The sequence below is a fragment of the Haliaeetus leucocephalus genome, unplaced genomic scaffold (genome assembly GCF_000737465.1).
Source record: "Haliaeetus leucocephalus isolate CR32 unplaced genomic scaffold, Haliaeetus_leucocephalus-4.0 Scaffold495, whole genome shotgun sequence".
NCBI lineage: Eukaryota > Metazoa > Chordata > Aves > Accipitriformes > Accipitridae > Haliaeetus > Haliaeetus leucocephalus.
Genome location: NW_010972931.1, coordinates 5,486,869 through 5,775,226, shown reverse-complemented (window position 1 = coordinate 5,775,226; position 288,358 = coordinate 5,486,869).

Below are 288,358 nucleotides of genomic sequence, written 5' to 3'. Positions count from 1 at the left end.
AAAAAGCATTAAACTCTATGCAGGATATGGATATATGAAATAAGTGGAGTCTCCCAGCAAAGAAAACATGTGTCAGTGACAGAAGCAGAAACATATCTGAATCTGCAAAGGCATTTTAAAACTACATATGAGAATGCTTATTACCTATTTCTTCTTCTAATTGGATAAATGTACAAAATCCCAGATTTTTGGCTAGCCTTATGAGAATAACAAAACTGATTGCTGTGTTGCTTAATAATGTGCATATTGTCTTTCAGGCTAAAAATATTTTATCTCAATGTTCTGTTGGAAAAGTCTCATGGGATTATCTTCTATCGGTGTTTTCACCATGGCCATACTGCCCAAGAATAAGCAGTGCACCTTGTATCATCCCAGCTGTGCAAAGCCCTCACTGTTTATGGAAGATACTCTTGTGCAAGTAAAATATTTTTTAATACAAATATCTTGGGGGGAGGGAGGGGGAAATGGATGGGAGGGCTACAGAGTCAATCATTTAGCCTTTGAAGGATTCATGCTGCAGTGAAATGGAGTCTGATCTGCAGGCGGTGCAAGTAGGGAGATATTTACAACCAAGGTAGAAACTGGTAACTGCTCAAAGGCGGTGAAGAAGTCCAGTCAGTACTTTTACAAATTAAATTAAAGATCTGGAAACCTTGCTTTAATAAACTTTTACCAGTGAAAAGATGGAGGCCCAATTTCTATATGATGTTTTCTCCAATAAAATGTTAATCTTTTATGAATACTCATTTCTGTCTTGACAACAATTTTAGCAAGCAATTCTGAGCTGCCTTATAAAGCCTTAGCAATCATGGGCAGAAACAGAGCTGCAAGTATTGGCTCAGGTCAATAAAGCTCCTTCAGAGCTCTGGGACAATATTGTATTTTTAGCAATCTAGAAAGCACCCAATAGTCAAGGAGAGACATACAAATAAAAGACCAATTTTTTAAATACCCGATGCATCTTGGTCATGTGACTGTAGATACAGCAAAAGTTATGTCAGAGGTTGACTAAGGTAGTCTGAGTCTAAAAGCCACTAAAATATAGTCATATTTTAAATCCCTGAGCTTTAATAAAAATGCTATTAATTAAAATGTTACTAAAAATAGTATATGCTACTGACTTCCAACTTGTGACTCATCAAAAAAATGCTTGAATTTTTAGTATCTTAAACTAATTCATATCATTATCATTAAACAGTGAGAAAACTACCATTACATCAACACTTATCGCCAAAACATCGCTGACTACACTCATCAGACTTTTCTCATCATCACAAAAATTGTTCATGACTGAGCATTTATTCTTGCAAAATTTTTATTCCTGCTAAACATGGAGCAAATTGTATATGGTCTTGAAATGTCTCTTGAGCAAACAATCTGGAGCTATTAATAAACAAAATGTGACATGAAAAATCAGGGCATTTCAAGTGCCCCGAAAGACATTTCTTGGCAACTGACTAATGACTTATTTGTAAAAATATTTATATACTATCTTTTTTCAAACATACCAATAATACTGAAAGCTTCACACTGTTATCATTGATTATTCATGATTTTCCATTTTAAAAGTTTCAGGAAATATAATGGGAAAAAACAAAATTAGCTCAGCTGATCCAGTCACCGATATTAACAAAAGGTAGTAAACAGGGAGTATAAACAGTTTTCAGGTAACACACACAATGCAGATGTGTTCAGTAAGTGAACAACTTTTAGAGGTGATGCTCTTTTTTACGCTCTTATGTTGCTTGGTTTTTGTGGAAAGTAAAATAACATACAATAAGTAGAAATGTGAAACTAACTTTTGAAACACTTTTTATTCTGATCACTTTGCTTGTCTGACAAAACTTGTTTTCTCTTGCTTTACCTGTTTTTGTCTTTTTAATAACATTCTTTGCCTAAGAGCATTCTTCATAGTGGGTCCATGACCATAAGGATGATCCTGGTTGCAATATTGCACAGGTAATAGTAATGGATAGGTAATAGTGGGCAAAACCTCATTTGGTTTTGCTGATCAATGAAAGAGAAAATGAAAAATTGAATTCAAGGAGCTCGCCGAGCTCGCCTGTTCCTGGCACTTGTCCTGGTTCCTTGGTCCTTCCAGAAATTGCCAAATTAAGATGTAAAAGAATGAAAGAGTAGCTTTTCACTTCCTTGTCATTTCAGTGGGTTCCTGCAGGGTTTGTGCCAGCTTGGATGCTCGAGTCATATTTGATTAAGCTAAGTACAATCAAGGAGGAACATTTCCAGGCCAACTCTAATAATTAAATAACAGAAACTACCACCAAATCTGTTGCCCATCATGGTATGCAATCAGAGTGCCTATGCATGTAAAGTAATTACAACTGTGGTTATCCCAAGCATAATTCTTTACTATTAAAGGCAGTAGATTTTACAGCGTATTCCCCTGATGTGTAATCCTACTGTTGATTTTTTTCCTATATTCTGTTAGAAATCATGTAAAAATGCTGCGACTCAGAGGAGAGAGTAGTCTAAATATTCCATCTGTGGCAATGTTGGTTGAATCTTTTAAATCATGTGGGTTTCTTTCTGATTAAATATGAGTTTTTATTTCAGAGTAGATGTCTACATATTAATAAACTCTTAACAATGCTACCTTATAGCATCAGTGCTAGTAGATAACAGATTGTAGATTACGAATGCATATTTGGCATAGGCAACAGTGTTCAATGGCATGAGGTATCCTAACAGATTCATCTGGTTTTCAATCACTTTTGACTGCTTGCAAATACGATACCTCTTTCAGTAGGTGTCAGAGTTTGCAGCTCTCTGCCATGAACTTAGACAAATTTTGTGACAGACTGTTGTCACTCACAGCTGTTTGTGTCTTAAAAGCTGCTAGTAAACAATTGTCAAGGAACCAACCTCGCGTACGCCTAAGGAAAGTGTGTTCTGAGTGAGCCACCATTTGGATGTCTTTATGTTCTAGCCCAGATTCATTCCACAGCTTGTGTTATACTGAACTTAACTTACTTCAAAGTTAATCCTATCTGATCCTTAACATATTTACATTTGGGCCAAATTATTTTGGATATGTGGTCTGTTTAATTCTATTGTCTTTTTTCATATTGATAATGTATATATAGTCATACTTAATATTTATAAAGGGATATGCGCGTGTGTGCATGTTTGTGCAGGTGTACATACGTATTTTGCTACTGCAGCTCTGACTAGTGGGCAGTTAGTAAATAAACAGCAAGTAAACAGCAAGAAAAAGTATGACATTTGCAGAATTAAAATGAACAAGTAATTGCCACGTTTTATATGAAGCAGCATCCTTAACGCATTACATCTCAATACAGGTTGCTGTCTGAAAAGCCAGCGCAGGGTAAGAAATCTGGGATTAATGTTGTAAAAAACACAGTTGTCATTTCAAATTATATCAGATGACTTGAGATCAGTGTGTGGTGGTGGTGGTGAAGAAGGGCTGCTCTTTTCATCAGTATTTACCTGACATCTCCTATACAGTAGCGATTTTAAATACAGCATATACAGGTAAGTGTCTTCTGGCATGGACTCTGTCAAAGACCACAATGTAATATAAGCAAATAAGTACATTTTAAGCACAGACATCACTATTTCAGACTATGGCTTCAAAGCAAATCTCAGCTGTAATTCCCGTTTATGCTATAGGAGTAATTCTTACTGAATACTGAAATCCTGTTACACCTTACCCTTTCACATGACTACCTGGGAGCCTTTTAGCCTGACTGCATTTCAGAATGAATGCATTTCAGAATTAATGCATTCAGAAACCAGCAAGATGATGAAAATCAGTGTGCCATAAACTACAGTTGTCCACTATTCCAGATTAATTTTAATAATTTTCAGCTTGCTTTATACCATACCAGTGAACTTATGGCAGCATTTTCAGAAAAATAACAGGTTCTTAAGAGTATCTGTAGAGATCAGCACACAACAAAATCCTCATATGCAGATACATATGACCCAGGAGAAGTTTCACTTCTGCATCCTAACTGCTCAGCTTTAGTGCTCATCTAAGTAGGATATCTCATTTTGACAGATACCCATGGGATCAGAGTCACTCGCATCACCTATTCTTCCAAGCATACTCGGGAAAGACCAGGTAGAGAAAACAGGTAAAACTGTCTTTTTTAGTGTATCCCTCTAGAATTTGGACCATAATTCATGAGGGAAACACATCTTTCTGGAGAGAATTATTAATTAAATATAAGTCCATCTATAATAAGTAGACTTCAACTGTAACTCAAATATCCACTGTGTCTGGACAACAATAAATTATACTTGCCTATCAGCTACCAGATAATTTTTAGTTTTCTATCTAGAGAAGCTCATATTAAGATCATCTGGAGCATCTGTAACAGAGCTATGGGCTACTTGTAAATCATTACTAGTTCCACCATTTTTTAGGGCTTACTGGTTTAGAAATTATCATGCCTATAATCATGCACAGCTAGTGAAAAGTCATGGGCACAGATATGAACAGTACCATCATGCAATTTTCTTGAACTTTTTTTGACTCAACGCTGTGCCTTGAACCTACCATGAGACTGCAGTGAAACAGTGCAATCCATGGATGGTAGAAGCTTTGTTAAATATAAATATAAACCAGTATGAAAATCCTGTGTCTCTCAGGTGAACAGGTAACTATGTATTTACCTGGGATTGTTACCTTTTACTATTATGCATTTAAGTACAAGGACTCCATGCTGTTGAATGAAATTGAATCTTGATCTTTCATTCACTGTTACCAGTCTGTCACCACGTAACTCAAAAGAAAAAGTAACATGTGTTGTGCTCAGATCTGAGTAAAGCTCATCTTAGCATTGATATATGTTGTATTTTATTTTAATTTTCCAAGGTTCATGCCAAGGAGCTGTGCATTCCGAAAATACCAGTTCATGGTTACACTTAATTCAAGAAACTTCTCAGCATAATATCATGTCACTAATGTTTACCGCTTACATTGAAGGATAAATTAGTAAAAACAACAAAAAGAATGCACCAAAAATATTCAGTTCCAATCTATTTGACTGAACTTTCACAATGGCCATTTCTTTTCCTTCTTCTTTCTCTCCCCCCTTCACAGATCAGTCTCTGTTTATATTGTACTGGTAGGATTCCAGTCCATCTGCAGGGTCTCTTAAGAACAGGATGACCTACGAAGCACTCTAAACATTCTTTGTACAGATAGCAAGCAACCATTATAGGGAGTTTTGTCACTTCAGGTTCAATATTCCATCATATTATGATGGGAACATTAAATCTCAAATTTCTGACTTTCTGCAATTATAAACTCAACATTAAGCATAGCATTAATGTCATTATGTGCATGAAATAATATATATAAAAAGGAAAAAAAATCAAAGCAAGACAGAGGCTATTTCTTTCTCACCGGTTTTGTCTTCTTTTGTGTATACTGCTTTTTTGCACTTTAAATGAGCAATCCTTTCTCCTTTACAGAGTAACTGTGGTGCTGCTGATCCTCCTTGGGATAGCGTTGGGATGTGAACCTGAGATATTTAGTAGCCCTGATACAGCAAAATGTTTCAGTACGAGCAGTAATTAAGGCTATTCTGAAGGCAATTCATGTTTATCCACATACTGCAGGAGGCAACTAATGTCACTTGTTTTTCCTGAACAAGATATAAACCCGCTTTTGCTATTTAAGTGAGAAAATACTCCAAACCCAAAGACAAATAAACAGCAAACTCCAAGATCTCTCCTGCAGAGTAGCTACTAAAGAGAGGGGGAAAAAAAGAATTCACAGCACTTAATCATAGGCACCTATTTCAAGAGAGTAGCAGACTCCCTTCACCATAAACAGAGGGAGACAAGTTCCTCCAATGATTCAGAACTTCTGCTTAGGCATTGACCTTAAGTACTTAAGCGCTCAAGTTATGTGCCTAAAATTAGACAGTGTGAAACCCCTGAAGTCTATTGATAGCCATAATGACATGACTCATGAATCTATTTAAGTCAGTGCAGCATTCGGTACACCCAAGTCCCAGCTGGGACCTTGAGGTTCTACCATGTAATGTATGGATCATTAAAAAATGCACAGGATCCCTGTCACCTAAATTTAACTATGCAAAAGATCAGCATTTCCAATTAATTCTGTCTTATGTATCTATTTTAGAATAGGATCAACCGTCTCTTGGCAGTGCCTCCTTCTCTGGAGACTAGAAGATTAGCTTAGACGAGACACCCAACTTTCAGGTGGTTGTACTTAAGTTGAATCCTACCCAGCATGATCATGACTACAGTTTTATTACAACAAATGCCAGAAGAAGTTACAGACTGGCCCTGATGCATATTAAAGTAATGTCAAAAGTCACTAACTAAAAATAGCCTTTGTTTCCAAAGACTGCTGAACAATGATCATATGAATGCTACAATAATAAGGTAGTCAGTTTGAGTAGATAATAGGTATTGCCATATTCTTGTACAAGTCAGAGTGGTTCCATATAACATCCACTTTGCATATGTTTAAATGACACCAAAACCAGTTTCTCTCAGCTTTCTCTTTAAGATGGGAAAGACATATGCACTGAACCTCCAAGGGTAAGGTGTAGGTCCTGTAGCCCCATTTCTTTCCATTTCAGGAAAGCTACTTACAGTAACTGACAAATAAAGGACCCTTCTTTCAGTGACTGGGAAGTAGGAAAGGAAATGTTTGAAGGATTAATGGAGAGAGAAACCTCCTGACCTCCTTCCTGTTTAGGCTGGGTTACAGGAATGTCCTCATTCTGAGAATATATAGGCAAAGAGCCCATCTTAAATAAAACAGGGTGGAAGAGAAAGAGGAAAATAGTTTCTAAAAGTGGCTTTTCTCTACTTCCTAGCTATTCAGAATGTAGAGAGCATGCCTGAATGACCACCCAACACATTTCTTCTGAAAAATACCCTAAAAAAAAAACCCTGGCAGGAAGCTGCAACTTTATGAAACCAGTAGGTAAGCAAGTAAAATGTTTACAAATCATGTTGGGCTGAATGGCAGAAAGGAGGTGCCCTGAAGGATGCATACCGAACAAAGGTAGAAAGGTTTGCTCTTACCTGGTACGAATTCTGATAGCTGTCCAACAGTCGGTGTTTGGATACTTGTTTCTTGTGTTAGAGGACCACATTACTGCAAAACACACGCACACATGAACATACACATAAACATTCAGCAAAATCAAGGCTGATGCCCTACGAAAGCTTTTAAGGCATCGTGTGCCTCTAATAGCTGCTTAAATAGCACTATTAGTTAAACCAGCCTGACAGTTATGTAGAAAATTCAGCAAAAACAGTAAATTGGCATCTTGTTGTAATACGGTAGAAATCAAGAGGTGAACTTTTAGCTTGACCTACAGCTGCTACCAGGGGTTACTGCTATGTGTATCTCTCGGTATTTAAACTGCTCTCTGTGGATGTCCTAACAAAGACACTACCAGTGTATCAGTTCTTTTTCACTCTTCTGAGCGTTCATTTTTGTTTCTAGGAAAGTGACACCCAGAATTCAGTAACCTGTTGGTTTAAAGCTGGCACAGGTAAAAAAGCCTTGGCACATCACTGATGCTTAGTGTATGGCCACACTGCAAGCGCTGCAATATGCTGTCGACATATGAAAACTAGCTTAAAAATTAGCTAATTCAGATGCCACAAACCTTCTAACTGGAACAACAGGGAGCTCAGCAAGTGCTTCCTGAGTGAATATTCACCCACCTACTCAGGCAGGCAAAGCTCCCCGCCGTGCTGAGCTGCTAAACTGCTCCTGGTAGCGATATTAGCTAATCTGGTTGTGCCTCTGCTCTGTTGTGGTCGCAGCAGTGACGGTCGTGTAGACACAGATTTGGCTCATTGACTGTGGAGCGCTAAAAGAGTCACAGGTTATTTTTGCCACAGCAGGCAGCTCGTGTGATTCAATCCACAGAGAGCTGTCACTGAGGGAGAAGGTGCTATTTTAATGTCATCAGGATGGAACAGGACTTCATACCAATTTCCAGCTCCAGTTCCCTGCACAGATGTTAGGGATGTCAGCCTACATTTCTGCTGTAATTTTTCAAGAAGAAAAGCTTTTATTTTAAAAACCAAATATCCTATGTCATTTTTTTTGGAAAAGGAAACTCTCCTTGAGACTATATCAGATCCAAAGATCCTTGAGGATCTGTATACTTATAATACATGGATCATTTACACACTAGACCTTATCGTCTCTTTCAGAGTCATCACACTCTAATATCAAGGCCTCCTGTTCACATACTGCACAGAGCTATTATAGACTCTAGTGTCAGCCTTGCCTGGAAGAGTGGGGAGCACTTGAATGCATGGATTATTGACGCAATAGACTGTAATGGTATGTCAATTGTCAAGGCCTATGTGGGGATACTTTCCTATGCGGATCATTAACAAAGAAGCTGACACTCTATCATGTCAGTGCAGCTGCCAAGTGCACACACCAACTCTGCATATTAACACCCCTTATGAAATTCTGAATAAGGAGAGTGTGTGCCCACTCCTGGCACTTGAAATTCACTCCATTTATGTATATTTAATAATTACATACGTGCCTATGCTGCAAAAAGCTGGGGCAGCACAAGAAAAAGCGGAACCGCTTTAAAAAAAATTAAGCAAGAAAGACTATAGTAACGAGCAACGCGTTGCTTTTCTGCAGCACTTCTCAACAGTGATCTCAGAACACTTTACAAAGTAGCTTGTGTTATCCACAGGTGACTTGTGGTATCCCTATCTCATAGACGGAGAACTGAATGACAAAAATTAGTTATAGAGGACGCTGAAACTGCAACCAACACTTCTGAGACTCAGTCTAGGAGCCCACAGTGCTTGCTACAGAAAAAATAGGATGTGTTGTGAGAATCTTTAGAAATGCATTGAACTAGACCACATCTCTCTCTCTCTCTCTCTTTCTTTTCCTCTTGTGTACTTCTGAGCAAAGAGTTCTGGTTTCACTCACAGCTCTTCTGTCACATGTCCCCTTCTAGGCATTTCCCCCTTATTCTCACTTATTAATAAACTTAACTCAGAAAATCTTTTCAAGCATCCAGTAGATGATAGTAGAATGATGATTCTCTTTGGTGTGGCCCCTTATGGCCATAGAAAGTAAAAAATGAAACTTCTGCTTGCAACATTTTTGTCCTGATTTGTCTAGAACTTGATAGAGTTATCACCACTGGTAGATGAGACCAGATTTTACACTTGCACAATGCAATAACTGCAGGTAGTAGATTTTTTGCTTATGGAGATGCATTGTCTTACTGAAGACAGTCTGTTTTCTGTAGGCTGGAGCACTGGTTGGTTTGTAGGGAGTGTCAAGAGTAACCTTTCCTTAAAGATATAATGTAATGACAAGCACCTGCATCAAGACATCACCTAGACAATTTCCATCCACCCTTGAATACTGGAAAGTATTTTGAGTCCATGACCATGATGCTAATGGAAAATTACATACTGCTATCTCTAATGCCAAACCCAGAGACTGAAGCAAAGCCCACTGAGGCTGGCAAAAAGCTTTCTATTCTTGTCTAATGGTCATAAACTCAAGCCCTAGGTTTGAGAAAGACGTTCATACAGTAGCCAGAAGATGAGGCAGAGAAAGGACTTACTGCACCCTCCGAAATTAGTAACACTCTCAAATGAATTTACTTAAGTGACTTTACAAAGACTACAATAAATGAAAACTTTGTATGTAGCTGGTAAATCACAGGAATGGAACTGACCTAGTCATTGAACAAAAGCTAGCACAAACTGCTAGGCAAAGAAATGTGAATTGAAAATATGAAGAATAACAACTACCATTTTTCTACAGTCTATTGGATTTAAAAAGAAGAAAAATTAATGTATACAATGTAAGAACTAAATATAATAAAGAGTTCCGACTAATTGTTGCTGAAGTTTATTTGCTGAAGGATGGAGAGACCATGGGGCAATTACAGCAATGGATAGTATGAAAGAAAAATGAGTGATAAGAAAAAGATAAGGCCAGAAGGTTCAAAGATTATTGCTGTGAAGTAGCCACAAATTCAGCTGCTTATATGAAGCTTCTGTGATCTGACTGGGTCTAAAATTTGGGCTGCGAGACTCACAAGAAAGAAAAAGGGGGGGGGGGGGTTCTTTTCCTATTTATTACTTTAGTTAATCTAAGAAATACCCTAGGGAAAATTTTCTTCATTGTATCATTTCTGCCTTAACCCAAACAAGAAAGGAAGAAATAAGGAAAGATAGATTTAGAATTAACAACCAAAAGTTAACTAAGCATTTTTTACTTTCATATTTTCCTCAGAGACTTGTTTCTGGAAAAATACCACTATCTTACTAGAACACTGTCTTTCTCTCAGTGTAAACATTTTTATCAGAAACATATATGTATTTCCCAGTTTGTATAAGCAAGTACCCAATGAAAGCTGGTAACAGTGGGAAATATTTCTTTAAATGCTGTTATGAAAATAAACCTAACTGATCTCTTTATGTCTGTAATATTTCCTTGTAGATGTAGCACATCCTCTCATATGCAGAAAACCCCATTTATACATTCCTAGGAATGCTTTGGATTAATGGGGTTGTAACTGGAACTGCTTTTACAAAAGGTGTCAGGCAAAGAAACAAAACAGCAGTGTCTCTATGGAAGAAGGAAGTTTGCTGGGAATGTGGCCACGGACCACTGGAAGTTCAGTCGGCACCAACCACGTGAGTAAACTCCTCAGACGCAAGGATTCCCTCAGGAAGAGAAAAACAGACATCACATCATGTAACCAACCAATTTAACCTTGTTTTACTAGTATCTTCCATTTGTACTTGTTCATCAGGCCTAGTCTTTGAGAAATGACTTTGTAGTCACAGCATCCTACCCTGCCTCTTCACAAAGTCCTCCGATATGGGGGTGGATCATGACTATGACTGCTGTGGCTGACAAGATCTCAAGAGGATTCTCTGAGAAGGTAACTTCACACATCAGACTTCAGTCTGATTTGCCTGAGGATGTAATCCTTTCTTTTTAGGTAATGAGTTCTTATTTCCAAGATCAACAGAACACGGGAGTGAGAAGAGCAGTGAGAACTGGATGTGGTCAAGGTTAGGCAGGCTGGACAAGTAAATAAACAGTAGCAAGTATTGCATCTAAAAGAAAGTGATTCAATTTCATACAGGTTCATTTAAACTTATAAAATGGCAAGATGTTGTTCTATCTTAATCTGTTTACAGAATCACAGATCACAAAATGGTTGAGGTTGAACAGGACCTCCTGATATTGTCTAGTCTATCTTCCTGGCTCAGACCAGGATTAACTAAAGCAGGTTGTTCAGTGTCTTGTCCGGTTGGTTTTGATTATCTCCAAGGATGGAGACTTCATAGCCTCTCTGAGCAACCTGTCCCAGTGTTCAGCTATCCTCACAGTTAAAAGATTTTTCTTATGGAATTTCCCAAATTTCAATTTGTGCCCACCACCTCTTGTATTGTCACTGAAAGCAAATTAATAAAGCCTGACTCTATTGTCTTTACTTCCCCTTCAGGTATTTATACACATGGATAAGATCCTCTTGAGCCTTCTCTTCTCCAGGCTGAATGGTCCCAGATGTCTCAGCCACTCTTCGTATGAAAGATGTTCCGCTCCCTTAATTATCTTTGTGGTCCTTCTCTGGACTCTCCCCAGGATGTCTGTCTTTGCTGTACTGGTGAGCGCAGAGCTGTGTGACACCCAGATGTGTCTCACCAGGGCTGAGCAGAGGAGAAGAGTCACTTCCCTTGACCTGCTGGCCATGCTTTTCGTAATGCAGCCCAGGAGGCAGCTGGCCTTCTTTGCTGCAAGGGCACGCTATGGGCTCATATTCAACCTGATGGCCAACAGGAGCCCCCCAGGTCTTTTTTTGCAAAATTGCTTTCTTACCAGTTGGCCCCCAGTATATACTGGGACATAGAGTCAGATGCAGGACTTGTAATTTCCCTTCATGACGTTCTTGTCAGCCCATTTCTCCAGTCTGCTGAAGGGCAACACAGGCATGTGGTGTATGAACCGTTCTTCCCAGTTTTGTATCATCTGCAACTTTGCTGTTGGTGCACTCTGTCCTAATCCAGGTCACTAATGAAGATGTTACCCAGTATTGGTCTCACAATCAACCTCTTGAGTACCCCACTATTGACTGGTCTCCAACTGGACTTCACAAGGATGATCACGATCCTTTGAGCTTGGCAGTTCAGTCAGTTTTCAATACACCACACTGTTTATCTAGTCTGTATCTCATCAGCTTGTCAGTGAGGATATTATGGGAGATAGTGTCGAAAGCCTTGCTAAAGTCAAGGTGAACAACATCCACTGCTCTCCCCTATGTGTTCCCTGTGTCAGAAGTCTTTTAGGAGTGACAACTCACCCGAAATCTGAGCACAGGACTTTGTAAATGGCAAATAGTTAGGCAAGCCTTTCTTATCAAACACAGCTACAGAGGCACACCTTATTTATTCACATGAACTTCCCATGTGGCTTTGGGGGATTTTAGATGTGCCCGTGTCCAACTGGATGGAACTTACCTGAAATATTTTAATGATTTCCACCCCCCACCCCCCCCAAGCATAAAAAGACCACTTTGGGTGCAGGTAATTACATGAGCTGGTTGGCCTCTGCTGGATTATGATGGTCTGAGGATTTCCTTGTGAGTTAAATACTACAGTTGCTGTTAATCATTTCAGTCAAGTGGGGCATGGTTAGTTCACAGCCTGTTTTTTGACAGTGCCAGTGAACATCCACCCATGTGAAACTTCCAGAATTCACAGATGTTTCCACTATTTCCTGGCAGTCATCTGAGAGCCCAACCACATCAGATGTAGTAGGCTAATGTGTCACAGAGAACCAAATTCACCAAAATATTCATGGAAATTCTTTTTTTATTAGTATTATCTTTATTTTTTGACAAGAGCTACATGAAACGTGAAGGCAAACAGCATGTGGTGCATGGGATATAGGAATACCAAAGGGTATGATTTCCAACTGATTGTGGTTGCTCACTGCTTACTGTAATATTCTAGAAACATGGCCTGGTAAAGCACTTGTGATTATCTGCATTTGCTGGCGATAAAAGAATGTGCTTTGATCACTTGAACATTCTGACAAGTCCATTACTTATCTGTAAATCAATATATTGATTTTTGGATTGCTTGTTTATAAGAGTGTAAAGGAATTGTTTACAGGCTGCTCATTCAAGTTCATACCCTTATACGAATTCTCCCTTGTGGTCAGCAGCCACAAGGTATTGTGATTTTCAGTAAGAAAAGACTTAGAAGAAGTACGCACTGTACATTGCTTTGAGGCACTAAAAATTTGAAACACTTGTTTTTGGAAATCAGAAGTAACAAATTCTGTGCTGTTGGCTTTCAGCAGCCAACCTGCTTGATTATGTCAAGCTAATTACGATACTGTGAACCACTTTTAGATATATTTATGAATAACATCCATGGGATCTGATATGTGTTTTTTTATAGTGTCTTGAAAACATTTGCCTTTGCCTGCTATTGCATCTGTGTTAAAAAGAAATACTTTTCTCCCCGACAAATGGATCACTTGGGCCCAAATGTTCTAAACATCAATAAAGCTAATCAGGGTTAATACTGAAATGAGTATTAAACTGAAGATTATGCTGAGAAAACAAACTGAGAAGCAGGTTCTTCTTTCTCCTCAATTGCAAACTGAAACTGAAGAAGCTTATCATAATCAAGTGATGAGTTGAACTTAGCACTTACAGTGTCTAGCCTTATGAGCAAATAGTGATATTTATTGATGGTATTAATGTTTTTAAATAGGCTTAGACCTTTTATAATACCACCGACATTTCATTTTATGGAACATGGAATGTAAAGGCTGTAAAGTCATGATTAATATTGCTAACAGTAATAAGTGGAAGTGTAATAGTCATTTTTGCTCGTATTTGCTTATATTATGTGAATGCCTTCAGTGTCTGAAGAAACTCTATAGGGATACAATTTTCCCCAGGTTTGGAAACTGATTGACTTCTGAAAACATTGCACAGAAGGACACAAAAGAATTCAGATTATTTACTTTAACCGTTAACTGACCAAAGCCTGTGATAGTCACTTAGAGGTATGTATCCTAGCTGCGCAATTAGCTGTATTATTTAATCCCTCCCAGCATGTGCTGCTGTGCAGTGGGGGATTTGAATGTGTTCAGCATCTCGGTTCTGCAGAAAAAGATGCTAATCATCCAAAGACTTCTGAAAGAATATCACAAGGTCAGAATAAAAGAGAAATAAAGTTGAGCAAATGAAAGCAAGCAGAACAGAAAAGAAGCTCTACCCTTGCCTAGCTTTGTGAAAGCCACTGCCAGTTTTTGACTGTTGCAGCTGAATAGTACAGTAAGAGTTCTTTAAGTGACTTGCCTAGATCACCATTTAGGAAGTTCATCCATCCATATGAATAAACAAAACTTGTGAAATACTGAAGATTACCCTGTAGTAGAATGGTACAAAAAGAAAAAGGTAATAGGACTGTAAAAAGGACTTTTATCACCTAACCTTCAAGCTAACCTGAAGAAAGCCAATTATCAGCTCATCTATGCCTCAGTGATCTCCATTCTACTTTTTGTTGTCATGTTTCTGTTTTCTGGTTAAGTAAATCTCAAAACAATGACAAAAAAAATATACCCAGAATCACATATAAGATTAGAGGTTATAGACTGTACTCTCAACTGACTGAAGTAACAGTGTTTACATTTCAAGACTTACTGACTTTTTTTCTCTTATTTGTTTTTGTTTATTCATGTGATTACAATGAGTGCAGGTAGTGATTGAGAAGAAAGCCAGAAAGCATAGGGCATTGCTTACAGCTGGGCATTTTAAGAATTATAAAATAAGGAAAAAAGGGTAAAATTCTTTTCCTTTGCAATATAATTGAGCAATTTTCTGTCTGTCGAAACGGTTAAAAATTGTCTAGAATATCAGATATATGTGCAGTATCTTGCTGTAAAACCATTCCTCTTCTTGAGTGTAAGATAATGAAAGCCTGTTTGACATACAGGAACTGCTGCGAAACAGTGGCAACTCACTTCAAAGAATGTAAAGAAAATTCTAATTCTTGGATTACCTGCTTCTGTGGCTGTTTTTCAAAATAGAATAATAATCAGGGAACATCACTAGAGGTGCAGTACTTTTTGATTTCCTGGCTAGCGGTTCAGCTCTGTCAGTAATATCTGTACCCTGTTCTATGCTTTCAACAAGGATTGTAGTTGTTCTTTTTAAAGCAGGAGAAAACAGTTCTCAAATTTATTCTGATGTTCAAAAACTCCCTAGGGCACAGGCTACCCTCTCAATGCATGAGCCTGCAACTCCTATTAGTACTAATGGGACTCGAAGAAAATGTGTGCACAGAGTTCACAATCCTGAAAGACTAGAGTCAACCAGATATTTGCCATTGCTTCTGTGTACACAGGATAAAGCTCATGTACGTCATAAATAAAGTGACATGTTTTAACCTGGTTTCTTAGTGCCTTCTTCATATTAGTGGATAGCTATCTTTAAAAAGCTTTTCAGGTGGATAATGATATCATCCTCTGCCTTAACCATAGAATTTTTAATTGTTTAGTTGAGAAAGCAAGCATCTGGTATGGTAAGAAGTTCATAGCAGTTCTTCAAGGACAAAATATTTATTAAAAAGACAGAAATATTCCCTCCATGGAGTGACTCTCTATCTGGTTGGTCTACTGAGGAGTTAGACATTTCACATACTGAGCTCCCGTGGGTTGGGTTTTTTTTCAGTGATCCACACAGTACTTCTTAACAGGGCTATGCATTTTATATCTGCAAAAATAAAAATGGTGTTTGCATATACCCAGATATTGTATTTATATATTGATATATAGATACTCACTTTGAAAACTTGACTTCTGGGCATGGATAAGGGTATCTTTGCAATATTTCTCTGAGGGAGAGAAATACAATTAGATCTGTTTTACAGAGATGAAGGAAAGAGATTAAGGCTAAACTCAGAATGTTACCTAAGGACTATCCACAAAAGGTAACTGTAGTCAGACATTTCCAGAGCACGATTCACAGTGCTTGAAGATAGGCTTTGAATCAACCCCTGGAGCTTCCCCCTCTCTTTCTCTCTCTCTCTGTGGAGTGTATGGGGATCCTGGGACGATTAGTCCCCCTAGGCTAAAGTTTGCATTTGAGAATAAGCAGTGCAAACCTGAGTGTTTCAACCACGTCTTTTCAATTGCCTATTCCCTACGCTGGCATCCAAAGACTTAGCCTACATTTTGGCTCTCTGTGTAACGCAGAGGAGCCTGGGGGAAGGAACAACCAAAACCAGGACTCTATTTGGGGAGTCACTCAGAGCTATCGAGAGAAAAAGGATGTGCCTTGAACTAACACTCATTCCAGGATGTGATTGCTTTATTCACCTCTCGCAGGAGGTCTAAGGACCCCCCTCTGGAACTGTAAAACAAAGACAGAAAACAAGTGCTTCTTTGCCAGGAACCACCAATGTATTTAGTTCTGCTCTCCTTTCTCCCTCTTTCTTGTGCAACTTCAGTAAAACAATAGGAAGTGGTCTCCCCATTAACAGCTGCAGGCTAATCAATATCCCAGTGGTTAGGATTATTCACTTCAGCCAGAACCTCATCCAGGACAAGAGAAAAATGGACTGAAGAGTATTGTGACATCTCAGCAACTGTTGGGAGGGTGAGGAAGGTCATTTCATAGATCACTTGGTAGCATTTAGCCTACAGAAAGCACCTAAAAGTGTTTGTTGATCTCTCTGCAAATGCCTTTTAAGATGGTGGAGAGAGTTTGTAGCAGAGGCCAGAATTACTTCACTGTCTCCTGAATCTTAATCCACTGTCTCAATTACCAGATGATGAAACCAAGGGGAAATGTGTCAGAACTGAAATGAAACAGGACAGTTTTCCTTGTGGAGGCTGGCAAAAGTGTCATATATATGAATGAACCACAGAAACTTGACAACTTTTACACCAATTCAAAAGGTTGAATGGTGTCTTGGATATATTTGTCTTTGTAGCAGTGTTCATTTCAGACCTGAGAATTACTAGCTGAAGCCAGAGCCTTGTTTGGTTCACTATTACTTTGCCTTTATTAAAGTAGAGTTTGATGCCAGATTTTTTCCATGTGAAAGACATGGAAAGACATCTAAAAATCTGTAGTGTGCTCAGGCTGATGAGAGCAGAAGTGATTTAATGCACATTATTACAATTTAGATGTAGGACATCAATACTGTTTTAAAAGATGAGCAAAATACAACATCAAAAGGTGATTTTTTTTCACTAATTCACTCAAATTTCACTCAAGCGTAAAATAACACAGATGAGTATCTGCAGGAAGTAGAAACTTGGGATATGAATTACCAGGACTTGAGAAATCTCTTACCCTGGGGTTTTTGTGTATACTTGTGTATAGGCAAACATATGCATAGTCTAGTCAGATCTTAAATGCTGAGCAGGAACAACTTTTGATGGTAGTAGAGTAAGAACTACAAAGTCCAGAAAAAGATGATCAAGGTAATCATCTAGGATCTCAGATTGGATCCATCCAGCTGAAGGACTCATTTGTCCGTTAAGACACAAAACAAACTTCTTAAACTTTGTCTTTCTTCACAAAGTACTCAAAATGTCATTCTTCAGCCACACAACACAGAGCGAGTCCTTCTGCTCTGCCCAAGGTCTCTCAGCACATATCAGTTCCTGAAAGCCCATGCTACTAAGAATATGATGTAAAGTCTTGTTGAAAATAGTGATCTAATCTTAGATCCTAGAGCCGTGCTCTCCTCATCACTAACACATACGATCTACTGTAAATTCAAAGACTTGCTCTTATATAGCAGTTTCTTGTTTCATATGTTGTAGAAACAACAAAAATTCTGGAAGGCATGAAACATACTCCGGGATAAAATTGATCTTCAGTTTTCCAGCAAACATGAAAGGTTAAAGAAGTCCAGCTTATCACAGTCAGGTGTCTTTCCAGGAAGAATTTCAGTGAAACACTCTGTTGGCAAGGGTCCTCAGTTTCATTGTAGGCAGTAGAGATTGCCTGTATTTTAGTGGTTAAATTCCCCCCAAATTCCACCTCTATTAGAACATGCTCTGCATTTTCTAGCTTATGCTTTGCAAGACATTTCCTGACATATAGTCTCTGTTTGGCCTGGGACTGCTTCACTCCCAAACAGATTAAAACAACTTAACTTCCAGTGTTTCCAATGGTCCCTGCTAGGCCCAGATACATGGAGAAGGAAGCTGCCTGTTTCAAACACAGAAAGAGCAAAACTTTTTTCTCTAGGACTTGAAACAAACCCAAGGTGCCACCATGGAAGTGCTGTTCCTAATGCCTGAGAAACCTACTATCACATCAAGTATGAACACTGTGGATAAAATTTCATTTCTTTAAAAATATCCAGCCTGCCAAATATGAGACATATAATAAGAGGCCTCTATTTTAATGAAGTTTTCTTTGGAAAGGGATATAGCTTTCTTCTGTTTTTTTTTCTAAGCTAAAAAGATCACACTCTCCAGCCTGTCATGAGAGAAACCTAGATTCAAGACATTACTCTCTATGAATTCAGGGTGATATGATGAAAAACACTCCTATACCAGGAAAACCAGGAAATCTGACCCAGTTCATCTTTCCAATAAAGTATGGAAATAAAAAAATGCATCTGACAGTTCAGAAGGTTCAGATCCTGATCATTAAATGGACATGTGATACAATTCCATTTTCATGAACATGATTGAAGGTTTGGTTTATTTTTATAGGTATCAGATATAAAATGTTGGAATGTTACATAGAAATGGGATTTTGTCTTCTGCTGAGTTTGTTCTCCTTCACTTCTAACGGCGTTCTTCACAGTCTGTGTCCACATGGATCAGTGGATATGGGTCATGGTGGTGTGTCTGCAGCCCCTGGTCCCTCAGTGATGGCGTTTGGGGGGTCTCTGTGAAACACGTTGCTGCACGGATGAGTTTCACCCAGCTTGTGTACACCACAGGCACCAGGGCATTGGTAAATGGGGAGGGGAGGAAGAGTGGCAGGTACTGTGTGTCCTGCTGTGACAGGGAGAGGGACACCTCTCAGGAACCCGAGAACTCAGAATGGTTCCTGTGTGCCCTAGTTTAGATAGGGTTAGGGTGTTTGATTTTAACACCAGTGCCTCACATGTGAAGACGATGCAGAAAATACCACTGGGGAGTTGTGATGGGTCTATGAGATTTTCGTCGTTTGGGAGTTACAGGTTTGATCCAGACCAGCTGGGGGCACATGATCACATTGCCACTGCATAAAACTTAGTCGCTCAAAGTTAACCCATCAATATATTTGAAGCAAATTTCCACAAGGAAATTGCGTATATGTTAGATCAATGCCTTCCATCATGTAGGTACTTTTCCTTTTATTTAAAGTTAGAAAATGCAAACTTGGAATTATCAAACTGTGGCCTGAGTCTCATGCCTTTCATAGGCATCACCACCGTAACTGTTATCAGTTATTTTGTCAGTAACTTATTAGTTTCTCAGGTACCAAGTTTTGGCTCCTTATGAACCAAGTAGATGTCAATATGAGGCCTAAAGAGGAGACATTGGGATTTGAAAGTTCCTTGAAGATGTACTTTCACTTCTACATGAAAATAATACTTGACATGACAGGCAGTGAGGATATATATTAAATAATAATATGAATACTAATAAGAAATCTACATCCAGGTTTCAGCCTTGCATTAAAGTACACTTTATAACATATGGGAATGAAGCATATTTAATCAAGCACAACGCTACTTTTTTATTAACACTAGCTCCTGAATGTGATATGAAAACGCCTACAGACTGAAAAGAATGTTTTTCATCTGTACCCATAGGTAGGGTTGAAGTACCATCCCATGGGACTCCTTTCCCTGCTACCAAAACCCCAGGTGGTCCTTACTGCTCTTTGGGGGAATCCTCATCACAGAGGCCAGCCCACAGAAATGAATGACGACTTTGTCAAATTTATGTTGTGGGTTTTTTCCACATTCAGTCTCAGTTTCTCTGACTTTATTCCAGGTTTGTAAACTGCCACCACATCAACAGTCCTGGGACATCCAATGTAAACCTGTTAATGTCATAACTGGACCAGAACCAGAGCAGCTTGAGAATCAGGAATTGGTACCATAACCCCACCACTGTTGTTCTTCTGTCACAAGCACATTACGATGTATCAGACTTGCTGTTGTCGAGGGCAGGATTATGTGCCTTTGGTGCTACCTGCTTCGGTCCCTCCTGCCTCCTCTTCATGCACTGTTTTTTTGCAATTTCAGACTTCTAGGGCCAATGGGAAGAAGCCAGAAAGAATCAACCATTTGGGTCCTCTGTGAGTGGCATGATGAGCGAGGGGTCTTACCCACAGTGCACTATAGAAGCAGAGAAAATTATTTGTTCAGTGGTTTCTAAAATCAGATTTAATACAAACAAATTGGACAGGTAAGTCTGATCATTAGAGTGAGTTTGGATCTCAGCATATGGCCCAGGTAACCAGGATCGTGTCCTGCTTCTCAGATCAGAATTGCAGAGATGATGTTCCAGTCACATGGGAAGAATGGGCACAAACCACTGGGAACTCAGCTACCTGGATAAATAGGTATTCACTAACTGCACATATATGTCAATACAGAGGTTGTCCATATTAGAAAATTTCCCAGTGCACTTTCAGTGTTTCACAGTACTTGGAAAAAAAATATCTTTAACAGTTAAAAAATTTAGCTTCACTGATCTGGGTGGAACAATGATTCCCTATTGAGCTGTAGGTTTCTCTACCATACTCTGATTTCTGTTCTGTCTAGAGCATATTATGGAGATCATTTTCTCTGGTCAAACTTTTAAGGAATAAATAAATAAATATTCCTCTCATGTCATAAGCATTAGAGTTCTATTTGACAATATGGAACGTTTAATGTAGACCCTTTCATGCTTTCCTGTGTAGCATATTTCTTTTTAGTAAAATTAGGGGGTGGGGAGACAAATTGCAGTAATAAGGGTTTGAAAGGTGTGTAAAACATACGGCAAATAAAGTAATTTTCCAGTGAGTCTGTGATATTGCCATTTCCCTTAGCAGTGTTGAGTCTCCTTCATAATAGAAGTTGCGAGGGCTTAGAGTACTAGAAAATATAAAATACCTATGGGACATATTCCAGTACTGTACATTAAATTTGAGGATTTTACATGTGATAAAGTATGTCAGTGTTGCTTACAGGGAATTCCAGTGATACCTCAGCTTTCTTGGACTTATTATAAATCCTTTGTTGGAATTATTGCGGCTGGTTCAATAATTCAGATTAGCCCTCATGTTTATTAATGCACTACATCTGTGCAAACAACATGTCAAGCAGAGAGTTTATTGTAATTGCCTGAGCAAACAGAACCTGAAAGAAGCAATTTCCAGTTACAATGTGCTATGACAAGTAATGAGGTAATTGGCATTCTGTCCTGATTACTTCCACCTTCCTTTTCATCAGGTCTATATTGTGTGTGATAGATAGTTTTATAAGAAATGAAGGTGTTTGATAATATGGTCTGCTGCTGCTTAAGGTTAGTGATTAAAGACAATCATAATTTTCTCTCAGAGATCTTATTAGCTTTAACATTATTTATTCATATGTGTAAGATGTGGGCCCAGAATCTCTCTTTCAGTACTATACATGCACTTAAAATGGAAACTCAACTACAATCCTATTGAATGCAAAATATCTTTGAGATTTCCAAGCTCATACAACACATCAACTTTTTGTGATGAAATATATGCTCAGGCAGAAGGATTAAGATGAACTACTTCATGTCTATGGTTAAACATGAGTATTTTTGGTATAATATATTTTAATGCAGTATCTCAATTGTAGTGTATCGATATTAATAAAATAAAGGTATGGTATACAGTTTTAGACTGAACTTCTTGGACAGGGGGGAAGTTTAACTTTTAACAAGAATAAATATATTCTTGTGCACTGGCTTTTGTTTAGTATTTAGTTTTTAAGCATTTGTCCTGAACCAAAAGCAAATAGTTACAACATGTTTTCTTAGGTTTTTTCTTGTCCTACTGTGGACAGTGGACAATTTTCTAGGTATTTTTTAATCTTACTGAACTTTACAGGGAGCAAAAAGTTGAGAAAAGAGAGAAATATATGCAGAATACTCAAAAAAGAACCATGTGCTTTGTGACTTCAGCAAAAGTAATTTGGACATAAAATCACAATGGTTTTCATTTAAGATATTGCTAAGGATTTGGACTACATTAATTTCCCTTTTCTCATCAATCGCATGAAGTGTTGTCAATCCCTATGACTTAAAAACAAACACCAAAAAAGATATATTTATGGTAAAAAGCATCATAGCTTTTAATTCAAAACAAGCACATGAAATTTCATTTTATTAGGATCCTTGTGCAACAAAGTGAGAGGTGCAACTTAAGAACGTATGAAAACAAGCGGATACATAAAAAGGTAGAGCTTGTCTGTTCATTCAGGTCTGTGGTGTATGAACACAACTATCAGTGAAAAGAGTTGTTGAAGAGAGTGTTTCTTCCCAGCTCAGCTAAAGGCAATATTTACCCCAAAGCTACAAAATCACCTCCACTTACAGCACAGAAATTGAAGCAACAGATTTTTATAACTCTAGCAAGTAGCCTGGTGGTGCAAGATGTCTCCTACATGGCCACACTGACTGTTTCAGGTGATGCAGGTAGGCAGCTGCAGGAATGAAGAACCAAAAGATAGTAGGACTGAAGTCCAGAATTCCAAAAAGATATTATTTCATTAAACCTAAAGTAACAAAAGGAGCCAAGATTTGTATGTCAGCATGTCAGTACTCTATGCAATGCTATGTCAAGCCGTCCTGCTGTCAGCTCTTCTATATGGTTATTAGTGAGAATGTTTATCCTTTCCATGGGTACACCTCTTGGTAGAGATGTCATCTAAGCTCGTACATTGCCCAAGCCCCCCAAATTTAAAAAATTGAAATTGTACTAGAAAACTTCCACAGTGCCCTAAATCATCTGGTTGTGTGTGGACACAACCGCTTGTACCCTCGTGCTTTAGGGAGCGCCTGTATCTGGGATGCTGTGAAAGGCACCAAGGAGGTGGGCAAGGCAAGCCATTCTGAAAAAGGGTCTGATTTAGCAGCTTGACTGGCCAGGACTTCTCCCAGCACTATTCTGACCTACCAGGCTGTCCTGGTTTCAGCTGGAATAAGGTTGATTTTCTTCTTAGTAACTGCTATAGTGCTGTGGTTTGGGTTTAGGATGAGAATAAAGTCAATAAGACACTGATGGTTTAGTTGTGGCTAAGTAGTGTTTATACCAAGTCAAGGACTTTTCAGCTTTTCATCTTGCCCTGCCAGTGGAGGCTGGGAGTGCACAAGAAACTGGGAGGGGACACAGCAAGGACAGCTGACCCAAATGAGCCAAAGGGGTATTCCATACCATATGATGTCATGCCCAGTATATAAAATGGGGGGAGCTGGCTGGGGGGCACCATGGCTCGGGCACTGGCTGGGCACCGGTCAGCAGGTGGTGAGCAATAGTATTGTGCATCACTTGTTTTGTATATTCTATTATTATTATTTTCCCTTCCTTTTCTGTCCTATTAAACTGTCTTTATCTCAATGCATGAGTTTTACTTTTTTTTCTGATTCTCTCCACTGTCCCGCTGGCAGTGGGGGGGGAATGAGCAAGTGGCTGCGTGGTGCTTAATTACCAGCTGGGGTTAAACCTCAACACAGGCTTAGCAGAGATACTGAGTGGTGGTAAGAGTTTAGCCAAGTACTGACAGTAAAATGATGTAGTATTTTTCTTTCCTCTAGAGAATTAACTAATTTCAAACTGCTTCATGCCTCCAGGTATGTGGTTTTATTTTGAGATTTGTTAATTTTTGTACCACTTTTTTGTAAAGCAAACTAAACTCATTAACTTTCTTATTTGTTCCCTTTGACAAAGAATTGGAGAACATTTGTGCAATACTTCTAGTGCTAATTATTTTGGCTAATATTTTTTAGTACTATAATCCTAAATGTCCCATGTTTCTGCTAAATGTTTCTGCAAGTCAAGATTATAACTTCACTTCTGCTGGAGTATACTAGGTTCTGTTTCACCTGCTCTTATGTTGGTTGCATATGTGAGGTGAAGGTGGGATAAAAGAAGAAAATTAAATATAATACCCTTAAATATACCAGTAAATGAAATACAAAAAGTATAGACAAGTTAAAAATCCTAGCTGTTTTCTACAGACTAGTTTAATTATAAAGATGCTGTGATAAACACAGTAGTTCGATAGCTCAAGAACATGGTTTTTACAAGGGTGAGAGATTTATATCATCAACTGCTGCAAAAGCCAAGCTTTGGTGATATAAGTAAAATTAAGCTAAAAGTTTAGTAGTATGTCAAATTATAATACCTGAATAATGCCGATCTCAGTCTCTGACTTATGTTGTTTTTCTCTCAAAGCCCCACAAATACACAAGTTCTGGTCATCCAGGCTGTCCATGGGAAATTGCCACTGTAGTGCATCAATGAAAATTTAGGGGAGAACAGTGGAGTTGTCAACTCCTAATTGTTCCATTAATGAAAAAGTGTAAGACTCTTCCATTAGCATAGCTGTTCTTGAGCCACTGCACAACTTTACATACTTCCACTGGGATTTGGTCCTTTATGTTATCAAAAGCAGTAGGCATTTCCTCAATTGGTATGAAGGCTAAGGCTTGTAGGTAATGGAGCTTCAAATTGAATTCTGGATTAAATCCATGCTGAGTTGCCAATCCAGCACTTTGTGTTCTTTGCCAATAGCTTTGGCTCAAGTGAAAGAAGCCGGCTTTGTTCTAAACTGGTGCAAATTCCTTGGTTGCTGTGATTGTAGCTTGTTCAAAGTGAGTGATCACATATGTGAGTCTTAAGTAGAGCTGTGCAAAACTTGGCAGCTTGAGTGCACAAGGGGTTTGGTGAACCTTCATTTGGCTTCTGTGTTTATGGGTTTGAATTAGTGTTAGGAAAATTAAAGGATGAGGTAGGAGATGCACTAAATAGAAGCGTCTCAGAAAATAAAGTGAGTCACAGAGAGATGTGTCAAAAGTAGATGCAATCAAAAGTTCGGGACAGTAAAAATAATGTTTACTGTAATTTAGATGCAGTTGTATAATGTAGATACATTTGTTTAGTTTAGACACAGATATACTATGCAAAGACACAACCTTAAAGAGGAGCTTATTTTATTTTGTTTGCTTTATTTTTTTATGGAAGTGAATTCTTCACCCACTGGAAATAAGAGAAAAAGCATCTTTCCTGAATGAACACTGACAATGATTTACTTAGTTCTGCACTGCTCATATTACGCTTTATAATTTGTATGTCTTCCTTGCCAGAATACTCTTACTCATTAACGGTTTTCAATTATTTTTAATTTAAGATTTACACATTAATAAATTATGTGTAAGTAGTAGGCTATGGTATATGGTTCTGTTCAATAGCTGCCTTAGCATCAAACAGGCTTGGAAGAAAATAGGCCCTTTTCACTCCGCCTTCACATCTTCTTTCTCCTCCAGTGCTTTATTAGAGTGATGCAATAGTGGTAGGTAGAAATTCCTTCATTTACATGATAGGAATTTAGGGTGAGCACATTGACAGACTGACGAAATATGCTTCAAAATGTAGCTTTTTAATGTGGCTATATTTTGCTTCTTCCACTCTAAATGCTGGCATGAATTTCATAATAACAATGACAATGAGATACCCTGATACAAGTTAGGCTTTCATGAATCATGGTGTTCTCCTTGGAAGAAAATATACTACTACTACCACCACTGCTACTACCACCACTGTTCTTGTTTTTAAAATGCAAAATGTAATTGATTGACTAACTACCACTTTCCACTCCGTCTCCCCATTCAAAATTACCCTTGTGGCATTTTCAACCACTCTCAGCAGAGAAACCCTGGCCAAGACAGAGAGAGGAGCCAGCGTACTCCTGCCCACCACCTCAAACTGTCACTCCATGGGACCACTGCAGCTGGTACAAATGTGGGGACTGTTCGTAATTTCTCCTGAGGACAAACCCTGCTCACAGGAAAATCAGGGAACCCTTAAGTTGCTTTTAAGTTGAGAAGGAGACCAACTAATTTCTATTAAGGATGTGACTTTAATGGTATACATACGGAAATCCCATCAACGTGGTGATATAAAGTGCATCTATATTTTCACGACAAAGCTTCAAGTTTTCAAAACCAATAGTGAGCAGTGTAGGGCAAGTGGTAAAACAGACATGGAAAATTTAGGCTATCTATTAGCATCTGATGTTGACTCAGCAGGGGAATCCTTCCTCTGAGTTGTTCTGTAATCAGTGCTCCTGTATTTATGCATCTCATTTTTCCAAGAGCAAAAGGAGCAGACCTGGTGACTCTTACCAGTCGTTTGCACAGTAGCAGTCCTGAGGTATTAGCCAAATCTGAAACAAATCCCAACAAGAAATTATTTCAGCACAGATGTGTAGCACGAGTTGTGGTAGAAATAGCAATTTATTTCCAAGGGCCCTTCATGTGAAAGGGGCAGTCATCTGTCAGTGATCACGGGAAAATCTATGTCTGCCAACTCTACTGGTTATTGTTTTGTTTGTCTGGAAACACAAACCATCAGTCTAGTAAGAAAAGAACACTTTCTTCTACTTTTATCTCAAATGTTATAAGCCGTTTCAGAAATTTAGGTATAGTTCTGGATATAGCTGCAGAGTTTCTGATAGTCACATGGGTTGTTTTTGAGTTATAGTGTACAGTTAAGGATTTTATAGCTAAATTTACCTCAAAAAGATGAATACTCAGATATCTCTAACTTTGCATCCCAGAGAAAAGACTTGAATACTGCTATTATTAAGTCCAATTAGATTGAGAGCACTTCCTGGGAATGAAAAAAGCAGCTCCCAAACTAAGTGGAAAACATACAGCTAATGAAAAAAGTAGGGAGGAATGTAGCAGAAGTGATATGAAGCATTCTTTCTCTAATTGGAAAATCTTTAAAAAAGGAATGGAAAATGATACCTGGTATCATTTATTTTAGGTCTATCTTACTGCATTAACAAAAAATAAAAAGAATACTATAAAATGCAATAGGATCATTCAGCAGATCTATGGAAACAATACAGCCTATTAAAATTCTATAAATTTTACAGTCATTTACAAAGAAACATTACATTTCTATCAAACTGTTTACATTTCATCCGTATCAGAACTTCATTGCAAGAGGACATGCTTTGGTTAACCTGAGGAACTATATTTTGGGGTACAAGTGCCTACAAAATAAATAGTGACGTAAGAAAATCGCTGGGTGAAAGTCATAATCTGTGCAGGTAATTTAGTTAGCAAGAATATGTTTTTGTGAGGAAAGAACTTATAAGATACTTTAGGAAGAGGGAAATTATCAATGTAACTTACAAGAAAATAATTTCATTGGTTGAAATAAGCACGAAAATACATGCTGAACATTCATTCACCTTAGAAGGTGTATCCATTTACAAGATGACGTGAATGAAGTTGATTTTGTGACATAATTGGCCAAAGTGTGAAAGAAGTGAGCAAATGAAAATAGAATTAGTCTATAGTTGCTTGCCTTTCCTCTTTTTTTTCGAGAGAAGATATATTATTTTAAAAAAACCCACAAAGGTAGATGAGAAGTGAGCATAGTTAACTTTCATATTATTACAGGAAATGTGAAGATCGTATTTCTGTAAGACTTTTTTTGTATAATAAAGCAGGCCCACATCCTCTATTTATAGTAGTATCTATGTTTGAAGGCTTCAGTTCTTAAATATCAATTCAGTACGCCTTTCCAGTCGGATGGTGTGCACTGAACTCTGTGCCACAGATAAGGCAGCTGAACTGCAGAGTAAGTAGGTGATTCCTGCTTAGGAAACACAGGAAATAAATGACAGAGGTAGGTACATCAAATGTATCATCAGATTTTTTTGTTCTGTTCTCCAGCCATGGGTAAACCAGTTTTCTCATCTTTCATTTGTCTCCACTAGAAACAAATGAGAAGTTCACAATAAGCCATGGAAAAATAGAGTTTTCTTTCAAATTCCTGTAAACAGACTTTATTTTGTTCTTACTTTTTGGGTGAACATATTTCATTAGTATTAAATACTGCTTTGCTCAGAAGTTCTGAACAGTATTTGGGATTTCACTGAGTTAACTAGTCACATTACCCTGCTAGAGATAAATAACAACAAAAGCGATATGCTGTTGTTAACTATTAGTATTTTAATATGTGATTATCAATAACAATTAAAACAATCATATGAGGTCTTTTCTTAGTACAGCTGCATAATCTTCCATCAATGTTAAATAATGCGAGTAGGGGAAATGATGTAGGATGACTTTACAGGGAAGGATATTTAGGCCTTGAAGATCTGAAGACATTTTATGCTTTTCCATTTCATGTATTTTACAAGAAAGAGTATTAAATCTTAGTATCACTATGGCTAGCACTTAGTCATTCTGTATTTTTTTTTAATTACGGTATTTCTTCAGCCTGATGTATTGCCAGTTAACAGTTCATTTTCCAGCCAGCTCTTATTCCAACAAGTCATAATTGCCTGCTACTCACAGCTCTTTACATAGGATCCGCAATAAACTTTTTCCTTGTATTTAACTACTCCAGGGGAAGGTCTCTGGTCGGAATGTTTTAAAAACTATTTCTTGTCTTCCTTTTGCATTTCACCACTATTATAAGGGCCCAAGAAACAGCCCATCACCTTACCGTACATTGTTAAAACTTTGAAGACAATACTGGTTCCAGGGAAAATATTTTCCTCCTTTGTCATCAAGGTGTACCTTACATGTATGGATACCAGTAGTTGTCTGCCTTTCTATAAACCAGTAGAGCTGGTAAATTAATGCAAAGTGTGTCTTTAATGACCTTTTGACTGAAAATCAAATGTTTTCAGGAAACAAGACTGAAAATTATAGTGAAAAAATTACTTTGATCTAGTTTTTCTGAAAAAACCTCTATTTTGGAAAGCTAGAAAAACATTTTGAAAAATGCTTAGCACTTCTGACTTTTTTTTTTTCCCAACAGCTGTGTATGAATTGTGTGGATCTTATTGATATGATCTATCTATAGGCCTTGTAATCTTTTCATTACAACTCATAACCAAACAATTTGTAGTTTCAAAGTATCCATATATGTAATTTCAAATAGGATTGCTCTTCATCCATATCACTTCCTGACTTTCCATGCAGTGAGTGTTTGTGTATTTGTTTATTTAGTTAGTTTTGCCAAAACCTTTCTCCTTTCCCTTCCAAGTACAATCCATATGAAACTTTCAAGATAGTCTTATGCTATGACCAGAATGAATACAGTTTTGCAGTTGTATTCATGACAGTTTATCTTTCTACAAATATTCTTAGAGCAAGATTTGATCCTCTCATATACTGAGGAGCCCAGAACTGGACCCAGCACCCCAGCTGTGGCCTCACCAGTGCTAAGTAGAGAGGAAGGATCACCTCCCTCAACCTGCTGGAAATATTTTGCCTAACGCAGGGTACCGTTTGCCTTCGTTGCATCAAGGGCACATTGCCGGTTCATGGTCAACGTGGCATCTACCAGGATCTCCAAATCCTTTTCTGTAAAGCCACTTTCCAGCTGGTTGGCCTCCAGCCTGTACTGGTGCCTGGGGTTGTTCCTCCCCAGGTGCAGGACTTTGCACTTCTCCTTGTTGAACCTCATGAGGTTCCCATCAGCCTGTCGAGGTCCCTCTAGAATGCAGCATGACCCTCTGGCCTGTCAGTCACTCCTCACAGTTTTGTGCCATCTGCAGACTTGCTCAGGGTACGCTCTGCCCCATCATCCAGCTCATTAATGAAGATGTTAAACGGCACTGGACCTTGTATTGACCCATGGGGTACACTGCTAGGTACTGGCCTCCAACTAGGCTTTCTGCTGCTGATCCCCACCTCAAGATTGAGCTCAAGACCTGAGTGCTTCAAAATAGGTATTATAATGCCAAATTTTTTATTTAGTTCTTCCTACTAGAAAAAAAGAAGATTAAAATGACTCTTAGATTAGCTTTATCCCAATGCAGTACTCATAATATAATTTGGTCCTAAATACTCTGAAAATGGACTTTGTTGGTTTTCTTCTAGAATATCCTAAAACATTAGTTTTCTAAAATGAACTGAGGTCAGGAAGTCTGCAAGCTGAATATTAACTCCCAGAACACCAGGCGCTGAGATTCATATAATTGGAGAATATACTTAGAAGGCAGAGTCATAGCATCACTCTAGGGAGGAGAAATGGAAAGTAGCCTTGAACAAATTGTAAATATCAGCACTTTAGGTATTCTTATCTAAAAAAACATTAGTTAAATTCTTTACATGTAATTACTTCTTCCTCAAACCCTGTTTAAAGCAGAAGAGTCCTTTTCTGAAATTAAGATATTATTAATCTAACTAGTAATATAGACATCTTTGTTTTGTTTTAGCTGCCAGCTTAATTTGCTTTAGTTAGGATGAAGCAAATGGCAAGGGACATTAACATCTATCAATAAATAAATTAACTATTAAGAAATTTAGATCTAAACAAACACTTAAGCATCTTAATCAACACTCGGGAAGAATTTTGACATCTTTGTCCATAATAGCAACTTTGGAGCCAAATGCTGCCTGATCCTGGGGAAACAATTCACTGGGGAAGGGGGGTGTGGGAGTGGAAGGGGCAGGGGGGAAGAACAGGAGGAGGACAGAAAGTTTTGTCATTTCACTGCTCCCTAACAATGGAATTACATTTAAAGGACTATCTCTGAATTTTACAACATCATACATATATGTAAAAACTGTGTCTGAGACCAGAACTGCACAAATGAGTGTGTCCTAGCCACAAGACTACAGCATCGAGATCCCAGTTCAGTTTTCATTTTCTGTTCTTATAAATCCTGAATCCATGTCTCTTCCATGAGACTTCCAGCAGATTGGGTTGAAACCATCTCACTCTCCATTGCCAAGAGCCTCATAGACAGCATTCTCTTGCTGGAGAATACTTCTCAATTTGTAATAAACCAAAAAAGCTTAAGTCCTTTCTTGAAGGCAGTCCACAAACAGCATATCACTAGATAACAATTGATCTTGAACAGGTTGATTTTATATTTAAGTGTAATTACTGTTTTATATTAATTTTCATATGTACTTTTGTAGAAGCCCTCATAAAATATTTTCATATTTCTAACCAGATTATAAAGGAATCAGTTTTTTCTGTTTATTCAAAAATTGATGAAGTTGTAGTAAATTGTTTCTAAATGTTTTTGTCCCTCAGCAGAAAGCTAAAGTACTGCTAAGTAAGTACTAGGTGTTGCTCAGTAAGAATTTAAGCAGGAGTAAACTGTTCCTTCCCCTTCCCTGCTATACTATTATGGAGTCTACTCCTAGTCCAGCGGAAACTTATCTTGCTTTTTTTTTTTTTTCTGAGTTTTTGAAAATGTTCAGTGAATTTTCAGATTGGAGTCATGTGAAAACATTTAGAATTCCATGGATAAAAAGAAGTTTGCAAGCGTGGATTGCAGAGACTCCAGAAGCCAAAGATAAATTTTGAAAGTGTACTTAGTGTAACAGTAAAAAGTTAACCTAGGGAAATGGGTTCTTTCTTTTCTTCTGTACATAATAATAGAAGAAGATTGGCAGGATGAACTGAATACTGGAAATCTTACTTCTGCTTTTTGTATGTATTTTAGTTTCAGTAAAAGAAATGTGGCTTTTTTACATTTCACCTAGTAAAAGTCATACTGTTTATGCTTTCTTTTTTGCAAGAGATGAGCTCATATCTGACAGATCTGAGACATTCCCCTCATGAGAAATGATTAGAAAAATTTTGGGGAGGGGAATCAGTATTTTTGCTCTGTGACTGCCAGCATTTAGAAAACGACATAATTAGTGTTTACTTTCACACATAATAAATCCTAACAATACAGTAAATCTCTGTATGCTAAAAATATATACATGTACTGGTAGGAGCTCTTCTATTTTTCTGTATCTGTAGGAAGTTAGAAGTCAATTTGACTGCAGAGGTCAACCAATGGATAAGGTAAAAGTAAAAGAGATTATAGATAAGAAAATAATCTCTTAACTGAATCAGATCAAGCCTTTTAAAACTTCCAGTTTTTCTTCAGGTAATATGCCAAGATCTGTGACCATTTGATGAACAACCAGTTTAAAAAAAAATTACTTAGAGTATAACAACAGGGCTGAGTCTGTATGTACTCTAGGATAATAAGGGGAGTGAACTTCCTCCCAGAGTTTTCTAGGGTACGTACTATGGAAAATTCTGGCTCCATTGCCTTTTTCTGTCAGATACTGGAATATTTTTAAAAAGTATGAAGCCATTCAAGTTTTTACAGTAGAAAAAAATGAAGGGTTTGTTTGTTTGTTTTTTTGTTTGTTTGTTTTAAAGAATGATATTCTGCTTAAAATCAGTTGGCTTTCATGCAAAATAGAAAGAAAGAAACCTGGTAAAGGAAACAACAAACTTTACATGATAATGGAAATCCCAGACCAAAAAAAACAGTCTTCTAGTTCCAGCTGGCTAGCTAGATTTTGCAACAGGGCAAGAATTGCTCTACTTTACAGATTTCAAGGTTTACTAGGCCTCTGGTTCAAATATGAGACGTCAGCAGAGGCCAGATGAATGGCAGGGCTCGGATCTGCAAGAATTTCTACCTGAGAGACAAACTGCTGGATCCTTTTGTGGCTGCAGTGGCAAAAGCAGCTGAATATGAACCCACGTTTCTCAACAGAAGGAGGACTGTGATATCAAAGGAGTCGGTATCCTTTACCTCTGACCTCTCCTCATGCTTTATTGAACAAAAAAGCACATGGATATTCATCAGAATTAACATCTGTACTGAGCAAACAGGGAATAACAGTCCACTAATAGTGGGTTGCATTGTGCCCATTACTGTGTTAAGGCAACTTCATACATTTAAGTAAAATAAGTAAATGCTTTAACTCATGAGCTTTAATTGGGTTCTAATTTAATTCATCTAGGAAAAGAACAAATGGCAGCAATTGTGGATGATAAATGTAAGATAGAAAAGACTAAAGAGAAAATAACAACAAAGTCTTTCAGAGTTTTACATTATACTTCAGTCCAGGGTTTGAAATTAGTTGGTCCTGACTTTACTCAGTAAGATAATATCTAGCTTCAGCCTGACTTTGAGTGGACTCTATTGATAAATGGAAAAGGCTGTTTTTCACTGGGAAAGTGCCTGAAAACAATCTGTCTCTGATAGCAACTGAGAAGTTAGCAGAAAAGTAAGAGACAGAGTCATCGGAGATGTTTCCCCATATGTTTTATTGCTCTGAATAACACAGAAAATTAGGATTCTAATTTTTAGAATGTAAGGATTCTAATAAACTACTGTTAGACAAAGAAAGTTTTCTTTTCTGTGATATTTTTTCCATTATTCTCCATCTGTCTTTTCATATTGTAAGCTCTAGGGGTAAGATCTGTGCATTCGTATACATTTGTAAAGCACTTGGCACTCTTGCTGTACTTAATGCAAACACTAAAAGCCAACACTGTGTAAAATATTAGCTCTTCAGTTATATTAAATCAGAATGGTTCACTTAACTCCTCTCTGCTTTCTGTGAAGGGTACCAATTAAAGTAGCCTGATAATCTATTAAGTGGTGGAGGTTTAATATCATCTAGACTAGTTTTGCCCCAGTTAAATTTTTGTTTTGTGGTGTTGCACTCGGCACTTCTTCATGTAACTGAAATTAGGATCAAGGTTGCACTAAAAAATGAACTAACTGAGAGAGGCTAGTCATATTGTAGGCTATTTCCTTCCTTGCTACTTCCTCATAATTTGCTGGAAACAAAGAACATGTCACAATAGTGTCCTTTCCTGGCTCCAGCTAACCTGGAAATACAGAGAGTACACAGAATGTTGCCTTCTAAAGTTTTTTTTTTCTTTTTATGGTACTGTTTAAAATATAAACCTCGCAAGAAATAGTCTGAATTAAATGAAAAAAATAAAGGGATTTAAAAAATAAAAGGAACAAAAAGAGTGAGAGAGAAGGGGAATGGGGGAGGTCTACTTTGCCTTTCTTCCCAAGAGGAGAAAAAATTCTTTTGAGTTCCCTTCCAGGCTTCCAGTGAATCTCACAGGCAAATATTCAGGTATGGTCTTGACAGCTTCTCAGAGGTCTTATTTTTAGAAAGAGTGAGTCACGCCCATCTTCTGAAAAAGCAAATTATTTTAAAACACTCTTGGTTGCTGAAAATCGCTATTCTTCTTGAATACCTGAAGTGTGTATTAATTGCCTACAGATAAAGATATATTAATTACCTACTGATAAACTCTTCTTTAAAAATGTTGAGTTCCGATAGCAAGCACTTGAAGATAATTAAGAACTTGGTATAATTGAGAAATGTAGGGCACATCCACATACACTTCACATAAGGTTATTCAAGCTAGTCCCAAAAGAGAGGATGTGTGTATGTCGCAGTGCTATGCCACACAGGTATACTAGCTCATGTATAGGAAGCAGTACAGCTATGTGAATATGGTATTTGCACTGGGACTAATTAGGTCACTTCACTTTCATATTGTGATTGTTTCTACTTTCGGAGCCAGCTGGGTATCTTTTCACAGTGCAATATTGTTCACTATAGACATACCCTTAAAATTATTGTGTATACTCCCTTACATATTCATCCTGTGCACTGGTTGAATTAGGATCCCAGTTGGAAAATAGCACACAATTGTTCATAAGCCCTCATCTATTTCGGTATTCTCTAACTTTCCTAACTTCAGATGTTTGATTTCTTGCCATCTGATTTTTGGAGAAAGGAGGAAACTGAAACATATTTTTATATGTTTGTGACAACCCTCCATTCTGCGCTCTAACAAGTATTTGAACTACAACCTTCACAGCTGAGACTGCTATTCCTTGTAGTAGGAGACAATTATTATCTCAGTGGGGAATAGACAAACCGATCATGTTTGATCATGGGGTTTGGAGGGACCTCAGCATAGGCTGACTTTCTTCAACTTCCTACCTCAGAAGCTTTTGGCCAGATGTGAGGAAAGAATTATTTGCATTACTTTGGTGCTAGGAAAAAACTGAAAGACCTTTTATGGCTTTTGCAAGAACAAATTTTAACATATTTTCCTCTGAATTCAGATTTTTGCTGGAAGAAAGGTAAATGTGGGTACAGAGTAGAAGACACATAGCTGAGCTATGACTGGTAGAAGACAGTGTCTAACATTGCTTCTTCAACATAGGTGCTGCTGATCTCAGAAAGTAATTTAAGTAGTTGTCCATGTTTAATTAGACTTGGAGCACTTTGGGGCAAGTTGCACGTTTTCTGATATATTACTACAGTACCAAAATGTTGTTGCTTACAGAACCTACTGGTCATTGCAGTAACATATGTGACAAAAAATAATGAATATATTAGTGAAAGTACTACACAGGAGTAATGAAAACTGTGTTCAGATGAGGGATTCAGGGGTATTGTGCAAGCTTTTTCCCACCCTGTAGTTTAGGATTTTACCTCTCAAGAATTTTCTTAAAGAAAAATGAAAGATAAAAATATTTTTTCATAAATATGCATTTCCTTTTCACAGAGTTAGCATGAAACACTGAATTTTTGTATCTCCCATGATTGAAGTATGAGTAATTGCACATATAATTGAACTGCCAGATATAATTTCTCTGATTAGGAACGTACAGATTTCAGTTTGGTTTTCTAGCTTGAAACTGATCTAGCATCATAGATTTCTAGGTTAATATGATCTATTGAGATAGATTTCCATTGGTTTCTTTGTGCAAAATAAAGTCAGGCAATTCAAAAATACTTAATTCTATTAAATATTAATTCCATTAAAATGTTGTCATAGTTCTGAGGTGATAGATATGACAGCAATGAGCTCGATTCATGCCTGGAATACACTGAATTTTACAAGTCACATCTCTGAGGGCAGATCTTTCAGATAGGGAAATTTTGTCTAGATGTGGGCTGCGACCACACAAAGCACATATGATTTCAGGAAACTGGAACCAATCTATTCAGTATTAAACTGCCAGGGTGTCTGACTACACATTAAAGCTGTCAGCAAGCTATGGAAATGTTATAAAAGATAGTAACAAAATCACTGCTTACTTTCTCCTGAACCTGAACCCATCTTTACCAACTGTTTGCATCACTCTCGACCTCTATTTGCGATGCAGACTTCATGACTTAAAGGTTTTTTTGCTCAAGTTGTAATTTTCATCATTCCCGGATGGCTTGTTTAGCCCCTGTTTCGTGAGATACAGCAGAGGAAAACTCGGGATGTTTAGTACAGCACTCACATCAGCCCAGACCTCTGCAGGAGCAGCAAAAGAGAATCAAAGGCATTTAGTAAAAAAAAAAAAACAAAAACAAAAAACCCCCAAAAAACTAGAAATGAGGTACCCAGTGCAACATGAGACTTAGCCAGTTGTCTTTAGTATCTTAAACTCCACAGGCTGAGATGGAAAATAATTGTATTAGCAAAAATTGCCTTTGTAAATCCTGCTTTCCAATGCAGAAATCACAAGGTAAAAGAGTGGAGGAAGGGTCACTGGAGCTTTTAAATTAAACTAGAAAATGAAAAATAACATCCCTGTCACAATGAACAGTAAAACTTTCCAGTATAGTTCAGATCTACTTGAAAGGCTGTGAGAGATGTTACTGAAATTAGAAATACTGTTTTTGCTGAACCAAGGGGTAATAACAGACAAGTTTTTCTAGAACACATATATTCTTCTAAATACAACCAATATAAGAAGCATATAAACTCTGAAAAGGATACTTGCAAGATAGGTTTAATTAACCTAATATGCTTCCAATCCATCAACTAAATGGTTCAAATATTTTCAGTATGCTAAATGTAAATATGTGAGGCAGGGTTCATAAATTCAACATATTGCTTTGTTGTCTGTGAAGTTGTACTGATTTTCCAACTGCAGCAATTATAGCATTGTCATTTCTTCAATAAATCTTTTTATTAATTTTTGATGCATATAAATACACAAAAGTCATAAATATGAACAAATAGCATAAAAAGAGAATAATACTGAAGAAAATGTAAATTATATTGGTTTATAATACCAACAGTAATCTGCATTTCTAGAGCACTTTCCATTCAGTTGTCAACAAACATCCTACAAATATTAGCTACTTTCAAGGCTTCTGTGAGAAAAGGAAGCATAAGCATCTCCATTTAAACTGGCTTCAACTTTTTAAATGCCTGCTAATTTGGGATACCCATTTGAAGAAGGGGGTGGCTAAACGAGGAACAGACTACCAATATGAAATTCCGAACAATCAGTAATAAAAATGCCCTTTTTTGTCATTGATTTCCCGGATCTTTGGGAAGAGAGGAGAATTTCATCTGAAGTGTATGTCAGGAAAAAAAAATATATTCCAGGACTGCTAATTTTCAACCCCACTTTCCACCCACCAAATCATCCTGTCCTTGTGTTCTTGTTAGGGTTTGAATATCACCGCTCAGTAACAGTAGATCGAGTTCTTCTATTCCACCTCCCAGCATGACACCTTACCCCTTGAGGACACCAACTGTTTGCAGCCTCAATCACTCTGTGCTATTTGTAGTAGAGCTGCTTGTCCAAGGGAGCTCTTTCTGCAATAACCATTGAGACAACCTCATTCTGCCACCACGAATGAGGCATATTGTCTTCCCCTTGTCTTTTCAGATTCTATAGAAATTTGCCTTCTTTATTTTAGGTTTTAACACTATATTAAAAAGAATATGAATAATAAAACTATAATGTTCTCTATATGTCTTTAAAGGGGCATATAGAGTGTGGTGAAACTTCCTCTGTGCAAAGTATTTGTCTGGAGAACAATGACATTTTAAAATATCAATACAATCATCTCAATAGACTCATTAACAGAAAAATTTATTTTAAGAAATTAAAAAAAAAAAAGAAAACAGAAAAAAAAAAAAAAAAAGAAAATAGGAGGTATACCCTACTCAGAGAGCCGAGTTTTGATCTGTTAGCTATGTACTACATCAACAGATATGACAGAAAACTGATCCAGCAGTTATTTCAAGACTATGTAACCCAAAGCCGTATTGTGATGTTGGGGAAATGTCCTGGTTTCAAGAAATTAAACGAGCCTTAATAATTTCAATTCACCAGTCTCTTATGATTTTTTCATATGATTTCAGTAAGTAGTTTGATACGTTTTTTAAGAATATTCTGTTAAATAAGTAATATTTACAAGAATTCCTTTCCATCCCTGCAGGGATAATAGAACATTATAACCATTCCCTCACAGAGAAAGCTCTCAACTTTTAGCTCCTTTTTTGTTAAATCGAAAAACCAACTTGCCTTTCTAGCAGCACTGACATATTTATTCACCGTAGATCAAACAAAGGGGTGTAAAATGACAAGGAAAAATTCAGGGAGACTGGTAATGTTGGAGCGGACATTAAAATCTCCAGAAAGAGGACCTGGAGTAGGAAATCTCAGTACAGGCTGTCTCACGACAGTTTGCCAGGATCATGACATTTTTGTAGATAATTTGGGGTTTTGTCCTGAGATCTTATGTATCTTCTGCAATGCCCAGGGACCCCAGGAGCTCTGCAGGAAGCCAGAATACTATATGCAGACAGAGGTTCTGGTGTCTTCTCCTTCACCTGCTCTCCTTTGCTTGGCTCAATCATAGTACATAATATTGCTTAAAAGTCATAACCTTTCACAAAACTTATTTTGGGGGGACGATAATGGATCACACAAGATGTAAATATCACAGAAGAGCCCCTTTCAATCCCCATACCTACATGCCCATGCATAAAAAACATCTTGGCGTTGACTGATGATGGCTTCTAAATATGACAGATCACGAATTTCTAGCTCATTTGTTTCCTTCTCTTTCATAGAAGATCTGATTATCGGCTATGAAATTTACCTAAATAAAGATTGTGTGTGGAGCAGATTTTACGCCTTTAATTACAAAGAAGAGTTAGTTAACGTTGTACCAGCCTTCCCCTCTGTTGCACGCTGATTCCACCCAGCCCTTAGAGAAAAAGGAGCATCTACAAAATGGGACTGCAACAAGCAAGGCAAGCCTGGGAGGGGACCTGTTGTAAATGTGTAGCCTAGGTGGCTCTGTGGAGGTTTTCTGGCAGGCTTTTTGAGCCTGGAGAGTCCTGGGTTCAAGTGGGCTTGTTGGGGATCCTGATGGCAAGCCTCTGTTTTTAGAAGGCGAGCGAGTGGTTCAGAATTTGGGGAGAAGAGGGCTCTGAACTGCTTCGCCTTCAGGCCTTCCGACTGCAGCGGTGGCAGGTCTGGCGTCAGTTCTGAAAAGAGAGAGAGGGTTTTGCCAAATTTTCTAACCCAAGTACCTGCATTGTTACATGCTTAGTGCTGACATGCAAATACTGACGCTCATACATATGTATGAATATGTCAGTGTCGGTCTTCAGCCGTGGATAGCTGTATGCTTGACTGGCATGTGTGTTGCTGATTACTTGATTCTTGGATTCCAATGATTTTTTGAGACAGCTGAAACCCCTATTTTTTTGCATTTTGTTTATTTAGTGAAATATCAAAAAAAAAGAAGAGAAGGCGAAGGTTGATTTAAGTTTGGAGGTTTGTTTTTCAAGGGGTTTTTTTTTCTTTGGCTTTGGTGTTTTCTCTTAAGCTGTGTTTCAGCTTGCAGCAAGTGGTTGGCCACCCCTACCCTTCTGGTTCCTTGCTTTCTTTTACACTCTTCCAGAACATGTTTCATGCCTTCCCTCTTTCTTGTTTAGACTAAATTAGCCAATGAACAACCTGACCCAGCTGCTTAGCTGTTCCCTGATCTGCATTTTACTTCTTAATGAGCTCAGAGTGACAAGCTATTTAGGCTGCTTGTTCCAGCATCAGCTCTGACTCCATCTGTAACTTTAGTGCCACTTCTTTGTCAGCAATGCCAATTACAAATGTGTGCCTTTCTAATTTACAGCACTCTAGTTATAACGCCCACGCTGTGCTCCGTGTGTTCTCTCTTTGCTTCTACTGTTTGTAGTCACCTGAGCAGACCTTCAGATTGTCAGAGCAAGGGTCTGCTACATGGCTGGCATTGATCAGCTATCTATAGCACCATATACAATTTGGCACCGCATAGATCGTTTGCTCCCTTTCATCTGCCCTGAATTTGGAAAGCTCCGTTGGTTCACACGGGGTTCTACGAACCTGTCTGTGCATTGATCCTTCTGTGAACTGGCAATCCTGGAGCAAATGTGTTCCCTCGCATATGATACTGCAATATGGGAAAAAGAATTACTTACTATGCATCTGTAGGGCTATATTATATTTTTCTTGGCCTCCCCCGCGTTCATCTGCAGAAAAATCTTAAATATGTTCCTCTTTTGCCATGAGCAATAACTAGGACTTGATCCATTTCTTTGTGTGTATTGCTAAAAATGCAGAACATCCTGAAGTCTCTGCTCAGGCAAGTACAATAGCAGTAAGCAGTCTCCATTTCCACTGGTTTATAATTTGGTTTGCTGAGCAGCTGAAAACAGATCTGTTCTTTTCTGTTGCTGTTGCTGCTGGGTGTGCATCCTCTTTTGACCAGTTGGTCTTCTCAGGAGTAGGACTCATATGTAGAAAGATGTTTAAGGGGATACTAAAGGAAGCAATCTGTTTGGCTCATTAGATTCGCAAAGAGACAGTTCCTCAGGCTTAATGGCCGATATATTTTAAATTAACTAAAAGAGATAACTACTTCACATTGTTCATAATCTACTTCTGGTTTTTCATTTCATCATGATTCTGTTGCTGTTCCAATTGGTTGGATGTGGAAAGACCATTATTATCTCTAGCCATGCTGGAAAATACAAGAATAGTCTTAGAGTCTGTGGTTTCATTGGATGACTCACTGTAAGTGTGTTTTCTTCTGCTAAATTTTTTGCTCCCTCTTTGGACCATTTCTTAAAAAATGTGAAATACCCTCAATTTTTGTAAGCAGTGTGAGGAATGAGGGAAATCCCAAGAAATGCATCAGGTGGGATTTGGCACATATCTGTTGAGGCAGGACAACAGATTTCCGAGAGTTACAAGGTTACGTTTCTTTCGTCAGATCCTATGTGGTGTTTTCAGCTGAAATGAGTGCACATCAGCCGAGGAATTCCTGAAATTATTAAACCCTTTATCTCCCATGGACAGTGGAACTAGGATTTGGCTTGATGTGTAGTACAAAGAAGCAGTAGAGTGCAACATTTAGTATTTAGTTCTACGTTATTATTTTCTCTTCAGGGAAAAAAAAAAATGAGTCTTGGGGTAAAATTGTTACTCCCAGGGTAAAATTTTTAGAAAGATGTGTGTTGCATTCACATACATAACAGTCAGAAACTGTAAACCAGAAATTATTAGAATGTTAAGATCTTGAGCCTGTAAAACTATCCATGTAGACTGCTGAGTTCAAACAGCCCCATTTGACAAGGCTGTGTATGGATTGATTTTGAACCATTTATGATCTGTTTCTAATAACTCTTCTGCTATTACAAGAGTTATTCAGTTTTGCAGGAGAACAAAACAATGATGGACAAACTGCTCGGCATCTGAAGTTTCATGAACAGCTGATAACTAAACTATGCAATTTGCTTAGATTATTAAAAATGCTATCAAATTTTCAAATTTTATCAGCAATTCTACTCCAAATGCTTCTGCAAAAGGAAAGTATCTTTGGGAAAATTCACAGAGGCTGACATATACAGCTAGCAGAGTGGAGAACTGAACACCATATCTGGTTTCTTATATTAAACAAGTATAGAAAGCGTAAGTGATGTCCATGGCCAAACCTGTGACCTTTAATTTTTAATACTGCAGGATTCAGTTTGTTTATCTCTTTGTTGAAGATTCCCCATGGAAAGGCCAGAAAAGCTGTGAAAATTATGATCATAATTCTAAAATAATACCATTAGAATTGGTGTTTGTGTCTCAGAAAATTAGAATTGCTTTTCCTCTGTTTTGAGTAGCTCAAGCTCTTCTGAAAGGGAAGAATTACAAATGTTTTTAGTCTACTTTCCACATGAGAGATTGTGTTGATGTCTGTAAGTGTTGCAGTTAAATAACTTCTTTTAAATTAGCATGGAATTCTACTCATATGTAAGAAGGAGTTGATCCTCTCTTTAACTTTTTAAAGTCTATTCCTAACAAGATTAAAATAATTTATTTTAGATAAATTATTTTAGCTGCAGTAAGGAGATATGATTCTAATCACAAAGTCTGTTTTCTACTGTTGACCTCCTCCTCTGTATCTCCATCCTTTTTTAGCGAACATGCTTTGGGGAGTGCCAGAGGGACAAGTGTAGACGTGTATGGATCATGTTGTGGCCTGGTTATTCTTCAGCTGATTTAACAGCTACAGGGCATGATTACAAGCTAGCACAACTTTGGGCAGCCCCGAGGCTGCTCAAAATTGCACTGGGGCTGAACAGTCCCCAGATGGCCCCGGGAGCTGGGACTGCCTTTGTCACCATCTTCCATTGCTGCACTGAGAGTACTTTAGCCAAGGAAGGAAAATCTGGCAAGTGAACAAATCTGGAGAGTTATGACTGTGTCATTTTTAAGTAGTCACTTTTAAGATGTATAGGATCAAGATTTCCTCATTAATTTCCATTGATATTACATCAGCTGAAGAACTACTCTGTCCAGATGGGTCATTCTTTCCCAACTTTTTTTTTTTTTTTTTTTTTTTTTTTTCTTTTTCTTTTTTTCTTGTGGGCAAATTAATACATTTTCAGTCTAGAAATCTGCATGATAATATTTTAGTTTAACTTCCTGTATTACATAGGTCATTGAATTTCATCCTGTAATTTCTGCATTGAACCCTATAACTTGTAGTTGAGCTAGAACATACCTTTTAAGAAACTATTCAGTACTGATTTAAGAACTCCCATTGAAAGAGAATCTACCGTCACCCCAGTAATTTGTTCCAGTGATTAATTACCCTCAGTGTTAACATTGTGCATTTATTTTCAATCTCTCTCTCTTTTAATACAGCACTTCCAATGGGAAAGATAGGAGATTTTTTTACTGCTCGACACCAATCTACCTGAAGCAAATATATTGTTGGTCCCTTATTATGCCCTTCCAGAGGTAAAGATACATCAATAACCTCATGAAGTTCTCTGACTACTACAAACACACCTTTAAATAATAGGGGCTCGAGGATAACCAGATCCTCACCTCGCGATGATTGCCAGAGACACATTTACTTTTACATGGGATGCGGAGGGTGAGCTGTTGTGTGTGTCAGAGGAGCTCAGGCTGCAGGGACATTTACTCCCTGGCCTGTCCTCAGCAGCCCCAAGGAAGCAGAGGAGAAGTCCTTCCCCGAGCACCCGTCTGAAAATGCTGTGATTATGTTGGTCAGTTTGCAGAGTACAGCATTTTTCAGATTGGGATTTTTCATACATTTCCGTAGAAGTTAACATGGTGATAGGGGTGGCTGGAGGATATCAGCCTCTCCCCTTAATTATAAATCATAAACTGTTGCTAAAAGGAAATCAAAACCTTTGCATATTTGCAGGCTAACTGACGCTGTAAGAATAGCCAGTAGTTAGGAATCAGTTGCATCGCCCTCGGTGCAGGCTAAAATCTCCTGTTCGCAAATTAAACAGCACCATTGGTGTACATTTTTCTCTTTGCTTCTTCATCTCCAAATGTGCTTTAGTCCTAACCTAGAGGGACCACCTGTGAGTGAGAGGGTAGTTTAGTCTCCATGCTTATTCACTCCTTGGTCTCTCTGCTGAGACTGTCAAGCCAAGAATGCCAATTAGTTCAGCATTAACAAGCCTCTTTATGTGTTCTATTGGGCCTAAGAATTGACAGCTTCAATTCTGAATTTCCTTGGTTATGTGGATTTATGTTAAATTCTTGTTTCTCATGAAAATGCTCTCAAGCCACTAGTTGGGCTGTAACTAATTGTTTCAGAATTAGAAGTGGGCGCAAATCAAAATCTGGTCAGGTTACCCTTGGACTTGGATACACTACCAAATCTAATCTGTACAGCTCATGCTTAACTGTGTTTACAATGCTCCTCTGAAATAAATTGTTTTGTCTAAAGCTGTGAAAGGTCTTAGTTTTATATTGGTGGCTGTGCATGGGCCTGATACAGAAGCAAAGAGTGGGGTTGGAAGCAAACCCTCTTTGGGGACAGATTTTGACAAGCAAAACAATTTTTAATCCATGCTCTATATAGACTTCTTTGTACATTTGGGTCGATATTAGCCCACTCCCCTAAAAGTACTGCAAGTGCTGGCTACTTATGGGCTACATAGGGACATTGTGCTTTCTCCCATGTTATCCTACATAATTAGGAAGAGATTTGGGTAAACTCCAGAAAAAGATGCTGCCTCACTTCGTAGTTCTCCTTCTCGTGTCTTCTTAAAACCCTCTGTCATGAGGACTACAAAGAAAAAAAGCTGGGAATGATTAGGTTACTGTATTGCTGAGATCACAGCCTATCTCCGTATCCTGTTTTTTCTCATTGCTTCCCTGTGCCAACCCCTCCCATTAAGCTCTTTTACTAGATGTGGCAGGGCTGATATTTTTGTGCCTGTTTGTACAGGGTCCAATCCCTCTGGGGTCCGGGTTTATGGTGTAGATCCCCGTGCTTCCCAGTAACACCAATATGCACTAACCTATAAGTGCCTGCAAAAAAGGCAGAATCAGAGAGATTGTTTCTAACTCTGCTTTTTCACGGGCTGTACGGCAGTAGTCAGCATGCCTGAAAAATGTCTCCATGCATGTTGTTTATAGCCCTGTTGCATTAGTCAGCTTCCTTTAATAAATCAGATACAAGTTGTGACATGTTGTTAATTCGATCACTAATAACCTGCTCAAATTGCAAATCTATGTCAGCAGGTTGGTGTTGATTAAGTTGTAGTCACTACTAACATATTGTTTTAAATGACTGATAAATTTTATTTGCTGCAGTGATAGACTGCCTGCTCTGTTGTGGGTTGGTTTTTTTTTCGGTTTTTTTTTTTCCCCTCTCCCCTTGTAAGCTTAGAAAAATGACACAAATGGCCCTGAGGTGGTCTTCTATAGGCCTTTCTCTCCTTCTGTTTGCTGCAAAGAGAGCTGGTAGCCACTAGAGGGGAGGAGACTGCCGGCTTTACCGAGCGCTTCACGCTAGAGCTTGAAGGTGCAGAAGCTGTCACCAGACTGGTTGCCCAACGAAATGGTTTAAAATATGTTATGAAGGTTAGTAAAAAATAAAAATAAAAATAAAAATGTTTTTCCCCCCTGCCCCCACTCCCCTTAATGCATTTGAAATATTAATTTCTCAGCACATCGGCTCTCTTTGGAGTGTTACTATCTCAGGTGATAACTGGGGGAGGGAAAAAACCTGCGGTAACAAGCATTTAAAATGTTACATCTGAAGGTAATGTGTTCAATCTTTCAAAGCAAATGTTTTATTTTCTATGCAAGGATACTGGCAAATTAGGGCGCGGTCTAGGAATAGTAAACATTTATTTCCTATGTGAAATGAGAAGTTTTGATTTTATGTGTTCGAAGTTTCCAACCATTCTGTCTATTCCCCTCTCCCCCCCCACCCCCGAACTATTGATGCTGAAGAAATTACTGAACTAGTAGAAAACTTAAGCATCGTTCTTACAAACTTTTTGAAACATATAGGCTGTGTTATACGTAACCAAATCTAAGCCAGAATAGCAGAAATACTCATTTTATCATCTGTAGATGGATAAATATATATTTCTGTCTTTATATATAGTCTGACCTTTTTATTTTATTTTTTTAAAACAGAGTAAAATTTTTGGTATTGTTAAAGAGCTATAATGTAGAACTGTAGCTTGTTACACTTACTCTCCTGAGTGTAATTGCACTAAGATCATTCAGTTTCCATTTGGAAAGCCAGTGGCAATTACTGGAATACAATGTATCATGCATTTGCTCACTGGATATAAAACGTATATACTAATTCGCAATAAAATGTAACAGCTGTCAGTGCATTTTCTGCTCTGTTACTTCAATAAATTGGAACTCTGACTAGAAAATGGGAATATTGCATTTTTACACACTCCGTAATGTGTTTGCTTTTTGCAAATACAATTTATTTTTTTCATGACAAAAATTGTGGTTTGTTATTACTGCTAGTGGATAAATATTCTTATATCAGAATGAATTACACATGGTATCTGTAAAGAAGTAGTAATATTTTCTGCTTTTTATTGTAGCCTGTCTCCAGTAAACAAAATGCACTTAACCTACTTCTGTCACATACTGGGTATATTTTTTTTTAGTATTGCAATGGTTGGGGGATGGGGGGAGTTTATTTTACCCTACCTTTGCAGGTATTTGGATAACTGGTTAACATTTTGTAGGAGACCATGATTTCTCCCTTGGATTTCTTTTTATTTTTATAAACCTATATATAGATAAATAGTTCTGGAAGACAGTTATTAACCATGACTCCTCACATTATGAACTAGTGCATCTGAGTTTTATTTAAGATAAAATGCCTGCACATTTGTGTAATTTTGTTACTTGAGGTCAGACTTTTCACAGATAATTAGCCTTTTACACACTGTGAAATCAACCTGCATTGGTTATTTGGCTAGACTCTTTGCTTCTGTTCTTTATTTCCCAGAAGGTTAACGTGCTGAAAATCTAGCTGCAAGCACATAGTACTGTCTCTTTGTGTTGCTAATTATCCCGTTGCATAATTATTAATATCAGGAGCAGGAAGAGGAAACAAGCACACCAAATAGTCGTGAATGCTAGTGTTCTGGCAGGAAGCTAGTCCTGCATTAATAAAATGTGCCTGTGCCAATATCACAGAAGATAGGAGCGTTCCTTGTTAAGGATCATTTATTAACTGAGATCATCTTTTAGTTCGCCTTGGGGTAATGACTAATGTCAATGGCAAATTTCACAGTTGTCTAGAGAAATGAATTAAATTTGTAATAAAAAGCCCTTCGGCTTGTTGTACATGTTCATTTATTGGAGTAGTTGAACTAGGAGAACTGTAAGGCAACCAAGAACATTGGCTTAATTTTCCTTACATATAATAGTGACCTTTAGCTTCATATTGAAAAAGTTACCTATTATAGACTGGTAAATTAAATGAGAAGTTCCTCTAATGCAAAATAAACTAAGTGACTGAGCTAAGTTAAACGGCCCTTGAGCTTATGAGTTTTTTTGGCAGAAACAAATTCTTTTTTTTTTCTACATCTGCTCTGCGCAAGCCTTCTGAAGGTGGCTTGGTGTCTAATCAGTCAGATAAAACAATGCAAAGTGGGATGCAAAGAAGTAGCTAGAATCCCATCCTGAAGGATACCAGGATGATTGCAAACTTGGGATAGTACAGTGGCATTTTGCATATTGAAAGTGTGGTTTTGTTTGAAAACTTTCAAATGTTCTTTATATGTCTTCTTTTCTATAAAGTCAAAGCAACCTGCATCAATCTATAAAAAAGGTGGGTTGGTGGTTTTTTTTTAATTTATGTGTGCATTAAAACCCAGAAGCAAGTCTTAAAATATTGTCACTGCAGAAAATAAATATGAATTTGACAGGAAAATATCAAAATGTAAGGAGAAATGGCATGTATTGCAGCAGGGATGGAATGAGAATTAAAATCATCCTCTGCTCCTAGGTCAAAGGACAAGAGAGTTTCTGATTTCAGGGATTATATTTTAGTCTTGGGAAAGATAATAAGCCCTGTCCCACCAGCAATTTAACACAGACTGTATTTAATTGTTAGCGTGGTAGGTTTCTCTCTCTCAAAGATGTACCACACCTTACTGAACACAAGAAAAATATGGGGAAAATCCCAGAAGACAGCAACAGAAAAATCTTGCAGCTGTTGAAAGAAAATGGAGGTGGGAATACATTTACTTTGCCATCAACACCTAGTTGGGCTCAGGATGTGCTTATATGGTGAGCCCCCAAATCCTACCGAGGTGCTTGGAAAGTGGTCAAAATAAATACAAGAGTGCTCTCTTACTCTGCATGTTTGTCAAAGTTCATGACAGAATTGCAGCACCGATGTTTTCAAAATCAGTTTTGTGTTGTGCATAAATTCTCCATTGAATTCTGTGTAGTAGGTGCTTTTGTGTGATCTGGTGGTAAAATCCTGTGCTTATTCCCATCAAATTTAATATGACAGTCATCTAACTTATTTACTCTGAAGGATCCTGATGTTCTGAAAGTTTTGTAGATGTGAAATTCTCTGTCTGCACTATGCAATAACAGAAAATAACTTCTGGAAGTTTGGTAAGAAGCTGCATATTTTAATGGATAGTTTCCCCATAAAATACCTTTTAAAATAGTTTCTCAGGTGAGTAAAAGGATGTTCTTACTATAACTGATGAAGCTTAGCAAGAAATTTGGAGTGACTAGTAAAATCATGAAAATGCAAATGTCAATACAAATTCTTAACAGCTCCCCGGGCGAACCGTAGGCTGTTAACAGAGTTACGGACATAGGAAGTTTTTAAGGAATTTTGGCAACTCTTGTCTACATTATTGTTGTGTGACCAACTTGAGAGTGAATTATTTCAAATGTAAAATTAGGCTGTGGAGAAAAGGATATAGTCAAGTGTAATATCCAGAGATTGCAATATATCCACAGGGAGTCAGTGTTGCCGGGGGTCTTTTTTGCACCAGTCAGCTAATGGATCCAAACTAGGGAGGCAGAAAATAGGGAGTTAAATGTAGAGGTACAAAGCTGCTAATGGTTACTGTTTATTTTTTCTGACAGAGAAGGTCAACTTTAATTTTGTATCTGTCACATGCCTGAATTCTAATGTATCATCTTAGCAGCTTTTAAGAATATTCCAGAGGTGGTTACCAGAAGATAATGCAGAAATGAAGCATGGTGGTGTTCATAAGTGGGGGAGGGAAATGGTAGGCTTACATTGTCCTTCGGTGTAAATCAGTGCTAAGTTTAGTGGGACAACTGTCTTTCTTTAAAGTCCAGATTAATGTTCATTGCACAAACAGGATGATAAGTAATTGAAGAGAAATTGTCATCTACATGGCTCTGAGTAAAATCTAAAAGTTTATCCTTTACTTTATTTTTAAATCCAGAAAATTATTTTAGAATATCTTTTTCTTAAACAGTACAAAAGGATTTTGTTTAGCCGTATGTAGTGAAATTGCATTTTCTCGCTAGCAAGAATGTACAGTAGCAAGAGACTTTCATTTCAAAAAGACTCTTCTAAAATCCAGCCATTGAAAGTTGTGAATATGGTAAGCAAGCCGTGTGTTTTTAAAATAAATATTCTAATGCCTGCTCAGAATGTGGGCATGGATATGTATAAAAAGTGTGTTTTACATTCAGTTTTCAGTATGTTGACTTAAGTTTTTTTTGAAGGGAAGGAAAAAAAAAAGTATAATCAAAGCTAGAACTTGATCTAAGCATGACAAAAAAATTGCTAATGTTGGAGCTGATAAAAACAGTGACTGTATACAGGTACTTGCAAATTTAAATATGCAGCTCTATGAAGAGAATTAAGATTTGTCTTCCTGTTTAATGGAAAGGAGAATACCTTCCACCTAATTTTCTTCCACAACTTTTTTTCTGGGAGATGTGTGACTGATAGTATAAAACACCTTTTAAAAAACTCAACCAAACAAATGTCCTTGCAGCCAGGAATATGAAAGTGTGTTGTTATTATTATGCAATTAAATGAAATGATTGAATATATATTTTCTTAAAATTCAAATGCTATCATCAGCATTTACAAAATGAATACCTTGTGTACCTGCAGCACTTGTCAAACCGTTTCAGAAATTTTGGTGTGAGGAATATCTGAAATTTAGGTTATCCTTAAGCAAGTTGGCCAGATACAGATTTAAGCAGCTAAGTTTGAAGGTGCTGGCTTGCTTTGGGGCTTTTTGTATTGTTTTATTTTTTTTGCAATTCTGTTAGTCACCTTGAGGAAAAGATCTTTAGTCTCTGCTCTGTAAGCTTTCTGTTTACTTCAACTAAATTTGGTATTTTGTACCAAGAGGTGTTTTCTTTTCTGGGTTTGTTTTTTTTTTTATAATCCCCCCCCCCCCCCCCTTTGTAAACTGTAGTATTTACTTTTCACAGCCTTAGCTGACCAAGAAGTAAAGCAGCATGGGAGGAATAAAGCAGATATGGGTGGGGTTCTCTGAAACAGATTCATTTTCTCTCTGTGCATTTCTCTGCTGTGGAATAGACTTTATGCTTATTCACAGAGAGGGAGTTTAGAAATGTTTTTAGAAAATGCAGATGTGCAAAGCATTCTTAATAAGGATGGGAAAAGAGTTTGCACTCCCCTTTTAACCACTCTCTCACCTCAGCCCTTTTCAGCATGTAACCTTATTCTCTGTGGGATTACTTGGATGAAAACCAATTAGAGAACTGCTCACACAATATAAATGCATACAGATTAGTACAGATTGAACAGTACCAATGCCAACTAATCATACAGTATATAAAGTCCTAAACAATATAGATATTAAGGAATGATGGGGAAATGGACTCATATTGTTATAAAACTGAGCACAAAATGGAAGCAGCATAAAACTGTTTATTTAAATAATAAATAAAGTATAGGTTTTCTCTTCCCCCCTCCTTCTTTTTTTTTCCCTTTGTGGCAATCTGCCCATAGACAAACTAAGTATACCAAAGAAAAGTCAGCCTACATGTTTTCCTGGGTATTCCCCATGCCTTCGTGGTAACATTACTTCATTATTGCTGTTTTTCATCCTTTAACTGCCCGTCCCCTTGATAACCTCAAATTCAGTGCTTATTCTCCAGCTGGGACAAGAATGAGAAAATGGTCTCCTCTGAGGAAGATGCTGATGCCACTACAAAGGTGTCTGGGAGGGACAAACAGAGACTGTGAATATAACTGAGTTATTTTAATGCATGGCCCCCAAGGACTGTGTGACCTGAAAGGTTTGTTTTGCTGAGTGCAGCCTGCAAGAGGACGACTGCAGAACCATGAGATCAGCCATTGTTTCCCTTTGCGTTGGTGTTGTCAATTCCTGACATTCCAGGGAGGATATTTGGAGGAAAATATAGTACTTTTTTCTCTTCTCGTCTGTTGCCCAGCAATGGAAATGGAACGATGAGAAAATGCAAGTCTCCTCCAGGTTTCATGCTCTCTTCATACTACAATGTCTGTTCTGATGTACCTACAGCTTTGGTCTTTTTTTTTTCTTTACTTTTTTCCTGATTTTTTCTGTTGTTATTAATAGGAAATTGGTTTCATGATTAAAATTAGAACTAGGCTTTCTGACAAGCAGCAAACTTTTCCTACGTCCCTCCTCTGATGTTTCTTTGTTATATGTGATCATGGTGAAACCTTCTGACTTTTTAAAGTAATATCACAGACCATTTTCAGTCTGTTCCTAATTAGAGCCATGTGAGGTACCCGTTATTTACTTTAATATTGAAAGGGCTTTTTAATCCTTCAAAAACCTTTTGGCAACAGTCTTGAAATAATGTGCTAGAATTTTGAGTGGCCTGCTTCGTATCTTCTCCTTGGCATTTGTCTGATCTCTTAGCTGCTGAACTAAATTGTCCACTTACTATTACAGCAAAAGTGAGAGAATAAGAAGTCTATCTAGACAGAGCTACAAGCCAAAAGTGAAAGATAAAAAACACACATAAAAGAACTGAGTCATACTCAGATTGGCAAAAAAACCTCAAGACAACTAAGGGAAATGGAATAGTTTACAGGAGAGATTGGTGTAGACATCGGTCTTCTCCAGAACAGCTGTCGTTTTTAGACCAGCAGTGTTTATGCATTGAATTTTACTCTGAAAGTGTTTACTATAGCATTCAGAAAAAAAGGCTAATTACTGTAGTAACTCCCTGTACTATATGGTGTCTGTTTGTCTCTAGCTTCAAAGAAGAGAGGAGAGAAAAGAAATCTCTGCTACCATGGTTATTACATAATTTTAGCTGGATTTCTGTGCTCCAGTTTTAATAGAGATGTGCAGGATCCCAAATGCCTGCATTCATTACGCTCTCACTGCTCAGTTCTGTAGCTGAAACCCAGAGCCAAATGCTGACATTTGTGCTCAGGTACTAATTGTGTCCAACCAGGAGTATTGGGTAGGCCCTTGCGCACATGACACCCTCATCGGATGATGTCTAGATGACAATTTCCTTAGCTGGAGTAGTTCCCCTATTACGAGAGAAAGTCATTTTAGAAGTGATGGAGAGAGGGAGCACCAGCTCGTGGAGAGCCTGGTACCTAACGGGTGTGACTTGGTAGTGCCACAGAGCAGGAGAGGGCAGCGGGGACCCACTCAGTTCATGCAATCCGCTGCTCCCTCCCTGGTTTCATAGAATCATCATAGAATCATTTAGGTTGGACGGGTCTTGGGGACTTAACTGATTGCTGCTTCGGTGGGACTTCTCATTTCTGACTTCAAATGAATAGACGTATTAGCAAATATGAGGGACTATGTTGGGACTTCTAGATTTTGCCTGGATGGGATCACTGGGGTTATTCATGCCAAGTCTCAGTGAATTTGAAGGAGTACTGACCTTTTCCATGAGAAATTCAGACCTGATCATTTGAACTTTAAAAAGGAGTAACTTCTTATCATTAATATGAATAATTTCTCAGATTCTCCAGAATGAGATTTATTTTTCCTCATATGCCTTTCATTGCTATTGCCTCATTACTGCCCAGCCCACCTTGGTCCAGCTGTGGGAAGGAACCCGCTGCCCTTGTTGCATTGCTACGGAGTGCCAAACCCCAACCCTCCTCAAAAGGCAAAAACGTGCCTGATCAGTTCATCTGAATGTTTAAGCCACATGAGGAGATGTTATTAGTTACTATAATAACCAACACTGCAGATGGGAAGTTTTCATTTAAAGCACTTGGCCACATCACCTATCATACCAAGTTAAATTAAGCATAATTTGAAAGGAATTATTCCCATCTAACAAGCAGGATGATGTTATGCAGATGGTCACTGAAGATTTATTTTATTTTCCTATCTGTCACAAATTTGTCAAGGACCAGTCAGGGAACTGAGGCATCACAAGCCCGAAGGGTTTAAAATAGGGAAAAACCTATTAGGTCATCAACTCCTCCCTTCTGCTAGGAGAGATTTGTTACTGACAGCACAGTCTGAAGTGCTTTGTCCAGTCCAATTTTTAATGATGCTTGCTGTTGTCTTGAAATTCTGGCAGGAGAAACAATGTTTTACAGAAAAAAAAAAATCAGTGGACAAAGGCTACTAACATAGGAAATTATATGGGGGTTAAAGTCTTTATGTGAGTTTTCTACAGTCTCAGAAAGCACTTGTGCAGAACCAGTGGAGAAAGTCTGGGCCAGCTGAAGGAAGTTGCCCACAGTTTTTGAACATAAACCATACGTGATAGCAGAGCATTGATTTTTTAATAACAATTTTTATGTTCTTCTATAAAAATGTATCGGTAGAAAAAAAAGTAAAGGATGGAGGGTTGCATTTGAGTGGACAAAGGAGAAAATTGGCTGCCAAGGGTAATAGAAGTGCAGTGCAACACTATTTCTGTTTCAAGTACAGGAGGGTGTGAGAAAGCAGCACGCTGCTTACTGATTCATCTCAAAAAGCATGCTGCATCCTGAAAACCTGCCAGAACTAACAAGACATCATGGGTGAGTTCCTGTTCCCAAAGAAGGAAGCAAGGATCTTGCCATTGACTTCCTTGGGGTTAAGATTTCACACAACAGTTGAACTTTCTGCTGTGCGAGGGGTCGCTGGAACTTTGACTCATGAATATGCAGACACGGTGCTGCACTGGGAAGTGAAATGTGGGCTTCAAAGAAACAAGGAGAAGACAAAGTCTGGGATGCTTTCTGTAGCATCTCCTGACTGGGTCTCATTTCTACCAGGCTGATACTAATCCCAGACATTTCTTATGAGTTTGCATTCCAGAGAACAATAAGCTACCTGAAAGACTGCATTTTCTCTAATTCTCTTTTAATATCCTGTTCATGTTCCTGAGTGTGTAAGTAAGTAATTGATATGTTATTGTTATGCTTAGACTTCAGGGGTATTTTTGAATGCTATCTTCAAGGAAGTGGTGTCAGGACATCATGTGAATTGTGAAGGAAAGGAATGCCATAGCTGACTACCTCCTGTGACCAATAAAGCTCTGTGCCATGCTCTTTCAGACTTCACTCTGTCATTGATACTGTCAGTTCCAGGCTTCCTGCTGGTCATATTTACTATCCTAGGCTGTGGAGGAGGGGAGGGGAAACTGCCCTCCAAATAGTAGAGATCTTACTCGGTGGGGATCCTGAAGACCAGGCTGAAGACCTTGAGAGGATTAGTGGTCTATGCCTTGGTAGATGCAATGCTGCATTTTATACTATTTGGAGCATCTGGATGTGCCCTGGATACTTTTGTAACACTTACCTCAGCAATAATTTTCATTGAGATCACTCTCATCCCTAGTTTCAATAATTCAGATTTAATACGGCAGGAATTAAAAATATGACTTCCTAGTCAAATCGTGAAAGTGGTTCAGCACCTGTGTTCATGAAAACCTCAAATTTTCCATAGGTTGTCTACCCTCCAGTACTAGAAAATCTGGATTAAAGAAAAAAAATATTGTTAGAAACAGTAGAAATAATGTATTTCTGAGTATAAAGTGTTTGGGAGAGCAGCAACTGAATACGATTTTGCTTCATCATTTTCAAAAACCTACAGATACTTGTTTTCACTTATTACATTCCCCACATCAAAAGATAAAAAGTTACTGTCCATTTTTATATGTTTCTGGTACCCTGGGAACAGTTAAATACAGCATTTTCATATCAGAAAACCCAGAAGTGGGAAATATATATCGAAAGAGATAGAATCCTTTAACAATTGAGGATAATGACTTTTAAACCCAAGAAATTCTCAGCCAAGATTTGTCATTCATGCTAACTTTCTGCTTCCTTTATCCATTTTTCACTTACATACCAGAAAAACTTTTGAGCAGTTTTACTTATCCATGAACATTCCCCACCCAACTGTTCATGTGAACACAGCACCACTATAGGGAAACCTATATATTAAAAACCAGTTTTGTGATACAGCTTGCTTTCTTAACAAGTTGTTCAGTGGTATGAAGAAAGCGAGACCACGTTTGTCACTTGTCCTGCCCAAGGCAAAGCAGCTGTGGGGTGGACACGAGGAACAGGGTGGCCCTCCAATGTAGTTCACTACTTGCTTTCTACTAGGAATTTGGGACAGCTTCCTTAAGAGCAGTTTACAATATAGATATGAGTTAGGTCCCTGACACAGCTGAGCAGGTTTCTACCCTGAAGTCGTTAGTAGAATTATGGAAAGAATAAGAGCTGACTAGGTCTTGTTCTTACTGAAGTCTGCTGCCGGAGCTTGTAGTCTTGTAAATGTCTGTACTGCAGAAGAAATACTATGGGTAAGCCTGTGTCTGAGGGCAGAATGAAAATACTGCTGGTAGGATTCAGCTGGCCTTAATTCAAGTCATTGCTCCCAAATGTCCAGTAATGGCCACCTACTGATCCTAGTCCAGCTGGCAGCACACGCATATAAAAGTCTCCGTGGAGATAAACAGCAATTAAATCACAGAGAGAGAGAAAGCAATTGCTGTTGAAGAAGCAAATACTGGGAAATACCACGAAACCAAGTTTCTACTGCATGTGTAACATTATTTCTTATAGGATTCAAGCTGCTTGCGCTGAAGTAGAAAGCACTGATCGCCTAAACATATTGGGGGGGATAGAGCTGGATATGATTTACACCGTTCAAGGCCACAGTGCCTGTGCTACTGTGATGGAAAGACATATGGTGCTTGCTTGAAGCAAGCCGAATGCAAGCAGAGGTCAGTCTTGCACTGGTGAACAGTATCTTGTATGTGGATATACGGTGCTACTGGAATTCAGCAGTGGCTAGCACAGCTTGTTTTTCTATTGTGGACATTGTAGAATTGGGGTTACAAGATGAAACTGTGCTCATCACTGGAGAGGTTACCCTGAAAAATGTATTTGTCTGCAACAATGATAGTATAATTTCTGTCATAGGAGCCTCATGCCTTTGTTAAGAATTTGTGTTTCACCAAAATGTGATTCTACTAGACACTGCATTCTTGTGGTATTTAAAGGAAATAGAGTGGGTTAATACCCAGGAAATTCCTGCTTAGAGAATGGAATTTACTATTTTGGATATTTACATTGAAGTATTTTTTCTTCTATAAAAATGTCTGAGAAGAAAAAACCATCCTGGAGTGAAATGTTATTTACCTATCTAGAGGATTTTTACAGGAATTTTGTTTTCAGCTAGTTTGATTCAGCCAGCCTTTCTGTTGGTTAGCATTTGGATTTTGTTAAAAATCAGGATTTCTCTTTCTCATGCACTCTCTAAGTTTAACTCACATAGAGCCAGTAGATGGTAATTTTGTTTCCATCCTGATACAGTAAAAAATAACCTCTTCGTATTAAGATGACTTTGCTTTTTTGTAAAGATGTGGCATGCAGGTCAAAATCAATATGTATCCAAATCCTTTGTGGCAAGAAAAGATGGATAAAATGCTTTGAGACAAAATTTTAAAAACAAACACTGTAATTAGCTTTTATTTAGTCTTTTTTTTTAAGACAATGATTTTCATTTCATATGGAAATGTAGATTTCTTCAGAGTAATTTCATGTTCTTTTTGGTTTAAAGCAACTTTTTTCCTTTGATTACTGAAATATGCAGTTCTCTCTATTTAACACGTAATACCAAATCAACATACTTCCCCCTTCCTTTTTTTGCTGATGACAGTCAGCAGAAATCGTGTTCCAAAGTGCCCTGAGAACAAGGGCATTGATCTCAAGTGAGACTCTCGTGCCACCTTCCCCTTGTCACTTTCAGCTGTAATTTGTTAAGATATCAGCTCTAAATTATTAAACACTTTATAAGTATAAATAATTCAGCAGTCAACAAATAAAGTGACAGCCCATTAATCAGTTTCCGTACATGTACATAGGTGGCATGCTGTGGTCTGTGTTGGGGTATGAATTCTGCTGAGGTCCGTGTGCTTTGCGGCAGCGCTGCTTCTTCTCACCTCACAAAAAGGTTTGCGTGCGTCCTCTAGGTTTGTCGTTCGTTTGCTCAAGACCCAACAAGTTCTTCCTAAACTCCAGAGCAGGGTCTGCGGCAAACCTTGAAGCTTTTGTTGTATGGGACCAGGGTGGTATGGGGTCTTTCCTTCAGGTCTGGGTTGAAATCTTCCAAGTCCTGATTGGGAACACCAGAAATCAGGCGGTGTGACTGTCAGTGGGCATCCTGCAAACTGGCACGATCCTCCTGACAGCAGGACTACCTCCTCGCTATTTCAGGCATCACCTGAATGAGAGAAGCAGCATGTGAATCGGGCTGAGATTCTCGTACGCTGCCCGCAAGGTCAGGAACCAGCCCCTCCTCAGGATTTCAGTCGAGTTCTTGTCACGCACAAACAGCATGTATCAATGAAAGGGTGTTGTTAGAACACTGTATATTCCAAATGCAAAGTGTTATTAGGGTTTGTCAGTACAAAGAAGGCCTCTTTCCTGCTCCTGAATTCTACCAAGAAGCCATCAGTGGGCACAAATGTCCTTTCCTACTTGGAAAGTAAAGAAAAAATGCCCTTGGACATTGTTATCCCAATATGCCACGAATATTCTGCGTAAACCTCTATGAGGATTATGCACTGTGCTTAGATGTGTTGATATTTTGAAAAAAAAAAAATCTTCTCTGGAAAATGTTTAAAGAAATGCTGTGTGGATTTTTTATGTTTTTAAATCACTATATGACAAACATAAATGTACAGTGATCGCCTTTAAGCCTTCATTTTCAACAGTGCAGGTGTTGCAAATTTGGATTGGCAGTAAAAAGTTTCCTCAGGAAGAAGGGGAGAAATGGTTGTTTAACAGCTTTCCATTCTCATCTTGCATAGAAAGCCCGGGAAATTCTTGTTGTAATGGAGAGACTACAAAGAGGCAACCAAAATGATCCTAAGTCAAGGATCAATCCATCACATATAGGAAAAGATTATGTATGTGTCAATCTCTCTTGCTTTTTGATGCAGAACAAATGGATGTTACCCTTGGTAAATGGTTTATATGAATGCCAGTGCAGCGTTTTAATAGAACAGGCCAAGGACAGGGAGACCTCAGACTTCAGCACAGTCAGGGTTTCTTGCTGGATAAAGCACTAGACTGGAACTCGCAAGACCTAAGTTCTGCTCTCACCAAGCTGTTAGATGACCTTGAGCAAGTCACTTCACCCCTACACAGCACCCTTATAAAACCGTGATAATGATATTGACCTCTTTTGTTACAGAACTGTGAGGTCTAGCTGTTAAAAGTCCTGCTTAAGAGCAAGGTGGTGGTGTCACCCTGTGCGTAGTTGGAACTTGGATGAGACAGTTTTTGGACCACATACATGCAAGTGAAGAGATTCTAAATTACACTGGTGATTTAATTTGCATAAGTGCTTGAAAAGAGAAAAGTGAGCACCTGTGATGAAGCTGGTCTGAATAATATATAGCATGTAAGTGCAACGGCAGTAACAAGAAAATAATGTGGTTCAGAAACTGAATATGAGAAATGACAAGCAACTGGCAAAGGAAAACTTTCACTAAATGGAATGCGATTCCTTGGTGAAACTGGGTAAACTATGCAGATTTTGTAAAAAATAAAACAATATGGAAATTTGTCTTACAGTGGGATCAGATTAAATGTGTTCTTTTATGAAATGCCTAAGCTGAAGTGCTCACATGTAAATAAGGATTAGGTTCTGATCTTTCTCACGGTAGAATGGGTGCAGAAATCCATTGTCTTGTGCAAAACTTACTCGCTGGGACATGGGAGTCTTTATTGCAAAGTCAAAGAATCGCAGAGCAAACTGAAGGTGGGGGGAACATATCCGAGATATTACTTTTCTGACTATTAAAAGATAGTCTCTGGTCAAGGGTTCAGGTTTGTGGATAATGAGTGCTTCTCAGGTCTGCAAGGTTAAGACGACGTGGCATCAGCTATATATAAAATGCTAGTACCGACACTGGAAGCAGAGCTCAAGGTGAAAGTTAAAACTGTCATGGAACAAGGTGGCTGAAAAAAGTTGCAAGGCCAATTGACTGGATCAGCAGTATGGTGGCAGTTAGAAAGACAGGCAAACTGATGATCTGCATCAATCCAAAAGACCTCAATAGCATACTAAAGTGCTTATACTGTTCCCTGCCAACAGTCACTGAAATATTGCCAAATCAAGCGAACACAATAGTCTTTTCAGTCATGGATGCCAGAGATGGCTTCTGGCAAGGGAAACTGGATGCAGCAAACAGTTACTTGACAACTTTCTGGACCCTGTTTGGGTGCTATCAGTGGCTGACAATGCCGTACAGAACAGGAATCGCTTCAGGGGGTACCAGCAGAGATTGCACACAGCCCCTGAGGGTTGTCTGCTGCAGATATCAGTGCAGATGACATTGTTTATACTCGTGTGGGAGGGCAAGGATTGAGCTACGGCCAGCCACGATCACATATTTGCTCTGGTAGAGACAGCAAGAAAGATCAGTCGCAAGCGAGCATAGGAAGAGCTGTACTGGCTCAGAACAAAGCTCTCTATCCTCATGTCCTGTGGCTGGTGGTGGCTGGTGGAGGAAGTCGAGAAGTAAAAAAACATGTCAAGTACCCAGTGATAATCCCAAAAATTTCTTCTACACTGAAATTTGGGGAGGCAGAGATGGCTGTAGAGCAATACACATACACACCCCCTGCACATTCTCACCGGCATCCTCAGGACCACCAGTAGCTTCTGAGAAGCATTATTTGCCCCTACAAAAGGCCCTTTCCTTTCCTTCCCTTTCCTTCCCTTCCCTTCCCTTCCCTTCCCTTCCCTTCCCTTCCCTTCCCTTCCCTTCCCTTCCCTTTTTCTTTTCTTTTTTTCTTTTCCTTTCATTTCGTTTCGTTTTGCTTCTATATTATCCATGCTTTTGTTAATTCTGCTTTGTCTTGTCTTGTTTTAGTTTAAATTCGGGTTTTTACCAACTTTTCCTTTACAGAAGTCGAATTTGATGACCTGTAATTTCCCCAAACTTCCCAAAATCCTTTTGAAAAATTATATTTCAATCACAACTTTTCATTCCTCTTGTACCAAGATAATTTTGATTACCAATTTCTTCCTACAACTGTTTGAAAAGGTCTTATTACTAGTTTTAGGGTGTTGGGAAGATATTTATCAAAACCTTTTGGGTTTGTCTTAGCTTTTAACTCAACTTCCTAGACTTCAAGACTTTTTTCATTTGGATAATGCTTCCATTTTTGAATAATTGAAAAATTGAATATTTTTTTGAATAATTGAATAAAAGATTTTAAGAAAGTTACTTCTTACCATCTGATAATTCTGCAATTAGACTATTATTTAAAAATAGCTGTTATTTTCTCATCATAGCTTTTAGTCAGGGTTTTTTGGGTTTTTTTGCTTTGGTTTTTTTTTCTCTTTGTGTTTTTGTGTGCAATCATGTAAAGATCTTTTCATTTATTTTATTAGATCACATTCATTTTTATTTATATTTACTGTAACATTGTGTCTTTAAGCCATCCACCATCTGTATTTTGCTTCTCTAATTTTTACGTTGTCCTCTTCGATATTAAATACCATTGTAATAAATTTTCATTGCATTTTTTGAATTTACTTTTAGAGTTTGAGTATGTTATGCTCACCCTTTTACCAAAACTATTTGATGTTAAATTTCTGAGCCAACGTTTGTTTCAGGACTAAATAAAATGTGGCTACTGCTGTGGATTCTCTGTCTAGCTATTCCAAGTATGTTGTCTAAACGGTGTTGTGCCTTGATGTTACATTTACCCACAGGGTGAACAGAGTCTCCCATTATTGTTCTGCTTTCTGTTTTGACATCAAGCCCTCTGAGCTTCCTTACCATCTCATTGGCCTTGCCACAGCCCTGTGTGGAAGTACCGTGGAACAATCTTCGCTATTTAATTTTTCCATTTAGAAATGGAGTTGAAATTCTTCAGGACTCTATTTGTGGGTATAAGAAGGTTTTTTGGTCTCATTTCACTTTAGGATTCTTTAATGTGTTGAGTTCTTTTTCTACACATGTGCCTCTTTTCCTGAGTATATATCATAAGGAGGATAAAAGAGAGTCTTCTTGGTAGAAGAATAATCATTAAAGAAAGCTTAAAATTAAATTAGGCCATTCAGCTATAAACAACAATAACAACAAAAAACTCCCAAGCCCCAAAATGTTACAATTGTTTCTGATTATCCTGTAAATCATTTTCTTTATTTTTGACAGGCATGCCAGTTTACTTTTCCTTTTTTCACAAAAAAAAAAAAAAAAAAAAAAGTGCCTTGTTTAATCCGTTCACTGCTGAATTGACATTGTCAGCTTCTTTGGCTTCTGTTGCACATCAAGCCAGTACTTTCAGAAAACTGTTTCTGGACGCTCCAGGATGCCTTTCCTGATTTGTAACCACCAATTCTGAATGCAGAATCATGTAGGCTTCCTTGGCTTTCCCCAGATGCATTACCTTATATTTTTCCACTAAAGCACAACTGCCACCCTTCTGGCCACTCATTTTTGGGGCAACCCTTTGTAGATCCTCAACATTTGCACAACAATTGACTACTCCCCAAAAAAAATTAGTATCATCTGCAGAGTTGGAGATTTTAGTGTTCACTCCCTTTTCCAGATCACTGATGACACTGGAAAAAACCAGCCCAAGCACCAGTCGATGGGAGACCACCCTACTATCTTCCATCTAGAAAACTGAAGAACATTTGGTCTATGAAGGTCTATGATAGGATGTTTTCTTCCTGTACTTTAATCAGCTTTTAATCTTTAAAAGATCCTCTCTACAAGTCTGGCCACAGTTTAATTTCTTTAATAGTCTTTGGTGTCAAGGACTTTTTAAAAATGCAAGTATATCCACAACTCTGCTGACTTTGTCATAGAAGTGCAGTGGGGTATTGAGGTAGTATTTTCTTTACAGAAATCAGGCTCTTTCCCATGGAACATGTTTGTCTATAGTCTCAGCGATCTTACACTTTATCTTACTGGAGATGGAAGCCTGCTTTTTTTTTTTTACTGGAGATGGAAGCCTGCTTTTCCTAGGATCACTTCTTGAGACTTTTTTGAGATGGGATTTGCACTGGCAGCCTGCCAGTCTTCTGCCACAGTGGCTTTTTGTGATGTAGTTTACAGATCTTGGCCAAGAGTCCTGTAAGTTCACATCTGAGTTACTTCAGAGCTCTTGGGTGAAGGCCATCCAGTTTAACGTCTTACTTCTCACAACTAACTGATCTATCTGGTCTAATAATGGCTTCAACTTAATGCCTGTTCAAGCTTGTGCATAAAAGTCCAAAACTAAGAGCAAAAGTATCTCTTCTGATGTGAAAGCAGACCCTGATATTCAAAATGATTAAATTCAAAATTAATTAATTAAAAAAAAAAAAAGTTATAGTGTGAACTGGATGGAAGGGAAAGTTTCAGAACATTATAGAAACAGAAGTGGGAGTGTTCATTCACCTGTAATATAAATTAATTCTTGCCTGGCAGTTACAGTCTTCAAGTTTCCTATACTATTTCTATTTGTAGCTTCTTTGTGCATTTTGCCACACATATAACTGCCCTTGCATCAAGCAATCTGTAATGAATTTTCAGAACTGGTCCATGATTAAAATCCATATCAGATATAGCTATTTTTTATTTTAAAACAGTTCTCTAGGAAGACAGACAGATATTTATATTTGCCTTTTGGAAGATGAAGAATAACACCTGGCATGTATTTCTCTACAGAAAATGTTTAGCATCACATCACACATCTTCCTTGTTAGGAAATGAAGAGTTAATTAATGTCTCCTTAGCTGCTCTCCATTTATAGTTCAATCAGGGAGTACATTCTAGAAGATTCAAATCCAGTAGAGTTCATAGACATCGCAGTAATTTTGTACCACTATATCATGCTACCAGAGGGGATATCAAAATTAGAGTTTTAATGCTGAATATTGAACGCATCAGACTGAAGATGTGGTGTTCTTAATTGCCAGAGTGGGAGTGTCTATGCCCAAAATAATCTTGCAGTGGAGAAAGTTCACTCAACAACTTGCAAGGCATAGAACTGGTTTCTTTTATCCTTTTTTTACTTAGACAGTAAATTATCTGAAAAAAAAATAGTTCCATATACGCTGAAGAATCTTGGCCACTGCATGTGGAGAACGGTGGGTTATATTTTCATGAGCCAACAAGAAGAGGAAGATCTTTTTACCCAGGTCTCTTTGCTGAGATAATCACTCAAAACAGGGATCTCCTGACCAGTTTTTCCTTCTCATCCTGAAACAGTGTCTTAATCATGAATGTTGTTATCAGCACCTTATCCTAGAAAAATCTACTGCCTCATTTGTAGACCTTCTCCTGGGAGCTGAACATTTCCAAAGCTTCAAGTAGAAGAGGGAATTTGAATTGTTTTGTTAGAGTGCATGGGTGCATAAAATCCAGAATGGTTAGCTTATGGGGAAAATGTGTCTTCTAGCAATTTTGCAAAAAAGAAGTTCTTCATTCCCTCAGTTTTTATGTACAAGCACCTAAATGAATAAAACTAAGTTTGGATAGGAAAAAATATCAACAAAATATTTCTGCATTGTTTGCTCTGGTTTTGGTGCAAGAAGAAATCAAAATTATGTGTTCAATTTAGATTGAACATGGGGGTTTTTTCCTATTTTAACTGATGAACTGCTTGCTTCCTCCAGTTCATCCCCACAAAAATAGCCAAGATTCCCAACATAGTCACATTAATCTTAATAAAGAATGAATGTTTTGTGATTTTTTTGATGATGCTAGCATTACCTCTGAGGGAAATCTATCCAGCTCATTGTTTTTTATATAAAATATGATAGTATAGTAAAAGGGAAAAAGAATGAGATTTTAGATTAGAGGCTGGAAACCTGTCCTGGAAATTCCATTATGAAAAAGAAGAAAAAAACCCAAACCTTTCTATCCTGCAGAGGAATGAAGAACTAGGAAAAACAGATTTTTTGCTCACAAAATGATGACATTTTCCCCATAATGCTTTGCATCAAATTATTTTTTTCAATGCAATTTAAATATTTCATTTTGATTTCCTTATTAATTATTTTCTCTAAAAGCAATTTCACTTTGGAAAGAAATTTTGAAATGAGCGTTCCATTCCAAAAATGTTAAATAGGGCACTTGGGTGTTATTGAAATACCTAGCTTTATTTTCAAGCTGACACGGTTTACAAATGCTGTGGTTTTTATTAAAATTTTATGTTAAGTAGTTCAAAATTGTGTGATTATAAATTTGTGAGTCAAGTCTATTTCAGGGGAAATATTATTCTCCTTAAAAGAAACAGGTGGCTGGGCACATATAGCTTGCACTGTACTGATCAGGAACTATTTCAGTGGTGCATGGAACAGAGTTCAGTGTGCTGATCTATTTCTAATTTGGGGGGGCGGATGGGGTTACATTCTTCATTTCAATTATAGCAAGAGTTAATCTTCGGTAAGGACAAGATGGTTGTGTTCTACAGACTGGATCCAAACTGTGGGATCCACAAATGCTGAAGAGCTTCCAGGTCTGAGATTCTGACATTTGGAGTACTGCAGGCACAGGGTGCACCGGTGAAGCTGCTGATGGTTTAGACCTGACCTCTGGAAATGTTGCCTGGCTGTTGTTGCTTCTTGTTCGCATTCACGTAGTGCCAAAGGAATTAGAACTTTACAGTGCCAAGTAGTCCACGGAGATCACAAAGACCATCCTCACCCTGGAGACATGGAAGGCAATGGAAATAGATTCAGGCAAATAACGAAGTGCAAGGAAGCAGTCAGACAACGGCAGTAGACCCGGTGAACAAATCAAGATTTCTAAGTTGCACTGCAGAAGATGACTTTGTGAGAAATCGGAAGTTGAGTAATGAATCAGTTTTAATATTTTTCTTTGGTCTGAATGAACGATTTAGACAAAAACACATTGATGCCTGCACTGAAATTGAACAAATGAGAGAATGGATCTTTGCACCAAAAAGTAGCCCAAGACGGGCAGTAAGGTGATCTGAGAGTGTAAATTTACATTTAATGCAATAATCAATGACGAGCCCAAGGAAGGATGCAAAGGCGAGGGAGGACTGGCGCTAATGAATCTGGCAGAGTGAATCTTACAGCAACAAGCTGGATTGATATTAGTAGGGCAGTTACTCAAGGCCAGAGAGAATAATGTGACTGTAATCAAAATTAATGTTAATGAGACCCTACTCAAAACGGATGATGCCCTGGTCATGTCATACAGAAGATGGATGTGGTGACAACCTGTGGCAACTGGTCAAACTCAAAGATCAAGAACACTGGTAGGAACATGGGAGGTGGGAGAGGCACCTGTATCTACAGTGGTGCTGGAATTTTCCACATTTCAGGGAAATATGTAGACATTTAAGCATACTGCAGACATTACCCAAATAGATATGAATAATAAGAACTAACCAACATCAGTACTAGGAACATAAAATGTAATTATGTATTAGGAAAAATATTAATCTTAGCTACTTTAAAGAAAAAAAATTATTTTTAATAGTTTAAAATGGCTGCATCTGTTAAAGATTATAAATTATCATCAGCCACTCTTTATAACTAATTTAAATACAACTAGTTTTCTGACATTGTAAAATTCTGAAGCAGGTTTGGATGATAGTTAAAAAAAATACAACCTTTAGGAAGCTTTTCACTGTGTATGTATTTTGAGATTTAAAATGAGACAGCATGCTATTTCAGGTAGGCATAAAATTAGAAACATCATCTAATGAGATGTTATGTGTTATGATTTTTTAATATATTATTTATGGAAAACTTTTACCAGGTTATCTATCACTCAAAATAAATGAAAGATAACCATTTTATTAAGCATATTACTGTTGTGCTTGAGGAATAGGTTTTGCATGTCAAGAACAAGAAAGCATACATACTATTTTCACTTTATTCTGCATCGGTAAAACTGTGCTTCATAACAAAAATGATATACAGAAGATAATTTGAACTTAAGTATAATATTCTTTCATGCTAGGAATTCAGAGCAATTCAGACACATTAAAGGTATGAGACAGAAGGTGCAAAAAAAGGACAAAAATAACCAAAGAATAAGCAGTAGAATATGGAAAAAACCCAAAGATGTCATCTGATCTTGGCTAGAGAGGATCTTTAACTGAAAGTGGCACTTTCCGGACAAAACCAGGGGCATATAAGAAACTGAGAGATAAGAAGTTGCAGGATTACTTTTCAACGTAAAGTATAGCTCAAGCATAGCATAACTTTTTGCATACATGTCTTTCGGTGGTTGCCTTCAGCTTTCAGAAAGCCCGATCTCACCACTGTGAGAATGCGAGCAGTCTGGACTAACCTCTCTGCTCCTACACCAACACAACCCTGATTGCAAATACTGCAGTGGAGATTACAGGCCTGTTCTGTTATATTTTAAATATATGGGAAAAAAAAAAAAAGGGACTGAAATAAAGAGAATTTTTTTGAGCCACTGATAGCGGTCTATTGTTGCTTCAGGATAAAGTTTGTCTGAACATATGACTAGACACATGGGATTGAATTAGTTATCCACAGGAAACCACAACTGAGTGACTTTTTATTCTTTATAGGAAAACATTAAAATAACACATGTGCAGCCAAATTCTGTAATATGTCCAGTAGACATCTGCAGATTTTTGCTTACTATTTCTCCTTATTTGATAAAAAGAGATGCCTTCGTGACTCAAAGAAATTTGAAAGAGCAATTATCAGTTGTTGCTTAAAGTACATTGAAATGACAAAAACAAGATTGCCACAAAATATAATCAGTTATGTAAAATTATTAGATATTATAATATTAAGATTTAGGGTTTTCATGACATGTCTAGTAGTCATGTGAAAACTTAGCTTGCAGGAAGGAGAGGGAAAGGATCCCAAGTATCAGAAAACTTTGTGACTACAAACTGTTTACTTTGCAACAAAAGGTATATCGCTACTGTGTCGTGGATCTCTGTACAACATGCATAGCCGCCCAGTGCTATGTAAAATAGACAAGTGCAAGCCCCATCCTTGCTGTTTACACTTACAAGGGCAGAGTGGGTAGCAGAAACACATGGCTATATCCTGTAATCAATAATTACCAACTGGGGAAACTGAATGTAATCACTGAACAAAATGGTTATTTGATCAGAAGTATTACTATGTATTATTCAATATTTAAAGCTCATTGAGTATTTGCTATTTTGGACTTACATAGTTGTAAAATAGTTTTTACACAATAAAAGTCTGACAATCAGTAATTTTTGAGGGTCCCTGAAACCAAGGTGGGGATTTGAACTTAAAAACTCCTCTAATCAGGTTTCTGCATACCACCTACGTGTCAGCAGCTTCCTTTTTTGAATTGTCCTTCAGCTCAAGAGAAATAGAACTCTGATTCATTATGTTTCAGCCTTGCTTTTCATATATCAAAGTTACAGGTTGCTTTAACAACAGACATTTTATCACATTACCTTTTAGTTTTTATTTATTAGAAATCTATTTCAGCTCCAGTAATCACTGTTGTTGGGGGTTTCTTGTATGATGATGTGCTGCCTGTGGGCCTCTCTCCTGATACCTGTCATGTCTAAGTTTTGACTCGCAGGCAATGTTTAACTCATTTAACTGCAAAAATTACACTTAAAATGTGTGGCAGTAACAACAGCAATTATGCCCTGCATTTATCAGGAACAAACAAATCGGCACACTGAGCATCTGGGGTGGCGAGCAGTGTGTGAAGGCAAATATTGGATGAAAGACTGTGTGCTTCAAAGTGATTCTTCAGGATAGTAGTATTGATTCATTGTTTTTTGAGAAACTTAGGACACCGAGGTAGGGATTCGCTTAACCAAACCTCGCCATCTCTGTTTAAGCTGGCTCTCTAGACTCTGTAGCCATGGGAGAATAGTTGTGGTCTAATGCAATACTTCATTTAATCCCCCTGTAAATACCTACAATAGATTACATGATTTGTATTCTGAAGGTGCATTATCTGTAAAGAGAACCTACAGTAACAAGGCTTGATAAAAATGGTCAATGTTGGATTAGATGAACCCTGTTCAAAGATATGGGAGGAGAACCTCCTCCCAAAATGACTGCCTTGGTAGTTGTTGAATCAGAAACTAGCAGTTGTGGTACCCAGTTTATTTTTTGTAACTTGTTATGGCTCTTTCACTACTCTAAAATGTTGCTACAGAAGTGTCCTCATTTTTTTTTACTAGAAAGTAGAGCAAACTGAACTTCCTTTGCCCTTCACAAACAAGCTAAGCTTTGAAGGATCTACATGTAAATCCATACTTCACTATCTGGACTCCTCTTCCTTCAGCACAACAGGGAAGTTTGGAATACGAAAGCAAATGTACAGACGATTGCAATTTTGTCTTGTGACAATTTCAGATAGATGGACTATTGCATCTCCACAAAAAAAAAAAACATACTGTGGTTGGTTCTTCACATTTTCCCCTCTGAAGGTCCAAATATTTTTCTGTTCAGCTCTTTTACCATTATCATTTTCATTTGTACAGAATTTGTGTATCCTTTGCACAGTATTTGTGCATTCTTTGTGCAGAATGACATGTCCTTTGCTCTTGGAGGAAAATGTAATGTTGACATACCTTTCTATAACCTCAGCTTTTATCCATGAATGAAAAGCAATTACAAAAATTAGGAGTGGAAAAAGTGTTGCCTGAATTTTTTATTTTTTTTTTAAAGAGTTTGTATTTTTAATTCCACATCCACTTCCATTCACCCCAGTAAAACATGCATAACAATAAAAAGAGTAGGGCATGCAAGGGGTTTACTGAGCAGAGTCTTTGCAAAAGGAACATGCATTTTCTATTACAGGACCTGCTGTGTGTAGAAATCATAACGAAATTATACTTTTTTCATTTGTGCTTCAGAGAGAAGGTGAATACTAGTAATCCTTGAAAGTGTCCTACTCTGGCACCTTGGCAATTTGGTATCTTGTGTGCAATTCCTTACTCATTAACGTTCTTTTCCTGCCTTCCTGCTCACTTGTTTGTAAAATGGAATACAAGTACAGGGCTGCAAACCAGTCCTGAAATGAAATTCTGTGTTTAGAGAGTCTCTGCTTTCAGAATTAGCTAAGAAAGGAGATGATCCCTTCTGGCCCTGATGACTGCAGTTTGTCTGGAGGAGCACAGGACTAGCAGTGGCGTCTTGGATCATTGATTTCAGTGCCCTTATAAAAAGCAACATCATAATGCGATCTCACTGAGATGGTTACCAAACTCAGTCTTGAGACTAGTTAAATTTCCCTTTCTCCCTCACGCCCCCTGCCCAATACTGTTGCAAATTTCCATTGCAAGCTGATTTCTCTAGCAGACAGGAACCCTGTAGTTTCCAGATTAAATTTACTCATCCTGGTTTACAGCCATGTATTCTTATTCTCATGCTTTGTCTTGAATCGCTGGGGGGTTTGATCCTTCCCATTGTTTATCCCCGTTACATTTATGAACAAGAACTGTAGTCCTTCTCCTATTGTTAGATCGTTTCATCTTGGCATGGTTTTCTAGTTTCTTCTCAAACAGTGAACTCTCCATTGCATTATCATATTAATAAACCTTCTCGATATAAATTCTAGTTAAAACTTACCTTTCTTGAACATAGCTGTAGACTGTTCTAAACAAGGTCTTATGCAAGGGTGTTAATACTTGTTGATTGCTGGGTGAACTCCCTCCTCACTTCATATACTCCAGAATCACAAATATGTTTCCGGCAGCTGCACGAGATCCGCAGCTTGTCATCATTTTGTGACCTAATAATATGTTTGAGCCTAGATCTATTCATCTACAGCATTACCCTTTCTAAAAAAATCAGTGCATCTCATCAATGGAAGATATCTTCCTATTCTAGCACAATCAATGTTTGGTAAATAAATGTGTTGTATTCATGTTTTGCTGTTATATCCATGTTTCTAATTTTTATTTTCCATTTATGTTTGCTCTAAGTCTGGCATGTTTTGATATGGCTAATCAGCTATCAATTTGCCGTATTCATTGAGTCTACCTCTTAAAGGTAAGTGTTCTGTTTATTCTTCTGAAGCTAGACAATACCCAACAAAAATCATTGCTACAATCTCACCCACAAGACTAATGTGGATGAGAGTCACAGGCAAATTTAAGTTGGAAGGGACTTCTGGAGGTCTCTAGTCCAACCTCCTGCCCAAAGCAAGGGTAATCAGCTTCTTCAGGGTCTTGTCTTGTCAAATTCTGGAAGCTCCCAAGGTAGGGAACAGTGTTGTGTGAAGCATTCTGTGCTTCAGACTGAGCACAAGTTCACTGGGGCTTTCTTCCATTTCACTTATGACTGTGGATGATGTGAAATAAGGTATATCGATGGACAGATGTTTTTGTCCCCGTATTCAGGCAAGGGCAGATGCAGATTTGCTCTGAAGAGAGAAAAGGGAAGCTGATCTTTCCCCAAAGAATGCAATTTGTGGACTTGCTGCCCAGAGCCCGGGCATGAGGGGAAGGCACACCGACTAAAGACCTTTTCATAGCAGAGGCTTCCCAAACATGGGACTCGGAATGTTTCCCCTCCCAGATCTCTCTCCAGTGAAGATAATACTGCAATTTTAGAGGCAGAATCACTTCTCCATCCCTGAAGATTCACAGAAGAATCTAAGAGAATCTTGAATCATGTCAGCATTTGGCAAGAGGATGAAGAGCAAGGAAAGACTTTAGACGCTGGTAGTGGCTAATAAATGAATGATTGTTCAGCATATCTTCTTTATCGTCATTTGCCAGATTTTCCTTTTTCTGTCCCTGGAAACGGAGTACTACTCTATTATTTCTTAGTTAAAAGCTCTTATTGATCAAGACTTTCTCAGTCCCAGAAGGCAGGAAGATGTGAATATGTAATGTTGGAGCTCACATTGGAGCTGAGATCGCTGCTTAGGGAATCTGGATACGTAATGTGTGACCTCTATATCCCGTCAAAGCAGCTCAATATATGAGTGTCATTATTTTGTCTACAATAGACTGCTCTCATACTGGTGATCAAGCCAAGAATCACTCAAAGAAATTTATACATTAATTTTGAATAACAAATATATTTGAGAAAATTAGTCTGTTCGCAGATAACTCACAGTTACCACTCTGTGATAACTCACAGATACCCCTTTTTCATTTATGGTAAGTTTAAAGGTTGGAAGCAATGATTTTGTGACTTTATTCTTTAAGTTTAAGGTCATTTGGGGAGCATGCATTTATAAGACAGAATTCTTATGTATTGTGGGTTTAGGTTTTTTGATTATTGAAGTTTTAAAGAGCAAAAATTATTATATCCTAACTTTCAGGTAAGAAAGTTTGGGATTTTTCCACTCTGGGAGCTGTGACTTTCTCCCACATGTGAGAAAGTAGAGTAAAAAGAGTCAGCAGGTAGACGATGCAGCGGAAATTGTACAATGTATTGACATATGCAGTTTGATGCAATATATTCTTGAAATGTATCCCTGTGCTGGAGACCACTATATCCCATCAGTTTCACACATATCAAACCTACTGAAGACTGTTGGAAATACCTGTAAGGGGAATTATATCCTAATGGGGTTTCAGTCTTTCTCTAGTGGAATACCACTAGGTATTCCAGGAAATTGCTTATAAACAGAGAAAAGGAAACTTGAAAGACAAGGGTCATCATTTTTTACTTAGAGCTCTGCACATCATCTTTGAAGAAAAAGAAGGAGGAGAGACCTTCTATCTTACTCTGGCATTTAATGTAAAGAAAATTTTATTAGATCTAGAAACCATCTAAACAGTTAAATGAATAATAGGGATCGAATTCAGGTGAAGATGCATTCTATATGCTTCATTATCATTCTCTACAGGAGAGAGATGCTGATAACAAACTACTTAAACTGCTTCGAGTCATATCTTCTCACTCCTGCCAGCTATCATTAGAACTACTTGAAAATTAAGGTAGCATCAGTACAAGTTCGGATGATGAAATCTGATACTCAGGCTGAGTCAGCAATGCAGGATTTTTAATTTTATTTTATTCAGTTATTTTTTAAAGCATTGAATTCACCTTATTCACAAGTGGAAAGCCAGTTAAAGATGCTGATAGAACCTTGGAAGGTTCAGAGATTATTATCTGTGTGCCTTTGGCTTTAGTCCGATCTTGATCTGACATTATACACAAGCAAGACAGAGCTAATTCAGTTTACTTTTTTCTTTCTTTCTTTTTTTTCTTTTTGAAGTGTTATAGTTCTTCTGGATCAAGTTATGCTCAGATTTTGATTTTCAGATTTATAGGTGCTTCCTTGAAACTCCTGGTTGGTCAAAGCCACTTCTTTTGTCCCCTTCCCGAGTCTACTGCTACACTAAATCAGGCAGAAAGCTTATGCTGACATCTGCAAAAAGAATTTCTTAGAGAATTTCGTGGGGTATTTTTACAAGCTGATTCTGCCTTTTTCCTTCAGACCTACAATATGTGCTTTCATTGTTCCCACACCAACTTATGAATATGTTGATGCCGTTTTCTCTTTTTTTAAGCTCCCATCTGAGTTCTGTTCATCACAGATGTTTAGACACACAGCTGTCCATCTACAGTGGTTCTGCATGAAAGACCATGGCTGTTGTGTACAAAAGAAGGGATTCAGGCAAAATGTACTATAAATAGATAGCATTGTCTGCCTCTTCATTCTCCACTGGAGTCCTAAGTTCTGGAATTGGAATATTTGCTACTTTATCAAAATAGTTTTTGCCTTCTGCCTCTGCTGAACTAAAAGATGGAGCACAACCTGAGCATTTATTATGGCTGTTATTTGCAAAAAGTTCCCGTTCTCTCTGAAGCAAGAGAGCTGGCTATTCTGGCATGGCCCCAGGGTACATGTAGTGCATGGTGACAGCAGGCGCTATTAAATAATAGTGAAATAGTGAAAATCTTCACCTGTACAAGTCGGCAACCTTCACATAACATAAACTGCTTAAAAATGCTTCAAGGTCATGCTATTAATGTCTTAAGCATTTGATTCAGGGAACAGATCAGCATGCAGCATGATAAGCCCCTTTGAAAACTGTGGAGCAGCAGCATAATATCTGAGAGCATTGTGGCAAATTGGGAAGTTGAGATGGAGCTGCTAATTATTCCAAGGCATATTTCTGAAAGGACAGGAGGTGTGGGATGTTCTCTGCCAAAAGCCCCTATTTCTTGAATGCTCTCACCATCTCCATATGCACATATGAAACTTTTAAGCTATGCTGTGTGTGTATAAGCTGTAGCTAATGTGGTCTTATCTACTGCTTGAAACCCTGAAAATCAGTAAGATACAATTCAATAATGATGAGGGCAGCAGTGGAATAATTTGGGTAAGACTAGATTATCAAAAAACAAAGAAGAAACTGCAATTAGCATCTGTTACAGACCCCCAGGACTATAAGAGAGTGAGGAAAAATATTCATAGAACAACTCTGGAGTAGTTCAAAACCACACGGTACTGTCCCAGAGGGGACTGTAACTGTCCAAACATCTGTTAAATGATAAAGCTACTGTAAATATAGATCAGAGATTCCTATGCACAAATGAAAGTGTGTGGATCCTAAAAAAGATTCCTAGCTTTAGTAGTGGAGTACCTGATTATGGAAAATGTGGTGCTAACAAGTCAATGTGGAGGAGAAGCTACCCTGAAACAATGGGAATTATAGTAAGAATATGTGAATACAATTGGAAAATCCTAGTGAAAATGTGCTAGTTCAGGTCAGGAATATATCAATAAGAAAAATTGCAACATCCCAAGAAAAAAAATCTTGCCAGTATGAGACTAACCTTTCCCTGATGCGGTGCTGTTGCAAGGATAATATAAAAAAGAAAGTAGTAAAAAATATGACCAGGAAGAACATTAATGGAGGTTTCAAAATGAGGGTCATTCAATAACAGACTGAGATGTTGTTAAAGGTTTCATCATAGCTGTACACACCTATCATGATATTGCTAAAATGGGGTAGAGAGGAATTCTGTCAATAAGATTTTTCCTTCTTTTTTCATAGCGTTTGTCCCTCTATTTTCTCCTCTTCCTCTTTTTTTCTTTGAAAAACAGGCAATTGTTTCTCTCCCATATCGGACAAACATGAGAACTGGAACACCAGAGGAAAAAGTTGTTTGCGATGCTGACTTGTAATGATATCTACCTGCTGACTCCTGCCTTCATCTGATGGTCAGGCTGAGCAAATGTTTGGCTTTGCAGACGTTTGAGACATTTGGAGAAGAATTCTCATCTGCCTTTTTACCATGTGGTTTCCACAAGAGTTTGAGGCCAAGTGGAAAGACTCTTTACTAATGCCCAAGGCTTTTGATTCCGTTTTGAAGACCTGTGGCACTTTCAGATGGATGCACCAAACTTTCAGGGTTTATCTTTTGGTGCTTCACTCAGCTACACCAGGTGTATCTGACTGAGGTGTAGCTGCTTGACCTTCACTTGATTGCTCACCAAAGGTAAAGTAAAGAAAACTATTTAAGTGATCAGATAAAATTTCACTGGTCACTGAGTTATATTTAGTGTTTTATTGACCATTTCGGGCTTCTTCCAGCAGTGTGAAAAGGTACATGCTGCATTTTATTATGTTAATGAGACATGAGAGGCACACATAAAAAAGCACTTGGTTCACACCGGGTATCTGCAAGAAGTAGCTATTTTTAAATATCTGTAGGTGGTTCACTAGCACAGGTAATTGAGTTCCAACATATTTCTCCTTTGAGTCCTTCCAGAAGGATAGTCTGTAAAGTAAGAAACAAAGAAAATTACTTTTAAGGTACTGCTGTATTTTTTTTTTAATTTGAGCTGTAACGGAAACGTTTTGTCACTCTGCTATTGTATTTCCTTTTAAGGGAATATTTACATATCCAAAAAGAAGCCCTCTCCATATTCAGAGATAAGTACTTTAATACAGCCACTTATGTTGTGTATTTATGCAGGTGTTTTGCAGAAGAGCAAAATACTTGCTTGTAACAGGCTGTGATGACATGGGCATCCTGAGTATATAAATTTTTATGAAGAACAGGCCCCTTGGCAATTACAGATGTGTTAGTGACTTTCTGCTTTCACTGAGAATATCTCAAACCCCATTTCATTCTATGCATTTCTAGTTTGCAGGGATTTTTACAGAGTAGAGAAGGCATTTTACTTCACTTCTATAAACTATAGTTTATTCTGGGAAGCCATTTCATGCCCCACTTTTATTTATTTCTAATAACACATTTTATTGTCAGGCTCCAGAGTGGGAAGACATGAATTGAAATGCAGAGCTTCAGAACTCCTTCTTTTCTAACTTTTTTCCCTGTGCTTGCTTACTTAACCTTATAATTGTCGTGATATGTCACATAGTTGAGAATTCGGTTCTCTGAAGTCCCAGTAATCTGCCTTCTTCGTTATGGTAAAAGTGCCCTAGTTAACTCCCTCTCAAAGCCAAATTTTCGTGTTGTTCTCCTCAGTCATGGTTTTGGACCTTGTTGATAAAAACCTCTTCCACCGTGCAGCTTGCCCACGTCCTGGTCATGGTCATCTTTTCCCTTGGGATTCATTTGCACCTGTGGTTGCTGAAGCCATTCCCAACCCTCTTCTATTATTTTATATGAGACATGGCCTCAATTTTCTTGGGTGTACTGGTGGCTTGAATATCTCTTTGCCTCCTTTAGACACTGAATTCCCTCTCCCAAGTGCATGGGCAACCTGTAAACCTGAACTCCTTGACAATGACTGCCCCTTTCTTCGCTCATGTCTGCCTCTTTAGGTAATTCCTGTTTCTTTCATCCACAATGTTGTAGTTCAGTCCCCTGGACAGATCTCTCTTTTTCCAACATGTTTTGTTGATGAATCCAGTCATTCTCTCCATAAAGCCATGAAAATGATGGAACAGAGTAGCACGGTGATTTTTTTTTTTTTTTTTTTGGTGGGAGGGGAAAGAATTTATTTGCTGAAGAAATGAAATTTCTGGCAACTCAGAGCTGTTTGTGACTTTAGTTTTAAATGTGTGAAGTAACTGTGCCTGAAGAAACGTTTAGAAATATTCGAAAAGCGCTGCCATTGGCTTTCTCCTAACTGATAAGGCGTGTAGCTCAGACAGCTCAGCTGCCTGAGGCGACTTGGAAGGAGGAGAGGCGAATTCTGCCCCGCTGAGGGGGCTGCTGTATCATTCCACTGGGTCAAGGAGGGAACGCAGCAGTGAAAGCAATACAGTGGCCACGTGGTTGATTGGGATCGGAGCTCCAGTTATCACTGAGAACAGCATTACCGGCAAAGGATGTTAAGAAACCCATCCCCAAATGTCATATGGTGTTATGGTTTTACAGATGTGACAGAAGGAAAGTCAGTCTGCTCAGGTAGACGTGCGCTGATCTGAACTTGGGTCTTGCAGGACCTGGGGGAATAATCTAACCACCCTGACAGTGGATAAAAGGGGAGGAAAAGTCATCGGGGATCTCTTTAAACACACAGTCCTAGAGGATAAAACAACCAGACAAGGAGCTTATTAGTAGTAAAGTAACATCTGGTAAAATACATCCCAATCACAACCATACCCCTCTTTTGTAAGTGTGATGTACACCTGTAACTTCTGTCCATGGAGAATGTACAGCTTAATTGACGGGACAGGCAAAGGGTGAAAAGGTAAAGAGAGACACAAAGACTGTAAAATGTCTTGCTGAAAGTATTGTCACAGGGCAGTGACAGAGGTGGAAGCAGAACAAATTCTTCTGTTGTTTATTCCAGTTACCCATAGTCTTTCCCATCCTTTCAGGTAGCAGTTGACCACTCCGCTTAGATTATATTCTTATGTTCATGGTACTTCATACAAAACCTTTTCTCTTACTCTTTCCTCCCACGCTCCCACCTCCTTGGATTGTGAAACACACTCTGAATATTATACAAAGGTGTATTTTGTGATATAATAGTGATTGAATTGTGATACATGAATGATGTAAGAAATGTTGGGCCACTCATGGACATTAAAAATTTTCAAAGGCCAGTGGTTCATTAAATGAGATTAATTCAGTTGTGCCCTTTTACATAGCATTTGACAAGGTTTGCAACCCCCATGCAGTTCAGATATTCATAACAGGGGCTGATCTCGGTGCCCTAAAAGGGAGACTTGCCTCTCACATAAGCTGAATGGGTTTGTCCTCCAGGTGCCATTCCTGATGTTCAAACCTGAGTCTTGTAAAAGTTACCGCCTTTCCATCCTGGATGCCCCAGTGCCGTTGCTCAGTGCTGGGCACAGAAACAATGAGCTCACTTTCGATGTTCGCGGGCGGGGATGAGGGAACATCAATCTTAATCACTCAAAAACAGAAGGTTGCATTGAAGTTGTTGGTTCAAGAAAAACACAGAACAAAACGACATCTATCTGTGAAGATGAAGGAAAGCCTGTTTCTGCCTAGCACAATGATGAAATTGTTCATGAACAGTTCATACTTTTCTGTAAGTGACACCCACAGGACTCATTCTTCCTGCTCCCTGAAAATACTGCTAGGGTCAGTGAAATGCAGTGTTATCATCCATACTGCCATTAAACTTGTACATGTCAACTGGAAAAAAAAAATAGTTTTGATCCTTGCATTTCCATGATTGCTTTACCTTGTTCACTGGGCCAAGCAACGCAATCCCTGCCCTTTTCCTCCCACTGTTCCTCTTTGTCCCTCTCCGCCTCGCTGTCCCTCACACAAACATCTCTTCAGTCTCCTTTTGGACTTGGCAGTCCTCTCACTGGGGCTAGCTAATGGGGTATGGCTTATTGAGAAAATTGGGTTGAGGCAATGCCAGTTTGAGTGTAATTTTAGACACCATTCTGCTTTAAAATATGCTAAGTCCATGCTTATGCAGCATGAGAACTGTACTGTAGCAGAGTGGAGACCATGGAATAATGTCTGGGCATTACATTTGTAGGTGGCTGTAAGTATTTCAGCTTGCATCTTTATTAAACCTTTTCAGTGGTGCACAGCCCATCCTCCTGATTTATTTAGATTATTGAATCTACGGTATTTTGTCTGATCATGCACTAGGCTTAAGTATTACGAAAAAAGCTTTTTTGCAACTTTCATCTTTCGTGCCTCTCCCCTCCCCACCTATTAGACAGTTTTCTGTGCTTATTTCCAGCATAAAGGAAGGAGTCCCTCTGAAATTGCAACAGGGTTTGAATTTATGGACCTACCCTTTTGTATTACTTGATGGCAGCGATGTCTCGTGCTTGATCAAGGGTGACAGCTGCATTCTTCAATAGGACAATTGTGCTCAAGACGTTCAATAGGTGTTAAGCGAGCGGTTGTTATCTGTGCTACTGGTGGTAGCCAAGACCTACCAAAACAGTAGAGGTGTTGTTACTGCTGCTCATCTTGCTCGCTGCAGCAGTTGGCAAGCACCGCCAGTCAGCAGGGAATGGTTAGGGTGAAGGAGACCCAATCAGGCATGCTGTAATTTACATCTGATTGATGAATGCATGGAGAGTGTGGAAACCCCAATTAGAAATAAAACCGTGGCAGCGAAGGATTTGGGATGCGCTGTTTCTCTTACCCTCTGCCTCCTGAATGTAACCAAGAAAACTTGGAAGGGCTGACAGTTAAAAGAAATACAAGAGACAAACTCTTGTGTGCATCCACAGCTTAATGTGGATTGCATTGCGACGTTTGCAATATTTTGGAATGTGGATTGCAAAATGTTTATTTTGCAAAATTTTTACTTACATAAATTTCAAATGAAAATACGCTTTTCAAGTAAAGGTAGAAATATAAACCATTTTTATTATAATTTTAAACATAGTGCCTGATTATAATAATTATCTAAAATTAATTTCTGATATAGATTTGAAAATTTTTATTCAACTTTAACAGAAAGCTGAAATAATTTTAGTGTGCTTCTTTTTTTAAAATACACTGCATTTAAATACATCAAAATAAGTTTTCAGATTGTCCGTGCTGAGGGACTCAGCCTCACTTTAACATTTTGTCCGTAAGCCAGCACTACAATTTTGATTCATATGATCTGCTTTATGCAGTCTGAATCTTTCCGCTCTTTCTCGTTTTGTGTGCATGTGTTCCCAGTACAGTGTTCGATATCATTTATCTCAGTATAGAAGAATTGGAGTTGATATTGATTATGTTGTGTTAGATTTTGAAATTCCTTTGTAAATGTGTAAAGCCTGTAAACATCTACCATTCCCAGCAGCTTAACAGAATCATCCTTCCTCTGACCACATAATTGTTAAATTGTGCATGCAAAATGGCTTGAGGATATTCTGTCCCTTTTCCAGCAGGTTATCAGGGAAAACTTGCCAGAGAACATTGTGTTGTTTATATATCCTCCAGGTTAAGAACTCAAAGGTCAATAGCTGCCAAAAGCAGTTTCACTTAGTAACTACTACTTTTCCCAAGCTCTGCAACCTGCCTCACCAGTGATCCTTATCATTTCTTAGTGAATGTGTACATATGCAGCTCCTAGATCTCTACCCATAGGCAAGTAATCTTGGTTTACTGAAATAATCTGTTCACTTTCTCGTATAATTAATCATGATGATCAATTACCTGCATAAGAAAATATTACCCGTAAATACACTGAGCTTACGCTGTAATGTTATTCTTTCTTTCCTAACACTTCTCACTGAATGAATCTACAGTGCAACTTGATTGACCGACAAAAAGTTTTCCCTGGGTTGGATTTAGCCACTTCGTTTCATTAAACAGCTAAGAACGGGGTCGGTTTTGTGTTTCATTTGTTTGGGTTTTAGTTAAGAAAAAAAAAAATGTCATTATACTAATTTTTCTAGATCACAAGATAGGTTGTTATCAAATGTTTTAATTGCATCTGTCTTAAAAGCTTGATTTTGCTCTGTAAATGCTTGATGACACCCTATTGATTTAAAGGAGTTGTTCCTGTTGCATGCTGACGGAATTGAGATGAAAATCAAGGTTATCTTTGGGGGGGAGGAAGAGCTTTTTCTTTGATTTACAGGCTCTGTAAACTGTTGATTTAAAAATAAATATATATATATATATATATTTATTTCTCATTTTAACAGTCATTTTAGAGGACAACACTTCCAGGCAGGAAGTTCTGTTAAAGTTGATAGATCTTTGTTTAACTAAAAGGTACTCCAAAGTGCTGATAATAGTTTTGTCTTTGGCAAGTACTGTTAATAGTTCTGTTTGTTTCACAGGAGCTCTGCTTTTTCCTGAGCACTTACCTTTGGTAATTCTGATGTTTAGCTGAAGTTATTTTTTTAGTCAAAACTGTCTAATAATTATTGCTTAAACCAACTCAGTGCTGACAGTACCCAGATGAAAAGATGAAGAACAGAACAACTTTATTTTAAAGTTTTGTAGATTAAAAAGTAAAGACATTCATGCTAAATCACTTCATAAACCATCCAAGTAAAATTACCTTGGTGCTAAAACTTGCAGATCAAATGTGTGCATAAGTTAGGGATTTTGGAATACTGCTATGTTTTTAAATGTGTGTGTATGTGTATCTAAAAAAAAAAAATACAGAAGCCTTTATATTTTATCTGAAGTACAGTGCTTACAAAGCAAATGTAAGATTCAGTTTAAATAGACTTGGACTGGTTTTCTTTTAATTATGATGGCATCATCAAATCAAATAATATAGTTAATGAACATTAAAGCCAAAAAGAACAAAAGAAAACAAATGGGCAATGATGGGAAAGCAATAGCTGCAGTACAAGAAATGAATCTAAGCAGATAAAGCAGATGAAATATCATGGAGCATCTGAAAGAAATGAAATGAAAACAGATTGTCATCAGATCCTTTCTCTTCCCCAAAAGTTTGATACCATTTCTTTGGGGAATAGTTTGCAAATGATATATAGAATATGTGTAACACAACCATAAACAGACATGCAATTTGCCTCACTTACAATCTGTTCCATGATCTTTGTTCATCCTAAAGAAAAAAGACAAGGTGCAGATCTTGGAACAGGAGGATGGGGAAATAAATCAGAGCTGCAGTTAATAGAACTGTGTTGGGACATTACAATTGTAAATGTTTGCTGGTTTTCCTTTGTGCATATTCCAGGACTTCTGCTAACTTTTGCTTTTCAACGTCTTCATGGAACGTTTATTAATACATTTTAACATAGGTAATTAGCAAACAGTAAAGATAATCTGTGGGAAATTGTGTTATATATATTAAAATCTTTTTTTCTCTTTTTCAAATATAGAAATGTTTAAAGTAATCTCCCTGGGGCATGGGCAGCAAAGTATTCATCCTCTGCTTTTTGCTTGGGCTTTGTTAGATCTGTTTGAGTACCAATAAACAAGCAGGATTAAAGAGAAGCCTGTAGTGGGGAAAATTACATGTCTGAAGTATTAACTGGTATATTCAGTGCTTCTTACGCTCTCTGCCACCAAACACGTTACCCTCAGGTCTGTCACTGAGCTGTACTTACCATTTTATGGCTATAACCGCCTTCTTTTTAGCTAAACGGCAGTTCACTCCGCAGCGTCCGCGTGTGAGAGGGAGGGACTGCCTCCCATAAGTTGCTGTCAGAGCATGAGAAAACAAAACCCCATCATTTTTTGTTGCCCTTGTTCCACTCCACTTCATCCCTGGCCCAGCCGTGCCTGGCCACTTGTCCCCAACGTTTTCTTTCCCCTTTTGAGGTCGGCCCCGTGGGACTGCACGGAGCGGCTCTGCGTTTGGAACCCGATTTTACAACATCGTCCAGGACGAGCCGTGCAGAAACACGAGTGGTTCTGCACGGACCCGGAGCCTTCCGAGGTGGGTCAGCCCAGACGTGCCTGTTCCTGACAAACCTTAGTGCATCTGGAACAGGCTGCGGGGTCGCTGGAGTAGAAGTGCAAGGATGCGAAGCTTGGCTGGGAACGGCTAAGGAGGTGTTTTTGTCATATCATAGCATTTGTGCTCTTTAAGCCATTGAAATTCTGCTTCTTAGCAGGATGCAACTATGCCTCTTCTCTGCCGTTGCTTTGCCCTCTCGCCAAACAGACCGGTCGCTGCAGTCAGAGTGTGTTTTGCCTTATAAAGGCTGATCCAGTGATACTGTTGATTCTTAAGATTTGTTTAGTGGTAAGGTCAAATCTTCATTGCAGGTAATGACTACTCTGAGGGAAAAAATGAAAACGACAGCAGGTAGTGGGAAATGGTCTTAGCTGAGTTACTTAAATTAATTCCACTTTAATACATATCTGAAATCATCCAGTAAAAAATAGTCCAGTGACTGACCCCTCACTTACATACAAAGTAACCAACAGTACAGTGAAGTGATGGCATAAATGAGAAGAAAAGCACATGCCTTGTCTAGGAATTACTTGGTCTTGTAGATTTGATTATACTGCCGATGTGTATGCGTAGTGATGACTGAAGAACAGTCTGAAATGATTGATACACATGCCAGCTGTTAATTTTTACCCTTAAATCAGGATTAGGGCCCTGTGAAATAGGAACAGAAAGAAAGCATGCGGTGTAGAGATGATCACACCAATAGTTCACTTATTAAGTGTTTTCCATATGTGTTTAAGCAGGATTTCCAGGTGTGTGCTTGCAAATAAACCTACTTCTGTCAGAGACAATGGTAAAACTCAGACAACTTTTTAAAAATCAATATTTAAGTTTAAAATATTGGGGTTGGTGCCATTTGAAGAAAAATGTTGACCATTCATCTGAATAAGATTCAGAAATAAATTTCTGCTTGGCCTGGTATTAGAGAGAGAAAAATGTGAAGCATGCTTGTGATGTGCCAGCTGATTGAGTGTATGCATGTATGCTGTGGTTTTTGTGTTTTGCTTCCCCCTGCCAAACAACAACAAAAAAATCAAATAAAACATGAGATTCTGTAACAAGCTAAAATGTAGCAAAAATAATGGCACAGGCTTAAAGTATTTTTAAATATTTTTTTAAAGTAACAGAAAATGTTTTATTCCATTGTAATGTTGAACACAGCATTACTGCTCTGTGGTTAAACATGCAAAATTCATGAAAAGGAAAAATAATGTGGTTGTCTTAACATTGTTATTTTGTGCATATTCCTTACAAAAAAGAATTTAAATACAATCGCCTTCACATATATATGTCACATATATAAGCTTCTTAGCTAATATTTTTTAGTGCAAAATATTACATACTTTTGCATATTAATCCTAGGGAAAAAATGTCATTCCTGTACACTTGCATTAATGTCATAATCATCTGGTCTATCTTAATTGTCTCAGGGTCTGGCTGAGAGTTGCTAAGTAGTACACTGACCCGAAGAAGAAATATCTTTTTGCAGCATTTAAAAATTAATGTAAAAAGTCTTATGCTCTTTGGCCTGACACACAATTAAAAACACGGTGGGAATAAAGGACTTTGTCTATGACAGCTACCTTGCCTCTGCTTGGATGCTGATATTTTTTCATCTTTTGACCTATCTTCCATACTATGTTTCCAACTTCAGTCCTATACTCTGGCATCTCAAAATATTAATAAAACTTGCTTTCATTATATCTTTTTTTCTGGTGGAAACATTCCTGAAAAATGTGCGGTTGGGGAACCGAGAGATACTAAGGACTGGTAAACCCTCATTGGTTTCCCTCGCTATTACTCCTTCTTTTCTGCCCCTACCTGAGTGACCTCGCAGTGTCTATCGTTGAAGTATTATTGCCGCTTATCATAGATTCATAGCAAATAGGGCTGGAAGGGAGCTAGAAAGACTGTTCAATCCCTCCTCCTACCCCAAGGCAGGACCAGCTGTACCTAAATCATCCCTGACAGATGTTTGTCTATCCTGTTTTAAAAACCTCCAGTACAGGGATTCCAAAAATTCCCTAGGCAGTCTATTCATTTACTTCACTGCCCTTAAAGTGAGAGAGATTGTTTCTTCTTTTGTCTTTTCTAATGTCTAAACTTGATGTTCCCTATTGCAGTTTTCAGCATTATCCTCTGTCACATCTTCAGCGAACACGGATGACAATCTGCAGTCTTTCTCTTTGAAGCCACCTTTCATGTATTTGAAGAGTAGTACCAGGTTTTCTCTGCCTCCTTTTCTTATGATTGAACAAGAGTCCTAGAATTTGGCTTTCTACCCTTGTACATCCCCATTTCCTTCATTCACTCCTTCCTTCCTTCCACTTCTTGCAACTAAGCAATTATTTGCTAAATCTTAGGATTTGCATCCAATATAGCCACACGAGGCAATAACTGCATGAGCGAATAACGTGTTGGAATTTTATGTGGTCAGTGCAAGACCTATCCTACAGCGAATGCCTACATCCTCTCCACAGCCAATGGAAAGGGCAAGCAGCTGGCTTCCTGATGGAGATCCTGTGTCAAGATCCTGAATTTTGACCTGAATTAGGTACCTGAACAGTGCAGTAGGTCTTTTGGAAGAGCAATGGACAGTGGCGACTGAAGGAGGAAGAGGGAATGACAAACATACTGAATTATCTGTAAAATTAAGAGAAAATACCTACTGGTAACCAATCATGTCAACAAAATACTCCATGCCTGGAGTCCTGAGAAATCATTGTCTTTCTTGATGTTATTGCCCCGGCAATTGGATTCATGTATTGAAGAACTGAGAGGAGATCTATTTGTGAAATCATGGCTCTACTAGAAAAATTCTGATAGCTGCAAGGAAAGGTCTGAACCTTCAATTCAGTCCCTGAACTTGTGCTTAGAGAACTGCACTGAGTGCAGAGGTTGCTAAATAAAGTGACACTGCATGTTTGCTTAGGGATAAACACAGGAGTTCCTACCTTATTTGCAGCCTAATATTTAGCCCATGGGCTTTTTGGGTGGATTGTTCTGGTGGTGTAGTTTTAAAAAAAATTAAATCCCTTTTTTTTTTTTCTTTTTCTTTTTTAATGCAGCTCACATACAAACCAATGGAATTCAATAATTTCTGAATAACCATTAATATGTTGCTCACATTTCAGATGATTCTACATTGTTTTGGGCATATTAGACTGTGTTCTTTTGATATGTTTAATTTTTGCAATTGAAGCTTTCTGAACTCACAGTGAGGTATTTGTAGAAAGTTAATTAGCCTGTGCAAATTCACTAACATCTGTTTTCTACTTTAAAATAATTGAAATTGTCTTTTATTCTACGGTTAAAAAAATTAAATAATTAGTAAAATTTTCTGCAATAAAAATGACCCAGTCTGTGTTGGAGTCTTCAGACAGGCTTGATCAACTTTCTTTAGGCAGCTGATTGAGAAAAAAAAAAAAGAAAAGAGAAAAGTCAATTTTACTAAATAGAGTAGTATCTTAAAGACCTGATAGCTACCTTGAAAGATAAAACAAAGACAGACAGTATGTTCCCATCCCTTTCTGTAAAACACATTATCAGTCTTGGAGAAACTAAGTCTGAGGAAGCTGGTGTTATTACAGTTTAAATATTGACCTTGAACAAATTAGGCCATAATCTTGTTATCAGACTGATATAGAAGGAGGTAGACAGCTGAAAGATCAGGAGGCAGTAACATTTTCAATAACTAAACCCAACACTATTCATTATCATAATCAGAACATGTTTAGTCTGAATTCATCCCATTTAACTGCAGACACCAAAGTGAAAAATGTACCATACCTGGCCTCCCTCTACACACTAAGGAAAGAAAATCAGGAAACTTCAGAAGACCATTCAAAATCCAGATGTGATAAAAATCCTTTTTTTTTTCCCTTGCTGCTCTGGGCACTCTATTAAAGTGATTAAGGAAAGGGGAGATAAGAGTGGAGCTCCATCCCTGGGCCTGAGATAATATAAGCACCCTGCTAACAACCTGGTTGTGTATCAGTGAAGTCTGTGAAAGCTGTCATAATCCAACAGGTCAGGGATTGGAATCCAGAGGGTATGGTAGCCTTCTCCCTTTCCTTGCAGCTGAGTCCATGTGTTTTTCCCATGTTAGAAGGCTTTCCTAGGAAAGAGCAGACATCAAACCCAGGCATCTAGAGATCTGCAGTAAAGGTAGCAACCTTTAGTATGCTTGTGTTTTCTTTAGCAATACATTTTCTGTTATCTCTTAGCATGGCATCTCTTAGTAGACAAAAATTTTAGCAAAAATGTGTTTTTATGGGAAATTGCCCTGAATCTTTCCAATTTCCAGATGATCTTTCTCAAGGACATTGCTGTGATTTAGGGTTATCTACGTATTTCTGTATACTTTTTATAAAATATCTTATAATTCCCTAAGAATCTTCTCTCGCAGTCTTTACAATGTGAATATTCAGTGTAGAGACACCTACCAATGACAGCAAAACATTCAGGTGAAATATACCAAGAAATATTTAGAGGTAGAAATCCATGACGCTGCGGCAATAAACACTGCTGACCCCTGAAGAGTATTTCTGAGGACCGCGCCACACAATAAACAACTGTATTCTTATATAATTGCAGTATCAAAGTTTATAGCCACAAACAGATGGAAAATGTTCCTGAGAAGATAGGTATGATTGTGCCGGTCAATATTAGGAAGAAAAATGCCTATCAATTTTTTATGATAATCGTCACGGAACGGTACCAGTAGGAGGGGTGCGCGTGCTTGCACGCACCCCTCCATGGAGTTGCTGCTAGAGGTTGCCAATCTCACTGCCATAGTCCCCCCCCTTGCTGAGCAGAAGCAGCCTCAAGGTCACGTATAAGCACTCCCAGTAACCTATAATATTTAGCAATCAGTTGCAGCAGGGAACCACCCAGATAGCCAAGTGATGAATGTCACAGAAGCCCTCTGCCAGGTGTGTAGCACTTAAGTGCAAAGTCTGCGTAGTTCCTAAGAATCCTTAAAAAAAATCTGTCACCTGTTTGGCTCACTCCCTGATTGATAGCTGTATACACTGCATGGCTTAGAAGCATTAAAAAGTAAACATCTGGAATTTCTTGACAGGTGATTTTTCCCCTTACTTGCAAAGCACTTGGGAATCCTTCAGTACATGAATAACTTCAAGTGGGGAACCAGATAAATAACAAGCTGTATACTAAAATGCTTCCTCAAGAAATGCATGAGGGTAATGACAGTCTTCCTAACTTCAGTTCCTATTATTGTCCAGCTTATAGGTTAAACCTTAGAGACAGTCAGAGGATGCAATAAGGTGCACCCTCCCCCAGCCTTTCTGCTGCCATTCAGTGAACTTGGCACTGGGCATCAGCTGCCTCGTGACCAGTTTCCAGACACGCAGATCAGCAGCTATTAGCTACGGGTGGCCAAGCCCCGACATCAGGTCGCCTCTGGCCAGTTGTCCGAAATTAAGGTTACCAGGGCCGTGGACTTTGTGGTGATGTTTCAGGGACACCACCAGCTCAGTCAGCCTTACCGAGGTTTTGGCAAGAAACCATAAACTCCATATTGAAACAAATTGATGGAATTTGAACAAAAATTTGATGAAAGGAGGTGAAAATGCAACATGCAGAACCACTTTATTTGGATTCCTTGTATGCCTGTTGATGAACATCTACCTTTGTGGGCCTCCCATATGGAGAAACACACGTATATGACCTGGATTGTGCTGCCATTTCTGCCTTTTGCTCTGGTGGCTATTCACTTGCACTTGAAAACTGAATCTCGATTTTCAGCTCATTCCTCTAGACATAGCCAGGAACAAAAAGATCATGGCCAAAGAACAATATATTTTATTTTTAAATTTTTTTGAGTCTTCTAAATTAAACAAAAAAATACATTTTGCTTTTGCTGACATTCTTGTAGGATAAATGAGTACTAATATGATCGTATGTGGAGCTCTGAATTATATAGAAGAGGACCTAAATTTTTCAAGAATGTAACTTCATTGGTTCTTGATGGAATCTGAAAAATATGTTACTGTCCTTCTTCATCAAAGGAAAACAAATTTCTGATTGTCATGCATCACATGGCAGAGATCACTGATGCATGATCCTGATCTATGTATATTCTTAAAATCTGATTATTTACTCCTGAGAATTTTAAATAACATTAGATTTCAGTATCAACAGATTTTGCAGTGGAAGTTCCAGAAACGCAAACCGCAAAGATTTTGGCAGTGACTGCCACCGTAAAGAGTTTCTTTAGGCAAGGATCTAAGAACTCTTTTGCTTCAAAGAAGAAATCTGGCACTTTTTTTTCACCTTTTATAGAAGAATTGACAGCAACTTTCAAATGGCATACTGAATTTGAGTACTTCTAAGAGTTATGAAGTTAAACTAATTGTAACTCATTCATCCCAATCCTTAACCAGTGCCACCATCTAAAATCTAAGTAGAGAAGACATTAATATATCAATAGATTATGTGATTTAGGAACGTGACTGTTCTTGACTTTTGCATAGACTTGTGTTCCTGAATTATTGTTCTACTCTTAAAAATTTTCAGCCCCTCCCTTCTTTTTGCTATCCTGTGCCCTTAACCCTGAAAAAATGTATTTTTTAATCCCAGTAGTACTAGTCAAGCAGTTTGCAGAAGCAACTGCAATATGTCTGTTTTACCATTGAAACTAATAGCATTCTTTACTTAAAGCAAATGATCGTGCACTAATTTCTTAGTGCAAGAAAAAGCGATGAAAACAAAATTGTCCCAAAACAGCCTGGTATCTTAAAACAGTATATAATATCCTCAAAAGTTTGTAAATTATAACTTTATTCACTTTGGAAGGCAATGTATCTTCATCAGTGAAGATGCAAAATGTAAAACCAAGACTGTAATAGCTACTTACCCACCCTTTCACTCCTACACACAGTATTTAGAAACACTAGAAACTAAAATTTCTGCCTCTTCTGTGAAATAGAGAAGTACTTTTTCTTAATTCAGATACCTGCAAAGGTGATTTATCAAACTCATTCTTCTTCATGTGATATTATAAACTCAGATAGCGTGTTGAACTGATTGCTATAATTCTTCAAAGTTTGTTTTCCTGAGTGTAGCAGATGCATATCATGAGCTGTTTAAACATCAAAAAGCATCGCTTGTGGATATGTTATTACATTCCTATACCTGTGTTTCCTTCTTAATGACAAAATATGCATTTTCATAGAAAGTCGCGCTGATGAAACTACTTTAAAGTAAGTACCTAATTGTTTTAAAAACATTTATCAACAGATATCATTAGCAAAATATTTTAATCACTATAGTTTATGTAGACTAAATGTAAGCATTTATTAATACAAGCTAAGCGCTCATTATAAATTTGCACAGAAAATGATAAAATATTATGTATGAAATGAATCATTAGCATGGACCATTAAGTCCTCTATTTTCCTTTAATTGAATTTGTCAGTAGTACCCTCTTTAACTGAAAACCAGTCATAACCACAAAATTAAATAATAATTAAAGAAACAACTATTCAAAGAGTTGCTTGGTAGCTAAGGTGCCATTTAACCAAAACAGCAATTTAATGTAAATTGCAGCCCATGTAGACATAGTTCTGAAAATTATACATCCTGTGGTTCATATATGTTTGAATTAGCAGAACATTTTCCCCATCACAGTCTAGATGTTCTTATACTAGTTCTGTAAACATAAAGAAAGACTGAATAAATTGGTGAAAATAGGTATAAATAGACCTATGGCAATTAAAGCTAATTAAGACTTCACAGAAATAAACTGCTGGCTGTTCAGTAAATTTTTAGCAGCTTAGAAAACGCACCAACTTACCGTATAGACATTCTGTCACTGTACACAGTCATTCAGTAAAGATGTATTGGATGTGGAACCAAAAATAACGCTTTACCCATCTGTGATTTTTATTAACTTTATCCAATTATTAAAAGATAGGTAGAACCTCCTATTTACAGAGACTTCGTTAAATTACCTTTTTCACAAAAAAAACCAAACGAAAAACCAAACAACCCACCCCCCCCCCCCCCAAAAAAAACCCCCAAAACTGTCAATTGTATCATGTTTGAGAGGAAAGTGGATCTTGCTGTGTCTGAATAGGCAACGATGCAGCTCAGAGGAGGTCCAAGAGCCTCCAGTGCATGTCTGGAGATTTGCCCATGCTACTCCAGGGTCAGGACTGGGACTATCCTTAATTGTTGGTGATTCTCACAGCAGTTACTTTTGGGACAGTGGGGTTTTCTTCACAAATTCTGTTTTGCACAACCAGCAGGGGGAGGTAAGATTTAAGGAAATAAACTGGGAAAACTTCATGGAAGCAAGGAGTTTTAAAAAGGGGAGGGTGGTGGAAAGCTTTGAACAAAAGAGAGAGGTGAGTAATCCAAGACATTAGGGTTAAGCTGGTATTTTGATTGCTACTCTCATGTCAATCAAACCATAACATGCAGTTGCCACAGGTGTGCAATTTGAAAGAGTTTGCATCGGTTTGTCCATTTTCTCAATGCAAGCCCCTTTTGCTAACTGCGAATATACAGCTGTAGTAAAAAATATTTTATTTCCATTTTCTGGTAACGTAAGCTAATATGAAAGAACAGAGCTGTAAGTAAATGATGTTACAAGTTTCAAAGAGAATGTCTCTTGTTTAAATATTTCACATAATTGACTACTTGTGTGTAGGAACCAATGAAAGAGATGCACAGCTGGACTGAATGCCCTAAAATTATTTTCAGAAATACATATCTCATTGTACTTTTCAATTCTTACTTATACAGCTTTCATTCTTCTGCAGAACAATTTACAAAATAACTTGCGTAACTATTATGGTTAAATGTTGAATCTGCTAAGAGCATTTCAGGAAGATATTTTCAGACAGAGGACCAAACATCTTGATGTATATTCATGTCTTCTCCATGATTGTTATAATTTAGGGGTACAAACTACAGGACGAAGACTAGTAAATACATGTGCTTGTCTTCACACAGGACCTATTTTGCAGACCAAGAAAGGGTGAAGGACGGGGCTGTTCAGCTCTGTAACCATGTTCTGCACCGGCCAGGGCGAAAGGCACAACCAAGCCCTAAGAGCTTCCCTGGTAAACTTGCACATTCAAAGCTGCCTGATGAATAACCGGCCCGTGGTTTTCATTAGGACTGCTTACAGGTAGCTGGGTGAAGGGCAAAGTCCGCCATGCAGACCATAGATCAATAACCTGTTGGTTAGCTGGGTGGATCGTCAACGAGTCTCATCAGCTCATTGCTCCTTTTGTATCCTCCCGTAGATCCCAGGTGTTCTCTCCCTCAGAGATGATCTAGGTCTACTTGCCTCTATGCAGTCTAGACTTCTCTTTTCAAACACGAATATAATGTATGTGCATGTTTGTTTAAAACCCTATAAATGATATGCATATTTATTTTATATGTATAAATTGTTAAGAGCATATAGGCTTGAGAAGGAGCTATACGTTACTGTTTTCAGCTGCAGACCAACACCAGCCTGCTGCCCGAAGTTCCTCAGGTACAGGGTGTCACCTGCACAGCAGACCCTGCGGTACAGTATGGGGTGGCATGGTATGTTTTGCCATGGTTGAATTACCTTTATTATAACTTTCTACTCTCAAGTGATATCCAGTCCCAAAGAAGCATGCAGATATAACAGTTATTCGTAATTACAGCTTTGACGAGTTATTTGAATCAATGTATTCCAGAGCACAGGAAAAGTTCCAGCCTCATGGCTTTGATACTGACAGATCTGGTGCAAAGTGGGTGTTTGGATACAATGCCAAGCATAATTGGTGCCAGCAGTGGAGATTACATGTGCTGGCTCTATGGAAGCTTATAGACTTATACAATCGTTGGGAACAAGGCCACGTATGGTAGTACACATGAAGTCAGAGCACAGCCTTCATGTGAAGGCTGTATTATTAATTTGGTGTCAGCCTTTGCTCTGATTTTTGGAAATAAGACGGAATACAGCCCTTATTGCTTTGGTTCTGCATTTCTGTCAAGTTCTTCACTCAAATCAGAGGGTAGATGCTGGCACCATCCTCCAGATTCAGCTGCTCTTCTTCACCAAGTTTCAAATTTAGCATCTAGAAATTTTTATTTTACCTCCTCCAGTAAGGCCATCTGTTCCCATAGCTTTCCCTCAAAACACCTGGCATTATTTTTTTTAGAATTTCTGGACTTCTCTGATTTTTTTATCCTGTTTAGGGGGAAATAAAGATTTGAAAATACACTTTTAAGTAAAGCAGTATGCATACCTCTTTTGTTGCATTTCCCATTTGTCATGCAGGAAAGTGGCAGGCCATTCTGGGTGAATCCAAAAGTCCATTTCAGCTATAGTCCTGCTAGGATCATATGCCTATTGAAGATGCTTTACAAACTGAAAAGGAAATGTGTGTTAAAACTGAGTGACAACAATTCCTCAAAGCTCAAACACAGGATTATTTTATTGAAATGGAGTTCCTAGAGGAAATAGTTGGTTTCATTCCCTTTCTCCATAGCAAGCAATCTTGGCACATTGCAACAATGTTTTCCAGAAAACTCATCATCAAATATCTTATATTATTACTTAAATAAGTAAAGGTCTGGATTTAAAACCACAAATTCACAACCTGGAAATACCCCCCAAACTCTTTGTGATTTTGCAGTTGCATGACAAAGATATGAAGGTTTGATGGATCTAAGAAGGGATTTGTGGTCTGGAGAACTCGGTGAAATTCCTTGGCCTGTCTTATGCAGAATGTCAGACTAGACTCTGGTGATCACTTAAAATAGAATAATTTAAAACAGATTCAGTTCCAGCAGTTTCTAAAAGGTCTGGTAAGACTTAGTGAATTAGCATTTGGAAAGTTAGATCATATTCATGCTTCAAGTAGTCACAGTTTCTCTTCGGCAGCCTTTTTTTATGTGTGAATAACCAGGTATGAGTAATGTTTCTTGACCAGCAAATGGATATGTGTCCAAGACACCTGAACTGCACCTGCTCCTCTACAGGCTGTAAATTTTGAAGAGGGAAGACTTCTTGGCTGGCAAGCTGAAACGTTTTGGATCCCGTGGCTGTCCCATCATAGGTACCCTTTTAAAGTTACACTGCAAGTGAATCTGCCTAAAGTACAGACTTATTTCCGAGATAACATTTGGGACCAGTGACAAATGCCTGGCTGATCCAGTTGTATAACTTATGCTCAGCTACACAGACAACCCCCCAAGAAATTGTTACAAGCTTGTGCTACAGCACTTCTAAAAAGAGGGAAGGATGCTCCAGAGCCAAACCCCATCAAGCCGATGTCTTTAATATATCATTTTAAAGATAAAGCACTGAAGTAATTTATAAACTGTCTGTCACCAGTGGCTGAACACCACCTTCTCTCCAAGCAAGCTGAATTACACTTGAGAAAGTATGTCCTGGCTAAGCACTGAACATCATTCAACTTGCTGAAGCTGGGTTTGAAAGTGATATGGGCACAGATGCAGTGTTCAAAGGCCAATCAGCTGTGTCTGACACCATATACCACCAGATGCTTTTAGACAAAATACAGTACATGAGAGAAAATCAATGCATAGTATGACTGATACAATTTCTATCTAAAAAAAGAACAAAATTCCCCATAATCAACAATGATTTCTATGTTGAACTCTGCAAGAAGCAGAGCCAACAGTGGAGGCTACAGCATGACCTACCACAGGGGAATGTGCTTGAGTCTGTATTATTCAGCATCTACATGAACAACCAAACATCCATTCTCATAGCAGAAGTTTTACTCCTGCAAGCAATGTTTGTATCCCTGCCCGGATTAAGGGCTTCACTTGAGTCCAAGCCAGATTTATGTTCACACTCCTCAGGTTCTCAGATTACACTACCAAAACCCAATTACACGCCAATCTGACTAAACAGCAAGTGAGTCTCCTTTTTTTCTGAAATCACAAGTCCAGTAAACTTAGTATAATTTGGAACGGGGTATAATTTGCCCACTGTTGCAATCCTGTTTATTTTGGGCACATGTAAAAAAGAAAAAATACAAGGTCCATGCCCGGAATAGTATACTGAAGAAGCTCATACATTCTAAATGGAAGCTAACCCAAGAACATCGTGAACGACTACACTTGCGCTCTCCAGGGGCTTAATATAAAAACAAGAAGGGGTCGTTCATGCCGAGAAGTTAGACAGTGTTAAGAGAAAGTTGCCAGTGGATTACTAGCTGAACGGAACAAACTGCCTGGGCTTTCTGGGATCACCCCACTGAAAACCACAAGCACTGTTGTGAATAAAGTGGAATCCATCCAACAGATTGAAGGCTGAGGTACTGACTGTGGGGGCATGCTGCAGCTGTTGGCCAGCTGCTGTAAGATTTCTGACTACAATGGAACCATTTAATAAATCATCAAGGGTTCTGCATCCCATTCAGTTTGTTTAGGAAAAAAAAGGGAAAATGAGCACCGACTTTTTCAAATACCTGCTTGAGAGTTCAAGAGTAGACTGGCCAGTCTGGAGATGTTTATGTTCAAAAACTGTTAGTGGCACAAAAGGTTTATACGAATATAATAATTAGACATGCCAACGTGGAAAACCACGGATCAAAAAAATACCTTAATGTACCAGGGATGGTAGCTCTTCTGTGGAGCCAACCATAACATGCAAATTATTTTGGAAAAACACACAGTCACCCTTGCAGAACATAGGGGAAAAAACAAAAGATCCTTGGTGCTCAGAAGGTTTAGCTTAAAGTTTGTTATTCCTCTCTTCCTCTGTGCTATAGCATTTCAGTCAGCCTGCAAGCTCCATATTCCAAGTCAGAAGTATGGAAAGATTTTCCAGAGGAGTTCATCTAGATGAACGTCAACAAAAATGGTGCTGTCACGTATTAGATCAGTTCTTTCAATAGCAAGTTCAGCTGGGTTTTTTGGTAAAAATTCTGGGACATACCCATACCTTAATCAGAGGTACCATAATACAATTCATAAAATGCTGTAAGGCTTTTGACTTACGGATCACACTGTTTCCCTGTCTTGGATACATAATGTTGATTTCTAATTTGATTTGTCTTTTTAAAATGAACTTCTTGTTTCAGAGTGAGTTCAGATTATTTAGCCTCATTTATGTTTATATGTCTGTCTCTGCATCTCATGATTTTGCAAATATATACAATTACCCTTTCCAAATTCATGATGGCTCTTCTTCTGGCTCTGAGGCAATTAATAATTTATTTATGATGTTCTATAATAATGTCAATTATCTGAAGATGTTTAGGAGGGAGGATGGCAGGCAGCCATTGGAGTAAATTTTATGTGGGCTTACCTGGGTGAAAAAACCCCCAACACAAAACCCCCAAGTTATTCAGTCTTACAAATTATTTGCTTGCATTTTTGTCAATACAATATTATACCAGTATAGATCCCTACTGTTTTTATATATTTGATGTTAAAATTTGATGATACAAATTCAACTCAGCTGTTGCATTTCTTCCATTTGTTTTTGCCTTTCCTGTCCTGAAGATTGCCAGCAGGATTAGATTTACAGAGGGTACTTTCATTGGATAGTGTTATGCAACATGTGTATTACAGCAGTTTTCAAAAGGTCTTATCAAGAGCAACGTACAATATCGGAAGTTGTACAAGGCCAGATTAGATGTTGTGTGCCCCTTAGAGCTTCACCAAGGGCAGAGCAACAATTAAGGGGACAAACAGTTGATGTTGAGGTCAAAGAGGGAAGAAAACTTTGCACAGAAGGGTATGAAGTGGGAACATCACTTGGTAAAGAACATATCAAATAATAAGTTCCTTAAATAACAGGGAAGAGGTCATCCAGAACTGGAAAGGAAATGAGAAGCCAAGTGAAGTTAAAGAGTCAGAGAGGTTATCAGCATGGAAACTAAAGTAATCAAAGATGGCAATTTGGCAGCACGTTACAGAAAAAAAAAGGAAGCTAAAATCACTTGCAAATTTATCAGCTGTGATTTCACTTTCTCAGGATGAAGTCTTTTTCTCCATCATTATATGGAGGACAAAGGACATTTAACAACTCACCCTCTGCACCGCATATTCCAGCTGATTTTACAGGCCTTGATAAGCAGATCCTGTACTTGAAAAAACTTTTGGCTTCGGTAGTAGGTTAACCATTGGTAACAGCCGAACTCCAATCCACATACTCACCCATTCCCCCACCTCAGTAGGATGAGGGGAGAGAAAAAGAAAACCAGCAGTAGGAATGCTTGTGAACTGAGGTGAAGACAGGGAGCTTCCTTACCAATTACCATCACAGGCAAAACAGACTTGTCTTGGGAAAAATTAATTTATTGCCAATTTAAATGGATTTGGGTAGCGAGAAACAAACAAACAACAATGACAAACATTAAAGAGATAAAAAACCTCCTCTGTTTCCCACGCTTAACCTCATTCCTCTAGTCCTGTCTCCTCTACCAGTGTCATGTGGTGTAGGGGGGATGATGAATGAGGGCTACGGTCAGTACGTAACCGTTTGTCTCTGCTGCTCCTTCCTCCTCACACTCTTCCCGTGCTCCACCATGGACTCTCCATGGGGCCCCTGTCCTTCATGAAATATCCACCAGCTCCACCATGGAGAACGTCCTCCTGCTCTGACCTTGGTGTTCCCTCTGCTCTTTCTCCCTCTTGGGTTTGGTATTTTTTCTCTCCTCCTCTGCCTGTCCATCAGTTTTGTCATTTCTTAAATAAATATGTTTTCCTACAGGTGACACCAGCTTGGCTGCTGGGATTAGCTGTGTCCTGCCATGGGTCCACTGGGGCATGGGGCAGCCCTCAGTGTCTTCTCACAGAGGTCACCCCTTTTGTAGCTCCCCACGGCTGATACCTGGCCACCTACACCCAAGATGGCTTTACACTGGGTTGTAATGCTGCTGCTTCCATTGGAGGCAGAGAAATCTGAAGGACTGAAATAGTTTGTAAGTGAGTTTCTGTTATGTGAGGTGTGTGTGGTATTGTCGGGTTGTGTGAAGGGATGACTCGTAATCAGACCACATAGTTGAGAAGTATAATAATTCCGATGTTAATGAACCTCCTGGCTGATGAAGGATCATTTAAGCCTTACTTACAGTTAAACTACTATAAAAAGTTGAAACTGTTCAGAATTGTAGTAATTGTAAGAAACCGTGATCCCTCACATAGATAAACTGTGAGGCATCAGCAGAATTTCAATAAATTGGAATTAAAGAAATCAAAACTCTCATAGAATAAGTTGACAAAAACATTACAAAATACAGGACTAGGCAAAGCCTGACTTGACTTTTCCATGCTTTTGCAAGCTACTGGGTCAGAGGAGGAAAGTCCATAGCTGGAAAAGAGGGCAGAAGGGAAGGGAAAGGACCTAAATATCAAAATCCTCTACCTTTACTCTCACAAATCTTCTTGGGTATCAGTGCTGGTTCTGTAAATGATGACTGATGGGGCCCAGTAACAAATTTCTACTTCCCTGAGACAGGGAGAGTTAGCTGGGGGGGAATCCTGACAGTGATCTTCCAAGTCACCCTACCTTCAAATTTTCATTCCAGGGAGGTACAGGTCACAGAGTTTCCCCTTTAATCTCTTCTTGCCTTTACTCAGGACTCTAACGCAGGTCTGAAATTGCAATAAGGCTTTGTTCTAAAAGCAAGAATTTAAAAGGAGTATTGCTAGCAAAATCATTAACAGAACTCCAAACATATTTTGCAAAATACAATAGATCCAGTATGCTTTAAAATATATAAAGAAAAAATCAGGCATCAGAGCAAGGAGGTGAAATGGAGTCAGTAGCAGAATTCAGTGGAATTATATAGTTGCAATTATTATTACCCTGCAATGGGAAGACAGGTAGACTGTAGAAGCGAGAAATAATTTTGCACCTCACTTACGACTAGCCGTTTGTTGGTTTAACCTCCCACAGCACTGGAGTAGGAGAGATCTTGGCGTTCCTTTGAGGAACAGCAAGATTGAGATCTTCCTTAGATGGTGAAAGAAGTTGCTGTGGAAGTACCTAATCCCAATCCAGTATAATAACAGAATAACAGTATACTATTTGTTATTTTGAGTAAAAACATATTCCTCAAAATGGTGCATTAAAGAAAAAAAAAATCAAGTAAGACTTAGGCTCCGGTTCTTTATGGGTCATTAATGTATTAATGTGAGCAAACCCAGACCTCTTTTAATATAATTCCTGAATGTGTGCTCAGCTTGGGCCTTTACTTAAAAAGTTCATAATACATGACATGATATGTCATGCAGTCACTTTGTAAATGTCAGGCTCTTGATGGAAAATAAGTCTTTCATTATTTATTCAACTTACCTTGTACATCCAGCAGCACTCAGGACTAGATTTGTCCTGCCTAGTTGCAGGTTTATCACAGAAATGTCTAAATTAAGAAGAGCACTGTTGCTTTAAGTTTTTTTTCCAAAAGCAGCGGAGAGTCTAGAAGACTGTAAACAACAATCATGCAGCCTGACTAAGAGCTGAGTCACCCTCAGAAGATGTCCTTTTTCTTTCTTTTTCTCTATTTTCTGTCTGTAACGAGAGCTGAGGGCTATGTTTCTAACTTAATCCCATGGATAGATGGATGAATATGGGATAGTCTGCATAGTTGTGTTTATTATTTTGTGTATTGTTTCTGCTTCCTGTTGGATAGGGAAGGACGCTCTGCTTGAGCTCATAAAGATGCTTCTTCCCAGAACTTTCTAGGACTTTGGAATGAGGATAAGTATCTCCTTTTCTCAGAAGTCTTTGAGGAAAGGATATCACATAGGGGTCTTTCATTGATTTCACCTGCTATCTGAAAATAGATTAAAAGTAATAGCATTCTGGGCATTAGCAGCAGTGAATGTAAATTCTTGGTTGGCTGAGTTCACTAAGTTTCTTCGAAGTCAGGATAGCTGAGCACAGACAGAGAGAAACAGCTACTGAACAGTCTGGCAAGCAGACGTGGATAGAAGGCAAAGCGTAGCGGGGTGATGTTTGCTAGTGGCACAGTTATTATGTGTAATACCCTACTCAGAGTAAAGCATTCTTGCACAGGAAAACCGTAGTGATTCATATGTGGTTGTGAATGAGTTTCTAATAATGCTTACAAATTCTCTGGAGATTGCAAAGGAATTCTGGCATTGTTCATTAATAAAAACCAACACATTCCTTGTACTCCCTGCCCAGCACAAACAAAAACTGATTCTACCATTATTAAGAGCCCATAATGAAATTACTTATTTGGGGTGGGTAGCAGAAGTAGTAACACAATAAAGCACAGGCAAATATAGATGAGCATTGAGCTAGGAGACTAATTTTAACAAAATAATGAATTGCATTCCTCACAGGCAAAAAAAAAAAAGAAAAAGAAACCAACAGTGGAAATGTGTTAATTAGAGCTGGCCAAAAAATCAGGGCTTCCCTGCTTTGCATGATTTATACATTTGGCTTCTGCATGATTTATATATTTATTTTTAGACTAAACCATTTAAAACCCGAGCAATTTGAAGGAAAATTAATGTAGAAACATCAAATCTTTGTGGTTTTCAATGAGTTTGGGATCCTAGAACTCTTTGAAGAGATTGACATTCTTGTCAATCACCAGTGAATATTTTACAGGAATATTAACTTCCCCAGCTGGCAGGTCTCCCAAGCTTCCAGCACCCTTGCCATGTGGACTGTCCCACAAGTACAGATCGTTACAAGTGAGACTTCTTTGCCCCAAAACATAATTTCAAAACGGGAAACTTGGGAGCTCTGGAAACCTTGGCTGAGATGCTGGGAACCAAGCCATGGTTACAGCCCAGACTCACAGGGGCTCTCAGGCTCTTTCCTGCTCAGCAGGAAACCTGACAGCACTTCAGATTTTGAGTCTCTGACACTGTTGCTGGATAGACAGTGGGTCTGCCAGAGAAGTGGGGTTGTGGAACCATGCCGGTTGCAATGTTGCAGGAGGGGAATGCAGCTTTTCCAGTTTTCAGGAAGAGCCATGCACCAGGTTCCCAGGTCAAGGATAGTCTCCACCTTATTAATGGGATTTTATTTTGTAATTTTTCCAGTAACGGTCTTTCTCCCATTTTCCCTTTCACTGATGTGTTCACAAGAAAAAAAGAAAAAATCATAAAATCATAGAATATGGTCTCCCTGGACCCTTCCCTTCTCCAGGCTGAACAACCCCAACTCTCTCAGCCTTTCCTCGTAGGGTAGGTGTTCCATCCCTCTGGTCATTTTCGTGTCCCTCCTCTGGACCCGCTCCAACAGGTCCATGTCTCTCCTGTGCTGAGGACCCCAGAGCTGGACACAGAACTGCAGGTGGGGTCTCACCAGAGCAGAGCAGAGGGGCAGAATCCCCTCCCTCGACCTGCTGGCCACGCTGCTGGTGATGCAGCCCAGGGTACGGTTGGCTTTCTGGGCTGCAAGTGCACCTTGCCAGCTCATGTCCAGCTTTTCATCCACCAGTACCACCAAGTCCTTTTCCACAGGGCTGCTCTCAATCCCTTCATCCCCCAGCCTGTATTGATGCTGGGGGGTGCCCCAACCCATGTGCAGGACCTTGCACTTGACCTTGTTGAATTTCTTGAGGTTTACACTGGCCCACTTCTCAAGCCTGTTGAGGTCTCTCTGGATGGCATCTCTACCTTCAAACATATCACTTATATATACATAATTATTCACATTAAGTAAATCTTTTATGTCATAGTTAATTGCAATTTATTTAGTAGACCAGTAAGGATTTCAGCAAGGACCTTCCTTATCCATAGTTTCATTAAAAAGCAATTATCAGTTTCCACAGATGACTATAGAGGTGCTGGATTCTCCTTTCTTCCATGTGATGTTTTTTTCCATACTATCACTTAAGACCCATAAGACCATGCTTTGTTTGCCATGACTCAAACCACTTGCATTACTCAATTCTAAGTACAACGTTGTTTTTAGGATCTGTGTCTGAACATGGGGTGGCATCCCTTAAGACAAATTTTTAAAAAACACTGTTGGTCCCCTATTACCACTGTGAATTTGGTTCCGCAAGGTCTACTTGGTGGTGCTTTCCTTGTCACCGTGACAAAGCTTTTTCTAACAGCCTGGGCAACAGTGGTGGCTAATCACTGGCTATATTTTCACTGGGCATTTCAGTCACTTCACATGGCTTGGTGGCTTCCACATATCACAAGGAGGTTGTGATACTTTCCCATGAATGACGCTTTTATTGAACAGTATTTTGTTATTGCTGGATGTTCCAGACCTGCAGCATCATCTTGAAAATACTTTGGTTTGGTGCTGGAAAATCTGAAGCTGTCAAGAGAGTGGAATTAGAAAGAGCACACATGTAAATCTACATAATCCTTCAGAGGTTTTAAATGATCTCCGGTATTAACACCCCACATATTGTCAAATCTCTTGGACTAGCGACAGGCCAGTGGAAAGAGCAGGTTGGCAGTAGAGCTAGGCAGAAGTTTTCCAGCAAAGCAAATGCTGATCTGTTTATCCTAAGAGGCTTTGTTTGAGGCCCAGTTGGAACCAACATATGTCAATAACATAAATTAAGGCATGGCCTCACCTTTCCTTCAGTGACGTTCTGTGTGATTTCCTGCTGATTTCAGATTAATTTGTTGCCTAATAATTTGCAGTGACGTCTGAGCTTCCTCTAAAATGAAAATTACTGATATGTAGACAAACATGTTAACTTGCCAAAACTCCTCACGGTTTCATTCATTTATCCTGCAGAAACAAAAGAGATTTGTTGGCATCTCTTTCTCCACATAATGCTTGGGGCAGGAATTCTGCTATGCTACTATTGACAAAAAAGTTGAAAATTATGTTAGACTTTACTTGCTTGTCTATTGTGTGCCAAGGAACGTTTATGTGCCTAACTGCATCAGAACTTTTGAAAATGTTGTAAGAGATATTGAAAAAGAAGAGGATTATTGTATCATCAGCTAATAATTAGGCAGTATGAACCAGTTCTGGCCAATTAGGCTGGAAGTGTTTTCATTTTCTAAGCCAATAGAACCTATCTATAGCATTCCATAATAAAACAAATTAATTAATTTAATTAACAAAACATAAATTCGAAAATGCAACATGATTTCGAGTGGGTAAGTACCCATGCCAAATGGTGTCTTATAACAATAAGATCTCATTCAACTGGTTGGCCAGATTATTCATATGGCTTCATGCTTTCCTACTTGCTGGCAAGCAACAGGCATGCTTGGTTACTTTGAAACTTCTGCTATATGGAGAGACTGCCATTCAATTATAGAGAAACTCTGGTGTCGTGCCTACTTTTCTGTAGCATTTTTAAGCTTTTCATGTAAGACGAAAGCAAGTGCTTTATATTTGTCTGTCTTTGAAGAGAAAATGCCAGAAAGGTGACAATGCTCCTGCTGTTAAAATCTAATGCAACGTCATAGACTCTTCTTTACATGTACTTGGTCCCAGGGGCTTACAAGCATGAACATGAATGAATTTGCTCAACCCTTGACTCGTGGGGTAAATCTATCCGGAGACATCAGACCACTAAAATGAATCTGTGGGAGCAAAAGGTCTACCAGGTCACCGCAGCAGTTCAAAACGTGCTGGTGCCAGTCCCAGTACACTTACACCGAACCCAGAAATTACCCAGATATAATAATCTTATTATTTTCACTTGCAAATTCTCAGTGATTTAAATTCATTATCGAACAGACACTCTTCTAAAGCTTTTTCTTGTGAGCTTGTCCCAGGTGCCTGATTGCAGTCATCAAACATACCATACTAAGTATTTATATAAATATATCATAAAATAATCAAAAATGATGAGCTATTCCCTTTGTTCCTTTATGTTGATACACTTTTCACAAAATATTTAATATGCTTCTGAAAATGATGATGCCAGTGATAAAGCTAGTTTGCAGTTTCATAGATAATTTATGGAAGTTATAAAAAATGAACCAAATTGTCATAACAACATGACAATGTGAACATTCATGTTTACATAGTGTCCACATACAATACAAATACTGAATATTAATATGAAATGAGAATTTATAAAATTTGCAATAAACATAATGTAAAAAAAATAACAACTTGATACAATCTCTGCTTATATTGCAACCTATAAACAGATTTTACTTTATGAATGGCTTTGACATTTCCCTTAATGTGTATTGTTTTACATCTTTAACCACAAATCTTGGTATATTTTAAATGTAAATTAGATCATATCTATCCTGTTTCTCCTTTCATATAAATAGTCACTCTAGTTCAAGAGAAGGGAAGAAAGTCCATAGACAGCATTGTAAATGTACTTGGCACATGTTCATCCCAAGGGGTGAAAGTAGCAAAAAATGTCTGGATCAGATTCTGCCACTTCTGTTCTCAGAAGGTAGCGGTTTGTTTGTTCAGTAATTCTGTTGGCTTGCAGCAAACTGACACTCAGTCTTTTGCCTAAATATAGGCATTTATTGCTGTTTTGAGATACTCTGAGACATTTTCCTGGGGCAGGCAGATGGTACGCAGGACCTGTGGGAGACCCGCAACTTCACGATGCTCCTCTAGAGCAACGGCTACGGCCAGGCAGGACGCAATAGGGTATCTCAAATGACACTTGATGCTTACTTTTAGGCAACAAGATCATACCTATATTGATACCCAGTAATATGTCTCTCCTGAGGCCAGCCTTTGCACAGGATCATAGCCTCAAAGCAATGACGGAGGAGGTAGTGTCTGTCTGCTACTTGTTTGTTCTGGTGGCATCTTCTCTGTGGTTCATTGATATCTGGAGAAACTGAATGAATCACAAGGCCTGTGCCTTTGTACCGTGGTAATACCCTGAGAGTATTACAGTTATAATTATAATACTTGAACTGTGTTGATTTCAGTAGTCTATTAATTACACTACTAGCAACTGGGAATGAGGCCTGAGGTTTTCATTTTCCTAGCAGCTCCAAAGCCAGCTTCTTGTACTACCTTTTCCCAAAAAATGCCCTTAGGCATGCTGAAATGTGGGGTTAGGTAGCAAATCAGAGGTGACACAAGCCATTGATCACCTGTATGCATCACTAAATTTGAAGCTTTGGGTCAAAATGTGAACATTGTCCAGTACTAGATAACAGCTCATGGTTCTTCCTTAAAGGTTGGAGAGAAGTTACATGTCACATTCCTTGATGGTAGAATTGCTTGCGGGTGTCCCTGTCTCTTTCCTTCTCTTCATTGGCTGTGTGGGGACCCCAGACAGTTATAATCCTGAAGTTAGATACCCCAAAATGGTTTTTAAATTTAGATGAGAAAAAAGTAGGCCTTAATGGCTTGGTTTCCCCAGTATATTGATGAATTAATATTACATAAATACATTGCTGCTGTCTCATTAAGGGTTAGTTAAGTGTATAAAAGTGAAGATGTGAAGTACTGTTTAAGAGGTTAGGCACTTTTGTTGTTACTACCAGGAATGTGAATGTCAGAATTTTTGAACTATAAATATTTCAGCTGAATGTTGTAACCCGAGTCTTCTAAGGTGCATAGTACACATGGGTTTTCATCACTTGGTTGGTAAATCATCCACATATTACCATGGCTGAGGGTATCATAAACATAAGTGCTTTGTGTAATATTAAAACTTGAAATATTATTCAAATACCACTAACCTCCCAAAATGTTGTAGAGAAGCAAATGACTGAATTCAGTTATATGGCAAAAGGTCCCCTGCTACTTAATTCTGTACTAGCAAATGAGACACTACTGAAATTCCATACCACTTTCAGACTCCTTCACTGCGCAGTGACCAGTACGCTTATTTACAAGGGCAAACCCTATGCAACTTGGCTCAAAGGGAGAAAAGGTAATTTTTACTTTTGATAATTAATTTCTATGTCTGAATTTTACCTTGCTTTTAGCCTAAGTGATGTTGGTGTTCACAGCTTATTCTTACTTTTACAGTTCATCATGTAAAATCGTATTAGTTATTTTTATTTATTTTTTTTTAAATATTGTCTGTGTTATGCGCTATTCATGTGTCTTTTAGAACGCCTGGGCAAAAATGCACACGATTAGACTTCCTTCTAATTTACAGAGGCTTTCTAAAGGCTGAAAAACTTTCAGGTGCAAATCAGACTATCTGCAGCAGTCTTCGGCTTATTTCTGCCTTGGCAAGTATGAACAGATCCATGGTAATCAATTCAAAAGGTATTAGAGCCATTATTGGTTGTAATTATCATGACACCTGGGTCCAGATTTGTGAAATAATTATTAAAGGCATCACCAGTGCGCAAAGGTTTCGTTAATCATTGATTTTATATCAGTAAGTGTTTAACGGATTTTTTGACTCTTAATATGAAGCTGAGTGTCTGTTTCACTTACAGAAACATTAAAAATAAGAATGAAAATTAAAAACCCCTGTTACCACAGAGGCTAATCAGGAGCAAAGAATTAAGGTGAAGATACCATCGTCCTTCTTAGCATTCCAGGGTTCGAAATCAGAGCTGACTTGTTTGAAAAATGTCAGTGTTATATATTGAAATAGCTTGCTGCCAAATAAAATATATGCAACAGGATTTATAGTGAGAGATTAAGGAAGGGGCCTTGGAGTCTCCTTTTTCTTAATGCTATATGTGTGCTTGATTCTTTTTATTTATTTTTTGCGGCTGTGACCCTGAACATCTGAAACTGAGTATGCGCTAGTCTCTATTCCTTCTTGTTGCCCCCACTGTGGGGCTAGGGAAAGATAGTAGGAATGGGACTTTAGAGTATTTTGCCACATTCTCTCCTTCTGTAGCACCATGACGCTTTGTTCTGGACACCTCTGTAAGGGTTTTTGCTCCAGGGTAACCCGTCTTTCTGCACTGTGTGATTGGAAAGATTGGTTTCTAAGTTAAGCATTGAATGCTAAGCAGTATGAATACCCCCTTCTTCTTCCCTTCTGCCTCACTCACACGCTATTTTGTTCAATATGTTACTGCATATGCTGTGTTTGGCCTAAAACCGATGTGTCCATTGATCTTAAGCAGTGATGAATGGAACGATGATGATGAATCGGCATCCTACAGAGATTAAAATCATTACACCTGTGGAAGATCAAACCTACGTAAGTCAGGGAACTGAGGTCTTTTAACACCTGTCTTCTACGCAGTCTTGACATGTAGTGCTACCTGCCTTGAGCAGTGGGTCACAGTCTTTTATTAGTTAACTCCTCTTCCACCCTTTTGATCATTTTGACCTATTATATGCCTAGTTAAAACTGGTTTCCTGCAGTTCCTGCAGCAGATATCAAAAGGTGCATTTCCTATCTCATGTGCCTATCAGGATCATCTCCAGCAGCAGCAGTCCTGAAGCCAAACAAGCTGATGTGCAGGTCCCTATAGCTACAGTCACAGATTGTGCGTTCTGGTGGATGGCCAAAGAGCTATAGCTTTATGAGGATAGTAGCTCACACTCCTGATCGTTTGTTGTGCATGCAGGATACAAAATGTCTTTAAATAGGCCTTTCTTTGGCCATATCTAGCAAAAGGAATGTGAGGCATAGATCTAAGGCTCAGCAGTTTTGATGTCACTGCTTTAACAGAGAGAATCTAAGAGTTAGGTAAAAAACCTTGTGAGTAAGGGATAATGGCAAGTAATGAGTTCCTAAAAACCCCTGGCTAGCCAGCAGAGAAAAGTTATATAGAACAGATTTTGCAGCACTGACTGAAGAAATGCAGCTCTGAAGAAGAAATAGCAGTAGTGATATTGCTGTCTTGTAACTATTTTTAACTAAAAGTATAAAGAGAGATGGAAAATTAAAATATAAAAAGCAAAAAAAGTCCCCAAAATGCCTAAATAAAACCCATCCTTATTTTGTATCATCTCAGAGAATGACACCTCTAGTTTCTTGACATCTCCCACTGTACCTTTTGCTCTTGTCCTTTTTTTCTTTTTTTTTTTTCTTACCCATTTCCAGGTGCTTGCTATTATTATTATTGCAGTTAACTTCACTCCTTTTCCATTTTTTTCCTTCAGAGAAGCAATAAGGTGTGGGAGAGAAGTAACACAACTGAAACTCATGGTGAGCTGTGCGCCATGGGACAAAAATGATCCTGCATGAATGAGCTACTTCAGTAGCAAAACACATTAATTGTCAAAAAGGAGAACAGGAGAGAGGAAGTGTGAGTCAAAGTTGTAGAAAATGTGTGAATCTAAATGACTGCACATGTATATCAAACTGATTAAACTGTATAGCTCCCATGGGCAGTGATGGGAGTCCTTGCACGAAGAGAAGGCTTGGTTCTTTCAACCATCTATGAAATAATATCCACTTGTCTTGGCTGATGAAGTTTTGTAGCAGTTCATCCATGTTGTCTCTGTGTATGTATACACACAAATATGCAATATATATGTATGTGTATATGTATATATACACACATATACACATATGTATATACGTATACATATATTCAAAAATGCCCCTCAAGAGGGAGACAGTGGTCTAGATCCACCTATTCTTCTGGATTGGGTTCCAGAAAATGTTTTCTCCTCACCGTCTGATCTGTTACATATACAGCCATCCTCTCTCCTATGTGAAACCACTTGAATAAATCACAAAAGTCCTGGATACTGTTAATGCAGTATTTTGGCAACTAATGGTATCTCTGATAAGAGGCAAAGGGCTGACACTAGGACTCTTCTTCATGCACCGATCTCCCTTTCTTCTCTCCCCATTGTGCTGAATTCAGCTGAGCTGCGGAGAGGGAAGGTGTACTTCAAATTGTTTGTCCTAAAAGGTTTTTTTAGTGTGCCCTTTATTTATTCCACATTTACGTAAGCCGTATAAATAAAAATAATTCATGGTGTCAGAAATAAAGCGTGGCTTACTGAAACTAATCAGAAGATAGGACTAAGGATCGAAAGAATTAAATGAGATGATATCTTTATCGTATCTTCTTAATAAGTAATCTGCAAATCTAAATAGCTGTTCATTTGCTATTATGTACCATGCAAAATGGCAGCAGTATCTACAGTGCATGGGTTGCTAGCTGTAAGTTCACTAAAGCAGAGGGAGAAAATCCAGACAGGCTGTTTAACTTATTTGAGATTGTTTGCCTTGCAAAATGAAAGCTGAAACATTTTCTCACCTAAAAAAAAAAAGAAAAGAAAAAAGGAAAATTTAGAAAAACGTCCCATTAAAACAAGAGTAGCTTGAGCCACTACATTAAAAAAACCCCAAGTTTTCAAAAAACGGAAATGCATAATTGTACTATACAGGATCCAAATCAAAAGTAACTAAAGGAGAATTACAAGCATTAGAAAAATAATTCAATAGGATAGTCAAAGCATTTGACCTATCCAAAGCAGATATCCAAATGGATATGACATTATTTAGAAGTATCAATATATAAATGTCAGGATATGCTAAAATACATACTTTCACCACAAAGGAGTTCATAGTGAGGACAAGAATGCCACTTCTGTGTAGTATTTCTGTTGAAGAAAGTGACAGAAACCCGTCGATGCACATTTGCAATAGTAGTGGATTGCACCATGCAAAGGAAAAGAAACGCCCATGCCTAAGGAAGATAATTACATTAGACATTATGTTTGAGTACATCACATAGGCAAACAGTGAAGCAGTGGGAGTAATACAGTTGGAGAACACCTACAAGGAGAGAGTTTTAGCAACAATGATACTGTTTGGTTACAAAACAGAATAAAGAGAAGGAAAATGATGAAGCAAGCTTAAACGCCTTGGGACTACTGTGCTGGTAACTAATATCTTCCTGGATACAGCTTCTGGAAGAAATAATACTAACATTTACAGCTGACACTGGGGCTAAGTGACATTTCAGAGAAAACTATAGGAAAAGTCTACCTCTGCACAGCAGAAATATTGTCTGCATCCATGAGACTGGCAGGATGTGGACAGCATCTATTGTACACAGTAGGTGAATGAAATGTTAAATGCAAAGAGAATAAAAAACCATCAAAAGGTAAATTCTGTTAGCAGACCAATATTAAGACTTGATACTAGAATCCATAGAAAGGCATTGTGCCCTGGAGAAAAATCAGGCATTCTTTTTTGAAATAAGTCATGTAGTATCTGCGAGATTGTTGCAGATTCAAGACTGCTATGCATATGCAAACAATTCTGTATGTGACAATGTCTTCCAAAGTCTGGACAGAAGGAGGACACACCATGAAGCTCACAATCTTCCAGTGGAGGAGGGAACCAAAGGATAAGCATAGTTCAGCAAATCCAGTAAAAAATAGAAAAGTCCAAACATGTACCAATCCTTGGAAAAACGAAACAAAATAAAACAAAAACCAGTAACCTGTCCACCTTGGATCCCACAGAGAAAATTTATTTACTGTTTATGATGAGTCTGGAAAAAAAGCTGGGAAATTTAGCTATTTTCAGCCATCCTTTCTGAGGATGGTGCTTTATCACAAAAAAGATGCATGAATTACAAATCAAAAACTGCAGAAAATTCATACAACTGGTATTTGAACACACACAGCATCAAAGAATTACATGACAAAACCACAAAAGAAATGGTGAGTTGTGGACAGGAGTCTCAGAGATATAAATGCAGATATAAATGGTTTCCAAAGACATGGGAAGGTTCATGTGTCTATTACAGACGTAACAGCTTTGCCTTTATTTTGGACACTGACTTTTTGAAATAAAAAAGCAAAGTTGACAGAGTAGTGCTGAAGACAGAAAAAACTGTTTCCACAAAAAATCATGGCAACTCATAGTCTGTTTTGCTCACTGTCCAAAGTATATCCGTGGTCCAAAGCATAACAGAAAAAAATGTACAAATATTCAAGGAGAAATGTGCCAAGAAAAACGAGGACAGTCAAAATATTTACTTCAGCTTTGTAAAGCATCTAATCATACCTGTGGAAACCAGCGCTTCATTTGAGCACAGACTGAGGAGCAGAAAGGTTATATGGGTGCAACGTGCAGAGTAGTCCCTTCCCATGTGCATTTGCTAAGCACAGCCGCTCTTCTGGATAAATGGAAGAAGAGCAAAATCATTCTAAGGTAGTATCTGCACATCCCTGATCTTTTTTCATGGAAATTTCTGGTATATCAATGTGAAGTTCCAATAATTAGTGGCATGGTAGCTGAACACACAACTGAATGGGTTGTATGGAACATGGACAGAAAGTTCACAGCTGTCTGACTAAGGCTGGAGGTCCCCAAGGGAGCACAGTCTGGGAGCAAGACCACCTGTAATGGGTGACAACAGCGTGTGAGAAAGCAGACTGTTACCCTACAAATCTCTGAACATCCAATTACGCTGGAGATAAAACACATTCCGGGCAGGAGGCAGTGTAGGTGTTAGAAGAAACTACTGCGTACCTACAAGCGTAAGGAAAGACTTGCTCTAGATATGGGCAAAAATTCAAAACCAAAGACGGGTAGTGTCACAACAGCTAAGATTTTTATCCAGGCAGGTTGGAAAAGGTGTCTCAAAGCTCCTTTTCACTACAGTGAACAGCCCTGGCAATGCAGATAAATGGAAGAAGTTCTTTGAAAAAAGGCACCCTGAAAGTGTGTTTTGTTCCTTCTCTATTTTTCTCTTTTTTTCTTTTTCTTTTTGTGCATAAGTGACCCACAAATTGTAAATAAATAAGAAGATGGAGAGATGGGAAATTTTCACCAGTTTACGCAGTGCTTTGCAGACCCGGGAATAATCTAAAGAGAGGTAATAATGGCACAGACCTATGTGCTGCAAAGATGTAGCTGACACACATGTATTAGGTATTGCCTTCATCCTCACCAGAAGAACCCAGTGTCTGGAAAAGATGATCCAGCAGAGGCAGAGCAGTTGGCTCAGGCTAAACTGAGTAAGAAGTCTATTTAGCTAAAAGATGAGAATATTTTGAGTTACGTGGGAACCATTAGCTGTTAGAGAATCAGACCACGCGACAGCATCAAACGTGCTGGGTAATAGGAGTTGGGGACAAGGTTACCCCACAGTGAGGTTTTTCATTCTCCTTTGAGGAAATTCTGATATCTGTCCTCTGCTCAAGAACTACCTTCTCCTGAATACTCCAAGCCTTGTTTTTACAGGATTAAATGAAAATCCCAAGAAAGGTGGAAACAGTGTGGTCTGCAACAGTGCGTCTCAGAGCAGCAAAACACATGTGCAAACACGTCTACCCTTTTGTGTCAGAATTTGGGGGTCAGACTCTATGACACTTTTCTCAAGGGCTCTCTATGATTTTGTCCATCATCTGAAGGTGTGGCAACTTGGGACCTTCTCATTCCCTTCCCTGCCCACTTCAGCCCCCTTAGGAAGAAACCAGGAAACTGGAATCTTGGCCTGGATCTCCATAGTCCAAAACTGAGGGTCTTCATGTAGAGCACAGTGCAATTCTGTATAAAAAGTGATTCTAAGTATTACACAAGTTAAAATTTTAAAGGTTTACCTTTGAATACAAAGAGATGTAACTCCTGAACTGCAGAGGACATGTTTTAGAGAGGTAAGAATTTTATAAAGGTGAAGTAAGGCATTAAGGTGCAAAAGTTTCATCAGTGAGAGGAAGCAAAATGGGAAGGATTGAACTTCTCCAGTACTGAATTTGAATTAAACAGTGATGGCTATGTGTTTTCAGGTGAATTGTTCATACTTCACATTGCTGAATATTGTGTGACTCCTGAAGAGTTAATACTAGATAATCGATTGGGAGTAATTTTTTCAGAAAGTCTTCTAGATATATCAATTCAAGCTGCCATATCAAATTCATACTATTTACAGTTTATCAATCCATCTTTAAAAGTCTGTGAAGATAACAAAGCTCTTCATATTTAAAAACCCACATGAGATTCAAAAGATTGTTAGTGCTTAGTAGGGTTACAAGTGAAGTTAATTGAGAAATTAAAACACTGACGGCCAGGAAAAAAAAAGAAGAAAAAAAAAAAGAAGGAAAGACATTTCAGCCATTCTTTTGGCTGCCTTTAGCTGGAATATCATGATGCTACTTAGAGTGCTCCATTAGTTTCGTCATCGGGAGTGAACTTTGTGGAAGGAAGAATAAAATCTTCACTGACAAATACCTAACAAGCTTCTGGAGCCAAAGAGCTGTGCCTGCCAGGGAAGTAGAACAGAAGAGAAAAAAAAAAAAAAAAAGAAAGAAAAAAGGAGAAATTAGAAGCGGGGAGCAGGCTTGCCCACGTTGTAAAGGGAAGAGCCGGGAGTGAGTGGCAGCCTGCCAAGACACCGGTGACGCCATCTGCAGCAGGGTCAGAAGTCGGAGCCATCCTTGAAAGCAAGCCCCACGGAAGATAACTAAACACAACCACGGAGGGCACTCTCTCTGCTTCGCCAGGATATCCAACATGCTGCCGACAGGCTTCCACGCTGGAGGAGCTGCCCCTGCTCCCTCTCACGGGGTGCTGAGCACACGCCGTGCGGGGTCCTGTCCCGGAGCAACCTCTGCCCTCGGATAAACCCGCTTCGACGCCGGGTCTGAAAATGGGACAAAATGGCACCGGCGTATGAACGGGCCTGCTGGCAAGCACAGGGGAGCAGCAGAGGCAACCTGGCTGCAAAAGGCATTGCCTGGGGGGGGAAGGAGGGCTGGGGGCATCAGGGAGCACCCTGCTTCGGTGGCAGTGGTGGATCTTGGGCTTCTCTCTTTGGGGATGTGGCAGAGAGAGATTTGGGGATTCGGCTTCTGAATTATTGCCAGGTTTTACTTGAACTGGGTTTTTTTTCCCCCCCCCCCCAAAAAAAAAAAAAAAATTGGAAAAAGTTGTAGCATCCAGCAAACCGTGGCTTTTGGTACGTGATCTGTGTCAAATGACAGGGACAGCAAATAAAGTCTAATCTCACCAGCACTTCAGTTTATCATGCCTGGAAGCCAGCCCATTGGAAATATTTTATCTTCTTTTTTTTCTTTTTGCCTTTTCCTCCCCCCCCCCCCCCATTTTTCTCTGCTTTTCTTTTCTTTAAGTGCATAAATATTCCAACTTGTTCCAATACAGTATTATAGGAGGTATACGAAGAGGAGTCTTGAAACGTTTCTGTTCTAATAATCTTCTTCCAGAGAGAAAGAATAGGGCAAAAGGCTAGCGAGAAATTTATTGTCTAGCATGCAGTGTGTAATTACCATAACTTACAGAAAAAAAAAAATCCACATGTTGGTGTGTTTGATTTAATGCCATCAGAAGTGTAAGGTTACATGAAATAAATGGCTAATTGGGTTAATTTAATAGCAGGTTAAATCTTTCTTTTATTTTGTGCTAAAGGAACATTAAAATGGTGCAGTTTTCAAGTGGTCTTGGAAAAGTAAAGTAGAGTTTCTTGATAAAAAAAATATATAGTGTTCCTACTGCTAGGTTTATGGTGGGAGTTACTGGCATTCTTCCAGTTCACCGCATGAAAATCTAAGCTGCCTGTATAAGTACAGAATTTAGTGTTGGGTCTTAAGGTTTTGGTTGGCATGTTGCCAAAGATGTTATGTATTTAGCTGGGAAAATTGCCTAGAAGTTAATTGAGAGGAAAACACTAATATACATCCTCCACCACCTTAAAAAAATGCTATGGATATGCATATGTTGCTGATCCTTGATAAGAGACGAGTGTTTGCAGTAAAGAATTAGTTTGAAATTGGTCCGAAAATTGGCTAGACTGAGTTTTTCAAGCCTCTCCATTCACGAGTAATATTATTGTTTCCCCTCTTTTTTTACTCTTTCTTCTCGCACCGTGCTTAGACGGGCCAGCAGCGGGCCACGACGTGACCACAGTCGCCTTTGGAGTGGGCAGAGCTGGGGCACGACAACTTTGTGCCACCTCCGAGTACCAGGTGAGACTAATTCTCCCCCTTTTCCCCCCAAATTCCTCTGCTTGTGACAGCTCCAAAGCTTATAGCTGCTTGTCTTACTACTCCCACCATCCAGTAAATCCTGGAAGCTCTGGTTACAGCCTGGGCTTAAGAGCAGCAGATGATTTTTTCCTGCTCTGCAGCTAGCCACGCTGCACGCTATCACCTACCAGAGCATCTCCGGAGCACCACGTGCCTGGAAAAGCCCCATTGCGCTGGGCGGTGAGACCTCGGCAATTCAGTGATTTTTCATATTGCCAGAAAAATTAGGGGGTTTTTTCATCTTAGGAAGTGAAATGATGTCTTTAAACCACACTGAGCCGGGCTGCAGCAGCGGACCTTAAGTGGTTAATGATCACATCTGTAAGTAGGCTCCAGATCAGACAACAGGCTACCTTTTGGAGCAAGGAGGCTGGGAGGCAAGAGGCACAGGAAAACAAAATCAGGAGCTATGCTGAAAGCAAATGAGGAAAAGGCTTTCTTCCAATTGTGACCAGCTGTCTTCTTTTGTACACCCACTGGATGCTCCTGATGCACCGTGCTAGAAGAGACATGAGCAAAGTAGAAACAATGACATTTCGCTACTGTATGAATTCCCTCTCCCTTCACTTAATCCTGTTCTTATTGGGGCCTTGTGCTGAAAGCTGATAATTTTGATGGCCCCTGAATAAAGCCAGTAGCTTGAATTCCTGCCACCAGCCCCTTTATAATGAATAGGGCTAATGAATGCTAGTAAGTGGTAGGAATCTGCGACCAGCTGCATCAAGGCAGGTAATACAGCTCAGATTTAATTGGGAGCAGGTATTGGAAGGCTGTATTACTTTAATTGGTGAGGGGGTTTTCTAAATGGAAAGGACAAAGTATAATGGACAAATTGTGCTGTACAATAGCACTTAAGCCGGGATTGTATGCATTCGTTAATCTGTTGAGGAATGAGGCAATTCTAAACAATTTTCTCAGTGAAACCAACTCCAGAAAGCTTGTCCCTTTTGTTCTCCCTTGGGAAAATGCAAGATTGAAACAGAAAATACCTTTACCGAGGCAATCATTTGCCACGTGTGGAAAGCGGATACAGCTGTAAACTATGAAAGAGGGATCTTTGTAGTACAATAAAGGATGGAAAAAGAGATAAAGCTGGGGATAAGAGTGGGCCTGTCACTGCATCCAAAGGAGGAATAAAGTGATGACATTTACAGTGACAGATGAGACTGTAAAGAGAACTCAGGACAATTTAGAGAGGGAAATTTGATATTTAAAAGAAAGGGCTCTGATAATTAAAAGTAGCATTACATTAAACTGTTACGCATGTCATTAGTGACAGAAGGGAACTGATGCCTTTTGAAAAGTTAATGATTCGCACAGACCTGCTCTTGAAACTTTGTATGTAGTAAAGTTCACTTGAACACAGCATACTGTATGCAACGCGGCATAAATTTTCTCTGTGTTTCATAGTGGGAAATAAGAGAGTTATATGATAATATGGAAGGTGTACTGTAAATACCATATGCCAATGTGTGTACAGTGTGGGTGTGTATGTGTAGAATCGTTGTACGCTGGAGGTCCAAGGTAGAGTTGAAAACCCAGCATATATAAATATTGTCAAAAATGCTCATTCTGTGGAATCCTTGGAAAAGGCAGGGCGTCTTTTTCTCAAGGCGCAGGTTCACACGTTTTATTTTTGCCTTGTTTGTGTTTAGCTAGATCTGTTCAACCTAGTGTGCCTATGGCAACAGAAGAGAGCTTAAAGAGTAACCTCTAAAGGTGGAGTGTATTTAAAGTGAAACAACACAGCGCGTACAGCCAATTTATGTGACTGCTGCAGCTGCAATGGGTTAAGAGAGCATTTGTAACCGAGTTCTAGCAGGGTTTTTGCTCCCGTATACTTCGTTACAGGTGGGAAAATGAGAAGGATTGTATGTCCTTCAGAGTTCATGTAGGCTGGGCAGTGGGAGGAGAAAAACAAAACGAAGCTGAAAGTGAGTGTTGAATGGGCTTTCCCAGGATCCCCAGGTGGGTTTCATGTATTGCCTAATGCTGAAAATGAGACAGATTCAGCTTTATGTACTGGTTGTAAAGGCTGAATTATCTTACACTTACTATTGTTCACCACTAAAAGTCAGTACACAAAGCTGCAGCTTATTTCAGAAATTCTTTGTCAGTCAGAACTATTTTGTGTTCTTCAACATTTTTTCACTTTTACAGATAAGGATAGAATTTGGTCTCAAGCTCACAAAATATTTATCTCTATGCATAAGGTAAATTCTAAATTAAAACTGATATGCAAGAGTAACATTATTAAATTCTAAAAAGGAGCATGAAATTAATACTTATCCATTTGTGTGAAGAAGGATCAAAAATGTTTTTGCAGAAATCTGCGGTTAGCACTGTGTGAACTGTAGCAAAGTTTGTCTGAAAATAGGTGAGATACACAATAAAATAATCTATGGCAGGAAAACAAAATGACACACAGGACTACCTACGTGATGAGCTATCATTTTCTTAGTTCTCTAAATAAGATGTTTGAATGGTGACAGACACAGAAGAATGCAGCTGGAAAATAACTTAGATTTAAAAATAAAACATTATTTATGGGAACTGAGCAGACTCCTTTGAAATCCTAAAAAGATGTACTGATCAATCACTGAAAGTGTCCTAAGATCAATTTTATGCAATAATCAAGTTTATTTGATACAGAAAAAATAAGGCAGCTTAATGTCACCTTGTCTCCTGTCATATAACATGTGTTATCCCTGTAGAGCATCTCTATCCCTAATCATATGACATTATAAAGCACTCAGGAAAACTCACCATGCAGAGGAAAAAGGAGTTTCTTTCAAAAACACCTGTGTTCCTGATCTTTACAAATAAACAACAGAGTCAGAAAGTGCAGTGATTTTAGTAGGCTTCCTGAATGTTTTTAAGAAAGCTGGGACCATAAACTCTATGAAACTACAGACTATCCACTCTCTCTGAGGCACGGATAAATATCTAAACACAAAGAAAAAAAAAAAATCTTCTTTAGCCTGAAAAGAAATAGCCAAATTTCATTAAAGTTTGGATAGCTTGCTTCCTCCGTCTGTGCATGTGTGTGTATGTATATTTATGTATGTGTTTGAAAAAAGAAAAAAAATGTTTTGAGACGTGATGAGCTTTGAAGCTAGTTCTGAAAATAGTAGCCCTGTCAGAGCTTCATTATCTATATCTGATTGGTACTGCCATTAACTTCTTATTCTTTGGACTAGATCCTTGCATTCCCTGCATGACCTAAAGGAACCTTAAGGAAAACAAAAACCAACAGTTAATTTACAAATTGAGAAAGGTCAGAGATCAGTATGCCTTGGCACTGAAGTCCTTTAGAAGAGGAGCATGTGTTGTGTCCTACATTTCCTAGTTAATGTGCATGAATCGTGACTTGAAAAGCCAATTCTGTGGTCTTTGGAGTTAGAGTTCTCCCTGGCACCCGGCCTTCACAGCAAAGCTGGAGTGCAGAGCTGCGCATCTCTCTGACGTGCAACGAAGCCACCACATTGTTTCAGAGTCTTCGAGCAGCTGCTTTGTGGTGGTAATAGCTGGTTATTACTCATCTGTGTTAGGTGAGGTTGGAAGAGAGGAACCAGAACCGAGTGGGTTGCCTGTCCTCTCACAAGATCCCAAAACAGATGTTGCCACACTGTTTTGTGGCCCATGAACATCTACAGAGTTCTTTTGTTTCTGGAACACCTATGGTTTTCCATGCAAATTGGCATACCGGGTTGTTTACTTATGCTTGCTTCTCAAAGGAAAAATCTGTAAATTGATAAATTAAGTATATTACGTATCTTCCTGAAATAGTATTCTTCATGAAAACTATTAGGCTGCTTGTGGGATTTGATGTAGGTGGGACTGAGAGGAGACACTGCCAGTGGTAACGACATGTGGTCTGTATGTTGGAAGAACTTAAGGACACAGTCCGCCGCATGTGCAGCTTAACACCTTTTGTATCATTGTGTCACTGTTTTTGGAAAATGGATGGTTTTGACCTCCTTCTTTTGACAGCTGCTCCTTAAAGGTCAGACTATTGTCTGCCCCCTCCACTAGTCAGCATGATTAAGTGACTGAGTAACTTCTGAGTGCTTGTTTAGCTGCAACTTCTGCAGCTGGGGCAGCAGCCTCCATGCCATTCCCGTCATATCTGGCTCACACGGGGAAAAAGCCATGGGAAAACAGCAATCTGCACCCTCACCGGAATGCCAGCATCTCTGCTGAGTGAGCCCAGCACAGCGAGAGAAGCTGATCCCTGATGTGACTCCCAGAGCCAGGGTCCTCTTGGTGGTCTCCCCAAGGAAATACTGCTCTGCGTTATCCCCAGGGTAGGTAGGGGTGTTTGCTAATGGCCCGGTTCACCTCAAGTGAGTCTCTTTATAAAGGAATGAAAGAAAGGTTCATGTGGTAAAAGTTGTGGAAAAAAGAGAAATAAAATCTGAGAAGCAAGTGGAAAAGGAATCCACTGAATATAAATCAGTCACTGGAATTTACATCCAGGATTTTTCTCATTGCTACAGATCTTTGATGTTTTGCTATATTCGTTTTGCATCAGGAAATTCTTACGCTGGATAGATTCTGTTTCTGCCTCCACATATAAGATTGAAACAAAGAGGGGGTCATGACGTAATGTACATCAGTTTATCCCTGCCTCTCCTTATTTTCTCGTAAGTGGCAGAGGTAGACTTCCACAGTTTATTCTGATTACTTCTCTCCTGATGTCATGCTTTCAAAATAAAACAAAAAATAAAGTACATTCAGCTTCCTAGGGTAGTTTTAGAGAGAAAGAAAGAAACAGAGAATACCTTTGCTACCACAGAAATGAGTTTTCTCTGTCTGTGCAGCAGGTCCCCTGCTCCTGAAACCATTCAACTAGATCCAGTGTAAGTACGTAAACTCTTCTGAAAAAGTTATATTTTGTGCAATTGAAGAATGGAAAATTGCAAAGGAGAATTCTTCTTTGGGAAGTACTCTTCTTGTCAAAGTAGACAATGAAGCATAAGTGATTGGAGAAAAAAAAAAGAAATATTTTTTTTTTCTACTTCAGCTCCAACAAGGGTAAAACCGAAGAAACCCTGGAGAGGTCAAAGGAGTTGTACATAATATGCTTGGAGTTCATGAGGACCCAGTCACAATTTCTACACCGACAAATTTTGCTCTGCTTCCTTGTCTTTACTGGAATCTGGAAGTGTGGTTTCACACCTGATAGACCTATTGGCCCCCCACTCCCTGTGCTTGAGCTACAAAAGTGCGCGGTAATGGATGTGGAAAGGAGGATGAAATATGCCTGAGTAAGCCTGTGTGCTGTACTTTGCAATTTAAACTGGGGAAGCCTCTGTTTACATGAATGAAAGCTTATGAACGGTTTGGCAAACTTACTGGGAACAGTTTACTTGTCAATACAAGGAAGGCTCTTAACAATTGACTTTCTTAGTAGATTTGTAGGGTTTCCTTGTTTTACTTTTAACAATTATCTTATAACTTTATCTTCAGCTTTGGCTTAAAAATAACTACAGCACAAAAATACAGCTGGTAACACTGATAAAAATATAAAAGAAATTAAAATCCCTAAGCATCTTAGATGGGGTTTGGATTTTGGAATGATGTTCTCTTTTCAGTTATCACTATAACTGAGTTCAGTCTCTCTTTTTTCTCACTCATTAACCTCCTTCCCAGAAATAGAGGCGTTCCAGATATAATACCCTATAAAGAAACAGTGTAGGCTTATCCTGCCCACTTGTTTCTATGACCTGAGAAGTGGAAAGGCAAAAACTTCTTGAGAATCAAAGTAAGTAAATGAATTTTGGAAACCTCTGGAGCCAAAATGTGTGTGGGTATTTTGATTATGCAACCTGTCTTTGAATGAGCAGCCATTGCCATGTGAAAGTTAGTAAATCATGAAAATGTTGTCAGCTCTGGTTCTAATGATGTTGTCGGCAACATTTTATTTAAACCACTTTAAGACGTTTGTTTCCTATCTGAGTTGGTCTAAATTTCCTCCCTTCCTACCAGGAAATTATTGTTCTGATTTTAGTTTCAATTCCAGTTACAATAGGAGAGATTTTTTTAACTTTTTGGCCAACATAATTTATATCAGTTCCTGCCTGAGCTTTCTGAATCTAACCATTGTTGATTTTTTCTTTAGAAAAATATTTTTTTTTTGCCCAGCACTTACGATAATTTTTGAAGTTAACAGAATGGTGCCTGACTGGAAAAAAAAAAAAGAAAAAAGAAAAAAAAAAAAAGACATGTAATAGTCAGCCATCTCCAATTTCCAAACAAGTAAAGGGTTTTGTAAAATGATCCTGAGTAGATCCCTCTTGACATGAAACACAGTATCTGAAGTCCTGAGCATGGTCTGTCATAACTGTCTAAGCATTTTGATAAGCTCAGTCACAGAATTAACTTCAACACACTCACTGTTATTCTTCTTGCTCTTTCTTCCAATGTCTTGTAGTTTGGGGAAAAAATGTTATTTCTCTTCATGGACCCTTATTAGTAGCAGCTGATCCTTCTTATTCACTTAGGTGGACAGAAAAGACTGGTGTTAAAATATACAATAGAGGTTACTTAAATTTGAGTAGGCATGGAGACGGTCTGTTGTTTGTGCTGTACTCGGGCATTCTGGAAACATTGTTCAGTGGGAATATTCAGCAATAACAAATACATTTCTTGAGGCAAAGGCATTAATCAGCAATGATCTTCCATCAGGACCCTCCGATCTTTCCCGTGGCCAGCAGACCTTCGTGTCAGGAGGGACACTCACCTTTCCTCTTAGCACTGAACCACATCAGAAAAGTGTCTACCTGGAGTGGGAGAGAAGCTCATGCTTGCTGTATCCATTTTTCTCCTTTTCTTTTTCAGTTTTTGTTTCTTTTTCTCTCCTCAGGTTCCATTTAGATGTATTTTAAATGTGGAAGTTTTCCTGTTCAGAGTCTTGCATGCTAGCTGAAGGCGCACAGCTGGCTGTATTGGAGCTTTCGTTACAGTTAGTGGCCAGCTGCTGATGTTTAGCACCAAACATCAGCTTGTTTCAACTAGCGCTCAATACCTAACGCTTCACTCCGCCGAAAAACAGAGTGCTGTATACTCCAGTGCTGTATTGTTACATATTTATCTTCCACATTTCTTAAGGCAAAACTCACTGATGTGTTTCTCTGATGTGCATATAATCGAAATACCATGTTTGCTGTCAACAAGTCATCTGATTCAAGAACCTTTGACTTTTTTTTTTTTTTTTTTTTAAGAGGAAGGTGAGGAGCAGCAACCTTCACATCTTAAAATCATTTATGCCTCTAGGGGACCAGTCATTATCCTGCAGTAGGTATTTCAAGTTGGCAAATCAATGGAGAAGATCAGGGATGAAGATGAAAGACCCAGCTAGTCTTGACCCTTGCCACTTCTTTTTTTTTTAAGTGTCCTTCAGTGTTGATCATGCAAAGAGTTGCGCTTAGGCTTATTTTACCACCAGCCAAGATGGAGAAAACTCATCCTTCTTTTGAACTTATCCTTCTTTTCTCCAAAGGCTTTTTGAAGCAGCCTCAGGTTTAGGGTTAATGTTTTGTCTTTCTCTTGCTCAAGACTTTATTCTTTGCCTGAAGAATTTGTGAGAATATTTCTTTTTCCTTATGTTGTAATGACCATCATGTAATGACAATAATTACATACATGGTCCCATCTTACAGCCCTAGAACCAGGAAACAGAGTGCAGGTATGTGCTCATAAAAGCTTTTGCTCTGAAACAGGGCTAAGCATGATGAATGAATGATTTACTTTGGGGATTGCTGGAGATGGTTCCTTTAACACACAGACATTTTCTGCTTTATAGCGAATCATGGAGTGTGAAAGCATGTCAGTGATTAGGAAGAGGAAGGCTTCTCCATATGGAAGTGGGCAAAGTTATTCTCTCTGTTGCTCTGCTAAGCAAATTGTAAAAGGTACAATTTATTTTGTAATGAATGAAGGCTACCTGCTGTTTTACTTATTGCTTCTATTGGCCTACCTTGTTGCAGTTGTCTATATATAACAGCAAATCAGCAGCATTTTGAGTGAGCAAAGGTAAGAACCAACTAAAAACTAATCTTCATTTTTAAAAGAGATTACTATACATTATCCTTACTGTGACACTCTGAAAATATGTTTTAATGAGAGTGAGGAAGATCCCAAAATAAGGTTTATGAAAAGTTCAGGAAATACAAAATTACTGACAACAGTCTGTTGAAGACAGAGAGATATTTTAGTGCCTCATTTGAAACGCCTCAAATTTGCCTCATTTTAAAAAGTATCCAACACTTCTTTGAAAACATAATGCCTTTCAAAGTGTCTCTTGTAAACTAGCGAATACTACACGCTCTAATCTCCTCCACACGTCTGAAGTTTTAGGTTGGAGAGGTTGTACGGTTTTAGGTTATTTTAGTCATCAAAAACACAGTGAGTCTTCTTTTGACTTTTAAAAGTAACCTGGGTAAAGAGGTATCCGTGCTTTCCAGGCTTAGTGCTCACATTGTAGTTGAACATGGAATTCTGAAGGAAAAGACTTTATTGTTTCCAAAATTAATTCTACTGAAGAAGGAAGCATTTTCCCATTAGTCCATTCCCTCCACACATGCTTTCTCAGCAGTGACCATCTCCTAATAGTGCAGTATTTAGACATATTCTCAATCATGTCAATTTTAGCATATGCTTTAACATAACTGGTGGAACAGCAAGTCCCCAAAATGTGTTAGTCACAGTTGTAGATTAATCCTTAGATTAAACCTCAAATGAGGTTTTAGCAACCTCTCAGATTCCAAATTCTTCATGGTCTGTAAAGATTTTAATTTACGAGACTTCCACCAGCTTGCTCCCCAAAAGATGTGACCCGATCTCTCTCTATTTGTACCAAAGCTGTACCGTGACTCATCAGTTCGTAGGGTGGAAGGATGGCAGGAACATAGGAAGAAGGCCACTGAAGACTTGTGAGTCTCTGATCTAGGCGTGTTTTCTTTGGTTGTCACCAAAATGCCTTCCTCTGTTCTTTGAAGATGAGCAGAAAGGATTTAGGCTGTAAAATCAAACCCCAAATCCCGTATCTCTCCATTACTCGCAAATATATTCCTTCAGTGTTGTAGGAGCTGCAGAAGTTAAAGTCTGAAGCAAAGAAATAGCCGTTATGAATTAAGAAAAGTTAATGGGGATTAGATTTACCTCAAACCTAATTATCCTGAAAAACGACCTTCTGGGAACTGCTTCAGTTTCGGAGATAACCATGGTACCTTACTTATTCCCAAGTGTGATGAGCCCTACCTGGCAGTCAGTCCTGCCGCAGTTGCTTGCTTCAGGAGATGTCTGAGTAACACATTAGTAGCCCCTCTTTGATAGATCCATATTCTAATCGTGCTTGATCTTGTGTTAGCATGTGAGGACTCTTTATAGACCTTGAAATGTGCAACTAACTGCTCATGCTATTCATCAAGATAGTTTGGGGGTTTTTTTTAACTGAAGTTGCTGAAATGTGAGTCAATGACCTATTGCTGGTGATACTGGAAGACAACACTTGACAAATACTGTAAAAACAAATCAAAGCAAATTTGTGCCTCTTCTGGGTATTTGAAAGGCCATTTCCTTACATTCATTTCTATCTTTTCATGTACTTCCCAAAAGAAAGCTGTGTAGATATTTATATTCATATTTCTGTATTCCTTTTTGGTTAATCCAAGAATTAAGTGTTTTATAGATTCAACTTGGTCGCCTTTGGTTCTTAGTGGAGTTCCATAAAATAACCACAAACAAACAACTCCTTCTCATGTTTGAGCACTGTGAGTACCAACTCTTTAGTCTTATTGCTACAGAAGACCTCCTGATGCAAGTACCTCGTTGTCACCTCTGAAATGTAGTTACAGCATCGGAGAATGTGGAGGCAGCATTGTCCCATTGAAGAATGAAAGCAGCTAGATCACCGCTTTAGTTCACTGCTTTGCACTTAAAGCATAGCCCTCTACTGCTGCTACCACACCTTTGTTCCCTCACATATGAGACTGAAATAGGTAATGTTTGTTTTGTTGGGTTTTTTACTTTTCCAGTTTCTTTAGTGCTCGTGTTCAGCACACATAATCTTTTCATGATGGGAAGTTCGCTGATTTATTTCTGTAACTTGCTCTTGATTCCCATGAGCTTGTTGGCCAAAGACTTTTGCTAATAATGTCATACGAACTTCATCTTCAGCTATCAGGAGAGGTTTCAAAATCCAGTAGCAGAAACAGTTATGTTAATAAAGTGTATTTACCTTTTAGACATGATAAGTACTTTATGGTCTGGGAATAGTCAGATTTCATCACTGAGGCTGAATTGTTGAGCACAGCAGTATTACTAGTTAGGAGGGAAAATTGATCTGGAAAAAATAGTTTGCATTATCAGTTGCTTCTCTGTCAACCTTCTATCTCTCTTGATCAAGGAATGAAGTCCTTGGAAAATGAATATACAAAACAAATGTCTGTTGTACAGCAAGATGTTCTTTAATTTACTTCCTTTTGTTTAAAAGTGACGTCTGTTTAGCACATCGGTTTAGATATGATTTAAAGCAGTTGACATGACAGATTGAAAACTTAAAATGTAGCATGAATAATACACAGTAAATTGATGTTGGGATGTTTTTATTCACTAGGGAGCCCTGAATAAGTTAGCAGCACTTGCAGACACAACTTGTATACAGGGGAATAATTTGTATTTATTCCATTCTTCCAGGGAGCTAACTGATGCATGAGTGTGTGTATATATATATATATACACACACACATGTATGTATGTAAATGTGTATATGTATATACATGCATAATATATGTATGTATATATGTATATGCATATAGTCAGCTGAGATTCACGCACACACAATCCATGCAGTTTATTAACAGTTAGCATATCATCTCTAAATGGAGCTCACTGCAATTTGAGATGTGCCCTGCTAGGAGCTAATGAGCAAACTCCTGCCTAATATTGACAATTAATCAGGCATAAAAGCATCTAGGATCAGGACCCATTGCCAAGTATAGACGACTCATACAGACTTCAATGAAACATGATATGTGAACAAATTTGTCTAATTGTATATCAGTCCTATGAACAAATTCCCACCAAAGCACTTAATTATCTACAGTACAGAAGCAATGCATCCGTCTCAGAATCTGTTAGTGGCTTTTTGGTTTGTTGTAAGCCATTTACCGTAACTAATAAATTGAAGGAAGTATTATTATGTTTTCTTGCCAGTGTTCCTGTTTTAATTGGTCTTGTATACTTGAGCCAATATCTGTGCATTGGCTAGAGTAACCAAGTAATGGTTACACAATAAAAAGTGATTGTTATTGGCTGAATACTTTTCTTCTGTTGGGGTGGGAAGATTTGGTCTCAAACTGATAAAAGTAATCTCAGAAGTCCAAAAACCAGTGCATTAAAAGGGTCGCCTTTGCGGTCTATAGCAAAAGAATAAAAAACATTATTGCTAATACGGGAAACACGTATTTGCTCAGGTTCTATGAGCTTAATACTAATAATATATCTGGTATATGACTTTTTTTCTTCTAGAATAAAAACTGTGTACCCCTTTCTAGTTTAAAATCATGGTAGAGGCTTTTTTGGTAACATCAATAGAAAGCCTGTTATGACACACAACAGAAAATCACTTGAAAAAGTATTGCTGTTACTCACTACAGAAGAATGATTTGTGCAAAGATAAGATGCTTTGGCCTTGAGACACACACAAGTAAATTGGGTAGTTTTCCTAAGAAGCATTCTTGTTGAACTGTTTTTCTTTTCCATTTCAGTTGACAATATGGATCTGTAGTATATTGTTGGATCTGCTGTGTGATAACACAACAAAGCCTGTGTTCTGCTCTCAGCGGTGCTATTTATACATTGTAACATTTTTCAAAGTACCACTTTGGTGTTCTTCCACTGTTTTTTTAAAAAAGACAAGATAACCTGCCCCCAAAACAGATAAATAAATAAATAAAAGCACTACAAGTCAGATTCAAGTCTGGATATTTCTCTGACAGTAAAGCCTCTCTTTATTTTTTTTTTTACGGATGAAGAGCTGCATTTTGCAAATGATGTAATGGGAGCCAGAGTCCACCGCTTACAATTGGAGAAGGCAAGAGCTGCTCAAATCTTTTTCTTTAGCCTAATACTTTGAATGGACAGCAAGGACTGTCTCTGGCATTGGGCTGAGGATCGACTATGAGTAGCTGTCATCCGAAAATCTCCACAGCAGCGAGGGCACAAGCTGCGGTCTCAAGTGGAAGGCAAGAGCAGTGAAGGAAGCAGGCTAAGCATCTCCTCATTTTTATTTGAAGACGTCTCGTAGTAAGAAAGCTCAGTATCGCTGCTGAGCTTTCACACTGAAGTGTATCTTCATGTGGTCTCCGGGAGAGACCCTTCTGTCCTGGATGCCAATCAGTTGTGCTCAGCCAGAAGCTGAAGTGACACTTACTCGTTGCTGGAAATCAGGGAAAGAAGCAGGAAGGGATTTATGCTAGGCAACAGCACAAGGCTTAAGTCATCCTTAGGCAGCAAAGAAAGGGGAAAAAAAAAGATTGTTTAATGCTGTTGTATGTTGGCATACACAGGTCACCAGAAATAAAACAAGACTAATAATGATTTTTCCCTTATGCTTAGAATTTACATTTTCATGGTCAACACTGCACTTTTTAGCAATGGCTAGCTTTTACTGTTAACCATTTTGTGTGAGTGTATGGTGTGTTTGTGCATGTCCACGCCTCAGCTAAAAATCAAGAAGAAAGATAATGGCTACTTGTTAAATGCTGAATTTCCCTTATGATTACAGTATACAGTGGGATTAAAAATCTGGAAGAAATACATCCAATAAGTTATATTTTGGCTGGTGGCGGGGGGGATTATTATTATTTCCAGTTGTTGTAATAAGCAAGGACAAGAAGTAAAAGGAAAAAAAACCAAAAGTAAGGAAGAAAGAAAAATCAACACTTTATTAATTGCCCATTGCTTCCTTTAGCATCCCAATGTCCTGATAAAATGGCTGGATAGCCTCTGTGGCTCCAATACAGGTAACATGCTTTTTCACAGTGCAGAATGAATATGTATTCTGAATAGGTGGAGGAAACAAATTCACATGAAGGACATTATATTCTTGGATATAAACTTTAGAAAATGTGTGATCTTTCTATTTAGGACATCTTTCTCATTCTCTATAGGTAGATAATTTCTTCTCTTTTTTGAAACGTTATTTGTTTTAGTTGATCACAATCAAAGGAAAATATATTAACAGCTGTAGTGTCATAGATCTGCTTTTCTCTTAATTCAGAGTAAATCAGTAGTTTCATGGATAATTTGCTACACCCAAAGCATGCAGGCATGGCAGTACAGCCATCATAGAAAATGTTTTGCTGTAAGGAACAGGAAGAACAACTCTTTGCTAAAATCATACACAGCACCTTAAGCTTCTCTCTTTTCCTCATATATTTCCTAAATAGAACCTTTAGAACTTGTGGTATCTCTCGGAACAGTACAGATTATTCCCCTCTCACCATTAAAAGTCTGTCCTCAACAAAAAACCCCATTTTTACAATTAAGAGTCAAGGTGAAACTATGCTATGCTCAGGATCAGGGGAAGCACACTGAGGGAAGAGGTTGCTGAAACTTTGATTGCTCTCTCCTTTACTTCCCCTGCAGCTCATACTACTTCGCTGGAAGTTTTTGGCACAGTCACAGGACAACACAGCATTCTTACTTAGAAAGGGACATCTGCCTTTGCCCAGCTTTAGAGAGTTCAATTTTCCTACATACTCACCCTCATACCCATTGTAATGCATTCATTTCAAGCATGTTTTGGAGTACTCTGGGTGAAAAATATCAAAAACAATTTTGCAACACACTGCAATCGAAAGAGAGAAGGCACCTGTGTGTGTATGTGTATGTATAGCTATACATATATGCACATAAATACATAATTATTTATAATAATGAATATATAAATATATATATATATGAATACATATATCAAGTTGGCATCTCAAGATAGCATAGAATGTTTTTTGTAATTTCTGGCTCTTTATTTTTAATATGTGTTTAATTATAAAATGCTTAATAAAATTCATTGACTATCCCTCCAGTCACCCTTGTGTCCGAGCCAGGCCCACTTGGACAGAGCGGTGATGTCAGCGAAGGGCAGCCACGTCAGAGCAGACTGTGAGGGAGGAGCTGGTTGCCGAGGGAATGGATGACGTCATGGGGGGGGGGACAGATCAGCTCCCTCAGGGCTTGGGTCACAGAGCTCCCTGATGCTCCTGGGAGAACAGTCCTCAGCGCAAAGTACTGCTTGAAGAGTTAAAAATATTTAGCAACTGAAAGTAAACTTTTAAAAATATTTAATTTTTTTTTTTCACTTTTCTGCTGAAAAATTAATTGAAAAAAATCAGGGAAGAAATCCTTATGTCAGAATTCTTTATGTTTTAAAATATATTTGCCAAGTGGAGTGAGGCTGAGCTGTTTGTAAGCCTAGCCTCCAGGCTCTGTCAATTGTCCTGAAGACTGATTTAGAATTACAAGTGAAGGCTGGAGACAGAGATAGACAGTGCCTACCTAGACCAGCCAACAGGTCTGGGACAGCTATAAACTTAGGGCAACTGTTCAGTCACCGAATGCATTATGCTTTTTTTGCCTGTATGTGCTGGTGACATTCAGCTTTAATTTCCTTAGTTCTGCCTAAAATTATTGGCATTTGGAGGTGAGGGTGCGCTCATAGTGCTTTTCCCATCTAGTAATGGTTAGTCAATATTAGGTACAACTGCTCCTGCTAATTTTCCCTTGAAGAGCAACTGAACCAGCAGCTGGTTGAGGCATCCGCTGACACACCAAGCCTCATTTTAAGGCAACAAAAAATAAGCCATGAAGGTCATGCATAGGTGAAGTGACAAAATGTTGAGATGGCTACAGCTTGATGGATACAAAAGGTCTTGGACTCTGAAAGGGAAAATTATGTCCCTCCAGACTAGTAAGCTTCTTTGGAGAAGCCACTGTAGTAAAAGACTTTTATCCAAGCAACACAATGGGTCGGTTCCTCCAGAAAGCCTTGAAGTACAGTCCTAACTGGAAAGTTGTAATAAAAATATAAGTAGTCATGGGATTAGAGGCAAAGTTCTTTCATGAGTTTCAATCTGGTTAAAAGGGAGCAAAAATAAAGCATAACAAAACCTGATTAACTTTCACGGTGGAAGGAGGATTTAGAACCAAACCTTGCTGAAGACTGTTTTTCTTTGAGCTGTGTCTGTAGTACACAGCCTTCAATGGCACTGCATGTGTTTACAGTGTTATATATATATCATGTGCTATTTGACTTTGAATAATGTGCACCTTCTTAGAATATGACACTGTTAACAACCATAGAGGAAGAACTTAGTCAAATTGCTGACATAATCACAAAGAACTGAAAAATTTCTCAGAAGTGCCTATGAAGTTGCTACATCTTGGAAGTTTCAGAAGTTCAGAACATGGCTTAAAACAGGGTAGTGCTGTTTGTGCAAATATTCAAAATTTTAAAGGCCAAAAGTAAAGTATAGGAAGGAAGTAGTAAACAGTGCAGAAGACAGCATAAAACTGTGCTTACGTCCTGAGTGAGGCGATCGAATAGAAGTTACAAAAAGTTTGTAAACATACATTATACCTTTTGTTCTACCATTTGATAGAGTTGGAAGAAACAGTCAAACTTTTAGATATACAAGACCTTTCTCAAGTCTGAAGCAAAAAAAAATAGAACTTCATAGTAACACAGTCACTATTAATTCAAAGTAAAAAGTAAATTTCACCATTTATGTGCCTTAGCAAATGATACTGAGACAGAAGATGATAAGAAAAACACTTTGTATTAGCATTCATTCCAGTAAAATATCATTTTTTGCTTCCAACTTAGAATTATCAAGGAATGTATTAGAAGCCTGAGGAACATCATTTGTCATTACACATCTGCCTTTTCATATGATAAATAACTTCTTAAAAATTGATATAAGTTATGCTTGTAAATATCCTTTAAATCATCTTCAAACATTTCTTCCATATACTGAAGATATAGGAGAAACTTGATTTTGATATTTTCTTGCTTTTAAATGTCATAACAGAAAAAAGTGTATTTATTTCATGGTTTAAACATGTATAAGCTTTACATTTTCTTTTAATGAGGACATTAAAAGCAAAAATGACATGTTTGTGCAATGTTGCTGTCACAGAAGTAGAAAAGGCAAAGAGTACAAAATTTAAGATTTCTGTCAGTGCTAACTTGAGTACTTTGGTAATTTGGATAAGAGCATTACTAATTTTTAGTGTAGCAGTGCAGTGGCTAAAGGCGGATGGTGCCGTATTGGCCCCGCGTGGACTATGGGAGTCACTGCTCCAAGTACACGTTCGGTGGGAGTCCCCTCTGTGAGCAAGAAAAACCAGGTGAACTTCAGGTGAATGAAACTTCAGCTCCCAGCAAACAGAGCCCACCTGAATTTGCCAACCAGTGGAAGTAGGTGACTAACTGGAAAATATGTTAGCAAGAAGTAGGGCAATGAAGGGAAAGGCTGGAATAAGAAAACAAGTCACCGAAGGATCCCTTGGAGGTGTTCAGTGAGGTGTTCCTTCCCCACCAAACCCCTGCTCCTTCCCCACCAAACCCAATTCCATGTATATGCAACAGCATAAATATGAATCTGAGTTTTTGGAGTATTTATTGGAAAGGCTATTTGGTGCTGAGATATGCTTTTAATTTTCTTCAGAAAATTGCAGCTGACTAGAGCTAATTCCACTTAAAATGATGTGAATTCAACTTTAATTGAAGAAGTGTTCCAACAACATTTATTAATCGCAGAAGATTCAATAAAGATGTCTGTAGCTCACCCAGTTGTAACAGAAGCTGTATTTAAATAATTTCTTATGAAAATACAGGGAAAACAAACAGAATTTTTTAATAAGCTTTCTTTTAGTCAAAATAGAAGCTCCCACAACTTATCATTTGGTGAAGCAACTGTCCACGTCCTTGTTTTGTCTTTGTTAACATAGATTATACATTTAAAGCTTCTGGGTTCAATTGTTCAACAAGTTCTAATGAAACACATGGGAGGGGACTGGAGAGAATCTATTTTTTCCTCCTAAGTTCATCCAGTCAAAGGTGGCTACAAAAAACTTCCTTGACCCCTCTTTAGAAATACAAATTACATTTGGGCTGAGAAAAAGAATCAAAAATTCCAGACCCTGAGGAACTGATCGAGAAATCTCAGAAAACTGAAATAGGTGATAAAACCAACATTTCCCAAGTCTTCCAGAACTAGTGAAAAAAATTCTGGGTGTATATAAAAAAAACTTACAGAAACATATCCAAATAACCATGTCAAATATAATTTCTCGTTAGCCTTATATAGGTAAAAATGTTTAGCAACACTAAACAATACGGTATTCAAAATATAGAACATCTAGTTTAATGCAGATTAATTTTTAACAAGAATTCCTATGCAGTAGGCAGATAGTTCCCACATTCCATTGTGATTGACAAGCCTGACATATGGAATAGTTCACAAATTCCCAGGTGACTGACAGATGGAGAATAGAAAGGCGGATAAAGTTGCCTAGAGAGCTGAGGACGATTTCATATTCAGCGGTTTTGATCAAAAGGATTCCAGATCTCACACTAAATTTAGCACCGCTGGCAATTAGTGCATGATTTATTCAGTCCTTTCATTTGCTGGTTGACAAATGGAAAACAAGCACAAAATTAAAAATAAGTTTATTTCCAGCATTTCGGATATTTAAAATGTGTGTGTCTTTGTTTGCACATAAATTAACATGAGATGAATTTATAGTGAGATTAAATCTGAAATGGAGATGCAAGCAATAAATAAGAGCTTTTTTATGTATCTTTCAGGCAGAACAGGTGTTTGAATTAAGAAATACTAATATGTTTAGCAGCATGACTCCACCTTTAGCATTAGGGAGTTGATGCTTCCCTAAATTTAGAATAATCTTTCCACAATTTAAGATTCTTTCATAAGCTTCCAGCATAGGTGACCATCTGTAAGTCAATACTAATGCTTTTTAGACCAATAATAATAAAGAAAAGCTATCCCCATGTTTTCTGAACACAATTGAAGAACTGCATTTTTCCTACTGATGTGTCTGCATAATTCTTACAAGTGGCAGTTAAACACAAACACAGAGTATGGGAATCTTCCCAGTAGTGGATAGCATCACTCTTTTATGAAAAATATAGAGGAAACTCTTCAGGTCTGCGAGTAAAAATTGTTGAAAATAAAATTCCTGTTTCTCTTTCATTCTACTCGTTTTGGGGTGAAGACCCATTCACTCCAAAATAACAAATTCTTTGGACAGAATATGGCAATATCTCATCCAAGAATGGAGAGCGCAGCATGGTACTCCACTCCTGGGGGAATCTACAAGTCAGGAAATTTCAGGTGCCTGCTTTCAATGCAGAAAACAATCTATCATATAGTACGAAGAATGATAAAAAAATGCTCATTTCTGAATCTAACCCCGAATTTAGCACGAGCTTGTGCTCACCTTCGGAGGGATAATGCAGGCAGTGTAAAATTCAGGGTATATCTTTTAAACACCCAAGTATAGCTCTGAATGGCTTGTGAAAAATACCATAATTTGCAGCCTGTAAAGTTGTAAGCCTCTAAGTCTACAAAAGGTTCTCTTTTGCAACAAAGAAAGAGATATTAATCCAATCTGAATAGAAAAATATGTCACTGCTCTTAGCAGAAAGGTGGAGACTATTGATGGTAAATGTTTTAAATCCTGAGAGACAGAGGAGCTTGTTATGAACTGGGAATAAAACCTGCATACCACCATTGAACATTATTACCTACTTATAACTGAAATTATTTTAAATTTTTTTGGTGGCTTCAGAAACTTGGAAATTATAATAGACAGGGGTGCAATGTAACTCTGTAGTTAAACTTGTCTTCTAAGAAAGAAATGTGTGTTTCCAAAGCCTCCATGAAGATTCAGCCCAATTTCTAGCCCATGGCTTTAGGAAGTCAATGAGTTAGCATAACACTAGCACAGCCCAGCTTGAGGAGCACAGCACACTTTGTGCTTCACTGCACCCTCTTTCTCCTCTTCACAAGGCCCTGTGGCTTAATATTGCTGTTTTCTCCTGCTCTAGATAGCTTTTCCTTGCTCCCAGAAGCAACCCAAAGTAATTCCCAGACAAGCAGCCTCAGAGCAGTCATGTTTTTATCTCTTTTACAGAATTCCCTCTCCTCTCCCCTTATGCGCTACAGCAAAATAAAATCATTGTCTCTCCATAAATGTGAGTCCCCTCAGATGTTTCTGCACCTCTGAAAGACAATAATTAAGCCTGCCAGCTTTTCCCCTTCCTTTATACTTCTTTTTACATTAAAGAGAAAAAAGAAAAACAAAAAACCCAAAACAACTGCGTTTCCAGTATCTACAGCTGTGTGCTCTGGATGGCAACATTTGGGTGAATGTGTGGAGTATCCATATTTCTTGTGGGAAGGGACGGAGGAGGGGAAGAAGACCTCACAGCGAAAATATGTATACTGGATTATCCCTAGTGAGTCTAGGAAGATAGACTTTGTGTCTGCTCATTTAAGTTATGGTATTTCCCTTGTCTTCTCCAAATCCTGAAAGATGAACATTTGATTCAGTGAATCGCTGGGGTTTACACGTATCTAAAACTTTCACTTGGTCCAAAATAGTTGTCTCCTCCTTAGGGATGGGAGACAAGGCGGCAGGACTGAAAAGGGAAGCACCACATGCTCACAAAAACCTTCTGAGATCCCAAAAAGCCTGGAAAATCTGCCCCACTTGGGATCGGTAGAGAGCAGAGCTGCCTCGGTGTTCTTTCCTCTCTTACATCTAAGCAGCAAATGCTACCCTTTTTCAAAAAAAGGCAGACTTTCTGCTTTCATGGGCACAACCACGAAGTTACCATTGTGTAGCAGGCTCTGAGTGGTAGCTCAGTGGGCATTTTTAAAGACATGCCTGTTTTGGTCTTTTCAGTTTTTCTTCACGTCCTCCTTAGATTTTTTCTCTCCTTCTGACAGACAGGAAGGCAATGCTTAGTGGTTTCCTGTAAGGCAACATCTCCTTTTATTTGTAGCTACACAGACTAAAGACATGCATTTGAAACATAATGTGAAATTCTGTAAATTCAAATTATACTAGGCAGGTTGGATCCAGTCCAGACACTGGATTTTTTATGCCTCTGTCCTGTGGTTACCAGTGCTTCAAAGTTCTTCATTATTCTGTGACGAGTATTATTGCGAGCTTTGTACTAATATGCTAGGAAGGGAGTTTTGTTGAACTGGAAATGGAGTCAATCTGATGCCAAACAGGCTTGTCCCTTCTTTCTTGCCACCTTCATACGAGTGGTGTCAGTGGCACTAAGGAGTTCCCAAATATCCACGGCATGGTATTTTTTCTGTGTGTTCTTCCTAAAGCAGTTTTTAAACCCTTGTGTTAAAGATCTGTCTTGTTCTCCTTTTGCTGGTGAAGCCCTGCACCTACTGAGAGTATGTTCACACCAGAACTGGCTGAGTAGTAATAGAGGAATCAGAGGCAAAGAATTTTTTTTTGCCTCCTTGTGAGCTACTTTCCCTGCACGCTACTGATTACTGATAACGAATTCTTCGGTTTTTCCTGTGTAGCTCAGATGGTTCATTTGGTGAATTGTTTACTACATTTACACTTTTCACATGGTATTGTTTCTTCACCATGACTGGATGACTAAAGTTTTAAATAGGAGACTAGGAGAATAATGAAGAGTGTGACTCCACTGGTAGCAAAAAAATCAGATTTGAGTCACATCTTCATGAATCTGTCTTTCATTATTTGACCAGCTGGAGTTTATATCCATCACTATTTTAGCCTCTGCTGATTTTTCACTTCATCATAATGTTTTGGTTAAATTCAAGAATCCACTTTCTGGGCCAGATTCTGCTTTCAATTATATTAGTGTAAATCTAGAAGAACCTCACTGAAAGGCGGTAAAGTTATTGTTATTTATTCCAGGGTAACACAAAATGGAGTCTGACCCCTCTGCATGTGCTGCTAGGTCCCTTATACTCATCTTTACAATCTCTCTATTTGTTTACAGACACTTTACAATTTTCCCCAAGAGCCCTTATCACTTGCTCCCTGTGTGTTGCAAGGAAGGAGAGAAGGGTTCTTGCCTGATATTTTTTTCTTAGCCCTTTTATTTTTCTCTCCAGACACTATATTATGTGTTTAACTACTTAATATTATTTCCTCCCTGTCCACCCATCTGTTTATTTTAGTTGCTTCTTCCTCTTGGCTGGCTTCTGTATAGACTCTCCCCATATGCCTGCTAGGAATGTGAATGAATATGATTAACAAGCACTGAAATGCACAAATAAGATCCTACTTGAAACTCTGTTTCAGGATCTGCGTATCGTCGATGTTTCAGACCGTCTCTGTTTCTTAGCACGTTAAATATACTTAACACAGGTGTGCTGATGAGAGCTAGCCCACATGACGAGACGGTCTTTCCTTGCAACGGATGAGTAAGCCTTGTGAAGCGATGCTTTCTGCCCAATAACTGTCTTCAGCCATTGTAGCAAGACAGTGGCTAACAGCTCAGCAGAGAAGCATGTGCTGCGCGTTTGTATCTGGGTAGCAGATACGCAGAGCGGAGTCCTGCCAAAGCCTCTGGAAGTGTCACATCTTACACGGGTGTTGCAACTTCCTCTGCCTCTGCATAAGCCCTACCGCTGCCGAATTCTTCCAGAGCTCCGCTAGCTTTTACACATATAATTTAATCCAGTGTTACTTCTCTGCATGAAAGTACCCCGTGGAGCTCAGACCTTCGGAGCTGAGATAAAGCAACAGGTTGAGAGACTTGAGAAATTAAGACTGTGGCAAAAGGACGGCAAAGACGAAGGCTACTGAAGCTAAGCGCGTTGAGTTCTGTGACCCAGAATACCTATCGGCTAAGCAAGTTATACAAAATAAGTCCTGAATCCATGTACCTTGCTAAGAGTCATCTTAAGGCTGATTTTCAGAATTGTTTCACTGGTTTTCAGTAGATTTTTTCCCAGCTGTGGGTAATAATAACACACAATCTGTCCCACACAGAAAGTTTTCTGCCAGGTGAGGGGTCCTCCAGCTCCCAACCCCCCTGGCCTCTTTCTCCATTAATATTCAATCAGCAGATAGCTGCTACTCATGAATTTTCTGCCCCAGGAAATGAGAGTACCTGTCTTTCATACACTTTGAACTTATCCCTAACTGGCAGAATACGTACAGAGCAAATGGAAACAATATTTATTTATTTTTCGCTTTGGCCAGGAAATTGAAAAGGATTCACTTTCAGTCGACCTGAAAATTCGATTTGTACACGTGCTGCCATAAATGATCGATTCCTTGATCGCTGTCGATAATACTGGAAAACCCTTGCTACAAATAATTTTCAGTGATTGTTCATTTACATTTTCATAGTAAATTCAGTTGGCTCTGTTTGCATCTTCTTGGTGCTTGAAGTCTGCGAGTCTGATTTAGTCTTAGCGGCACCACTGTTTATGGAAAAAGACCTTTAAAATCAGCTGCCGCAGAGTGCTTGTACTGGGAAGCCCAAGCACAAGGGCCACCTCCATCCAACAGCAACACAGAAATGGTGCCAGCCGGCTCAGGACTGCTCACTGTTGGACTCTACAACTTAAACAGAAATCCAAAGACGTAAAATGTTTGGCTATATTTGAGGGGACAGTGCATATATTTCATAAATGTAAAAGGAGGTAACTAATAAAAAATGCTATTTTCCTGCAGAGAATAGGAAGTGAAATTAATTAAACATACTATTTACTGATGAATAAGTCCTATATTTGATCAAATTCCAGAATATGCCAAGGGAAAACTTGGCAAAAAACCAGAATGCGGTAGGACCTCTGTTCTGCAGCTACATGTGAGGTGTACAGCTCCATCGACAGAGCTCCCAGTCTGCCGCACAGTATGGACCTTCGGAAAGAAAACTTGTGTGCATCTGAGTATGTGTAACTGGTTACATATTTGGAACCCAGATTTTATAATTAATAATAAAGTCAGAGCTAAATGGTTGGTGATAAGATGCTGAAATTCAGACTAAGAAATTTGAAAACATATGGTAAGATTTGGGTGAAATCCAATGGAATAAAGTAATAGAATTTTGTACAAAGGCCACAGAAAGGAAATGGAAAATGTGCAATGATAAATTAATGTATGGCCAAGGGTTACGTGTCCTATCCAGCAATATATACACTAGAAAGTAAAAAAGGTCAAAGTGGGTAAATAAAGATGTGAAAAAGTAATTAAGGGTTGAGACACAGGCATATGTGAGGTATAAAACACCCAGGTATGAGAGAGATCTGGAAGTATTAAAGAATGAATTTCACCAAAAATTATGAGGAAAGCAAAGGTGAAAAATTAAATGAGGATCACAGAAAAATTTAGATATATATTAAGGCATTTTTCAAGTGTCTAAGGAACAGGAGGTCAGTGAAGGAGACGGCAGCACCTCAAAGAGAATAGAAGGATAATTTATTGAGATGTAGACGCTTCAGAAGAATTAAATGTTTTCTTTGATTTATTGTTCATAAAAGGAATGGGGGACATATGCCAGGAATAGACAAATACCGAAGGAAAACAGGATCATGCCAGAATAAAAAAAAAAAAAAAGCAAACCCAAAAAATCTGAAAACTTTGGCATAGGCTCTCAGCTGGTGAAAATCTGCCAGGTTCCTTTGCCCTCAGTAGAGCCAGTTAACCCATTAATGTGGTTAGGAAAGATTTACCCCAATATTTCCCAGATCTACTTAGAATAGCTTGGAAAAGTATCCAAATGTTTTCACATTCTGTTTTGTTTTCTTTTTCTTTTCACTAACTTAGCTGAGAGCTTGTTGCATGGGCTTCAGGGTAGACTCTCTATTCCCTAATCTGTTCACTGCATAAACTTATCTATAACTTGAGGATGCTAGCTACAGGTTTCATGTATATTGCTTTCTATCATAGTTCTGTCGATAAGTAATATATAAATAGAAAAACAGCCATACTTACTTCAGAGTGGGGATTCACAAAAAAGGAGAGACCGTTTTGGCCAACACCAGTGTATATGATTTATGGGGTACAGAATATGTTTTCCTTCTGGCGCTTTCAGTGCAGGGACTGACTGTGTAAGCCTGCGAGTTAGATAGTGTAACACTTCAGCTGTGAGCAGTGAGACGTGCGACGGTGGAGGAGCAAGTTAGAAGTTCTGCAAAAGAAGACTCCTGTGTGAATTTAACAATTTTTGGTAGCACATTTAATGAGTCATCATACTGACTCGTAGGACTTTGGGATTCCATAGCTTGTCAGGATCAGATATACTTCAGTACCCCCCGGGAATCCAACGGCAGAGCAGTCCTACCATAACGTTTTGCGTATGTAGTGCCATGTGTGCTCCGGGAAGCGTCTTGTCTTCTTTTTCCATCAGTCCTGCTGCTAATGCTAGATGGAGAAGAATCTTTTTCTTGTGACCAGAATCATGAAGGGTTTTTTTCTGTTTTTCTTTGGCATGTTCATTTTCACAAAGCTCTAAAATTAGCCCACCACTGAAAACCGTAGCACTTATTTCTACATTCTCTTTTTATTATTTGGGTGGATTGACTTAAGCAAAATATTTCCACTGAGCGCTAATGATGAAAATCCTGATGCCAGTGACATGTTACTGCCATATGGGAATCTATGGAAAAGTACTTTGTGTTGACACCTGGGTCAGGACTTCGCGGTCACATTCACTGGGTCGGGCTTGGGAGGAGGAACTCGAGCAGGGAGAAGGAGGGGGACCCTCAAAACTTAACGCGGTTGCTTCCAGCTCTGTCTTCCTCCCTTTAAATACTCAGCAGGAAGGCAGCAAAAGAGCTACCTTGTTTGCTTCCATTTAATAATACCAAAAAATGGTGTGAGCCTGTAAACAGGGTGAGCAGAAGAAAGTGTGTTTTGCAGGTGAGGCATTGCCAGTAACAAAATGGAAATCTACAAGCCAAATTTATTGTGAAAACATTTTAATCGTTTTTGCACAGCTCTAAAATTAGCCCCAGTGACAGAAAACTAAACTTAGTTAATGTATTTGTAGCTGTAAGGTGTGCTGATTTATTTATGAACAGTGAATATTTTAGAGAGTTGAATGCGTATTGCAAAAAAAGGAGATGAATATTCACTTCAATTTTAGAAATGGGTTATTGTGTTTATGCCTCTTCTATGATCACTATCTATGAACCTTCCAGTGATTGAAATGCGATCCCCTTGAACCGGTATCAAACTGTACTGTCAGAGGGCATTCAAGGATAGTGAATATAAAACTCAGTCTGAATGAATCACAGAAGGACCTGACCACATCCGTCGCAGCTAGGATAAGGCTGCATACAAATGTACAGTCACTGGATTTGGAAACATATTTTCCAGCAGAACACTTGTTTGTTGTTTTTTTTTTTTTTTCTATTGAAAATTTCAATTTAATCAGCATAAAGCATTTTCAGTAAGGCTGGTTTATTTCTTTAAAATTTTAATTTCAAGAAAAAACATTTCAGTGAGGTTGAAATATTCTGGTTCAGCACTTTCAGAATGCAAAGTTTCATTTTTCTGAAGTTTAAAATTAATTCCCATGTAGAAATATATTTTTCATATATTACCCAAATCAGTCACACATTGGAAACAAAGCTAAATATTTTGACTGACCAAAAATAATTATTTTTACAAAAGTCATTTGATACAAATTAAAAGAAAATCTGCTCTCCTGGAAATATCAGATCTTTCAATTCCTTATTAATCATATTCTGTCAGCATTTGTACACTTTCCAGAAAAAAAAAAGGTAAAGAAAAAAAATTATAATTTTTTAGGTACAACATTGGTATTCAATGCAATGAAAGTATTATCCATATATATGATGGGCTTGTGTGTTCACTTCTAACAAAAACCTCCTAGACAAATTTTCATGACAGGATGTCAGTCAGAGCATAGCGGTTTTTCTTACTAGGTCAAATATTTAAAGGCTTTTCAGATCAATAAAGTAGAGGCAAACTATACTGAAAGTGCTTATAAGGAAAGAACAATGTGAAGAATTGCTATGGATGCTGTTTCGATAAATTAGCCTGTCCAAGCAAAGGGTTACCAGCAAAGGAAACTTTCTGATAACAAGCATATTGTTTCTCCAGCACAGTGCTCAGAGACAATGAAAGAATTTGAATGAAAGAATTTGCCTGACTCCAATGGTTTTCTCCTAGTTATACAAGAACTTTTGTATGCCGTATAAAAGGACTACCAATAGTAAAGGCATAGAAAACAAATGTGTTCATTTACCCATGCCATGCTAAAAACAAGGCCACGTTATCAGCTACCCTATTTCATAGCCTGTCATGGTAGAGCAAACCTACCTACCTACCTCTGCTGCAGTTCTGCTTTAATACTCTTGGGCACAACCTGAGGAAGAGGAGGCTGGGACATCCATGCCGTTACCTGCTGCCTTGGCTCAGGATGGAGCGAATAACTCCGGCACTACTGTCCAAACCCTTTTTTACTGAAGTGCCTCTTGGTTTGGGTTTGTTTCTCATCTGCTTAAGGCAAAGAAAATCTTTGCACGATCCCTCACTTCTGTTTAACAAGAAGGCTTTCTAAAATTACTTGCCAAAACCAAGATACATGGGCAAGTTAAAAGTGAGAAGCACACAGGGCTCGGTGTCAAGAACTATGCGTACCTGCAACTTATGTGAAAGGGGAAAATATTAAAGACTGCAGCCTGTCTTCAAAATAAAAAATTAAATTGAAGATCCTTGCCTTAGGGTGAACAGTGGAAGCAGGCAATGACACAGGCGGTGTCCCCCCCCAAACCCCGGAGCAGCAGCAGGAGCTGGCTGCAAGATCAGCCGTGCCAAGCAGGCTTTGCTTCTTATCTCACCCCGAGAGTGTTTCTCTACCTCTGGAAGACGCTGGCCCTTCGGTAAGATGATAAGTAATCTGAGATTTCAAGCTTAATTTTTCTCAGTGCCTTTTTTTTTAAAGTTGTCTACACCGTAATTTTCTGTGATGTCCTGATAAGGATGCGTCACTATAAAGGCAGTAGGCTGGGCTTCCTCAGCATAGACCTTCAATTGAATCCCTGTTTATGATAAAAATAGAAAAGGTGCACCATGTGTTGACCTTGGCCACTAGCCTGTTAGTCAATATAATCCAGGCAGAGACACCTCGCTAGATATGATCATCAAAAAGTGGATTATGTAGCTGAACTTTGCTCCAATGCTGAAGCATTCAAAATCTATTTGGAAAAGTGTCAGCAGTGTAGTGTTTGTATCCATGAGAAGCCCCTGGCAGAAGCTTCTGCACAGGTTATTATGCTATCACCTGAAACCAATTGCCTGAAACAAACTGAAATAAGTTCTTCCTTAAAACACCCTACTCTGAATTCTCATTAGGTATTTGGACTAGTTTAGCAGCTGTGTTCAGACTTCCTTACAGAAACAGAAAGATGGCTTTGATCGCTAAGCAGAGGGCTGCAGTAGATTTTTGGTGGAGCTTTGGTTTTTATTTTAGCGTCCTTCTAGTAATAGAGGCTTTTCAGTTTCCTTAGAAATGACTGATAAATTCATGGGCATCACTCTATTTATTTAATTTCTCTAACATGTGTCCATTTATAGGACAAAAGATAAAGTTTTAATATAATGACGCATAGCTATGGTCAAGGTTCTGCATTAATTAGAAATAGAAGAGAAACTAATGGCATGTTCACAACATGCAGTGAAATATGTTTAATTAACATGGAGAGGCCTCCAAAAATAGTATCTAGCTGAGCTAGCTCCAAAAGCAGTAATATTGCATTTACTTGGCAAACCACTTAAGCTAATTAGCCTTGCAATGAGAAGGGGCTTAGTAGCTCAGTTATATTGTCTTTCCTCTCCAAACATATTGCTTCTGGGGCCAAGTGAAGGGACTTCACCTGGCACTGCTTTTCTCCCTGCAAGCCTGCTGCCACGCTCCCCGCCTGCCTCCCAGGGTGTGCTGCACGCTCCACTACGTGTGCTGCAGACACACCTGCCCTCTCTTCCTTTTTTTTGGGGGGTGGCAACGAAAAAAAAAACCAAACAAGCTCAAGAGGTGATCTTACCAGTCACTGAAAAGAAACGGAGCAAAGTCAGTGTTTGTCTCGGGGGCTGACCATGGTAATATCATCAAATTCAACATATGCTTAAATGTTCAATATATTATGAAAAAAATACAGCTATATTTGGTCTCGTTCAAAAGGAAAATGCAGTAATAAAGGCTAGACAAAAAGAGAAATTAGAAAAATAGCTGGAAAGAAGAATAACTGATAGCGTAACATGATGTCTGTATAGGAAAGGCCGAATACTTTGTGCAAAGGTGGGGGGAAAAAAAAAGAATTACGTGTTCAAGTGTCACACACTCAAACGGCAATAGGCATTTTGGATAAGACGGCATTTGCAGAGTTGTTGAGGCACTTAGCTACCAAGCAGAGGAATATCTCAAATGGGGCAGCGTAGGACAGCTGAAGCAAAATTCTTAATAGGAACATGGTAGTAAGTGCCCAGAGAATTGCAGTAGCCTTCTTCTGCAGTAGCTTGCTTAATGTACAGATGTTTCTCCAGAGAGACCGTAAAGATATTCCTAGAGCTGTGACAGCCTGTCCTACGTGTGGGAATGTAGGAAACTTTAAACCCCCAGGTCATCAACATATCACTTTTTAGAAATGTATGCCAAGGCATTTAAAACAGTGATATTAAAATATACTGTTCAGGACACTTAATGTGTAGATTAGGGATCTTGGTTTACCATAACTGCTCTGGAGCAATAATCATGAATGAACATATAATAGTATCTGCATAACTTATGGATAAATATCTGTAATATTAATGCTTTATAGCCAATACCTGTCCCCTGAGGATGGGGTTTTTTGTTTTGTTTTGTAGTGAACGTGCTGCCTGCTTTGTGTGGAACCAAGTGACTAAAAGTTTTCATTTATAGCAGCATTTACATTGGAAAAGTGAAAGCACTACATTTTTACCGTGATCCCAAATGTGAATAAGTGGTGCATTTAGCTAAGGAGTTAAAGTGTCTTTGTTTACTACCTAATCCCTTTGCAAAACAAAGTAATGGGTGTGGATTAAGATTCTATATAATTTAATGTTTTGTCAGAAAGACACAGAGGTGTCATTACCTATGTAATATATTAACTAATAAAAATTGTATAGGAAGAGAGCTATGAATCCCCCAAAGCTTTTTCAGTTGTTCTCTGTTTTAAAAGCCTATAGAGCAAAATAAAAAAATGTATTCTAATGTTTTTCTTTTTTTTAAAGGCGAGAATTTGTTTTCATGCAGGTGCCTTGTTTGCCAGATTTCATCCTTGAGTGCATTCTTAAAGGCTAGTTATTTGTTTGTCATAGAAATAATGGCTGAAACTGAACCATTGCAACTCTGGTAGACAACACTATAATAAAGTGAGTAAAATACCTCTAAGTATAAGGAGAACTGATTATTGCATTTATTACCTTGAGACCAAATCCAGAAATGGAAGTGAATGGGTTTTGCTTTAAAAAAAATTGTGTAGGCTGTTCACTTATAGTGACTTCATCTCAGAATCCCTTGGGTATGAGAGCTGTGAATCAGCTGGCCTGTGATTTGATGCCAATATTCAGAAAATTACAGACTGAAAACCAGAGCCTTGTCTCAAGTGTCCAGATCCTCAACACAAGGGCTAAAGAATAAAACTTTTTAGAAAGTGTTTCACAATAGAGTGACAGCTGTCACCACTAGTTTGTGAAGATCTCACGGCCTCACTGGCACTTGTGAATGACTAACTGGTTGAGACTTCTGATTTATAGACAAAGAAATAAAATTAGTGTAAGAATTTTGAAAACAGAACCTTACCCTACCAGAAAGATAATCTGAATAAGACGACAGATCATTTGGGTATACGAATGACAATTTTGAAGGTATTTTTGGCATATCTGTCCCGACTGTGAGCTAATTTTTAGTTTGAATAAGGACATAATCATGGGTTAATTATAATCAGCATACTTCTCTTTTGTAAGTTATGTCTCCTGCATGCATAATTTGCAATACAGTCCAAAAAGTTTTGCTTCAGCAAATGAATTAACACATAGGGGCAACGTAACTCAGGACTCTTTAAACAGAGAGACAGATAGTTTCAGCAGGGTGAGCACAGGCTAACAGAGTATTTTACCCAGCTTCTAGCCCAACTTCTGCAGCACGTGTTGACTTTTATGTTACCCCAGATGGGCTGCTACGGATGTCCAGTAAGCCAGTTTATAGCTAGCTTGCTGGTTTGGGGCAACCACCAAGGCAAAGAACAGGGAAGCACAGATGCTCTGATAGATACCCTGTTAGCACGTGAGGGATTTACAGGTTAAAGTTTGGTGGCAGTTGTGGCAGAAAAGACAGTTCCAGGTAACACAGTCGTTGCTGTGAGGAACAAAAATGCATGAAGTGATCTGCAGCTCAAGGTCATGAAGGATCTGAGGGTGGTATTGTTAAGTTGCAAATTACTGCTGAAAGAACACTACAGCATGTGTTAGAGAAAAATGGGGTTGCTCTTGTTTTCTGACTCTAGACTGCAAATCAGAAATAACTGGTGATGCTAACACTTAAGGAGAGCTTAAAAATTTCAAAATGCATTGTAAGATATTGGCCACAACTTTCAGCCCCTGGGACTTTTAGCCAAGCGAAAGCTGAAGAATTTAGCTTTTCAGCTGACTATGCCTCCAACACCCACTCAGGTTGTATTTTTCTCTGAAAACAGCAAGAAGAAACAAAGGAACTGAAGAATGGTGAAACCTTGGCTATATCTTAAAGAGAGAGTTCATTGTTCTTTTTGCAGCTATCTGTTTCAGTACTAAAAGAAAAGAAGCTAGGATAACATTACGTTGTTAGTTTTCCAGGTTTATAATGAAGTTTCTAAGCTATCAAAGAGTGAAGTGAATTGTATCTGAGAAGGAGGTAATGAAAGTACTGTATACAACAAGTAAACACATACCTGCTTGATAAACTTTACTTTGAGCTTTTAAGATCAGATTTTTCTTTATCAGCCTACTTAGAAATCCAAATAGCCAGAAGTTTTTAAAGCATCACCAGATACAATTTGCCTGGGTGCTTTCTGCACCACCACATATCATGACAGTACATTTCCTCAGCCAACATAGAAATTCATTACTTTTTGATTGGGTTTTTTCCCATTGTGGATAGACTGGTGGCCCTTTCAGAGCCTGTCTATCCACCTGTACTTCAAGCTCCTTTAAAATGAACAGAATTGCACTCTGAGCTTTAAGCATACAGAAAAGGAATAGCGTGGAATACAAAGGGTTAAATTTTTAGCCAGTAGTTGCTGCTCTTTTAACATTGCCTTTTTCTTTAATCTGGTATTAATTCCATCCCTAACCTTGCTCCTGAGATCACTTATTGTCAGTGTAAAACAAGAATCCCTCTTCGTCGTCTACACTGTGATCTTTGAATTAAACTATTTGAATGGGGTATGCACAAGGTACAGTTCCATAGGGTTTATTAAAGGAAATTGTCTTAGCAAATACGTCTGTTTCATTTGATTCTGAGGAATAATTGGTTAATGAGGGAATGATTACTTTGTTCAGACATGATTACTGAAGAAATGTTTGGTCCATATGTTGCTGAATAATGGGAAATTCTCCAGTGAAAGGGGACAATGATTAGAAGAAATAAGATAGCTGGAGAATATATTCCCCAAAGTGTTACACTAGTTTTTGTTAACAAGCCAACTCTAAGGATAGTGTTTCCCTCAATAGGCATGGAAGTTCAAAATATCTAATCAGTTTAAACTATTTGTTGAAAAAACACTAGGTAACATTCTTTGTTTTTCTGAGATCAAAAACTTTAGCTTCCTCTGATAAATGATGTGAGTATCACAGCTGTTTCTCCCCTTTAACATAATGTTAATTTGTTATTGTTGTCTTGATGGGCATATAGTAATACAACTATATGTTAAAAATTATCCCATCCCCCTCCGCTGCTTATTAGTTGCACCTTACCATAGGAATTTAGTGTTTTGACACTGTGAAATACATGCAGTGTGTATGTGTGCATGCACACACACACACGCGTGCACATTTTAGCTGGTGTGCTTTGCAATGCCTATATTTAATTAAAAATACTCAAGTGTTTTCATTATTCAGGGTCATTTTCACTTCTTTATAAATTTCTCTAAGTCTTACTTTACAGCTGAAACTTGGTGTGCTTGCTCGCAATCACTAAGTGTCTTTTTTTCCCCTAATAAAAGTGATATATAAAATATCTAATAAAAGATATATATATATATACACATAGTAACTTCCTTAAAGCAACATTAGCAATCTAGCAGAAGATACTGAAAACTTCAAAACTGCCAAGTACTAAGCATCCAGTTTAGGGATATGCTCAAATGAAGCCTGTGGACAGTCCCACAGAAGTCTATGGCAGGGAAGACAGGCAAGCAATGGCAGAAGGTCAGATGAGGGATCCACAGAGACAGATCTCTGAATTTTCAGAACTGCAGGAGTGCCTGACTTCCACTGATTTAAGCTGGAATTGAACAGCTCAGTGCTCTTGAAGATGCCTCTGGCATCTAGCTTTGAACATCTGCCAGATACCCTAAAAAGCACCTTGGAGCAAAGTGACTTGCCCAAGGTCATACCACAAATATGTGGCCTCTTTTCTAAAGTTAGAGGAATGCTAAGTGATTATTTCATAAGAAGAATGTTATAAATTTGAAGTAAGGGGGGTTTTGTCCATTTCCTTTTGGTCCAGTTAATTCTTTTATCAGATCTGACTATAGACAATGAATATCCAAAATTACACTTCATCAGTTCTGCCGGAAAATTTCTTGTTTCATTTTCTGTAAGCAAAGTAGTCACTATTTGCCAGTTAAATCCCCAGGTATTTCGCTTTCATACAGTTGAAAATAAATGTTGTAAATGAAACATCTGTTCAACACTATTATTTTATAATAACATTAATTGGCAGATGTCTTTAGATGACAAAGCAAAGTGTATCAGTTCTGATTTGTTCTTTTCCACTGAGCTGAACTTGCGGTCATTGAAAAGTACTTACCTAAAAGACTGTCTCAGCATGAGTAATAATTCACTGAGTTTAGTAATGTGAGATTTTTCCATGCAGAAAAGTATGAATTATAAAGGCCAACTGCCCACTGAAAAAATGTTAATGCATTGTCCAAAAACATATTTATGTGGAGAAACTTACCCTCTCCATTGGCAGGACTGGTACTTCAATCTACATATAGTTTGCACAGAAGTACTGTGCCAATTCAATTACTGTCTGATTAATGAAGTGTAGCAGGTTTATTTCAGGGGTCTAGCTAGCTATTAATTAGCATATTGGGGCCTATACTCTACTGTTTTGCCCTGATATGCTTTGAAAAATCCCAATGCAATTAAATAAACTCTAATATGCTGTAAATAGTTACTTGAGAAAACACATTCAGATTTTTTTAAAACCCTTATGGGATTTTTAAGCACATCCAGATTTATTGTAAAGCATCTGAAGTTCTTTGTAAACACTATTGTTGTGTTGGTTTGTGCTGTTCAGCAAAATAGCACTCCCCTTGCTTTAACAGCAGACTTCCTCTAATACCAGAAGTTGGTGTTGTTTCCTTAGGGTGCTTTGGAGCAAATAACGAGGATGCTGGTACCCCCAAAACCAACCGAAGTTGCCTGCACTTTTCAGTGGTCTACCTAGTCTTTGACGGACATCTTCACTTCTACAGTCTTTTTTTTTTTTTCCCCCCCCAAGGACATCAGTGCTAACACAGGGTGGAAAACTGGAAAGCTTGTTAGCGTAGTGTTTGAGGTCAGGCAATGAAGAGTAGGAAACACCACGTTGCCTAAACTAGAAGTAGCCGAACTCTTTCTACCCTGGACAGTAGCACAGAGTGCTAATAAATGCACTATATGTTCCTCAGGTCAGAGGGATTGTCTGAGCAGGCACATTTCAGTGCATACTGATCACAAGTGGGCTGGAGAGATGTTTTATTCAGAGCATTAACTATTTAGTATTCTGGCATTCTGGGAGACAGAGGAGTGTGAGACCAGTTAACAGAGCAATGAAAAGATTGGTTAGAGACGTCCCTTATTTATAGATTTTAGTAGTCCACCAACTTTAAATTCTTTCAAGGGTGTCCTGTGTGTCACGAGTGAATTACTCAGTCCTGTACCCCATGTACTGCACAGTCCAGAACTACGTTTATGCTCTTGCCTTCACCAGTCCCTTCTCTTTTGCCCCCCCCAAAACTCTTCCTCCCACCTACTTCATCCAGACCTCAAATAGCTCTCAACTTTTAGTCTGCTATTCTCCTTTGTCCTCTGCTTTAACACTTATAAACCAGTTAAATCCCTTATCCCCCTTTTTCCTACAAATATCAAATTAAAACACATTTTGCTCAGGAGGCCTTCTTTTGTTTGCTTACTCACCAGCGACGTCTGCATGCTCCATTGCCTTGCGTTTGCTCGTGCCTGGGTTAAATCCTGCGCTCTTAAGGGTGTCTTTTTGCCTCTGCTGAAGTCCATGGGAGCTTTGCCATCTTCTTCATTCATGAGTCTTGGCTCTTAGGGTCCAGACTGGTCTGTGCTGTACCAAAGGTTCTGGGCATTTACAGTTTTGCCTACACATAAATTAAAAAAAAAACCTACTCATGTTCCCGCAGTAGCAGGTCCTCTGCAAAAAAGGCTTGCATGAGGACAGCTGCCACTATTCCCCCTATATTGTCTAAAATATAGATTAAGGTCTCGTTTTGTATGGAGCCACGCTTGTGTATTTTACTGCCCTGTTTTGCATGGAGCAGGCAGCTGATGGGCGGCTGTTTCCTTCTAGTTCTACTTCAACGAGAAGCTGCAGTGATTTTACACCGAGCTGCCCATTCGTCCCGGGGCGTGCTGCTACGGTGGGTTGTGGACCCACAATCGAGTAAACTCGTAGAAAGAAGCTACCAAAAGGAAGGTGCTGTTGCGGATCCAGTACCCAGCGCAGCGTGTCTGAGAGGAAGGCGAAAGGCGAGGTGAAGCAAAACCACGTCCCGGCTCGCATGCTGAAACTCAGGTCCCAGAGCAGCATCGCAGCCCCTTCCGAAGGGCTCGTGCCAAAGCAAGACAGAGCCAGCATGCCACGCTAGTCTTGGCATCTTCTTTTTCCTGAACTTTTTTTTTTTTTTTTTTTTTTTTTGTGTTTTCACTCACGGAGCCCTTGTATACATACAGTCCTGAAATCCACCCGACAAACCTTTCTGTGTATTCTCGTAACTGATGGAGGCCTTGATCCATCAGACAACTCAAGTGCACGCTGAACTGTAGGCACCTGGAGAGTGCTTTTGAATCAATAGAGTGATTCATGCACTTAAATCCAGGCACATGTTTCATTACCTGGCTGAACCATGGCCGAAAGCCATTCACTTAACATTAGGGCTGTTTTGTTTTATAAATAGCATTATTAACTTCCTGCCTTTGCTATTTGTATGCAAAATATAGTATATATATTCTGCATAACTGAAGCTAACTACAAGGTCATAATGGTGCTTTAAATGGGTGTAAAGAGCTAAATAACCTGGGTTTAGTGATGGTTTCTATGGGTGATTCTTAAACGATTGATTGATTGACAGATTGGTCTAACAGGGTGGCAGTGAGATGATATGATAGCCCTGTTCCATTACAAATAGTGCTCTCACCCGCCTTTAGCCTTGTCTTTACCACACTCAAACACACACCCTTTTTTATGAGGTGGACTTTGAACTATCTTTCCGTAGTTATTCGGAAAGGCACAATGAATGTATTATGCGACTATTCATTGCAGCAAAGTTAGCACATAATAATTTACAATTTTATGGAACTGCTAGGATTAGCTATGTATCATCTATTTTTAATACACATCATTGTGGTATGTGAGCAATAATGAATGTATTTAAATAAATCAAAAAACCCAAATGAATGCTGAGTTGTTGTCAATCACTTGCAGATGAGCCTACCCTGGTGAGAAGATATAATGGAAAATTTTCTGAAAATGATTTATGGAGTCAACCAGCATCACTCTAGAACAACTGATACCTTGCCAGCATAGGGCTACATGGGTAGGTAAAGTTTACTGAGAATACCTAAGTGGCAAATCTGAGAATAAATTTTTGTTGAATTTTTTTTATCTGAAATTTTTGAGTTACAGTGCAGAATGAAGAAAAAAACTGGCAGAAAAAAAAAGAAAAAAAGCAGAGTCAAAAGGGAGCATAGTCATGTCTAATCTGTAACTTGTAAGCACTGGAGAGCTTTGCACCTGTTATGCACTAATATGTTCACTTACTGAGATGAAGGAAGCCCTTTTTTCCCCCCTGCTTTTTCAGGAAAAGAAAACTTAAGCAGCTTTGTAGTAAAGAATACTAAATGTGGGTTTACTGCATTCTCTTTGTGAAGTGCTTTTTTGCCTTTTACTTGTAGAGACTTACTATCTTAAGTTGTATCATAATCAGCTATCTTAAGGTAACGAGACATAAAATAATTATTCTAAATAATGAGATATGTGAAACATAAAATATTGTATGTAATGTTCTGTAGTCCTGCAAGGCAAAATGTGGTTTTCCTCGAGGGGGCAGGAAAAAGCATGTGTATTTTCTGGGACTAATGGCAGAGAAAACATTTCTATCTCCCAAGCATCTGACTGCATGCCACCTGCTCTATGTGTTCTGATCTCAAAGCTAAGTCGGATTAGACTGGGTCAGTTCACAGATCAGAGCTCCAGGGAAAACTCAAGTGCTATATACAGGAAACAATCTTGATGAACTAACTTTATTGGGCATTATTTCAGTGAACTAGTGTGCCAGAATTGTGTCATGGGGCCACTCCGCTGTTAGAGGTGCTGTCATACAATGACACGTAAAGATTTTATGATCACTTAGGAGAAAGTGCCAGGGATATATATATATATATATATGTATTAAGCTAAGTGAGGCTAAGCCAAAATTCCACCTCCAAGAGTTTAAAATTGCTTTTTAGTTTCAACTGGAAAAGCACTCTTCATTCCAAAACTGCCACGTAATCATGATGACCACTCTTAAAACCATGCTATAGTTCACATCAGAAATGCATTTCATTGATGCTGGTTTTACTCCCTTACACAGTTTGTTAAAGGCCCTGGTCTTGCAAACTGTTGCAGTTAAATGAAGATTTTGGGTCAGAATACAAAACTGCACTAAAGTTAATAACACCCTGCACTGGCCTCATCTTTTACACATGTAGATCAGGCTTCAGTACTGGAACTTCCATTTTTAAAGTACTTGGAGGTAAAAATCAGTCTTCCACTGAAACTGCAGTACTCCCGCTGAGTACTGATGGTCAGCGCAGGAATGCCTGAAGATACAGTGCTGGTTCCCTTGGGAAATTGTCCGCTTCTGGTAAGTCTCTTCTGTGGAAGTAACTGGTATCATTTGCACAGAAAGGCTTGCAATGTCAACCGTGAAGTGAGGGGAGAAGAAGAGAGACGTCTGTGAGAAAACCCATATCCTGAGAAGTTGCCTACACTTTTTACTGGGAAAGTTAAAAACCCTTGGGTAGATATAAGAAAATAAAAATACCATTGAACAGAGCTGTTCTACCTTTTGGGATGAATGAGTTTGCTCCCTTCCCATGGTGTGCCATCCCATATGCATAGCACCACAATTCATTTTCTGAGAGAAAAAACGAAAATGAAGTAAAAATTAGTGTTAATAATGAAGGCGTGTTTTTACAGTTTCACTTTCATTGACTAGAGCAGCAGAGTGCAACTGGAGATGTTGAAAGAAAAACTCTTCACCTGTCGTCTGCTTAATTAAAATACATTAGATACATAGATTTATTTGAGGGTTTGATGTTAAATGAAGATGAATGAAATGTTTTATGGAAGGCGATGAAACGTTATTTACTTAAATAAGCAATTCTGTTCTATCAATACTTGGGCTCACCTAGAAGAACATGCCCTATTCCTACTTAGTTATGAGTCGTATTTTACCGAGCCTGACTACAGTCCACTCTAGCACTAATTCTGCCAGTTGCTGGGAGCAGGCAAAACAAAAAAGAATATCTATTTGTGAAGGGCAATGCAGGATATGCCAAGGCATCATGGCCCGCACAGTGATCTTCACTTCTTAATAAGAACAATGGGCTTTTTGGTCTTCTCCAGCCAACGCAGACCACAGGGCCATCTGCCCTGGGGTGATCTGAGTCTCCGGCTCATGTAGTTCATGTGGGGCAGCTTTAGATATTGCTGCCTATAGCTGTCTATCCGCATGCTGTGCTCTAAACCTAAATAAACCTCCCTTGGGTTAAAGTGACATGAGCAAGAGTTGAATATTTAGACAGCCATTCTGCCCTCTTCACTTCAGAGGGCCCTAAAATGGTGAAAAATGGGCCCCAGCCCTTTTTCAGCCAGTGAAGGCTGATGAGGGCTATCACAGAGTTATCTCACAGCCTTCTGCACAATCGAAAGATTCTCGCTGGCTTCTTATGGAAAGAAGCCTTCCCCACCTTAGACATTCATGGAGCTACAATTTATGCCATAGGACACACACACTATTTTATTTGCTATCTTGGATTGAAGTGCAGCTATTGCAACCCAGACAGGCTGCTTGCAGAAGCTCTATCAAAGGGTGACATATTTTGGCACACAGTATTCCTGCAAGACACAAAATTCCTACTTAATCCTTAACAGTTTTTTCTGCACTCTCCAGAATAAATTTCAATTTTGCTCTGTATGATGATGATCAGCTTCTCATCCAACATCCCATTCTGCTTCCTTTGAACTAATTAAGCTGTGGTGGCAGAAATGCTTGTATAAAAGTTAGCAAACCATTTGACTTCATTGTCTATTGCAGTTTGGGTCGATATATTAAAGGACGAATCCCATCTCTTCGCCACAGTGGCAGGGGCTATAAATAACATGTATGCAGGACAGAATGGGAGAAATGGGAAATGCCAAAGAGCCATTGCTTTGTAGATTGTCTTATATCTCTCCTCCTGCCACAGTTTTTTTTAAAACCCCTCTAAAATCAACTCCAGTTGTTGGCTGCAGTGAGGTTGCTATCCCATCAGATCTGTTAGCATTCAGTCTTCACTGCTTCTGTGTTGTCAGCCAGCTCTTACAGTGAAATCCCAGGCTGATCTTACCACTTTCTGAATCAGTTCTGCCATTTTTCACTAAAATTCAGAATAGAATTGTTTTTAATCATGAACATTTGCAGATGACTGGTAAATGGTTTAAGGAAATGATATTTTCTTTCAAGTTGCTAAAAACAGAGAAAGAACACAGAGCACATTAGTGGCTAAGGGGGTGCAGAATTTCGCTCCCACAGCAGAATGAGCCAGGTCTGTAATGGTGAAAATTTGTTCTCTTGGCTGTGGCTGAGTTACCAACTAACATGCATTCTGAATCAGTCCACACATCCTTTTGACACTACGAAGAGAATGGGATTATTGTCTTGACATTTTCTCCTAATTTTTCTAAAAAGAAAATAATAATTTGTAGCTTGTCAATCTTTGCCAAGATTCAGCCTAGAGAGAATTTTTTATAGCTGAGATATAAACCCCTGAAGTAAAAATGCAGACACAACTTTAAGTACAGTGTTGCAAATGCAGTGTTGTAATTTTATATGTTAATCTATCAATACACAGTATGTGCAAACATATGTTTATAGACAGAGAGACAAGCATGTATAAATGAGAGGATAAAAATCCCTATTTCTCATTTGGTGCTATGCAATTTCTATCAATTTAGAAATGTGTTATGATTTTATTTTAAGCTGACATACTGTAAATTGAGCTTATTTGAGAATACTTACTTAACTCTTAGGGTTCATAAGACAGAAAAGGAAGATGTCTTTGGAAGTTTTCCAGTGACCTAAAATGAACTAATAAATAATAGAAAAATTTTGTCCCTTCTTTGGAAACTTTGGACCAGTTGCCATCTTTAAAGCAACCCATAAGCATGAAGATAGTCTTTCAATGATTAAGATTTACTATAAAATCTACTAAACACAGCAGCGGCTGCTTCTTTAGGGGCAAGCTGTATATTACGCTCATGTTACAAGAGAAATTACCAGATCTGTAGGTGAGGTATTTTAGAAATTTGGCAGATGGCTTTACTTTGTATTTGTGGCACAGAATCCTGTTCTAATTTTGTGTTTGATTGGAATATTCAACAGCTTCTGGTGCTACTAGGACTTGCTATCTGAAAGACAGAGTTTGCAAACTATAAATATGAACTTTGAAAATATATATCCTAGAGTTAGTCCAGTAGATTGTGTTTGCAACGCTCACTTATTGGCTGACTGATGCGTTTTGGCCCCAGACCAAAAACGATGGCTGCCTGGCTGAGCAGTGCCTCCTGCCGACTGGGAAGGCAGAGGGATATCGGAGCGGTGGTTAGTATTGGACAGGCATTTGGTGTTAGGTTCTGACACCTACCAGTCTTCCCCACTCTCCGTCCCTCCAGCCGGGCCTTCATGGCCCTCGACCGTATCTCCTCAGTCGTCCTCTTTCTCCCCAGCTGCTGATTTGTCCTGCTGGGGAACAACTCAACTGCAAGACGAGGAAGGTTACGTCAACATGAGCGAGGGATTTCAGGCTCAAGCTTATTCACAGCCTGGCTGGCAACCCGCCGAACAAGGCTGCTGACCCGTGCCGCCCCTGTCCCCACTGTCACACCAAGGAGAGCCCCGTTTCTGGGGGGAGGCAGGGGACACGATTCCCCATCTGCCTCCCCAGCCGCCCCCACCATGCGAGTTCAGTCATGGTGGAGCCAAGCGGGCACGGAGGTGCGGGCCGGCGGCGGCCCTGACGTTGCGTTCCCAGCCAGTGTTGGCCAAGGCAAGGGCTGGGAAGCTGGTCCTTGTCCTCTTTCAGCTACCAGCTGCCCGCTGGGGCTGACTCCACCAGGAGCCTTGCCTGGAGGTGCGACCTGTTCTGAACACCCGTAGCAAGCGAGGGTAGTCCCAGCTCACAGACGAAAACTCAAGAGCGTTTCACTGTGGTGTTGGCTTGGGTGGACAAGACTTCAGCTTGAATTTGTAGCATAATGACTAGCTTGTGGATGCAAGCGTGCTCATATAAGCTCAATAGAATTTTCAGTGACCTATCCCACATCATGGCCTGCTTGCTCATACCCCTCCCTGGGCCTGAAACCTCCAGGCAGATATATAACAGAGGGATTTCCTACTGCCCCCCACAACTGGATGTGTCAGGAGCCAGCAGGCTTGTTTCACGCATCAAAACAGAAAGTATTTATTTATCCCCACTGACAATTTTAACTTTAGGTGAATGTCATCTTCAAGGAGTTATTCTGAAGCAGAGCTGTGCCAGGGGAGTTAGACTCTCCTTGTTGGCATTGCTATTTTTCACACAGGACTGGTCGAATCTTTCTTCAAACTCTTCCCAATCACCACACCCTGTGTGTGTCTTCCCAGAGTTTTCTGTGATGGAGTGCATATTCCCAGTGGAAAGGACAGAGGAATTCAGAGGAAAAATTTAAAAAGACCTCCCCGACGTATATTTGACACCATAACAGTGGGTTTCTATCATGGATTTGTAGGTAGGTGACACTGTAGAGAATTTTCTGCTTTCTGTGTCAAGTGAAGAGCCTCTAACTGCTAAGAAAAGGCCAGAGTGTTGTGAGAGGTATCACATTTGAATTCAGGCTTTGCGAGTCAGAGGGGAGGAGAGTAGATAGCAGCCATTCAGCTGGCTTTGTGAGAGTGGCTTTTCTTCGGAAAGAAGGATTTAGCACTTTTGTTATCCACTGTAATTATTTTGTGTACAGTCTGTCCAGTCCCTCTGTAAAAAATGCTTTTCCTAGAAACAGCACTGAGAAGCTCTGATGTGGGGCAATTGCACTTTTTGGCAAGGGATGATCATCTTTGGAATACTGGCAAAGACTGTCCTTTTGTACCGTAAATTCTGGCAACGACCAACCTTTTCTCCTTAAACCACCAGCTTATGTTGGCTCCATTTGTTTTAAATCCCTTGTTCTCAACAGGCCGTGTAATCAGAATGACAGGCTGCTCACAGCTTCCCTGGTGCTCAGCTGCATGCGGGTCATGCCAGAGTCTCCTTTCTGGAAGGATGGCTATGCACTGATGCCTGGCTACCTGCGAGTCTGAGCATCTGAAGCTGCTCAGAGGCGAGGAAAGCACAGCAGCTTAGTGTTTAACACCAATAAGTGTTGAAGGATTGAGCATCTTATTCTTTGCACTACTGTTTTTAAATTGGAGTCTCCCCGCTTGCTTTCGGCAGCCCAGCCAAATCTCCTCAGCCAACATCATCAACATTATATTGTCAATAAAAACTTTAAAGCAAAGGTCAGGTATTCACTGAGCAGTAACCGGTCTGTTAAAGAAAAACAAAACACTTGTTAGCACCTGTCCTTTTGGCAAACTATGTGATTGCTTTGGCTGATGCACCAAGCAGACACGCTATTATTTTATTAGCATTACAATTCAAGAGTTTATAAAAAGGCATCAGCAAATACCAAACAGTGAATTTTTGAAGAGATGCATTTTTAAGAAAGCTAATTTACCTATTTGCATTGCTAGCTTAAAAGTTTGAGAATCATCTCATGTGTCACTTGCCTCGATGATATAAATGAATTATCATAAACAAAAGTGCCATACATCATCATTAGCACACAGGGGAAAGCTAGCTATTGGGTATTTATGATCAATTTGAGGAGAAGATATATAATTACCATCCATTATTATAATAAAATACCTAATATAAAAACCAGGAAAAACTAAATGCAAGCCTCAAAAAAAAGTAAAAATCAAAATATTCTTCTTCTTCCAACTACTTTGCTACTTAATACTCTTGCTGTGTAAGGGCAGATAGTTTCAATGTATTGGAGACAATAATTGAGCAGTATATTGAAGCAGCTTCAAATGCACTGCAAGCAACATGCTTAAGTGGAACCTTTCCTTTTCTTGCTATTTAGACCTTTTCCATGTACAGCTTTTCTTAGCTGTTAGAGCTTTGTTTAGTTTTACTTAATTTATTGAACACATTTTACTGACATAAGTTTTACTTAATTTCCATGCATTTTAACTGACATTTTAAGTGACCTTGTCCTTCTTGACGTTAATTTTTTAATGGCCTTAGTTCATAGCACCCCAGGGTGAACGGGTGACTTGAAATCCCATCACTTCCCAGTGCTCTCTATTTGAATAATGTCCAGCAAGGTTTAAGCCAGCAAAGCTGTTTAAAATCCACACATACATTTTCTTCCCTCTCCTTAGTGCTATGGAAAACTAATGAAAGTTCTTATAAGGGAAACCTAAACTAATAATAATTGATTTCCCTTTGTGAAGCATTTAGATATTTTTGCTGACCAGATTTCATTTACAGATAGAGATCTGAGCCATCGCCTTATATTTAAAGGTAAATTTGGGTATGTTCAAAATCCCGAACCACATGAAAATTTTCTGTTTGTGCTTTACATGGCTCCTAACCATTTCCTGGTTTGAACCCTGCCCAACATCCAAATGCTTCCTCACTTACAGAGTACATTAGTGCTTTACACAGTACCAAAGGCTCTTATCAGGTTAAGGAGTGGAGATGTACAATGTTTGAATGTGTTTTTCTCTGGACAGTAAAAGAGAGGCAAAACGTGATGAAGAGGAAACGATGCATTTTGTTAGACCATTCACTGTGGTCTAACGCCGGTCACTGCTTCAGACACAGAATTTTTCAATGCTGGGATTTTTTTCCCCAAAACACACAAACTCCCTCCACAATTCCAGTAGAACTGTAAAAATAAAAAGAGTCATTTTTTAAATGCTGTATTGTTTTTCCTAGCCCAATTCAATAACTTGTATTTAAAAACCTTTACAGTTGTTAAAGGGAAAAATTATTTCACCAATGTATTATATGCTTTACTGTTCAGCTTCCATTAGACAGTCTTTCTCTCAAAATACTGCAAATGTGTTTTATTTTTAAGTTACTGATATTAATTGCTTGTACTACTTCTAGACTACACCTACACTATTAAAATAAGCAGTGCCGGAAAACATTCCCAGACCTTGAAATCAAATCATTTATTGTATTAAATGTCTAGAATTATTCCTGTTTTGACTCAAGCCAGCTAGCATTGTGCTAGGTAAGTCTTACACACAATATGGGAGTCCACGTAGGCCACATAACAAATTGAATGCAATCGTTTGGATGCTAAAATAATCTAGTAGTATACATGCAAGCCGTTTCATGCCAGTTGGCCTCAGTGATAGGGCAGTCTGAGGTTGTATACGTACATAAGTCTATGGGACCTAACAAGATGCATCCCAGAGTCCCGAGGGAATTGGCTGACGTAGTTGCCAAGCCACTCTCCATGACATTTGAAAAGTTATAGCAGTCAGGTGAAGTCCCTGGTGACTGAAAAAGGGGAAACATTGCACCCGTTTTTCAAAAGGGTAGAAAGAAGAACCATGGGATCTACCGACCGGTCAGCCTCACCTCTGTGCCTGGGAAGATCATGGAACAGATCCTCCTAGAAACTATGCTGAGGCACATGGACAACAGGGAGGTGATTTGAGACAGCCAACATGGCTTCACCAAGGGCAAGTCCTGCCTCATCAACCTACTGGCCTTCTAGGATGGAGTGACTACATCAGGGGACAAGGGAAGAGCTATGGACATCATCTATCTGGATTTCTGTAAGGCCTTTGACATGATCCCCCACAACATCCTTCTCCCTAAATTAGAGAGATATGGATTTGATGGGTGGACTGTCTGATGGAAGAGGAATTGGTTGGATAGTCACATCCAGAGGGTAGCGGTCAACATCTCAATGTCCAGATGGAGATCAGTGACAAGTGGTGTCCCTCAGGGGACCATATTGGGACCAGTACTGTTTAATATCTTCATCAGTGACAAAGACAGCAGGATTTAGTGCACCCTCGGCAAGTTTGCAGGTGACACCAAGCTGAGTGGTGCAGTTGACACACCTGAGGGATGGGATGCCATCCAGAGGGACCTGGACAAGCTCGAGAAGTGGGCCCATGTGAACCTTATGAGGTTCAACAAGGCCAAGTGCAAGGTCCTGCACATGGGTCGGGGCAACCCCCAGCATCAATACAGGCTGGGGGATGAAGGGATTGAGAGCAGCCCTGTGGAGAAGGACTTGGGGGTACTGGTGGATGAAAAGCTGGACATGAGCTGGCAAGGTGCACTTGCAGCCCAGAAAGCCAACCGTACCCTGGGCTGCATCAAAGGAATTGTGGCCAGCAGGTCGAGGGAGGGGATTCTGCCCATCTGCTCCGCTCTGGTGAGACCCCACCTGCAGTTCTGCGTCCAGCTCTGGGGTCCTCAGCACAGGAGAGACATGGACCTGTTGGAGCAGGTCCAGAGGAAAGCCACAAAAATGATCAGAAGGATAGAACACCTACGAGTAAAGGCTGAAAGAGTTGGGGTTGTTCAGCCTGGGGAAGAGAAGGCTCCAGAGTGACCTTATTGCAGCCTTTCTGTACTTAAAGGGGGCTCATAAGAAAGGTGGTGACAGACGTTTTAGTAGGATCTGTAGCAATAGGACAGGGGGTAATGGTTTTAAACTAAAAGAGGGTAGATTCAGATTAGATATAAGGAAGATATTTTTTACAATGGGGGTGGTGAAACCCTGGAACAGATTTCCCAGAGAGGTGGTAGATGCCCCATCCCTGGAAACATTCAAGATCAGGTTGGATGGGGCTCTCAGCAACCTGATCGACTTGAAGATGTCCCTACTTATTGCAGGAGGGTTGGACTACATGACCTTTAAAGATCCCTTCCAACCCAAACCGTTCTATGATCCTATAGTTTAACTTAGCAGCATAGATACAGAGCTGGTCCTTTCTAACATACACAATTCCTAAAGGGCCTCATAAAGAAACTAACAAAGAATAAGAGAATCCAAAGTTTTGTTTCCCTTTCCTTTTTCGTTCCCTGTACAACTTCTGCAAAATTAAATCACTGAATGTATTAGTATAAATTTGGGACCCTTAGAATTTTTCTTTATGGAAACAAAACATTACAAATATGGTCCTGAAGAAGTAAAAATGAGAATTTTATACTGTAGAAAATCAAGAATCACATCTGTAGATGAGTGTTACAGACCTAGCTTTCAACTTTGGAAATGCTGTGAATGTTTTATATTTGAAGTGATAATATTTCTGTGTACTGACAAATTATTTTACCTTGTGGCTAGTGGTGCTGGTGACTGTCTCTGAGCACTAATATAACTTCATTCTCAATCAAAGTGCAGATGGACAGAGTGATTAAAATAGACCCATTGGGGGGGTGAGGAAGGAAACAAACTAAAATAGTACTCTTTAAACAGTAATTTTCTCTGAGACATATTTCAAAATGCCTGAAAAGTTCTGTGATATGAGAAATTCTTCATTTTGCTTGTTTTGGCCAACCTGCATCTCCTGCCTATATATACACCCAGTTTATGTAACTATATTCTACCTCCCTACATTCCCATCTGCACTATTCTTTAAAAATTCTTCCCCTAAACTATTGTGTAGGATTTATGTGTTCTGTTAAACAGCTGCCAAGTTTCGCTCCATAGGCGGCTGCACTTCAGTGGTGGATGAAATGCTTCTTGTAAAGTTTGTAAAGCATTTTGGGCTTTTTGCAGATGGAAGAACTGACTAAATCAGTGATACGCAACTTGTGCTTCTAGAGCTGCACGTGGCTTTTTTTGGAAGGCATATATCTGATAGGAGCTGTTTTGACTTCTTCCTGTGAGGGAACAGGCAGGGTGTTTAGCTGTTCCCTTCCATCTCTCCAAGCAACCAGGAAAGTTGGCTTACGCAGTTATTTCTCTGTACTTATATGCACAGTAGGATTCTGTACATGGCATTTGATAAAATATGTTTCAGAGCCATGTATGTTCAAGACAAATGTATGTGAGAGATAACAAGGTAACAGAAAACTGAATGTGTATCCTATCGTACGTTCTATCAAAATTACGGTCTCAATACATTTCTTAATCCTGGACTGAAGAAATAATGCAGACTATGAAATTGCAGGAGCCTATGACATCATCAAAACAATGTTATGATTTCACTAGAAAGCTGAAGTTGGAGGAAATCAAAACTGAGCTGTTTCTTCAGTCTCTACTATTACCGAGAGCCAGAACACAATGAGTGTGCATGATGAATGAGCAATGCAACTAACACTTTTAACAGGGAAGCTATCTTTCTTATGCCTCTGACCTATTCACTGAGCAGCTGGCAAATGGCTCTAGTAAAGTCATCCTGTTCTTTTTTCCAACCAAAAAATCTATTGTGTATGCAGTCTTTCTAATGGATAGCAGAGATATGTCATTCATATCAATCGGTCTTCTGTATCTCTATGTTTTATTCAGCTCCTGAGTATAATGCTAAAATGCACTCTGATATTCATCAAGTTTTCAAACACTTGGTAACAGCAACTGAAAGTGAAAAATAGCCCGGGAGTCATTACTGCTTTCCTCAATGACCTGGGAGGGGCTGATTGGCATAGTGTGACTGTGGAACTAAGACAGAATTAGGAGACATGCTTGGGAGTGGGGAGGAACCTGGAGCATCAGTCTGAAAGTGGTTTATACTGTCCAAAGTAAAGGTAGGCAAATGTTAGTGTGGCTGTGCCATCTTTTACATATTTCCTTTTAATTGGCAGAAATACCCAGAAGTGGGCATGATGAGGATGTTCCCTTTTCCATTACAGTTCTTAGGATCTTCCTTCCATCACTGCATAGGCAAATTTAATATCTTGTTATCATCATCAAGACTACTACTTCAGCTAAGCATAGCAGTGTACTGCCTTTCAACTGACAGAATGATTGATGTATCATACATTTAAAATTATAGAAAATAATCTTTTAAGTGATAATTTTGTTTAAGCTAACTTGTATAAACTGGCCAGGATAACTCTGAAAAATAAACAATTACAGAACAGCAACACATCAAACAAATAAACTAACAAACAAAACAAGTCTGATGGAACAAGAGTCTAAAATTGCCGAACTCTCACTGAAATGCAATGGTAGCCCTGAAAATTGCAGCCTGTATGGCTAAGCATTTCAACGGAGACATCCTTGCTGGTTTCATTCATTGATACCATAACAATGCATAAGAAACAACTAGGAATATACACCATTGTTGCCAAGACTGACTGAAATCGCTATAAAATGTCACTGCTCTGAAGAACACATGATCCAACAAGACAATATTGAAAAAGAAAGGCAAAGATGATACAATACGCAATAAGAATTAACATCCCTATTTCCTGATTCGCCCTTTTTTTTTTTTTTCCCCATAAAGTAGTCTCATGTAGGTTTCTTTTTTCATTTGTTTTCATCTTACTCAGTCAATGAGTGGTGGGCTCAGCACATAATTTCAATAAAATGTCCTTCCAGGCAGAAAATCATCCATTAACAATATTTTGACTATGGAAGAAAAAGAAATATTTGATCTTCTCATCAGCATAATGATAATACATCTCGTTTGCAGAGTGTAACTATATATTATTTCCAGAAAGATCGTAGGCTGCTCTGCAAATGAGTATTTCTATTCCACAGGCACTATCTTACATTCAGAAAAACTGAATTTCACTCCTGTTCACTAAGCTTATGAAAAGCCTGTTCATTATTAAGCTTGAAAATAGGTTTACACAAGGCTTACAAAGTGAGTAAGCTTTGTGTGGGTCTCCCTGTACAAGGAGAAACATTTCATCCAAACGGCAGATAGAAGCAGAATAAAAGGAAGTAGAAACAGGCTTATTCTTGATGATTACCTGCTAAAAACGTCACTAAAATAGTAACTTAACTAGTTCCATTTCGTTTTAATAATGTTTAGGATGGCTATTTAAAAATAAAATAAGCTCGTAATAGATTGTTGGCATTATACTTGCAGAACATTTTGAGTCGTGGCCTTAATGACTAAGGGAAACAGCTGAGAAGAGTTTCTGTTCTGTTTGAGGGTGTGTGTCTGTGTATGTGTGCGTGTGCGCACGCGCATCCGGATGCATCCGCATCACGTATAAAGGCATATTAGAACTGTTTCCAAATTTTTCTGTCAGAATGATTTACTAATGAAAAATGCCACTTTTACACAGTCATAAAAAGGCATATTCTATTAGAAGCTGTAACTTTTTGCTGCCTACAAAGAGAAAGTTAAATTAATTAGAACCTGCAAAAAGGAGCATGTACATATTTTCTTTAAAAACAAAATCTAGGGAGGAAATTCTTTCAGAAAAGCCTGTGATTTTTTTTTTTTTAATTTCCATTCTGATTTGGATTTTTTAATGATTTTTCCTTCTTGTAAGAAACATCCTTTTACTACCATATCATTTATATATATATAACATCTTGATTGTAAGGTTGCAGTAAATCTCCAAGTATATATGTAGTTGTCTTTGTGTACTTCAACTGGTTTCTTTCCTTTTTTTTTTTTCCTTTTTTTTATACTGTTTTAGGTTTTGAATTTTTCCATTGTAACTTGCTTAGAAGAATAACTGTACTGGGTCAGGCCAAAGGTCCTACCTAGCTCAGTATTCTGTCTCCAGCAGTGGTCATAAGTGATACACCATTAGTGTACCAGTAGAAAAATTCCTGTTAAGATTGTTTGCTTGGGGTGAGAGGGGTCATGGAAGGCCATATTTTTTATTATGTAGGTACTTTTCAATATTTTTTTGCTTTTCTTTAAAAAAATACATGTTGTAAAACCAGCTTCTTATTCCTGTTATAGAAAGGGTTATATTTCTGTGAGGTGTCATGGCTAGTGGCTCTACTGTTGTGCTGTGAACGTTTCTTTCTTTTCTTCTTTCATAGAAAAACATTAGGAAAAAATAGTGAGAGGTAAACATCTGAGTGCAGCCAGTGGTGGTTAGTTGGGACACAGATTACATGAAAATCCCTGCTTAATACTGCGACAGCATTTCTGAATGAAAATATTGTTTCCTTCCTTTATTCATTCATTTGTCTCTGTCTTGGCGTGTGGGTTTTTTTCCATTTAAGTTGATGTTATTTAGGGTTAAAAATATCACAACAGTTATCTTTTTCTACAGGACAGTCAGGCAAGAAGAAGCATGCCATTTTTTTACAGTTACTATTTTTACAATTATGACTAGGTAGATCATCAGATGTCATGGTGAGGAGTTTCTTATATACATCTAAAATAGATGAATAAAATACTATTGATAGGTATTCCAGACAGATTCTGTAAGGAAAACTGAGACGGATGTTTATTTTTATCTATGGCCTAAAATATAGAACAGCATAAATGACTGTTAAATGTCATTTAACGTGTTAAATTGCTGCATTTAGCGTAAGCTGACCAATATGTGTACCATAATAATAATTAGTATTGATTAATGACTGTATTTATCTTTTTGACCCAAATGTTATTCAGGAGATCTTAAATGAAATGTTTTGTTTGCAATAACTACTGCTTTATTTTAAAATATGAGATATGGGGGATGCTCTATTGTAAACTAGGAAACTTCATTCTGCCTGCTGTGAGTTATGACTGTATATCAAATTTTAATGAAAAAGGATAAATAAATTGTCTCACAGTTCACCATCATCTACTATATCACTCAGTTCATCCCATATAATATGTAATAAACTGAATGCTTCAATTTTTGCTTTATGTGACCATTTACAACCAGTACTATTGCCCAAGAAATTGTCATCCAGCAGTAGTTCACATAACCAATGAGTAGACTAAGGTTCCATGCTGTACATCTTGACTGAAGAACAGATGTTTTTTAAAAATCTTTAATAAAAGCTAAGACTGGCAAAAAGCTGAGATATATCAATTAAAGTATATTAACGGTAATATAGGACCTTATTCCTCAGCTCTGGTCTTGACATCTTCAGGACTTAAATTTCAAAAAGAAAAGAAGAATTAAAAAAAGAAAAAAAAATGCAAAGGAGAAACCAGTGAAATAGTTTATGCAATGATTGCTCTATTCATTCGCTGTGTTACACGATTAATTCTTCTATTCACTATTAATGTCCTTACTCTTCTAAGAAAAGATATCTGAGATTTTAAAAAAATGTAGAAATTGTCTGAGCATCTATTTCATTAAGAAACCTCTTGGACATTTGCCGGTAAGTTCCAAAGAAATTAGAGAAAAAAAACTGACAAAGCAGTTGGGAGGCTAGGCTAATTTTAAAAGCTCTGATTGTGGCAGGAAGAATTTTTTGAAGAAATCTTTATTTTCAACCCTCTTTGTATTCATCATACCATTGTACCTTGTTCATCTGTGTGAGGATACAAAAAGAAATGTCATAGTACAGTTAGTAGTCATTAAAGAAGGTGAGGTAAGTTTACTTCTCCGATATCTACAGCCCAGACAATGAAAGTGAGGAGCACCAGAAGTCCCACTGAAGTTTGCTGGATTTGAGTTAAATATCCTTTTCCCTAATGAGGACTTTCAAGTAGTTTTCTAAATAATTTCATATCTAATGTTATGAAAGTGACCTACCACAATTCTTATTTAATAATGAGACAAAAAATTATTTTTTCCCAGAAAGAAACATATATTAAACAGACCTGATTGCAGGGATTTTTTTCCCTACTCTTGTTAGTGGTTTCTATGGAGGCAAGAATGATCATGGTCTAGGTCCTTCCTCTTTGGACAGTCTGTGCAGTACTAGGTGGAAGAAGCATTCAAGAAGGAACCTTCGATGAGTCGGCAGAACAGTTCTTGATATTTTTTTATTTCTTGGAAAGCCGCTGTTTGTCACACATCTTTCACTGTTTGATATGAATAAAGGCTGAAGATACTATGAGTAAGTCAAAAACCCATGTACTATATAGAATCCTGAGCCACTAGCAATCTTTTTTTTAACAAAACATGAGCACCTGCTGCTTTAGAATCATTCCTGAGAAGAGGAATATTCATCGTATTTCGATTCTAAAAAGATATTTTTACATTATGGATGCTGATGCGAAAAGGAAAGGTGCAGAATAGAATGTATTTAAAGATCTTTCCTTAATATGAGATGACTGATGTACTGTAAATGAAAGTTAAGGGGGGGTTAACATTCTTTTGTGAGTACCAGATTCCCCACTCAAAGTAGGAAGATAATTCCGTGCTAGCTCCAGAGATCTGAAAGTTTGGGGGTTTTCCATTTATTTCAAAGCAAGGGCGCTAGCTCAATTTTTAAAATAAATTAATTCTTAGGATCAGATATCAACCTTTAGCCTGTCTCCTAAAGAAGTGAGACTTATGCAGTATTACTTAAAACTATCTGTGTATGTATGCATCTATCTCAATACTGTTTGTACCTGCTGGCCAATTTTAACCAAATTTGATGACTGGGTAGCAATGAATTCCCTTTGTTAGTGTCCTCACTGAGAAAGAGACTGAATCCCAAGATAAATCTTTATTAGATACCAGAGAGGCCATGCCAGCATGTACTACCATGGCTCTCCACACTAGGGAAAATGTAGTGAAAGCTTTCACATAATAAAAGCATGAGAATCCAAAGCTTGACACATGGACACCAGCATTTACTAGCTCTGCTGCTTATGTTGTTGTGCATGTATAGCACGTTTGTTATGGATTTTCTTAATTTTGATGACTTTTTAATGTTTCGAAATATTTCTCAGAACTATGTGTCTAAATACCAATAAGACTCAAGTGTACACACTACTTACTGAAGCTAATGGGAGGTAAGTGTTGTCTGGGCCTCTTAATGTAGAAATGCTTCTTCCTTTTTATTAGTGATTCCATAATATTGAAATGGCTTGTACCTAGATGGGAGAAAATCCATTATGACAGATCATGTTTCTACATTCATGCACTGCATGTCAACAGCTCATAATTTTCTTAAATGCGTTCATTATTCTAAATAACACACCAGATCAATTTGTTGAATAATACTTGCTGCTTAGGTTGGTCAAGCAGAGTAAGTTGCAAAAGGTTTGTATGCAAAATTGGAGCTGTGCTGGCTGAAGTTCAATCTGTGGTCTTAATACCACAGCTACAAACACCGAAAGATTGCCTCCCTAGACTGTTCTTCCATGCTAGCTTAAAATATGGTGTTTCCAAAAATATTCTCAATAGTCAGTTCATTTATTAGTGTATTAGGAAAACATGATTGAAAAGGGTTGTGAACTCCATCTGGTTGCTCCATAGTCCCATTGACTATATTGGGCTTTATCTTGAGGTTTTCTTCTGCTCCGGCACTAGCTTTTAAAATTCCAGCAACTCAGGTGGCTAACCATATGTGTTCTTAATGAGGCAGGGAGTTAATTACCCATCTAATTTCTTTTAAAAATTCCCTTGCTTTCAGTGAAGAAGCTTCCTTGAAACAATTCTATCTCCTTGCATGTCCTGTAGCTCTTTATTAGTGATGGATATTTGGTGCTGGACATTTCTGAGACCAACATGCAGGAATTGGCAGGAATGCATTTGTGCATTATTCTTCAGAGGTTTCAAAGACTTGCACTGAAAACTTTCATGACCCTATAGCAACAGAGAAACTGTTATCCAGAGAAACTGATTAGTCAAAGAAAAATTGCAAAGTAGTCCAGTAAAGAGCAAACATAGTTTTCAGTAGATTTTTAGTTTCACTTAGAAGATCTTTGAAGCATTTTCTTCTAGTGACACCCTATCTGTACTACTTCATGGAAGCAGTCTAAAAGTTGATTTCAAAGGATTTTTCTTTAAATATGAGAGCACCGAGTTTCCTGGAGTCTCCTGGGACAGATTTCAAATGTTTGAATGAAGGCAATCAAAATTTGAGCATCCCAATTTTGGCCAGTCACTCTTATATCTGTTATCATCAATAGAACAAAGTAACTACTTCCAGAAAATTAGTTATCTGATGTGTCTTAGACACTATTTTCTGATAATTGAGTCACTTGTCAGAAGTGCATCTTTCCCATCACTGACTATAAAGGGCATTTTAGATAACTTGCATAGTCTTCCAGGTCTAACTCCTGGGCAGCTAAAGTTCGGTAAAACAAATGCTATTGCTCACATGCAAGTTTTTTCAAGATTTTGGATTTCTCTTCTACCTCAGATCTCTGACACTATCAAGGGAGAAAGAGATAACAGAGATTAACAATAATTATTAATAATAATAATAGCAACAACAACAATATTAATAAGATATGCAGCCTTAAGAAAAACGAAATAGTGTTCCTAGTATTAGTCACAATCACTGTTAAGGGTCATATTGCTGGACTTAATAAGACAATAAGCCAGTAGCCAATGTTCTGCATAAATAATGAGCCAAATCAAAATCAGTCATGCATCTAATTGGGACATTTGTACTACACTGCTTGGGGCACAGAATACTTTTCTATGCTAGATATGTGCTTGGCAAAATTAATCAGATAATCAACTCTCAGTCTCATCTCCATTTTCTGAAACTCTTTGTGGCACTAGATGTGGGTAAGATAGTATTTCTGCTGACGGTGGTCTTTAACAGGTTTTTAAAAAAAGTAGATAGCTATGTCATTCAGGACAATAAATAGCAGTAAAGGGGATTTTGTGAATATTATTACTCTTTAAAAAGTATCCAAGCCTATGGGGAGAGAACCAGACTGGTGACCCAGGTTCTCTATTTAGCTCTTCAGATAACCTGACGGTTGGCCATTTTTGCCCCTTTTTGTGCCTCATTGTCCTCCTTTCTAAAAGAAAAGTAATGATAAAGTATTCCTTTCTGTATTAACTTTGAGGTCTGCTGACACAGCCATTTCATAAGACCAAGAGATTGTTTTCAAACTATAGCTTACATTGAGAACTCAGTGAATTATTAGAAAAGCCTAGGAATGAGACTAAAATCCTGTCAGGATCAAGCACCGGAGCTGATTAGGGCAAAATAGTGTACACAGTACCAAAAAGGTAAATTAGAGTGTTTCAGGAAGATTAGATCGTTATTTTCATCCTTAAACTAACAATCCACTGTCAGGAAAGAAATTATTTCCACATCTCATGCCTGTGATGGCCAGAGGTCCAGCTGAGCCCCTGGATAAATTCACCCAACTCACCTGTGGTCACCTGAATTATTCAGTGGCTCTTTTCCATGCTGCCTTCTCTCCTGAAGAGGAGATGTGGACACATCGTGCAGCAGAACAACACCCTGAGGCTTTTTGGACCCTATTGCAGGTCATGTCACAAGGTCATATTTGACGACTTGCAGAGGAGCCTTTCTTTGTGTTCAGGGGACAGTAGGGCCTGGTCATATGATGGAACATGGACAGGAAATATGTGATGGACAAAAAAGCCTGTTGGTAATACAACAGGTAAAAGGACAAACACACGAGAGGAGGAACCACCACGTTTCTTCCTCAAGAGGCCTTGTGTCAAGGTCTAGGCCACTGTACGAGCTCTACTGTCCTAAACTACAAAAACATGGTAGCACAGAAGACCCTTTATACAGTCTTTATTGTAGTACTCATATCTACGTTTATGATAGAAACAGAAGAGATTTTTCTGTTTTGTTTTTTAAAACTCAGGAAGGAAAACTTACTGTGTCGAGAAGTATATTTTCAGGGAACTGGATTTCAAGACTCACTAAAGAAGAAAAGATGCTGAAGAGAACCAATTTCTGAACATTAACATTCAGTGGCTATGTCTAAGTTAGGCATTAGTTATTTCATTTTGTTGAGCCTGATAGTGACAGTACAGTAACAAAGAGCTCTGAATAAATATCAGTTTGCTGCAGTGTTAATGAGAACTCTTTGGGGGAAGATTTTCAGCCAAGTATCTCTCAACCCAATTGAAATGAAAAAGCACACAGTCTTTCAAAGTGCCTGTTTTGGTGCTTGATTATGTTGGAGAATTTGGCTGATCTCTCTCTAAATTAGACAAACTTTTAACAGGACAAGAAGATCCTGAGAGCCAGCTATATGTCGTTTCCTGGGATAGGTTTAGTGTACTTACACTAGCCCTGTCTTTCAGGAAAACTCTAATAATTCCCCGTGCATATGCTTTCAAGCCCCAGAAGAGGTATAAACACATCTTAGTATGGGCCATCACCGAGGCTTTTATGGTTAAGGTCAAGATGAATATAACAAGCTGTAACCTAAACCTTCATTCACATTGCTGTTGACAGAAACCCCTTCTGAGGTTTTAAAAAAGTTTGATTAACTTTCTCAAGTTTGCTATTTTTCATGCCTGTCTGCCTCCTTAGTAGGGCAGATAAATCTCTACAATGGAAAACTGACATATTACAAGAGACTATTCTTGCTGTGTTTCTGATTTGGCTGGCATGCCTATAACTCAGTCATGTTTAAATGCCAGTTTGCAACTCCTTTAAAGTAGTGGCTTGGGGAAATCAGGCTGTCCACAAAATCCTCTTACATTATATGCAGCCACAGGCAATTAAACAGTTAAAGCTGAGGCCAGCCTAGAGAGAAAAACACAATATTCCCTACAGCACATTAGTTGCTGGGCCAGGGCAGGTTGGGGACCACCTGATTTTAAAGTAATGCTTTGGCAAAAAAAAAAATTGTTTGGATGCTTACCAGAATCAAAATTTTGAAAGTCTCAGTTTCATCCAGCTCAGCTATCATCTGCCTGTGAAATAACATTAACTGAATTTAACAAAAGTGTGATGGGGGTTCAGCAACTGCAAAACTAGCTTTGCATTAAACTAGAAATTTTAAAATTAAGTAGTTATTTCTTACCAAAGTTTTAGGCTTTATTTTATCAAACCTGATATATTTTGAATGTAAGAGATCAGAACTGGGTAGTTAGTAACAGTTTTCCTTTTCTAGGTAGGAAAAAAAATTATTTACAGGTATAAATCCATCAGAGAGTTCATCTATGTTTGGTAAAAATAAGATGAAAAAGCTTAGAGAATTGATATAAAATTGACAGATCTGGGAAGGATGTGAATTCAGTTGCATTTCCTCACGAAAGATCTAGAACTAAGTAACTTGCATAGATATTATGCAATGCAATGATCATTAGGGTCATACCTATGATTAATTTGGCTCTTACTTGGTAAATCCAGGCTGAAGAGAAAAGCCTGTCTAAAAGCAATTAATCAAGTGCTTAGGATTAACAGAAACAGCTTGTCTGAAGGCTGGTAAATTGTAATATTAAAATATTTTGGTCTTTGTTACTAAAATTTATTCTGGAGATCTCAAAAAAGTCTCAGAAGTGACTCAAGTCACAGAAAAAAACCTGTGAAAAGTTGATGGACCTCTTTGTTTAAATTCCAGTGGTCAGGCACTACTCTTCTTGGATTTGCCTGTCACCTAACACAAATTTTATGGAAGTGTATTTTCACTGACTTCATTGTTGCTCCAAGCTGCTTTTTGAAATGAGTACGATCAGAATTAAACCATATTCAAATTTCCATCAGTACTGTACACCTGTACTACTCATAAATAAATACTAAACTATCCTAAACATAGTGATGTGTACCAGTTTCTGACCATTGCTGTAGAATTTTTTTTTCAAGGGTACAACAGAGTTTTTCATTTTTCTGATGCTATCACCGCCTTTATGTCAGGAACAAGAAAGTTTCTATTGCTGTGTTAAATCTTCAAATGCTTCAATTTGACTTTCAAGTACATATTGGAGCTGGTAGTGTTTTTTTCTCACTGTCCAACCATAACTGTTATATCCAGAAGTCCCTCTTCACACTGCAGTTTTTGTTCTAAGCTTTATAAATTATAAGTTTTACCTCAGATGATCACAGGGGTTTTTGACAAGTTCTCTTGTAATATCTAAAGTAAATCCAACACTATTGTCACTTTGGAGGATTAAAAAATAATAAGCAATGGCACCTGAAGCCTTGGTCAGTGCTGCTTCTTGCTACAGACACCTGAATTTTCCCCAAAAGTTTACACACTGTTGGAGACAAGTAGTGAACATGACTAATCAACAAAATGAATGCAGGGTAACACTGAAAGTATTGTGATTAGCACAGTAAGTATGCACAATTTAGTGGTATACTGACCATTTCTCTTTGTTTTGGAAATTTCATGTGGGAAGCAGATTAATTTTGTGGGGATATACATTGTTAAGACATCTTTTCCCTGTGGCTTAGGGATGGAATAGGGGTAAGTATAAAAGTGTTTGAATGAGAATTGTATTGAAGGGTAGTAATGGGTGATGTCTTTTGGAAAGCAAGGAGAGGTCTGACACACTCCACAAAAAGCCTTGAGATAAAAAAGATAGAGGTAAGGTGAAGGAGATAAGCCTGGAAGGCCTTTAAATTGAAGATAGTTTGTGAGTGATGACATGGGAAAATGTTCATTAGCAGTCCAGAACCCCAGAAGGAGTGATAAAAGGTTCAAACCAGACATACAGGACCCTGATCTTCTATGTCTGAAAGAGAGATAGCAGATTGCCATATTAGAAAAAAAGTTTGCAATGCTTTCAATGTAACATTAGGTAAGGAGGGGAGACTAAATGACAATTTTAGCTCCATAGATAAATGGAAAGGCATAGGTCTGTATTGCCCAGGAAGGATCAAGAAAAAGAAAGTTCTGCCAGTTTTCAATCTTGAATGTATATTTACAATGACACTGGTTTCAGAGTTGTCGTGGTTTAACCCCAGACGGCAGCTCAGCCACACGCAGCCGCTCGCTCGCTCCTTCCCATGTTGGGATGGGGGACAGAATCAGAAGAGTAAAAGTGAGAAACCTTGTGGTTTGAGATAAAGACAGTTTAATAGGGAAAGCAAAAGCCGCATGCACCAGCAAAGCAGAACAAGGAATTCATTCCCCACTTCCCATGGGCAGGCAGGTGTTCAGCCATCTCCAGGACAGCAGGGCTCCAGCACGCCTAACGGGGACTTGGGAAGACAAACACCATCACACCGAACATCCCCCCTTCCTTCTTCTTCCCCCAACTTTATCTGCTGAGCATGATATGGTCTGGAATGTCCCTTGGGTCAGTTGGGGTCAGCTGTCCCGGCTGTGTCCCCTCCCAACTCCTTGTGCCCCCCCAGCCTGCTCGCTGGTGGGGTGGGGGGAGAAGCAGAACAGCCCTTGGCTCTGGGTAAGGACTCGTCAGTGACCAAACCATCCTTGAATTATCAACACTGTTTTCAGCACAAATCCAAAACATAGACCCATACTAGCTACTATGAGGAAAATTAACTCTACCCCAGCCAAAACTAGCACAGGAGTAAAAATGTTAACTGTGTTACAGCCCCTGTGAGCCATTTTAAGGATCATCTATCTCTTATTTTAACAAAATTATTTTTGAGCTTAGTCTTTTAGATTTAGGATGACCTTTTTATTTCAAGGATTTGGAAAATTCCCACAGACTCTCTCTGGACAACTCTGTATTACTTTGCAAATTCTTTCGTCGCTGGGTCATATCTACATGGTCTATGGCAACACAGCTTTGACTTATGATGTCACTTATGCTTTACATCCTAAAAGTGCTCACAGAAATTCCATGCTTTTGTAATTTGACCTAATCTTTTGAATGCTTACTTTTTTATCATTGTCAGACCAAGGGGAGAGGGAGAGAGTAGTTAACTAAAACTAAACTGCATGTTAACATATTTTTTTAATAAGTTTTGCTTTTAAAAAAAAACAAACTTGAAGAATCTGTCAAAGTAATATATATTTAGTTCACAAAAACATTCTTACCTTTGATCATCAATGTGTAAGCGAAAAAAACATGCTGCACAGTTACACTTTTCTTCACTTTAGAGGTCAGAGAGGGTAGGAAAACTGCTTTTTCATTTAATTGCATATAAACATGTCCCCAGCCACTGCTTAAGCCAAATCGTATACAGAATGTTAAACTACTGCATGTGAAGTTAGCAGCAAATTAATATTTCATGAAAATCCTGCATTAACCCCTTGATCCTGACCTTCAGGTTTAATGGGGAACTGGAACAAAGATGTAGACCAAAGGCTTCAGTGCTGCAATAACAACAAAGAACACTGCTTCTAGAGCTCATCCCTTTCCTCTCTGTTCAAAATACCCATGAAGTTCTGTCACAGCTCTAGATATTTCTTCTTGGCTTCAAAATTCCGACTGTCCCCACGCAAATCCACTCAGGAGAGGAAAGTGGCTTTCATTTACCCATTTCATTTACCTGTTTACCTTGCATCTTAAAGAAGTATGCATTTCAGAAAGGACAAAATTATTTCCTGGCTTGCATATCTCTCTGCAAGGCTTTGGCCAGCAACCGTACATAGTCATAGGTCTGAAGATATGGACACATGCCTTTGTTGGTCTTGGCCTGGGTGTCCTGGGGCATCGCCTTTCCCTGTGACATTAGGATATCAAACACTGCTCGTCGGTATTCCTTATGTCTAGCAAGTGACTTTGCTGAATATATTAATCTCTTGCTTAGAGTCATCCATCACAGTTTGCTGCTCTCGGAGGCATAATTCAGCGACAGGGCGCATGCCCGTCCCCTGGCTGAGTTGTCATGGACATGATTTAGGACAACCCTGTGAGCGCACAGGAGCTGTAGATATGGTGTGGGCCAGTCAGGAGATGATGCAGGCAGTGACGCTGCACCTGAAGAAGGGTGCTCATTGCTGGAGATCAAGCTTAGCAGTAGGAAAAGCCTTTTGAAGAGGAGATGATGGATATTGTTGATTCCCATTTCTCAAAACAAACCTAAAGGCCAGAGAAGGACAAAACCAACGTGTGGCATTTTCAGTGCTTGCCCAGGGCTCATTGAAGAATGCATTTACCACAGTACTCCTCAAAAACTTTTCTTGTTCCAATGGGACTCTTCTTCTTCTTTGTATTTTCTATGTTACCTGATCCCTGGCTCTCCAGAGAAGCTAAAAAGAAGAAGGCATGGTAACTCCCACATTTTGCACAGCACTTGGCATTCATAAAGGTACTGGCCCCAGTAGAGAAAAAATTGATGAGACCATTTGCCTTTTCCATATGCCTATTGTTGTTAGGACCTGCTTTTGTATTAGAACTGCCACATAGATACAGAATTGATAACTGTATTGTAAATCTACCACTAAAAGGGCTTAAACACCTGAGCTTTCAAAATCAATCAATCAATCAATCAATCACTAACCCCAGTGTGGGTACAGAATCCTCTGGAGTGGGAGGAAAAACGGATTGATGCTGTGTTGTCTGCTTCAGTCTCTCAGGAAGCGGTAGTTCCAAGAACAACTTTCCCCATCACTATCACATGCATTATTTCTGAAACTTCGTGATGGCAAATTTAACCATTAACTACGTCTCTGCTAAACATTTTAGTACACTCATAAAGTCCGAGTGCCCAGTCATGGCTTTTACAGGCACTGCAAGAAGAAGCACTCGGGGGTTTAGCACTGCTGGAGGGTACCCAGGTGCAGAACACAGAGCTGAGAGAGGTTCTCCATCTTGTCGCAGAAATCTTTCCAGGTTATATTTCAGTAGTAAAGACGTGCTTTCACAAATCTTCCTTTGAAGAATTCAAACCCTTCTATTGCTAATATAAAAGACAAAACAGATATGGGACCTGCTTATACTTTCAATCTCCACAGTAACGCAGGTTTCAATTAAAAGTAAAATTATTACATTCTTTAGTTTGTGCAATTTTTTGATAGAATAGTACATTTATGTGTTAATTTTGCTAAGATCAACTTTATTTATCTACAGGAAGCTATTCCAAGATTGTTGTACATTTTCTTCACTTCTGAAATGTTATCACATTTAATTGCCTGATCTTATTTGGGTTGCAATCATAGTCATTAATTAGCAGGAAGGTGAGGGACAGCATCATATCTAACTATCTGTTATGGCTGCTTTAATGAGGAAAATACCTGCCATCATTTTAAAGGCATCCTGTATACTTCACAAATACAGCTTGCTGTAGCATTCTCATTTAGACTGTGAACATCAAAGGAAATTGATGTCAGGTGTGAACAGAAGCTGTTGAATATATCTGTTGAGGAAGCTGAGTGGTATGTCTGGATGGGAGAGATGAAGGGCAGCTTAAAACATTAACAAAACTACAGGTAATTAGTGTAAACTTTCAAGGGTAAGGTATGCTTGAGGAATAAAAATGTTGTTTATAGCTATTCCCTGTAGTGCCACTATCGCTAAGGGTCTGTCAATGTTTTCATTTATAAAGCTCTATTTTTATAGGATTGTGCACTAGTAATAAAAAATGTGCTTGGGGCTAGAAGTTGACAATTTAAAGAAAAATAAGTTGGTTTTGTTGTTTTGGTGGGTTTTTTTAAATTATATGAGTATATGAATAATAGAGTTTATCTGTTTTGAATGGTTGTTTTCCTTTGTATAATTCAGCTGTTGGTTTAAAATCAAATTAATGAAATTTGGCAAGCAATTAGTTCTTAGCATGGACTAATCAGTGTTGGAATTCTTGGGGAAAAAATAAATAAAACAAGATTATTTAGTGTTTCACAGGCAAAATTATACCTTTCAAAGGGAATCATAAAGAATTCAATGCCTCTTTAGAATATGTTGAATGAATATTTTCATTGCAAGGAAAGTGTTACAGTACATTACCTGAAAAACAAGCTTTAGGAAGTGTAAAATGTAAACAAGTGTGGTCAGTTATAAAGATGTTGTAGGTTTAGTGTGCACTATCAGGCTTGCCGATTGGCTGTTAATTATGTTGTCATAACTCTTCTCGATAATTCTCTATAAATAGAATGTAGTAGGAACCTTCTCGGGCTATTGATATCCTCAGGCTCCTACATGCTTAAGAGAGACACAGAGTAATTTCCTAGGGAAGAAACTGTGCCTTTTGACTCTTACCGTGCAATTATAGCTGAATATTTTTTTCACTGTAATTTCACATTGAAGTCCCTTTACTGTAAGGAACACTTTTTTTTTTTTCTCATCACATTATAACAATCAGAGTAGTGAAATATGGGTTGCACATTTGTGAAAGGGATGCTTTTAAATGGAAGTTTAAGGGCCAAATGCGCCGTGGGTCACATGAATGCATATCTAGAATAGTACTTACTCTTCACACAAGTTTTTTCACCTTCCAAGATCTCTGATTGCTTTAGGAGGGAAGTCAGGTATCATTACCATATTATACAGATGAGGGAACCCAAGGCAAGTAAACAGTTGGCTCAAATGCCTCTCAGCAGAGCAATGCTAGCAAGGGACTGGGAGTCAAGTGTCTTGAACACCATCCTAGTAATTTATCCGCTGTTTGAGTATGCCTCTGCTATCTGTTGAAGTCTTGGAAAATACTGGCCCAAACTCAAAAATGAAACCTTTTAAGTTTTGCAAATATTGTAAAGATTTCTATCAAATCCCTAAACTACAACCTGGATAAAAATATGTCTTTTTTTTTTTTTTTTTTTTTTAAAAGAAAAACCCATTGTTTCATCCATATATATATATATATATATGATGTGTTCCTTACTCCTCAAAGATCTTAGTTTCAAACTCACAGGGCATCAGCACTGTGGAAGAAGTAACACTGTAGTCACAAACACTTGCTCCAGCAGCTCTTGATAAGAGATGACTTTTTAACATTAGAAAGTGCATCCATTTTGAATTATGTCCTTAACTGTAAGACTGGGGTTTAACTTTTGTGATTACTGCAGTTGCCAGTTCAGTGGGAACACATTAGTACTTTGCTGCTACTCAACCAGTTCCTGGACCCACAATCCAAGTACGTATGCCCAAAAGGCAGGACCATGGTCATCTAACCCCATCACCTGCATACCATAGGCCAGAAAATATCCTAAACGTGATTGTCTTTGGAAACACCTAAACACAAGCCACCATTTTCTGCATGTGATTTCATGGCTTTTCAGGAACGAGAGTGAAATTGTCCTTGTCACATTACACCTCGTGAGCCCTGGCAAGCCCAGAGCCGGTGTAACTAGAGGTGCCTCTGTCAGGGAGACTGAGTGGGAACTACCAATCTGGATTCTGATACTAATTTTATAATAAAGCCATTCTGTGAATCAAGACCTTCTGATGTTCAGCATGCTCATATATATATTAGGTTTCTTTTTTTCCTGTCTCATGCTCATCACCCACTGCCCTTATATGAAAGGGCTGAATTTTGCCCTTAGATCCCTGACTTCAATTGAATTTCAGTTTAAAAGGCTGAGGGAAAATTTGGCACAAAAGATCCCATATATTCACACTTCCTTTTTATGAACATGAAGCTATGTTTGGGTGCAATAAACACCTGTCATCTTAAATAGTAAAGAATGTACTGCATTCTGCTTGTGTGGGATTTTTTGGTTGGTTTTTTGTTTGGGTTGGGTTTTTTTTTTTAGAATAAAAGTGCCTTAATTTCTATTTAAATGCAAAGCCACAGTGGAGGAACTAACATTTCAGAAAAGACACTGTAAGGAGGACTGCAAGTAAATCCAAATAAATAAAGTACAAAATATCCCATTTTATGCAAAAAGACGCAATATTGCTGTTGTAATTCAGATGACCTTGAAACAGATATGATGCAGCCATTTTGTTTAATAATGATATGCCTAATATTAATATGGAGATGATAAAAACTATTTTAGGCAGTTCCCAATGACTGACAGGTAGCGATATCCTATGAAAATCTTGAGCAGAGCTCTTTCACCATTTGAACAATTATCTTTTTTCTCTCAGAAGTTAAACAATAGATAAGACCTCCTAATGGCTTTCCATGTGTTCATCACAGCTACCTGCGTGAATTTGCAGTAATTAAGCAATCTGAAACACTGACTGACCCAGAGAGAAAGCTATTCCATACCGGTGGTGTCCTTGAAATGTCTTCATCATCAAGCGGTCTCTTCTCTTCATCTCAGTGAAAGCTAATGTCAGCACTACTGTGTAGCAACCCTTCCCCTAAATAGCTATTGAAATCTTATAAGGATGCTTTTTTTTTTATTAAAAAAAAATAGAGTGAAAAAATAAAAAAGAGAAAAATCCCACCAGCAAAGCAGTGTGGGCAGAGAAATGGCCCTGTGAAAATGTTTCTGCTATCAGGAGGGAGGGAAAGGCAGCTTGGTGGGGATAAAAACAGTCTATTTTTTTAAGGTCAAAAATATAATTAGCATTTGAAAGGATGTGAAGATGCACTACCTCAGGGACCACGATGGCCAAATTTGTGCCATTTAATGTCAACAGCCATCGGAGTTGTGATAAAATTAATAGAGCCTCGTGTGATTGATAACATACCTCATCTGCCATTCCAGTACAAAAATCCCACAGGTTTAGCAGCAAGGAACAACGTTTAGATCACTTTTGAAGGGAAGCTGTTTGAAAGATGTACTTATGGGCTTTAATTAGCTTCTGAAATCCATGACAACCTTCCCCACTACCACTACCAAAAAGTAAAAATGTATTGTTTAATTATTAACTGTGTGAGGTGAGTTTAGTGTATCTCTTTAGTAACAGGACATTCTTTGTGGGAAGGGCAAGAGTGATGAGAAAGGCAGACTTTCTACAGTGATTTTTGAAGTGGAAAAACAGTAGTTTATGTGAGGGAAAGAAAGGGGGTGGATCATTGGCAGTGAGGAGAGTTCAACAATGACTTAAGGACTGAAAGGAAGCTAGGCATTCTGTAAATACCATACACTTTAACTAGGAATCAGTTTGTTTTTCACTTATTGGTAGACTGCACCCATTTTTTCTATCCTATTCTGAAAAAGTGGTTAAGTGTTTTGGCCAGTATGACTTTCAGAGTCACACTGAGATTAGTTCTGTTATCAATCAGAAATGAAAATTTTACTTAAGGCCACAAGTCACAAGCCTTGTAGGGACCATGTGTGATTTTATTGAATTGAAAAGGCAGTTTGGTCATTAATGTAAAGTATTGATTATAAAATTATTTCATGTTTTGGGGACACCAGCTTTTTTCACATTTAAAGAAACAGGGGTTTTACTTGATTTAGAGTTGTATAATAGTACAATTTTTAGGGTATTTTTGTGCCACCAATCCTCTCTTTATTTTTTTATAAACCATAAATTATGCAAATCAGTGCAATAAGTCAACAATCTGTCCTGTTCTTTAGTGGATAATATGCTACATATACATTTCTAGTAACACAGCATTTTTTATCCTACTGAAAACTCTCAATTATCGACTGAAAAAAATGTATAAATACTTAGCTGAATATAAGTCAAGGACAGTGACAATGTTTTCATAAATCTATACATATTTTCACTATTCTTTTGTGTCATTGTTGTTATAATCCCAGTGAAAAGATGTCCAGTGTTTAGAGTTGGGTGAGATCGAACACATCATCAAATATCTTACCAAGGTCTGGAGGAGTACCAGACTGCAACTTATCACCACCCAATTACTGCAGCACTGATTGAGCAAAGACTTCCACCATAGAACCTAAAGTATTCCTCAACAGTTGCAACAAAACAAGTCTATCCGATCTGTCAAGAGTAGAGCTAGCTGGGGGAAATCACTGGGGCGAGAGGTGAACTGGTTAACCAAAAATTGAATCTTTGATGAAAAATTTAATCAAAACTTAAATGTGAACAAAAAGGGCTATCCATCAAGATGGCAAAGCTTCGACTGTAGCAGTCACTTAATGCATTAAATAAAGTGCTGAATCACTATGAATTGCCCCAGTGATGGTAACCACTCCCCAGCTTCAGTGGGGAAAAGACATGTCAGGGGAAAGGAGCCACAGTTATACTGTCCCCAGATGTCATTTCTCTGCCATCGCCTCTGCCCTCTAAAAAATTGTGCAGAACCAACTGAGAAGTTCTTGAAACCCAATTATTTGCTCTGAAATCAATAGTTCAATGTAGGAGGTCACTAGGCCAGAGTTTCTGTTGGTAAATCTCCATCACTTGAGCATTTGGCAGTAGCACACAGTATCTGACATCTTGCTCCCTGATACATTGCACAGGCAGTAAAGGCGTAGGAGAAACAGGTATAGGTGTATAATGACTAATAAAGGCAACAAAAGCTGAGACATGGTTTACTTCACATTATATACATGTAACTTAGTTAAGTATCCTATCACTGCATGTAACACTTCTAATAAATAAATTCATTCAAGAATTTTCAGTGATAGGGAAAAGCTTTCTGAATAGTCTAATGCTGTGATAACTTAATAGGGCTATCCATATCGCAGCTGATAAATGCACAGCAATTCCTGTCAAGATACTGGCACTCAGAAAAGCTGATGGACGGAATTATACTTTAAATACCATTTACCTCCGCAGGCTAACTACTGGCAAAAAGGACTGGCCTTAGAAATTGAGTAACAATAACAGCGTCATAAAAAAGGCATGTAATACCAAAACAACAGAGGAAAATATTTTTTATCATTATTGTATGTAATTTAGTGGGTTGCTGTAGTAAAATGTATTAATTTTCCTTTTATAAAACAGCGAGGCTGTAAAATATGATGTGTTGAGGCCACAGAGGTTAGAACTGTATACATATCTAGTAACACTCATAACTATGACAAGGAGACCAAACACATAATTTCTACTGCTGTTACAGGTAAAGCAGATAGGAAAGTCTATGATTAAAATTGTCCCAAATTTCCCAGACAACTTTATCTTAAGCTGGTATGACTATCTCATTGACTTGTTTTAACATAAACCACTTGGGCCGAAAAAATTCTTCAAATGCAGATGTCTCAATTCACCCTACAATATTTTTCAAATTTCAGCTATAACGATTTGGTGTCCAGATTATCTACAATATTTTTGCTAAGGAAGTGTAGTACCTCTAAGCTTTCAGAGAGGTGCTTGAAATTCTGCTCAGAGGAAAAGGGAGAGAAAAGGGTCCGATTTGTGCCTCCTTGTTAGTTTATGACGTAGTTTTCTGACGACTGTGTTCGCACTGAGCATCCTTTATTCCCTCACGGCTCTTAACTGCTGAGGTTCTGTGCTTGCTCCTTCCACGCAAGTGTGTATGAATGCCCCAATATAAGCCTCCAGCTCAGGGTGAGATTTCCCCATCAAATCTCTTTCCAAGCAAAACAGTATTTGCTGCAGCAGGGAGCACCAGAATGGATAGCGGGACTTTACTTTCATTGTTAGCAGCTGTGTTTGCTTGCAATATTGAAGGATGAAGAAGAAATGGGTCAGTGCAGAAGCGGTGAGCAAACTGCAGCAGGTGTTGACTGCACCGTACTGAAAGAGTCTAACTGGCCAAAATAAGGTTATCTTACTGAAATGGCTAGCTTAGTTCTGGAAATATTGAGTGTTTAAATGGTTGACTTTTAGCAAGTATAGTTTTTTTAAAGGCTTGGTTCATTTTATGCATAATATCACCATTGTTCCAAAGGTTTCTGGCAAAAAAATTTCCTTAACAGAACACGAAACTTCATCAAAATCAACATTTTCAAAGAAAGTGTAGATTTTTTTTAAGTTTTTGGTTAGCTACGAAGGAAGCATTTTTGCCATATTATTTCAAATTTATTTCAAGATAAACTCATCAAAACAAGGTTCTGGTGGATGTGGAACAACACACTTCCCTTTTGTTCTCCTCCAGACTGTGGTTCTGCTGGCAATTGCATTTTGCCAACCATCTTCTCATTGTCATTTAGCAGAAATCTCACACACCATAAATTACCACCAGTACAGAAACTATTTGGGGTACACAGTTTAGGACCACTAGAGAATTGAAGCAGGAATAATTATTATTATACAGCCCCCATTAAGTTATGGACTGAGTTATTTATTTCTGAATATGTTAAATTCACCTAGGATATTTTGTTTTTATACTAAGTATCTGCATATTTTGAGCTCTGTAAAAGAATGTACGTATTTATTTCTCATTTTAAATTCATTTAAAAAAAAAAAACAAAAAAAAACCAGTGCTGATTCTGCTCAGTAATTATATTCTTTGTTGTTTAGTGTAGACACAACATCTAAGGGTCACAGAAAAAACTCCAGTGAAGGACAAGGACTGAAGAAACTTAGAAGAAGAAATCAGACCTGGTAAAAAAAAAAAAAGGTCTGTAAAATTTCAGTGTTTCCACCAAAAGATATATGATAATTGCTACAATAAAACTAACTGTACATTTGTGTGGCAGGTTGACCTTGGCTGGACACCAGGTGCCCACCAAGCCGCTCTATCACTCCCCTCCTCAGCAGGACAGAGTGGGAAGAAAATAAGATGGAAAAGAACTTGTGATTCAAGATAAAGGCAGTTTAACAAAGCAAAAGCAAAGGCCATGCACAGAAGCAAAGGAAAACAAAAGATTTATTCTCTGCTTCCCATCAGCAGATGTCCAGCCACTTCCCAGGAAGCAGGGCTTCAGTACGCGTAGTAGTTGCTCCGGAAGACAAAAGTCATAATAATAAATGCCCCCCCCCCCTCCTCCTTTCTCTGAGCTTTTATTGCTGAGCAGACATCATACGGTATGGAATATCCCTTTGGTCAGTTGGGGTCAGCTGTCCTGGCCATGTCCCCTCCCAAGATCTTGCCCACCCCCAGCCTACTGGTGAGGGGGAATGTTGGAGAGACAGCCCTGAGCTCAGCAGTGCCCAAAACACCGGTGGGTTATCGACGCCTTTCCAGCCGCCAATACAGAGCACAGCACCAGGAGGGCTGCTGTGGGGAAAATTGACTCCACCTCAGCCTGACCCAGTACAATTTGTTTTATTAACACCATGAGTTCAAAACAGCAATGGATACCCTCCTTGGCTTTCTTCATGGAGGCAACACGTCCATTTAGTGTATATCACAATTCTTCAGCCTTCTGTAACCTCACTTCTCCGCTGAGCTCAAGCAGTGAACCTGTGACCTCTCAAAAGAAAGTAAATGTATCATTCCAAGTTATTCTTGTTTCTGTGCCTTCCAGGTTACCTTATTATCTCATTTTATGGTTCTGAGGTTGGGCACAAGTATCCAGGTAGAGCCTTCACTGGGGATATGCACTGTGCAATGTTTACAGTCTGTAACATTCTTGGTTTTCCTTTCTCATGTACTGCATCGAGCAACTCCTCAGTAATAATGTTTTTTGTTTACTGCTATAATTTTCAATACCCAAAATGTTAGCTTTAGCAAAGTTAAAACTGCTAACACCAAGCCAGATCATAAAAGTACTTGGAAATTAGCCTTTATCTGATTTTATCCTCACTCCTGAAACATAAGAAACTGACTTGATTTTTTTGTTTCTGATTGTGGACTTTTCATTGAAGATTCCTTTTTATTTGATTTCTCATTTATAAGGCTTTTCATGCTTTTGCTATCTGTTTCAAACTGGAGGTGAACTTGACCTTATATGCTTGGATCAGGTAGACCACATGAGATTTCTTCTCCATCCCTTATTTGCCAAATCTGTCATAGCTCAATGGGTGTCATTTTTAGATGTTTTCTCAGCTATATTTCTGTTCAGTCTTTTCATCTGGCTGGAGAAAACAGTGCATATTTAAGGAAGAAGTGAAGAAATCATAATACTCTAGTTTGAGCATAAGCCTCTGTTTATTCTGCTGGGAACTGACTTATTTCCTTTTTTTGTACTTGTTCTACATATATGCTGCATTCCTTAGAGTTGTATGTGATTCTTTTTCACTACAAAGCTTTCCTTGAAGCACCTTACCAGTAGAGTGTGATTCAGAAGAGTTGCTTAAATATCTACTTACCTGTGTGCAAGCGTTTCCCCCAAAAGCAGTGGGGGAATTCATAGGCTGAACAGGAGATGTGTGCTAAAGTTAATTGTTGCAGGAAGGACAATATTTAAAAAAAAAAAATCTGGTGAAATACACTGATTCCCGGAATTTTTGCAGTGCTTGCATGGGAACCACCTTAAAATTCAATCTCTAACACCTCTTATTATCTTTTAGAATCAGATCCTGTCCACAGTTCAGAGAGGATCAGTGCAGCTACCAATACAGCAATCAATAATATCTTCTGTTTGGGGTGCGAGGCAAGACCAGTGTATCTCCACTCAGTGACATCAACCAGAACCGGCCAGATAAAGCAGTCATAAAGGTAGAAGACATTTTTACCATTAGCTGACAAGTATATTCAGACTATATTGCAAGAGGTGTCAAGATTTTGTCTGGCAAAAGAGGTCACTGTATCTGCTCAATCTGAAAAATGAAATTTAAAAAATGAAATTTCAGGAACTATTTTCAGGTTTGTTTTTTTCCTCTTCTCTCCCTTCTCTCCAGTCACCAAGTTTGGAAAATTGAATTCCTAAATCCTTTACATACTCTCAACAAAGGGAATCAAGTTCAGCCCTGTGAGCCGTATTAGCTTAGTGCTCTGCTAGTCAGAAATGTCAAATTGGTATTGATAATGTCACTCTTTAACTGCTTTACTCTTTAACTGCTTTTTCTTATCCCGTCATCGGGGGTGTAAGTGGTGCTAAGCAACAACAGTAGTGAGATGGATGGATGGATGAAGGAAGAATGGATATTGGAATTAATATCAGTGACAATGAATGAATATTGGAAAATGCACTTGCGTATGTAAATTGGGCACAGCCTAAGTTCTATATTGCTATATAACTAACTCTCCAGCAGTTTTGCACTTAATTTTTGATTATGTGACAGCAAATGAAAGCAGACACATTTTTAATTGTTAAGCTTTGTTACATCATCAGTGAGAGTCATTGCTCCAGATAAGACTTGGCACTTACTTGGCAATAAATAGCCAGATAATGCTTCTCTCATCCCAAGACAAGCCTCTGTCCTCATCAAAAATAACATGTCACTCTCAGGGAAAGAATGTTTAAAGGAGAAAGTCCTTTCCTGGTATTTTTGTACTATGGAAAACAATTAATTCATCTGTCTTTTGTGGCTCACCCGTCTTTACCTGTGTGCATTTTCCCCTCTCTTCACGATGCCATCCTTCTGCTCAGCTAATGACAATAGTTTCAGCACTCTATAGCCTCCTTTTTGAAATAATCATCTTTATTTTAAACATACAGAATATGTAAAGTAGATAGCACAGAAATGAAGAAAAGGAATGCATAAAAGGCACAAGAGACTTTATTTACAAAAATAGTTTGGATCTGGAATCCTAATGTATTTTGCTATTGGAGATTCCAGAACAATCACAATTTAAATGATGCTGTGTGGAACACTATGGCTTGTACAGTCTTTAAGTAATCACCGTGCAAATATTATTGTGGTTCCTACGTATGTTGTCAGGTTTGGGGAAAGGACAGCCTGACACACATTTCATTTTTTCTTATCCAGCAGGTACACATTTATTGACTGGGCTTGTTGCTGCTTCTGCAAGTCTTGAAACAATTTGCAAATGCACATTTCAACATGCCTCTGTTGAATTCAAATATTTGAATACTGAATAGCTAAGATGATAGAAAGTAATTCCATTAAGATCCCTGATAAGAAAAAGGGTTTCAGAGAGATGATTCTGAACGTGTAAGTATACTGTAGTGCGTCAGGCTTTACGTTATGTAGCCGTCACATATTTGCCAGAGCTTGGTGTGGAGTATAAATAAAGATTGTCATTACTTAGTCATTTCTTAACAGCTGATCTGCCCAGAAAAAGTTGGATGGTGATTCTGGTATTGTATTCAGATACTTTTCCTGTTAATTTCTTACCTGTGATGAATAAATACACAGAAAGACACTCTTTAAATATAAGGGCAGATATTGGAAAATAAGCCATTGACCTGTTAACACTTTGGCAGGCTTCCCTGTAGGTAAGTAAATAGTTCAAAAAGCATCATTTATCTCATGAATTTCATTACACTTTTTCCAGATCACAAATGGTTCATGAACAAATTGTGAAATCCCCACATTTATTCATTATTTAAAATCATTCTCATATTTCTGCAGTAAAGCATGATTCATTGAATACACTGATAACTTGAAATTTCCATAGTTTTTGTTACACAGCAATGGTTCTGCTGGTAAGTAGTGTAGCATGGACATTCAATCATCAGAAGCAGTGTTTCACACTGTGCATTCCAATAAAAAAAATAGTCCCCAAATCCAAAATACCTGTTACCAGGTTTTTGAATTGTGGAATTTCAAGACCATTTTTGACAAATATGTGTCGTTTCATTTTATAATGTGATTTTTTTTTTCAGTTTGTGTGTTAGTGAAACTAACACCTATCCAAAGGCAGTTTGAGATCTAAAAATTGGTGAAATTAATCAAAGAAATTATTCTATATAAACAATTGTCTTAGTTGTGGAAAGTCTAAAGAACAAAAAGATGACATTAAGCCCTATGTAATAACCCTGTTAATATTAACATGCAGATTCCTGTCACTTCAGTGGCAGCTGGATTAGGGCCAAGAATTCTTACACAAAATGGTGCAACTATAATTAATATGCATTCATTTATAAACTAACAAGAAAAAAATAGTCTTAAAAATAGATTTTGTGCTATTTGCCTACTATCTAGCCTTTGTGCTGTTTCAGTGGTTAACATTAATGGAAATATCTATCTCAGAGTAAATTTGAAGGTGGAAAAATGAAAAAACTACTTTCTTACTTGTTTATGTTTTCAAGAGCTTTATTACTGTTTATAGAAACACATCAGATTCTGAGCCAACATTTAAGGATTCAAAACACACGCATAAAACACACACAGAAAGATGCATATGCACATATATGCACACAGACTCACATATGCAACCCTACAGAGTAAACAGGAAATAAAAGTAGTTGTGAAGTCCGCAAGTTCACCTGCATCCACTGTTTATGTATTTCTGAGCTCGTCTGTAATCCTGATAATTAGCCTCCTGGTATTGGTTCTGCTGAAGTGCCTGCAGTGCATTAGAAATGTCAAAATGAATCATGGTAGCAACCACTATAGAAAATCTACAACAGGTATGGGGGGAAGGAATTTTAAAAAGCAGCAACCTCTCCCACCTCATTCCCTCATTACTTGAAAAGAATTAAGCAAAAACCAAAATACAACTTGATAATTACAGATTAAAAGCAAAGAATGAAAAAAAAAAATTGTAGATTGAGAAAAAAAATGCTGTTGATCCTTTTTTTTTTAATAAATCAGAAGAAAGAAATCTTGCCCAGGTTGAAATAAAATATTAATACACTAAATGCTTATTATTTTTTTTTTCCACAGGTCACGTTTAGCTACACAGAAACTTAAAAATTCTGCTGGCATGTTTGTTGGGAATAAAAAAGCCTGTAGGTCAAGTCTTTCTGAGAGAATGCCAAATGTCTTTGTGTCCAGTTATTTATGGTTTCAGATAATTGTACAGAAAATATCAAATTTGCATAGTGTGATTATTGCTGATTATTTATCTAGCAGTCAAAATGTTTCAGTGGTTCCTAGGATGACAGATTGACAAGTACTTAAAACTCATTCATTTTATGAAATTTGCATGTAATTAGGCAATAATGAAGGGGATGTTTGTGGACAGCGGATTATACTACAATATGCTGGAAGCGATTCAAATGCTTGACAAAGTGTTAACATTATCTTCAGTTTCAACTAAGTCTTGAATGTTTGGCTCAAAAAATCAGTGGAAAAATGAAACGGGTTATGGAAAGTTGCTAAATGTATTGCTAGAATGAAGTATATATTTTTTATTCCTTTCTTTGTCTATTCTTACTTATTTATGCACTGCTGATGAATTGTACTTTAGATATTTAACTCATATCACATTCGGTGCAGCTCATCTGTAATAGTTTTGCTGCCACCGCTGTGGTCATTATCACAGTGAAATCCTATGAAGAATGGCTTGCTTTGGTTTCTTGGCATCCGTGTGGGATCTGAATTTTAAAGCTCCTGCTTTGAGATTCATACAGAAGAATGTGATTTTGAGGAACTGATTTATCACACAAGATATAATTTGGTTCTTAACCAGTTGTTTCCACACAAATAGAATATTTAGCTTTATGATACATACTTTAAGTGGAGGTAACCTTCACCAGTACTTTGTGATGGCTGACAACTGCAAATGAGTCCTGCTTGAAAAAAGGTACAAAATTAGTTCAGGTGTCCTGGCAGTCCCTTTGTTTGTTTTTTTTTAATATAATGTTGATTCTTGTTTCAATGAAATGAGCGGGTATATCCCTGGTTTTAAAGGATTTTATGCATATGCATCAAATGCACTTCTACATTTGACTCCATAGTCAGTGCTCATTTTTTTAATACATACTAGTGTGCAGGGACCTGTGTAATGAAACATACTCTATAATCAGCTGTTTTCAAATATTTATCTCTCATTTTTGGAGTATATTCTCTACCTTAATTTAATATGCTCCCAAAGTAACAGTAAAGGTGCCATACAACTTTTGTAGAAGGAAGTAGGTTTCTACATAAAGGATCTACAAAATAAACATGCTGATCAGGGAATTGCCAAGGCTGGTCAGTAAAAGAGGTATTTTTGGGGAATATAAGATCAATATCTCTGTTACAGGGCGATGCACACTGCTACTAAAGCAGCATAATCTGGAACCCTGTCCACAGCTAATTGTTTTTTCACTAAATTACTTGATGATGGTGCTGCCCCTGCTCCTTTTTGCTCAGGGTAGTGGTTTAAGCTCCCCCTCAGGGGTCTGAACATGTCAGATCAGTGTTGATGGATCTGCTTTCCCAGTCTCTCCTAGTAGGGGTTCCAGTTTTCATGGAATAACCAAATCCTAGAAAAAGAAGAATTCAAACTCTCCCGTCTGCTGATTAAGTCACTCACATGAGGGGAAGAGACGTGGTCCGTCCCCACCCACATGAATGCTCCAGCCACTGTGCTATAGCATCACTCTCTCTTTGGTCCAGGGAATATTTAAATATCCTTAAAAACCAGCTGCGACAGAAGAGACTGAGCCAATATTAACTACTGCATGATATTTCGTAAGTTCCTAATGAGGGGACCCCCCTGATAGGCACAGAGTGAGAAGAACTGAACTCATGAGGAAGAACTGAAGGAGCACTGACTGCTCTGACTGAGCATCCTTGCCCCTGATCTGCAGAGGCAGCTAGCTCCTAGGACTTCTGTAGCTGGTTCTGTGTAGGCTCTGTTCCAACATGCCTGTTTTGACAAGTCTAAGCATCACATTTAAGGCAGGCGTAAACACCTCGAGCTTAATCAAAGCCTAGCATAAGGTACCTGCCTGGGTCTCCAGTGCTGTTAAGACAATAGCAATTCAGCCTTTAGCATGCTCCACGTGACCTAGTGAAAGCATTGACTCCCGGAGATTTCAGGGACCTTAAAAGCCACAGAACTAGACCTAGAGGAATGCCTAAAGATACTCTAAAGCATCTAAATCGTGTCTAAAACCTTTTGTGGATTTAACCTCTAGTGTTTGGGGCTGACGTGGTAGGCTTGTCCCACAGAGTCCCTTCATGATTCCTAGCAACCTCTGGATGGGTGAACTTCCAGCCTATTCAGCCCTGCCCCTCTGAAGCGGTGGTAGCTGTCCTATGGGGTTATGGACCTGCTAAGGTGAACTGTATCTCCAGAGGCCATGGGACATCACCACCTGGGAAGTTTGCTTGCGTGATGGTGGCAGTCGACAAGTATTCAGACTCCACTATCTTGGTGCAGATCCAAGTCCAACCAACGAAAGGTGTGACTCCTGATTGTAAACAATCCAGGCCATCCTATGGAAGATAAAATGGATGCTCTATGACAGCAGATTAATTATGTCATCTGTGTTACATGAGATGATTAAAAACCACCCCATCTTCCCTAGCATGTGCACATGCAGGGTTTGTGCACCCCTTTCATCTGCAACACGAGTATGTCTTCTTTTCTGTCACTGATCCCCAGGTGTATTCCCATAGCAGAATTCTTATCAAGAAGTTTAATCTGCACATATCTAATACAAGATCTTTCACCCTTCTTGCCAAAGCAAATGGCTTAAACATTTGTTCAGAAGCAGGAAAAAATCTCTGTACTCACTGATGACTACATATTGAGTTCTATCAAAAATTTTGGGAGCATTTTTCAGAAACGATTTCACATTAAGGAGGCAGAAATGTCAGGAGAAGGAGGGGGAGAACATTCAAGCCCCTGATGGACTTTTCTCAATGAGTTTTCTGCATAGTATTCTCAAAAGCTTTATGTAACCTGAATTAATTACTAAATCTATCCCCTTCATTATCTAATTAACTCATTCCACTGATTATTTTTTTTCCCTGTCTTTAAAAAGCTGTTCAATTACTAACATTTCAGCATCTGCTTCTGTATTCTGATGCAAGGCAGAAGGATCTGATAGTTCTTTTAACTCATTCAGACATGTGAAATTTCAGAACCTTCACATTCTCCCTCAGCATATAGTTAGCTACCCATCTGGTTGACTTTTTGATGGAAGGGTTTTCTAGTGTCAGAAAAGCCATATGAGAAAAAGGAGAGGAGTGGGTAGAGCACAACAGGACCATAAGCCATATTCCTAGGCACATGGAAAACAAGGTCACCCTTTATGGTTTCAGACAGGCAGCGAGAGGAAAAAGAAGAGAAGACAGCCGTTGTAGAATATACAAGGTGGCAGTTGGAAAGGTTAGGGTATAAGACCTAAGCTTCTGTGACAGAGAAAAGAATGAAAAGAAATGTTCATTCTTTCATTCATTCATAGGAGAAGACAGTACAAGAAAAAGAAAAGTCTTTGTGGTTCCTGGGGGCTTCCCTAGTCTCAGGGGTTCTTTCTTTGAAAACTAAATTGTATCCAAATTGTTGCTGTGCACCCTTTTTAAAAAGTCTTTTATGCATACAGCGTGGTTTTGGAGCTCTGAAAGGATTACCTGTCTTTGAACTATTGAGTTCAATAGTAAAAAATACTGGATTATTCCTTGTATTGTATTCATTGCTTTCCCACTGTTCTATGTGTTAGTTATCATTTTGATTTCTAAAATAAAAAAAGGATTTTAAAATAATTTAAAGGGCCCTGACTAGAAATACAGCTCTGAGTTAAAGTTTCTCCTTTGCGAGCTGTCGATTTTAGCTGAGCTACAGCTGGTGTTTACTGTTTTTGGAGATATTTGATGGGCAGTGGTACTGATTAGTTAGCTGTCTTCACACTGGATTATTTTTGGGTTTTAAAAGGAATAGACAGAATGTGCATGGGACTTTCTTTGCTCTCAGATTATACGTTCTTTATGCTCTAGAACTACCCAAAGTGCCCCAGTTATCAGTCTCCTTTCCATACTTCTGTGAGTGACCTGTTTTTCTCCTGGGTGAGAGCTAACCTCTTGATGATCCAAAAACCTCGTACATCCTCACAAATTCTGCCCTTGCCTGACCATCAATCTCACGCACTTCCCCCTTCTCTAACAGCAAAGAATTCAAAATGCTGGTGACCAAATAAACTGGAAGGGTTCCCCCATCCCTCTTTCCTTTAGGGAACTGATATTATTCTCAAAAGAAGGAAGAAACGAGGAAGGCCAGGGAGAAAATGAAATGAATGTAGCATCTCAAGATACAGTTCTCTGTTTCCTTCTGTGAGCAAGAAAGGAGAGCTCTTCTAATCATCTTTCCTCCTCCTGAAGGATGAGATGCATGAGTCCCTGCAATAGTTTATGCCCCACCAGCTCCAGAGACATGGATAAGGAAAAAAAAATCCTTAGGAACCTGAAAAAGAGCAGAGGTAAAGCTGTAATAGCACAAAAAAATTACTGAGTAGGAAACCTGCTAGGTGGGGAAGACAAGGACCACGTATAGCATGAGTTAAATATCAGGTTGCTAAAGCGTAGAATATGTGGCAAGATAATTTTTACATACGCTGAATAAAGAACACCTCTCTTTTTTTTTTTTTTATTTGGATCTCATGACGACCCTTGAACCTTTAATGTTTGCTAGGAGTCTTGTCAGAAACCCTTGACAGCACTGCAAGCCAGCCGGTGGCTGCTCTGTCATTCAGTGTATGCTGGATACAAGCCTCGTCACCCGTTCCCTGGCAGCTGGGGCTCTTTCATGTGACCCCAAATGGCACCTGAGTGGTCACCTTTACTGATACAACTACAGCAATGTTAATTTTCCTGCTTCCTTACAATCACAACATGGCTGCGGTATCAAAATATTACTAATGGCAACCGTTTCTGCTTAGATTGTCTCTCTGCCCAATGTGCTTTTCTAAGACAAAAAGAGTGTCTCTGCTTTTTAGCAGCCCCATGCAATGTTTCTTTCAGATTTCATACACTATTTGGGCAGATCAGCTGGCCTCCAGGACTGTGTAGAAAGAAAAAAGACTGAGAGGCTTGACAGCCACAATTATAACAGTATGCTGTGAGTCATAGAATTGCTGAGTTCTGGGAAACAGGAAAGTATCTACTTGCGGGTACTGCCCAGAGAAGAGCATAACACAGGGTTTCAGTTCTCCCCTTCGAGCCTTGTATGGCCAGGATGAGGCTAGTTGTGACTCCCTGATACTGTGCCACTGGCACCCAGAGCAGGCAAAATAACCCCTTGCCTTCTCCATCTTGGTGTAAAATCTCTTTGGCTACATCTCTGTTAATGAATTAAAAGCGATTCTGCGTTTCTAGATCCGTTTGCACTTCTCAACCAAATTCCGTTATGGTATTGGTTTTAAGCCCAGTGCCCCTCCACACACTACATGGAAAGGAAGTCTAGTCATGCAAGCTAGATGCGAGCATGCTTTGAGAAGTTTAAATCAGTTCAAATGCAGCTTAAAATAATAGATATGCAGCAGTAATGGTCCAATATAATCAGTGTAGCTCTGCCTCATCTCTTCATAGCATTAAGTTTGTTCCTACAAAGCCTACCCCTTACACTTGGACAGGAGAATAGCTGTTCCTAGAGGTGTTTCTTCCATCCCTACACCCCTTATGAATCAAGGCAATACCAATGGTAGAAAAGGACCTGACATAGAAGCAAAAATATAGTATCTGACATTTTTTGAGACAATGAAGAGCGCTTCATTCCTTAGTTCACTGATAATGTTTCTAGAGGAAGCTGTTCAGCACAATCAATAAGATCAAAATGTGGTCCAAGCAGTCAGAGCAAGTGTGGTCCATGTAGAAAGCAGTGAGAGTGACCACAGGGTTGCTTCTTTTTAGTTACGTTTGTCGCAGTCATCCTTTAACACAGATCGGGTTGTCGCAGGGCAGCAAAGCTTAGGCGACGTGGAACAGAACTCTTCAGAGCATTGTAAAATGAGCAGAGGTTCCTCTTCATGACGCATAATATTTTACCCACGAGCAATGAGGCATGGGCTCCTTGTTCCCCATGCGGGGTCTTCCTTTGTTTATCAACAGAGGTTTTGGACACAAGATCAAGGAGCAAACTCTGCCCATGTGAGTATGAGAACTCTAACAGCTATGTTTTGTAGCAGCTGGACACTTTTCCAGGACTTGTTAGGGAGCTATAATAACCTTTCATTTATAACAACCTGGATAATAGTGGCCATGGTCTAAAAGGCCGGGGAACAATACCTCGATCACAGAAGTACCTATTGTTTGAAGAAAAGAATGGTGTTGGAGTGTTCCTTTCAAATCCCAGGCAGCATTTGAACACATCATTCGTGCTCAAGCACTGTAACTAGCGTAGAAAGAAAAAGGACTGTGCCACAATTATAACCACATGCTCTGAGTCATGCAGTTGCTGAGTTCTGGGAAATTATAAGGCATCCAGTTCTGGGCATTGACCAGACAAGATGACAGTGTCAAGAAAGCTCCCATTGATCACGGGGGCAGAACAAGAGAAAACAGCTGTAACAACTCTGAAAAAAAGACTTGACAGCTCAATGAAGATCTCGGTGCAGTGCTCAGTAGCGGTCGAGAAAATAAGCAAAATGTTGGGATTTAGAAACAGCTAAGAGTTGTAGAAGGGGGTAGAATACCGCAGAGCATGAGGCGCTGGGACAAACTTCCCTTGTAGGCATGTTATACGTGCATTTTTCAGAGGCTTCTGTATCTTTCTGTGGAGCTGACACAAGGAAATACGGAGAGGTGATAAATGATTAGATGGACCACTGATCTGATCCAGTTGGGCAATTTCTCTGTTTCTGTCAGTTGACTGGAATCATAAAGGTAGCCTGTGGCACAACCTGGTATTAAACCTTTATCTCAAAAGCCCTTGTTCAGTTCCTTTAACCACAAAACCATCCTTCATCTCCAATTTCCTCTTTCCATTTCATCTGAAAATATCAAAGGAGCATAATTTCTCCTAATATTGTAGCATTCCAGTCCTGACCAAAACCAGGAAGTGAGCAGCAGGTGAATAAAAATTAAGCTGACATTTTCAAACTTCAAACAAAGATCTGTGTGAGGCAAGGAATGGTTCTTTTAATTTAATCCAAATTGGTTCACTCGGCTCTGGTGATAATCTGATCCATACCACAGCAAGCTTGCAGTCAGAAGAACAAAATAGTGTTTGGATTATGCTGAACCCAAAAAAACACAGTCTGTCCATGACCATACACTCAGTAGTGCAGGATGGGAGCAGGGGAAGTGGGAGGGAGGGATAGGGTGGTGAATAAGACTCGAAAGTAGTTGGCCTGATGCTTAACAGCAGTTGAGGGGAAAAAAAAAAGAGGGGAAAAAAAAAAAAAGGAAAAGCAAACAAAACTGAGGCATGTATAAATGGAGGTATTGAACCTAAGTTAGAGGAAATATCCTAGCGCTATGTAAGAAGCTAGTGAGACCACATTTGGAAAACTATGTGCTGCCCTAGCCCTCTTGTATTAAAGGCATAGTAAACAAATGGATTAACTGTATTGAAGGCTAATAAAGTGGCTATAAAGAGGCTAGAGACACAGAAGTTACTGAGGGGTTAAATGTAGCATACAAGTTATTGAGAAAAGTGCCTGTGCAAAGACACGCAGACCATCTGAAAACAAAAATGTAGATGTTCCAGTGGTGAGTGGGCTATTCATAAATGCACAAACAGAAAATACAACTTAGGGAAACGAGAAGGAACCTTAGAGAACTGCCTATTCTAAGGTCAAATTTTGAAATTCTTATTTTTATTCTTTGTTTCTTTGGGTTCCCAGTGACTTCAGCAGCATTCGTTTGAATACGAACTGAGAACCGCAGGTCAGATCAGGCATTTGAGATCTGTGTGCCCAGACAGGAGTCACTGTGCACAGAGCTTTTCCCTTCCTCTATGAGCATTTAGCTACATTGACCACTCCATTTTCCCCCAGTTGTGAGACACTGCAGTTCACTGATTTACTTCAAAAATCTCTCTCCTTCCCTTTAATTCTCAGCACGCAATGGGACTGCATTTCGCACACCACTCTCTGGTGATCCGTGCGCCTTTTGCTTCTCATCAGCTCTTTGGGAACTTCTTGCATTTGGTTCTTGCGTAGGGTGTGGGTGGTGAACAGAAAAACCTTCTTTCAATGTTCCCTACACACATCTGTGTAGGGCCTGTAAATTCAGTCTTTTGTAGCCTCTTTACAGTATAACAAAAAAAAAAACCCTCAAGATATCTCCCACTAAGCACTGTCAAGCTGCTGAATCAGTATTAATATGCATCATTCTAGTTTTCCCAGTCATTCATACTAGAAGAATGAAAACTATAGTAATACAAACTAATCATTCTGCTATCAATGTACTAACTGATGCTTTGTAAAAAGTGAAAAATTAGTGAAACAGTCCCTCCATTTCACAGGGAAACACCTTTTAACTCTTTACATTTGCTAAAACATATTTTAACGTCTGTAAATTGATATAATGATAGCCATAGGAAGGTTACTGTAGTGTTGTTATTTTTAACACAAGAAGCTACTTCAAGCCTCTAGTCAAAACTATATTGATCCCTTTTCCTACGAACCAAATGCCTTATTCATCTGTTCCAAGTTATTTTTTTTCTAACCATTTGTCATTTACATAACACTGAGTAACCAGTCTTGGGAATGTCCTAAACTACAGAAAGCCTCTATAATAATTTCTGACACAGGGGATTTCATGGAGAAATCCTTATATTCATCAGCTGCAGATTCATTGCACTTTCTGTTTGGCTAACCATTTCCTAGTGGAACACTGATATTTTATTTGGCTGGCAACAGCTTCTAGCACAGGAGAACAGTTGTATTCTTGAAACTGGCTATCGGAAAGAATTTCCTTGCTTATTTTTCCTCTGTGTGTGTCTGTGCGTGCGTGCATATCTGTAAATGTGTGCACTCACATGTATGCAGGTATTTTAATTAAACATGTTAGGTGTAAGTTCTATTTGACGCATCTGTGCTCATTAAACAACAACAACAAAAATCAGTGTAATATGAGCACGATTCCTCTGTGTATTTAAGCCGTTTCATTTAAAATGCTTTTTTTCTCTCTTTCTGTGTATAAAGAGATGCACTTTCAGTCAGATACAATTCTTGATTAATATATATGCTGTTCCCGTTATACTTGTTGCTTCCTATATTCTCCAGAAAGATTTCTATGTATAGATTGTTCTTTATATGGAAAAAAAAAAACCATGTAAGTTGTCATGAATTAGGTTTTTTACTGTCCTAAAATATGAGCTCCAGTAAAGCAAGAACAAGTTCTCCACCTAAGAGAGAAATAAAATGTCACCTAGCACTTTATTTTTGTTTCTCTCTTTGTCCCTTTGTGTTTCTAATTATGTTCCCATCCATACAGTGTTTCTCAGCAAGAAGGGGAAAAAAACTGTAAATCAGAATCCTGAAACAAGCCTTTCCAAAAATGAAAATAACTTTTACTTTTTTTTTTTATTTATTAGTTTCAAGATTCATGAAAAGAAATTTTATTACAAAACGCATCTGAAGTTGGAGGTTACTACTCTAATGGATTTCTCTGTCGTGTCAGGTTGTCTCTGTATCTTCAGCAATTTGGGCATCCTCAGGTTTATCCTTTGTGTACAGGGTGGCACAATATGGATGTTGAAACTAGTCATTTACTTTGAGATTCTACTGGATTTCATTTGCATCCTGAAGTTTCTCAGCAATTTTAGCACTTGCTCCCCTCTGTTAATACATTTTGGGTCTCAAGCCCCTTCTTTTCTCCTTGCTTTTCTCTTTCTATTTCTTAAAGGTTTTATTAGGTAAGATTCCTTAGAAAGAGAGCGCATAGTTTTGAGAAATTCCTTCTTCTTCATCCAGCCTGAAGTATTAGAGGGATTCTAGCTGTCTCACATTTTATGAAATATTTAACGAGACACGATAGTGGGAGTTTTTCAAGCCATGATATGTGGCATTACATATGTGGATATATATTCACTTCCTTTCTACAGTTCTTTTGTCTCTGCTTCTTTTTGCTGTTTGGCTGCAAGTTGAATCCCGTTCCATTGTACTAGTCACTCCCACAGGAGTAAAATTCACTTGGCCAATATCTTTTTCCATCCACTTAAATTGTTCTGTTTCTGCAGTTATCCATTTTGTTAAATATAAACACCAGAACAGTCTGGTCAGCCAGCATAAAAGGGTATGGACACAGTAAAATGAATTCAATGGTTCTGATGAAAGCAAATCTTTGCACGGAATTTAACCTTCTATGAGGAAAATTCTTACGTTTAATGCTTCAAAAACTTTACAAGAGAAGGGGCAAAATGCTGGTAATATTTCCCAGAAACACTAGGAAAAGATGCCTGAAAAAGTTTAGCGTAGAAATGGATCAGACAGCCCTCCAAACAGATGGGTGCCAGTCCCTAACTACACAACTCCCCTTTTCCCTTGCTGCTATTGAGCAGCCAGATAAATTGATAAAAGATGATGCATGAAAGGGGAAATCTGCTTCCTGGAATTCTCAGGTATTTTTTGAGAGTGTGTGTCTGTGTGTGCATGTCTCCTCCTCTGGCGGGTCTCTTTTCCCACTCCGATGTAAGGCAAATATCAGTGATTATCCAAACTGGAATATGGCCCTGCCGTAGTCCAATCCTAATCCCAGTCTATCTGACAGAACATTTCACTAGAAGAGTTTAATTTTCAGTACCATTTTCCCTCAGTGGGAGCTGCCTTCTATCCAAACATTATAAATGAACCTTCTTTTGAGTCCCTAGGAAATGCACTGTATCCTTCACCTCCTGTCAGATTAGCTTTCGTTACTTGATATCTCCCGTGCAAAGTACAAAGGGGATTTCACCAGTTATAAACTCTCCTTATCTTCAGGTGCTTTGGACAAACTTCAGATTTCCCCTGGATCTTCATCTTTAACTTCTTCAAATTGTGTTACAGTTCAGCTTTCCAGCTTCACACCTGATTTTTCCTCCTAGCTTAATTACTTTTGGACACTTTTCTTTATGTTTAGAGAAAGTTAACTAAGTAGGGCTACACAACTTTATTTTTCACAGTGAGATACATTTAACATATCTCTCAAAATCCTTTTTGTCACCTGAAAATTTATGTACTGAAGTTCCTGGACCATTGTTCATTCACTGGTAGATTAAAAGCTGTATTATATCAGACTACACCCACTTCTCACCTTTTATTTTAAAAGATAGGTACCTATCAGATAGAAAAAAGGGCAAACCACATCTCATTGCTTATACCATGTGGCCTTAACTCAGCTTTCATCAGTGGGGCCTCACCTCACCATTTTCAGCTTGATTTTTTTTATTTCCAAGTTTCCCAAGACATTTTACATTCCTACACACATCCTTCTGCTGCATAAAATTAATGGTGTGGCAGAAGGAAGATTTAAAGGGGAAGCGAAAAGTTTTGTCTCCTGATTCTTTGAATCTGGAGGTACTTAGAATGCTTGGTATATCTCAATTTTTACATCAAAATGAAAGAAGGAGGAAGTCTGGGAAAAATAAATGTGTTCTTCAGCAATGTTTTACTTCTGTGCTAGAGCAGAAATTCTCAGGACTGGATGTTACATAAAGATCGCAAGAGGCATCTCCATATTTGCTGCAGTCTGGGTAGTTTCTTCTTTCTCTCTCCACTAGTTCTATCTCACTTATACACATGCTTTGCTCTAAAAAACTTAGATGTTATAGAGAGACATTTGCTCAGACCTACTCTTGGATGTCCAGTGAACTAGACATTATTATAGAAACCTTTCCTGAAATGGAGTAGTGGAAGAAGAGAGACAAGGCAAACTGCCTAATAATAAATTGTGCCTGCACCTACTTTCCAGCCCCTTAGATTGCCTTGCTGACAGTTTTCAAAAATCCTCTCAGACAAGACTAGGTGACTTGTCAGTGTCCCAGTGCCACATTACTTCCTTCCACAAAGAATTGTAGGGTGTAACCCCGGACACTTGAGCATTGGGATTATGACAAAAAATTGATAGTATTCCAGAAAAAGAATGGTGGAAATCTCTGTACTGGGATTAGGGGAAAAAAAAAAAAAAAGCAAGCTGTATAGTGAGGAAAATATTATCTGCAGTGCAGATTTAATGCATGCAAAACAAATAGTGTCACTTAGCATCTATTTATGGTCCTTCCTGTTGATAGTATCAAATTATACTGCTTGAAAACATAAGGAGTTATTCTAGCAACCTAGATTTGATGATGCACTGAGCATTTGGGGAGCAGAGCTCAGCTGCACAGGCCCCCACAGGTAACAGTTGTGGGACCTGAGACCAGTTAGGAACGCTCCAGCCGTGCACTCCTCTGGGCTCCTGTCCTCCTCCCTGCCTTCTCACCATCCAGACAGCCACTTTTATCTGGGGCGTTAGGGACAGCAGCGTAAAAGTCACCCAGACAGTCCCCCAGACGTAGCTGTGGTCTTCTGCAGACGAGGGCAATCCTGAGATGAGAACCTCACGGGCTGTGTCTTTCATAGATGAATAAGCTGTGTAAATATTTTAATTCTGGCCTTAGAATACCTTTTCTCCCCACCTCCCTTTGTCCCTTTCTCCTTTCTTACCTCTTTCCTCTCCTTTCTGTGTCTCACTCTTCTAAGATCTATTTAATTACACCCATAGAAAAGAAAATGCTGATATCAAAAGAGCAATTCCCTCTTTTGATTTCCAATTCATTTTCCCCTCTCATTCAAGAGAATAGAAATATACAAAGTAATTTGGTATATAAAATGATTCCCCATAATTTTAATCCTTTTAAAGTGCTTATGGAGATTATCACGGTTTGATTTATTTTGACAAGGGGTGGTAAAAATTGTAAGAACAATAGTCTACTAAAAATGTTTTAAGATCCTGTTGCTGTGTTACGGGAACGAACATTTCAGGTGTTCCATGGGTTTGGGGGATGATTTCCTAATGCAGCTAAGTGAATTAAAGTAACACAAGGACAAGCATTCACAATAAGTAGAAATGGACACCCTTTTGCTAATGCCTGAAGATTTTTTCCAGCAGTGAAGCCATCACCACTTTTCTGGTTTGTGTCTTTATTTTATTGCATTTTCTTTCACTTTTCACAGGTCAGGCAGCTAGATGTCTGAGCTACAAGAGAAAATCACAGAATTGCCAAAATTCCTGACACACGGGGTCTGCCCTACCAAGGGTTTGGGGGGCCGTAATACCCAACAAGTAATCCGTTCCCCAGGCAGAAAGAAAGAGTGAGAGGCAGAGGCTGGCCCCATGCTCTTACAGGTCCTACACCACCTCGTTTCCCAGATTCCTTTGGTTTGTGTGCTGAAATTGTGGCTGAACTCTGTTTTGGGTTGGGTCTAGCAGCTCAGCGCCCAAAAAGACCAAACGCGGTGACCGTGAGGATTGGAACAGCGACAAAGGGCTTTGTCGGAGTGAGACTCTGCGCTCAGCAGCTCGGTAACCTCATGGTCCCACAGACCGAGAATGGGTCTCACCACGTGTTGTGCCACAAGGCTTACTCAGCCTTGTGCAGCGAGGCTTCTTCATCAGCAGCAAGAAGACACCCTGCTCCATAACCCTACCATGAAGATGCAGTCACTTGGCCTGATCTCTAGGTGTCAGGGTTAGGAGTACCACCACGGAAAAGACCACGATGGTAGACTGTGTGCAGTCCTACAGGGATCCGTGTTCGAATGGCCCTGTCTCCCCCTCCTGCCATCACTGCAGCCAAACACATGTGGTTTTCCCCCATTAACTGACCTCCAGCGCCCAGCTTTTTTGTGACCCCAGTGTCTGTGGTCTTACACTGGAAGGGAAGAAAAATGAAAGAGAAGGTTATTTTTCTGAGGCCACTAATTCCGTCACACGTACTAAAATCATCTTATCTAAGGTGTCATATCATCCCATTACAAGAAAACGCTAGAAATTAAATTTTAAGTTTTCACGATATTCATGTCCCTTTGCCCTGTGTTTATGTTTGTAACTTTGGATCTAAATTTTGCTCATTAATGATGCATGTTGTCAACTGTGATGGATAATATACATTGTTCAGAATAAACCAGAGCTTTTAGAAAATGGAATTTCTATAGAATTGAACTGCCAAAAAAAGCAAATACTGGAGATACCACTGGAGGACCTCAACTTTGTGAAGTGTGTAACATATAGAATTCAGAGCGGAATCGGCTGCTGTCATAAAACCTTTTTAACTAATAAATCTAAATTTCAAACTGTTTCAAAGAAATAGTGATCTTTACAATTACATTAAAACAGCAGAAAAAATGAAAAGAGGAAGAGGGTGAATAACAGAGCAGGCAAATGACTGATCTTTCTGTGTGGTTTTCACTCGAGCATAAGAAGAATGATTACATCCCTACAGCAGTCTTCAAAGTGTTGGAGTCAGAGAGTGGAATAGGAAATGAACTGCAGTTCAGTGACCCTTTGTGGCCTGAACAGTGGGAGCTGGTAAGCACAGCATTTCCACTTTATTCACTTCTCTTTTTTTCAACTACTGTCAGTAGAAGGCCTTCCCCCACACATGCTTTTGCATCATTATTGTAACCTGAAAAGAACTAAATGTAGTAGATCTATCTATGTATAGGTGGATATAATCTGTATGGGTAGATGCCTCAATGCTGTACATACACACAGGCTTCTTATACATGTGGATGGTACCGCAATGAAAAAGTACAGTTTTCCTGAAGAAGCCTGCTTTCCAATTTGAAATAGAATACTTACTGTGCCATGCAATTTTCTTTGTGTTTCATTAAGGATAAAACCACAAGCTGGTCACCTAGGTCTGCTTGAAGAATAGATATAAAGTACAGCTTTCAGCCTGGTCTGTAATTTTCTCTCTAATGGAGGCTCTTTCTTTGTCACAACACATTGGCAAAACACTCTAGCCTCCAGCCTCCAGGAAGGGAAAAAAACCCTACATAAATACGGCCACAGTGTGATGTCACTTAAGAGATGCTCGACCTTGTCATCTTGATCTATCCTCATGCTATATGTAAGGAGGGTAATCTAATGTTTAATAAAAGGTTTAATGCACATTGCATAGTTGTCCATAAAACTACACCTATGCAACGGCACAACAAAGTTGCACGTAAACCTACCCAGGAGGTAAACCTGCAAGATGTTACAGTGTGTGTACCCTTGTAGACAAGTCAACAGGCTATTGATGACCCAAGTGAGACTCTTTTTTGCTTTTTTGTTTTGTAACTGGAGATCCCTTGATCTTTGAAAGGGAGTTCCAGACTTTTCAATGTGTTTATTTTAAGAAAGAAGTACATCCTTAATCACATCCAGATTTGCCAAACTTTTTTACCAAGGTTCAGAAGCAGCTCAGATAAAATTATCATTTAAATGGTTAGGGAAATAGAGGATTGAGGGAACTGTATGGGTGTTTCCAGTAGATTATGATGGCCAATTTTCCTTCCATTCAGAAGATATGACTGGATGAATCACTGAAGACTGTTTGCCAAGGAAAAAGTTAAAAGTCAAGCCTGTAGTCTTATTTTTGTCTTTCTGTTTTGAAGCAATCCCTGACTCTCCAAATTTCCTTGGAACCTCTTTTTGCTGCAGCTTCAGTACTGCGTGATGCCACTTGGGCTCTTGGAGTTGGAAAGAGGGTGAACAATTGGTTTTGCCAGCATTATAGAATGATTGAATCACAGAGTGGTTTGGGTTGGAACGCGCCTTTAAAGATCATCTAGACCAACCCCCCTGCCATGGGCAGGGACACCTTCCACCAGGCCAGGTTGCTCCAAGCCCCATCCAACCTGCCCTTGAACACTTCCAGGGATGGGGCATCCACAGCTTCTCTGGACAACCAGTCCCAGTGCCTCACCACCCTCATCATAAAGAATTTCTTCCTTATAGCTAATCTAAATCTACCCTCTTTCAGTTTAAAACCATTACCCCCGGTTCTAGCAGTATAGGCCCTGGTAAAAAGTCTCTCTCCATCTTTCTTATAAGCCCCCTGTAAATACTAGCAGGCTGCAATAAGGTTTCCCTCAAGTCTTCTTTTCTCCAGGCTGAAAAACCCCAACCCTCCCAACCTGCCTTTGTAGGAGAGGTGTTCCAGCCCTCTGATCATTTTTGTGGTGCTTCTCCAGACCAGCTACAACAGGTCGATGTCTTTCTTGTACTGAGGACCCCACTGAAGATAATAAAACTGAGAAGAATGAGGGTGTCATTAAATAAAGAGCTATGAAGTATGCTTCTAGACAAATCTAAACTAGCATTAACACTGTAGTATAAAAGACGTAGGGTGCAGAGTTCTTGCTGCCTGTTACACTGTTCTTAGTGTCATTTTTCTTTATTGTGGCTAAGGACTACAAGGCAATAAGATCTATTTTAGTCACTCTATAACGAAATTTATCCTCAAAAAAACTTCACAGAGTCTCTTGATCATATTGTGAAATGTGAGCCAAAAAACTCCAAAGCTAATATATCTCTTTGTTTCTTACAAAATCTTTCTGAGATATGAAAAGAAAAATCATTGGTTTATATACCTATCAGAATTTTGTTGAAGCCTTACATATTTTTACAATGTTCTGAAGTTACGCTTTTCTTTCTACTATTCCATTTTTATCTGAAAAGACTAGATACATATTTGAAAAGAGACATGCAAAGAACATGAAATTTCAGTCTAGCAGTCTGTGTTTTTGGAAACTCATTTTTTTTAATTGAAGGTTTGTCTATTTTCATATGGTTTTCACTTTAAATCCTCTGTAGTTTTACAAAAGAGTCTAACTCTTCATTCCTCTTACATTCTAAATCTGCATTTTACAAAAGAAATGCCTAATATAGTACTCCTGAGAGCCCAACAAAGAAACTCCTAAATGAATAATTAAGAGGTGAATTAATGTTTTTATGATTCAAAATCTGGGAATATAAGTGGAGGGATGTTGCGTCATCATGTGGGCTGCAAACAGAATAAAGGGTTATGTTAAATGAACACTGAAAATAGAAACTTTGCCTTTTCCTCTACAGTTCCTTGTTGAAGCCAACTGCTTGATAATTACTCTTGACTATTTCCAAATCCCATCACAAGAACTGTCTTTTCCTCAGCCAAGGAATCCTAATTCACTTCTGCTCTAATTAAAGAATCAGACCTTTCTCCCTGGACTCACCCTTTCCCAGACCTGTTATTACTATCGAAACTTGTCCACTTCACCCTCAACAACTGGGCCGTATGAAAATCCTTAGGTCCTACACAGCTTACTTATATTTATACGTAAGAAGAGCAATTCAGTCCCTCCCGATGTGTTGTGATCAAGGCCTTAGATCATTCCTTGCACGACTCACACTGCATCTGAAATGATCTTCAAGGACTCCTGCTGGCTTCAAAGAAACAGATTTTGTTTATCATTTTAGCAGAGCAGCTTTACTAAAGAACAGCTCTGCAGCTTTGGAGCATGGTACTCTTTAAAATAAGTGGAAAATGTAGAAACTGTGTCCTTGCTTCATAAATTTCATTCTGTCTGAACTCTTGATGTGTGTTCACACCAGTGGGCTCTGTCTGTTATTCTTGCATATCCAAAGGCTCCAGCTGATAGGGTCTTTTTATATACAGTTTTCTGCAGTGGACATGCCACCCATTCAAAACACCAGTTGGGTGTATCACTGAGCACACGTGTTATGGAAAAGTGAGGACCGTGTTATTGCACCTGATGTTCATGACAAGAAATAAGCTCCTGCGTCTGTGAGGTTGAAAGGGCTTCATCTGATCAGCAGGGAACATACCTTGTCCTAAAGAGCAGGAAAAAACCCAAAACATTATACACCCTTTGTGTTGCCCATAAATAATTCTAAACAAATGATGTCAACTTGTAGTGATGGAGGGTGTTGGGGTCTGCTCCATAGGAGCTCCACTCCAGCAGTCTTCAGAGTGCTTTAACAATAAGACCAAAGGCTCTAAGCAGTATTGGCTCTGCCTTACCTAGTGCCAAGCTTTGGTCCCTGTGAGGTGTAGAGTGGCACTTTTATGTCAGCTTTATGTATGACAAGATATCAGGAGATTCATTTACTGGGTCCTCACCTGATCTCTTACAAGACAGGAGCATCAGGGCTCTGTCCTTAACACAACGCATAGATTCTTTGTGTCTAGTAACTGCGCTGATGCTCAGTTTTTCTTTGGATAACCCAAACATACTTTTTTTTTAATCCCCCTCATCTTTACAGCGTTGGAGTTGTCTTTTCTTAATTTCACCACTACTTTGTTGTGAATTCTTTTCACCCTTTTGTCCTGACTCTAGTAAAGGACTTGGGTCACTGCCTTATCTGGTACATCTTTCTTGCTTCCCGACAGGGCAGGGGGCTACATCAAACACCTCTGCTTTTGGCTTACTGGTGTCGGAATTTGGCTTACCGTGGCCTCTGCCAGCGTGTTTGACCTGCAATTCAAACTCCTCGACTTCAGGAGCATAGCATGTGTCCTTTACAGATTCCTCTGCTGAGCCCATGGAGGCTGTCTCTGGACTAGTGCTGCACTGGATCTTTCTGATGGTTTCTGTTCCCTTGAATTGTACGGGAGAAATGTTGTTTTTCACAGGCAGGGATATGCATAGGGGATTATGGCTGCGGCAGGTAGGTTGTTCTGATCTGTCCTCAGAAGAAGTCCCACAGGCAAGGTGTGAGATACATTGCACGCGTATCATGTAAAACCAACTGTGAAGCAGTTTATGACACCTCGTTGAGAAGGGCTGCCTTATGTGTAAAGTTGGCCATAAACCAACAGCACCTGTAGCCCTGCACAGGGCCCCAGGCTCCCGCATTGCTCAGCATGTCAAAGAATTTCAGAGGCTTTATCCTAACCCCATGCCCTGCCTGGTGGTTTGGGTTTTTTTCTCCAGCGTACACCCTGCCTTCATGTCACTCAAGGCACTTCATTTGCTAATGCCAGCCCCACTTCTATCTTTGAAACAGTCTTAAAGTTTCTTTCTCCCCTTCCCCACCCTGAAATGATGCCTCACATCTGAAGCAAACTTTTGCAAGCAGAACCGCTGCTAGTTGCAGGTAAGCAGAGAAGGGATGCAAAAGCAAGGCTGGCCAAACTTCCCTTCCCTTCATTGCTTCAGGAAGGACCAAAGTGAAGTCGGAATGGAGCGTTTCCGACTATTTCTGCTGGCAAAAGAAAAGAGTCTCTCCGTGCTACGCTGCAAAGCCAGCCCTGCCAGCTGCCCTAGGAACAGCTGGAAACCCAAAGGAAAAGAAAGAAATCCTGCACTGGTGAAAGGTGTGCACGAGCACCAGGTTGTTTTAATGTCTGGTTGTGGGTTTGGTTTGGGGTTTGTTTGTTTGGGTTTTTTTATTTGCTAAATAACCTAATGGTTTGTTTGTACTGATAAAGGTGTTGAAAATGCTGTCTGTTGAATAGCTGTTACCCCATAGTTAAGAGATGGGAGTTCAGAACACATTAGCAGGCCCACATAAAAGCCAATTACAGAGGAGATTTTGTGGGTAGAAGTGTGGCTACTAAGATAAAAGCTTTAAAATATTCAAAGGCCTTTTTCCTTTTATTTTTCCCCCCCAGCAGTGGAATTTACACCTCTGTAAACACAGTTTATTAACATATGTTGCTGCTCAGCCTGAAATAACCCCCTCCAGTTCTGGCTGAAGAAAGGGGCTGTGCCTAACTCTGTTGCTCAGAGAAAATGAAGACAGGTTCTGAATCTAGGGCTCCCATTTTGCTCCTGAAGGAGCAATTTGAGTAAGCTTCTTTTCTAATGCAGAATGTGTCTCCTGTAAGACAGCTCCAGTGGGTGGATGAGTGTCCTCAAGAGGGGTACAGAGCCAAAGACCTGTATTTGTGGGAAGGGAAGGTTACAGTCTGCCAGAGGCTGCACGCCTCTGTACAGGCAAATGAGACTTTGCAGGGGAATGGGAATAACATGGAAGAAGGGTCAGAAATACTTGTAAGTATGACAAAGTGCACGTTCTATGAAAAGTGTGAAACCATGTCCCCAGTGGTCATGTGAGACCAGAAGAAAAGAATGAACGCTCTCTACATTTATGTGTGTGTGTATTCACAAATATAAAAATGTGTACACACGTTCAGGATCATATATCTTTACCACCAGATGAAGTTGATTTGGAATCAGATTTAGCTTGGTTGATCATATGTAGTTGTCTCCTTTAGGGTGAGCTGATGAGTCCTCCAGGCTGCATTGACTGTATCGGGTGCTTAGATGCCTACCCCCCACACAGACAGCAACCTCTAGAGACCTAAGTTTGGGTATTTTAATCAGAAGTTGAAATCCATCTCACATGCTGATATAAGTTACCATTCTATATAGTTATATATAGAGCACCTGTCAAGTAAAAATTTCACATTATGCCGTTGGAAGGCAGTTTGTGCAGATGTGCTCAGACATACCTTTGCAATCTGAGGAGTGCTGCTCTAACACACTGTCAGCCGGTGACCTGCCTCCTACAACCGCTTGTTTCTGGTACTGAGCTCAAGCTCCTACTGAAGGTTTACAAAGAGCTCCCATCAAAATACCTGCATGGCAGCTGAGCTCTGCAGAGCTCTGGCCCTAAGTAAAGGCAATCACTGAAAATAAGGAATGACCAGTAAAAATGGTTCAGCTGCAGAATCTATTTCTTTACTTGAGTTTACACTGACAAACTGACTGTCTAGTGAATCAGGACATGGTTGTATTCCCTTTTGCACACTTTTCTCTTGCTTATTACACCATGAACTTGTTTTCATTAGTGGTTTCATCTCATAAGACCCTCTTAGGTCTTCCTCTGTTAGCCTGGTAGGACAAAAAAGGGAGAGTGATTTGCGTGGCAATATTATGTGCTAAAAGTGAGCTCAAGCAATTTAAAGAGGACAAGCCGAAGCTAGTTGCCACCATCATAGCTTGAATTAGCTGTTGGCTAGATGTTTCTTAAGATATTATGGGAAAGAGATAATGGAGAGGCTGAATAAGGACACACTATTAAAAATAAGGAAAAAATATGTAAATCCAAGGCACTGGTGTGCTCATAGGGAACTCTTTTAAATAAAACAATTGTTCAGTTGCTTTAAATAACTAAAAGGAAACTTCATTCTTTACAAAAATAATTACACATCTGAAATTGTTCTTCATCATTTTTTTACCATGCAAATTAAGTTACATTACATACATAAGATACAAAGATATGTGGGGATATCCAGCACAGGAGCGTCTTGCAACATTTTGAAATATGGTCAAATAAATGACTCAAAAACTTTGATATCGGTAAGTTATCTATGCCACAACCAGGTTTACTTGAAACTGGCTTATGGATTGAAAAGCTAATATGGAACAGATGAACAGATGCACATAGACATACACCTGTTCATCTGTACATGAAGTGTACCTGCTTAAGCCTCTTCTTCTTGGGAGACTAAGAAAATACTTACTCACTGAGGTTGGTAAAATGGACTAACCATGAGGACATCTTCTTTATCAAATTACTAAAACAGGAAGAAAAGATTATGTGAGAAACAGTTATGCAGAGGAGAAACCTGAAAGTGTCTCTATCTTGCCTCTTTTAAAGCATCAAAACCCCACAAATTCTCTAAAATACCTGAAACATAAATGTCAGGAATCTGGAGAACTTTAACCAAATACACTCTTTGGATACTTTAAGAGGAAAGAACTTAATGTCCTATTACAATGTTAGGTAAGTGTCTTTCCTGTAAATAAGGAAATCACCTTGTTGGGAAATGGTACTAACTTAAGATATATTGTACTTACTTTACGACAGTCCACTCATACCCTGTTACAATACTGAGTATTCTCAAAGGTCCCCCCTGAAACAAAAAGGGATTCCAGATCCAAAACTTTACAACAGCCGATCTGCAATTCATATGTAATTCAGATCTTCTAATTTCACCCTATAGATTTTCCCTTCTCTCTTCAGGCTTCAGCCCGTGAGACTGTGCTGGGCAGAGTGATGTGCAGAAAGCACTCTGTCTCAGCTCTGTCAGTCATGGGACAATTGCTGCTGAAAATGTGATGCTTACCCTTCCAGCTTCTGAGGCTGTACTACAATGTTTGCTTTGGCAGTCTCTAAGGGTCTCAATCTTTTGTATCTGGAATAGAGAACTATTAATGTAAGGTGAGGAAAGCTAAGTTTTGTCACCAAAATACAGAAAATTGATTGTTAGTTGGCATGGAAATGTAAAGGAAAAGCTGGGCTGCCATCCTGGCTTATGTACTGTTATTGTGGGATGCTGAGCTGATAATCATTGAATGGAAGTAAGCATCCTCCACTGACTTAAAACTGCTGAACAGTGGGAGCTAAAGCAGGAAAAGTCTATATTTTCTTCCTGAACTTCCTTTATTTTCCCTTCCCGTTGAATTTAATGGCAAAATCTCCACTGACATACCCGATCCTGAGTTCAAATACTCCACCTCTATGTGAGCTGTGCCTTTTCTTACAGCAGAAGAGGTTAGATTAGTTGGGGGTCTGCTCTCGAGACTGTGGCACAGCAACTTGTGCTGACTGCAACTTTCCTAGAGAAAACACCATCAAAAATGTAAATGTGTTGTCCCTTTGAATGGACCAATTGGTTACAAAAGGGTCACGGGAAGGATAGATTCTTGCATTTTAAAACTCCCTTTCAATGCACATTATTTATCAAAGCGTTGGGATTACTCTGCAGTACTTTTTGTCCTTTTAGCCAGTTCTGTAGAGATTACATGGTAGAAGTGTTTGGATTTTGAAAGAGCTTTCCTTGTTTAGATAACTTTATCACATTCAGTAATAATAATTTGAAACAGGAATTCCTTTAGATATAAAAACTCTTGCTGTTTTGGCCTGGTGTAGAATTTGTGGGCTTGAGGTTTAGCTGTTCCTGTTTCATTTTCTTTCAAAAATTACCCATGAAAAATGTTCTTCTTGCAAAATCAGGCAGACTGCTCAAACTCTCCGATGAATCCCGTTCATTATACACTGCCATGACAGGTATAGTACAAGGGAAAGTTTAAATATCACACTTAGCAGCGCTTTGATAGCATAGGACAGCGTAAAATGTAGCAGTGTACTTTTCTAGCCTTTGAGCATGAACTACCCAGAGCCAATTTACAAACAACATGGTTAAAAATCTAATTGCCCAGTGTGCAAACAGCTTGAATATTGATTCCATCCAAAGCTAATGATTGTGCAGAGCTTTTTTTTTAACTCTTGAAAACTCATCTTCCTCTTAGCAGGAAGGCAGGATGCTGCATGGGTACCAATTCGGGGAGATGACAGCAGCAGTCGTCTGTTCAGGCTGTACTCACCCTTTTTCTGCCTAAAGCTTGTAGAGCAAGGAACTGAGGGTTGTGTCCACTACAGCACTGATGAAGCAATCATGTAGTGAAATCCTTGGCTTTAGACCAAGGCTGCCCAATTTCCCAAATACCATTGCCAAGTCTTAACATTTCTCATGAATCACCATGCATCGTCATGACCTGCTGCCCTTACCACTGACAATGTTGTACACTTCCTTACCATGACCTTACAGGTCTTTAATCTATTTTTATGCTTATTGCAACACTTCTCTTTTTTAATTTTTATTTTATTTAAATAGAGATTTCTCTGTTTCCAAGCTTGGAGGGGGGACTGGAACAGAACAGTTTACCCCAAAACTTGGTCAGTTGCTGAGAAGTTTTATAGAGTATTTTTACAGTCATGAATAAGGAAAATCAGGGTAATTCATGACTCTTTATGTATCACAATATTTTCATGTACAAGATTTCATGCTGACAGGGACAGTATTATGGTATTGTGCAGGATGGAAGCATGCCCTCAAAATACCTTTGGACATGTCGGACAGTGAGTTTACTCCACCAAGGTACATTTTTGTTTGATTTGGGGATTCTTCAGATTGGTATTGTCCTTTTTACTATGTCAGTTCCTGCTCTATAATCTCTCCTGGTTCTCTTTAATGTGTGTGCAAATTGCCTGATATACACACCAGCTTTTCAACACAAAATCAGCCTATTTCATGATAGCATCTGCTTTGAGTCTACTGTCTGTCTCCTTTTTCCCTCCTTCAAAGCAAATGAGCCCTGTAAAGCTACTCTGTGAGAATTTTTCCTTTCTGTTACAAACTAATAAAATCCTACTGTTCAATAACACATTGGACATGGCATTTTAGAAATGGCTTTAACTCTCCTTGTATACAAGGAAGATTCTTCAACTCTAAAAAAGAGAAGAGCTCTTTGATAACATTGAAAATTGAAAATTTCATTAGTCTCAAAATAATAAATTACGCTGTGTACTGCAAACATTGATTTGCAAATGAAAAAAACCACAGGTGAGTAAATGATGAGTCTGATTAAGATTTTGTTTGTTTCTTTTAATTACTGCCCTTTAAATTTCTGTGAAGTAATTACTGTTACTATGTGGTTTATACTACTGCATGGGATTAATTTATTGATATTTTAATGATAGCACATTATATTTTTACCCTGTGAGGATTAAGCGACTGTTCAGTTACTGAACTACTCTAGCTGTAGTTTTGCATTAACGTAAAGTACTTAGTTAAAAATAGTAGAAGGTAATTATATTTGAAGTTAGCCCATATAAGGAATTGAATTCTAGTGACTTACTACTATTCGAAACACTTATAAAAATATATTTAAAGTTTTGTATTCAAAGATTCTTGTCTCACGTATTTTACAGGATTAAATCTCTATGTTAAGAAAAAAGGAGAAGAAACAGTGTTGACGGTTATATTGTAGTCATATGCTGTTCCATCAATACTTTGAATACTTACAGCATTTTCGAAATAGGATCAGGGAAGTAGCATATATGAAAACAGGTTTTTTCATACTGCCAGAACATTATCCAGAATTTGGAAGATAAAATAACCATATAAAACTATTCTTTAGTATGTTGAACATTGGAAGAAAGTGGAGTCTTTGCAAAAGCAATTGTTAAAGCATGAAAGAAGGAGGTTAAAAATAGTGAGCTCAATAATCAAGCTCCAAATAGAGATTTCATCCCTAAAATGGTGTTGAGGAAGTTGTAAAGAAAGGATTTTATTTCAAGCTCATCTGTAATTAAAAGAAATTTTAACAGCCCACTCTCAAAATACAGTTATATAGTAAAACAATGCTTAATGAAATGTTGGTGGAGTTTTTTTTCCAATGCAATTATTAAATTATTTTTCTAGGATTTTAAGAATGGTAATAACTACTAATTCATACATGTATTTTTGTAGGATTGTTCTTTTAGTATAAGGGAAAGATTCCTTTCTATGACTTATCATATCTATTATGATGAAATCCTAAAGTACTCACATTAAGAACACAAGCTCAGTAATATTAGCCAGCAAGAAAACAGATGATAAAGAAGCAGGTCTTGCCTCAGGAAGAATTCTGTCTGCAAATTCACCACTGAGCATTTGTAGCATTGCCCAGCAAAGTTCTGTTCTGCTGCTATATTCCAATGCTACTTCGTTTTATTGGAAGATGCATATTTATTTAATTGGTTTTTTGCACTGAGACAGTTTCATATGGGCAAACCCCTGCACATCCATGGAGATTTCAGTCAGGCTCCACCCTGGACAGGCAAGCACTCAGATGAAGCACTGTTGAAGTGAGGAAGGTTATAAACAAAAGCTGGATCCTGCTTAACGTGATTCGTTGTATTCAATGTCCAGTATGGGAATCACCAGAAATGGTTCAGAATCTCTCCCTGGCATTCATTCAGTGAACTGAAATGGCCAGCGTTCAGCAGAACCCCACAGCAGAAAGGTGAGATGGACCCTCATAGGTATAAACCTAGCTAAAATGCTAATTAAGTAAATACCTTTATACAATTTAACAATATATTTTTGTCATCGTCTGTGAACACAGCAGCAGTCAGACGGCACTGGCAAATGTTAAAGCACCTGAAAATGGTGTGAAGTGAAATTCCCCTTCTACAGAGATGGAGTTCTCCAGGTCCAGCACTCAGCCCCAGCTTCTCTTCAGAGTTGTTCAGGACACAGCTGAGAAGATGGGGGGAGGAAGAGTGAGGCTCTTCTTCACCAGTCCTGCAAACATTACCAGGGACCTGTCTGCCTCCAGGAGAGCAGCTGGGCCCTCTCGACAGCCACTAAAACTAGTTCTTTCCTTCAGGTGGTCACTAACGCTGCTGCAGTGCTGAATAGTCAGGCTTACGCTGTATCGTTCTGTACAAGAACACAACCATTACATACAGACCCTGCTTTTTTCACTTTTTTTTTTGTTTAATTCAAATGAAGAAATAACTAGTAAAATTTCATTAGAAATATGTATTTTTTAAAGTTGTTAATATGAAAAGTCAAGAATCCAAAAGTCAGGAGGTGTCAGGATTCCTGCTGCCCATAAAACACTATTTCTGCCTGTCATCCCTTCGATTTACAGTACAGATTTTACTTACAGCAATCATAAGGCAGCTGCAGATGTAATGCTCTGTTCTGAGCCTTTGAACTGCAGACACCCAGAGTCTTATTCTAATCTCATTTACTTATGTAGCTGTGCAAATAACCTGTGCTTTGTCTTATTTCTTTAAGCAAAATCTTTGCCTATTGAAAAGAGGTGCCAGAGCTGAAAAAATATAGTGGGGTAGAAGAGAAGATAGACAAAGAAACTTCAACAGATAAAGTTACCAAAAAAAAGAAGAGAAACCAAGATTGTTTTTCCAGCTTGCTGTTTCTTAGATTAAAAAGTAATTGGAAAGAGCTTGAGGAAAAACTCAGAAGTTTTCATTGTGGCGTCATGGACACCAAGAATTTGTGCTTATCACAACTGTTATTTAAAATGTGATCCAAGTCATAAAGGAAACTTTATTCTAGTATAGTCAATAGAGTTGTTTTTAGCAGATTAGGGTAAGAAACAGCATGAAGGAATCTGCAGCTTTTTTTCCATGGAGTACTGAGTCAGGGAACCTGAGTTGCTGCTATACTTCTTTGCAGCATTAGTGGCTCAGCTGCAGGCACATCCAATTCTCCCTGATTTGGAGGAGGGATCTGAACCTGAGTTTCCCAAATTGCAAGTTAGAGCCTTCCCCGCACTTGCTAGGGATCTCTCACTTGTGTCTTGCAGCTATTCCATCTTGTACAAGTTATAACGATTGCTCCTTACTGTCCGAAGGGAATCAGGCTCTCGTGGTTAGAGCACGCACCCCACATCATTCCTAGGGTCAAGATCTTGCTGCATTTATGACCTAGTATTGAACGGTTTTGACAGAAGATGTCAACTTCAGCGTGGTCACAGTAGTCTTTGGGCTCAGCTGTTAATGTGGGACATGAAAAAGAACAAAGAGGTTTATTCCTAGGTCTTCAGTATCCTAAGTGAGTGCTCCATTGACCACCAAGCAGTTTTCTTTGACTGGGAATTCCATTGTGGAACCTGAAGAAATGGATCCAAGTGTTAATTTTTGCTGGTATAGGGTGGTTTGTTGGGGGTTTTTAGCAGGTTCATCCCTGTGACAAGTTCATGTTTTGATGAGCTGAACATTTCTGATGAAAAACTACGTCATGAAAAAGTTTCCTGACCAGTTACAAATAATACACTGTTTTGTATTATACTCTTCAGTGAAGTTTTGAAAGTATGGCCTTAGGGATAATCTTTTAAACAGTTTCTGTTAATTGACAGTGTTATTCAGACATATTCCTTCCACCCCAACCCTGGTAATATGCGTAAGTTATATTAATGCAGTAATTATTTAGATCACTTTTTAAAATTTCCCCATTTATTTTCAAAGGATTTTTTACTTAAAGTGTTTTGTAATGCTTTTATGTCTCTGACTCTTTCTCAAGTAACAGGTTTTTTCATGTATTATTTGGAAAAAGACATTTCAGAATCCCTCTAGTATTATTCAGTTTGGAAAACATCCTATAGACATAATTTGCTGGAGGCAAGCTAGCACCGCAGATTAAAAGTTTACATGAAGACAACAGTCAAACCCATATTACTTTAAATCAGACTGAAAGAGAAAAAAATACATTTCTGCTAGGCCCCAAAGACCTTTATTTAGTATCTCCTCAAAAACTAAAATATATTATTACATACCCAGTAAACTATTGATATCCACTCATTTACTATGTACTCCATTAATATTCTGTTCTTAATGTTAGAATGTGGTCCCACAGATTCTCAGAAATACCTTTTAGCTTCACCAGAATTAGGCAAATGATTCATAGGTGATATCAAATGAAATACAAAGCAAAAAAAGTGTTTCCTAATTCTTTTTAGTTGTAAAGCACCTAACCTCTGAAAATTACATGTTTCTCATGTATAGGCAACAGGTAGGAAACACACTGACAGTGTTAAAAAAAACCCAAACAAATTAGTAAGTAAATAAATGAAGAGCTTTGAGATCTTCCTTCATGTCCCTGTGATAGAATTCATTCATTCCTGCATGTGACTTTCAGTACATCATGATTTATTTCAGAGTAGGCTACATGGGAATAGCAAAGCAGATTACTGCTTGGTATCTCCTCTGACTTGTAATTGTTATGCACTGTGATTTATATATCCATATCCATATACACATATGTATATGTATACTTATTTGCTGGTTTTTTTTCAAATGGAAGGACTTTATCTTAGTTATTCTTTTCATGCTAAGATGAAATGTTAATTGCCATTGTTGCTTTGTAAAAATATTCAGTGGAGTGCACGGTTTTATGTGGTACAACAAATTAGTAAGAATATCTGAATCGTAAAATGAAAATATGAAGTTAATATTGTACTGTCATCTCTAAATCATAAAGATAATTTTGCATGTATAATACTCAAAGAGGTCAAAATAAGCCAGTATTTCCAGTGATGATCATGGGACTGGATGTCTTAATTTTTAGCTGCTGAACTTGAGATACTTAAAGCTTGATATCCCCTCTCAGGGTATCTGGGACTATGTCATGATCTGCTGTAGTGTCTGTACTTGGTTTTGGCTGGGTTAGAGTTAATTTTCTTAATAGTAGCTAGTATGGGGCTATGTTTTGGATTTGTGACCAAAACAGTGTTGGTAATTCAGGGATGTTTTTGTTATTGCTGAGCAGCACTCACACAGAGCCAAGGGCTTTTCTGCTTCTCCCCCCACCCCACCAGCGAGCAGGCTGGGGGGGCAAAAGGAGTTGGGGGGGGGACACAGCCGGGACAGCTGACCCCAACTGACCCACGGGATAGTCCAGACCATAGGACATCATGATCAGCAGATAAAGCTGGGGGAAGAAGGAGAAAGGAGGAATGTTCGGAGTGATGTTGTTTGTCTTCCCAAGCCCCCGTTCCGCGTGCTGGAGCCCTGCTTTCCTGGAGATGGCTGAACACCTGCCTGCCCATGGGAAGCAGTGAATGAATTCCTTGCTCTGCTTTGCTTGTGAGCATGGCTTTTGCTTTCCCTATTAGACTGTCTTTATCTCAGCCCACAAGTTTTCTCACTTTTACCCTTCCGATTCTCTCCCCCATCCCACTGTGGGTGAGTAAGCGAGCGGCTGCGTGAGGCTGAACTGCTGGCCAGGGTTAACCCACAACAGGTTTCCTACTGGGAGAGCAGTTCTTCAAAGATTTAAGCCTCATGGAAGTGCCAGTTCCAGATTACAGGATAAGTCATTCTCTGTTAACAGCTTTTCCTTGCAAAGTGAACATTCATGAAGTGACTTCAGCCAAAGTGAGGAATGTGAAACATGAAATTAGATCTCTGTTCTTCATCAAAAGCTAAAAATTCCTTCTTTGTATCACCCTTCTTACTTCAGCACCTCTATTCTCTTGCCCCTCCTTCCATTTGCTAACAAAAAAAAAGTTAAATGAATCACATCAAAGCTTGGGATATGATGAGAAGACTCTCATTGCTAGCCAATCCTCCTAACCCTTCCAAAGTTTACTTCATATTTTGCCTAATATTTAACTGAATTTCTGAAGGGTACCTATTTAATCAAATAACTTCCTAAATCTCAGCAAACGACCTTCCTTCCTTTCTTCACCTATATGCATTTCATAAGTAACATCCACATTGAGCCTAGGGTTTAATATACTCAGTCTGGTGTCATCATCTATAGTTAAGAGGATGGCTCTGTTTACTAATGGCAAAAATTGTTTCTCAGCTTGCCCTGAAAGTGCAAAACACACAATCCTCTGTTTGTTAAAGTTTTCAGCCTTAGTCGCAGGGAGTAGCTGGTCACGCACTCAGCTGTGCCATCCTGCACATGTACACATTATTGCCATGGCTCTTTTGACCTTCTGGACCCACACCACCAGGACAAGACCTTGCCCCTGGTTTCCCTGCTGTGGACACCATGATGTTAAAATAAGGCAAAATATGGCTGATGGTGCAACCATGGTGGCATCTCTGTTCCCTGACATTTATCCCAGTGTTGCTTGGGAAAGTTCTCAGAGCACTTTGCTAGCTGTGTAAGATCCACCCTCCCTTTTCTCCTTTTTCTGTGTGAGCTAGGAAATGCTGACAGATACTGTAGGAAACCCATCTCCATTCCTATAGCATCACTAAAGGAGCCTACTGAGGCTTTCATGCTATAGAATGGACATCTCCTCATCTGAGGTCTCCAGGATACCCTATCCTCACTATTAACGATGAGAGAAATGCTGGCCAGGTAGAAAGGCACCAAGGAGCTCTTCTACTAATCGAGAAGGAAAAGGAGTAGGAAAACGGATAATGGGAGCACAGTATTAACTGTATTGGTCTTTTACAGTACTTCATACTGCCAGAGGAGGGAAGCAGTCCCATGTGGCCCCCTTCCCTTCTCCCAAAGCTGCAAAGCAAAGACTTATGCCATTCTTCTACACCCTCACTGTTGCCTTGGTAGTCTCTCCTGATTTCGAGATGTGGGATTTTCCTCCTCCTTCAGCTGCCTGTTCTGACTCTGCATGGAGCTCACCTCCCCACTGTGCAGCTGCTCTCATTTCAGGGGGTGCTGCCACCAACAAGCACATTTGCCTTCATGTGATAAGATTGCAGGCGATCGTTTCATTGATGCAACACAGCAAATGGGAAGAAAAGGCATGAAGGCTCCTAAGATTTCCATTTCCATAAATCTTGCCTAAGGCTCCAGCTGGAGCTGTCCTAGAGGGGCCATGTACAGTATAGTACAGTATATTCCCTGACTGCTTCTTTAGCCAAATAAATTTTGTTGATGAGTCATGTGGGCACTGCAGAGCATTTCAAAGACCCATCTGGCAGAATAAAGTCACTCGCCTTCAAAGCGTAGTGTATCTCAAAAGGTTCAGCATTTGGATTTGGTTTGAATTCTTGGATCCTTATCTGAATTCCCTGAGACTGTATAACAGGCTTTCTTGCAGAATTTCCATCATTTCAGCTTCTAGTTAAAGCCACGTAATAACACAAGAAAGCTTCTTCTCCTGCTATTCTGTCAAAAACAGAAGTGTATGTCAGGAGATGGGGAAAGAAGAAGAACCTGAATATATCATAACCTCAAGTAAGATTTGGTTCAGGATTTGTTCTAGAAATAAGTTGAGGATTCCACTATATCACTTGGCTGTTGTTTAGATATTTATATTATTTTAGGGGCTGATCCATTTCATTTAACAATACCTTCATATATCTTATGTTTCTACTAAATTATCAAGTTAATTTCTGCTTATATTCCAGCCTGGCAGCCATGTCTCCTAATGCAGTGATCTTTAATTTGAATGGAGTCTTGGGTTTCCAAAGCACTGCTTATAGTCCATCAGTTCTATTTTGCTTTAATTCTTCTAAACTATTTCTACGAAGAATGTGAAATGCAATGATTTTTCAAAGAATTAATTAATCTTAAAAAAGATTACATTTGGTAACTCGAGCTTCAGCTGAAATCTCACTATGCTAACTTCTTCTAGAAAGATTTAAAGCAACTGACGAATATTTAAATATTTTCCTTCTTCTGTGGGAATACTTGTATTTTCTTATCTGCATGACTTTGGCTTAGCTAGCAAATGATTATATTTTGCTTAGGTGCCTGCATGGAAAGAACACATCCAGACCATTTAGTCACACTTAAAAATCTGTGGATGAAATGTATACCTTTGTTTTAAATTCCTTCCATTGGTTCTGTGAATGCCTGATCTTTTTCAATTCTTATCACTTAGCAGATTAGACCTAAGATAGATCATGGAATATCTGGAAATACATTGCAGGCTGTCTTTCATTACTTGAAGTTCATCTGGATGGCTCATTTTGTTCACAGCTGCTGATAGATAGAATCTGTAAAACCTGATTTTTGGAAGTACTGAGTATCTACTAGCTCTCCCAAAGTGGAAGTATAGATGATCAACGTTAGTTCCGTAATTATCTCTTCTTTCCCCCACAGTACTAAGTCTGTTACAGTATTCAAATGTAATGAAATATCTATTGGCTAAGAATGATGACAAGTTAAAATGTTGAGAGTACTCTTAGGGCTAGATCATGTCCAGTGTTTCTGAGGGTATAAACACACCATATCAGAGAAGGGCCAAGCATCCCATTTATAAAAGACCCGTTCTGACCATGGTTTCGCTTCCAAAAGCAGAATGAACTGTTGCTTGCTAATGTACCAAGCACTGTGAGCTGATGAAGAAAGAAGGTATTTCCAAATACCTAATTTCCTATTAGGTGCAGTACTGTACCCTGCCTTAAAACGGCCTCTATGCACTTTGCTCTTATTTCAGGAATGTGTAAGCAAGAGCAGAGTAGAGAAACACATTAGAGGCAAAGTAGGGCTACTCAACATTTACAGGCTTTAGGAGAAAAGCAGAAATGGGAGAGGATTAGGATGCTCATACATAAGCAACATTTTACTTTAACCAGTTCTAGAATAATGCACTATTCAGTATGAATAAAGACAGTGATAGCATTGTCAATTTGGGCATTTGTCTGTACTGGAAACAAATTGTTAGAATTACACAGCAATAATACAAACTGGTCAGATCTCAATTTATCATGATAGGGGAAGAGAAAAATAGAGGAAAAAGTGCTATAACCTTGATGTAGTCATCACAAGAAGGTCCATAAATTACTTGTTTCTTTAACACTGTTTGGCAAGGTGCAAGCCAGTGAACAGCACAAGTACCGAGGAAAACTTGGGAAGAAAAAAAAAAAAGACAAGACTTGGTTTTTCAAACACAAACCATTACGATATTAAGTGGTTTCATGCTTTAGTTTCTTCACGTTATACTCTCACTTCTGAGTGCAAACTTTGCCGATGGCAAAGGGAAATATAAAGTGTTGACAGTTAACTATAGCTGGCCACCTGGCCATCCATTACACCCCAGATGTGAATTGTGAATTTTTTATAATCTTTCTATTTGAGGAAAATGCTCCTCTGATGTTCTTGAGCAACACTTTTCAACTGGAGAAATCCACAGATTCTTCGTTTGATGGACTCGTCATTGCGGTGTGGACTTATGGAAGAATGGTGGGGACACAAAAGAACGAAGGAACGTGTGGCATATTTTTGCCATCTGCCTGCTTGTAAATTGGGTACCCGTTTCAGTAATTGTCTGGTCCATTTAAGTCTGCAAAACAATTATTTCACAGGTAGGTTTTCTTCTTTGTGTACTGCTCAGTCAGTAGTTCAGCTGGGTTGACAAAAATCCTTTCTCAACGTGAAGTATCTTAAGAGTGAACAAAAATGCGTATTCGTTACCAATCTGGCTGAAACAAAGAACTTCTGAAGTGACAAATGCGATGGCTCTTCCTGTACTCCGTACAGACACAGGAATCGCCTCCATCTAACAGAAAGAAGGCCAAAGTACAACTTTATACTCGGTGTGACTGAGACCAGAGATTTAAACCTTGCCTCCCACACCCTGCTGTACCAGGCTAGCGGTAATTCTGGGGCTTCCTTCAAGTGCACAGTTGGAGCTGCTATTTTTTGTGACCAGTCCTTAAGCGAGCAACCTGGTCATCGGTTTTACACCACTAGACTGGGCACGCTGTTTTGTTGTTGGGGTTTTTTTTAATTGTTTATAGGAAATGAAACAACTCCAATAGGAGTGCTCAGGACATCGCATTCTCTGTATGACCTGGCAAAAACATGGGATGCAGTTTGGTTTCTCAGTCAGAGCGAGCCTCAGCACAAACGTGAATCTTGATGTCCTACCTACTGTGTGAATGATCTTGTCATCAGGGCAAAGTTATTCTGTCTTAATCTCTCTCATCAGTTATAGCTCAAGATGTCATCCTTGTGGTAACAAACGTAATATATTCCTGGGAAGAGCTTTGATGTTCCTGAGGAAAAAAAAAAAAAAAAATTCTGACCAGATCACGTACAGAGAAAGCCCAGGAAAATGGACGAGGGAAAAGCTGTACTATCTGGTTTATGAAGTTGAAATAAAGGAAGTGGCTACTACTCCGGAATGCCGCTGGTTTAGTCTACCCTCTCCCTTCTCTCTCCATTCAGGAATGTGTGAGCAAAAGCAGTGCCCCTATCAGCTTCTCAGGGTATAGGGAGGGGAGTGACTTGGATGGGAAGAGGGTGGAAAGATAGATTAGTTTCCAGTAAAGTTTCATTGAAGTCTGTTTTTTTCCTCCATCTCTTTAAAATTCAGTAAAAAAAAAAAAAAAAAAAAAAAAATCATTTTTTCTATTAACCATTTATTACCTCTAAGACCTGATTCCTGCTTTTTGCTAAGGCTCCTCTATACATTTTGACCTCAAGCTAGAAAAAATTGACAAGCTCGTTGGCACCATCGGAGTGGCAGAAAGTATCCGTAGAGTAAATGAGAATGCCGTGGGTCTTTCATTTTTAAAAACCCACAGTCACGCGTCTCTTCATCCGCTTCATGCCTCTTCATCTAGTTTTCTTCAGAAGCTCTACTTAGCAGCAGTGGCACCTACAGGACGGAAGGCAGTGGAGGCTGCTATATCTCAGGCAATCATTTCGCATGATCAGAGAGATGCTCTACTGCATGCTGACAGTACATTTGGCATTAATTCCTAGTCATTGCACAAAATTAAAATGCATTTTGTAATTTTGATGCAATATCTGGCACACCAATAGCTTGCTTCTGCCTTAACTCCACGCTTAAGATATGCATAGCGTTTGCTGGAAGGGAAGGCTCTGTTTGTAGGCAAAGCTGAAAATTTACCACAAGACACAAGCATCATCCAACTGTCAAAACCAGTTTTTTTCTTCTGGCAATGAAGATTTTTTTGCCCATTTTTTACCTTTCAAGCTTAACTATGAAGTATGGCATTTTTTGAAGAAAAAAAAAGAAAAAAAAAAAGGAAAAGCCCACTGTGAGATAACCTCATGAGATGTACGTCTCATCTGGCATGATCTTTTTTCAGTCCTCAGGTTTTTATCTTCTCAATAAAGTAGCATTTTCCCCTCTGATCACACTACTGAAGCATGAATTTTAGGGCTTGTAACATTAGACCATTTTTATTGATCTTCATGAGTTTGCAGTGGGGACTTCAAGGTCATTTGGTCACCAGGGTTAACTTTGCAGCAATGAAAAGCAATAAATGCTTTCAGAATAGGCGGGTATTTATTACGAGCATTTAATTTCCCCAAAACTGCAATACTTGTTAGAAAGTATTGAAAAAATAAGTTCTTGTTTCCTTTGACATGTCCTTTCTTTAAGCATTCTTCTTAACTTGCTGCCCCTGTGACCTCCTTAGTAGCAGATACAATTCATTTCTTATGCAGACTGACAAAAAGATGCATGGTATATGGCACTGCATATCTTTACTTCATTATTTCCTCATAGCAAAGACTTGAAACTGTAATGTGTGAGAAAGAAAAGGTGCCAACATGACATTTACTACTGCTAATATGAATCTGATTAATTCTACAACAAGAAACATCATCTTAACTCTTTATCTTCTTGTGTGTGTTTTTTGTTTGAACCAAATTGATAAATCAGAATATTTTGACAAATAACATATACTTGCAGCCCTTGTTGAAGCAAACAATATCACAACCTAGTCATTTGCAGTAAGTTTATTATAAGGGAAGCAAGAGGCTGTCTTTTAACAATATTTACATTTGTCTACTAAGCTGAAATCTGTTTTATATAGTTCATTTACAATATATTTAGCCATAGTTACACTTTATTTTTAGGACAGCACAGTGAAAGTCAGAAATAGTTTCAGTGTGCTTCACCATGCCTTATTCTACAGTGTTGTGATTCACCACGTTCAGTGAAAAAGACTTTCTCATAAGGAGGTGTTACTAAAGCCTAATTATTCTATTTGTGCCTTTTTTAGTAACTCAGAATGCTTGCTTTCTGTTTGGAACTTGTGCATCCAAGAACTGACCTCTTTATATGCAGTTATGCAGCTTTTTCTGAGTTTATGCAATCAAAATTATTTTAGTAATGTATTTTTATTTGGCTTGATGTCTCATTGATGACTCGTTTTGGGGTTGTATTTTAAAAGACCATTTATCTTTTCCCAGTTATTGGTGGACAATATGAGAAAAATTAAATGTCGTAGTTTCACGTTCTTCATTCTGACTTCCTACTACTTGCCGGCTTGGCTGTAATGTCAGAAATGTAGAAACTGTGAAAAATACCATAGAAAGTGCCGAAGTATATACTTATAGGGAAAATGTTTTTCATTAAGGGAAAGGGTAAAAAAAAGAAAATTGCATTACAAGGAAGGGGGGGCGGGAAGGAGGCATTTGATCTATATACATATAATGTTTCCCTTATGTATAACATGTATATTTAAACATTTATGAAAATTGTAAAGAAATAACCCAGAACATTCAAACACTGTGATATTTTTAAATGCAGGGTGACAAACATCGGATTCCAATGTTTGATGACCTTGTGAGTAAAATATTTTCCTTGGATTCATTTCTTTTTCTTCCTTTATTGGACCAAATTTAAAATGTCCATAGAACTATTACAGTGGAGAAAAATAAGCTGGCTGCTAACACAACTGTCTGGCCATAAAATATGGAAAAGGGGGGGAAAAAGGAAAGTGAGAGAAAAAGAATTTATGAACCAGTACTGCAGGAGGATAAACAACATTTTGCCAAAGTCCATAGGCTATTGGTAAGCAAGCGAGGTTAGGACTGGCTGTTGCTTTGTAATACCAAAGCAATACAAATAACTTTGAATGCAAGCAAATGACACATAGGTCAGGCTTTTAAATGTGAACACATGCTCCAGAGGAAACCATAGAGGAATAAAAGTTGTTCCTGTTTTGTTAGTTTAGATTCTGAAAGAAGCTTTTGTGTGTAAAGAAGTAACACGATCCCATGCCTGGAGCCATGCCCCATGGTACACAGACCGCTGTGTTTGTCCCAGTGTACCAAAGGTAGAGAAACTTGCAGGCTGTCTATCCAGACTGGCACTGGCTTATGTGAAATGTGATTTACTTTGACCAGAATGAGACCAAAAGGGACCTTCCTTATTATTCTGCGAGTGGATTTAGCAGGGAGAGTGTGAGCCCAGCTGAAGGTAAATCTCGATGATCATTGCTTTAAAAAAAAAAAAAATAAAAATAAAGAGCAGTTCTGTTTCAGTATTATAAACTCTCCTCTTTGAATACCTTCCAGAAATCTGCTGGTTTAATTTCTTAGTCCCATCTGTTTCCCTCTCACTGGCTATATTTGTTAGTATTTCCTCAAGCAGCATGTTGTATTGCCCTTACTGTGCTGGAGGAAAAGGGCATAGATTGATCATTTTACAGGACAGGGAAACGTTTATTTTGGGCTGGAGTAGAGTGCATTTCCTCGCTTCCTGCCCAGATTTATAGAAAAAAAACTTCTCCAGGAAAAAAGAAAAAAAAAAGGCAAAAAAAAAAAAAAGCAGAGCCTGTTTTGGTATACCAGGGAAAAAAAGAGGCAGCAATGTCAGGAGGGCCATTAGGCTGCTTATCTGTCTTTCTACTTTGGCACGTGAAAGCTCCCAGCTCAGCATGCCATGTGTCAAATCTATCATTTGATATGTCAGGAACCATTATTCCCTCTTTTGTCACCAGTTTTGACCAAAGGATGAAAAATTGCTGTCTTACACAGACAAAATTATTGCTGAAAAAAAGGGCAACTATGGCACATAGGAGTAGGCCAAGGTGAAACCTGGGGAAACTCTCCTTAGATTAGGTCTGGGTTAAGAGAATATTGATCTGTGTGCTAAAAACTGTTGATCTCTCTCTGAGCAGAGGATGACAAATGGTAGCAAACAAAAAATTGAGTGTCTCCAAGGACATTTGAGCTGCTCTCTGTTTTCTGTGACTATTTGTTTGGTTTGTGGGTTCTGCTCTAGGGATTTAAACTAAAATAAGCAAATATTAAACAGAAAGGAAACAGCCACAAAATGATACGGTGAGAAACTACAGGAAGACTACAGTCAGTTAGAAATTAGACCAGGTATTAAAACTGATAAATGGCTTAATCATAAGAAAAAGCATGTGTTCACTGCAGAAGTTTAGCATATTGTAATTTTTAGGTGTTTGGGGCCAGTGTCTTTTCTTTGCAACGTTCATGCAGTTTTATTATAGCAAAAGGGATGTCAACATCATATTACTGGTTTGTATTAATTTCTGGAACATTCATTTCAAGCATTTTTAGATGCACAAATTTCATGATGCTCTGTGTGAGTGATTCACAAATTATGTTAAGGGCAGTAGTGAGCAGAGGCTTCACAGCGGCTTGAGCATCTCTTAAAAGCAGCAGCAACCTTCCTTTCTCTTCAATGAGCATCCCCAGAGATGAGAAGAGGGGAGGAGAGACTCCAGCTCCTGTGTTCAGATCAGAGACATAACCATAATGGTTGACCCAGCAAGCACCCGAGCAGGACAAATACATTTTTCAACTAATAGAAGAGAAGAGGCAGGGAGGCAGGTAGGCAGGGAAAGGAGAAGAGACAACTTCGTTAGGGGAGAAAATTGTGGCTGGGATTTTGTTTTACTTCAAGTTTTATCTGTAGAGCTCTAAGTTTGACTAAAGTTGAAAATAATGGTCATGAAAGGCTCTTTTGGCCTCAGGGGAGCTGAGGCGTGCTATAAACTAGTGCCATATATAACCAACACTGGAACGGGGATTTGTTTTCTCAACTTTGAGACCCAGAGCAAGTGTGACTCTCCGAGTTTGTGTTGGCATGAACGTTGGGCCTCCTAAGGCCATCTTGTTGGAACAATGCCGGTGATTCAGAGTCCCTTCAGCGCGTGTTCCTCCCCCCATTCCTGCATACAGCTGCCAAGAGTCGTGCATCTCCTGCGACCTTTCTGGATTTGGCAGTGCTGGTTTGCCATCCATGCACTTTCCCATTTTCTGCTCCTTCCCACCGGAGGTCACTGTGGCAGAGGAGTTGTGGACATCTAATCAGAGCTTCCCACCAGCACAGGTACCTAGGAGCAGGTGGGGGGAGATGTGGTTGACACGTATCGGTTTGAACCCTTCAGCGAGCATAAAGAGTCAAAAGACACACAGAGCTTTTGGATGGATGTGGCAGAATGAGGAGAAAATGCTACGGAGATTTTCAGGGTCCCCACTTCAGCTGAACTTGTCTGGTTGTAGCAGAGCTGACCTGAATGCTCAGCTGAAAGGTTCGCTCCATTGAAAAATGTCAATTTATTGAAACTGAGAGTGAAATACCCCAGAGCTGGTTCCATTTTGATAAAGTTGCAGCTGATTCCTTGCTGATTTCCTGGCAGATCACCTGCCTCCTTCCTTGGCACCCTGCCCCTGAGCTGATGGGAAGCCACGACTGCTCCCCAGCTCCTAAATTCCCAGGCTCTTTCACCTCCCAGCAGCTCACCTGATGCACTGACACAGAGCAGAAACTCATTCCATGGACACAAACTCTTTCTAAGACAGCAATAATATTCTAGATGACTGTTGAGTAGTCTTCAATGCTAAGCATGGCGTCCCTGCGTGGAAATGTAATTTAGTCCCACAAATCTTTCACAACTGATATTGGGTTTGACTATTTTGAGACTGAGCAGACAAGTCCCAGCGCTCTTTGCAATTGGCCAGGAAACAGAGGCATGTAAATACTGAAAATGTTACATCATTGTGAGCTGATACTCAGGTATGTCTTGCTTAAAATTGTTAGAAATTCTTTGAATATCTCAAACATATTTTCCATGTAGAAAGTATCTCATTTGAAATCAATAATTTGCCCACATAGTTCAGCTGTGACAGTTTCACTCCTCCTTTCTTATTTTTACAAGAGAATTAAAATATGGTGAAAAAAATATTTTGTTGTTTAAAACAAAATCAAGCCAAATGTCAGTTTAGAAAGAAATATATGTTTATTTCATTTCTGTTTTTCCAAACCAGAAAAAAAGTTCTAATCATTTGGTTTCCGTATGTGAAGGAGGAGGTGCAAATCAAGTTTGTGGTTTGGGGGGTTTTGTTTTGGGGTTTTTTCCTCCATCAAGACTGCATGAGTGACCAGCCAGATGTACTTTTCCTTCTCTTTGTGTTGTTTCCAGTGAAGTTAAATCCAGGCAGATGAGGTGAGCAGAGAGCAACTCTAAGCACATGTCTCTTGAAATATTTAGATCCTCTAGAACATAGAAGCCATAGAATGTCCTTTGTTGGCAGTAGCTCTAGGGATCTGTGAAGTGTGTTATTTAACATTTTACTTCCCTGGGAGGGAAAAATACCAGTTCACCGCACAAGTTAGTTGTATATTCTTGTGGACATGCACTTACGATTGGTTCCTAGTTCTCTGAAAGTTTTGGAAAGCTCTGATTTCGCTTGAATACTGTCACAGAGATGTAGAACATTTACCCTTTTAACTTAGCATTAGCTCACAGCTTAGCTGGCAGGTTCAGAGTGAGGGACAAGAGAGCCAGTGAAACCTCGTTACCCTCCAAAAAGGCATCCCTGCCCCCTGCCCCAGCCCACTTTCGTCTCTGGTACCCGTTCTGGTACCCGCCTCACCCCTCTGTGAGACACCTCAGCTCACTGCACCCGCAGAATATCATTCACAAGTTTTGGTGAGTTCACTTTCTGTCTAGTCAATGATCTGAACTGATTTACCAGGGACTCATAGGAGTGCCAGAGCTGTCAGAAGAAATGTGATGGGAAGGTACAGTTAGGGTTAAAATGTGGTGGTGGGGAGAGAAGGGGAAGAGATGGAGAAGAGTCTTGAAATTGAGTCCTGAAGTCAAATTTTCTCTCAGGAGCTTCCAAAATGTTGCTTATAAATTTCATATATTACTAGATATTGGAAAGGATAAATGGGACTGGGTGATTTTATGATTTCTACTGTGTTTTAACAAAGTAAGAGAGATACTCCAATGTCATCGTTATTCTTACACTTGTGAACATGTTAACTTCTTCCTTTTTTCCCCCTCAATTTCTATCACTGGTCCCAGTTTAAAATTATCATGTCTTTCTTACTGTCAGTAGCCTATGAGTGGCATGTGTTTGTTTGTGAGATAAGTCAGCTATAGATCATGAATTCCCAAATATTAAGATTATTAGACCATCATGTCAGTTTTCCTGATAGCACAGGATTGTTCTCTTCAGCTTCTTGGAGTGCTTCCATCAATATGGTATCTGAGTGTCTTCTAGAAGTGCTTAACTGACAGCTGTCATGTATGATTCAGTCTTCTTCTGAAGGAAAATATTTTGTGTGCATTTAAAAAAAAAAAAAAACAGAATTGTGAGGAAAAAGATGTTAACTATATAAAGGTAATAGAACTTTCTCTAGGCAAGCAGCACATCAATAACCACGCTGCAGCTGTAATGTTACTGCTGATGTTCATGTTGTAGCTGCATCTTGAAGCCAGTATTGTGAACACAGCAGTTCAATGGTCGTTTTCCATAGCTTGCAGTTTGCTGCTTGAACATTAAGACATACACTTTTAACACATATTTCCTCGTTTTATGTACTATCTTACCTCATTTCTGTTTACATGCTTCAGTCTGCATTTTTAATGCATTTTATTAAGCAAAAATAAGCATGTCCAGCAGAAGTATATACACTCTTCAGAAACTTACATTTTCATTAATTTACAAGCTCGTCTATGTAAAAGAAAGCCTAAAAAGTATTCCCAGCATGCCATCCTGTCTCAATTAGCAACATTAAACACAGTCACAACTGACACATAATCTTTGACACTGCTTCATTGTTTTTAGACATTCCCTCAAAATCCTTTTATATTATGTCATAATCTCCTTATTCTTAGGATAACTTAGATGTCCTAATTTCCATGACAGCCTAAAAAATTGCTTTAAGCAATTATTTATGTGATAATTATTATTATTCATTATAAAGCTATTTATCTCCTATTCAAACATTAACCAGATTAAGAAAAATGATACTATAAAAAGGACTCTTGCAGCTCATGGCCCTTAAACTCCAAGGACATAAGTTATCCATACAGGAATATATGCTTCCCTTCTGCTCTAGGCAAAAACTTATTAAAAAAGTGCTGCACTTCAGTTGATTGCCTCATTTTTTCATCTGTTCTCACACACTGTGGAGCTCTCCCTGTATGGAGAGGGCCAGAAAATGGCTGATGTACCACTTTTAGACTACACAGATGATTTCTCCTTTTATTGGTCTCCCTCAACTCTTATGCATGAGTATATGAATGTGTTCGTACTCTGTTCTGCTTTAATCTTACTACACTGTGTTTATTGCCATATGAAATGTAACTTGATACAGCATATAGCCAAATGATTATCAGCAATGATGTATAAAATATTTATTTAAAAACTTGTAAGGAAGGCGAGGAATTCATTAGTATAAAAAATGTATGGGAATAAATTGTTAAGCTCTTTATTTGTGCCTGGACATTTGTGAGATATAAAAAGTAATCTAACGTGGCTTTACAAATCAGTTGGTCTAATTTGGCACTACAGTCATGCTGTGTAGTTCCGTGCAATACTTCAGAGAGCAGTTAAAGTTATTCATGTCTTAGTTGCATTTCTGTACCCAAATACATTGGGATATCTTTTATGCTTAAGTTGAGCATTGAATTTCCTGGGGTTGTGACATTTGGCTTGAGGGAAACTGCAAGAGCCTTAGAATAATTCTTATGGTGAAATTATCAGTTTATCTTTGCCTTAAAATAGTCTTTTGGACTGGATTCATCTCAGCTGATGTTAACTTTCTAAGGACTGGATATCTGGTCCAAACATGGTACCTAAGCTTCTTTTCCAGTCTGTGGAAAGAGAGAAGCAGAGGATGGGTGGTTCCATCTATTTTAGACACACCTATTTTGGGATGAAGTGACCCAGAGATTACTGTCACTCTCCATCGATCTCAGAGGGACCCTCGGGGCATGGACCAGACTCCTGGCTTTTGGGGAGCTAAAACGAAGGAAGATTCCTGTTGCTTCAGCATTAACGCTTGTATTGAACCAAGTTAAGCTCTCAGTTCCGTATATAAGAGTATAGAGAAGTGTTGCATTGCCTCTACTCCAACTCAACAACGGGTGGGCCAGACGTCTTCTGGGTGCCACGTGAAGGCAGCAGCCCCGCACGGTGCCAGCCCCTCGCAGCGACGGGTCAGGTCAGGCATCATGCTGCTAATATAACCCTGCGGTGCAGGGATCCCTTCTGCCAGGGTGGGCAGAGCAAGCACATCTCTGTCTGTACCCAGTGCCGGCAGAAAACACGGTCAAGCTTGGTCACTTAAGTGCAGCATGTCTGTTCGGGTGTTTTTTTACTTAAACCTGTGTAAACAAAAGGAGGATCTGACCTGGTTCCATTTCCAACTCCTTGATGTCAACAACTAGACTTTAAAATGTAATGTTTTCCCACATAAATCCAAAACTGTGCCTTTGAAACGATCGGCTGAGTAATTTACTATATCATACCCTCCCCTCTTATCACTTGAGATGCACCGAATTTCCCGAGGAGATGGGTTAGTCTTCCCACTCCTGAATGCGTCGCCTCAGGCAAGTCATTTTTTTTACAGAGATAAAGAAGTTTGAGTTATTTTTTTAAGAATCCTGGTTTTCTTTTTGAGGCAGAGCTGGACAGTACACCATTCATGCCCAGAAGCCATATCGTGGCTTCATAGCATGAGCTTTCCCGTCCTGCCAGCTCATACCTGGCCCAAGGCTTGTGGATTCTCCTACACATTCTGGTCTTCTTATCTCATTAACTGTATTGTTCTAAATGCAAAGACTTTGAAGACTGGCTAAGAGCAAGGTCTTTGGCAGAAGCTTCCTCCACGTTGAAGGCCTGACACTTAGCTGGTAGAGTTGCACTACTACATGTTAGTGCAAAATATGTTTTTATTAAAGTACTCAGAATTCTGCTTTTCTGCAAAGGCTTTCACTGACTTATCCAGTACAGATGTCTCCATCAGCACTAGAGTTTCATTGCTCACAAGTATCTTGCAGCACAGAGAGTCCTGCACAGATATTTCTACCAGCCCAGGCAAGCTTGCGGAGCATGAATTTCTTCTGCTTTCACAGAAGACTTTGGACTGTCATGTTTTCTATTCAACAGACACTTGTGTTCTCACTGTGTAATTCTGGATACTTTCACTGGCTTTGCTACTCTTTGTTAATTCTTGGTTTGAGGTTCACCTTACCTGATTTAGGTGCCAGAATTAAGCAGTTTAAGCTGGCTAATTTAGCTAGGAATAAATTGCTATCTAAGATAGCTATTTTAGAATGGGATGAATTGCCTTCTGGAAGTGCTTATCTGTATCCATTAATTATAGAGGCAGGCTAGATGACTAGCTTAAAACAAACATTTAACATTAAGATAGTTAAAGGTAAGTGAAATGAGTCCCACTCTTGTGCAGAAATAAATGCATTTAGACAATGGAAAAACAGAGCTCTTCCACTTAAGGCACGGCATTTTCCCTCTCACACCCTGTGGCTGGCCAGGAAACGCAGCCTGTCACAGACTGATCCCAGCAATAGTCACTGACATACATCTCATTTTTGTTGGTACAAGCATAATTCTAATCTTTTCTAAAAGAGCAGCAAAATGATCCACTTACTTAAGAAAGATTCACTTATCTCTCCGTAAATTATTTTCACTTGTTTAGTATTGTCCTTGGGATTTCTGAAGTGGAATTTAAGGAAAGCTAAAAATTTACTTTTTTATTCCTCTGACATTGTCTCATAATTTCCCCAGAAATCAATCTAAGTCCCTTCTTTGAGCTTCAGACTGAAGAGCATCACGACTCCTTTCATGAAATTAAAAAGGTTACTCACCTCTTTCTATCAATTACTCCATCAGCAACTTGGGTAAAAAAATGTCATGAATCAGACAGGAAGTTTGTGATAACTTCTTGGCTAATGCTTACCAAGTGTTTTACAGTTGAAAAGACCTTTGGAGTGAATAGACTATAAAGTCTGTTTTGAGTTCTTTCCCATTCCCTGTTTGTTAGGCACACTAGACAGTGACTCTCAATGTTTTCTCAGGCTGCAATGTTATTTCAAAAAGATCATGGTTCATACGATATACCTCTAGTGATTCAGTTATTCTGTGGGGCATGTTGCTCCAAACAATATCTGGTAAGACAAAACCAGATAAAGTTGTTAAGTTTATTGGAATAAAGGTAGAATAAAACCAACCTAAATCTATGCACTTTACACATTTACACTTCTTTGTTGCAAGAGAGAAAAATTCAGTGTTTGATGAGAGATTTGGGGAGAGGGGTGTTACAAAAACTAAAGAGTTCATGTGTGTAGACAGAAAGCTTTCCTTATGTGTGTCACTTTGTCTATCTAAAAGCAAGACCATTGTAATACAGTTCCATCACTGAGAAGGGACAATCCTCATAAGTAACTATCCAGAAGACCTCTCCTAAGGCAAGAAGTATTGACATAACATTTTGGGTTGTTTGGAGGGGGTTATTTATTTATTTATGTAGGCTATTTTAAGTTTGATGTCTTAACTCTGGTTTTCTTTTCCCTGGTTGTACCATGGGACAATACTTAGAATAAGACTTTTGGCTTGCATTTTTCAGGATCCATTTAAGATTTTGTGTGGTTTATAAAAAGTGGGGTAATCTTGAGATGTTTTATGAGAAACATTAAAGGGGACTGTTTTTGAGATGTAGGACCTCACAACTTGATATTTCAAAAAGCTAAGTTCATAAAATAACTGAAGGGAATTACTATAATCAAAACAAAAAAAATCAGGATACTGAGTTATACCTTAGATTTGAAACACAACACATCATTTTCAGCATAATTTTTTTTTCTTTATTTTCAGTCAATCACTATAAATTATAATAATGAGTATGAACAGTAAACCTAGTTAGCAAACTTCCTCAGGAGCTTGTGTGGAACTGAGGACAGAGAAAAATAGTAAAATGTAGGCTGTTTTTTGTTCTGGAATTAATCCCTTCTAGAGGTTAGCAGGAACAAAATGAATCTAAGGGAAATGGAATCCTAAATTAAAAATGGAGTTTAAGATGTTAGCAATCACCAATCATGTAAGACAGACAGTCATATATGTATTGTTGCAATACAAGCATATATGGATAATATTAAGTATGGCAATCATGAAGAGATACCGAGCCTTTTTCTTCCTGAGGGCCAAACAGAAGTTTCACATACCTTCAGCTGAAGTTGCCTATAACATCATCCAAGAATGATTAAGAAACCTCTAATCTTTATCACACTTACATAGTTCCTAGGTCCTCTTCGATCTCACCACAACAGCAGTAGGCTTGTGGGTTGAGGCTGGGGCAAGAACTGATCTTGATCTCGATCTGAGGACAAATACATACTGCTTCTTCCCTTGAAAGGTAGTGCAATACCTCAATTTATTTGCTGCTCTTCACACTCACTCCCCACCATAGTTGTTGTGGACAGGGAGAAGGGTCTACCCCTGCAATAAGAAGCTCTTCACTGGGAAATCTTGGTCTGTTCAGCTGCAGAGCAATTCTGTGGCTCCAAGGTGTTATTGGGTGGGGGAACCGTGGTGTGTGGACAACAGCTGATCCCCTGGAGTTCATTAAGTCATGAGCCCAGTAACTTGTTCCTTAAGGAAATAAACTCAGTGCCCCTGGGAGTGAGGGCAGGAGAAACTTCTACTGAAATGACCAGATGTGTTCAGCCTGCCTTTCTTTTTTCCATTAGATGGTGTAGAAGGCTGGTGCGGTGGCTGAGCAGGTGTTATACCAAGGCCAAGCTAAAACACTAAGCTTTACTAGTGGCATGGGCTCCTTTTTGCCTCTAGAAAGTTCTTTTTGAGCAGCAGCAGGGTCTGTCCCTTGACCTTCAGAACAGGACCCAGCTCCAGAAAAAACAAAAATCCCTGTAAATAATCTCTATCATTTTGCCAGCTGCTCTCAGCACTTAATCTGTCTCCTAAAACTGAAAAATTACAATTGCACCTGATGTTCCATCCTTTCAGGTCAGCTCTCACTCAGGATGTCGATGTGCTTTTCTTGGCTTGGATTGGCTTTAGTGTTCATTTGTTCATTGGAGAAGCTCATTTCATTTAAACTGCTATGAAGTGTCCATTCCTGCAGTCAGCTTCCCTGCACAGTTCCCGTTCAAAACAATGGGAAGTCTGCAGGTGAATTAATGGCAGTGCAGATTTCTGGCTCTAGCAGATTAGAAACCATTAATTGCTAAAAATAAGGGCTTCTACTCAGTTCTTCCTGAAATTATAAAGGGAAACTTTTGGGGGGGCACTGTGTGCTTGTGTGTGTGTATTTTCAAAGGAGTGACTGCTGTGAGAGCCATCCAACTGTGCAGTATTGCTACCTACCTACCCACTACTTTTCATTAAGGGGATTTCCCACACTGCAAAGTTTAGAAATGGAGTATAAATGAAGATGATGAAATGCCAGTTGTATCCAAGTTTCCTAAATGTCTACTAGCACAACTTGTATGGACATTTTTCTCCACGTTATATTAAGGTCACGTACACAGCATAGCTAAATAATTGCTTCTACATCCACTAGTCTGGTGAAATTCAGCTTTTCACCCATTAAAATCCTCCTTGCCTTCCTGCCTGAAGTATGATGTGAGGCTGCACAAAATCGTTTGTTTAAAATATGAAGTAAAATCCTGTCCTGGCAACGTCATGATCTGAAGGATGGTCATTGCCCATTAAGAAAGTCTTCTCGTTCCCGTGGCTCTCACACTGTTGATAGAGCCTTTCCCAGGAGTAAAGCTATATCAGGAGGTAGGGCTGCAGCTCTACGTTCTTCCAACCTGATGTTTATTAGTTTCGCTTCTTGACTTCTACTAAAGGAGGCATTTTAATGCCCTGCTAAAGACAAAACAAGCAGTCAGGCTTCTCTGTTCTGGCCTACCTTCGACTACGATAGGATTCATTAGTAAAGTCCGCACAACGCTTGATGGCACGTCCTGGGGCCCGTGGGTGGTTCAGATCTATCCAAAAACTATAATTGTGCCTGGTCAAACTTAACACATCCATGCATGTTTGTTTCAGAGACAATGCATGCATAATCATTGCCTGTATGGACACAGGACTATGCTTTCTCTGGCGTACTGTCTGCAAATCAGAGTGCTGAAAAAAGGATGAATGAAGCTGACATGTAATAGAAACATGGAGCACACACTTGCTGGGGAATTACTGAGGCAGGATGGGAAGGATGGGGGAAATAGAATTTCCACTTTGCTTCTTGCTTTGTACTAAAGACGCTCACAATCTTCAGCAAAATCAGTTCAGAAGTTCAGAAAAATCAAAAAGGGAAAAAACGTTCAGTGTTCTTTTTAGTGCTCTTTTTTCTTTTCTCTTACACTTTTTAAACTTTCTTCCCCAATCTACAGAGATACGTTAAGCTCTCTGAAATGATTCAGATGCAGATAGCCATCTCTAGGCCCTACAATATGTGAACACCTCTGAGGAGCCTTATTTAAAGTGCATGCAGAAGAAAGGGTTATTTTTACTATGACTGCGTGTATTTTTCATTATCACCTTTTTACTTAGATGGCATTGATTGAACAGGACAGGTTCTTTGTTAAGAAAGAGTAAAGTCCACAGCATCTTTGTCCTGTAAAATTTATACACGTTTAATTATAGAGATGCATTAATCCAATCAGATAAGTACCCTTTCTTCTTAAGACAGCTTATATGTATTTCCTATTTAAAATCTTTTTCCCTTCTTAACCCTCTGATCAGTCCTTGTGTACAAGGGAAGAGGTTTTTCTTGCAAGGCTTATTTGAACTTACTTTCCATGTATGATATACATTATTCACATAATGTAAAAGACTACCTGAACTGAACCAACATCCTTGAGATGGAAGTGATGAAATGCAGCTGCTTACAGTGTGCTTTATGTAAAAATAAGAAAGCAGACAATAGGGCTGAATATTATGCAAAGAATACTGCACCACATTTTTTAAAAACTAATGTCAGAACCATACCTCTAAAACATATGCAAGCTCAAGCAAACAAGATCTGGAGCATTCCTACAGATTTTATTGTACCTTAGATTAGTTTCTGGGAGAATGATATCTATCCATTGGTGGCCCAATCTGCCCTCCATTGAAATCAATGTAAACGCTCCCATCGACATCAATGTAAATGCTCCCATTGACTTTGTTAAGAGCTGGATCTGACTTACTGTTCATTTGCCATTGCAGAAAGGCTTATTACAATGGGATGTTCATACAGTGACACACAGTTACTTGCTGATATGTGAGAGGGATCAACTTAGCTCAGTACTTTTTGGATGCATTCAACAGCTTTTCAGATCTCTTTCTATAGACAAACTTCAATGCATACCAGACAGTTTACTAGATTACTGTGGGCAAATAATATGTTTACACAAGAGTAGCTTCCAGGACAAACTTTCTTATGTAGACAGCGTGATCAGAAACTGTTCCTTCTCAGAACTTGAGTCAGAGCTATTTTCCACTTCAAGACACCAGGGTGTTGCTTCACCTTGGGACCTGACTTGTGAGACCTGATCCATAACCATGGAAGGCCTGAGATTAGGCTCCATAACTCTTGTTTTGGGTGAGGAAGAGTCATTGTGCATGTGGACATGAAGCCTGTGAACTTTTGCATGTGAACATTTAACACGTTATTAAGCTGGTTGGACTGCACCATGACAGCTTTGCTAACAGTCAGAACATGGGGATGGAAGAGCAAGATACCCTGTTTATTGTCCATAGCAGCCATTTATAATGTGACACAAGGACCAGTGCCAAAACCTTTAAGAACACAGTATGTGCTGTTGTTCTGCTTGCCCACATCCTTGAGGACCAACTCGGACCGCAGTGAATTCATGAAGTATTCAATATACCTTTCAAGAGGGGCTCAGGCTCATGAAAGATCAGACACAGCATTTAGTGGTGCTCTCTTAAGAATATTTTTTGCCCTCATCAGCTTGTCTTTTTTCTATTTGGCAAATACAGTTTTTTATCACCCACATTTTAAAATGAATTCATATTAATCTCATTATTTTTAACCAGGACTCCAATTTACTGTATGTAGTTCCTTACGTCAAAATCACTTTGTCAGTGTGTTAATATTAGCAGATTCCAGGCAGGACAGCTCTGGAAGAATGTTTGCTGGTCATCTGCATCGGAAAAGCTGGGATAAAATTGTTTAATGTAGTTTGATAAGTCCTACAAAAACCTGCTGTTTATCTCCATAAAATATGTTCTTTTTGTGAACTGTGTTTGCTGCTGTGGCTAATGGGAATCACTGAGAAGTCATCTGCATTGTAACTATTTTAGCCCTAGTAGAGGAGGTTAGAGATATTAAGCATTGTAAAAATGCTATGGAATGATACTTGCACTCTTATTTCCTTAATTGGGCTTCTAATGATGAAATTTGGAAAGAGCATGACCTTGTGGTGCCTTAATTATCTTTAGTATTAGTTCTGAATCTCAAATTTCTGGCCTTCAAAAATAGTGAGGTATCCATTATTATCCCAACTTCAGTCTCTGGAAGTGTAGATGCCTCTGAAAATGAGAAAAGCTGGAAGAATGCTATCAAGGAAGTTGAAGCAGAGGACCTCCTGATACTTGTTTCCAGCACAGAACTTAGCCAGAAAACGTGTATTTGCTCAATTTCTTATAACCCTTTCCCTAGGTATACTTTACTAAGAAAGATCGACTACTGGCAGAGGCCTTGTTTTGACTCCAGAAGTCCTTCTCATGCTCTTGTAAAACTACCAAGATCAAGTCTGCCAACATTTAAAATTCAGAAACCTGTAATTTTGGTGGATTTGTTTGATTCTGCTTCCCTTCAATGCCTGGGGAGAACCCCTTGCCCTGGTCCCATGGGACAGAGGACCTTTTTCACTCCAAGGAGACCCAGGAGGGCTCCTGCAGCTTCCCTGGTCTACGGCAATGCCAGGGAGTGGATTACCATACCTAGGGATCCTGACAAATCTTGGGGCTTGAGCCAAGCCAACAAAAACGGGCATCAGTCAAGTTTAAAGTATCTACATCTGAGGTAACTACCCCAATATCTCTATTAAGGACAGGGATAGTCACTTTTAAAACATGATTCCTCTGACCTATTTTAGGTACCTAAAATGGGCTGAGATGGTTATTCCAAGCCTCTACATTGCTTACTAAATTTGGTCAGGCAAACTACAGGCCAATCGTCTCCAGAGTAGAGGAGGAGTCTATACGGAAGGGACATACCTTGCTAGCTTCGATGCACTTTCTCCATACAGCCAAAAGAGGTTTGAGGACCACATTGGTTGCATACTGGTAACCCACTGGTTTGAGCAGGAGGATGGGCAGAGCTATGGTGGTAAGCCCTGCAGGTGAGCGAGCTGTTCTCTATGTTATCAGACTCTACTCTTCAGTAAGGAGAAAGACAGAAGAAGCAAAAGGGTTGTAGACAACTTCTAAAAGCAGTAGTCTACTGGGAAAAAAGCAAGAGAGTGGTTTTAAGCCAAGTCAAGTTTGGGGACGTATGAAGAGAAGTCGCCAGACTGGGACCAAACTGCAGGTCTGGTGGGACAGAGCACCACTTCAGCATCCGTTACTGTAGCCAGATAAAGACTGAAAAAATAAAATGGTTAACAATAGAGAAAAGTTACTTTCCTGGGGTAGAAACAGTAGAAGGAAAATGTGACAAATACTGTTGAGCCAATCTTTTTTTGGTGAAGATAGCAGTTGCCACACATACGTACTGCACGCATTTGGCAACAGATAAGCCAGATTCATCTAGCAGCTGCCAAATATCACTTTAACTGGAGCTACAAAAAGTACTGAGAGATTAGCTTCAGGCATTGCTGCACATGTGAGGTAGGCTGTGTATGAAAACCCAGAGGGGCAATTATTTACCTTTCTTTCACAGCATTTTCCCCTTTTTGAGACCTGCATTACTTTGTTTTCAGCTGAAGGAAAAAAGAAGCATCTTCCACGAGGCATGCTTTTTGCTCTGTGTGCTGTCACGTTCCCATGTGTGAAGACATATTATCTATTTAGTAGTCCCAACTGTAACACCTGCTGCCACCCAGACAGTATCAAGGGGACTAGCAACACTAAATTGCTCTCTCTTCATTGCTGTGGTTGTTAGGTATATTCATATGTCTAATTATTGATTTATAAACACAAAGAATTTCTCTGAAGAAAGATACCTTGTTCCATGCAAATATCAGTAATTTAGCTATCCTGCCTGTAAGGGTATGGAGTATTAAGGCTAGCCCTGAGACACTGACAATTAAACCCATATCTTCATCTGTCTCCTGTAAATCTTTTTTTAAGTTTTAGCTACAAAGAGACGATTAGGTATCAGTGCTTATGGGGTGTGAGTGCTTTTTTTTCCCTTTTCAGTTTTCAAAAAGCATAATAAGAAAGCACTTGAAAGGCCCAAAAAAAGAGGCCTGGTGTAACAGGGACATGTGTCACAGGTGGAACAGCATAACCGCAGGGAAACTCAGCAATACCAAGGCAAAAGCAGTAGGATGCACCGAGGTACCTAAACTCAGTGATATCCCAAGGAATGACATAGGTGCATGCTTATGCTAAGGCTGAATTTAGCAATAGCACAGCCCTATCCAGTAAGGAGTGGAAAGGCGTGGCTGGAAAGCCATCTTTGTGAGTTTATAATTTGGGGACTGAGAACCATCCTCTTGCTGAGCTAAAAGTACTCTGAGCCACTACAACACCGGGAGCCCAGAGAGACAGGCTTCCACCCGATCTGTCAGTGCTGAGTTTTGTACATCTAGAAACATACGCGGTCATCCCAGAATTGCTTGGACTGATTTAATCGCCCAGTGAAATAGCCAGGTGTCAAATAAAGACTGTCAAATCATAGGCACACAACTGGGATCTCAGTCAGGTGCTGACCCCTGTTACCAAGTCATGAGGCTGCAGTTAGAGCCTGTGAAGTTGATAGCAAGGGTAAATTAGCAGTCTCAGATCCTAGTCGAGTTAAAAGCGGCCGGTTCTAGCCTGATTAAACATGCAATGTCACAACAGCCAGTGTGATGACACAGAATGTAAATCAGGGTAAAAAAAAATCTGTAAAAGGCCAATCCTTTTCCTATTCTTATTTCTGTTTTCTGATTCGTATATACTGCTTATTGTAGCATTTAACATGTAAAAAGCCCACCGTTATTATATCCTTAATTTTTTTAAATAGTATATACAATAGCAATGACATTGCTAGCTATAATATTTATTACATTTTAGATGATGCCAGTCTTGTTCAGCTATTGTCAGCATTATACCCCACAAATTCAAACCTCCTAATTGCCTTGGGGACATCTTTTTACCTTCATCCTTACAATTGTGTGCTGCATTTCTACAGTGCTTATGCTCGAGATTTCTCAGGCTTTTTAAGTGGAGTTTCCTCCATATTTTGCATTCTTATTTATTCCCTCTGTTCTTTCTAGCACAGTAGTGGTCATCTTGGAGGATAATGAAGATTTGCCTCAAACACGATGTTAGTTCAGAAAAAGATCATTAATGGGAGATGCTAGAGAGAGTTACAGACAACTAAGCAAAGTTTTCCACAAAAGTTTATATATCAACATCCAGAGTTTGTTCAGGAATTTTTCAAATTCATTTTAATTTTGTTTAACTTCTCTTAATGTCACCCCAGATGAGACCCATGTGATCCACACATCCTCCTTTCTTCCTCTCTTCTTATTCATCATCATGACAATAACAATTTCTCTTTCATACGGGTTTAGAGGAAAAACAGCTTGATTCACTTTTGCGTGGGTGAAGGGAAAGACAAGTCAGAGATGAGTTTTGCACTGGGCCATGAGTTCTGAGGGAGGTCTGCAGTTTCCGCTACTTTTTGTCACCACGATGTGAAACCTGAAGTTTTGATGTGGCTTCCGTGAAGATTGTGCGTCTTCTCCTCCACATTTCCTCCTTCTCTCCGGCAGTTTCATGGTTTCAGAGCCACAGAGATATCATGACAGGTCATGGCTGTGTAGAGGGAGGTGATCTCGTAGGCAGAGAGGCAGAGATCTCATATCACACTGAGAGGTTTAAATATCAAGATGGAGACCTTGAAGTGGATAAATGTGGCAATTTGCTTCGCTAAGCAGACATTCTGCCGTGTTTTCCCCCATGTGGAGTTTTTTCAGGCTATACGGCTTAATTTCTAGGTCTGAGTTGCAGTAATGCAGCCTGGAGGTCACTAATGCAGGGATAACTGTATGGTATGATTACTGTGCAGATTGCCACATAGCTATGATTCCAAGGGAAAGGAGGGAACAACACGGCTATTTGGACATATAGCAGTGTCAGAGAATCAAAAGGGATCTGAAAGCTACAGATGGTTTTCCCTAGATATTTATGTTCCAGCTTGAAGGAACAGTTTATTTAGAAATAACTGATTGTCTTAAACTCTTTTACTTACCATTATGATAAGGAGCACCTGCAGCTATTCTCCTAGAATATAAAAAAAATATTTGTCCTCCTTTCTTAAATTTTATTTTTTGTACATTTTTCAGAATTTTCTGTGCAATTTATTTTTGCTTTTCTCCTCTAGCAGGTACACGTTCTCATGTTAATTGTGTAGGCCTTAGATACAAACCAGTATGAGGAAGCAAATATTTCCTCTGTTTGTTTTCCAGCTGGAAAACATGATTCCCCAAACCATAAACATTACTGAGAAGTTTCAGTCAGTTATAATATTAAAGCTATATTTTAAAGACCTTTACGGCCATGACAACGATTGGACTGCATTCCAAAGTTGACAACATCCTTTCATAATTTGCTTTCAAGAAGTTAAGCACAGTAAGATTTGTAAAACCTATTCTTCTGAAGATTTACAGGAGGGGGACACCAAATGTCTGAGAGAGACAATAATCTTCCACATGACCTAACATCCTGTAGCTGTTTATTTTTGAGAGGTGCAAAGAAGGGGGAAATTTATTAATTGATTGTAAGAATGCAGTGAGGATATGTATAACTTGTAGAGTCCCATTCAGTGCAGCTGGGAGTCTTGATCAGGATGTTTTGACTCATTACTCTGGGCCTTCATCAGCTGATGGAACTAATTTTTTTTTTTCATCAGCTGATTAAGATTCAAGATAATGAGTCGAAACATGCCAGAAGTAATTCCCTTCAGGACTAGAGACAGGATGTTAACTTCCACGCACATGCACACAGAAGAAACCAGAGAAGCATAGTCTCCTCAGGTTCATTTAACTGGTAAAAAAAGTGAAAGTTTTACAGGTGCCTAAGAAATAAAAACCAGCCCCAAACTAGAGGATTGAGAAGACTGTCATGTTTCTAGCAGAATAGGAGAGGAGACAAGACAAGACAGGTAAAGGAGCAATAGCAAATTACAGACAGAGGGGAATTATTGCATGTGGGTCGACAAAGAACCTACGGAAACATAAATTCCAAGTATTTTGGGCTTATTACTAAAGCAACAAATATTCTTCAGAATGCTTTTGATCTTTTTTTCCCCGCCTTGAAGTAAATGTATGTAAGCTTAAAGCCACAGAAGTTTTTTGCAGCGACTTCTTTGACTTCCTTTGAATGTTTACCGTGCTGCTAAGCATTGACTTTGACAAAGGAGATCTTTCCATTCGGTTTGAAAACCTTTGCTGTCGATATACACAAATGCCGCTACATGTTTTCTTTTGGGAAACATTTTAAATATTTCCTTCCTATATTATTTAATGTGCAATGTGAATGGGGGGGAGGGGATGTTTGTTTGTTTGTTTGGCAGGGCTGCGGTTTTTAAGCTGAACAGTGGGAGGGAAGGGAGAGAGGAACAGACAAGCAGAACTTGTGCTGGGGTTGTAGTCTGACCAACAGTTCAGTGCTCAGTTACAGTTAATGGGGTGAAAAGCTGTGATAAGGCGTGTGATCGGAATAGTTAATGTACTATTCCTACAGCTAGCCAAATTCAGGGCTTCCTAAATGTGGTTTATTATTCCAGAAGTTGAAAAAGGAGTAGTCTCACGATATGAGCCAAGCTTTTTTAACCTATCCACAGAAATGTCAGTATTATTTTAGCAAGTGATTCATAATATCTGTAATACAAAATCTTGTATTTTGTATATTGCATTTTATATAGTAACTGGCAAATTATAGTATAGCATAAACTGAAAGTTAATGATTTGTACTGCGTATCATGGCTGTGATCCCAGCATCTTCAAACCACAAGGACTGGAAGTATGTAGCAATTTTAAATGCAAGCCTCTGTTACCAGAAAAGAGGCTGAACTCTTACATGTATGATTAAGGATCACTTCTCCCTGCAGTACGCAGCTGATCTTCGTGTTTCTAAAATAATCTTCTTGCTGGAACACTTTGTTACAATTGCATACAAGGTTTTGGAAAAAGGAAAAGTGCTGCAGAGCTAAAAACGTTTATTTTTTGCTTCCCTCCCCACAGATATATCTATCCTGTAACAATTTCTAAACTGTCAGCTTCTGCAGACACTATCAGTAGGTGTATTAGAGAGCAGGAACTACTACTATTGTGCAATTTACAATGCGCAATTGAAGCAGAGCAATTGTCATACAATCTATAAAGACCTACTCATAAACGTCTTCAAAGAGGGTCTTAATTGCTGCATGATTTACTACATGGAGAATACCTTCTCTTTTGTGTTTGGAAGTATTTTGCTGCAGGAGAAACCTTTTTAGCCAGGCTTTTATAGGCCAGTCTTTGCGTTGGTAGCATGCATTTACTAGCTGTATAATTGGTGGCACAGTTCTTCTATCATAAACATTGTTATCAGTTAATTAAACTTGAAATGGAGCTTTGTTCCACAACATGTTTTGTCAGATTGTTTTCCTTATTTATTTATCATCATAAAATTTTATTTTATGACTGGCAGCTTCTCAGCCCTCCAATAATAATATAAATCAAAACAAGATTTTAGTCTTCATGCAATTTCCTTTTGGTCTCAAAATATGAAACCAGATGTTTTTGGCATGCTAAAGATGCTTTTCATCTTTTTTTAGATTCTTTCAATGCAGTCAAAGTAAATGCATTTTTAAAACCAACTTATGAAAGTTAAATTTCCTTTGTTCGCCTGGGTGTAGTCTGGTTTGCATTGATGCAGCAGCAATGAGAGACCTTCCAGATAACACACAGAATGCCATTGAAGAATTACACATGTGTGTCTCAAACCTCAGACAGCAACAGGAATTGTATTAATAGCAGATCAGTAGATTTATATTATAATTTAAAAAATTTTATACTCTTTTTTTTTTTTTTTTTTTTTTTGTGTCTAAGGGGTTTAGCAAGCATCTAAAGGAAGATTGTACTACAGGACAACTGTGTATCCTGCAGTCTGTGTACAGTAAGTGGCTAACCTACAATATTTGTTCACATATCTAGCAGCCTTTTTCTGAGTTGAAACAGATTTATTTTTTTTTTATGATGCCCTAACGAATTGTCATCAGTATTTCCTTTAAGCAGTGAATCCTTTTTCAGCAGACATTAGATCTGGGCCTAAGGCTATTACTAAAAGACCTAAACATTCCCAGGTGGGCCCCTCTTCAATAATAACAGCAGCCTTGAAGGGATTTACTGATACTGTAAAGAATAAGAAGTAATAAACAGGAACTGGAGCAAAGTGGGACAGTTGTTATGAACATTTGCATGCCAGTCCTCCGAACCCTCTGTCCTATCAAAATAATTCTGGTTTCTAACCCCTGAAAGCAAGCGGAAAGGCTTCGGCATGCTTGTGCATGGTGGTGTGTTCTGGGGGGGGGGTTTGTCTGCTTTACAAGCTGGGACTGCAGACGGGCTTCTCTGCATCAGCCTCCGCCTCTGAACTCGGTGTAAGAACTAAGCAGACATTTGCCATTAACCCTGCTCTGCTCTCAGGCGTTAGAGAAATCGTAAGTTTTATGGTGAGACTAAACATTGTCAGCCCCTCAAAACTGTAAGTGAATCCGAGTACTGCACAAATTACAGAAGAGATGCACATTTGCCTGGTTGTGGCATCTGTTAAATCTCTGAGCCTTGTTTATTCAGGAAAAATAAGTTGTGGAAGAGATATGTTACTGAAAAAGAAAAAAAAGAAGCCTGCAAAATGAAATTAAAATAAATGTTATCACTCCAGCTGGTCACTTTATTTACTTGTTCAGATTTTGTTTTCATTTTTGGTGAACTTACTTAAACTTTTTTTCGCATTTCTCCTGCCTTTTGGAATCAAATGAGTACCTGTAAAAAGACACATGTATGAAATTTACTGCATAGGAAATTTACTGCAGAAGTTTACTGCATAAATGTGGTGCTTTTACTATTCTGAAAGTACATCTGACTCCTTACTTCAGCGTTTTCCCTGTTTGTATGTTTGAATGGTACAAGAAAATTAGGAGCTAGATCTAAAGTAAAAGAGGTTGAGCTTCCATATAAGACCTATCCAGAGGAGAAAAGACCAGTGTGCAAGTGTTGGGGTGGAGGGTGGAGAAGATTTGGTCAGGAGGGAATCCAAAGCTGTCTGGGAGGAATATTTTTTGAAACTGGGGAGGGAATAATAATCATATTTTTAGGTGTTCAGTTCCTCAAGATTGGAGATGAAAGGTCCCAGTGACCAAACCAAAGCAAAAGCTCAGAAGTGCAGCTGGCTGGGAGCGGGTTAATTAACAGGAATAAAATAAGGAGAAGTGGAAGAGAAGGTAAATGTGGACAGACTGGCAGTTTTCTAAGAGCTTTGGTTTTCAGTGTTTTTGTACAAAGGATGACATTTAAATAAAACAGTGTTTAGTGACTCTCACTTCTCTTGTGCAGAACTACACAACCCCTCCTCTTCTCCCCTGTCAGTTGTATGGCCGCTGAGTTGTTATTTACTTAGAAAAGTGCTTGTGAGGAAGAAATTGGGAAGAGGCATAACTGTTTGGGGGAGTTTTACTTAAACCTCTTTATGAATGCAAGCTTGGATGATTTCATAACATGAATACTGTACAGGTAGTAGGTACTTACTGGCTTCTGGGTTTTCTTCGCAATGAAGGAATGCATCCATAGGAATCTCTGGAAACGAGAAACACATAACTACCTACCTCTTTATGAAGCTTCAGCCATTTTTCCATGGACCACAGGCCAGGACCAGATCATCTATGACCCTTAGAGCAGGTGAAAATACTTTCTTGTTTGCTTTTTTGTTTCCCTCAAAAAAAGTAACTGCATTAGATATCATCTGTGTGATTGTAAATGATGAGAGGCAGCTTCACTGGCCATTAAACTTCAAATCTTTTATCCATCTTTCCTCTCCCCACTTCTTTGTTGCCCTATACAAGTTCCACTATTGAACCAAAGGAGCCACCGGTGTGCAAACAGGTTGCAGATATGTGAAGTTCTTCCTTTCCCATGTTAAAATGGGAGGATATTTGGATATATAGGATATCTTCTAAGGGCTCTCATAATGGCCTTTTTTCAAGCTAATCGTGGTGTATGAAATAAGAAGCAAGGAGTGTTGCTTACATCACCAAGCTGTATGGCTTTACTTGTGGAGTGGTTATCTTCTGCTTCATTTTGCAAGATGGTGTTTCTCAGTCCTTTCCTTGTCCCCCCAAACGCACTGCAACACCCCGTTTAACTCTATGCTTTCTCTAGGCTAGTGAATGACATTCTAATTTGACCCTATATTTTAATATGCAGATATAATCAAGTACAACCTTGGTTTTGGTCATCAGTGTAAAGAAATTCCTATAGGGAATATTTGCATGCATTAGAGACATTGAATGGCTGCAAAACCTCAGAAAGAGTTTGCTTAGTTTATGAAATGTTCCATTAAACTCTTGCTAAATACACACTCCTGAGATTTGACAATAACCACCTTCATTCGTCATAATAAACACACAAACTTTCCACTTGGAGTATCAAATCTGATTTTTTTAATAAGAAACACCTATGTTTATCACAGTTTTCTGAATGCATTGCTCAGATATCAGACTAGATTCATAATGTTTTGATATTGTCCAGAAGATGTATGTTTTCTTTCTGTAGTCATTTTTTTTCCATTTTGCAAAAGTCAAATAAGACTTAACAAATACCTCCTGCCTTGTTGTGGTAGGTCAGATACCTGTGTTATATAAATCTTTATGCTGAGAGTTTATGACATTTTAAACTTAGAGCTTCATTCAACTTGATGATTTTGGCAGCAGCCAATTATGACATTAAACAGTTCACAGAACTTAACCTAAGACCTAAAATTATATAATTTTTGTAATGACTGATTTGCACCTCTCCCAGTTCATTTAGAGCAATTCAGTTCAAAAGTCTTACCCTTCTTAATTACTCCCTTTTAATTTGAAGCTCCAATGTCTCTATTTCTCTACTGTATCTGCCCATTAAAAATTATCAATAAAAAAAATTTTCCAGGCTTACAGGAGCTATATGATTGTCCATATACATGCTATTGGAACAAAAAGAAAGGAAAATTGTTGCTGTTACTACAGAGGCCAAAGACTGAAAAACATTTTTTGGACTTTATTATATTATTTAAAAGTGCGATGACAGAGTTACTGAGAATGCACAATTTCAATATGAGAACTGTGAGATTTCAGCAGATAAAAGATGGAGTTTGATGCTGCATACCTCAATAATAAAAACCTGAACACTGGATGGTGCTTAAGCTTTTCCTCAAGGTAGAATATCCTCCCTGTTTTCCTCTGTCCTTCTGGAGACTCAGGGGCTCTAAAAAGCTCTGTTGGACAAGCAGGTGAGCTGAAAAGAGCAGAGTTTTACAGGTTGCTCCGAGTAGATCATCATGTCTGAAGTGTCCCTGACAAAAGTAAATGGGAGAGGAAGTTCTGGGTGGGAAACTAAATAAATGAAGGAAAATTTTCTGAAACCACAGGAATAGTGAAACAGAAGCTAAAAGGTTTGTTTGAAATTGGGAGGTAAGGAGGAGAGTTGGAAAGACCAAGCCACAGAAGAAATGGGGGCAAGGCAAGACGTACAGTTCCATGAAACTTGGAGCAGCAGCACAAGATGAAGAGAGAAAAAGAGGTACGTCCCAAATTAGAAGTCACAGCAGCCAGAAAAGACTTCTGTGTACCACTACAGATTTACCTAACCCTCTCTTCTGAAGCTTAAATTCACACACACACCCCTTTTCTGAATAGTGCCCATTCAGATTCTGCCAAAATAGATGCAGTTATTTCCAGTAATCAGGTTTTAAAACCAGCTTCACCCTAAACAGTTTATATGGCAATGTATAGCTTTGTTATAAAATAAGCTGCACGGAAAAGAAGACATAGAGGTAGCTTGTTAACAATGTAGAAGGAGTTGTTATAATGTTTTGCATTCTGAGGTAACAACTTTATAGTACTTGCTTTTCACATGTGCTTCAATACGATTTGAAACCTGGTTTGAACATCTGCAGCTCACAGTTTGGCAGATCCTGGGTAAAATATATTGCATCTTGTTTAAAATAATGCCGTGTCTCGAGTACCTGGGAGGCATACTGAGGAGAGAGAAAACCCCCCTTGTTAAATATTTACCACTTGAGTCCTGAACATCTGCAATTAGCTAAGAATGGTGATGTCGGTGGACACTTCCCAAGGTTAGCTGCCTCAATATTTGTACAGATCTAATCTGAAGTCCTTTTCTTGAGAAGAGGAACACATCCAAACTCAACAAATTGTCATTGACAAATGACCACAGTAGTCTAAGGATAAAAGAAGGGCAAGTATTCAAGAGAGAAAGAGAACATGAACATGAACATTAACAGAATAAACCTGACCTATTTAGTGTGTTTAACCCTCTGTGATTTCTTGGACTTGGATTATTTATTAGCACATACAACTCAGGATTTGGGGATAATTCCCACAATTTAGACACCAAACAGCTGCAATTTAACTGCAGGTGGGGTTTTTTTTTAGTTGTTTGTGGATTAGGTGGGGTTTTTTTCCCCTGAATGGGTGAGGAAGACTCTCTGTGCACATTAAGATGCAGTATGAGGATTGGGTGCTTTCCAGGTGGCGTGCCACTCTGTGTTAAATGGCTCAATTAGCCAGTCTCTTTCTATTTTGGTTACATCAGTTTTGCCAACCGTTTGCTTTATTGTGGAAGGGACAATGCCAAACTGCCCCAGCCTTATGGCCCTTACTGCATCGCAGAGAGCCAGCACACATGAATACGAGGGGGGAGGAAAAAAAATGGAGTTTTCGTCACCACCTGATGGCGAGAAGTTCAGCGTGGGAGCACGAGGCGTGTTGCCTCAACAAGAAGGGGCAACGTGGGGGCAAAGCAACGGCGGTGCCAGCCCCTACAAAACCAAACCTGGTTTTGAGATTTGGGTTTGTAATCGTTTCTAGCCAGAGCCCTTCATCCTAGTTGGGAAACTAGGAGAAGAAACCTAGTACATTTAAATTAGCTGATATTACGACACCGCTCATCCTCTAAGCCCAGCCCATAAGAACTACCGTGTTTAGTTGCCAGCAGAAGAAAATTACACCTCTGGTTTTTGATGGCAGTTAGCTGGTCAAGCAGCCACAGGCAGACAAGGACAAAAGAGAAATGTAGGTGGTGTACGGGGTGTCGACGTGTTTCAGATCTCAGAGCTCTAGAGTCCAAGCTTGCTGCGGTTACCACGTCTATTAAGGAACAGACAGAGGGAGGCTTTTTTTGTTTGGAGGCAAACTCATGGAGACCGTTGCCTGTTTCTGTAATTTGCAGAATCGTTCACAATATTAATAATGAAACAGTTTGGGCATTTTGGCAATCATTCAATATAGCCATTTTTTAACTTGTTAAACCTTCAATGCCTACCTTTTTTTAATGGGGTTATTTAAAAAAAATTAGACATAGTTTTAAAATTTTAATGTATTTAACGTGTTGAGGCAACTCCTGTTTAAATCTGCTTTCTGGAGTGAAATTGAACAAAACAGCAACAAAGAAACAAAAACAACAAAAAAAAGAAAAACATAAAAGAAAAAAGAAACATTTTGTTCCCTTCACTGTTTGTTTGTGGAAAACATCCTTTGCCAAACTCCTTAGAGAGTGTACTGAATACTAGTCATCAAAATGCATATATATATATATATCTCTTTATGTTATTAAAAGCATATATGCGTATAAAACAAAAGATTCGTATAAATCACTAATTTTGATCAAATTTTCAACCATTTGCTCCACAGTATTTCCCTATACCACCTATGAAAAGCTTGTGTCTCAGAATGTCATGCAGTATTTCTTCTCATATTAATATAGTGATTTTTGTCACTGTGCATAACTGTTCATAATATAAAGCTCCAAATTTTTAAATGTCAAAAGGGGTGATGATTTCATTAAGGACTGCACCAGACTGCCCATTGACTCTGTTGACAGAGCACCAAGTCTATAGAACCACGTATCTGTGGGATGAAATGCTGAAAAGAAGGCGGATTTAATTGTCTTTTTTTCAGTGTTGACTGTTTACTTTCTTTTCAGTGAAGCTCAGAGTAGTTAGCAGTCTATGTAAATATGCATTTATTCTTAAGGCTCATATTTTACACAGTTAAAAAAACCAATCAGTATCTACAGTATATTTAGTAGAAAGTAGTGTTATTGGACAGTAGCACTGTAAGTAACAATATCCAAGAATTTTTTCCCCAACTATCGATTTTTAAGAAAAAAAGAGGGAAATCCAGATATTGTGCTAGTGACAAAACAATATGCAGTTATTTGAGGGGGGAGGGTCCCTTTATTAGAAAGAAACGTACTTTAATTAGAAGAAATATGTTAATTTCAATAGCGTATTCTTCATATCTCTGCCCCCAAAAATCTTTGCACACACCTACATTCTTTTTATGGACAGTACAAAGGAGGATAATAGATGCCTATAAAAGTAACTAGTGAAATTCTGCATTAGGATAATCTGTCACCCATTTCCATTTTTTCTGAAGAAAGCAAGCATAATCAAAAGCCTAAATGACAAAGAGTTGACAGTAAGATTCTGTAGTAAATGATTCCAGAGTCGCTGGCCTGCGGAGATGCTGAAGAAGTCCCCAGCAGACCTGATTAATTCCAGTTTCTCCAGCTGCCAGGGGAGCAGAGGCTAAGCAGTTTCACAGAGAGGAGCCTATTACCACTACTAGGCTGAAATAGATCTAATCAACTCACAGCCGCTCAAAAGAAAACTTTACAGGTTTAGCTCACTAAGGCAGCGCTTTAAAATGATGACTACAAAGGATCATGGGAGTCTGAAAGCATTTAGTCTTTATTGCAGCTCAAGGAAATTTTCTGCTGTGGTTAGGCCATGCTAATTTACTGAACATGACAATGCCTCCCAGATTGTATGACATCATTTCAATAATGGCCCCGGTCCTCTTAGTTAAATATTTCTACTACTACTTTTTAAATTCTAAATACTTCATTTCTTGAAATACCATCTAGCTTGGGATTAATTAGGCTTGCCGTTCCAAATCCATGGGCTAGCCTGCCTTATCATTCAGTTTGAATGATGATGCGGCGTAATTTGCCATGGCACTGACAGAAAAATATATTTATGTTAATTTTATTTATTATTTTTTATTTTCAGAGAAGGAACTCGAGAAGTACTCCGTACCTCAGCTGTAAATTTTATGCCCGTTGTGCACTCTCAAATATTTTAACGGGCTTCACATTTATATAGATCTGAATGATTTTAAGAACAAAAACTGCCAACAGATTGAGTATTACTTATTTTGACTGACAACAATTATACATTCAAAACAAAAAACCTTCAGAACTTTTTTATTTCTTGTGTTCATTCTTTCATTTGTTGTTGGGTTTTTTTAAGTCCTCCAGTCCCCAGGGAGAATGTCAAAGCAAGGAAAATACACATGTAGTTTGTTAGATTAAGAAAATAATTCTGTCAACTCTTCCTCAGTATTCAATTGAAAAACCTTCCTTAACAGATAAAATCTGCTTTTTTAAAAACAATCAATATTTGGAAACTCCGAGCATAAGTAGTTGTATAATACAATACCCTAAAGATGTAGCGCAATCCGCACGATTTGCAAGGCAGTTCTTTAATGATGGCTAATACATTATTATTATTTGACCAGCCTCCCAAGCGATTTAAGGTAGAAGCACGCAGCAGCACAGCATTTGGAAAAAAAAAAAACCAAGTTACTTGTGACCCTGATGAGGAGGGAGAGACGGCGAAAAAGCAGCAGTGAATCAGGTTGTGGAGGCTGGTGTCCAGGACCAGGAGCTGAGGGGTTGCTGGAAGCTGCCACCGGCCTAAATACAGCTCGACTCCCCAGTCGCGGGGTTACCAGCTGCTCTGCGCGTGGTTGCTTTTGCGAAATCAGCTTGGCATTTGCAATTCGTGGCATAGCGGAAAAGTGCCGTGCGTTGGAAGTTGCTCTGTTCGCGTACGTTTTAGTGTGGGGCTAAAAGGCAACGGAGACTGAGCTCTCCCTACCCCAAGAACACAATGGGTGAGATTTAAGATCTCACAATGGCAAAGCTCCCTGGAAAAAAAATGAAAAGCTGGAAATAGAATGAAACTTTTCAGTCTTACAGCACTTATTCCGTACGAGAAACATATCCGAAGTATCTTTCAACCAGCATAAAAAATCAGACATTCATCTATCTACCAGGTCTTTTTTATTCCAAGCACAGAACTTTGGGGAGTTAACAAGGGAAAAAAAGAAATAGATTGCAACAACTCAGAGATCCTCTGCACAATGGATATATGAAGAGTCGACCAAAAATAAAGGGAGAGAGAAGGATTTATTCCACACAGAGTTTATTGCATATGTTTTAAAACTATTTTAATAAATTACAAGAAAAGTGCCATAAATGAGGGTAGGACGCAGGTTAGTGGCAGCAGCTTAAGTAATTTCTGGAATAGAAAAAAAACCCAAACCCTTCCTTTTTCACTCAGCCTTGTTCCCATGGCTTTTCTGGAAGAAGGTAGGGAAAAGTAAGTTGAACCACGCACTTTGGACACTGAAATGCAGTGGGAATGCAAGACAACACAAGGACCCATTTTGTCAGAGTCTAAGAAAGTTGAAATGAGAAATGTTGGAGTACCGCAAATACCAAAAGTTTAGCAGTATTTGGGGATATCTGTAATTTGGGGGTAGCAAAACAATTTAGTTAGGTAGGAGTGAGAACTGCAAGACTTTTAATGTCCACGACAGAGTCAGTTGACCTGGGTGGGTTGACTGTACGAGCTGGAATGACCCAGAACCAACAACAGGGGAGACAAGGGAGGAAGAGACTTGGGATCTGCACTGAGCAAGAATTTCAAGCATTCAGCAACATCCCTGGTGAATGTTAAGACAGTGAGATGAAAATATTACCCAGCTGGGACAATCTGTTGGTACTTGAAGTTGCTGAGGTTGTGAGAGTGTTAAAGCAGTGGGGATAAGAGTTGGTATGGACAGTGAAGTTTCTCTATTTTCTTTATTCTACTTCTATCAAGAAACAGCTATAAATTGGGAATGCTACTAACTATCTTTTTTGCACTGCATGAATCCTTGCCTCTGGTTGATTCTTTTTTTTCTTACTTTGCTAATTTGAACTCCTCCTGTATTTTATGCGGGCCTTCTCTGAGAAGCATTCCTGTTGATGCTACAGTTTTAAGAAAATACTTTGAGAATTCATATTTTTGCTTCTGTTAGTGGCCTCTCAAAAATGCACATTGCTGAATTAGACTGCTGCCATAGTATTTCTCCTGGCTGGGGAGTCCTGTTGCTTCTCTTCTTACTGGAGAGCTGTAACTGGAGAGGGTCAATACTCTTCATGCAGCTCCTACTTGCACACTTTCAGGTAAAGATTAGTGTGTTTTGGACCACAACACTCCAAAGATTTCCATCTATTTCTAGCAATGCAGCTGTCATGCTCTTGCTTCCTGAGTTTTAAGGTCTGAGTCAAAGTTCATTAATGTCAACAGAAAGTTTCCCATTCATTTTAATGGCCTTTGATCAGGCTCCAGAGAGAACCATCACTGAAGGAGTTGTTGCTGGCATGGAGGAAATATGGGCAGGGGAGGCTGCCGCAGAGAACTACTTGTCTGAGAGCACCTCACGTCATCCCCTTTTCTACCAAAGCCCGTGAAACGTAAGGAGAAGCAGAAAAATATTAAAAATCTTTCAATTTGCTAAAGCTTCAGCTGATAACCAGTCAAGGTGCTGGAAAGGCAGCGGGTCCCCAGGGCTGGGGGCTCACCAGGACGGGGGGTGCTGTCAGGGCAGGACCTCACGGCCAAAAGCCATCCCACCCTTGGCCGTGCCAGCTCTGAGCTGGCCCTGACCCTAAAGGACAAACCCACGGGAGGAGGGATGCCCACAGTGTATATGCCGTGAAGCGACAACTTGTTTATTATGCATGTTGTGATGTTACTAATGTGTATCCAGTGTCTCCAATCAATGTCATACATAGCGCAATAGCTTGCGAAGCAATAGAGCTGTCAATGAAGGAAGTGGTAATGGACCACAATGGGAATTTTAATGCACAACAGGATCCATTACTGGAATGGTAATGGCCAGGATGAAGGTGGAACACCAAATGTCAAATACAAATAGATGTGCGTGCGTGTGTGTGTGAGCGTGTATATACACACCTGTATGTATATAACAGTTATAAATACTTGTGTGTCCATAATATATTTATACACATATATACACACACGCATATAGAACCTTAAAATACTGTGTGCATTGGTTTTTAAGGTATATGTTAATTTACCTTGGTCAGTGGATTTTTAGGTTTTGGGTTTTTTTTTCCTCTGGCAATATTATGATATCATCTGTGAATATGTAAATGAGCTATTACAAGCTGTGAAGATTCTGATGGGCTTCTAAGATTGGTCTGTCTGGATGTAGGAGAACAGGGGAAATGCTGATGGAGGGTAATGTAGGACAACAACATTTTTAAAATAAAGAAAACATGGCAAAGAAAATATCAAACAAAACGTGTTCTAAATGAAACATGGATGACTGATTCAAAGGTTCTGTTTTCTAATGTATATAATATATATTAGCAAATGTCTTGCTGCTGTTTTCTTTTAATGCCCCTTATGGAGGCATCCTACTGAGTATAATACAATAATATATCTACCCATCCATCTGTCAAGGTTCTTACACTGACATCCATGACTGTAGAATCAGAATACTAATATTTAATAGAGAATTGCACTTTTCCCACAGAATCACTCAAAACACCACAGAAAATAAAGTTTTCTATCATCCTCACAAATCCCATTTGAATTTATCCTTGTTCATTTCTTTTCTGTATGGTCCATTTTTGTATACTGATTTCACTCTATTTACTACATACGTTAAACATGTTTTCAAGCTGCTGTTACGAACACGTCCTTTTGGTACTAATTGCACATAATAAACACATTAGATCAGGTAACACTATATAGCCTTATTACCTTATGTTTGATTTTGACACAACTCATTACCCAAGACTAGCACAACAAAGAGTTAAGTGCTTAAAACATCATTCAGAAAATCCAGGTGCTGTGCAAAGTGTTACCAGACAATGTAAAGATTCTCCTTTCCCATGTAAGGCCCCAGAGCTGGGACTGACAACATGCAAAGGGCTTTCTGCACGAGCATTGCATCTCCGTACGGGTTTTGCGGTCTTTCTAGAAGCTGCAGAAAAAGGCCAAAACAGATACAAGAAGTAAATCTCAGGCCTGTTTTAAGAGGCACCCTCCACCAGTTAATGCTGTCTCACCAATGAAGCTCGAGCTAATACGCCAATTTGTGTCATTACAGATCATAAGCAATTTTCACAAGACTATGGGTGTTAATTCCTTTCTCCTGGTTCAGTCCCTCCTTGGGTAATTGTAGTCTGCCTGCTTAACTTCCCCTGCAGCTTCAGCTCTCTAATGTGCTCTTCTCTCCTGCTTATCCTCCAGCCTGTGCTGCTGAAAGCCGCCGGCTATCATGTGGCCTCACAATTTATCACATTGCTATCACCACCATATGCGTGGTTTAAACACAAGTATTGTGCATTGCAGCAAAGAATGTCACTTTTCTGATTCTCTCCGCTGCCACCAGGTGAAGGACTGCAAATTTTATCAATCTTATAAGGACTTGAGTGGGAAAATTCAGTACTTTACGTGGAATAGTAAAACACACTTAGGTGTTATGGACCTTAAAACCTTGTCCTTAAGAACGTGAAGTGTGGACTGTTCTCAAGTTAAGCTGAGGAATATTGTCAGGTTTTCAAAGAGGAAGAAAAGCTGATGAGGATCTGAGTACAGTATGTACATTTAGAATTCATGGCATTGTTGAATTTGTGGTTTACTCTCAGTTTTTAGTTTCTGTTCACAGATTTCCACATTTCCCTGATTGAAATGGAGTATCACTACAAATGCTAGCTAGCTATCGCCACTTTTTTTTTTTTCCATTTGTAAAAGCTGAGAGCAAGAAGAGTCAATTAAGAAAACATGATGCCTTGGAAAGGCTACTTAACATTGCAGAGCCCATCAGAAAAAGATTGTCTAGATCAAATACAGTTCTGTCTCTAGTAGAAAACTCAGAAGTCCATTCATTAGCCAGCTGAATATGCATAAATAGGAAAACCAGGAATTATCACAGTCAGGAAAAAACCTCCCAATACCTAAAGCCAGACAGCAACAGAGGTCTCCAAGTAGCCTTTGTAGCCTTTGTTTCTTTTGTACCATAGAGAAGGAGGTGACATATGGCTCTGTCAAACTGCAGATCTGCTAATCACAACCCTGACAACCTCTGAACTTCATGGCACGGGAGGATGACAAGTTTGGTTGTTATAGGTAATCATATTGATATATATAGGATAGGCTTATCGCTCAGTCTTGCACAGAATAGAGCAATATAAAGTGAGTGTGTGACGCACCTTGAACAGATTCAAAGTAGTTAACTGATCTCACAAATATTGCTGTAAATGGTGTGTTTCTATCAAGGTCTCACAAAGATAAGCTGTGACCCTTTACTATTTAACAGCTTATCAACTACCAGGGAGAAAACACAAACTGGTGATTGACAAAGTTTGCAGATGACACAAAGATTGGAGGAGAGGCAAATGATGATAAGAGTACAGCATTATTCCTTAGAGAGATTAGAACCCCTTGGGAAACCGGACCCCAGCTCAAACAAAATACGGTTCACTGCTGCACCCCCGTGTGAAAAGGGAGGTTGGGTGTGCTTTTAGGATGGGGAATTCTGTTCTGAGAAGCAATGATGCTGAAAAAGACTTTGGGCTACAGTGGAGAATCACCAGATTGTAACTTTCCCACACAGCACTGGTTAGAAAGGCTAAGGTATGAAATCTGAATAAATAAGCAAGGAATTTAGAAAAGCAGAGGTTACATCACTTCTATTTGGCAATAAGGACAAGATCATTGCAAGCAATCGTTGACAAATCTGTGAGCGGTTTAAGTCTTCCATAGCCAAAATCAGACCTGTTTTGAGTAGACACAGAGATGTGACATGTTTCTATATACCTGAGTATCATCAGAAATTAAGTTTTCCTATGGCATTACTCAGGACTAGGAGTTTGGAGTGCACGCTCTGTGGAAATTCAGTGATACAGGTTTAAATGCACTGTTCTGGAGACCATGCCTGTTCCTCTGCTCATCCAGAACTCATTCTCCCAGGATCTTCTTAGATAATCAGTGCACAAGGAAGACAAAACCAGAAGTGAATTAATTTTAAGAATGCATACAGATACTCACATAATATTTGCACTATTTTCCCCTCTTTATTAAAAAAATCAGTGAACAACACTTCATCTCCTCGACTACAGCTAGACACTTAAGTTGCTTTGCAAAGATTCAGCAGGAATCATTCTATTTTTTTCAGGTATTAAGTGTCTATCACTTTGATATCTAAGCACCTACCTGAATATTACACTTCATAATATTGAAAGAACATAGAAATGTTGCAGCACAATCTGTCTGTATTTACTCTATGGCAGCTTAATCACTGATTAAATACTAGTAACAATATGAAGATTGACATATGAGCCACAGGAGAAAGAAAAGTTAACTGCACAAAGGTGAATCGCTGTAACTAAGAATTGTTTCTGTCCTGTTCAGAGCATGATCTTCAGCAAGGGAACCAGCTTTCTTTTTTGAGTTGTCCCCTTGAACTCCACAAAACTAATCAAGTGAGGAGGGTGAACCAATTTTTTATTAGCAGTACTTCTGCTGACAGCCAGGAAATCAGATACTGTCCTTTAAAGTATTACTTACTTTTAAAAATCAGAGTTCTGAATGGAAAAGGAAATGGTGCTTACCTACAGTTTGAAGGTTTAACTTTGACCATCCCTTGAGTTTACATAATTGTAAGGACGTGGGGTTTCCACGAACCCTTGCAAATTCTGTCAAAATAGCGCATACTTGGGCATTTGGACTGCGTCTTCCCACAGCTGCATGTCATAAACAAAGAAAGTTGTTTTCTCCAGAACACCCACTATTGAAATCTAATCAATGGATCTGACAGAGATCTAAAGGATTAAAATATGGAGTTATGATCCACTGTAGAAAAGAAAACAGAAAAAAACATTATTAATGTTAGGTTTACACTGTTTTCTATGGATAGAAAGCTGACAAAAATACAGGTTGGTCTCACCATCCCAGAATTGCTGTTGCAAGGAATTTCTGGCAAGCAGAAAGGACAGATAAGTATATAAATAAATGCGGAGTTTCAGGGAAATTATAGAACAGAATTAAGTTGTTCTGAAAATTAACCGATAATTTTCAACAGATCGAGTTCTTCTGTGATATACATTTAAGAATTAAACTTAAATTAGCTCTTTAAAGTGGCCGTGTGACTTTAATTATTCAAAATGTACACAAATTTAATGAGTTTTTAAATATTAAAACTATTCTCTATTGTCACTACTGTGAGCTCTTAATTTACAGAGCAATTAAGTCAGGACCCTCATTTATCAGTACATGTGCGTTTGTTGAAAACATAGTCAGTTTTTATTAATTGATGCTATAGAAATACTGAGGTAAAATTAATGTGTGTGCTTCAGAGGTCATGCTGGCGATAGTAGGTAGCTAGCAAGGAGCAAGACGTGAGATAAATAAGTAACTGCTGTTCCCTGATTACACTAGAGATAGCTGAAATATTAAGTGGCACAATGGGCACTACGCTTAGCCAAAATGCTTGCAAACAAATGCCCCCTGAGTTTTCTCTGGCAAGCATCTGTCATGGCAGTAGCTGTGAAATAGGGAAACTTCAAAGCTTTAGTTTCTGATTATTAGCAGTGTGTGTAGTGTAATGTTCTTACATTTTTATGTAAACTCAGTGTTGATGAGCTGAGAGGGTAGAATTAAAAAATACTTCAGCTTGCCTTTGTTCTTTGGGACACGGCTGACAGGAACGTTAGCAGCTAGGAGTCTCCCGAGTGTCTATCAACTTGTGAATTACAGGGAGTATGGGGCCAAATTTGCAAAAGAATCAGGTGAATAGCTACAGAATTGGAGCACTTTTTTTTTTTTCTTCTTCTACATTTTCCCTGCCCCCAGTGGTGCATCTACAAAAGCTCTGTGATGGCACAAAAAGTGACTGGAAAGTAGGTTAGGCATAAATATGAGCACAGCCTGGGTGCACAGAGATTTTGGGAGACCGCTGGTGGGCTGCAGAACGTTAGCCCCTTTGCTGCTTCCACTGTCGGAACACCCTGAGGCCGTCCTTCACAGCTCCTCTGCTATCCCAGTACTATTTGACCGGTAAATAAAAATTTACAGTGGAGGCATTCAAAACAAACAATGCAAGATGTTAAAAAAAGGAGAAAAATCTGGCCAGGCCCTCCTGCTTTGGGCGGTTGTGTTTGGAGTAAAAACTTTAAAAGACTGAGATTTAAAATATTAAACGATGCTGTTATTGGGAGTCTCTTCCATGGACCCAAAAGGCAGTTCGGAGTGGAAGTCCTGTGTTTCCTCTGAAGTCTCTCTCATGCAAAAAAGCACAGACTTCAGCTGGGTGAGCACTGCTCCAGTGCTCTCCTGTCTGTGCTCCAGAAATGCCGCACACCTTGCTGGTTATGCTGTGTGAAAAGGTGGGAGAGGTGGGAAACTCAACCTTCCTGAAGCCCTCCGCTTAGGGCACATCTTTCTGCAAATCCTCGTAGCTTATTGAAAAAGTTCTGGTCTTCTCTTTGGTTGCCAAAGAATTTCAATAGATTAGAGAAACAATTTACCTTATAAGAGACCAGGCAGTTTGGCTTTCTTATGCCGTGGTCCGTTAAAATATTTTATTTTTAGTTATTGTTTCAGATGATTTATCTTACACCGGAGTAAGGTCAATTGATCTGTGATTCTTCAGATTGCCTGTGTGCCTTTTTGAAGACCTTGTGAGACGTTATGGTCATTTTTATCAAAGAGTGTGTTTCTCCAATTTGACCACTTTAATGTTTATTTGGAACTTTTACAATGGATGATCCTAGTGATTTTTTTTGTTCTTTGTCAGTTTCTTTAAGATTCTCTCTTTTGACAACTTGATCTCTGATACCGCCTTGTGTTTATTATCTGAAAATAATTGCCTTAGAGAAAGGCATCTCCATAGTGAATGCAGATGCAAAGAAATTGCTTCATTTTTATGCAATATTCTTAATTGTTCTCTTTATCTTTAGTGGTCCAGTGTCTGACCAAACCATTTGCAAGCTCTTTGAAATTGTGTATGTACCACTACATGTGTGTGGGGGAGGGATAAAGAGGATGTACTTATAATTCAGAGCTGGGAGAGAAGTGTGGAATCCCTCTTTCTCATTATTTACCAACCAGCTTCTCCAACTCCTTTCCCTCCTGTTTATTCACTCCCTAACCTGTTTACTTTTGATTTGAAATATGGGGTAAATGGGCTGCTGCTGATATAGGGGTGGGATATGATCCTTGCAATCTTCCCACTTATTTGGGGAGCCAAATGTATGTTGCCCATTATTAATTGCCGATAGAGTGGTTTTATTTGCTCCTGCAGTATTCCTTGACATGGCGTATGCTATTGAGACCAATGCTAGATCATTTGTGATTTCGGAATGCATCAGTCTTAATGTTACGGTGTACCGTGCTGCGTCCTTTCATTTCTGTATCTCGCAACTACTCTGTCCTGACCTGTCCTGTATATGTAGTTTCAGGCCAGGACAACGAACTCTTAGCTGTACAGCTACTAAGTAAGAGAGGGACCACCAGTACTTTGACACTCCTTACGGATGTTGTCTCACAGTCAGCTGGTGGAGATCCTAGTCATCTTAAGCATACAAGTGCTTCACAAATTCTTTCATTCTCTGCTCATTCTTGGTTACAGATCAAGCCCCAATGTGCTAAGAGCTGTACAGACTCAAAAGGTGGAGGAAAAAACAAACAAAAAAAGCATCCTTAGGCTAAATATTGCAATCCCCTCCCAATCCCAGGAATTTTGTACTTACTTTAAAGTATCTTCATCCCCTTTTCCTCACTATTGACAGGTCTGTTTTGAGCCTGGACAGAGCCAAAATAGAGGGCCATGAAGGCTGGGCACCTAAAGCTGTCTAAAATACTCAGCTTGGATTTAGGAGAACAGACAGAACTGGTCTTCTCTCAAGGCTCTTGTCCCATTCAACAAAACACACATCTCCTTCAATACATATGTTGCGTGAAATCTTGACCTTACTTAAAACTAAATTTCCCCTTTAATCTCTGCATTTCAGAGTGTCTCATGGAATTTCAGAATCTTAATCATAACTTCTGAGCAACAGTGTTCTCTTATGCTTGGGCATCCGGGTGTACATATATGTCAGGCTACTTTTAAGTGGCAAGTGACATACCTCTTTCCAATAATTTAAGAAATGGTCCTCTGCACAGCTGCCTTCATGCATCAGTGCACAGTGTCCCTGGTGGCTTAATAGAATTTACACCCAGAATGAGTGTCTGAACTGGGTGTGGAGCCAAACCATTCCCTGGTGTGTCTGAGCCTGGTGATTCCTGCAGCCCACAGAGACTACAGGCGAAACAGGGCACGTGGCAAATGTCACAGAAACAGACCTTGCTGTTTCAAAGATCTCACGGGTGCAGAAGGACTGGTAAAGGAGGAAGACGTCCTCAGAGTTGACGTGATTTGTTCAAGGCCATGCAATAGCCCTGTGGCAGATCCAGGCAGACAGGAACCCTGTGAACCAGGTCACGCCAACCTGTGCCTTGCACACTGTCTTTCCAGGCAGAGAAATCCCTCTGCCATTAAAAATAAAGTTCAGTGCACACGTCATTAGCATGCTCCATTTACTAAGGATTTTCCTCAGTGAAAATAACGTTGGTGCAAATAGAAGGAAAGATTAAATGGCTTCAGGTGGATTTAGCACCTACTTTTCACCGTTGGTCTCTATTTCTTTGGTCTATGGTGTATTAACAAAGATGCACAAACATCTAGGGCAAACATCCAGCCTCTAGGCCTGATGGTAAATGTGGAGCTGCAGCAGAGCAAAGACATTTCTTAAGTTTATCTGCATGACCCCTGAAGAATATTGCGTCTCGCTGCACTATACACTTTCCCATCTGCTCCAGGCTGGATGGTAGCCTCCTCCTCATGACATCTTTCACTGCAACCAAGTTCCTGACTAAAGAAATAAAGTGACTCCATCCATTCCCAGCAGTTAAGGTTAAAGAGATGCACTCGGTTCTAAATCTCGGCTGCTAACGCTCTCTTGACCTTTGACTCGCCTTAGCACGGCGAAGTTTGATGGGCCCATGCCAAGCCGTCTTCTGTAACCCATGAGTTGGTTAATATACTCCCATTTCTCATTCAGACAGCCAACAGAGGCAAAAAAGGCAGCAGGGCAACAAATGCTGTCTCCTGCAAATGCTCGGTAATAAATTGCTCTTTCAGTAGTGCAGAAGACAGATTTTTCTTTCTTTTGCTTCTTTCCTCCTTTTGCACAGAAGTCACCAATGGGAAGCTCGCTTTCCCACCTGGCCCCAGCTGACTGTGCCCATAAATTTGCCTATGCAATGCCTGTTTACGGGTCGCTGCCGGAACACGGAGACGGGTGCGTTTTCTAAGCACCGGGTAGATAATCATGGTAATTGATGTTTGGAGCTGCTCGCTCCTAGGAGCATAGGGTCTCTTTCTCCCAGTGAGGCCCTGCTCCATGTTATCAGTCCAGCCCATAATTAAATATCACTCTTTTACAATATGTTTCAGGCTCCTTAATGAGTCTAAAGCAGAAATAGTCACCTCTTTCCCCTTTGAGCTTTATTTGCTTGTTATTAAACAATGTTATTGAGCTGCCTTCTTTCTCTGTGTTGCCAAACCTGCATCATTTCCGTTTTATAATTGCACAATTAGAGTCAGTGCTTTGCTTTCATACATCAGCAGGACCAGAGAGAGAGAGAGAGAGAGAAAGGGGAAAAAAATCAGGTGTTCACAGACAACTCAAATGCATCTTATTTTCATTAACTACCAGATTTTGCAAAATGGGAAGCTATTTATCATGATCTGTTTTCTACCACCAGCCACCCCCACCACCCCACTCTGGTGACTTTCGCTATGACCTTGTGCTGTATTGTTAAGGGTCCAATTTGCTCATTGTTACTTGCCTGCATAATTCTATGCACCTCCCCCACCATCTTTTTTTTTTTCCCAAGCAAAATCCAGTCATTTATATTCTGAGACTAAATGGTATTCCTCCTCCCCTACAGCCTCCCCCAAAAAGGGGGGAAAAAAAAAAAAAAGCAAGCCCTAGCAAGCCATATAACACTAATAATTCCTTCTATAACAAATTTCCACAGATCCCCCCCTCCTTACACACATGCACACACACTCTCTCTCACACACACATACTCTCTCTCACACGCACACCCTTAAGCTGCTCTAAGCAGTGTATTAAGTAGCTGAAGAAAATCCATTCACATTCTGCTGTGTCGCTTTCTTCTCAAGTCATGAACCCATCACAGACTTTTTCTAGCTGTAGGTTGCCACGGTGAAGATTTACAATGCCAGTTATTCATACATCTGCCTTCTCTTTTTTCCCCCCTTATTCTTAAATCCCTTGGGCGAGGGCAACCTTGATACTGAGACTCGTAAAATTCATGCAGGCTTATCATCCTTGGTGAAGGCTTCAGGCATGCATTACCGTATCCAACTGCCTGCTCACCGCCATGACAGAACTGGGCCTATAGCTTTTATTTCTAACAGGGGAAAAATGTATTAATGTGCTAAATATTAAAGAAAGCTTAAATGTTTTGAGGAAGAAAACAATAGCCAGCGCTATCCATTTCTCTTAATGATTTTTAAATTTGTTTTAATTACGCTACTCCCCACAGAATAGCATAAATTTGAAACCTTTTTTTTTTTTTAAAGCACCCTTTAATTTGTGTGGAACAGTGTTCTGAAAGTCCAATCACACTGCAGTGGGGAAGTACAGTACTAATACAGCCTCTGAACTCCACATCAAAGTAATGAATACAACAAATCTGGAATGAATTTTAAATGTAAATTTTAAAGTCTTTTCCTTATTTTTTTCTGATTTTTTCCTTTCTTTTCTGAAAGACTTGCCATAAAAAGAAATACTTTCTCGAAGGGAGGGGGAGGGGAGATGAATGTATGGATTTTACAAAATAAAAACAAAAAATTAAAAGCAGAAGAATCCTAAACAAATTGCAAGAGTTCAGTTACAAAGTCACAGGTTAAAGACGGAGTCTGCAAAAATGCAAATCGCTGTGCTTATAATTTTGATATAATCATCATTTGCTAGAACATTAATCACATTTTTATATTTATCGGTTCTTTTCTGAAGATTACTCCTACAGAGTATTGAGGGATCCTCTATAGGGAGCCCAGGTGTGAAAACCAGAGGGTTTTGTTTCAGAGTTTGGGTTTGTTTCTCAGGCTTTCAAGGAGACAGATTGCTGGACACTGTGTTTAAAGACCTGCATACCTCTTCTGTTTTCTCTGCATGAATGTGTGCAGTTCTAAGTCCATTATTTCATTTTACTACATGTTTTGAAATCAGTCGTGATTTTAGGAGGCTGAACGGTGCGAACAAACTATGAGCATCCTAAACAAATCTTTCAACGTGCTTATGCCTGTGCAAGTGAAGCCAACATGGGTGAGAGCTACAGTGAAAAAGGTACGAAGCTGGAGTGCTGCCTTCAGAAGATGCCTAGGTGCGTGACAGACTTTTTCTGGAAAATTGTGACTTGCGGTTTCAGAAAGAAGTAGTTTCGAAGACACAAAATTATTCAAAGAGAAATGAAACCTCATGTCCTTTGAGAAGTCGCACCCCATTATCCTCATCCTTTTTTTCCCCTTTTGCGTTTTATTGTTGCTTTAAATGTTTCAAAACTGTTTCAGCCATTATGCTGTCAAAAGTGTCTTTTCAATCTCAGATCCATATCTTCTGACATCCTAAGACAGCTACAACAGAAAAGAAGACTTGTGTTGATGTTACTCAGTCAGCATTAAGTTGTCACAAGTGCTGTCTCACTTCATCTCGGTAGTGATGCTTAGAGCCCACTCATACCACCATCTGTCTGCACAGAGGTGACATCCCCGTTTGCATGATGAAGCACTATTTACAGGGCTCCGCTCTCAGGTCCACAGGGCTCTGACAGCAGCGCATCCTACTCAGCGCGCCACCCGTAATCTACGAGCAGCATTTCTCAGCGAAATAGCCATGCAAGACTCCTAATGCTTCGAATCAGAGGCACAAAGAAAAATTTTGACGTCCCTATGTCACCAGGGAAGCAGTTGTTCTTTCACTTAGCTTGGGCTTACAAGGGGGTGCAAAAAGTTGTGGTTGCCAAACACACTCTAAAATCACCTCAGGGTCATTCATCTTTTCTGGCTAGGGAAGGTGCTTTTTGGCCACCTCTTTCCCAGGGAAGGGGCACCCCATGGTGCACCCCAAGGGGGAGTTCGCACGCCTTGCCTGGAAACCACAGGGCAGGGAAGAAGAGTTCTGCTCACCCAACAAACCTTATGCTGATTTATGCTCGGAGGTTGCTAAGGCACAAATGCAGATCTTTGCACAAGGATATGTCCCTGGGTCCCACAGCAGACACGTTGCTTTTGGGGGTCTCCATCTAGGCACGGAATGGATGGGATGGATACACCTGCAGTACTTGCAGCAGAGGACATCGCTGCTTTTTCTTAGAGGCATCTGCTGGTGTCAGGTTTCCACCACTCTTCTTGCTGGTGCCCTTTTCTAGGCCAAGGGGCTCAGAGGATCAAGTCCAATCCCTTCCAGCACAGGCCACTATGCAATCAATGTGTCTAGCAAAGCAAGTCCCTCATTTATCACAGGTCGTAAAATGCCTCCCAGCATCCTGTACTCAGCTTTAGACTGTAAGTAAAGAGACCAAAAGTCACAACTACAACCTGACACAGGAAGAAAGAAAGAGATTTCAAGGGCATCACAAAGTCCTTAAGTTCCTGCAGTAGCAGAACTGGCTGAAAGCTTGAGTTCCTCAACAGTGTAGGAGTTGCCAACACTACTTGCTGCCAATTAGTCTTTGTGTGTGTTGAGTATCCTCCCCCAAACTAACTTACAAAGGACTCACCTCCCAGATATTTCAACTAGAAATCCAGGCTGTTTAGCTCAAGCAGCAAAGAAGCTCATGGTTTTTTCTCCCTGACAGGCTGTAGTTCAGCTGAGATGGTAAGCAGTGAGAACCACAAGTGTATCAGTGATACTTCCCACCAACACATTCTTTTGCTGGTAGGATTTACTCCAAACATCAGCAGAAGCTGGTACAGATGCTCAGTGAATTTGGTTCCTTAATTATGTTTCTGTAAGGACTAGCACTAAGCATAGCAAGTTGTTTCACCCAGTCAATGGGCTTGATGGCTCCCCAGCATTGTTTCTTCTCGCTGTTGTCCCAGTCCTCTGATTGATCCATTAGACAAGACTCTCTAAACCAAAAAAGTCTTGTCAGAACTGCTTTCCGTTTAGGGAGACTTAACTGGAGGTATTTCCCAGTATCATTCCATTCCGGTATTCCATGTGAACACTTCATTCTGGGTTGCGGTACACAGGTCAAATAGTCAAGCGCTTTCAGTGCAGAGATTGTATATATCGTTGAATATTAGATTAAATTGAAGGCCTTCAGAATATGGGAATTACAGGCTGCCAGAAGGAAAGAAGCAGATAGATCCAAAAATTAGAGATCTGAGTAATTTCTTCTGAACCAGTTTGTATTCTCAGGCACATGCCTTATTATCAGTAAACAATGTGAACTGATGTTGGCTTTAATTATATTTTTTTTTAAATTCCATTTTTATCCTGCTGCATTCCTTATGCAGTGGTATTTGTCAGCTTTTCAAAATAAGGTAATAAAGAGGTTATGTGAAGCAATTCACTTCTGCGGTTTTGTCACGTGCAGGGTGTACTAAATGGTAGAGATACACTGAAGAAGGGGGGGAAAAAAAAGAAAAAAAAGAGTATCTCAAGCCTGAATCACTATTGTCATGGCAAAATTTTAAGTGCCTAGCAAGCCAATGAAGATATGATGGTGTTCAAGCTATGTGATTGGGAATTATTGTATCTTACTATGTTAGGCAAAAGCTGAGGTGATCATGTAGACGCTATCACTTCTTCATCTTGTTTAACAGTGCACGGGTATGATAGATCTCTGGTTCCAGTGAGCCAAGGTGGAGGACGAGATGTATCTTCAACAGGTAACCTAGAAGGTTGCTTCGTGCAACATCCAGACTAGTTTTGAAGGCACTTTTGCCTATGGAACATGCTGGGTGAGGGAGGGGTTTCTGGCCACACGAGCTCAGCAAAGTTTGTGATTACCATGATGCTTGCGACATTCAACAACTCTTTGGGTCTTTCTTTTAACAGGGTGCCTGACAGCCAGCACTGAAAAACAGATCTACTGGCCAACTAATAGGTTTCTGGAATGCCATGTATAAAAAGCCACATATAATTGCACCTGGCCATGCAGGGGAATTTTTTTACAAATACTTTGTTTACTACAGGATTCTAACCTTTGGAGTGCAGGAACATACTGTTCTCTAACACCAGAGTCCTTACTAGTAGTTGGAGAATTATAAACACTAAATACCTATTAGTTTAGTCCATAAAGTAAATATCTATGGATGCATGAAGTAATGGAGATTTGATGAAGTCCCTTGCACAGTGTAGCATCCCATGTTTGGCAGTATTTTATTTATGTTATAACAGAGAAACCAGAGTGGCTCCATGAAAGCTTACCCATCCCAGAGGACTACATACCATTTCACTAGTGACTACCCAATAAAATAAAAGTTATTGTCAACCTCAAATGGGTTTGTCGCCTTGAAGTAAAAAAGTGAACTGTAGAGAGTTTTGAAAGTTTTCACTTGTAAAAAGCAAGGAGATTTAGGATTAAGCTTGGCTGTCCTGTATTCAGATGTTGTAGTCACTGCATTTCATAAGCTAGTTGTGGTGCAGTCATTCAGAGCAAAAGCATAGGCTTGACTATCAGTCCCTATCCTTAATAAATAACAGCCTTTTTTAATGCAATATTCTCCCAGAAATGTTTCTTCATGGTGGGTTTCCTAGTTCATTGAGACTCTTTGCACGTTTAGAAACAATTACATACATTTCTCGTACACAATACACTAAAAAACCCTCCAACAGTTTATCAGGTGGGGTTCAAGAACGTCTTTCCCTTTTAGATTTTCTGTGTATGGTAGATGTGATGGGTTTGGTCCACATTTGCTGGTAAATAGGATATTAGAGGTCCAGTATTTTGTTTCCTACCTGAAATTTACTTGGACAGCTCACCTTCCTATTGGAGGTTGCAGTTCAAGCTAGATGTTGTCAGAAATCCCCAAGCCTTTAGGCTGGATCATTTGCCATACATCAGTAACAATAATTTTGATGGGGTCTCTATGTGCTTTTTACCTTTGGGGTTGTTTGTTTGTTTTTCTTTGATTGTTTTGATTTGTTTTCCATCCCATATTTCCTGTATCTTTATTTCAACATGGCAACTATAACTAATAGAACTTAAGGTACTTCTCGTGGTAATAAAACCAGCAAAGAAGAGCGAAGGAGAGAAGACCGTTGATCATGGACTTGAGGTTGGATTCCAGAAAGAAAATAAAGCAGGATTTTTCCCGGCCTTGCTTCTGCAACGGGAGTTTAGGGCAGCACGAACAACAGCTTGTAATGGCACGGGTCTCCTTTGCGCAGTTTAAGTGTGTTTCTGAGGTGTAAGGCACTGAAGCATCAGGCCCTCAGGGAACATTCCCCATCTTAGGTGGCTTTAAAAAGCAGCATAGCCACCCTTGGAATTATGGGCATGTCACGAGTGGGCTAGAAATAAGACTAGGAAGGACCTTTCCCTGGTTTCTGCTGCAATGGTTTTCATCAGGGCTCTTAGAAAGCCAAGTGTGTTAAATGTAAGGCTGCTCTAATTTACATAGGCAGTTAAATCCAGACTGCAGAGAGGACAAATACAGCTTCTGGCCATCTTTGCTCTAACTTCCCTGCCCCTAACAGATAATAATGCTTCTTTGCTTCAAAGTGTTTACTCGTAGGAGTAAATTTTGTTGAGCGGATAGTATTCGATGGATAGGGTTTTGAGATGAAAAGGTGCTCTTTTAGGGCAGAGACTATGTACTCAGCCTGTCTTTTATAGGAGCCTTGCACATCAATACCTCCGAGTAGAAAATAAGTACAATATATACCATATACTGTTCACATACTTATTTTTACACACATACACACCCCTGCAAACATACATACCTATGAGAGGGAGAGAAATACAGAGAAAGATAAAAAATAAAAGATATGAACATCTAGATCTTTTGAACTGATGGGTGGGCCATAGACTTTTGCACTTGGTATTTCATTTATTAAACTTTGGGTGACACTGTCTTGGAAAGTGATCATTTTGGTTTGTATTTCTTTATTTGCGTTACACAGCACACCTGGTAAAAAGGATATTTAAGTAGTGAAGGACTTGCAGCATTAGTAATTAATAGGTCCCATTATGCTAACTCTCATGCAAGTTTAGGACATCTTAGATGGTAGATAAGAGATGAATAATTTGAAGTAATTTTCCTGTAATCATGCCAATCACTTCAGCAAAGTAGTTATTAAATGAAACAGTATTATGATGAATTATAGGACATCTATTGAATATCTTTTCTTATTATCTACTTATAGTGCCTGATGCTGAAAAGAGGCAAACATGTGAATGCTCTTTCCCAGTAAAATATGCACACTTCTCGCTGTAAATAATAGTTTGTTTAGCAAACCTTGTTTTTTTAATGAGGCCTAGAGACAGATTTGCACTAGTCTCATACTCTTTGCTGCTCCAGAAGATCATCTAGATTTACCTTTTCTTTAAAGGTAGATATTAGCAAGAATGAGTCACCACTGATGACAAGGAATTTTTCTAGTTCAAATTTGCTGAAGTGATTAAATATTATTTATCTAATTAAATGCTCAAAACAGATCATTATTGAAAGGAATAAATTTAGTGGATTTGTTGAGCAGTGTTAGCTGAAATGTAACTGCACATCATTTGACTTTTTAACATTTTATTATATCTAATAAGTCTTTCTGTGCTTAATTAAATCAACTTATTTTTTACAGCTAATTTAACATGATTTCATTTTAGTTACAGCTTTTGCATCAGATATGTAGAAAGCCAACTGTATACCCAAATTAAGCTTGTGCTACTCAGGTGCTCCGCTGTACTTGTACCTCTCTAGCTGCTACTGAAGCCCAGACTATTTTTTAGGGTTTTCTTATCTTTTACTGGAGAAAGGTTACTCATTTGTTAATTATAATCTATTTCAAATACTACAGTAAAAAAATTATACCATATGGTCATAAAACATTTAATAATTCTGTCATATGTAACAAGCTCTGAAAATCAACTTTTTTTCTTGGCATAGGACTTCGCCTGGTGTCAGAAAATGCCAAACAGGAATGTAAGATTAATTCTACTCATGGCTGCCCAGCAACTTAATCTGCATGTGTTTGGGCGAAGGTAGGGGTGGACCTACCGGTGTACATAAAGCTTTAATTTTTCCCAGGGTACACCCTATCTTCATAGTTTTTGCACGTTGTTCCAAGACTTTCGAATCTGGTTTTGTTGTGCTATTAAAAACAACTCATTGGCTTCATCCTTTTAAAACTTCTGAGAGCTTTTGCCTCTTTGCTGAACAATATCCCACCGTGGGGGTAGGCTAGGGTGGGAGGTGAGAAATTCAGTCAGCCTGCCAGTGATTGCAGTTGGCTTGAATCAATGCCACTCCTTTGAGTTCAGTAGGATTATGCCTGGACCACACTAGCATGTGTGAGATCAGAACCAGACTGAGGACATCTCTATATTGGCTAAAAAGAGGCATTTTATGGATTTTGGTCAGCCTGCTCACTGGCTAGCTCTTCCCACTGACTTGTTTTAAGAGGCACTGTCCCTCCAGAATCTAAATGAAGAGAGCAAAGTTCACTGAGTGAGTAGATGGGAGCTTTTGATAGATCATTGTCTAATCCGAATATCTATTTTTCCCTCTCAAATACCTGAATATTTTTCAGAAAAGCTCGGGAATGCTTTTCAAGCTAGCCCTGGAGCAGAATGAATTTCATAGCGCATAGTACCAGTCTTTAGCAGTGTTATCAGTTTTTAAGCTAAATAAAAATAAAACTGCCCACAGTTTTAAGCTCCTGTGTGAAGGACTGCACAAAGAGACGTTTTTACCCACATGCACGCAACGCATTATTATTCCTGCAGTGGCTACCAATAACCATTTCTGCATATAGAGAAAACTGCCTACCACTTGGGCTGAAATTCCCCAGCGTAACTGTTCATGATCACAAATTTGGCTAAAGGATTTTTTTTTTTTTTTTTTTTCTGTCATTACCCTCAAACATTTCCTTTCACCTCCAACCTCTAGGCAGAGCCATCGCTTTCCCTTTAGAGCGGGGAACATAAAGCCATGGGGCCATCGGGGCTGGCTGTGCCTGACCCCGAGGGCCCTTCTGTCAATCACTGCCTCCCCATCCCTTGCTCTCTTTCACACCAGGCAGCTGTACCCATCGCTGTCAACCAGGTAACAACCAGCAAACAATAGAGGCCTGAATGCCTGGTCTAGACACTCTTTTAGCCACTTATTTGCTGCTCTTGGCAGCTGTTGAAGCATAAATAAGCAGTTTGTAATCAGAAAGCTGACATCATTGCAGCTCAGCTGAGAGGGGGAATTGTTGCTGTGCACTGAGCTGCTTTCCCCCTTCTCCCCGGCCCCCTCCCTCCTTCATTTTGTGACAACAGATTCTGGGGTGGGGATGCAGATTTCTGCCGGGCTAAGCTGTTTTGTTTTTTTTTTTTCTTTTTATTTCTAGAGTACAATGATGCAGGTCGCGGAAAACGGCACGCATGTGGCAATGTAGTTTGCAACTACTAAAATTGGAAAAAAAAAAAAAACCACAGAAAACACATGGATGGCCTCACCTGCAAATAAATGGTGGAGTTCTGTCCTACACATTCAGAAGGCGCTTTGAGGCTCACAAATATCTTGAAATTAAAGGGCAGTATTTTAATAGATTGACCACAGACTGGGCAGATGGGCAGAGAATGTTCCCTGTCCTGACTGGTGTTTTTACCCTTCTGTTTTCTTTCTTACCCCCTGGAAGGAGAGAGGAGGTAAAAACAGCCTTACCAGAGCTGAACGAACACTTTCTAACAAACTCCGCTTTGTGCCAGCGTGCCTCTGTCTCTGCTTTTGAAATGCCCAGCTCCGCATCTCCCATCGCTGCAAACATTTGTTGTTCGAGTACATCTCATACACTTTTAACACTTTTTTTTTCCCTACTTTGGGGCTCGATCGTAAACAAGTTCACTGGGCAAATTTGACACAATATTTGAAACTCAAGCTGGGTTCCTCGGATGGGATTGGTGGGGCGAGGCACGTGGCAGCGCGGCTGCTCCCTGACTGGGGGAAGACGGCAGCATACCCAGTGCAAATATTTGCACATGCAAATTTAGAATTCGTTTTCCACAAACACTCGCCCGTATGACTTTCAAATTAGCTTTCTGCAAGCATTCATGCTGCTAAGAAACTCTAGTTCAAATATTCATAGAAAGTGAACATAAAAGGGCCACAGGTTTAGGTGATTTCTTTTTTTTTTTTAAAGAAAACAGCCACCGAGTGAATATTCATCCCAAAGTCCTTGCAGTGTTTGTCCAGTTCTGTTGTTTTCTGCCCATCCTCCTTTAACATTGAGAACTGACACGTGTTCATGTGGTACCAAACAGCCATGGCAAATGATGCTGCCTCAAATGTGTAGTTAAAACATAAACTTTGTAATCTGCGGTGCGTTTGCTGCTCCTTATTGATAGGAAAGTAAAGGGCGGCGTGTAACCTTTAAAATACATAATCCACCCTGCGCCCCAAGTCTTTCCCCCATTTTTCGTTCGGTCCGTTCTGGTGATGACTGTGGCGATAATGGGAAAGAGGCAAAGGGGAGTTTTTTTGAGGGCTTTGCCCCCGGTTGTTTATTTATTGATCTGGGTGCTCTTTACGCACGTGATCAGTAAAGGAGTTGAGATTTCCCGTTCTCGCGGAGCAGAGCGCGTGTTCCATCGGCCACGTGTCGAAGTCTGATCCGACTGCCTGTTGGTTCACGGAGGCAGGGTGAATGCCAGAGGGTTCGCTAACTACCTGAAGTACCTTCAGGTAGCTCTGTCTATCTCCAGTTTCAACAAGAAAGAAGGCCAGTTCAACAAAAATATTGACTTTATATCTCCCAAAGGCTTTCTAGTATTAGTTTGCTCTAAGTAGCTCATGATTTAGAGTACACAGGCATTTCCAGAATGCATGTTTAACAAAATGACATAGCAGATAATTGAAATTTATTTGCAATTTTCAAACTACAATAAACACAATTCTCCTTTTCTTTCATTAATAATCGCACGGCTAATGCATAACAATCCCTCTGCAGCTTTTACAAGCAAACTTGAGCTGCTGTGTTGTAATAGCTGGAAAAGTTAATGTAGCTTGAACAAGGTTCCTAATTGTCCCTGTCTCTGTCATATTTGTCTACTTGAATGGTCCTAAATACCACAGCGATTAATTACTACAGAGCAGGTATTACAAGATGTTATCATCCTTCCCCAACTGTCTGGGTGAATGGAGAAAGGCAGTAGATTGTTGCAGTGTTTCATCTTTGCACTTCCTGTAAGGCACTTTAACCAGAAGATTTAATGTGTCAAAGTTAACTGCGTTCTCGCGCAGATATTCACATTCTAATTAAAGATTAAGAACGTAGTACATTACACTGTGATTTGTCATACATGGCTTGTTAAATAGGAAACCTACCGGGATTCCCTAACATTTTATAAACATTATTCAGGGCTTTTAATGTGGGCAAAGGAAAAGATTATTCAGCTGCTCTGCAGAGTAGGAGGCAGGTCATTTCTCCCCCCCTGTCCTGCCCAAGCTCCCCCCTCTCCAAATAAATAAATAAGGAAACTCAGATGGTTTTCAAACTGGAATTCTGTTGAGATCTCTTTAAACTATTTATCTTCCCAGCCTGTATGCGTGCACGTGGATACATATATATATATAAAAAATATATCTATGTCTTAATTATTTTTTGGCATTTTTCAACTTTTGCTGTCAGCTATGTAAACTGAGGTAGGAAGTCTTTGTTTGAATTAGAGTGGCAAAGGAAGGAAGAAAGATGAAACAGTTTTCAATATGCAGAATGTGCTTTCAGATGATTCTAGCAATGCTGAGCGGCGTACCACTTCCAGTATTAGTAGCAGAGGACTGGTTCACATTCTTTGATTGCCTGAGGAATAAATTAATGAGGTTACTGGAGACATTGAACATTTGCATATTCACGGATGCTTATTAGGTATAAAGTGAATGCCAGGTGCATTGAATTTTGGGAATACTAGCTTTGTTTTTGGTCTTCTATTTTTAAAGCAATCACATCTTTCTTTTTCCCTAAAGTGGGAAGTTCTGTGAGAAAAAAGCAGCATTTATAAAAATCATAATGCCAAAAAAAAATAAATCCAATTAATTCAATAAAGACAAAGCTTTGCTATAAGATATACATCAGAATAAATACGATACAGCACGAGGCTAGGGACTATCTGAATGTCTTGTTTGGAACAACGGTTAGAATGACTACAAATACAAAAACAGTTGTTCCAAGACATAAGGAGAACAAATGTTATATTTTTCACTGTGCTCCTTATGGATTTCTAGCTTTAAATAGCAATAGGAGAACTCATTATGAAGTTACCTTCCATAATGTCCAATGCTTAATTTTAAAGCACCAATATTCTAGCACATTTTGTTATGGCAAGTCTCAAACTCAGCCTGCAAAGCACAGAAGACAGAATTACAAAATTTGCTCGACTATTTCTCCAAGGAGTATCTGCACATGGTTGCATTGTTGTCAGTGACTTCCGTCATTGCTGTGTGAAAGCACATTGTGTGAATGATTTGCACTGTATCTCATTATTCCTGGAAGTTTTTATCTCTGTTGTTTATTTGGGATCGTTATCCCCTTTGCATTCTTAAAGATTTTATGGTGTTGGGTTTTGTTTTTTCCTTCCCATTCTTTGGCTGTCCATATGCTAGAGAGCACAGTATTAGCACTGCTTGTTTTAGCAGAGAAATATCTGTCAATTGAAAACATGTGTATTGTTTGTTCTGCCTTTCGCTTGTCTTTTACAGTGTAAGCATCAAGCGTGTACATGTGCACAGACTCCGGGCTTACATGCCCTGCACACAGGAAAATACAAACACACGTGCCCACGCAGACGTGCACCTACAAAATTATTGGTATCACCTGGTTCCGAGTAGCTGGGGTAGCAAAATCAAGCAGTGCTAAGTCTTTTTCTTTGGATAATAATACGTATTTACAAACAGGCTCCCTTCTGCCCCCTTGTTTCACAGAATACTGTGCTCAACTTCCCTTTCCTGGATGTTGCACTGTGTTGATCACTGCCCTGCCTCTGCAAATCCTATTTGAAAATCTCATTTGCAGCATAACTGACAACAAAGGCATTACATGGTGTATGCCCTGCATATTCGGCAGACTATTCCTTGCCTTTGTAAGTTATTTCTAACTTCTGATGAAAATACTGTGCGATCAGTTGATGATCTTTTTTATTTATTAATAGTCTGTAAAATTCAGTGTGTCTAATCAAAGAATGGATCCTGTCTTAAAAGTGCAAGGTGGAATGCATTAGATCAGTGGTACAAAAAGCAGATGTTCTTTACTGCAGTAGGCCTTTCTTTGGGTACTCTAGGAAACAGGGACTTTAACAAAAAAATTAAATTGAAGGGGATTCTGAGGTGCAATCACTGCCAGCCACTGCAAGACACAGAAATCCTCCTTTAGATATACATTTTCTCTGTATTTGTTTCCAAACTGTAATTCTGCTCCGTGATTAAAAAAAAATAAGAAAAATGATTTGATATTTCAGTCTCTCAGGGCAGCTTCTGAATAATTACATGCAAAATGATCTATTATATATTTATTGAAAATAGTATTGCAGAGCACAAATGCGCATTTTATTCAGAAAGGTCATTTTTTAAAACATCCATTGTAGCTGCTTTACTAACGTCCAGGGGTTTTTGCCATACACACGGCACAGATTTTTTTGATTATGTAGATTTTTTTTTTTTTTCCCCCTATTGCAGTTTCATATGCAAAGCATGCATCAGCCACATCCATGCTATCTCCTAAAGCAGTCATTCTGAAACCCAATCTGGGGACAGTGCAGACTAAATAAAATTTCATTTTGATTTGGCCTCCCGCTGAGAATGGGACTGCTTTGTTTCAGCCGACAGAACCAGCAAGCCAGAAAGGTATGTCCTGTTTTGCATGGCTGATGGTGTGACTTGAGGATCACAATCAGGCCGTTCATGCTCTCAGGGCTCGGCATCTCATCCACATCCCGAACCGTCTTTCTCTTTTCCTTGCCATTTGCTTTCCTTCTGTGCCGCCTGCCGTCTACCTGCAGGGCAAAGCTATGGCAGACCCTCACACTATTGTTTACTTTGGCATATGTTTAATAGCTGCATGGCTGTTTCAGGGTTGGGATTTCTTTTTTTTTTTTTTTTTCTTTTTTTTTCTTTTTTCTCCCCCCCCCCCCCCCTTTTTTTTTTTTCCTTCCCTTTTCTCTCTTCACTTTCCTTATTTTCTAGGTGTTGAATACACAAATACTGACTTAACGGAAAATTATGTAAGTACTGCTTGCAATGCTTCAGAGATTTTACTAGGAGATTTGTAATGCAGAATTTTATTGTAAATCTGAGGAAACATTTAACAGCTTTGAAGGACTTCAGTTTTCATAGCCCTTTAGAGCTGTTTAGGCAGAAAAGCAGTCACCCATTATAGTTAGGAGAGAAAAAAAAAAAATAAAAACCACCGTTAGGAAGGGGTCTGGCTGCTTTACCATCTTCATGCTTTATAGTTACAGCTGCAGTGTTTGGCTAGGGGAATATCAGTAAATATTTCGCTCTCTAAATATTAGTATTTTTCTTAAAAACCAGTTTGCATTCCAGGAGAGCCTGTGCAGCAGGCTACTTGCTGCTGCTGCTGCTGCTCCCGCCCCATCTTTCGGAGGAGGTGTTGGCATTCGGGGGAATGACCATTGGTTTAACCTCTGGAGCAGCTTTTGGGCAGGGCAGCGGGGCGCCCGAAAGAGTCCTTACGATGCAAACTCACTCCTCCAAAGTGTATTTCTCTGTCAAAGCTGCGCTATCCCTTGTCTGTGAATATTTGGGGGGAGGGAAAAAAGTTTTTCACGTGAAATAAAATTAGCGTCAAATTTCCCTCCGACAAAGGGCAAATTTTAATTTTGGTTACTATGTATTTTAAGATGGACGATGTCCTGTTTTCTTCGTGAGGTAGAATATAATTATAACTCCAAAGAAAAATTCAATCCTTAACAAAAAAATGAAAAATATGTAGCATATTCTATCGAGCACTGACATGATATGGGAATTTATGTCTTCGAGATGATTTACAAACACAAAATTATTATTGTATGCAACATGCCTTTGTGGCAGGTGATATTGGTAACAGCAGGTTGTTCAGCAAAGTCCTATGGAACATATATGGTCAATTATTACACTCTCTGCTCAGTTTAGCAAGTTTTATTCCCAGCTTTTGTATGTTACTCCAACTCCACAACTTTCATCTTATAACCAGATTCATATTTCACTTTCTGACTTTCTGAGGCAGCCAGGGGTGCAGGCCCTTGGCATAACCATGTGGATCTTCATGTGGCAGAGTTGTGTGACTTGAAAATTCACTTTCTTCCCATCTTCCTTAATTTAAAAAAAAAAAAAAAAAGTGGGTTGGGGGGCGAAGGCTTATCCAACAAAAGTTTGGAGAAAAAGATTGGAAAAATAAGATGGCTAGCCTCCCAGTAAAGAGGGGTAGGCCAAACTGGAGTTCCCGCTGCATGCGTTAACCTTGGTGAACTCCGACAGGATTTTCTGCACATGGCAGAGGGCAGGATCTAGCCCTGCATGTTCTGTTATTCAGAGATGTTTGCAAAGTGGAATGCAGCTTGAGAAGACTTTAAAGAAGCTATCTGTAGTGATGTCACATTTTCTTCAACAAATTTGAGGCTGTAAGGAAACTACAAAGAGACTATATTTATAAGAAACAAGAACTACAGCTTTTTAAATTGATACAGTGGGAAAATGATCAGTTCTGTGTGTTTCTTCCTCAGTATCTCTAATCCTCCTGCTTCACCCCTCAGGTATCATTGGGACGTTTTCCAAGTTACCAACTCTGCATTTTAATCAGTGTTTATAAAAATGGGTTCCAACTTTACATTTACCATCATTTCATTTTAACGGTTAAACACAAGTTTTAAGAGAAACTAAACTCTAGGTATTGTGCAACAGTCTATCCTAGGTCCTTTATGTCAGAACTCACAGTCCTGGCAGGCTTTTTGTTGCACAAAGAGTATTTTATATTATATCAATAGCTGCATTTTAAAAAAAATTAAATAAGGGGGTACACGTGGATCACTTGGAAATAGACAACATTTTTATCTAAAATACTCAAGGAAATTAATAGAAGTATAGTTTCTTTATTTCCAGGGATGAAGTATTTTTTAAAAGAGTGATGTTCATTGCGGTAAAGGAAAATAATCTTAGCTCCAGAATGTGCTTACTGTTCTGGATACTTTTTTTATTAATTACATAACTGTTGTATTAACCAGGAATTAATGCAAACTTTATTCTGGTGCTCTTAGGAGATCAGAGTTCCTTTTTTTAGGTTGGTTTATTAGAACCATATCTTGTGGTCATATTCTGGATCAGTAAGAGAAGTGAGTGGGGTTTGGAAGTTAGTTTTGCATTTATCACTCCCACAGAAAGAAAACTAAAAATATTAGCCTGAAGTCCAGAAACAAAGACCTCTTTCTTAGGTAGTCTTATAAGGCTGCCCTCAGTGGACTTAGCAGTGTTCCTCCTTATTTATATTTGTGTGCTTAAGAAAGGAATCAGACCCAAAATCCCAAATCAGCTACCTCTAGCACACTATAATTGGAAAAAAAACCCAAGATACTTGAGCATGTAACATATTTACCTATGCGTTTATTTTTTAATGCAAAGGATATCGTAATTCCCAGTTGTCTGACTTTTCTCTCACTTTTTGTGCTTTAACTGAATGAGGTGACATGACTGAGATAAGTCATATCCATGCCCAGAATCCTATGGAGAAAACAGATCATCTCAAACACAGAATATATGGCAAATCGGAAACTGGACGAATGCACTCAGGAGACAAGTGCCTACTTGTAATTATATATATGCATACTTGTATGTAAATTAGCTACATGATGCTAGTAGATATATGTATGCATGTATAAGTGTGTATGTACAGGTACATATGTATATACAGCGAGAGATATACATAGGACACCATGTCACCAGGGTCCCTGGGTCCCACCGATGACACATGGGCAGATACTGTTACTGGGACCATATAGAAGACGAGAACCTGCACGATCCGTGCATTTGTTGATCTCCAGCCCATCAGAAATTCTCAGCAACTCCGCAACTGATTGTCTTAGGAAATTCTCCCTGAACAAATTCATGGTTGTCTGATGTTAGTATCTGCCTAAAAACTTGCTGAGGTCAATAGGATCCCAGACATGAAGATTCAACTGCAGGATCAGGGCTGAAAGATTTGGCAGTAGCCCCTTGGGCAAGCCAGGACAGACTAATCAACAAACCTTTGGAAATAGGTGGCAGAAATCTTTCATAATACTGGATCTACCAGCAGAATTAATGGACAACTCATTCTCATTCAACTCAAACTCCTCATGCTGATGTTCTTACTTTATACACCTGATTTGACCAAGGCCAATAAAAAAGGTCCGAGAAGCTGGTAGGAGATACTATAAAATTACATATCAAAGGGCAATTGACTAGGAGCAGATACTATAAAATTATATATCAAAGAAAGCAGTAATATCCTGTCAGCAAGTATGAGCGTAGGAACCCATTGTGTTCACAGTCCAAAAGGGGTGAGGAGTAGAATTACTTTAGTTTGGGATATTTTTACCCAATCTCCTTAGAAATAAAAAAACAAAAATCAAAGTTAGGTTTTTATTTAAAATAGAAAAGGTAAAGTTAATCATAGGCTTAATGTTCAAGTTCACTGGAGCAACAGTATGCTATAAAAATGCATGCCGTCACTTAACCCTTCAATTGATAATGTTTCAGGCTTTCAGAATGTTGCCTTTCTTGCCCACTAAAATAAAGCCGGGGCTTTCTCAGCTTTAAGGAGGTATTCTCCACTATAAGGAGGTATTCTCCACTATAAGGAGGTATTCTTCCTACAATTCTTGTTTGAAATGAAAATCTAATAAAACAATCTAAGTAGCTGATCAAATGCCTAAGTGTAAACAGAAAACCAGCTTTGGACCAAAGCTAAAGAAGCAGAGCTAACAAGCAGGCATTAACTTTGTTTAGGAGTAGAGAGGAGAACCAAAGAGCTTAGCCCAGCACCTACTTGGAAATCTAATATTTTCTGAGTGGGGAGAGGAGAAGGAAGTTTGGAACCTGTAAAAAAAAAAAAAAAAAAACCACGTGACAAGAAAATCATGTTATTTGTAACATATACACACCAAGTGGAAAATCCACCATTGGGATGACTTTATCAGAACAAAGCTACACCCGGGGAGACTGCTTCTAAGAAGTACAGTCAGAGAGATGTTCAAAGAACAGAAGTTTGGAGTCTTGGTAATCCGAGCCTTGAAAGATTTTCTCAAAACAAAATGCGTGTTGACCTCCCACGTATCAGAGCATATAAATGTGTTAAGATTTTATTGATTATATTGAAAAAATAGACAATGTGTATTAGTTAACTATTTATCGGTCTTCTCAAAGGTTGAAAAAGATTTTTGTCTACAAAATATGGGCTGGATGGAAGAAATTACTGATGAATATCTAATGAATATTATATAGCACAGAAAAGGACTGCAGATTAATAAAAGCATCCTCTCCTTCATTAAGTGTTCTTTACCCTATGGGGGTGGAGAAGGTTAGGTTATAGCAGCATTATGTCCTCACAATAAAAACACATTAAGTCTCCTAGCATCTACTGCAATTGGTTATTCATTACATATAATTTTCTTTATTTTTGAAACCCTTTCCCTCAACCAGCTGTCTGACAAAGGCAAGCATGAAACATTCTGAAAATAAACTTTTGGAATCATTTGCATTCAATGGGAAAATTCCACTAATAAAATAGTATTCATTAAATTTTTCTAGCGATGGACAAATCTCAGACGATTCAGAGGACTGTTTCAGACAAGTATAACTATATCAATGTTTGTCTACAGTGTTTTGAAAAACTGTCTCTATTGTCATTGTATCCAGGAACCTCTAAATAATCACAATTTTTTGTTGTTCTTTAATGATGTCTAGCTTTACTTCTGCCCCCTCCTGAGGTTCCTTTCCTTTACCAAGCAGAGCAATGTCTCCTCATGGGTGACAGGCTACATTTCAGAGGAAAACCATTCATTCTCCAATCCTTGTTTCTTTCAGGAGTAACCTACAAAATCTTGATGCAGAGAACAGCCACAGGAGGCACTAGGAAACATTTTCTTCCATAGGTTTTTTTTGTGTTTGTTTTGTTTTGTTCTCTCTCTCCCCTCTGAATTAAAATTATCCTAGATACATGTATTGCTTTTTGCTGTGGAGGTAATAAAAGGAGATTCCTACACCTTAATGGGAACAAGAGAGGTTGTGCTGTGGGAAGATTTATGGTAACCTCTTAATCTCTTCTTATTTTCACATGGGAAATCCAAAGTAAATCAAAGTAGGTAACTTTAAAACGGTAAGAAAAAAAAGGAAAAAAAAAAATAAAGGAAATGGCTAAATAAGATCTACCAGCACTTCAATTCTGTTGGTCATACTGTAAATGATAAACAGATTTTCATCTAATGGAACTGAAAACTTGGAGCTACTTTTTAGTAGTTTGGTGGGGAGAAGGGAGAAGAGGATCTAAATTTTGTGATTCTTCTCCCTCTCTCTTTTTTTTTTTTCTTTTAAGAGATTCATTTAAGATCCCAATTTGCGCTTTAGGGAGGTAAGATGAAAAGACTAAAAGCTGCCTTAGCAGGATCAGCTAAAAGAGCAAAATAGATCTGGGTGTTAGCAGGTTAACAATGATAACTCACCTTAAGGTCCCTAAAAATAGAAGTGAAAGGAGCACATCAGTACGGAAGAGCAAGGGGGCCAGAACAAAATTCTGAAGATCCCCGTAATTAACTGGCAGAGGGTCAGATGAACACTTATTAAAATGCAACAAAGCACAACGGGGTGTCGCAAAGACGGAGTTTCAATCTTAGCCATGAATTTCTTGGGTTTTGTCATTTCCAGCCAGGCCTGCCATGTTATTAAAATAAGTACTTTTCTCTACATATTACCTTTGAGAATTTTGGGGGAACATTTATGTTAAAGGGTTAAAAGGGCAGTTTATAGACAATTCCGGGGACAGGACTCCTTAGAAAGTATAGGAAGAATGACATTATGGTGATATTTTAAGATGTATTTGTATCCGATATTTGAATGCTGTGAGATAAATGCATCAATTTACCTTCCAGTTTCAAAGGCAATAGTAAGTCTTCATTAAGAAATAGTGTTCTCCCAGTGCAATATCCCTACCTTACCCTAATGCTGCTAAATACTATATATTGTCAACCCCTCTTTTTACAGCATCAATACAATACTCTTAAGCTGCCTTTGTCAGATAATTTTGATGAGGATCAATATTTCACTTCACAATTTACCCACACCAACTCTCACCCCACCTTAATCCAAAACCAAATGTCCAGGCAGCAGATGTAGATGAACTATCTTGAGAAAAGGATTTTAAAGCTTTCTTGGCCATAAATATTGCTTGCTAGCACAAAGAGAAGTCTGTGTTTTAAACCATAGACTCCATCTAATTCCACCTGATTTTAACACCATTCTAATTTGGCTGATGTGTTTTGTTTTCACGTGAAAACATGCTGTCGGAATTGGTTGATTGAAGATAACTGAAAAGTAGAGAGAGCTGTGGGGACCTCTGAGACGTGGGGGATCTGGAGGGGTCAGGACAAAGGTAGGGCAGGAGGAGGATGAATGCTTCCTCAGCTCCCATAGCAGATGCAAAACTGTACCCCATTTCCTAACACTCAGATGTGTTGTATGCTATATGTTTAATATATTGTTTATTGAAGGTTTTTGGAATGGAATATAACCCAGACTACATCGTTACATCAGGATTTACAGATGTTTTCTCGTATCATAATATGTTGGCAAAACAGGAGAACATCATGAATAGCTGATCTGGCTGAAGTCCTCAAATTCATTGTTTTACGGCAGTGTAAGTTTGTTAGTGTATTTAAGTCCAGCAATTTTTTTTTTTCCCCAGGTGTATTTTGAAGTGCAGTAATGTTTAGCTGCTCATATGTAGGAGGGGGTTTTTAGTTTCTTTTTTTTTCTTTAGTAAGTAAGATTATGGCATCTTGGATTTTGTAATTCCTTCTTAAATTATTTTAAGTTTTCTTTGCATATGTGCATACCCACACACACATATTTACCACTTGGAGGACAAGTTGGATAAAGCAGAAGTGTAATATCACGCCTCCCCTCTCCCAAATGAAGGACTGGCCATCAGTGGGTACCCAAAGCTGGAACACGAAGAACAAAATGCTCTATAGGCAACTGTCGATAATCTGGCCTCAAATCCTCATTGCTGGGTGATTCCTAGTTCTCTTGCAGTCGTGGCTCAAGTTAGCAGCAGCGTTGTGGTGCACTGACAAACAGGACCTCGGTCTTGCAAAATCCTGCCTACCCAATTTGTTATGCTTAAAGGCATTCAAGTCAACCCTGTCCCCAAATGGGTAACCACAGCCCGTGATGAATGCAGTGTGGGGTTTTCTAGTGGGAAAAGTAGGGGCTGTAGGTTGTTTAAAACTGACTGGGTTTTGCTTCAGTGAAGGAGGAAGCGAACTACGAGAACAGAAAAAAATGAAAGAAACAGTCATGAGAAGGGTCCCAAGACAAAGCAGAGACCAAAGCCCTTGGGACACAGAATTGATTGTGTGGGTAAAAAATGAAAGTTGGTGAAGGGAAACTTTTTGCTCCAGTTTCTCCTATGATCAAGGGGCCAGAACTTTGTGCAGTCTTTCCAACAGGGCTGTACCAAAGGTTATACTGCATTTTTGCCAGCCACTGCCCAAAGGCTGCAGTTCTACAGGACCAGGAGTATTTGAGGATCCACTTGAACCAGAGGTGTAAAACATATGAACACCTGTCTGAATTTCACTTCTTCTCTATATTAATCCTGCCTTCCTGTTCAAAATAGAAATCTTCTCCTCATCCTTCTCCTTCTCATCTTTGTTGTCATCTAAGAAGGGTGCAATAAGAAGCAAGATGAAGGAGGCAAGTCCTTGTTGTGGTTCTGCTAAGAGCACAGGTTACAGCACGGGGCCCATCAAACTAACAGTCAGTACTTCATGTGGAAGGACTGGCTCTCACATCAGTTTGCTCTCTGAGTTTCCAAAAGCACATCAGAAAGCAAGATGTTCTTAACATGGAGTGGTTCATGAATTTAGTATCGCAATAAATGCACCTTCCCGAGTCAAGATCCTGGAAAGTCTGTTGGTTTTGTGTGCAACACCATTGCAGGGCAATCTTATCTCTGTAAGAACAGTGACCTTGCTTCCCTGAGTAGGGGTGCGGTTTTCCTCCATTATTTTCACCCCCCCCCCCAACTCTCTGGTTGTATTCAACCTTCAAGTGTGACAACAAGAACATCCCTTACGCTGCTTCTTTCATCAAATCACTCATTCTTTCCTTATCCTCTGTGGGTCCTCACCAGTCTTTCACATCTAGATATATTTATACATGTTGGTTTTCACTGATCCTACCCTACTTTTTTGCCCAGGTTTTTTCCACGGTGCCCAAAGCCGTCTTTCATAGTCATGCTCTGTGGAAAGCCATTATGCATATAAAAAATTCAAATCCAGTGCTACCATAGGCCCTTAAAAAGACTGATATAACCTGTTTTTTCTGTTCTAAGCAGGACTCATGGTCACTAATAATTTGCTCAGTATTTCCAGGCATTCATGATTCAATTAGAGCAATGAACTATCATCCAGAAATCCTGGATAAACAGCCACTGTCTATGCACAGGCTGCCTGTACGCTACACAAACTGTAGATCCAGTGATCCTAGACCCACCCGTCACACCATAGATGGACCTCATACACTCAAAGCCGTGGTAGTCTGACTTCTCTGATCTCTCAGGCAAACCGCTGTTTTCCTGTGAGGAGCAGGTAAATCTTAGTTGAAACTGTTCCTCTAGCTGAAGTTTATTCATTGCAAGAGAGAAACTAAAACACGAGCCATGCCATGTGGCGGGTGCTGGGCACTGAAGCTAAGTGGAAGTCCTGGCTAAGTCTTCCATAAGCCACACTTTCCCTGCAAAGTTCCTTTCTCTTGGCCCTTTTCCAGCCCTGTAGTCTCTGCTTCACCCTGCAGAAGAACTCAAAGCACTGGTTGCCTTTCAGGCCAGAAAGTGGACCTCAGTGTGGACTCTCTCTCAATAACTGGTCTGTCATAGCACCTTTCCATCATTTTCATGGTCTTAGTGTTGCCATGACATTATTGACATCCAGAGTCCTTACAACCCCTGAAAACCACCTACTTGTCCAGCCTCAGATGGGACACTTTTCTGTACAGAAAAGTACAACAGAACCACGTCCTCTGAGGATTCGTGCTCCTTCCCGTCCTCCTGGAGCACGAGTTCACCAGCATCCCGATCCTTCTACCATCTGTTCAGTCTGCAGAAAGCTACTTCCCAGCAGCTGCTCGTAAGTGGAAGGAGAACAATCCTGGGAAGGTCATCCCGCAGGCTTGGCTGCAACACAGAAGGAAATTTCCAGGGAGAATTCATTTCCTGGTCCTCTTCCTGTCAGAACAGGATTCCTTCAGCAATAGGTTATCGGCTTCCCACACTGAAATGAAGGTGAATATTTTTGGAAGATCCATTAAGCTTGCTTTTCATTAATAGCTTCCACACACTTAGTGGCTAGTCCCTGTAGCTCTCACACAAACAAACCTCTTCTCAGTGTTTGGAAAAATTAGTAAAACTTAGAATCACAGGAAATAGGGGTCTCTTCATCAGTTAGTCTATGTAAATGGCAGGACCTTGAACGTGCCTGAAAGATATCTGCATGACTTGTTCTTGAAATCTCCCAACGGTGGAGATCCCACAGTCTCCCCAGGTGAGGTAAGTGTTCTTCTCCAGTGCTTAACTTTTCTTACAATTAGAATTTTTTTCTTAATGTCTAACCCAAATCCCTCTTGCTGTGATTCAAGGCTATTACTGCTTGTCCTATCCACATTGGGCTTGTCATACAGATTATTCTCTTTCTCTTACATATCTCTCAGCTGCTACCATTTCTCTCTCAGTCTTCCTTACTTTTAGATGGAATAACCACAATTCCTTCACCCTTCATTCATACACCTTATTTTCTAATCATTCTCATTCTCTTCTGACCTCTGCTCTCCAAATTGTCCACATCCGTTTTTAAGTTCAGTTGTCAAAAAGTGGACACAGTACATCACTGGAAGCATCACTGGCACCAAGCAGAACTCAGATCATGTGTTTGTTCTTTCTTCCCTAAGAAAAGGGTGTTTTATTGGGTTTAATCCAGAGTGCATCTGCTCTTCTGGCTGTAAAGGGTTGCTACATAATAGCAGTTAGATTTTTAGTACACTGTTTAGGCAGCTAAGGAATGACTTTTTAGCATTTCTAGCATTTTAAATGCTCTCCAAGCATTTCTTGCGGAATTTTGTCATCATTAGCATTTGCAGTACAATTGTAAGGCAGAGAAATATTATTGTCGCCATTTTTCCAATGAAGAGGCTGCTGGACTGCAAAATGTGCTTTGCAAAGGCACATTTTGTCTTGTGCCTTGTGAGGAGAAAAAGCATTGCTGGATTCTTCTGAACAGGACTCTGCAGTGTGTTTGAAATCTCCTTCCACAAAACATGATTATTCAATGAGTGTGTTCATAGTGCAGGTTTCCAAGCCAAGTCTCTCTTCTTGAGGGCTCTCAAAGGTGCTTAACTGTAAGCTCATATGATTAATATTTTGTTCATTTCTGCATTTTCCATTTAAGTACCTAAGTTTTGGTCTTTCGTGTGCTCCAGAGCACTTTGCCAAATTCTTTTATCCCTCTTGGGACAGTTGGTCAAGGAGAAAGGCAGGATG